Genomic DNA, 237,653 nt, shown 5'->3' with positions numbered 1-237,653 from the left:
TCTGCAGCCGCTGCCAGATCCTCCTGATTGCACCATAAAAAGGACGATTTGCCATGCTGGGCTCAGTCTGCATACAGCGCCACTGAATCATTGCTGCAGACGCCATTTAGACATGGTTTTTTTTTCTCTTCTTCTCCTCCCAACCAACAAGCACCAATATCAGTCGCTCTATAAGCATTTTTGCAGTTCAACGGTCTCTATACCTCCCGGCCAAGCCCGTAGAATAACAAGATAAACAAACAGTTAATTGTACGTGATGACAGCTAACCTCCTGTCTCTTTTGTGTGTGTGGGGTGTCCAGATTTCGAGTGATTTAGAGTACATTTGTGGGAGCCTCTGTCACCAGCTTGTCCCTCCAGGCCCGGGAGGCTGCGACAAATCTCAAAGTGGCTGCCTCAAATCGAGCAGTCTGGGTGACGGATGGCCTCTGGCGTGATGTATGGCTGCCGTCTTCCCACAGGCCTGCGAGCGGGTTGTGTTTGGTCAAGTGACCTCAGCTTCCTGTGCGTCCCACCGCGTCCCTGGAGCCCCGATGTGCTGTCTGGGTGTAAATATAATCCATGGTCCTACATGGCAGAGGCTGAGTGATGGGGCTCATTGCCTGTGGGATGGAAATCAGATTCTCCCAGGTTTGTTTTTCGCCAGCCTTTTGTACTGAGGCTCACACTCTCCTCAGTAAGAGTTGGGACTCGCTGTCTTCATATTTGTTCAGCGAATGATGGAATTCAGAGGGAGGTAATGCAGATGTAGCGCTGTGCAGGGGTCAGTGTTAAAGATTAAAAAATGGGTTTTGATGACGCTTCCTGGGAGAAATGTGTGCTCTGATTTTCATAAACGTTTGTTCAGTGAATGTCTGTTAACTGTTACAGCTCAGATAACCACACAGCACCGAGACGTCAACTCAGCCGTGCAAGCTACTGTAAAACTGGTCCACTAGTGAGAGTTTGTTTCACAATAAAGCCTCTAAAAATTCTGGGATCCTTTTTTCTTTTCTACCGTCTGGCGCCCACGCCTCGCGTCTCAAGTTTTCTGTCCACAGAACAAAACAATGGCGGACGATTGTTTCACTCCCAGCGGAAAATGCAGTATTCTGAGATGGTTTCTGCCTTAAAATATATATATTTTTTTAAATAAATATTTCTTGAGGGAAAAGTTTGCTTTAATGTCCGAGCAAGGACAGTGATCCTAACGTGGAGGCAGTTGTTTCCGTGCTAGCAGCGTCCATATCTACGACCATAGATTACCAACATTAACCAACAAACTATAGATCCTACACATCCACTAAAGGAACATTATGAAAAATAAAACATTTCTCACTAGGGAATATTATCAAAATGCTTTTCATTGCATCATGCTAGAAGAGCAGGATGAAAGAAATGCCGCCATTTTGGGGGGTTTTACAATGTAGGTATTACACATGTTCCACTGTGAGACTGCGCTGGCAGGTTTCAGTGTTTCGGGAGACTTTGTGCGCCCTCCCTCACCTTTTCAGGATAAAGGGATAAAGGAGAGGGGTAATATCACTGAAAGTACGATGAAACAGAATTTGAGGCACTGAAATACACAGCGCCCACGCTTCATAATGCCTTTTTAAATGGTGTGAACATTCATTCCTGCCCTGAGAGTGCAGCCAGTGATCATCAAGCAGGATGTGTCTGTTGATTTCTTTGAATATTGGTTATGAATTTGGAGTTACAATTGACTCTGTGATTTCACCTCTATACTGCATGTCTGAGTTTAATTTTCAAGTAACTGTCTTCCCGGTGTGTCAGAAAACAAACACTCAGACTGTTGGATATCTCCGTTATTCAGCACGACCTTCCATCGCGCCCTGTAATCAGCCGTAATGCACGATCCCGGAGTGAAATGTGTAATTTCTCAGTGCGCCATCAAGTAATCCTGTGATTCCTTATTTTTTTTTGCTGCCGTGCACAGCGCCACTGAATAATGGGTCACTGAACTTCCATAACAGAGAGAACTGCCAGGCGCTGACACAATACATTTTCCCCCTGCTATAGCCACTCTGGTAAATACACACACTGAGAAATTAGATTTGGCAGGTCATTCAACTCTCCCCCCCCGGGGATCTGCAACTTTGCAACTGCAGTTTTTTTTTGTGTGTGTGTGTCTGAAGCTCAGAATAAACAGTTCACCTCAAATGCTCCGAGTGTTTGGCAGATTTTGACCGCTTCCTTCTTCAAATCACTCAAGGCGGTGACAGGCGGCTGAAAAAAAATGCAAGAAAAGAAAAATAAAATAAATCAAAATCTCACCCCCTCTAATCAAAAAGCATGTAAGGGTGGCATTACAATTTCATCCTTGACTTGTGTCCGTTTTATAAACACCTCCACTTTTAACTGCGAGCACACAGAGCTTTGCCAAATAAACAAAAATTACTGAAGGATGTAATACAAACATCTGGAATGAGTTTTGAATCGTGATGTTCAGTTTTTTATCTGATTTTCGTCACATTGCCGAGCAATGAAAAGGAAATAGAAGTGGAAGAAGGAGAAAAATGGCAAGCGAAGGTGTTGAAGCTGAAGTTTCCCCTCCTTCTAATTTGATGATGGAGGAGCCGCTGCCTCTTGTGCTCCAGCACTTTCGAGTACGTTTTTCGGTGGCATTAGCCTTCGTCTCTAACTTTGCCTCCCCGGAGCTGGTGGCGACTGCTGGAGGATAAAGTCACAGCTCTTTCAGATCATTCATGTATGTCCACTGCTGCTCCCTTGGCAACGGTGAGGAGAAGAGCCCCGGCCGTTCAACACATGCCGCTCTCAATGCCGCGGTGATGCTCTCTGCACAACATCCGCGTTGGGCGAGGGCTCATTCCATTTCGAATTCTCGAGATGTAACTGTTAGTGCACTCGTCATTAGCCTGCACTCTGATTAATTAATGCTGTGAGTCAATGTCTGCTGTTGTCAGGACAAAGCGCAGAGGAAAAACTGTGCCATCTGACATTTGCGGCTTCAGCTGTTTCACCTCCACAAGTCACTGGTTCTGTTGAGCAAGCAGCACCGACGCCGCTGACATGACAGCAGCAGCCGGATCGTCTGCCTCATTAACTAAGCTTTTCTTCGTTTTTGTCTTTATTAGATACAAATTGTTGTCAATTCTCTCTATTAATTCATTTAAATTCCTCTATTATTAAGCAGACTTGCCCCCGTTTTTGCTTGACATATGCCGCGTGACATTTTTAAATCTAATAAACCAGATGCGCCCCGACAGAGATGAAACCCGCTGAACCTGGAAATCCAAGCACGACGTACGCACGGACATCATTATCTCCAAACCATCAACACGATTGTCATGATTAATCATATCATGATTATTATCTCCCGTACCATCACCCTCACTGCTGAAGTGTTTGAAAAGGGCCACTTGTCATTAGCGGCTCTAATCAGCCCGTGAAAACATGCCTGTTATGAAAAAAACAACCCCGCTGTCCTGTGATGATGTAATGTGACCTCGATGACGCCGTTTCAAGCTGATGCTAAAATCTATGGCCCCCGGGGGAGATGGCGATGAGTGTCAGTCGGTCAGTCTATGGTTCCAGACTGAAATATCTAATTTAAGCATGCACGTTAGCAACTTGGCCATCTAGTCGAGCGAAACAACAAAAGCAGGAATTCCAGTTTTCATCCGGAAACCCTGATGTCAGAGCTGTGAAAAGGCGCAGTAACACACTTGGTTGTGTTCACTTGCCTATCTTGTCCTGGTGGTCTGGGGGAAACACATATCAACAAGGGAACAGACTTTAGCACAACACTGGCGCTCGCCACTGAGTGAATGCTCACCTTCTTTGCCTCCTCCGTCAGCGGGGGTAGTTTCCTGGGGACACTGACCGTGGAGAACAGTGTCTCTTCCTGTTTTGGTTTCCCATGGCAGACGCGTTTCCTTTATGCTGTTGTTCAACCTTCACATTTCCAGGATGGGTTTTAGGGAACCAATGTGTGGTACATGGGGATTATCAATTTCACTCATTTCATTCATGGTCCCGAGAGGATGGTCCTACCGACTCTCACCTTTCCTCGAGCGCCGCCAGCAGCTCGACATTTTGGGGGTTTTATTTAAATATCTCCACGACGTTTGGATGAATTGCAATCAGATTTGAAGCAGAAGTTCATGCTGTCCTGAGGATGAACCTTTGATGTTTCCTGTAGCGCCGCCAGTAAGTCAAAAGTTTTAACTCACCTGTGAAATATCTCATAAAGTCTATCTGACGTACAGCCACAGTATTTTGTACAGACATTCATGGTCCCCACACATCGCAAGTGATTGTGAGGAGGATCCCCTGGCTTGTCTGCTAGCACCACCAACAGGTTGATAATTATGGTTTTTGACATAAATGACCATCATCAAGTCAAAAATGTTATCATCCAATGACAACAGAGGCCAATAATTCAGCTCACGTCCAAATAGCCAATGTTCTTATAAACACATATCACCATGCTAACGCGCTAAACCAAGATCTTCGTTTATTCCAACTCACTAGCATGGCTCTTAGTCTTTTCAATCCGTCTTTTGTGACCCTTCCAGCAGTATTAATATTTATATATTGAATCATTTGTGTGTGACTTGTAGCAGTACTTGCAATTACTGTGAGAGTCCACCAGCAGTGAAACCAAATATTTTTCTGCCTTACACTTCCCATACCGTTCGTCTTGCGTTGCCGCTTCATCCGTGTTGAGTGTGTCTGCCTCCACTTCCTCTCTGTGCACGAAGTCTCCATTTATACAAATAAACTTGACTGAGAGAAGACCTCCGGTTCCCTTTTCTGGGTTATAGGAGACGGCTGATGTAAAACATGATTTAGTTATCTTTTTTTTTTTGCTTTTTACTCTGCCAAGTGAATCCCCTCGGTGTGCGTTCGGCGCTGGGGTTATGCACATGAGAACAGTTGAGAAAAACAAGATGAGAATGGAGTTGATGAGCCTTTCACCTCCAATAGCGCAGATGCTGCTGAATAAAAATCCAGCGCGGTCATGTTATTTTTTCTGTGTGCTCGCTTGAGCCACATCCCGCTTATAGCAATCTCCCTAATGATAATATATTAATCAGGCTGCAATTGAATTAATGGAGTCGTCCGTATCAAACCGAAATGCCGTATTTATGATAAATTATTCTTTTATATATAAAGAACTGCTCGGCTTTTGGCAAAAACTGGCATATGCAGGACACCGGGCTTTTGCTCATTGGAGGGAACAGAACCAAGGGTTCTCACTCACACACCAAACGAGTCCCACACACATACACCTGCCCACACACAAAGCCGGTGTGATTTGTGTATAAAGTGGAAGGCATCCTGCTGCTCCTCCAAAATTACATTCTGGCAGGTGTAAAAAATTTGCTCGGCGAGAACACTCCACACACGTTGATTGTACACCTGCTTGGCTATTTTACAGGTGCTTTTTTTTTTCCATGCTAGCAAAGACGGCGGCTTCCTTAGAGGATCTCTCCCCAGTCGCAAACCAATGAGTTCTGTGCCTGCCAGCACGATTCAAAAGCTAACCGGTTCAGCCGTAGAATTGTATTTCTACCAGACAGGTGAGCTTCATTAACTTTTTTTTTCCTTCTCCCCACCCCCCCCTCCAGTTCTGTTCCACTGGCAGGACCCGCACTATCATTTTGCTTTCCCAGAAACGCACTGAATAATTAAATTGGCTGAGTTTGGACTTTCCAGAGACGTATAAATATTTCTCTAACATCTATGTGAGCACAAAAAGCTGCTGCAGTGATAACGTCTGGAATTTATCTGTTGATCACTGGAATCGTTTCATGTGTGTGTAGGACAGAGCGGACCACAGGTACGTATGACGGGCTGAATGGGAACATTTGCCCAGACGTTTTCATTGGGGGGGATGATTCATTTTAATCCCCGAGTGGAATCACTCTCCATCAACAAACACGGTACCAGGTGCTATTAAACAGCACTTAACCCCCCACTGCATTAGCTCCAACTGAACATTATGGTGTTTACATGTTCACTTATGTGTGTAGCACATACAGAGCATCAAAAATGAAAATTTCGCCTCCCATTAAATGGCCTGTGTCTACATTTACTTTTGCCTTTATCAGCTTTCTAAGCCATTACCCCGATGCAAAGTTGAGCACATGCTCAGCCATATCTAACACTTAGTCAATTTAACAAAGTATAAAGTTGCCAAGAAAGTGGCTGTCTTAAGTGATACTTACTCAAAACATTATCATAGGGTTAGGGTATGTAATGTATATGGGTTCCAATACGGCGCTGGCTCAGCAACAACTGGCAACACCAAAAATAAGGAAACAAAATAAAGTAAGACAACAAGAATCATAAATATAAATTATAAGTGCCATTGTTTTGAGAATAAATAAAATGAAATAAATCAAAATTAATTCAGGAAATCATTTGTCAGGATACCATATGAATAAAAATAATCATGCATACCATAAGTCACACCGATAAGAATAACAAATTAGATGAATCAATATTTCAAATGTACAATTGGATGTGAATTCCTGCAAATGAAATCATGTTAACCTAAATCAATCAATAAATAAGAAAATAAATAATCAAAATAATGAAAGGGTGTATAATTAATAGAATACCTTCTCTTGAGGACATCGTACCTAACACACATCAAGGCTCCATCTGCAGGATCGAGTTTACTAATCCTACTGTACCACCTGAAATCCAGCAATATGTGTCACACTGCCACCGTATCATTAAAAAAAGAAAAGAGAGAAGAGCCAGCTCAGCATTATCAGCAAGAAGACACTACACAGTGGATATTACTAAGTAATCTACGGCTTTTCATTCAAGCCTTTTGGTGCTATCATAGACAGTTTCCGAATCATCATATGCTCATGGCGTTTATGTTGATTCAGGCTCCATAGTGGATCACTCTCTAGGCCGATATATTTAAAGTTCTGTATGCCATACCAGGTAAAATGGGCATATAACGTTGTCTCCTTACTGGCATGTTGGATTTGATTCAGATGTTTATAAATGCAGATTCTCAAAGTTCTTCCTGTCTCCCCAATGTATAGAAGCTTACAGTGCTGGCACTGCATTGCGTAAATTACATTAGTTGTTTGTGCTGTTTGAAACTGCCTGATTGGGTGACCCGACCCTGAGCCCGCATTGAAGATAAAAGGACTGTGTGTGTTAGGAGCCACGGATCATCCTTCAGCTTTTTCTTGTCTAAAAGCTGTGTTAACTAACATATCCTTTACGTTTTTTATTCCTCCTGTGTGCTGTAATTATTCTAAATCCGGTGAGTGGTTGGTCTGCCTCCTGAGCTTGTTTCAAGTTGGCCCTAAGCGTGGCATCACATTTTCCCAAATGATGGGAGAATGTCTCAACCATGGGGATGAGCGGGAGGCTCTCCTCTGCCCTCTTTTAATATTACAGCGACTTCTGTTGTTATGTTCCGAAGGAAACGTTTAGAATAACCCCTCTGCGTGGCCTCCTCTACATCATCTGGGTAAGTGCAGATACTATGAAAGCAAATTAATTGTGCTTTGATTAGCCCATGGTACGTGTGCTGGGGATGATAGCTAGTTTTATGTAGGAGTGTGTGTCTGTCAGTAGCTTTAAAGTAAACTTTTGTGGCAAGTCTCTTGTTAACACCGCCTAAAACTGGAGTGAAAAACACTTCCGTGTCTAGAAATTTCACACTTTGCAAATTACATTTTAATTTTATTTGCGGCTGATGGGAGTTGAGTATTGTCACAAATTCATTGAAAGAAAAAAATATCAAAAATATCATCCAGGTAACGTAAAAATTGGTACACTTAGTGAATGCAGTCCTTTCCCACTCGGCCATAGATATCCGTATACGCGGGTGAGTAATTTCTTCCCATCGCACAACAACACGTTTGAAGATAATGCTTGTTATTGAACTCAAAATCATTTCTTGTTAAAGTAATATTTAACAACTCTAGAATTTCATCATCCGGTCTGTCTAACCGCGGGCCGTTTTAATGGCTGCTAAACCTCGCTTTGTGTTTATATTGGTGTAAAGAGAGTCCACGTCTATAGAAAAGAGGAGGAAGGTTTGACTCCTACAAGTTTAACTGATCCATCCAAACATGTAAAATCATTCTGGCTGTGCTGGGTGTTCAGTGGACATTATCCTGAGTCACCTGATAATGAAGACTATTAATATTGTTAAGAAAATCATATATTTTTGTTGGAAGAAGACGCTTCAGACAGTTTCTAAGCCCCACCAAGAGAATCACGTCGCGCACCTCCTTTGCAGGTTTAACCTTTTTTTGAGATTTCATATATGTGATGACAGGTTGCTCCTGGGAAGCTCTCTACCTGAATCTTTGATTTTCCTGTGGGTGTTAGGGTGCCTCTTAGGCTCCATTCTAGGTACTCTGAAATGTGCGGCGAATCCCGACGGCTGAATAACATCCTCAGAGTAAACCGGTAAGTCAACAGAAATAGTAGTTCCAGTACTGTGGGGAACCTTCCTCACAGGATGGGCAGCCGCCTCTGATTCAGTTGTTTTAACCATCACATCATTCAGAGTCCCGCCAGGTCGCACTAGAAGGGTCACTTTTATTCTCAGTAGGAATTTCCTGTGATAGAGAGATAGGTGAGATGGAGTCCAATATTATTACAGGTAATTTTATTCATTTTTTTTCACCAATAAGCCTAATTGTTTGTCTGTGGCCGTTGGAAGAAGACAATATATAAGGGTTAGGTTTGGTTAGGGTTAGGATGTATTAAAAAAAAAGTGTCACTATTTATTCGTTTAAATATATGCGAGCCCACGTGGGTTGGACATATTATTTCCTCCATTTTCCCATGATAACAAGTTCAATTTTATTTGTTTTCTCAAGATCACAAGTTATTGATGTCATAATTGTTGAATAAGTGTTGTTTCTACAGGAAAACAACAGATGTCATTCTCTCTTATCCCTCAAAGTTTAGACCATGGATTAAACTTACACCGGAATATCCCTTTAATGTCTACATCTTAGGATATGTAAATTCATGCAAGCAGATGTTCACGGGTCGAACACAGTGTTTCCTCAATTTTCCCACAATAACAAGTTAAATTTCAGTTATTTATGTCTTTATCATGGAATAAGTGTTAAATAAAACAATAACAAAATAAATAAAGTAATTATTTGTTAAAGCTTAATGTCTGTGTATTCAATCAGCAGTGCCGTGCTAGCATACATACATGACATCTTAACAAGTGTACCTATTGTCATTTGGCAAAAGAAATTACAATTTAGTTCATGTTGTTTGCTTTGGAAAACTCCCAAACCCCACCCGACAAAGATGCATCTGCTAAAACTACATTTGCATTATTTGTTTAGGTGATAATGATGTAAATAAGTCATGATCGTGCAGAAAACACTTAGAACTGGATTTGTTATCGCTGAAAAGAGAAGAAATCTGTTGGACCCATCACCGTTTAAGGCTTCCGCAAAATGAATTTAAGGAATGAAATCATACCGTGTTTACGTGAGAAGTGATTCCATCCCCACTGATTTCCATACCACTCATTAAGCATCTCTGTGTGCTGCTGTAAATCTCACTAACGTATCATCAGCAACAAGAACAACTGAAGAACATATTGATAATTCAGATGTTTCAAGTTTTCGATTTTGGCCTTCAGACATGACTGAGCCACTGTGAGAAACATCAATACTTCCCGCTGTTTTTTTCCCCTCAGCTCTGCATTATCTATGAATAAAGTTATGTTGATATGAATAAAACAAGCTCAGTGTATTTACCAAATGAAGAGGCGGTCTTCGGGGGGCTTTAAGTGAGAAAATCTAGAGCTGACTACATTTTTGAAAAAAAGAAAGAAAAAAAAATCATATTGGCGACAAGTTTCAAGCACCAGATGCAAATGGAGGTCACGAGAGTAACGCCTTTGCCGACGGGCGCACTTTTGTGATCATATGAGTGGCTGCAGGACGGGCACGTCTTAATTACCAGTCAAGCACGCGCTGAAGTCGCACCGTTTTTTTTATTTTTGGACCCGTTCAAAAACACACGGCACTACCTGCTGAATATTAATGGTGTTCAGGTTGTGCACAGGTTAATGCGCGTCCTTTTCTGATGAATAACTAAGGGATGATGTTTAATGCATAAGACTGGCTGTTCCCTGCTCGGTGGGGAGGGGGGCTTCGCTGTTGTCTCAGGTGTCTATGTTGGAAGGTGTTGGAAGTTACCATGAACGAGGAACCGTTCCTGAATGTGTAATACCCTGGCGATGGCTCGAGAGGAAGTGGGCTTCCGATTCAACACCACGTCAAGAAAATAGTTGATGACGGTTATGATTCTAGCGTGCTGTTTTAGATCTGAGCGAAGCAGCTCCTCCTTCTTAGGCCTTGGAAAAACACTCAAGCCTGGAAAAACCAAGGCCATAATTTATATGCTGCACAATTGTTTGCACCACTTTTTTTTTTTTTTTTTCCCCATGAGCTCTGTCCATGTGCTGTATGAATGCTGTGGGCATCTGATTTGAAGCCTTCTTCATATACAACACTGCTCCCGCCACCCTGGATTTATTTAAAGTGCATTTCTCGAAAGCTTTTTAGGGGTTCTCTAAAAACAGCACAGTGACCTCCTCCCTCCTGCCTCCCCCTTCCCTCCCCCCTCCCTCCCCATCATAGCGCTCCATGACAGTCTCATCTCCAGACGCAGTTTTGTAAACGAGATGGTGGCTCGAGAGGCAGGCGCTGGTGAAATAATGGAGGGGAATATATGAGAATGGCCAGAGGGCTCTGGATTGTTAGCTGGCTGAGTGAAGCTGCTTTTGCTGTACTAGTTTGCAGACCCCTGGGCAGCCAGTCCATGTAAACAGAATATTTATTTAATCGTCTTCTTGGCATGAGGGACTGTTCCAACTCAGGCAAAATGCTGCACATGGATTTATTCTAGTCTCTCCACTCGCAGAGACGGCGCTCGCGCTAGTGTATAAACCTTTCCCTGCTTATTGATTAGCTGGCGTATCGATTTAAGGGGAGCATGTCGGTGGAAGATGCCGTTGTTAGTTTGTTGATGAAAACATTTTGCCATTCACCTATTCGACATGAATAAGCAATCTGAAATGTGTTCCCTTCTGAATGATGGAAAAAATTGCATTGTTTGTGAGCGTGTGTGTGCGTGTGTGTGTGTGTGTGTGTGTGTGCTCAGTGCTATCTTGTGATGCCACATGTCTTGCCCCATGTTGTGAGTGCTCCCACTGAGCTGTAATAACACACCTCAGTGCTGTCTGAAATATTCATGGCCAGGTAAGCCCATCACTCTGTGTCAGTCACATGGATTCCTTATTATCACCCCCCACCCACCTCCACCCGCTCCGCTCCAGCCCCCGGGTCACTCTATTCCACCTGCCTTTCTTGCTGCATCCTGCTCACCTCTCAGCTTCTGGCTGCACTTCTTGCACAGCCACCCGGCACCGAGGCTCGAGCTCAAAATGCCACTGTCCCTCTCCTTATTGAATTTTGATCCCTTGGTTTTCAGGCAGGGTTAGCGGGGATTCTTCGGGATTTCAGAGGACGTGCGCGTATCCAATCAGCGTTTTATATTTTTTTGTCAAAGTTTTAACCTTAAAGTGGAAATCCGTGAGGAAACTCTGTGTTCTCTGTTTGCTGCGAATGTCACACCCTCTTCACAGTTTGACCGACTACTGCTGAGCTACGCATCGCTTGCAGAAACCCTCTTGCTCGTTGCTTTAAAACTCCATTTTCATGAGAGCATCCCCCTCCTTTTTTTTTCTTTTTTTTTTCATGCCTGCCTACACATACCTAAATCTGTGTCTGTGTGGTTGCACGGCAAATTCTTCTGTTGTATTTCCATCAAAGTACGAGTCTGAGGAGTATTTGCTGCGGTATTTGTCTTTGTTTGCCATAACATGTAATGTGAAAAATGTGATCTGGCCTTGGGGGCTACTAAATGTTTTTCTTATAGATAAAATGTTCTTTTTTTTTCATGTAGCTACCTGCTGCGCCACCATCTTCCCTCACAACGATGAAAGTAAACAAGTGGATGTATGTGTGTGAACTAGATCATCCTCCCGGTCACGCTGCCATGTTTTCCGGTGATTCGTCTGTGAGGCTAATGGTGAAATCGATACGGCGGTGTGGGGCACGATCGCAGCCGCGTCAACGATTAATCCGTCATGGCTGGAGAACTTGGCGGCGGCACACGACACGACAAAACCATCTCACCTAACAGTATGAAGTAATCCAGTTAGCAAAACATATGCTGCACCTACGGGGGGATTATACAACAGTGCTGCTTGGCTGGATGCTCTCAGGTAGCTGAAACAATAGCCGACAGAATCTGCTTTATTTTCTCAGCAAAATTCTCACTGAATCCCTGAAAGCCATTATAAGGTCATATTGAAATAATACTTTAATCCCGCTTTGTCTGAAGGATCATTCAACAGTAATGGATCATTTGTGTCAGGTAGCATTTGAATTGGATTTTTTGGAAGAGTGTGTGTGTGTGTGTTGGGGGGGGGGTCATCCATGGCGGGGCCACTGTGGAGGAGATGGTTGACCGTTAATCACGGCCTCACTGATTTAATCTACGACCCCCCTCTTTTGGCCTCGTGTTGAAGCATCCTTGAGCGGTTTTTCCTCTGCTGTGCTCCGGGAGCTAACAATCACGGTGTTCCTTCTTTTGCTTTTGACTTATTTGAGAGCAGGTAAAGGCGAACATTAATAAATTCTTCATGAGCAAACCTCGGCAAAAGTTCAGCCAGGTCAAGAATACATTCATGCATAAGCTCCTGCCCTCTCAGCGAAATTGAGCCCCCCCCCTTCCCGGTAAGAGCAGGCCGGATGCTCGCGTGAAGCTGATCGTTGCTCTGAGGCCGTTCAGCGAGGTCAAAGTCAAGGTCCCGGCCTCAGCTAGGCACCAGTGGTTACAGTATGAACAGGCCAAGCTCAGAATAGAACAACAGCCTCCATTATTCTTTGACAGGCTTTATTTTTTCAGGGGAAGATTTACAGATATATATATATTTTTTTACGTCAAGCTTCATACACAATCACACCTGGGAGCTCCTTACAACAATCAGGCTTTTTTTCCCCGACTGCTTTGCTGGAGGGGGTCTGGGTGTGAAGTTGTTTGCTCGAGGGCACGCGGATAATTGGCTGCTGCAGGGAGGAGCGCGGGTTCGAACCTCGACCGGCGCGCCTCCTCCCGTGAATATAGCAGCGCACTGCTACCATTTCAAGTCGGTAATCACTTACGGGGGGGATCTGTGTGATGTCGTGTATCCAGCGACGGTGCACAAAGACACACACACACTCACACACACACACACACACACACAAACAGAGACCTCTGAGGAAATCAACAAGGCAGAACTAAAAATAAATCAATCACTGGAAATGTCACGGCTCCGAGTCACAGTAGTGGGCCCCCATGTACCGCATTTTATCTTTGAGGTTATTGTTAATATTGTTTACACAGCGAGCGGTCGGCGCTGGATAAAAGAAGACATGAGAAAAATGAGGAGAAGTCACGTTTGTTTTGCGTCTTTTACGGTGAAGGAACGCCAAAAAAAAAAAAAAAGAGAGAGCGGATGTTTGCACGGCGCGTATGAAATGTGACACGTGACTCTCATTTGATCTTTTTATGAATATGAATGAGAATTACATTTTTAGGCAGCAGGCTCACTGACGCTGTGGCAGAAGAGGGCGAGGCTTTGGATCAGTTGGGGAAAACTCTTAATCTCTATATTTCATCAGCCCAAACTTTGCTGCATCTCTGTCTTTTTTTTTTTTTTGTCGCGTCAGCTTTTAAATCTGGGTGCCGCCATCGAGAGAGAGGGTTTCCTTTAATGATGTTTACTCAGCGTTGTTGTGAGTCTTACCATAATGTCAGTGTCTTGCGTGCAAGCATAAGGAGAAGCCACAATAAACCAAGTGAGCGCTGCTTTTTTTATTTTGCTGTTGTTGTTTTGAGGATAAAAACCGGGGGTTCAGATCGTGCTTTCTGTTGCCTGTTACATAGAGCCTAACACAAGAAGGCTATTAGGAACCCAAGGCCTCACAGTGGAGGAACATTAAAGCAGATAGTGAAGCATGAAAACAAATAAATGCAGCTGGCGATGCAAAGTGCAGAACGGCACCGTGCAGACCGAGATGGGTTTATTCTGAGGAGTAAACCGAGAGATCAGATTGAGCAAGGACAAAGCTGCATGCATGTCATACGCACATAGTGATGTTAAAGCTGCAATTATTAAAGGCAAGAAAAAAAATGGTCGCCAACCCTGAGATGTTTCCGTGAGGCCCTTGAGAAGTTTCGCAGGCTCTGATTTGGCGCCTAGTTCACATGCAGCCGGACTGACGCAGGTGAGAGCTAAGCAGCATCCGCACAGCGAGATACCATGTGGAACGGCGAAACAACCTTGTGCAAGTGAAAAGCTGTGACGGAGCAGAGCTGGAGAGCACATTTGTACGCATATAAAAGGAGGTTAGATGGAGGGCACGTGGCAATCATGAACTCAGACATCAGAGACTGAAAGCAAGAAAAGATTTCTGGTTTTATTCTTCAATATTTGCCTTTAACAGGACATTGATTTTTTTTTTTTTTTTTTTTTGGGCAGAGCTCTGATGTCTTTTACGGAACTCATCCAGCAGATGAAGCAAACATGACAACGCTACAGAACAAAAAAAAACATTTTCCCACAAAGGCTTTAGAGAAGAGATCCAAGAGATTGAAAGCAATTCAGTGTAGGTGAGGAATTATCACAAAGGAGACTACAGTGGACTCAGCAGCATGAGGATCTCTGATTATTTGGACAGTCCTTTGGTGAAGTGAATCGAGAAAAAAGGGCTTTGAGCGCCAATTGACCTCAGTCGTGGGTTCTCTGTTTTGAAATCCACGGGAAGAACTGTAAATACTGTCTAAAATAATGTTTCCAAAGCCGCAGCTCAAAATTACAGCGCTGTTGGAAGAGCTTTATTGACCCAGTGACCCCAGCAGAAGGTTAAAAAAAAAACTAATGGAGCGGCCGTCCGTCCTCCACAACGAGACACACTTCAAAGAGGTCCTCCATCGTTTCTGTGTAGCCCCTGATCTCATCCTGCAGCGGTGAGCTCCTCTGCTAGCCATTGCCTTTTACCGCCCTCACTGTGGACATCCTGTAACAAATTTTGCAGCAAATAGGTTTTGAAGGAACCACAGTTGGGACTTAATTAAGTTTTTCCATCAACATAATGAGGAGACGTTCTTAAATAACGTAAAAATGTTTGAAAAATCCTTCAGCTTTTTTTTTATGGTTATGGTTATGTTCCGGCACTGGCAGGGCACAGACGTTTAAATATAATGATATTTTTTGCTCACAGAACCGAAGTGCTTCTGTTGTGCTTATGTTCCCACATTTCTAAGATTTTTTTTTCCCCCCCAAAATTAAGCCCTATGTTCCCACAGTTCCTTACCCTAACCCCCAATCCTAACCAATTACTCATTCATTCAGTCATTTACTATTAAGCGCTTCCAAAAAATCTTAAATTGAAGGGACGTGTAGGAACACAAATCCTAATTTTGAAAATGTACAAGAAATGTGGGAACATAGTTATGACCCCCTTCTGGGATCTTGATCTAAAACCACAGACGTGGATGTGAACCCTGGATTCCTGCGTACCGGCAGGCTACTTTTGATTCACTCAAGGAGACGCTGCGTCTGAACATAATCCGGACGGCAACTGCAACATAGTTGTGACCACAATTTGGCAATATACAAACATAATTTCTAGGAGACGTGGTCTTACTGTGGATTGCTGTCGTTACAGCAGTTTCAGAGTGGTTCTTCAGAACAACACTGCTTCAATGGAAACTATGCTCCGTATTTTCACTTACAACAGATTGTTCCTTTTTTCTTGGCAATAAAACCCAAATGCCCTGCTGAGTCTTAAATTGTATTTCAGTCTGTGAGTTTCACACTAAAAGTAAATATACATATTCTTTTTTAGTAAGAATGTCTCGGATGATTAAAGGACGATAAATGTGATAAAAGCACAAGAGCCAAAAAAAAACCAAACAAAACAAAACATAAATGTGTGCAGTCCAGCAACTGTGCACGGACAGGGTCTAACTCACTCTACTCATATTCTGCTTATTCTTGAGTGTGTGTGTGTGTGTGTGTGTGTGTGTGTGTGTGTGTGTCTGAGAGAGAGAGAGAGCATGCAGGAGAGAGGAAGGCGAAGCAAGAAGCACATTTTTAGCCGGAAGGAACAAAAGAAATCAAATGCTGACGCAATAAAGTAAAATTGCCTTTTAAGCCTTTTCATTAAAAATGACAATCTGTGAACGATATACTTTTAAGTTTTCTAATTGAACACGTGTTTTAATGTGAAAAAATGACGTCCGAACGAAATTTAATGGTGACTTGAAAAGAACAGAGAGCGAGAGTGAGAGAGAGAGAGAGACAAAGAGACAGAGAGAGTGAGAGAGAGAGAGAAACAGACAGAGAGAGTGAGACAGAGAGAGAAACAGACAGAGAGAGTGAGACAGAGAGAGGGAAGAAAAAACCCACAGCTGTCAAAATTGCCCGCTGCCTCCCATTAGAACAATTGCTAATACCTTTTGAAGAGAACAACATAACTTCCCTGTCATCCGCCTTGTCAGTTGAGCAGTGATTGCCGAGCAGAGCCCCCTGCTCTCTCAAGGCAGAGAGCTGCCTTTATGACTTAGAGTGGAAAAACAGCCCTCGGATTGAGGGGAGCGAGGTGAGCGGCCGGCGAAGATGAAAGCCGAAGCTAAAGTGGCGAGACTTGCATTTTTTTCCGTGACTCAGAGGCTGCACGGTTTAACAGGATGCTGCTGAATCCAGGGCGAGCGGTGCGATGGACGTCTGCTTGCTGTGTGTGCAGGCCAAGTGGGTGTGCAAGCGAGGGGGGGACCGATCAGTTGTCTTGTGCCGTCATGCCCCGCCTTTCGCCTGCGCTTAACTACTCATTAGGGCCCTGGTGTGACATAAGGCAACAACCTGTGACCGCCGTGGCATGATATATGCCCGGCGAGAGCAGGAGGAGGTGGTGGTGGGAGGAGGGGGAGGAGGAGGAGGAGGAGGGGGCGATCAGGAGGATTGGAGGTGGGGCTGTTTGTGTGACTTGTTGTCACTTGTCAGGTAGCGCGGCCGCTAGCCTTGAGATACTTGGCTGTTGTCTGAGAGTGCTTTATCATCTTGATAAATGCAGCCTTGGAGCAGTGCACTATCAGCATGCTCAGGGGCATGAGACGCACTCTGACTAATGAAAAGAGAAGGTCAAGGAGAGGGAGGGGCGCAACGAGAGCCGGAGAGGAGAAACAGTGAGGAGAGAGAGAGATGTGGAGGTAAAAGTACGGGACAACATGTCACAGACTGCATGAAAGGTTTGTTTGTGCGCAAGGAAAAAAAAAAAATGCTAATTTCCCCCACGCTCTCTCCTGACATAGCACCTCGCATGGCGGTGGCGTGTGAAAGGAAAGTGTTTTGTAGTATACGAAGCCCCCTTCTAGCTGAGAACTCTATTATACCCACAGACAGAGAGCTCCATCTGCAAAGGCGCACAGGACACTGTTATCAGGGCGAAATAGAGTTCCCTCACTGCAGCAGTCATTTCTTTTCAAAAGCATTCATCACGCCATATCTGTGCCACTACGCTACTAATTACATTTGACAAGAGGGGTTACATTCATTTTCTTGTACCCTGCATTACTCACATATTCCTTCTATCTTTAAATGTTATGCAGGTGTTGGGGATTTCGAGTGCGGTGTTAATTTTGGAGTCGTCAAAGTGACAGCGCTAAGCTTGGGAATCCTTTTTTTTTTTTTTCGGGGCTCATTACCATAGTCTGCTGAATCTATTGGCAGGGTCCCGCATGACTGGGCAGACTTCGCTCCGGCCCAGCCGTCAAGATAGAAGCAATGATCAGGGGGTTAACAGATGCTGCTCAGTCTTCGGGGTCACATCCACTCTATTCCCACCGCTGGGACTACTGACTGAGCACAACAACCGTCACAGGCTCGCTGTGGAGACACGGGATAAAAACAGGCCGGCTGAGAGAACCGCCTCCTCCGAACACACTGTCTCCCAATACTCTCGTACCCGACAGTTAGAAATCTGCGAAGCCGTTTGTGGAAATCATAGCTGGAGGTCAAAGATCAGGTGGAGCTTGAACCCCCTCCTCCTCCTCCTCCTTTTCTTCTCCGGCAGAAAAGGATTTTCTGAAAGCTTTGAAAAACCGTCTACGGCGCAGTTGACTTGCTCAGAGGGAGCTCTCTCTTCCAATACATGGTAATGAGGGATGTGCAATTAACTGGGCTCTACCAGGAAGAAGTGCACAACAAAAGGGGGGGGGGGAGAAGAAGGAAGACAGTACAATGCTGCAAACTACACCGAACGATTTCATGCTACACAGGCACGAGTAAGATAAGAAACGGATATTCGTAGGGAAGGACCAGGACATAGAGCGGATAAGATTACAAGAATAAGATTTCAAAAAGCTAGATTCACGTCAGTAGACATGGGGCTGTCTATTATTTCCGTGCACACAATTACGGAGCGTTAGCCTTGCAGCTAGCGGCCCAGACTGAGAGCTCTCACCCCGGGAGCGTCGGTGTTTACACCGCTAGCACGGGAGCTTATCACAGGCTAGCTTATTAGCATGTGTCCATGGTTAAACAAACAAAGAAACAAAGAAGCAGACAAACTAGTAATGACAGTAACATAAACCTCTTTGCATTTAAATAACATTAAATGTTTAGAGACAAAACTCAGAATCAGCTTTGATATATGGAATGTATGAAATAATCTGTTGTACTGCTGTGAAGAAAGAGGTAATTTGTGTCTTTCAAAGGTGTTTTGGTGTAGAAAATTTGCTTTGAAAAATACAAATTGCAGCAATCATAAAAAAGAAACTCTCGGAGGAATCGATACAATCTTGGGCAGACAAAAAATGCATGATAACTCCAGCTGTTCTGCTGGACTTCTTTATAGTGACAATAAAAAGGAGGGTTTTGAAGCAAAACTCCAAGTGAACCAAGTCAGCCAACATGTAAACAGGAAACATGGAGACTGTGAGCATATCTTCACATTTTAGGACATTTAGCAAACCACTTACAGTAATTCATACATACATTCATGGCGGTGGCTGCCATGCAAGGTGCCGAGCAGTTTTGGAGGTTCAGTATCTTGCCCAAGTACACATCGCCGTGAGGACCAGGGGAATCGAACCAACGACCTTCCCATAACAAGATGCTGGCTCTAAACCTGAGCCACAGCTGCCCTACCGTCTTATTTAATTGTACCACAAATGTTGTATTTTACTGTATTTCCACACAGTGAGGCATTAAATCTGGGTTATAATGGTGATTTTGCCTTTTGAAATGTAAATTTTCATTGTAGCTAATCTTATTTATTTCTCTCTTTGTTTATGCCGGAATGGTAATAGAAAATAATAGATTCATATTCCTTGACATCTTACCTTCCAAATGAGACCAGAAATATGCATAATGCGCCTTATGTTTGAGTAGCTACTCCTTGTAATTGTTATTTTAGGTGTGTTTTTTTCTGAGGGGGACTTTATTGAGCTGTATCAGGCGGGGAAGTAAGTAAGCCGTAACTCACTGTAGTAACTGTGATGGTGAAGGCATATTATTTACTACGGCAACCTCTGCCACTCCGCCTCGGTTTTCAAGCCCCGACTCCCTCACGCTCTCCTCCCCTCTGACGGCTGATGTTTGATTGGCGTCGCCCTAATGCAAGACAAATAGCGGCAAATGGCGGGGAACGGATTTCGAACACAGCGCTCTAATTGCGATTGTTGGCTGAAAGGGGTCACGCTTTGGCGCCGCGAAAATGTAATGCACGATGATTAGAGCCGCGCTGCATCTGTGAGTCGCGTGGCTGTGATATGGTCGCTGCCTGTGACTGTAATGCGGGCTGTAATTTGTAGGTTGTAATGCTACAGTACGTGGGAAGAGACTCATTGATAGCGTTTGGCACACAGCCTCTGCTTGGATGAAGCACTTAGCCGAGGCCCAGTTAATCTAAATATCACAGACAGCGCTCTGAGTAAGTGGGAGTGTGCTTGTTAGCCGAACATGCTGTGTAATAATCAGTCCTCAGCCATCCAATGAACAGTCATCATAAGATATTTTTTTACATAATCCTGCCATCTTAGATTACCTTAATGCTTGTAAAGGCTTGCTGCCGATGTGTGCCTCATTACCTTGGTACATTGGTCATTTCATTTCAAGGGTCTGATTTTCATTAACTGCTCGGCCCCCCTACCCATTAGCAGAATGAAAGCTCGGCTGCGACCATCTGGCTGCCAACTAGACCTCGGGGCTGCTTTATGGCTCCACCGAGCTTCACTAAAGGGAAAGTTGCACTATTAGATCCTTTTTTTTCTTTTTTTTCCCCCCCCGAGTTCGCCCCGGAGGGAGAACGCGGGAGTGATGCAAGGAGTGTCCCGCGCTTCGGGGATGTGGAGGGGAAAAACGGAGAGATAAATTTAGAAGAGAAAGAGAGGCGGCGCGGGGACGAGAGGGCAACGGACGGAGGCAAAGTGAGACAAAGTCAAATAGAACCTGAGCGGAAAAAAGTCAACTGCAGAAAGAATTTTTTTTAAAAAAAGGGAGGGGTGGGGGAGGATGAAATGACATTTTACAAAATAACGCTTTTCTTTTTTAATCCAAGGCAGTGGACTCTTAAGGGCCGGAGGTGTGAGAGACAAGTAGGGGGCTCCATCATCACATCATCACACTCATCTCACTGTGGGATGCTGCGGGACTCAAAGAACGGCTGCGTTCCACTCCACTCCACTGTACACCTTTTTATTTTTAGACCGAGTGGTCTTGTTTTGAAATAGCATCTGCTTACGCGTGCTATTTTAGCATCTTCAGTGAAAGTCTGGTTTCTCTTCTTCCAAAATGCCTTCACTCCCCCCTCTCCCCATTCCCGTCTCTATTCTTGTCCCCTAATCACCTTTATTTTGCTCCGTCTCCCGACAACGCGCCGCTTGTGAACGCACATCAACCTGCTGTAGCTTCTTCTGTTTAGGTGATATGACAGCGCAGACAAAGAAAAAAAAACAACTTTTGTTTTGTAGCTTATTAGACTGTGAGCCGTGTCTGAATTTCCCCCCATTACTGTTCATGCATCAGTCATGTAGAAGTTACCGACCGAATGAACGGAATGCGGGCACTTAGCAATTATTTTTCCAAGCCTATATTAAGCCTCTTTTGATATAACGGGCTAATACGACCTAGATAAGTGAAGGGGGGTGATGATAAGCGGAGTCGATAAGAGGAGAGGAGAGCGTATTTATTCCTCAATAATCACTTTTCACTTCGATGTTTGGTGGTTGAACCGCCTCTGATTAACTGCCGTCCACAAGAACAATGATATAGCACTTTATTGATCTTACTCTGGCTCCTCAAGGGAGGTCAGAGGTCAAACCCCAGCTGCCCTCAGAGCCTGTTGGACTTCTTGCTCATTACTTCGAACTCCCCCCCCTTCTACTCTGACATGGGAGGCTAAACCGAAAACTTCCCCACGGATTCGTTTCGGTGTTCTTTACATCCTTGTCACAGTTCTGGCTCTCCTCGCTACAGTGTCCAAATACTGTATTTACTGGTGACAATTTAGCTGCCAGTATCCAATTTAAGAACCTCACTTTATTCATTAGAACGGTGTTCTCCTGCGAGCACCGGGCAGACATACATCAGTGGCAAAATAGATACGGCCCTGAGACATGAACGGAACCTGGGAAAGGGACAAAAAAAATAAAAAATGAAAAAATAAAAAAAAGTGACCTGAGTTACTAAGAGCATGGCATCATTATTTCCAGCACCTGAGGAACATCTTACCTCGGGGCTCGTCATGCACAGCAGGATCCGAGCTGTACTGGGAACAATGCACTCAGCTGCTGCAGCCAAAAAAGCTGGTCAGAGTGGAGCTAAATTTAGGGGTCGGAAACCAAAAAGCAGTGCAATCTAATGGTGGTTCGAACAATGGTATGAAAATATTAGGAATATTTAGGTATTCGGCTGGAAAAGAGACTCACATTTCTAATTATATTACAATTTTACACATTAAAGTGTGACAGGTCTTATGGAGCACTACTATGTATGTGAAAAAAGAAGGTATAAAGCTTTTCGGGGCACCAGAGGAAGCTGCTGTCGTATGATAAATTGCCTCCAGTGAAATCATCATGTGGCTAAGTTGCATTGTGGGTAATATAGTCACCTGGAAGAATAAGAGAGAAAGAATATATGTCCGTTTCCACTGTATTGATTTAGATCATTTGTTTCTAAACTGTCCATAATGAGACAACTGATTTTCAAAGTGTGGTACCTACATTACCCACAATGCAATTTAGCCACTGAGTGATATCACTAGAGGCGATTTATCAGATCACATGTAGATATCTCTGGAGCCACAAATGACACAAGAGGCAAATTTTTGGTTTGTAAAATTAGTGTTGGGTTACCCTTAAATTACATTTCTGCACAGAGACCGAAACATTCTGTCTTTTTTATAGTGATATTATGTACATACATGCCTCTCTCTACACCCTGAAGCCTGTTAATCACAGAGCACAGCTTTATCCCAAATGGAAAATGATGTCAAAATAGAAAAGATGTTTTTTTTTTTTTTCAAACCTTTAAAGCTCCATTACAAATCCTGCAAAACTATCTCTGCCCTTTGATCACATCTAAGTGCAGTGATGTTAATGTCGGGATACTTCATACCTACCATGTTCAACACAGAACTCAAAACTGGCCGTGCACATTACGCCCCTCACAAATGGAACCAAAGTTTTAGACTTGAAATCTCTCGTTTTTTTCCAGATATCACAACACTCGAGCCCTTCATGACTGCCTGTATTTGTAGAACCACTGCGGCGTGTATGTAACACGTCCGTTTGTTGTGAATGAAGGGAACACTTTTGGATGTTTAGCGAGAATATATTACAGTATTCACCAAAACGGTAGCATGCTAACACTGGCTGATTAGCTCGAACACAAAGGAATTAGTAACACCTTCTCATCACAGCCGTCATTAATAAATGACATTATAGTTTGTGTAATATCCCATATTATACTGCTTTTCATCAATTTCACACAGCTGTCAGAGGTCCAACAATACTGTATTCGAAATGCATTGCCCCAAACCCATCTGTGGTCCTGAATTTCAGCTGTCTAAAATTCGCTCAAGTGAGGTCTACTGAGAGCAGGCTGTTTCTGTGCCTGCACCTTTAAATGCTAATGAGCTCCGTCTGTCAATGCCTGCTTTGCCTGCTACACGCAGCTCTCAGGGAGACGATGCTGCTAGCAGTAGCATGCGCTAATGTTTTACAGTGGATGTATCGCTATGGCTCGCCGAGATGGTTCAACCATACCAGTTTGACCCAGAATCAGACCTAGAGGGAGAGGCTCCTGAAGTAGTACAGACTCTGTGGCTGCAGCAGGACGTTTCAAAATGGTTAGTGTGTCTGAATAATGTTAGTTTGTATGTATGTGTTGTTACAGTTACTCCCATGTAGCTAATGGCTAACAGCTAGCGAAAGCTGTGTTTGTCTCCAACACAGTCTCTGAACTCTTGGACACTGTTTGCATCGTCTCTGTCTCCAGTCTGCACGTTTCCAGACTTTTTACTTTACATTAAACTTGCTACAAACGCCATTGCATAGTGGACTAAAGCGGAGCTAACTAGTTAGCCAATTTCCAGCTGACTTCATCATACTCATAGTAAATACTATCAAAATGTGGCGACACTTACCTGTGGCTCAGGTGCAGTTGCTGGGTCCGGTATGGGCGGGACTGATCCTTTTACGAGGGTCAGTGTCGAGGCAAAGCCAGCTTTGTACTGACCATCATTACTGAAACAGTCCGATGTGAAGTGGTTAGCGCACACACACAAGCTAACACGGACTGCAGCCAGCACGTTGTCATTAAAAATGAAACGCAACCACTGTCTCTGCTGTTGTTCGGTAGCTGGGACAGAATATAGGCACTGATGTTGATTTTTACAACCAACAACAGAGTAATTTGTGTGTCTAGCTCTGAGCGATGACATTGCAAAACACTGCTAGCTTACCGCTGGACACACCAAACTTCATGTCGGAGATAAACGCCCCCCTCTCAGATGTTCTCCTATCACCGTGCAGACGACGCCTGTCTATGTAAATGACTCGTTTCCTTATGTAACGAAAGTAGCAGAATTTGAACAGCCTGTAGGAGCACCGTGTTACCAGTGGGTGGGCTACAGAGACCATGCAGGAATCGTTTGCTTTCCCCATTCTGGGAGTTGGCAGGCTCAGGGAGGACCAGCTTATATATGTAGAGACCACAGAAAATGTGTTTTTCAAAATATGGGACCTTTAACTTTAGTAAATGGTTGTTTCACTGTTAACAAAGAATAAAATCATAATAACAAACAGTTTATTGAGCAACTGTAAAGGTTTTTTTTCTTTTTATAATTGACCGCCTTTATAATGGCCATCCAAGATGCATCACAGAGAGCTACAGGAAATTATTCCTGCCTGCGGCCATCAAACTGTTCAACTCTGGATGATTTGTTTCTCTCTAACGTGCAATAATTAAAACAAACAACATGCAATAACCCATATTCCAACTGTAGCATTATTTATTAGACTGTATATATGGATATATTCTAGTAGATTTCTTGTATTTTTGTTCTGTTTTAGTTGTTCATGCTTATATATAGTTATATAGTTTTTTTTTTTGTGCATCTTTCTGGAACTTTGAATGGGAGCAGCTGTACATGCAAGCAATTTGTCCCTCAGGGATCAAAAAAGTATTTCTGATTCTGATTCTGAAATATATAGGTTTTTTTTTTTTTTACACAAACCACAGTATTTAAATAAGAAATGCACACAGCGATATGGACACAAGTTGCAACATCTGCTTTAATAAATGGGTTTATAAAGCATGTCACTGTTTCCTTCAGTTCAACTTACTGTAAAATGGAACCATTTATTAATGATGGTTATTCAATTTTAAAGTGTTACCTGGATCACGGTTCACAGGTCTTTCTGAAACCTGATGTCAGTGAGAATAAATTTGAATTCATAAATAATTGAAGGGGAAACATTTAACTGATGCTTATTATAAATGATGACATACACCAAAAAAAAAAAAAAAAAAAAAACAACAAAAAAAAACAACATTTCCGTACATTTCAACCTGATTTTGACTTTGATTTTGATTAAAAAACAAAATAAATCAACATACATATGCTTGTGTGGACTTAATTGATGTAAAGGACAGGAAGAGAGAATGTTTTCCAGTCCCACCCCCCCATCACACACACACACACACACACACACACACACACACACACACACACACACACACACACACACACACACACACACACACACACACACACCACCACCACCACCACCTCCACCTCCGCCACACTAACTTGTTGGAGGCTGTTCCAGCAGCTGACGCTAGGAGCTGTCCGCGGTGCTGAATCCTCGGCTGCCTTCCTGTCTCCACGCGCCCGCTGCTCCACACAGACAGGAATCCGCTTCCCGAGCAGTCCAAATTAAAAAGAAAGAGGGAACCTCCGCGTTTCACTTGATCATCCTCCACCGTCCTCACCCCGCCGAGCGAAGCGAGGAAGGAGGGAACGAAGTGCAACGGCAAGCCGCACGGCTCGCTTTGTGCTCCGCAGAAGGTCCGAGATATCTCGCTTTTTTTTTTCTCCCCCCTCTTTGTTGTTGGTGTTTTTCTTTTTTATTCTTTAAACCGTGGAAGTATTCTTTTTGCTGAACACCGGGGACGTGTTTTTTATTTCTGCAGCTACGCCGTGAGAGCCACCTCGACTTTAAGTACAGACATGTGCGTGAGACGGGACTGTGAATTGAGGAGCCTCTTGGCGGTTCTGGTCTTGGCAGCCGCCGTGGCCCCGATACGCGGACAAGGTAAGAACTTAAAAGGTGTTGTGTGTTGTACTTTGTGTGTTTGTGTGTGTGTGTTTGTGTGTGTGTGAGGGGGGGATTGTTCCGTGCGCTTCCTTTTTTTTTTTATTTTTTATTTTGGTCTTGGTGATAGAGAGCTGAGTGAGTGTTGGAGGGGGGGCTGTGACACCAGGCTGTGTCGGATCCACAAGTGTGTGTGCGTCGAGCCAGGAGCCCACACAGGACGTTTTTTTTTTAATTTATTCTGACACAAGTTGTTAATTTTGTTAAGAGCATTGCCATTTTTTTCTTTCAAAGTTGCCTACAAAGATTTTATCCCTCCACCCCCTCCATCAATAATCTGCAGCTCTTTCCAAACTACCACTTTTTTCCCCTTTTCTTAAACTACAGAGATAGATATTCAATTATGAGCACAGGCAGCAAATAAAAGGAGCTCATCGGGTCTCTGCTAATTAGAAAGTTATGGATCCTCACATTCTGCCACAGGGTGAAAATATGTTCACCAGTCAGCTTACATAACCGTTTACTGTCAATCACAACATACACACACACACACACACACACACACACACACACACACACAGGTACACACGCGCCGAATACAACTTACAAGACTTTCAAATTCTGAACTATATTCAGCCCCGATGAGACAAGCGTCCAAGTCAGATGTTGGTGAAAGCAGCCAGGAAGTGACTCGTCTCTGGGCACCGGGGTCTGTGTGACAGACGGTGCTCGGTAATAAGACTCTAATCCTCAGGAATCGCTGAAGATTATTGACCAAGCTGTCTGACACAGTTGAGTGCTCGTGGAGGAGATTCATGCACAGTGGCCTCGTCCTATAATCATTCCTCTATTGTGTGCCTCTTCCCTCTCTTTATCATCATTATTAGCACTGGTCTCTCTGTGGTCCAGGGTTGTCTGCACAGTTCCGGTGTCACATCCCCTTTTTCCTCTGGAGGGGAGGTTTATGTCTCTTCCTTGTCAAGCCTGTACAGTTTAAAAACACGCGTCCAGTATGAATGACTTGTGGATAAGGTGACCTAAATAATCATGCAGGTGCAGGGGTGAAATTCTGCTTCTCCAGCTCTGTTTCTGATGGAAGCTCTCATTTTTTCCTGTTGAGAACGAGCACGTTTTTGAAGGGGCGAGTGATGACTAAACAATGTGATAATTGTGAAAATGAATTCACAGCGCCTGAGCTGTTGTACTCATCATATCTCAGTCCATTAAAATAAAAAAAGAAAAAAAAGGAATGGCTAGGTGCAATCCTGGCCGGCTGCCTGAACCAATATTTTACACCATCAACAAAAAAAAACATCTGCTGATTGAATATCTAGTGGAGGATAAAGGTGCCGCGTCGCTTCAGTAACTGAGTTTCAGAACTAAAGTGCAAACCTGGTGGTTTGTGGTCCTATCAGAAGACTTTTAATATTTAAATGTTATTAAAATTAAAACGCTCACTCAGCTTTTGGAAAAAAAATGTCTGCATTTATCAGTGTTTTTTTGTGTGTTTTTTTTCAGAATCACAATGCCACATATGCCCCAGAACACACCTGCACCGCTCGCTCACAGCTCAAAACTCAAAACTCAAGGGAGAGACAGGAGGGAGGGAAGGAGGGGGAAATGCTCAGCGCACTATTTTTAGAGCAAAAATAACATTTAACAGCTCTCCATTAGCGAAACCTCTGCCGCTGCCTCCGCCAAAAAGCAGACGTTCACGTCTTTTAAAAAAAAAAAAAAAAAAAAAAATCCAAGGAGAGCCGCAGTTTCAATTTTTAATTCTCATGACTGTGAGGGAAGTTTCTGAACGCGAAGATGTCACGGGATTGACGGAAGGTTTTTCTTTTTTTTTTGTTTCTCAGGGGTCCTAATCTCTTATTTTGCGGTGCAGCCTGTTGTTGTGAACCTGCTCCGTTCTGTTACCCAGCAGGGGGAACACAAACAGCACATCCATCCATTTCACTGTCAGGAGCAAAAGGGAACGACACGAGGAGAGACCTTTCTCTGAATTTAGGGGAACCGTGCCATCATATTCCCCGTCTCGTTCCGTCATTTTCACCTAATCATGTGTGTAATAAATGGAGCTGAATAATTGAAGAAGGAAAAAAAAACAAACATTTGCATTCATGTTTATGGCAGGGAATATCAATCAAACTGGTTTCGGTTCGCTCGTTTAAAACATTTTTTTTTTTTGCAGAAGAACTCTTCAATTGTTGTTTGAAATAACAAGCGACTGATTGTTTCTTAACCGCTGGGTGATTTTTTCTTTTCCGTCAAAGTTGTATTTCTCCTCTTTGTGGCGTAAACTCAGGCTGCCCTCGTAAAGAGCGACAAACACAAACTTATAATAGCTGCTTATGTATTTTTGTGTAATTGTCATGAGTCTTTTTGGAGTTGTGAACGTCACCACAGCGGTCAGGATTGTTCCAACCAGGTCAAGAAGAATACAGACATCCGGAGCACATTTTTCTTTATTGTTTTGTGGCAGACTGCATTTTAAGCTTTAGATGATTCTTTTATATGTTGAGCATCAAATAGACAAACAAACCAATCAGATGACTAAAGGAAAAGTAAGCGTGCAAGACACAATCCTCCTCTCATTAAGCTGAAAAAGCTGCACGGTTGCTTTGCAAATTAACCGGTCAAGAGTCCGTCCCTTTAATGTTTTAGCATTAATTAAAAGAGCTCATTCGGAGGGACGGAGAGAAACCGTGTTTGAAGGATGAAGGTCGTTAACATTCTGCTCCCACTTCTTAATGTCCACCTTTAACTGCAAAAACAAGGAGAAAAATACAAACCAGGCGGCCACTTAAATCCGTCCCGTACTTTTCATGAGGCACTTTCATTTAGTTTGTCCTCCAGCCTTTTTTTTGCTCACGCATTCTGGGGGAAAAAAAAAGGCAAAGTGACTCAGCTGTTCTGTGAGGAGTTCCGACACCTGAGAGACACGCGAGTCGAGTGGTTTTTGACTCTGGAATTCTTCATAGTTTATAGCTGATGGTGTTCGCGTTTTAGCCCCATAGGAAAAAAAAAAATCACGTTTTAAAAGAGTCCGCTTCACATCACGGGTAATGGGTAAACCAAATAAATGCGTTCATTAGAGTAAAAATCTAATCAAAACAACATCCGCTCTCACCTCCCGGGAATTGAAAAGAAGCAATGGTGAAGGTGTGGAGTGGTAAATGGAGCCGGAGCGAACCGGCGACGATGTTTGACGACGTGATTACCAAATTGTAAAAAAGTCAGACGCCACAGGCCTCTAATTATCTCCAGGCTCCGAGGGACGAAGTGAAGGAACTCGTCACGAACGTTAACTTGGGTAGACAAGCTGAAAGCTGCAGCTTGAACTTGTCTAAAGAGGTATCAATCAATTTTACACTCTAACATCGAGCATGCTATCCGATGTAACTCATTACTTTTAACAGCACTCAGGTTAAGTTAGACTCGATATAAAAAAAATGTTACACACCATATAATCCTTTTCCATCTCCGAAAGTTCCTGCACGAATCAATAAATAACTTCTGCAGTGATTTTTAGGCTCGTTTCGCACTCATTCTTTACAAAAGCAGCTCGTAATGACTGAATGCTGGATTGAAATTATTACATCTAACAAATTCCTGACGTGTATTTAATAGCTAATCATGCATCCATTCAGCGCGGAGGGGTTTTTTGTTGGCCCTGGCGCGGCACTCGAAGTTTTACACGATTTAATGACATTCAGCCGAGCCTATTATCTTTATGCTTACACATTATCTGAGACTGTTAACAGGCGATCTGTGGTGATCTGGGAGTCGGAAGAAAGGGAACGTTTTATGTATCCAAAAAGCTCATTAAATGAGTTATGATCTCCTCCTGGTTGACGGAGTTCTCACTGACATGACACTGCTGTTTTCAAGATGTCACATTCACACATTGTGGATTCTTTGCAGCACGAGATTATTACCCCAGATTCTTGTTTTGGAGCAGTAGATTGATAATATCTTAGCAAATGTTATTTATCATTCTTAGGGATGCATGATATTGGATTTTTGCCTATATCTGTTATGTTTTCCAATTCGTCTGGGCTGACTGCCGATGCAGATGCCGATATTTGCACATATTTTCTCCCCCTAAGTCTCTCCCGTAATGGAATTAATGTACTATTATGCCCACGCTTATTGTGATGGCCCCACCGGCAGCTGCAGACATACAATGCTTTACAAAATGTACACAATTACAGGGGCAAAATAACAAAATAGTCAAGGTACTGTCCGCCTGTCATATCGACAGAAATGTTCATTTCGGGCTGGTATTTCATTTTTAAGGCTTTATCGACTGACGGATGATGTGCTGGTATTTATGTGCATCTCCTAATTATTATGACATTTTGCAGTTACATTGTGTGACACACCAATTTGGCAGATAAACTGTTTGCTCACCTGGTTAAAGTCTATGACTCTAAAATGAACAGGACAAAAAAACAAAAGGCTAATTAAATCAGTGTTTCCCACACATAGGTTTTACTTGGGCATGGCTATTAACGGCCTCCCAAGTATATTCGGGGTTCCAATTTAGCTTTTTCTGCCTTTTTTTAAAAATCCATCCAAGAGAATGCAACCATCCTTGATCGATTAACTCGAGAGGCGAGGCTGGACAAGAGGCAGATAAGAAGCAGATAAGGTTGCTGGTAGAGAGGAAACAGAAAGGAAGGAGAAACAGAAGGTAAACACTCAACTATCACGCTATTTTGGTCTTGATTTGTGGTCAGTATTGGAAGAGGTGCATGCTAAAGCAGCATCACTTATAGTGATCGAGATACCGAAAGGTGATTTCTGTGGGCCTGCTTTTGTATTGACACTTGTAACTACAGTGGAATGAAGATAATTTTCTGTGTATGTAATCAACTCAATAGTAAGTTTCCTTGGTTGTCTCACGAACATTACAGGTTACAATACTGGAGGTGTTCATGGTGTTCATGAAAAATTGCCAGGGATTGTGTGAAGAAAACTACATACTTAGGGTGAATTGTTGCTTTGAGAGGTGCGCTGGAGAAAAAAAAAAAAAGGAATCTGAACATCCTATAATTCCATGGGAGGTAACAGAAATCATTCAACACCTGTTTGTTGGATTGCCAGTGATTAACTTCATCAAGGGCTATTCAGCATCTGTGTGCTGTCATAATTAGTTTAACTTTCCCAAGGCCTGTCAATGGTAAATGAGAGTCATTATGCCAGAATGCCCCTCTTCAAGGCTTGGCGCCTGCCTGCCTCAGCCGCTCTCTGTGCCTGTCTCGGTCTCTTTCACTGCCTCCTAGGTGGAGCTCACAGCTTGGCTGAATGCGACTCATTTTCAACTCTTCATGTGCAAATGCCTCTCTCTCGCTCCGTGAGAATGTTCTATGCATCCTAATTTGAGTCATTGCCTCGTATATATTTTCTTTCCTCAAAAATGCAAGGCTTTATTTGTCGAAAGAAAAAGAGTATTTTTTTGCGAGAATCTTTTTTTTTTTTTTTCTCGAGTTCATGACTGTTTTGCTTGGCATGGTGCTCCCAACAGCTGGCTTTACCCTACAGAAAAAATAAAGCCCGGCGTTCTCTCTAAATCAAAGCTGTACTCCAGCTTAATCTGCATTTCTGCGTTTTCAAAATTCAGATGTGGAGGACAGAAAGTGGTTGTGCACATGGTTTTAATTTGTTTTTTTCCACATACACATACTGTTTGGTCAAAATGCTGCATCAGCTTTGAAAGAAATTGGGCAACCAGCCATGTTGAGAAATTGTGTGAAATGCAATGTTTTTAATATCAGCTTCTTTGTCAGGTTCTCTTTCACTTCCTGCTGTTTTATTTAGCATCTTGAATTTCAGTTTCTCTTGAGGCAGACTCAGAGATGAGTGTGGTTGGAATTCATTTGCCAAGAGCAACTGAACATTTTAGTTTACTTTGATTCATTTTTATGTTTGGCATATTCTTTAACCTGTAAACAACACAACGCCAACATATTCTCTTTAATTCCGGTCCAGGGAAATAAAAACTTCATGACAATGAAATGACAGTGAGCAACAACATTTGAACATTACAGAAATATTTAAGCAACATAATTTGCTTCTTGCACCTTTTGTTTGTTGAGAGTTATTCACTTGAAGCCCAGGTAAATTTGAGCGTGGTCTCACAAACAATATTATAATGAACAAAACTATATATATACATATATATATATATATATATATATATATATATATATATATATATATATATATATATATATATATATATATATATATACATACATATAAAGGCACCTGCTAACAAACTCAAGGCCAGAGGAAACAATGGTTCAATTCAGCACTGCAGCACATTCCTACAGTATCCAGGAGAAGTAAGTCGGCCTATTTACCTGGACGACTGTGAACTAACACAGGAGCGCTGCGAGTTAACTTTCATATCCATCAATCACCAAACTCCACTTGATTTACCAAAACTAACCCGACTCGCCGGGTACAGATGCAGCTAGAAAATAAAAAAGGGCCCCGGCACTTTTCAAACAGTACTTGGCAGGTGATTGGACGAACCATCAATCTAGCCAGTCAAGAGAAAAGAGTAAAACATTTTTCCAGCAACAATCAATCAGGAAAAGCCTTCAATGACGTCTTTTTTGTTCTTCTTTCGATGAAATGGCCTCCAGTTCTGATCCAGCGTCTACACTAACCTCCTGAAGAGCCTCCATAGTTGTTTTCAGACTCAGAGGAGCTGCCTGCAGTTCCTCATGACTCCTTGATTGAGAGAGATGCAAGATATAATGGAGGAGTAGTAAACAATGTTTGCGTGATTTGAGTGTGTACCCTTTGGGGATCGTTGCATGAATGTTTGTTGAACTAAGTGGCATGGAAATCTCACTGGGCACACTGTTGAACATGTAATATAAAAGAGTCATGGATTAAGATGTCTTTTCAGTTGAGTTTGTTCTTACATTGTTCCAGATGTTTTCCTACCATGTTCAAACACAGAGAACATATAAGCTATAACTTCAGGGACAGAGTCAGCGAATGAAGAAGGAAGTTAGTGAATATTACTTTAAACATTACCTCGTCCTCATCCACATTTGTGCTTGAGTTTTTCATCAGAAACAGTGGTTGTTTAATGGTGTGTTTGACAGCAAGATCAATTGTGTTTATCTGCATTAACTCACACCAGTATTTATTCCCGCGAAACAGCCAGATCACTTCACGTTGTACATTTGCTTATGCTAGAGAGCAGTTACATGAAAAACAGTGAATTTCTCCTCCTGTTTTAGTCGGCATTCAACATTACAGTCCATAAACACCCACTAACAGAGGCCGCCTCCGCCGATTGCTGTCAGGTTGATAAATGGGAGTGAACACAAATCCAATTTTGTGGCCGAAATTTTTTGAAGTAATCTCTGATCTCTCCTCCCGTTGGTAAATTTCTCCAGATCAGAGCAAAAAATCTGATGTGACTTTGGGTGTTTGTTCCTCCAGAAGGGCGTCTCTCTCCACCAGAGCTGGCCGCCGCTGAGCAGCGGCTGAAGTTGACAAGATAAAGACAGAGAAGGCTTCATTTAATGTTCTAAACAAATAATTACTAAGGAATATATGTATTGTAATATACCATCATATGCTTGCTGGTTAGCTTAGTACCTGGTCCATCTGTATATTGTGTGACATGTGTCCTGCATATGCTGGCTTTTAAAAAGAAAATCCTCCTATCTATGATTTGTTCTTGAGAAAGTAATAAAGAATTCCTCTGGAAAAGCTGAAAAATAGAAATACATAGTTCTACCCAGCAAGGCATTTAAAAAATACTGCAGAGAGAGAGAAAAAAACTTAAACTGTCCCTTTCCCTGATAGCTTTTCCCATCCTCCTCTGTTTAATCACTTTGACAGTTTGGAGAGCCATGAAATGGGTTATTGCGTTTAGATAATTATATGAGAGGTTTTCTCCAACAGCCTGTGTTTTGTCTCAATGCAATCATCTCCGCAGAGATTTAAAGTAACAGGTTTACAATGAAATTGTCAACACGTATCCTCGGCAAAAGAAGGGAGAATTTCCTCTGGATGGGGCAGCAGGCACCCATAGCCGCCCCACTTATGAAATCTCCCTCCTCAAAGCGCAGAACTGGGGCAGGACTTCCAGCAGGGAAGGCAATGGACTCAGAAAACGTGCCTCGCGAAACCGGGTGGGTCTATACGCATTTAATTTATTCCAATGGCGGAGTACCCCTCCAGCAAAAACCCTAAATGAAGCGATGTCTTCCACTTTGTCAAGGCAGTTCGTTGCTGGTTTACTTCAACCTGCTTTGCCTTTGGCCTTGTGCCTTATCGATCCACTGAGGAAAAAAAAAAAAGGAGGTGGCATGGTTAGCTTCCCCAAGGCCAAGCCTCCTTTCCACACCTTTCACGCTCTACCTGGCCATGTACACAGCTCCCTAATCAGGACTGGCGTGTTTTGCGGCTGCAGTGGGGCTGGCTCTCTGAAACGATTAGGCCTGGGGACAGCTCCAGCTCTCTTCCCCTCTTCTCCACGCCACATCCCATCTAGAAAGCATTTCATCTGTGGCAGTGGAAAAGGGCTTATGTGGGGTTGGAGAGTGCTGTGTGAAAAGCAGCAGGTAATAGGCTGTGTAATGTGTTTGGAGGAGGAGTATTAGTATTCACAGTTAGTGCTGACCTCTGGCAGGCTGAGCCACCCCCACAGTAATTTCCTCTGAAAAGATGTAATTGAATTCATCAGGATGAGTAAACATATTATAAGTAGCAGAGAAAGATAACAGTGTTGTGGACAGATCGAGGAAGTGGATAGTGGCTCGATGAGTAATTGAAAATAGTCAAAGACAAACACAAACTAACGAAAGAAAAGTGTGCGGCGACGCAGAAGTCGTTGCCTTTGCTGTATAGTTGCAGCTTGTGTCAAAAACCATCGCGCCCTCGCTTATTGAGTTTGAAACGCCGGCCAAATTAAAGCGAGGCATCCATTTCCACGCGTTTCTGTGCATCCGACGTCTCGAGTCCAGACAATACAGACAACAGCAGCAGGACAGGGCCGCGGCGTGACCATGAGCCTCGCCTCTCTGTAGTGAGATGCATTGCAGCAGCGTCCCGGGGGACCTTGTGTATAATTTAAAGGTTCTAACATCGACCGCCATCTTCAGAATATCGAGCGTTTGTCAGTCCAAGCGACTGGCGGGTGGTCGGGCAATTGTCTGTCAGTCATAATGCAATCCTCTGCCTCCGCTTCTCTCTCCCGGTGATGGAGAGCCGGCTCATTGTGGCCATTCTCTTCTGTCAAAGCATCGAGCAGCCTTTAAAAAAAAAAAAAAAAAGAAAAAAAAAATGAATTGTCGCCCCTTAAGAATGGATTACTTAGCAAGGGGAACAGCTGGAGCTCCGTCGGACCACGCCATTGATTGCCGGACTGTAGCTCTCACCGGTTGAAAGCAGGTCCTGACATTTCTTTACGATGCTGCGAAAATAGACGGTGAAGTAATTTTAAGTAGCTTTCTGTCAGAGCTTTGAAAGTCAAACAATACCTCTGACAGGGACATAATGGAACACATTGCTTGATATCTCTTTGTGTTCCTTACTTCCTTCCTTTTTTTAAAATATATTTCAGCCTGTAAACTGTAGACAAGCTGAAATATCTCAGCAGCTGGTGGATGGATTGCCATGAAATTTAGTGCAGACATTCACGTTCCCCAAAGGATTGAGTCTGCTGATTATTGTGGTCCCTCGTGGCTCTGAGTGAAATGTGTTGACAACTCCTGGATGGATCACCACCATTGCCTGTCGCTAATTTTTCGCCAATACTACTGGTTTATGGGCAAATACCTGACTGAAAACTGATGCTAACATGCTAAACAAAGACGGTGAAAAATGCATTCTCCTACGATTTGTGTGTCGTTGAGTTTGTGTAGTTAGTTGCCATTGTTATAGCATTTACACCGTAGGAATTATTATAGTACATCTCTTCTGTTTCACTGCTCATGACTGTGGTTTTCATCTATCTTGTCGTCCGGGGCCGGCGCGATGGAAACAGATGTCTGCGCCGAGGACTCAGGGGCTCGAGTGCGTGCATTTATTGTCTGTTCCTTAGCTGCACTTCCTGGTTTTGCCTTCTGGTTGTATTTGGCTGACAAACATGCAAAGGGCATTCATATTAGATTATCCGAACAGATTATCATTCAAGCATTACACAACCACTGATCACCGCAGTTGTGACCACCGCTCAATTCTCAGCCCCCTTTGTCCTCTACTTATAATTGATTAAAAATGTCTCTGAATCTAAAAAAAACACATTTTAAAAAATAAATCCTTATTCGACTTCTCGTTTAACCCAGAAATTGGTTCTTAGACGTCGCCCAGCAGCTTGAGGTTGTAGCATGTATTCAGTCCCCGTAGCACCGCGCGCGTGCGTGTGTGTGTGTGCTTTGAAGGATTAAATCTGAATTACCGGGGCAAACAGAGATGAGGAATTCTGACAGTAGGGGATGATCTCTGCCAAAGACTGGACAAAGCCTTTTTAAACAATATGTATACGGTAAAGGGAAGTGTTCAGGAGAAGAATGGATTCATATTATTTCCACAATGCCAATCCTCGGTCAATCAAGATCATTCCGCATAGCAACCGACGGTGAATTTGGGGTAAATAAAACTCATGTTAATGTGATTATGCTCCTGGTAAATAAGGTTAACGTTATTGCGGTAGGATATCTTAAGTGAATTTCAGCGATGTAAACACCTCAGCCCAACTGCAGATGTAGCAGCTGTAACATAATCCGATCATTCTGTCCGTTTACTCTCCCTGAAGATTGTTATTACATTCCTCTTCATACATGATTCAGTGTAAATGATGTAAGCATATGTAGGATCGGGGCATGGAGGGTGAAATCCCCCCACCCTGGCCGCTTTATGAAACCCCAGCTTCATCTTGCATCATCCACATTTATGGCAGAGAAAAAAAAAAAATTATATATAGATATAAATGAAAAAACTCTCCAGAAAGTTAAAAGCAGCTGTCACATGTTTAAACCCAATTTCGCAGAAAGTAGCTGGAGAAGTTGATGTGACAGAAACTTAACTCGCAAGAGAGACGAAAACACGGCGATTCACAGGTAGTCAAAATGTAACAACGGAGAAGCAGACAGCCACATAGACAGAAACATACAAAGGCTGGGAGAGCTGAGGCCATCTGACAGGAACATGTTGTAATGAGGTGCAGCTGGTGAGGCAGCCAGCAGGGTCACACAGGCTGATGAGGGTCTGAGCCGCGGTTGTGTAGGCCAGGGGAGCGACACCTGGTGCACAGGTGAGGAGTGGGCCTTTTTGTTGACGGTGCGGGTGTTAATTAAGGCTCAATTTAATTTTAGCTACGGAACATCAGCGCTAAACCAGAACCGTAAGAATCTGAAGATGTGTTTTTAAATTGTGAAATCTGAATCATAACCTCAGATTTCTTTTTAAATATACCAGTTCAAATAATGAGCCTGTATTGACTTTATATTGTTCCCACATATAGATTTAATGTTGCTTACACATTAAGTAAGATATATGAATGTGCCCCATGTGGACCCTCTGTGGGATATGGAACTCTTTGTATTTATAGCACATACAGTATGGTGGATGTCTGGACTTTTACTGTATATTCTACTGAACAAAGGTGCAAATTGTTTGGAGTGCTGTGCACCTGTGTCCAGGGGAAACACTACGAAAGTATTTGTGGTAGGTCCGGATGTTTATCTCACAATATCTGAATATGACGGTATGACAAAAAAGATATCTGAACTCAGTATTTTAACCAGAAAATGACCGACAGCACATCATACAGTGTCATGATAAATATCAATTGTTTTTTTTTTTGTTTTTTTTTTTACTGTGTTTTCTTATTAAATTGACATTTTAGTACTATTCAAACTGGCAAAGTTGTTGTTATTTATAACTTTTCTGGGTTACTATAGAAAAAACAGATTTTATCTGTTACCCTGCCTTAAACTACATTTATATTGGCAGTTTCAGAGTGTACAGTGTTCCACATGTTAACACCATTAATGCTATTAGTTAGAGCTGAAACATTGGCAGTGAAACAATACTGTTGCCTTCATTTAATCCCCAGAAACTAAAGTCATCCCTAACCTTAACCTCACCATAACCTTTAATCAAGCAACACACACACTTACGTTCTTGCTTCAGTTGAGATGAGAAGATAGCTTGAAGCTACAAGCTAAATCTGGAGATACCGCCTGGGGCTAGTTAGCTTCCGTTAGCAGGAATACTGGAAAATGGCACCTCTGAAGCTCCCCGTTGACATTTTGCATCTTTTATATTGAATCTGTACACAAGCAGCAATGTAAAAATAAAGGAAATTGAGATTTTTGAGTAAGATAACCCTTAGCTCGTAGCTTAGCATAAGTTAAGCTACTTAAAATAAGTGAAGCTAAGGGTTCGTATATAACGGAGGGTATATTTCCCCCCAAATAAACACAAAACATATTTATTGTTTTCCTTTCTTAAACAGCATCATTAATACAATAACAGACAAAGGAAGAGACAGAAGCAGAGGAAGGAGAACATCTGCTAACTGAACCGGAAACACCAATTATCCTCTGGCTGCTAATAAATCTAAACATACATTGACAAACGTAACAGTGATATTTCTGTCCAAGTTAACGGACGATGACTCATCACATCACTGATTCATAATAATAGTGAGCTAGACTGATGATAGTTGACGCTTTGTCCGAAACCCTTGTTAAATTATGTAACCCAGTTTCCTACTTACTTAGTTCGGCTCTGCTGAAGCGGAGACACACAGTCATTTTTTTTTTTCAGGGGACGGTCTTGGGTCAGGCTGTTTCAAGTGCACAATGAGCTGGAGCAGATCCCAAATCCTCTAACAATATCTCAATCTTTCCCCAATGTTTTTTGGACTCATGGGCAGAATCTACAAAGAGAAAAACAAACCCAGACTCTGCTCGCTGTGAGGCACCAATGCTAACCAGTGTGCCACGCTGTGCTGCTGTAGGTGCACCGGTTTCAAAAGAACTGACGATTTATTATTATTATCATTTTTTTAATCTCCGTCCTTGTTTTTAGAGAACACTTAAACAGCACACTTCCCTCAATGTATTCATCCTAGTGTGCGTATTGCAGTCATTACTGTTTTAAACAGGCAGCGTTGATAGAATCAAAGAAAATGCCGCTGATTTATTTATTTTTTTTCCCTTTTCAGCAGATGAGCTCTAAGCCGGCCTCCTGTGTGTGTGTGTGTGTGTCTGTGTGTGTGTACTTTTCACCATCACCATGAGCAGCATCACAAACATGCAACAAAAAAAACCAACAACAGAAACAGATGTTTATCAGCAAACCAGCAGTAGGAAGAAGGAGAGGAATATATTCAGAGAGAGATCATCTGGGGGGCATTTTTTCGTGCAAGTGTCCACGCTACTATCAATCGCTCTCAACGCTTTTCGAGTTTTTCGCCATTTTCTATTGCCGCATTGTGCATGAAATGTTCCGCTACATCTGGTATTTTTCATCAGGGTAAAAAATGGGTAGGACTGAATTTGCAACGCGGCAAGGACAGCTGCTGAAATAATGACAGGGTTAGGCTCTCCAGTGCACAGTGCCTGCCTCTTATTATCCTCGCACATTGGGTGACGCTGATTTCTTTGGCACTGGCTGTTTTGTCAGAAACGTGTTTTGTCTGTTCCACCCACCCCGCCCGCTGCGCACAAGTGTAACATAAAAGTCGCAGATATCACATTGAGGTGTGAGTCAATGAGATCACAGCTGTGAGGGTGCATCCTGTGCTTTCACGGCGACAAGGCGGGTTATAAGAAATTTGACAAGGAGGGTGCAAATGTGAGAGCGGGTTAACAGAGAAGGGGAGAAAAACAAAGTAGCGGGGGAATTTTTTTCCCCTTCTTTTTGTATTAGGGAAGACATTAGTTACACCGCTTGGTTTGTGCTTTTAGCCAAAGTGCCTTGACAAAACGTTAATATCCATCAGTGTTTCCATTTTGGCGCACCTCAAGTTATCCCGACCAGACAAGTCTCATGTTATTTTTTTTTTAGCGCCGAGGTGTGTTACAATAAGGAGGACAGTCGGTAAATAGCCTGTCAATGTCAGCGGCCGCTCCCGCTTCGAGCTGACGTGTTTGTGTTTATCTGAACTTATTGTGTTTCCCTGTCAAAGTAGTTCCATCTGGAGAGCAAACAAATCTTGACAAGGTTTTAGCAAAGCTGGGGGAAAAAAAAAAAAATCTCATCACAAAAGTGCACCACTTGGCTCCAGTGCAATTACCTTCTGTAAATGAAGCTCAGTCTGGCCTGCGAATCGCTCACCCCCTGTGCAGGCGCTTTTGCACATACACCGTGTCAACAAAGCAGAGCGGGCCTCTGCTTGGTAGGCGCCGGGGTCTGTTTACCTTTGTTGCTGTGTGGATTGATGAGGTGGCTGAGGCAGAGGCAGGGGCATGATGTGAATAGTTGGAGTATTACTGTGGAAAGAGGTGTTTCCCCCTCGGAGGCGGCTAACTGAGTTTGACAAAGCTGTTTCTGCTGAGAGGCTATAGGGACGCTCCCTGGCCCCCCTCCAGCAGCCCCGGCTCCGCGTGTGGATGCACATTTGAAGTAGTGATGAAAGGTAACGCGGAGACAGAAGGGAGGAGGAAGCTCCCAGGAACATAATTTGAGTCGTGAAAGGCAGCTTATAGCGTATTTAGTAGCATGGAGAGAATACAAAAAAATAACATATAAGTCATGGTTTGACTTCCAGGGGCGCTTTATCCGATGTTTATCGTGATTTAAAGGTCCATGTCTGTGATATTTTTTATATCATGCAGACTTATAATGTCAGACGAGATATTTGAGGGGTTTCATTCTAAAAAAAAAAAAAAAAAATACTGCATGAACAAGAAAAAAAAAAGAATCAAAAGAGAGAGAAAAGCAAAAGTTAACTTAAGAACTAAAGAAGACTCCCTCCATTCCTCACAGTCAAGCCTGTTTCTCCTCGGGGCGTGTTGATTTCTGCCTCTGTCCTTTGGGTGAAAAAGATTCTCTTTAAATCTGTTTTTCTCTTGTTAGATTGTTGATCAATTCTGGTGTTTTGGGATTGCCTATTTGGATGACATATAGCCATCCCTGTAGCGTTTATAGAGGGGACAAATGACTACGTGATCTTTGCACAGCTCCCGCTGCCAAGCAAACTGGATTAAACGTCCGTTGCGATTTTGGAGTCATTTTATTCTGCAGCCTTGCCTTTTATTGTCTCTACACGCGCTCTCTGTCTCCATATCCCGTGCCACTGTTGAGGGTGCACTGAACACCAACCCCCACTGCCCCAAAAAAACAGAACATAAAAAAAGTTAACTGCAGAATTTCTCATATTTACTGCACTCAACTGTAAACGATGGGCCAAATGGATTTGTCACCATTTAATCCAGCGGGATAGTTTGCGACCTCTCATTTTATTTCACAGCACAAGACAGATTTCTAGTTTTATTTATGAGACATTTAAAAATTCTAGCAAATAACAGGGCAACTTTATTCCAACCTGAGTTAATTTATCAAGTTGAATGATGGTTCATTATCTGACAGAGCTGTTGCTCCTGAACTGATTGGGATGTGTCCTTGATTGTTAAGTTGATGCACCATAGTCACTGTGACAACTAAATCCACAGAGAAACGCTTCTTTTTCTAAAAGGTGCAATACATAAGAATTGGCCAGCTGTCAGATTCACAATCAAAACAAATCGTGGCAGGATATCATGAGGGTAACTGCTGGTTGAAGCTGCCGTTAGCAAGTTAGCCTGGTTAGCGGAGCACTTAGTGGTCCAGAATAGGGAGCTGGGACCACTAGGGGAGTGCTGCTGTTTGCAGAGGAAGGTTTCTCTGAAACTGGCCGAGCTAGCTGGTTAGCATGCTAACTTCAGATGTCATAATGTCAAAACTCATGTATCTTCACATTCAAGACAACTTTTGTGGACGTTTGTGGAAATGTCAAATTTCCTGACAGGTCAGCAACAGCAACATGATTCATAACCCATTAGCTAAAGTTAGCATTCAACCCCTTCCTAGCTAACGTTACTATTTGATAGTGTTACACTTTACTATGGGAAAGGTGTTAAAAATACACATCTTGGAAACAATTATTTAGACCAGAAGGTGAAACACGTTGGATGTTATTGAATGGAAATATTAGCTAAGAAGTGGTCGAATGCTAACGTTAGCCGATAGGTTGTTTTACCTTTAAGTACGGCCTGACGTCCACGCAGATTTTCAGTTGCAGATCAACTGGAAAATAGTGAAATTATGACAATTTGTCACATTAGCTCAGCATTCTAACTCCCCAACCTGAGCACAATGGTCACTGCCAGGGATAGAAGCTGCACATTCATAAATCAGGCTACTTTGGTATTTGATTTTTAATAATTCCATAGCTGTTATCGCTTCTGTTCACAGTAAAATATTATAACCTTGTCTGAGACTAGGAAAAATCATCTTTACTTGAACATAGAAAAAGTAACTTCACTCCAGCTACCAAAAACATTCTCTCACTGTCCAATTTTACAAACCGACCATTTTCTGAACACACACAGAATTTCTTCCGTCTTCAAATTTTCAAGAATAAATTGTGACCACCTCTCCTTTACAAAAAAAAAAAAAGCAAAAAATGACCGACCGAGAGACAAATCGACAGAAAAGCACAGAGGTGTCATATTCAGTCTTTTCACTGACTCATGAATAGATCCTCAGAATAGAAGTGTTTTAATAGATCCTCCAGGGAAAAAAAATCTTGTTGTTTCCATGGTAATGTGAGTGAGGTTTGTTCGCTTGCCGAGTTATCCCTTGAAGAAACTTTTTACTTGAAAAGAAGGTGAATACAAATGATGGCAAAAAAAACAAAAAAAAAATTGTATGGGCAAGGCACAGTACTTCAATTTATACAGACTCATCACAGCTGAATAACAGAGTGGAACAGTAATAATAATAATAACGGCTGCAGAAAAAGAAAGGCTGTATTGATTGTTGGAATCGGTGTGGCACATTAGGAGGTGTGGGGAGATTCTGCATCGATGCAGAGACGGAGTGAAATTGAGAGCCCCGGCAGCTTGTGTTGATTGTTGATTGGACAATAAAGTTAAGTCGCTACCCGTGCTTTGAACTGTGGGCGGACATCAGGCTAACGTGACTTATTTAGGGGGCATGTTGGAGGGAGGCAGAGACCATCTGTGGGTAATGAAAAAGAAAAAAAGAACTAGTATTTTTTTTTTTTTTTTTTTTACATCTCGGGTCGTATTTGCTGGGATGCATGAACTGGACGAGACCCACGCCGAGTGTGACTTCTGCCTCGCAACAACATCCAATCAAGCTTTGGCGTTGTCAGGAGGACGAGGCACTGTCGACCTTGCTGCAGACTCCGATGGAGCTGTGTGCAGCAGAGTCAATAAATGCCTTATCTTAAAAGCTGCTGTGTGAAAGCAACATTATTGCACTGGTATATGTACTATATGCTACAACAAATGTGTGAGGCACTGCAGATGGATACATGTTTTGTTTATGTATTGCAAAGATGCAGCTTTTTTTTGTAGACTGTTGTAGTCCTGTTATTGGAGGGACTTTCAGAATAAAAGGGGAATTGAAATGAAGGTAGGGGAATATAGATCGCTGAGGATCTGAGGATGCCATACACTGCCATGCATCCATAATCGTGAGGGCTGTGAAGATGGCACACGGGTGGAGGGGTGGGGGGTGGGGGGGTTTACAACAGAAAAAGGTCAGTCCGCGAACACACACACACACACACACACACACACACACACACACACACACACACACACACAAACACACAGACAGCTCTGCCATTACGCAAATGGATCTGGATAGGCACTTCAGTATGTTTGCTCTTTGTGTCGGGCCGTCTGAGGATTTGGTGAGCTTGAAGACAAACCGCCCCTTGATCTGAAAGCTCAGAATCACGGAGAAGATAGATCAAAGCCTCCGCCTGCCATCCCTCTGAGATGCTTCCGTTCGAGTCTGGAACATCGAGCGAAAGGGAAAGGGAGCATAAAGGAGGAGAAGAGAGGGCAAAGTTTGTTCGTGTGCGCCTGTGTACTCAGCGTATGCAATTAGGTGGTTTTTCTGGTAAATGCGCTGGGTGGGAGATGGATTGGCTCAGAAGAAAATCCTTCCGTCTGGGTCCGCGCGTCCCCTCAGTCACACAGGCATCGCAGACCCGTCACATATGGCGAGACAAAGCAGGTCCTGCTAAATGATGTGTGGGAGTGAGGGCTGGAGAAAATGGTTGTTATCAGAACTCGGCGGAGTTTGCAGTTTTTGTTCCTCGCTCGTCTTATTGCCGGAGTTAAATCACACACGCTGACATTAAAATACGGTTCAAAATTTAAAAGTGTTTTGTAGCTCAGCTGATACGATAAAAATGATCTTTGCAAGAAGGCCACAACTTTTCATCGCTCTTACAAAAAAAACAAAACAAAAAAACAAAAAAATCTACTGGCACAGATTTAGATTATATTCAGTAAAGCATCCGACCCTTGCAGGTTCTTGGCTGTGTTCTGCGTTCAGTTAATGATTAAGCAGAAAGCTGTCCTTCTGGCCTTTTATTTGAAACACTTCCTGTGAGAGAAGCTTCTTAAATTAATTATGTTTGCCTAATGAATAATTAAGCCAAGGGAAAGATAATTTGGTGTTACGCAGCGAGCCAGACCATTGTGCATGTAGAGGAACCGGTGCTCTGTGTGCCTGGCTGATTTCACATTGGGAGTGTGAAATGAGAATTAGCAAACAATTTGCCTCCTGTTCCATCCGTCGCCATGACTAAAACATCACTGCTGATTATGTCTTGACAAGTGTCAATACTGCACGCCTGCTTGTTAACTGTACCACAGACAGGGCGCGTGTGAGGTTCTATTATTTGCGGTTTTTGAATTGTGGAGGGGTATTGACTCCCGGTCTGAATGGAGGCGGAAAAACAAACGCTATTGTGTCAGATGGCATTGTCACAGAAGTTCGAAACAAAGTCGGAGCAAAAGCCTCAATGGCACGAGACATAAACAGACGGTAATAGCTCCTCATCCGCGGAGGTGACACACAGAGGATAGAGAGTAGGCCACGGGAGAAGACTTTTAATTATCCAAGTTAGTTACAGAGAAGTAATTCATGGGAGCCACTGGTGCTGCGTTCATAATGATATGTCAAACAGCAGACCGCAGCTGCACGGGAGACATTTTAAGGGAATATGACGAGTTGTTATCATTTCACCTCTTCCTGTGGATTAGTGACTGAAAACACAGTGGGTAGCGAAAATCCGGAGGAGCATCTTGGGTAGTATTTCAAGGTAAAACAACATATTTGGTATCTCCACATAAACTAATGTTAACATCCAACCCCTAAAAAAACATCTCGGACACATTATTTAAGCCTCAAAGTGAGGCGCAGTGGATGCAATCGAGAAAAACCATCAGCTGGGAGGTGCTTGGATGCTAACATTGTCGTTTTACCGTGAAGGATGTCCCTCCAGATGTCCACGATCCATCTGTCTTTTCGGTTGCTGACCAACAGATTTCAGATTCCCTGAAACACATGAGCGCATTTAACCGAGCTTTTAAACTCCCTGCTCTTAGCATGGTGTCAGAGGAAAATGACTGCCATGTAAATATGTTCAATAAGGTCTCTGAGTTAGTTAACTTTGTTGTATTTATGTATTACAATCTCCACCAGCCATGTTAGCCTATAGGGTCTTATGCATTTGTTTGTGTGAGATCAGTTGGAGCCAGACTTCGGTACATTGTGTCGTGGGATTCAGTAAATGCAAAAAAAGATCTAAGACATTCAAAGATATCGTCCAGCATTGACTGTTGTTTTTCCAGATGTATACACCATTCGACAATTTGTGTTACGGCGTAGCAAAATGTATTTCTGGCAAATCGGTTTGGTTAGAGATCCATCCATTGATGTCCCCGACACTGCAATCATCATTCAAGTGCGAATTGCATTTTTGCAGAAACTAGCTTTCATTTCTGAGGATGTGCACAACTGACTCACCATACGGACACAAGATACACAAGGCAGCCATCATGTTGTCAAAGCAAATATATCTTTGACCCGAGGCAAAAAAAAAAAAAAAAAAAAAAAAATCAACTACATGTGGTCTGTTTTTGCCACATTTTGTCTTAGTCAAAATCTAACGTTCATAGAATCGTTTGGTCTCATCTTGACCTGCAGCATCTGCAGACAAATTCCAAAGCCGGGTACGTTACTCAACATTAAAGTCGGGCACATGACGAGATGAATGAATCGGCCTTTTATGCTCGCTGCCATCTTGCGCTGTAACCCTGGCGGAGATATCTGACTGAGTGCACTCATCTAGTTTAATTACATACAAATACAAAACCTTTTATTGAGCATTTCTTTCTCCCATATCCACTCGGGGAAAATCCCAGAGAATTTAAGTTACATTGCCAGGCATTTCTTGGCCAGGAGATATTCCTCTTAAGTGTGTTTTGGGCCTTCGAACTAATATACACACCTGGCTAAGATACAATGTAGCAGGACAAACACCACTGACAGTTTCAATTCTGCTGCCCCAAGTGATTTATAGACTCTATGAGTCACTCACAGAGAGAGGAAGCGAGAGAGAGAGAGAGAGAGAGAGAGAGAGAGAGGGAGAGAGAGAGAGAGAGAGGGAGGGAGGGCAGGACAGACAGACAGATAGTCACACACACACGCACACACACTTACTATCTCCTTGTCTCTTCCTCCCCCCTCTTTTCTCCTCCCTGGTTATAAAGACTTGCCAAGAAATCATTGGCTCAACAGAGAAAGGGCAAATCCTCTTCAGCCAATTTAAATTCTTCTGAGCACATGGTGCCGTCTATTCCAAACTAATTAATAGACATGTCATGAATAAAAACACTTTGATTATGAAAAGAGCTTGCCCTATGCCTCCTTTTAGGCTTGTCATTAGTATGAGGACACATGTGGCGAATAGCTGGAGTGTTGGTACCAGCAGCCTGAGACAGCCGCAGATGCCCTCTCTTGATTAAATTTCTCGCTGCATGTTTTATTCAGGCAACGGCTGCATGGACCCGGTGCCACAGTCTCTGATTAGCTGTACCTGTACCAACAGGAGAGCCGGGGCCAGCAGGACCAGAAGGGCAAGGCCTATTCAAAGGGCAGGACACAAAGACATGTGACCCTGGAGCCCTCGCTCTCACAAGTGCACTCCATCAGCCACTACCCAGCTGCTCTGCTCTGTCAAAGTGACATACTGTGCAGATCTCCCTATTCTATATCCCCCCCCCTTCCCTTATAACCTGGACCTGCTCACTCTAATATATGTGGCTGCTAGACGCTGCAGCACATTCAGTAGAACTCCCAGGGTTGGCCATGGTACATCAGTTCTGATGGAAGCACACACACAAATACACACACACACACACACACACACACACACACACACACACACACACTCGCTGTTTCTTTCTTCCACTTTGCTGTGGCAGTAGCTTGACCCGATGCATCCGAATATAACCTTCCAAATCCTCTGAAATGATTGTGAAGTACATTATGTGTGCTATTGAATTTGACTTTAGGTGGTTTATAAAGGACTCGATAAAACAGCGAAATAGAGTCAATTTTTAGTAAATCAAAAAAAAAAAAAAAGGTGTTGTTTGTCGAAGTCGAAGCTGATGTTTTTGAGAGTTGCTCAATAAATGGTAAATCATTTCATTGATCGTCAGCAGAGTGATAACTATTTACTCAAAGTCTAATCAACTGTAAATTGACAGTTTATTAAAGATGCAATGTGTAAGAATTAGCCACCTGTCGAATTCATACCCCAGACAACAAACAGGGGGCAGCACATCACCAGAGTAAGTGCTTACCTGCTGTTAGCTTGCAAGTCCAGTTTACAATTTACAACTGACGCTGTGTGTTGTTTGCTAGCAGACTGTCGACTCTTGAGGTAAGAAGTGGATCGGGCCAAGCTAGTTAGCATGCTAATTTCAACTGATATCTCTGCAACATAGTACACAGATGTCGGCACACATCGGCGCATGCCACCACAGAGGACTTTTGAATTTTTATGACTAAACTTCTTACATATTGCCCCTTTAATAATGTTATTTTATGGTGTCACCACGAGTTACAACACTGCGTGCAATGATAAAAGCATCACATGCTCATTTTGAGCACATTCATTTAATAGCTGTTAAATTATTCGCCAGTTTAAAATGGTGATTAATAATGTAAAGATTAATCTAGATGATGTGTTACCTAATTATGCTGCTAATTATTTATGTTATTTGTGATTCATCTTTGAAAATCAAATAATCTGTTTCTTTAAATTTCACCACTGTGAATCACTTTGAAGATTTTGTACTAAAAATCTATTTTATCATGTAACAGTAGTTTAATTCCGGCACAGTGAAGAGGGGCTTTGTTTGGGATTATAATTTCCAGAGGGGAGTCTCTCTTCAGACATGACTATGCACAGTCAGGACTGGATAACATGCATGTTGGAGCTGTTAGTGTTACACTCTGCTGCTTTATTGATTGTGTGGAACTAGCTCAACATCTCAGGCTGGTCTCCGAGCAGTCATCGCTGGCTCTGTGGTGCCTTATGTTACGCTGCAAAGAGGTTCTGGCTGTCAACATGTGGTCCTCAGCCCAGCTGACTCGTCCCGAAGGGGAGCCGAACCCCCTGCAGGAGCCATCTGTATCCCCGGCAAGGCTATCCATCATCCTCACTGCGGCGCTCAATTTAGAGTTCTTCTGCAGGCAGCTTCAGGCAGCAGTGAACAGCTTTACATGTACGTGTCTGTAATGAGAACCCTTGAAACCTGCCTAGTGGCTCTCAAAGCCAGCCTCGAGGGCTGAAGGGAATCAATGAGTCGATCCCTGGGGCAGATCTCACGCCCATCCTCCAGGAGTGTTCGCGAATGTAGGTTTTCTCTCTAAATTTCTCCTGGCGGAGACGGCGACAGCAAATTAGGAAGAGAAAAAGTGATTAGTGTGTACAGTAACATTAGAGCTGAGGCTTCCAGGGTCAGTGGCTCTCATACAGGGAGTGCTGTAGGTTCATGGGAGATGAATTCTTTCATTCAGTAGATTTCTTAATTAAGTTTTTTAAATAAGAAGGCCTCTCATGCAGGGATCCCAAAATATTGTCCTTTGATTAAATAGATGTTTTTTCTGCAGTACAACCAGGAAACTGGAAAAAATGTTCAAGCAGCCCTGCGTGCTCTGCCCCGCGGCTTCTGAGTGCAATAGATAGAAAAACAATGGTCTCAGCATACATTAGTGCTCTTGAATCTTTTTGATCGTACTCCCCCTAGCATCATAAATATGGTACTAATGGTTGATGTCATAGATTTTACAGGAAGTGCGCATTTTATTTTACCAGGTCTGTGGAGTCATAGCTCACACACATTTTACGTCCTTGGGGCTACAGTTGTAGGGGGAAGGAGGATTATATGCAATTGCGTTCACTCATGCTTGAGGGCTTGCCTGCTGCAACCGCAAGAAAGTGCTTCTAATTAATCTCCACAACCTGAACTTCCTCAGCAACCTCTAGTAACAAGCCTGCGTCTCTAACCTTAGGCTACCATTGCCTTATTGCTAGGAAACAAATACATTTACGTCAAACAAACCAATTGTGCCTTTGGTGCAGTGCAGAAAAACAAGAAACCTCTTGCAGAGCTGTGAAGAAGAACTCGGCGCCGGGGTTGAGGGTTGATGTCGTCCCAGTCGTATTTGATGCAGCACTGAGAATGTGTTTATTCTAATGGCTGTCTGGGCCATCGCTTCGCTATATCCTCGCAGAAGCCCGTATTAGACACACTCTCGCATCCCCCTTAACTCAAAGTCTGCCAGTGATGCATTCATCTGTCCGGCAGGTTGAGTAAGTAGAATCCATTTTGTGTCAGTTAATTCAATCAGCCTCAGTTGACTGCTGCATGCTGACGGTGCTCTGAGAGGCCACTGGGGCTTTGGAGAGAGAAGATAGAAGAAGAATCCTCTTGGCAGGGGGGTGAAATGTCATAGCCCACTGCCCTGGCCAGATGAGGCTGTGTTAGACATCAAGTTGGCGGCTCAAGACACGATAGTTGCAGCTTATCATATGTAAGCTCAGGGGAAGGAGGCCAGTGGGCATTCCCACATTTTCTGTTGTCGTATTGCGTTCACATCTCTACATTACAAATCTCATTCTTCATGCTGGTGTGCTGAGCTCTCACGCAGTCTCCCAATAATCGCACGGGCTGGTTGGCGACATATCTAAATCCCTCTCCTACAGGTTCCCAATTCCACATTCTGACTTGTTGTGATGTATTCTGAACCAGATACAAGAAGTGTAAGCGGTAAACAACCCCGAGAGTACTTTATGCTGACAGGCGTAGCCAGACAGCAATAATACCTAATCGTTTTTTTTTTTCAGTCTGTCCATGTTGCACATTACTGCAACCACAGGTGAGCCTCTACCAATAGAACTAACGCTGTAATAATGGAGGATTCTGAAGAATGGGTCAAGTTTGGTACCCTGGAAGAAAAGTTCTTAAGCGTGTGGGGTGAAAAGCATCAGCTTACTCGGCACAAATTCTTCAATTTATATCCTACCCGATAACCTCAGAATTGTGGGCGAGTGTGAGGTGAGGTAAAACCTCTTGTGCCCAGCAGCCCTTGCATAAATATGATTATACCTGCATCACCTCTGGAAATATATTGGAACAGTAAACTGGAAAATAAATCATATAAGGTTGAGGATTGATTCCACATCTAGCCACTGGTGCTGTGTATTAAAGTGTGTATTTTCACATTCAGAGTTTAATTTTTTCTTTTTTTTTATATATATATATATGGGAATAGCTTTACATGCTTTAGTGCTAAAACAACCCTAAAACACTCCAGTGTTCTCATACTGTGTTCTGTTTGAAATGCTCTGTTTTACCTCCCATCTCTTTAAGCCCCCCCCCCCCCAGAATACCCAGTCAGCTCTGATTGGTCAGCTCACACACGCCTGAGCCAGCACTGCTAACAACAACAACAACAACAACAACAACAACAACAACAACAACAACAACAACAACAGAGCAGCTATGCTAAATTACTTTCGCGTGCCAAACCGGCTGTTAGGCGTAAGTAATGTCTGATTTATGACATAGTGTGATGACGTCACAAAGTCACAGAACGAAACTGCTGATGAGGCGTTTTGGGCACAGAGTTTCCTGTGGGAAAGAGGAGCTTCTGTTCGTGTGTACTTTGAGCTTTGCAGGTTTTTAAGACCTTTCACATTCACAAGAACATAGAAGAAACATCGCAACGGCGTAATAGGTTTCCTTTAAGCAGTGTATATTGTTTCTGCATGGCCTTTATCTGTGTTACTGGAAAGTTAAAGTTTGCCTTGAGAACCACAGTGGTAGATACAGTAAGATGGTGCTTTACAAAACAGTTTCAATTGAGTTTCTATCGTTCAGTCGTTAGTTCACAGGATTTGATGTTTTTGTTTCTATTCTTAGAGAGGCCTCCAGAGAGGCCCCCTTGCTTTCATCTCGATCACAAGAATAGAGTATGTGGTGATTTCTCCAGTAATGATCCCCATCCTCTCCATCTGTGAGACTGGCAGCAAGTCTCTCTAGACAAACAGCTCGTCTCGGGCGTTGGGAAAATTAAAGCGAACATCTCCACTACGTAGAAAGCTTTTACTTAAAGCATTAATCATACCTTGAATGTTCCGCCTCAGCCCATCGGCTCTCCTTTAAAACCGAAAAACTCTGTGCGATTCTGCAGTCGTCTTTACCAAACCCACGTAACTGAGCGGCGCAAAGTCACAATATCCCTTTGCTCAAATTGCTCAAAGGACCCTTTTGAAAAAGTGAAAGTCAGTCCAAAGTCATCAGTGTCCTCTTTGAGAAATAACTTTCTTGTCTCAGTCTGTTCATTTGAATATCAGCCAGCAATTTTCCTACATTAGCTGAGCGAATCCACTCCGGAACAATACATTTTTGCACCAAGACTGTACAAGATGTTTACCCTCACACTTAAACACTGTGGGTGTATGTGTGTTCGTGCAGGCTATGTGTAAGTCTGGGAAACGTCTTGTTCACCGCGCGTGTGAGCACTTGAGCATGTGGCCGAGAGACTGTCACTAATAACAGAAATTAAATTTCTGTAGATAAACATATGGAGATTGCAGGCTGTGAAATTGACTTCGGGCTGTGGAATTAAAGGCAAAGCCCACCAAGGTGATAGCTCCGGTTGTTCGGGGGCGGGGCGTGCTGCACTGTACGCATTTATACTGCAATTCAATTAGTGCCCTTGATCGTCTTCTCCGGCAAGTCCGATGCAGTGAGACTTTGCGATCCGGGTGGCGGGACACCGGCTCAATCTCGGCGAGATGTTTGATTTATTTGTTCATTAGGAGCTCTCTCCGCAGACTCAGACCTCTCATCAATCCCCGTTCACACTCAACAAGCACAATCAACCCGACGGTCCATTCCAAAGGGGGAAATAAGAAATTACCACGCATCATAACCATTGATAAGGCTGTCCCCTGCCAAAATTTTCAACTAACCCGTAGCGTGGTAATCCCATCTAAAGTGGATTAAATATTAAATAGTTTGGCGTGTGCGGGGAAGGAGAGCGGGCTAGTGAAACGCCAGGAGGATTAACTTGGAGCGGATGTAGTGCGGCAGCAGTAGCATGCTATCCTCGACTTGCTGTTTCTCAATAATAGAAATGTCAGGAAGGGGAAAGAGGGAGAGGGGGAGGAGGGGTGAGGGAATGTCCTAACTGCAAGTGTTTGAAATCATCATTACTACTCCCCCCCCCCCCACATCGGCTCTAAAGTAGTATTAACCTTTGCCGCTGCAGAGGACGGTCGCCAGTTGTGCCTGTGATGCTCAAAGACTTTTTTTTTTCAATTTAAGTTGTGGAACAAAGCTGCTGCATAATTACAGATCAGTTTAATGCATTTTTTTTTAATTCACATTTTTTCATCGAGTCTCTCTTTTGCCACACGCTCGTGCACGAAAAACACGCGCGTATTCTCGCCCAAATTCAATAATCCTCAGCGGTTTGTTAATAAGTAATTATGTTTAGTGAAACAAACATTAAAACAACCTTGCCTTGAGGAGGAAGTGTTATTCATATCCATTTTCATGCCTTATTTTATAATGTTTTATCTCTCCCTGAGCAATCACTTTGTCGGCATCAGTAATGCTTATAAATCCTACTGTGGAGGAGATTAGTCTGCGAGAAGTGCTGCTGCCTGCAGTAATTAAAATTCTGCTGGATGGCCAGGGCTTCTCCTGCCATCATCTCCCCCAAACATCACTCGTTGTCTGTCTCGCTAGCTCCCTTTGTCCTTTTGTCCCTCTCAATAGTTTTTTTCTCATCAATTACAATGCATTTCAGCGGCCTGATAACAGTATGCCTTCGCACTTAAGTGCATGATAAGCCGGGTAGAACAGAGAGTCTCTTTGAGAGAATGAAAGTACAGATTGCTGATGACAGCCATCTACTTATGTGGCTTTAAATCTTATCTCAGGGATCATGGTTACGCCAGTGTACAGCATTATCTGGAAAATGGGAAAAATTAAAGAAATTATTGTTTTTTTGTGGCTATTCAAAGCAGAAAAAAGTGAAAGAAAGGTGACGGATGATAAGATGTATTGAATCCTCACAGACAAAGAAGGTCTGAACCGATTTGTCGTTGGAATTCCTAATTCGAACGCAGCGGCCGAAATCTGCTTCTGCCAAGTTTCTTGTTGTTGTTGTGAGAGATAAAAAGTTACGCATGGGTTTATCAATCATTTATGTTGAACCAATCAATAATTTCTTATCTAATTAGTTTTGTTGAATTTGACACAAGTATCTCTCTTCTGATTGAGTCATTCGGGCCTCCCGCTGATGCTGTCTAGACAAACTACGGCTGTCTGGCTGTCTCGCACAATAAACACGTTCTTTATGACACTACAGCTCACCGCCTGACAATTGCACTCAATCACAAATGGAATGGGATGCCATTGTGCATCCTCTTTGCAGCATCAGCGGTATGCAAAGCCGGGTGCAAATTCTGTTTGCCAGCGTCTGGCAAACAGCTTAATAATTCATAGCATTCACAGCCGAACGTTCTGCACAGGAGTAATCAAGACACGTGCGAGATCTATGGACGGTCTCCGTCAATCTATCATCATCACTGTCAAACTGGTGAGAGGTCTGTGTTCATCTGGTTAAGACACTGAAGATGCTCGATACTAAAACTGGATAAAAACCTGGAGTGAGACCTTTACATTTATGAATAACATGCCTATGTCTCGATTCATAAAGGGACTTTCACCCAGGAGAATGTTTCTGTCCCATGTGAAACCAAAAGTCAAATTTAACTTGTTTTACTTAACCTTAGTAAGATGATTTACGTTACATTTAGTTTAACGTAATTTAATATGAACGTATGTATCGTAACCTGACCGTGGAGTTGTGGCACCTCACCTAACCAAACTGAGACTGTTTCACAACACCATCCACGTGTCATCATTACCATGACAGCGAAGGCCAATGTGAATATTGTAACCATAGCAATGAATGTCCCCCGATGAAGTTCCCATGATTCTGGATTCCTTTACATCCCCAAAACACAAAAGGCACAGTATGTGATTTCTTGAACAATCGACAATAACACCATAGATGAAGAAAAGTATGAATGATGAATCGATCTGCATGACTTGTGCAGAAAAGTTAACTAATGAGCCGACGTTTAAAGGCACTATTTGTGCTATTTGTTTTTACTAATAGCACCTTTAAAGTTTCATTCACATTATCTTCAGTCAAGTCTGCTGACTTCCTGTCCCACTATCACTGAATCTCACCTGGAAATAAAAGCAATGGGCCAAATAAACTAAGGGCTTTCTCTGTTTATGAATGTTGCTGGAAAACTCAACAAGATATAAATATGTTTTTATGAAAGATACGGTTGTTTTTTTTTTTAGACTTTTCAACACCATAGTGTTACATGTTGTGTTTTCTCCCATGTAAAAGCTTATTTAACACGACATGTGTTTATATGCAGTCCCATGATCGTGTTATTTGTCGCCACCCTTATATCTATTCTTGCACACTGCGCTGTCTTTTCTCTGAGAACAAAATGCTATTCATGGGGGACATAAGATGAAAGTGTTTCCTCTGCTGATTCTCACCTCTCCACATCCTTCCCTACACCTCTGCATGGGGAAAATGAGCTCTCTCTTCTCGTTCCGTTCCCATTAGCTGCGCACTCGTATCTAAAGTGAAGATATTTGTCGTAGACGGCATCCCGACTGCTTCTTTTTCCTTCTTCTTCTACATGTCTCCAGAATGACAACAGTCAAAGACGTAGCAGACATAAAAATAGTGTAAAGCTAACAGTTTCTTATCTAAATCTGTCAGACGGAATGTTGCCAACTCAGTAAAGCTCAGCAGTCTGCACTTTGAAACATCTTTGATGACAGTAATCTACCCTGTCTCGCAAGCTGTGCACAGACCGCCAGTCAGACGGTGTGAAATGGCGGCATTATTCCTCTCTGTGTTATTTTTTTTTTTTCTTGCTCTGTTTTCACCACTTGTTGCCTCAGATGTCGGCTGCTTATCTGCTTTCCTCACCTTATTGAGCCCGCCTTTGTCTATGAGTTACACCGACGGTGCGATTGGTCGATACGTCTGTGTCCCGTTTATAAGTTCTCCGCAGAGTTATGAGCAAAATTCCTGAGTTCTAATCAACAACCTTGCCCGCTCCGTCACCACCCGCTTTTGTTTATGGCTTCGGTGACCTTTTTCTGGGCCATAAAGCGCTGTCTGTGCCAATCTCAGTGACGTCGGAGGGTCATCGCTTCATCAGTTATCGCTTTACTACAACGGTGCGATGACCTAAACTCTCTGTCCTCAGCCATCAGCCAGAGAGAGAGATAGATGGTTTTTATCTGTGAATGTAGCTATTGCGCTACAACGTGCTGACATAAATTCCCTGCTGATAAGAGCGCCACTTTACAGGCAAGCTGGCAGGTCGTCGGGGCTGCTGTGGTTTCCACAGTGCCGCATGTAAAAGAGCAGAGATGAGGCCGGCTGCTCAGTTTTGTAATGAACAATGATTTAGTACTTGCTTGTAAATTAACTGCTGTGAGTCCACTTAACCAGGACTACGTCATTAAAGTCTTTTTTATTTTATTTTACTGTAGTTATAAATTTGAACAGATGTTTATGGTGCTGAGCAATCTAAAATATAGCAAGAACAGTTTTACCTATTGTCATGAAATCTACCTTAAATTAAAGGTGCACTATGTAGTTTTGGGGGAGAAAATTTAATCAGAAGAGAAAGATCTTTATTGACTGACTTCTTTTACGTCTTAGGGTTATGCCTAAACAAATCAATGTTTTTATGACTGACATAGAATACAATTCTGAATTCAGTTTCCAAAACTACATAATGCCCCTTTGAATTAAAATAAATACAAATGCAACACTCACAACATTAAGCAGCAGAACTGATTCGTAGTATGTTAAAAATCCCAATCAGAGCTCCGGCTCCCCGGATGAACCTCCTCACAGGCAGTTTATTACCGCTCTGGCACTGTGCGACACGTCCCTCATCCAAAGCACCCAAAGACCTCGATCCCAGGGAGTCGGCCATCAGTGCTATTGACTAAGCTTGATGGATACGGCATTGCAGACGGCATCGACTGCAGAAACTACAGTGAAGTGCAGTGAGCGGCTGATTGTGTGGCTTAGGGAAAGTGCCACAGGAAATCTTAATATTGCCAGGCAAGTGCTGCAAAACCAGTCTAATGAACTCCGATGGGACGTAAACAACTTTTGACAGGAGGGATTTTCATGAGAGCAAATATCTTAGATTAGCAGGAGCAGGTATAGCAATCTTTATTTAATTTCTCACGTTGAGACCTCCGGATGATGGGAACCCAGCAACTTTAGGCTTAATAAATCTCACATTCTTTCTTCAACCCCTCAAAAAGCCTTCGCTTGTTTATATTAAATTTAGATTCATCATCCCTCCAGTCAGCGCCGCACATTTGCATCCTCATTTCTAATTTTCTCCCTTTGAAAACACCTACCTCAAACATTGCCTCAGGGGCGAGGAGGAGTGCGTATGCGTTTGCATTTTAGGTCCAGAATATTAAAATAAGGGTCACGAGGTCTGATGCTCTCAGGCTCTGCGCCAGTCCAAATCTAGATTTTTTTTTTCCCCAGGAGAAGCGATGAAACTGCGATGATATGTTCCTACAAAATGAAAAACAACAACTCTTTCAGTCTCAGTTAAGATCAGAATTAGCATAGCCCCCCTGTGAGCGGCCACACATAAAGGTGGCCGTCCTTTTAACCTTGTGGTTGGCACCGCTCGCAGCTCAGACACACTGACGTGTTGGACCGCTCGCTTACTCACCTCCCCACAGGACGAGAACAGACAGGTATCTGGAGCTGTCGGCAGGTGCTGGCTGACTTTGTAATGACCAGTTTTGGGACTAACAAATCACAATAAATCTGTTGACTAGTTCTCCGTTGAAAGGATGAGAGGCGAAAGTCCAGTTGCCTGCGATACAGCACCTAGATTTCTGACCTGGATGACATAAAAAAACCGTCATCAGCATAGCACTCTGTTAACGAAAAGGCTCATTTCTGCATTATTTTCTGTGTAACCTGGTAAAACTAAATCAATTTGGCCAGCTGAGGTACAGAATACACTTCCTGTTTATGTTTAAAATGTGTATTATCCCTCACGAGGAGATGTTTGGACATGCACTATGATGGCAAACAGGTCAAGTTTTGCATTTGCAAGAAGGTGATAGTTTCCAAGTAACATCGCCAATATTATTTGATAATAGTACTCTGTTATTTTCCAACAGGCAGTTGATAAATAGCCTGTAATTTCTTTGATACGTGTCTGGGAAACTTCCAAATGGTTTCTCAGCAGGTCACTAAACTGTCGGGAGCTGTCGCAGCTTCATTTTCTAACAATATCTGTCCATCTTCTGAAGGAGGCAAGAACATGTTCTCAAAGCTAACACTTTAAATGCCCAACTTGGGAACAATTTTCCTAAACTTCCCAAACTTGAATCTTTATTGTGAAGTGAAACCAGGGAAACTGTTCCACAGTTGGACTGTCCTGTTGAAATGACAGTAATTGGTGAAAAAATGTACTTTAATTTGCTGATCTGCAGATGTTGGGCAGAAAAACTATTTGGAAATGAAAATGGCGTGATCAGCAGACGATAAGAAGAAACCAGTTGGAAGTTTTCCTGGAAATGACCAGCTATTTACCAATTGCTTATGGAAAACTGCACATTATTAGAACATTATTTTGTGGTTACTGGATGTTAAAAAATCCACCTACGTAACATGACATGTCTGGACTTTCTCCATGTGTAGATTTCCTCACTATTCCCCCTTTTTGATCAAAAACTCAAAGAACATCTTCGTAAAACGTAACTCGTATCAGTCTAACCTAGCGAGGAACTTGGACAGTATACATTCCTACGCAAAGCTAGTTATCTAAAGACTCAGATATATGATATTCACTCCAATCCAAGCAGCCACAGTTGCTCGGATTGGAGTGAATTTCTAAAGAAACCGAAAAGATCCATGCACTCCAAATACTAAAAAATATGCAACCCCTCTCTGTGGTAGAGTCGCCTGCTCTCAGGCAGCTGGTTAGCAGGACACCCTGTGCAGTCAGCTGGAAACTGGCCAGTAAAACTTTGTTTTTTTTTCTTCAAACTACCTGCAGTGAATATGTAAAAAAAACAACAGGAGAATGAGCTGAAGAAAAAAAAAGGAAAAAAAAACACTCCTAGAGGCTCGAGTTGATCTTCCACCGCTGCAGATATTTGGTCTGTCAGTCACAAAAGCTGAAGTGGAAGCTAAAGTCTAATTACCAATAGTAACATGCTCAAAGTAGATATTTGACAAGTTACTTATTATGCACTGCTTTTGGGTGGAAGTAACTAGTAATGTAATTCAGTTAATGTTTTAATGTAACTTGTAACTGGAACTAATTACTGTTTCTTAGTAACTAGCACCAAGCTGGTAGCGCCACCGACTGGATGCTAGAACGGATCTCTCTCTCTCTCTCTTCTTTAGGTATTTAAGTCCCAGGCTGGTGTTGTCACTTTAAGACCTCAAGGCCTTTTTTTCCATTCTGCAAACCACATTAGATTAATTGAAAGATCCAGTAATATGCACTTAACATGTTCCCCCATCTCCAGAGCAGCTAACTGAAAAAGGTTCAGATGATGATTTGAACGGCGGCTGCAATTATCTGTCTGTTTAATTTATTCCTGCCAAACATGGCGACAAATATCAGGTGACCGAATGTGGAAAGGAGGGGTTTTTTTTTTTCACAGGAGGCTGAGCTAATCAAACATTTAACAACGAGACAATGTGTATCACATAGCATCTGTTTCCAGTATTGCTGCCTGGAATGTTCCCCCCCCCCCACCCCGTGCTGGTACATCTGCCAAGATTTAAAGGATTAGACCGGGGGTTGTATTTTCCATGGAGCTACAGACCGCTTAACCTTGCACTACTGTGACGACCGTTTTTCCACCCAGATTAACCAGGAAATGTACACATTTACCAGATTTGCTCTGGGACTGTAAGCCTGACCCACTCTCTGATAAATATGAGTACAGTACTGGTGAATATCTACTAGAAGACATATAATATTTCTGTGACATGGTTCATGTTTTTTTGTTTTTTTTTAAGGCCGTTAAATTGCTATAGAGAGAAGGAGTGCAGAAGAGACCTTGCGTACATATGATCGAGTAAAAAACAGCATGAAAAATTGAGTTCAGGAGCAAATTCTTCGAGTCATTCCGAGTGGTGAGGCCCATCCCCGCTAATTGTTCCAAAACGTTATTATGAGAAGTGCCGCCTTTGTGGAATTCAATCAGAAATTCAAACACGGAGATGATTTGATCCTCCAGATAATGACTCTTTCATAATCCGGGGCCATTGAGATGGCTCCTCACAGACTTTAGCACCTCGTGTACTAATGTGCTCTGTGTCATGCCCGATATCATTTTGTAACAGTGGGTGCTCTCTGAATCAAAAGTTTCATTTTCTCACCTTGGCATTACGATGTTAATAACATGCACTGTATTGTTTCCCTGCCGTGCTCCAGTGCACTGTGGGTGCGTAAGACGCTGCTGAGTACTGACGGCGGCGCTCTGAACCCGGTTAAACCTCAATCTATAAGCAAGGCTGTGGATGCTGGACACATAGTATCTGATTTCACAAAAAACCTAACCTAATCTGTTTCTGGATTAATAAAGTCCAATACGGGGAAATCATGGTATGTTTTTTTGCCCTTTAAATCCTAAGGGTCAGGGGAGTAACATATGGTTGGAGATTAGCAGTCAGTGCACGCCCCGATAAGGATCACCACGCTGGAAGTGAAGATGACTTGGGAGCAAACAATCGGCGAAGTGAGGATTGACAAAAAAAAAAAAGAAGAAAAAAAAAGGCGTTTGTACACAGCAGCAGAGAATCACATACGGCAGCATGCTGCGCTCGCTCCGGCTCTGTTTACATTTCTTATAGATTCTTGTTCAAAGAAGTGAGAAGTTTCAGGTGAGGGTTAGAAACCATGGCTGCTGAAAATGTAACAGTTTTCTGACTATATGAATATTGAAAATAAAATAAATGTTGATATAGAATATATCAAATATGTCCCATTATCTGTAAATACAGTAAAATACTTTGAGTCACACATGCTACTTTTTTAACTGACTTTTTAAAAAAATTATTAGCTTCTAGCTACAGTGTGACACTGTAAAGATGTGGCTGTGGCTCAGGGGTAGAGACAGTGTCTTGTTATTGGATGGTCGCTGGTTAGATTCCCCTGGTCTGCATGTCGAAGTGTCCTTGGGCAAGATACTGAACCTCCAAACTGCTCCTGATGTGCTGGTCGGCACCTGGCATGGCAGCAATGTACTCAAATTTATTTTAACATTAATAAACAGTTTTGCCCGTATTTAGCTGTAATGTAACATCAGGGACATTTCTTACAGTGTACGATATGTGCCTCTGAAATCTTTTCTTCGAGGTCATCTAAACACACTTCCTGTGAAGCACTGCTAAACAGATCGCCACACAACATACACTCGAACATTACTTTCCTTTTCACCGATGCCTCATCCAGACCTTTACTGTATACCTCATATATATAAGGGTTACGTGGTGCAACTCAGCAGTGATGAAGGATGACATTTGTGATAAATGCACTGACCATAAACTGTCACATCATAACAGAACCTGCCTCCTGGTCACGCTCGGCACCCTTTCCCCCTCCTCCTGTCTTGTTCATGTTAAGTCCCCCCTCAGCCTTGAACATGGCTGCCGCGTTGGACGCGGTGGCCAGAGTTCACTTTGACGGGAGCTAAAGTGAGTCACATAGTGGCCAAAGGCATTAACAGCCAATGTTAGTCACCATTAAACATCTTTCACCTCTCTCCCCCACGACCCCCTTTTTTTAACTACAGCTCCCTGCCTCGGCTCCAGCCTCACGTATGGCGAGTGGGAAAAAAACATACAGGAAGAAAAATCAGTGGGTTTCTTTTTTAAATGCGCAAGACAACAAAAGGAATATAAAAAGAGGAAGGGTAAACTGATAAACACATATAAAAGGAAGTCGCAGAAACAGTAGATGGCACTGGGTTACCTGCGTCTGCTGGCACACTCTTTTTTTTTCTTCATCTCTTATTCATTCTCCCAGTTTATCTCCCGCTGACAAGTTGTCACTCTCCCCTCGTCTTTTGTCCCGTTTTAAAAAACTACATTGAATTATTCACCCTGCTTCACGCTTGATACTGCCGCTGTCAGTCCACATCACTTTGAAAACCGGATAAGAGAGAAGTTTTTGGGTCATGTTTGTGAAACCTGCCAGAGGATACTCATCAGTGCTGATAAGGGTTTTTTCATTTTTATGTATGGACACGACGCCATATCGGGATTTTTTTTTTTTAGTTCTCGCTCACTGTCTGAACTTTTCCCGTTTAAACCTCAGAGGTGAACATCAAGTGCGAAAGGTACTGTTTGAAAGGGCTTTTTATTTTCTGTTTTCCAGCCAGATCTATTCACAGATTTTTTTTATTACTGAATATAATTCACCACAGTGAAGCAAGCAAGCAGAAAAGCAGTAGCAAAACAGGTCAGATATTAGATCATCATCAACACTGATGTTTGTACAGAGAGATGCTCCTTGTGGACGGATGCGTGTCGAAAGAAACCACAACAGACCTGATCTCTGTTTTTCTGGAGTGTATGAAATCGAGGCTACCCGGCAGACAAAGAGATGACATGGCAACAACAATCTTTTTTTTTTTTTTTTTTTGGGTAAATCAGCCTTCTCTTGTAATGCGCCACATTGCGGTTTTGTAGCTGACACGTTTGATTCCTCAGTCGAAACAATAACACAACACGGATGATCACGGCGCAGCCGCTTGAAAGTGTGTGCGTGTGTGTGTTTACACTGAAGAGAATTAATGTTTCCAGCATGTTAAAAAATCAAGAGCCGCTCATCCCCCTATCTCGCCACCGAATAAACAAACAGCTGCAGATGTGGAGTATCGGCTTTGATGAATCGCTCATACATGTGCAAACGGGACAAGGGTTAGCGCTGGCGTGGGTGTTTGTGACCACCTGCTGTCTTTAAAGACCTTGAGGAGCCACGCTAGCTTCTCAACAGGGTTCAAAGTGGAGCACACAAAAGAGACATGAAAGTGCCAAATGAAAGAATGAGTTCTCCCCCCCTCATTGTTGGAGCCGTGTCAGCTAAGTATGGGTTGCTGCTCGCCCACCAATTAATGCTCATCCAAGAGTTCTCTCAGTTCAGCTCAGTTCCAGAAGGCATCTGTTCAATCGGAGATGCCTCACATGGAAATAAGTCACAGCGGATTTACATAAAAAGACACATACAACTATTAGTATGAGTTCCTGCATAAATCTACAGTATACAGTCCTTCAGCGCTGCAGCTGTTCTTTTTAAGCCTCAGTTTGGTACGCCCAAGAGAGAGAGACAATTATGGTGAAGTGACAAATGAGACAAACACATGCCGGTTTAGAAACCACTTATTTTCAGCGGCGCTCGATGAGGTATTTTCAGCCAAGCCGTCAGGGGAACACGTTGTTATCCTAACCCCTGCATGTGTTTTTTGTGCCTAACCAGAACGCAAGCACACCAACATCGACCCCCTTCCCCCTATCCAACAACCCCGACCCCCCTTTTCATATCCAAAATCTTCTACAATTTTAAATAAACTACCTTAACATCAAACTGTGGCGTGGTCTTGTTGGTGGAATAGAACGTGGAAACTGAAGAAATGCAAACCTGCAACATAAAGAAATGTAATGCATGTCTGCGTTTTTGCAGACAGAGATTTATTCACAAGCCAAATTTTGTCCATACCACTTTTTTTTAGTAGTAGTTTTTAATGTTTTCGATGGATAGCAGTGAAACTTTCAATTCCCACATTTGCTTTTAAGGATTTGCTCTTCCTGACAAAGTAGCAGCTCAAGATGTGTTTGCTCCTGGTGGTCGATGCATGCAACTACGTGTGTTGCCAACTAAACCAGGGCCAAAATTAAAAAGTTATTTTCTCAAATAGCTTGAAAGTCTGATTAGCAGATAACACCAGCGCTCCGGTGCTGCGAAATTGTGTTTGTTGTTTCCGAGTATGAATTTGGCAGGCAACCAATTCTTACATACAGCACCTTTAATAAACGTGTTTTGCTGTTCCAAATGGTTAAATGAATGCGTGACGGGGAAAAAAAACAAACAAAAAAAACCCCCCTTGCCATCACAGAGAGAGCCGAGACGTGATGAATTATGTGTGAAGTGTGCGTCCTCCTCATCCATGTTTCAGATGCTTTTTTGATCACACTGACATCTCATGTTCAACAAAACAAAATTATCGTTTCTTGTGTGTCGTCTCTTGATACGTTGTTGTTTTGGATTAGATAAGTCATTCATTAGCTGTACAGTGTTTTAGCTCGCAGGGATCTATAATTAATAGAAGCAGCGCCTCCCACACAACAGTTTAGCAGCATGAAACGGGGTGAAAGTGAAACACCCACTGATGAATGCCTCAAGATTTCCGCTGAGCGCGGAACAGACGAACCATTAAAAATGTACGTATATGCACAGTGATATGAGAGGGATGAATGACTGGCCACTGAAATTTGTTTTTCCGGCCCCGTTAAATCCACTCAGTCTAAACCACTTTAATTTTCACTCTTTTATTATTTTCTTTCCTCGCTGCTCTTCCACACAGATTTGCTCTTGCACCACATGTGTTTGTAGATCCTCTTAGGGTAGCCAGGCTTGAAATCCAATTTTGGTGAAGCTATAAACCACAGAGGGGGGAAAAAAAATAAAATAAAAAAGTTTATAAACCGCGATGATTCTTTTTATTACACAGCGGCCGATGGAAAACAACTTTGTAAACTTCAGCGCGGTGATCGGTGTTCGGCGGACGGCACGCATGAAATCCACATTTCTGATGTTAAGTTTGTGTCCAAAGAATAACAGCTGCTTGCCAGGAGACTTGTACATCAACCGAGTTTTGTTTTCCCATCTGCCGGCGCTCCAACTTTTATTGGTTCTGCTGACGTTCTCCAATTACCTGCTATGGTAATGTATAGCACTTCATAATAACCTGCTCCCACGCCACCAGGCGGGGCCCCGCTCTGTTTCTGTGAGAAGTTTAAATAATATCAGAGCGAGAGTATTTGCACTCTCTCAATCATATGCGAGTACACTTCTCTCAGCCACAGTTTATTAAAGCAATACATTATGGGAGGCAGCGACTCGTGGTTATGTGAAGCAGCTACTGGAAGAGCTATTCTGAGGTAAAACACCCTTGTCCTGTAAAGTGGATGATTGGTTTAATAAAAACAGAAATAACCCGAGTATGACAAGTAAATACGGTCATTAAGTCTTTTCTTTTCTTTTTTTTTAACCGAGGTCATTCCACAGTGACACGTTACCTGTTGACTTCAGGCTTCAAACGGCTTCATATATGAAGCAATAGTTGTATTTATATGTTCTTGCACATCCTGTATAATAATTATATTAAATTAACCACATAGGATACAGAATTTCTCCTCTGCAGAACAGAAAAGGCACTGTGGATATTGATGACATATTTTACAAATTATGTAAAGAGTGCCTGATAGACTGAGGGACACAAACACAACAAAATTAATACCACTACAATGTGAACTTATGACAGCCTGACCTCTGCTTCTGAGAGTTATTCCCATCCGCCTCGCAGCTTAGCAGAGCTGTCGTATCTCGCCTGATCATCACTGACATTTTCATGTTTTATTTCATCCTCCAGGACCTTATCTCCCTTTAACCTTTTTCCCACACTGTAAACATACAGTTGAATCTATATGTGAGGGGGAATCTGAAGGGGATCGCTCACGAAAGCTAAAATACCACCAAGTGGCTGGCTGATATATTGAATAGAAGTGTTGTGGTGGAGAGCAACATCAATTTGAGCTGCAGACTGTAGCAGCAGAGGACAATATAATGTGTTTTTTTTGGATTGGAGGGCTGTTGATCGCCCCCTCGGAGCGGCTCTTCTTCTCCTGAGGAGGCCAATAAACTGATGGGGACTTCATTTGTGTGTCTGTGGGTACTCTAGATGCTCACGGTGACGTTATTGATAGCCAGGGAAAGCTAATACTTGTAAGCACCATCCTGACACATACGTAAACACAGTAGTTACTGTGACAAATCAGCGAGTGCCATAGGCCTTCGCAACTGTTATTTTTTCCGGGTGCAAACAAAGCATCGTTTGTAGCATGGTTACTGTTTCAAGCTTTTGGTTTTAAAGGTCCTGCATCATAGAAACTGAGATGTCCATGCCTTTTTTTTTTTTATAATAAAGCAGATCTTGGTGCTATATAATTACTGTGAAAATATCAAAACAGTCAAACCACAGTGAAGCGCACGCAGCCTGTATTCAGAAACTGTGCATTTCAACGAGCTGCCAGGTTGTGATGTCACAACTATGCAGTCTCCGCCCCCAGCCACGCCCCCCCAGCACAGCTGTAGTTGCATAAACACCAGCAGAGGTGGCGAGGAAACATGTGGAGGTGCATTCTCAGGCCTGTCAGAGCTGACCAATCAGAGCTGAATGGGCTATTTAGGAGAGACAGGCACTGTTTTGTGAAGAATTACAGGTACAATATGTAAGTTCTTTTGAGTTCATATCCCAAACAAAAAAAGGCAGCATATCAACAGAGTAACCTCCAACAGCTGCTTACTGTAGTTGTTGTTAGCTGCTAAGCACAGTTAGCTGTGTTGCTAGTGCTGCTTTCAGCTGAGTATGCCTATACTTTGAGCTCACACCACTATCACATGAGCCATTGACCTCTGGGGCTAGCTGGTTACCATGCTAACTTCAGTAGACGTCTTCACAACACAATACACAAGCTGAGATGTCTTTGACATCACATCAAAACCGATGAATCTTCACATTCCGTTGATAATTTAGTATAAAGCTGCACTATGTCATTTCAGTGAGGAAATTAAAATTAACAATATCACTGAGGTAGTAATTCAAACTATGAGATATAACTACCTATAAATGAACAAGCTGTTCTCAAAGGAGAAAAAGGTTCCCAGAACACTGCTTGAAGCTAGAAAGGTGGCAGAGTCCGCCAAGTATATAAACTGGCATGGTCTAGTCTGCACATAATGTTACATGACCCAGCTATTATTGTTAATTTAGAAGGAGGAGGTGTCAAGAATATACCAGACCTGCAAGTTGATTGCGTATTTGCAATGAGGCTGATGATGTCATTTGCCGAACAAGCGGCTATTCATGAGTTTGGGAAGTCGGACGTACACATAACTCTTCAGAGGAGGTGCACGGGCTGTACTGTATGAATGTGTGTTTAGGTTTATCTAGCATTTACTGTAACAGTCTGGCTGGCAAATATAATTGAAAAAGAAAATAAATAAATAAATGAAACCGTCCATCTTTATGCAAAAAAAAAGCACGCTGGCACTGCAGCTCCACTTTTCTCTTACAAATGAAGGTTATGCGCGGCACACATAGAAATACACCTTTTAGTCTCAAACACGCTGCTCCTCGGCTCTGAGGGGCCCTGTATCTATCAGACCTCTGCAGGAAGCAGCATCATCCATCACTGTCAGTGTTAATATTGTTTCCCCTCACCTCCCAATAGGCAGCTTGTGTTTTGGTTTACAGCATTTATGTTTTCAGACTTGTATACTCACAGGCCCTCACCTGGCTTTGCTCTCTGGCACTCCCCTGCCAAAACGCATAAAACTAATTTCAACATTACATGCAGCCAGCATATTAAAATGCCTCGGCTCCGAAAAACATCTTTCTCTCTCGTTCTCGCTCTCGGTGTCTCTCTCTCTCTGCTCGCTCCCTCCAGGATTTTGCTTATTATCTTTTGTGACTTATATTTCATTTCTTGTTTCAGGATTTCATTTGAAGAACTGCTGAGGTTTGGTGCAGTTAGAGGAATACAAGGGACTGCGCTGTAATCAATTACATTTTTTTGAACTGCTTGCGAAGGTTTTCCATTGTTAAAAAAATGGATTGATGGTCATTTTATTTTCCCCTGATGGTAAACTTGCCTTGCAGTCAGGGGCGCGAGACAAACAACACAAGTTCAAAAACAGAAGTAGCTCTTTTTTTTTTTCTTTAATTCCCTATGCACAGTATGAAGGACACATCAATGCAACTGAACAATCTCTACAATGCTAAATATTATGTGCATATGTTTAATCAGGGATTTTTGGACAGGGAACAAATTAGTTTTTTGCTTGAGACATGGCGCCTTGGATCTACGGCCTGAGGGAAGAATCTTAAACTCGATGTGAAAGGGGCGGTTTGTGCTGCAAATATAGATCTGGCCTTGTAGAAAAACCTGCTGGTCAAAGGTAGCTGTCAGGAGAGTCTGCTGCACTCTTTTAACTCTGCTTGACACTCTGCGTGGATCGGATCAGGCGCCATAAACAGACCTCTGTTTTCTACAGGTTTCCAACTGAACAACTGGAAAAAAAAAAAAAAAAAAAAAAAAAAAAAAGATTTGCAGCCATGAACAACATTGCTGAAAGCTCTAGTTTGAGAAAATAAACACTTTTTTGTGTTTGGGTGAATATCCTCACTCCATTCCTATTATATGTTTTTTTCCCAGTTTGTGTATGTCATGTTACAAAGGAAGAAAATAACATCTCCCTCAAAGACTAGGGAACCTAATGGTGCGTCTTTGTATCCACACGCCTGGTTGACTTCTCCTCAAAAGAGATTCAAACATCAAGTGTCAGAAAAACATACAATTTCAAACGAATCGTCTCTCTGCCCTTTCTCCTCTTCTCTAATCCCTTTGACCAATTATGCTTTATTTTCCTCGCTTTGCTGCAGCGGAGTGCGCACAGAATGTGCTGCTCACATCGCCCTGATTCTAGCAGATGTGAGCTTGCCAGAGCGATTTTTTTTTTTTTTTTGTCTGAAAGCCTGCTCGCCACTTCTTTCAAACTGATCCTGTAAGTGCGTACAGTAAGGGTTAGGGGTTGCTCTTCTTCTTCCAGCGCTGTTACGGTAAATTCAACTTCTTCGCTCTAATCCATTTACATCCACATTGTAGCACACGGAAGCTGCATTCCCGCAGCCGATTCCTTGCAAGCCGAAGATTTTGCCCCGTGTCTTATAGCCGTGTCAGAGACAACTGACTAAATATAATATTCATGTCTTAATTATCTAACAAGCTCCTCGTAGCGGCATGTGGAAATGAGCAGACCTGGCCTGAAGCAAGAGCTCAGACTACAATTTGAGTTATCACACCAAATGTTCAGCCTGAATTTCAAAGAATAGCAAAGCACAGTCCTTAATTCCGTCCTGAAACATGACTCAGTGTGACTTTTTTTTTTTTAAATGGCTCGCTTTGTCCACCAGTTGTCACGGGCAAAGGAATATGCTTTTGAGAATGAGACACATGGTCGTGGGTTTAAAGCGCGTTCTGTACCGTACGTGTGTGGGCGCACCGGGCAGCACATACATCGGTACCGTACATCGCAATATAATGGACGACAAGCACAGCAGCTGGTCAGGTGAGAGTTAAGGCACAAGGTAAACTGCACCGAATCTTAAGTCACTGTTAAGACACCGAGAGAGTTTTCTGTTTCACTTGTGAATGCCAGGAGGCTTATTTCAAAGGAAGGTGACTCTGCAGGGGAAGACTCACACTGAGTGTAAGACTGAGGCAACGGATTTCTAGATTTATTCAAAATATTATAGATGTCTCTTCATGTCGCTTCTCTTTTCGTACTTTCTGTCTCTTGTTCTTTCCTTTCCACTGCAATGAAAGCTCAACTATAGTAGTAGAGTGCAACACCTCGCAGGCTTTTAACCTCTGTGCTTTCAACAGTTCTGACTTCCTTTCAAATTAGCTTTATTACCATGAACACAGGAGTTTGTTTCTGAAAGCTAAACACAGAAGAAGACAAAGACAGTGATCCATGATGTAGGTTATTCAGCCCATTGTCAGAGTGAAATGTGGAGATCGTGGCCGAGTTGCCGGATTGAAGGCTGTCGAGCCGGTGAGTGCTGTTCAAGACTGCGTTTCAACATTTGTAAGCATGATACCACGTAATATTTTTCTAGAGACCTTTGGACAATTTCAAGCTGTGTTTCTGACAGGAAATCGGGTCATCTCCATCCATGTTGCTCCATCGAAACAGGTTCTCCAGACATGTTTGTAGACATTTAAAGGCAAAAAAACAATACTTTCCTAACCCTTAACCAAGTGGCCTCTGTGACTAAACCTAACCAGGGCACATGCACAGTGTTGTCATGAGAGAAATCTGTAAATTGAACACAAAATAACCACGGACAGCAACATAAAGAAATGTAAGGTACTTATCTGTGGTTTTGCACGTTGCCAACATTTATTCTGGCGACTGGGTGGATCTTGTTGACACTTCAATTTTCCTAGTTTCAGATGGTCTTCGCTGTCTGATAAAGAAAACAAGCGAATTCTTGAGCTGAAATGAGTCCCACAGTACTTTGCTTCGCCCCTGTGACTGATCCGCTCCCATGACACGAGCCTCCCCACAAGATACAGAGTATTGACAAGTGTAATGGCGCATATGGGCGTGTCAATCGGTGACAAGCACACAGATGAGGTTCAAAATCACCGGTGTGGATTTTTAGTAGTATTTTCCTCGAGCAGGCGGAATTGTTATGGGGCTGAGGAATCATTTGAGCAGATGTGGAAAGTGTGACATCAATCAGGTAGCTTTTTAAATTCACCTATAATGTCTGTGCTGTCAGAAAGAGAGCAGGACGCACCATCTGTACCCTCAAGAGAAAGTATAGCGTGCCTGCACCGAGGTGTATATCACACGTTCTCTCCTCTATGCGTTGATATAATATTGCCATTGTAGTTTTCAAATATGACTTTGTTAATCCAAAACTTTTACGACTACTCTTAAAACCCATTTGGCAAATTTACAACAGTGCATAATCCACTCAAGATTTTTAAAAAAGTTGCAGGTTTTGTGTCACCCACCGCTCCGGTTTCTTAATTGACTCCACCATGGAGTAAATGAGAAGAAAATGAAAAGATAAATGACTCTAATGGGAGGAAATGAAGCGTGAAAAGAGACGTTCCTCGCAAGTATTTTCGAGGATGCAGCACGTTGGCAAATTGAAATGCAACAAGGATCCGACTCCTATACGAGACAGCTTCTGCCGTGATTACAGAAGGCGATGTCGTTTTAATGCCACAAGACACGCGCTCATTCATCCTTTAGTTTCTCGGGGAAGGGAAAAAAAAAAAAGAGGAACATAAAAAGGTGAAAAGCGAGGAGGGCTACGAAGGAGACAAATCAGGGACAGCTGCGGCATTGGAAAATGCAAATTGACTCAGCTAAACAAAATGAAACATTAGAGAAAATGATTGCAGATTGCGCCGCATTCAACCCGTCAGTGCGGGGTTCAGATTTGTTTAAGGGCTGGCCCGTTTACCCCCCTGCAGCTTTAGTGCTTTACAGTAGATTTCATGCAAATAGCGATGCCGGGTAGCTCTGTTTTTCTTCTGTGCCAGCTTAAAGGTCAGGTCTTATGAGCTTCCTAGCGCCATTAAGGCTCAGTTTGTTTAAAGCCTGTCTGAAGGACAATGCTCAATGAACCGAAACACAGACAGGCCGTAATAAATGAAAGGGAAAAGTTATGGTTCCGCTCAATGAAGTCAAAGGGCAGATGGAGGATAAGAGTGTGTCTCATCTCAATATGCCGTTATCCCTCCCGACTCGACAAAACCAGACAGACAGCGAAAGGGAAAATCTGATGCTCGGAAATTGGAACGTCTGCACAGTCATGGATGCGCTTTTCTTTGCTATCCACTGGAAATTACAGTGTGAGAAATGAAACTGTGACCTTTTCTTGTTTTGTTTTGTTAAAGGCTTATTCTTCCAGCCAGGGCTCACTTAATTTCATTTTCCTCCCTTTCCTTATATACCTTCTCCCCCCCCCTCCCCCAACTTCCATCCACCTGTCACACCCGCAAACCAAATTAAATGATCAACTCATTAAGTTCACTAATGGAATCATTTATCAGTTTCACCCCATTATTTCCGGGAGTCTCTCCTCGTCGCCTTATATAAACAAGCGTAGAATCTGCACATGGTGTGGATCCGCAGCGAGCATCGCTCCGGGAAATGTTCACTGAGGTATCAGGATGAATACATGAGCTCGAACCTCCACTGAGGACCTTGGAAGGAGTCCTGTGGAGTGATCTGAAGGCGTCGTATCTGAGCCCAGCGGAAGCTGCTTATTGATTTGCTTGTCTAGTGGCTCTCCGTAATAATAAGGAAATAAAGCCCCTGGATATAAAGAGATTGATGTCAATCAGGGGCCTGCCTCAAGTGTGGCTTGTCCCATCTTATTAGCGCGCTCTCCATGCACTGAGTGTTCACTGATGACTCCATTGATATGCAACTGAAGAGAGGAGGCTGTCTGTTGCCATCTTGAGGAGGATTCCCCTGATGATTGCTCACTCTGTTAGTTAGTCCGCGCTGACTGAGAGATTGTCATGGATGCGTGGAAGGAGTTTGCACCTCCACTCCAAACGTCACACATAATCCGGCGGCCGGCCACCATTTGAGCCTCAGGACCACAAACATGCCTTGTAATTTTGGAAGTCTTCTGCAAACCTTATGCAGCCTCTTTAATGTTTTCATTATGTAGGAAAAAAACAAAATGAGCAGCCGAGCTGAGACGCTCAGTTCAGATCTTTATTGTACCTCGAGAGAGAATTTCTTTTTGCAGCAAGGCAGCATAAAAACAGGAATGCGACAATTGAAGACAATAAAAGTGCCGGCTCTACGCCCCGAATTCAGAATAAAATAAAGGGTGCATAACAAACGCAAGAGAATATGAAGTATGAAGAACGACGATGTGAAACAATAAAATGATAAGCTGCGTGAGGAATCGAGGGCAATTTATAATGTAAGAGCACCTCTTGTAAAATTGTGGACCTGTTCATGCTCGTACTTCATCCAGAATGATAATCCTTTAAAGAATTTAGAGGGCTGCGTCTTTTTAAACGTGTTAATGTGGCACAGTAAAATGATGCGTTCTACATCAGGACACATAGACACACACTAGACACGCATCCAGGTTTGTTTTAATAGTTTTATACAAGGTCACATTTTTCTGCATCAAAAAAAATAGGCTGCTTCAGTTTTATTGTGAATAAGGTAAACATTCAAACACCATGAATTGTCTTAATTACTTACATTAAGACATTTCTTTGTAATTCAAGTTTTAAACTTGAAAATGAGGCAATCTCTGTTTAAAAATGCACTCATTTGGTTACATTTCCAGAACAGAAATCTGCTTTATTTACATGTCTATTGCTGTAAGTAAGTAGACACAGTCGAGTCAAAGGTGGTTCTTAATGGAGGGAATTTGGGACTTGTCTTTTTGCTACACTATGAATCAGAAAATACTGCCAACAGACACAAAAAATACATTTTGCCTCATTTTTAGGAATTAAATATTATGTCAAACAGGCAATGAAAGATTTATGAACAAACTTCTCTGTGAAAACCTTTAGAATATAGATTCTGAGAAAACAGCCCGTTAAGATGTGACTCATAAAATAGCATACATTTTTTAAGTTAAAATATGGAGGTGAAACATTTTAACTAACCGGCTATGTAATTAATCTCTGCTCAGTGGCGGCACGGTGGTTTGCACTGTTGCCTCATAGTTTTCTCTGTTGAGTTTGCATGTCTAAAATAAACACCTATATGTGCATTAAGACCTGTTCCTTCCACTCGTCTTGCCGGTTAATGGAGCAAAATAGCCACCAAAATCTCAAAATAAACAGGTGCATTCAAAAATGGTGTCCTCACTTGTAGCTTCTGCCCTTAAAAACATTTTCAAATGTTACCGACAGGGATGGTGCGACGTTACGTAGCTGAATGTGAGGGGGCATGAGGACACTTCAGGGGCGGGTGAAAGTTTTCCACACTGTCAAGACCTCTTGGCTTCCGCTGAGACCTTCAGTGTGCTCTTCTAAATGTTCACACAGAGGAAGAAACATTTCACGAAACACATTTACTCCGAGGACAATAAATGGCGTTTTACTGTATCGGCACCGTTGCTCAGAATAAGATAACAGTTATCTCATCCTGTCATGGTAATTACCACCTCTAATTTATGAATTACTGTAGCTCTAATTAACCAGCCTCAGTGTGCTGTGATGTAATGCAGTTACATGCACAACCTCTTAAGTGTGCGGCATGGTATCTGCTTTTTAGCTTGTTGGATCCGCTGGAGTGAATTAAGTTTAACTGAGGTGCAGAGTTAACGCGTTGTATTAAATTTCGGCTCCCTGCTGTACGTCTGCTCCGTCTGTTGTCACTCGTCAGCCCTTAGCAAAACGTTCTGGACCACTAGTGGCACCACACAACCTCCACAAATGTTCACATCCATCGTTTCATTGTGACTTTGCATTCACTGTCTGGTGTCTCGCCGGCACGTGACGGGTTAAATGTGATAGCGTGACACCCGCTCTGTGAACCCGGTGGAGCAGATCACGATCGCTTTGTTCTGACAGTAGACTGGTTATGCCAGCGTATTACAGTACATCTATACTTGATTGGAGTCCTTCAAGCACAATAAATTTAAATTGGCTGGCAGTAGGGTGTGATTTTCTAACTGTGGATGGAAACAGGTGAGAACAGCGCCTGTCTGTGTTGCAATATGGGGACTGGATAGTCTGGCGAGGGTTGTCGCTTCTGTCAGCTTGTCAAATAAGACGTACCCGGCTGGATACCAATCAAACGACCAGAATTTCCACATTTCATTACAGCTTATTTCTGAACAGATATTTGATGCCATCTCTAATATTAACATGAAAATGGCTGTTATACAAAAGGATCTTTTGTTCTGCCGTTGTTTGTACCGTACCTTCTGTATGTTTTTGTCCCCACCCAGTGAAATTTATGCGAATTGCTGGCTAGAAAACCCTTGACAGCACAGACTTAATTGGTCGCAGAGCCTATGTCCGTGTTTGCTGTATCGTAACACAAACCAAACTTGACACACTGAGGCAACATGCTCGTTCTTGGGGAATCCTCTTGTGTTGACAACTGAATAGTTCAACAGCAGCCTCATCTCTCTCTCATCCTGTTTCCTGTCCTCTCTGAAGCGGTCCTACCAAAAAATACAACATGACCGTTTACGGCAAACTGGACTTTAGTCGTACGGTTGCAGTTCGGTAAGGTTTAAGCAACGACACGATCCAGTTAGGTTTAAGAAAAGATTGTAGTTTGGCTGATGGACATCTTTGCTGCCATAATAAATACTACAACCCCTCGAGGTGACGGCCTAACAGTAAATGTATGTACAGGTTTTGATAAGCCGCTCGCACAGTTGACCTATATAGTCATTTTTCTGTGGGCTGAATATTTTGATTCCATCCGTCAATAAACAGCCTGTGTATTTAACTTGTTTGGCTTTGCATTGACAAGTATTAAGTGTAGACCTGTTATGCTTTACTTCAGTGTGTTATCGGCTTTTGTGCGTGTCAAAGGTCTTGAAAGTTAAAAACCCCTGAGTCTCTCTCATAGCCTCTTGACGTCTAACCCCAAAATAAGTGTATGAACCTGAAAATGAGTTCATTATGTTTCCTTTAAGGCTAAAAGTGCTCCATGCGTGGACAACGACAACATATATTGTCTACCTGTTTAATCTGTTCTATGGTATCGTCTTTTATCCAGAGAAATGTTTTTTGAATTATCTTTTTCATGTTCACAGTCTGGTTGGGCCAGTAATCTAATTTAGTGATGCATTTCCCAGACTAGCTGCAACTTTAAGGTTGTATTTATCTGAGCATAAATATGCAATTTCACAATCAAGTCTTGATTTCATCTTTGATGTTTTAGGGCATTTCAGACGCAGAGACGAAAAGAATTTCACCTAATTTACGACCAATGAATGCAACACTGTAATTGGTCCCTTCCAGTTTTACATTTATTGATCTTTATCACAGATTGCATTTAGAAATTCAGTTTTTCAGCTCCTTTGCCTCAAACACCCAATTAAGGCCCAGAGAGGAGGACGGTGCGGTAGCGCTACTTGCTCCTCTGTAATCACCTCTGTGAGGTCTCCAACCTGGACACATTGATCCTGTATTGATCTGTGTATGAGAAACTCTGGTCTAACCCAGTTCTCTGCTCGCGCTCCCTACATTCACTCGATATTCTGACAGGCAGGAGCTCGACGGTCAAAAAGCTGACCAATGCACAGACAGAGAGAGGGAGACAAAGACGAGAAAATGCGAGGCCAAGTTCAGCCTCTAGTTCAACGCAGCCAAGCCAACGCTCTCTATAAACACTCCCCAGCTTTACCACACAATATAGTGTGTGTGTGTGTGTGTGTGCTGTGTGTGTTTTAAGATCCCTCTATACTTAGCAGATATGAGGAGGGGGCAGCCTTCCCTACTTCAATCATTCATGAAGACCTCCCCTTTACACTCTTTATCCCCGCCGCTTGTGTCAAATATGCTTAGTTCGCCTTTATAGCGCAGCTTTCGCCGCTCTTGTTGTGACAGAATAAGGCTACAAGGAAATGTTTCTCCTCCATCTCAGAACATCAAAAGGTCTTTGAATTGCTTCTGTCGCTAAGAAAGATAAATGTGGCGTTGCGTCTGCCAGTAAAATGTAAAACCATGTGTCATTTCTGTCAGCCGGGGAGAGGCTTTGTAACAAAACTGTTTACTCTTCCTCTTGAATGGCCTGATCAAACTTTTATTAGCTGGGCGGCGGTGAAACTACTCTGCATCAGCAAAATGTTACAATGGCTTACAACTTACTTTCAAAGTTTTATGAGCAGAGCGGCGCTTCTCCCGCGACCCCAGTTCGTTTTTCACGTTCATTCAGACGCCGTTTTCTCATTTCAAACCTAAATGTATGTTTCCTGTTATGGGATTTACTAACAGAATCAATAAAGACAAAGCCGTTTTTCTTTTCTTTTTTTTTTCGGGGAGAATCTTGGCAAGCGGATAAACATCTATTTCAGGTAGGAAGGAACAAGCCGCAGGCACCGATAATCAATACAACCAGAATGAGCCAGTCAGTCGGAGAGTATGTTAAGAAGCGATCACACGGGGATCTCACAGGTATAGACGTAAAGACTGGCTGTGTAGCTGGTGAAGTCTAGATAATACACTAGCCCTGAAGAGAGAATCACAATAGCCAGTAAAAATAGACAAGAAACAGAAAGTACATATAGAAAAACACACCCGCAAAATCACAAAACACAACCACAAATAGAAAAAAAAACTGCCACAAATAGAAAAAAAAACTGCCACAAATAGAAAAACACAACTGAAAAATCAAACAACTGCAGATAGTTTAGTAATTTGAGGTTGTGTTTTCGTATTTGGCGCTGTGATTTGCACCTCAGGGCCACTGTACAAGCAGAAGATATATGACAACAGTTATCTGGCAATTTCAAGGCACAAACTATTTTAAGGAAATGTCAATCAAACTCACTCCAAAAAAGACATTTATGAATATATTGGTATGTTGTTACCAACCGTGACACATCCCCATATTTTTTAACAGGGACAGAAACATCGTGCTGCCAGTCAGACGACCTCCACAAATGATTTTGAAGTGAATCTTATGTCTGTTTTGACTCCCAGCCGAGGCTCCCTTCATCCCGCCGGAGCGCTGTCGCACGCAGCAAACGCTCACCGTGACGAAATCTGACTCATTCGCTGCCTGTGTCAACAGCATCCTCTCATCTATAAGCATGAAAAGTGTGCTGGCAGCTTTTCTCCCTCATTAAGGCAAACTGTCATCCGGATTGCAAGCTAATTAAGGTGTCAAAGCAGACGCCATTGTTTCATGTAGACACATGTACGCAGACAAATAAGAGGATTATACAAACTCCCCCACTGTTTTCATATTTGTCTTTGCCACGTTTTTTTATGCAAAACAAAAGAAAAAAACATATAGCATGTACTGACTGTATGGTTGGCTCCAGGTAAACATTTATGCTTCTGTATAGGATCTGTCTATATCTGCAAACCGGCTGTATGCAGCTGCACGGAGAAAAGATGTGTAGTGAAATGCTGGACGAAGGTTTGACAGTGAAGGGAGAGAAAATTAAGTAAGATGGGAGATTGCATTGATGCCAAAATGAAAGCCAGAATTCACAGTCAGCCGAGGTATTTTTAGTCAGCTCCTCTCACCATCCCAAAAGGACGATGATTGCCATGGATGTTTTATTTATTTATTTATTTATTTATTTATTATTTTTTTATGTCCAGCAGCACCCAAAGAAATACACTGTACTTCTACCTCTATCTTTAGACTGAAAGAAATCCTGCCAGCACACACTGTAGCATCAAGGTTCATAAATGAGGCAAACATCTTTGCTGTCACCTGACGATGTCTAACTAGCAGCCAGCTGGAGAACGTTTGATCACTGTCCTGTCAAAGCCATCGAGGACATTCAAAGGAGTTCATCTTTGCTAATGTTTACAGTGTCTGGGGGATTATTCGCTGTGGCCGGAAACATCCATTCATCCGATTTTTCATAAACAACTTTGGAGAAAATGTAGCAGACAATGGGGGTGATTATGGCACTTTTGGACCCGCGGTACAATCATTTGGCGCGAAATAAACCACTTACGCTGCATTAACCGATTGGCCGATCGGTCCTTCTTGGGCTGTTAAAAGATATGCTGATGTTTAAACTGGCATAGAAGCAAGTCTTTAACGAGTTGTACAGTGTACCGGGATGTAGATTCGCTCGCCTCTTCCCACAGTTGAAGAAAGGTTCTGTGCTGTAGCTAAAACCAGAATCCTGCCTGGAGCAAAGTCGTCGCTAAACCGTTCAAGGGTAAACGGGGTAGATCTCTCAGTGATTTCACACACTGATTAAGGCTGATAAGACAGGTGTTACGGAGACAGGTGTCGCCGTCAGGTGCAGCTTTAATCTTTCCACTCTTTAATTTAATAATCAGGTTTGTGTGTTTTACTTCTGTCTGCTGGTTTCTGTTTCATTATTTTGGGGGGCGTTATTGCAATCACTTATTAAATCAGCAGCGCACCTGCAGGTACTAAAACTTTTACTGTGTTTATGTGACTACCTTTTTATTAAAACCGGAGCTCGGTCTGTCTTTTTTAAATGGATTAGCAGCGTCGTTGCCAAAATAGCAAAGTCGCTGCAGAGGACATTGATTGTTTTCGGGCTTTCGCTCTGCAAAATGTAATTTAAAAGTTCCATGTTCAAACTTCGGCAAGTCGACTTCTGTCACTTGCAATGTGTCAAAGAACAGAGGAGTCACTTAGCATCCATTCCTCTTTACTACTACAATTAAACACTCTAAATAAATAAATTAATACAATAAATAAACACTTGGTTAGGGTTAGGAAAAGATCGAGTTGTGGCTTTCTGGATTTTTCACCACTAATATGACTGGAAAAACAAGTTTATTTGTATAGCACAATTCGGAAACAAGGCAACTCAAAACACTTTACAGGGGCGTAAAAATGAAAAGACATTAAAAACAAGTAGGAAGTCATCAAGAAACACATCATTCAAACAAGTTAAGAATTAGGAAAGTAGGCGAAAATAAAATAGGTTTAAAAGAGACGAGATGAGATAATAAAAGTCACAGTGCAGTGAAAAGCAGTGGCAGACAGGTCCTCCGTCTTGATTCAAAAGAGGTGAGAGTCGGAGCAACTTTAAACCATTTTAAACTCCCAGCCGAGCGTTTGACACAATAAACTATCATTTTTGTTGAGACCACTGGATTGTTTCAGTTGTTTTTGACTTTTCATTAGTTATTATGCCGATTGTTTTTCATTTTTGTATCTGCATTGAATGTATTCTTGTATTTGACACCCACCGTTTCATCCATTCATTGAGATTTTTTTTTTTTTGGTTTACATAATTGCGAGTACTGTACTGAATTATGGGAAATTTAATAGTTCTTCCTGTGGAACGCTCAACAATGCCGGCGCTGGTGTTTGAGCGGTGTGTGTTTGTCTGTGTGTGTGCGTGCTGCCGGATCAAAAGGAAGAATGAGAATACAAGCCTACAGAAGAACGCCTTAGAACAATATGTGTTTTTTAAACCTTTTTATCCTACAAGTAACTAGACTATTTCTGCGCGGCGCGTCTCCGCTCTGAGATTTAACTGCCTGCGGGGTGTGATTGTTGAATTTGTCTTTGATAATAAACGGGCTTTCTGCGAGCTGCAACTCACCACTGTCAGCATTAATAAGTCACAGGAGCCTTAAAAGAACATCCTTGTAGACGATGCACAGTTTTTCTTCTTGAGTGCGGTTCAATAAATACGTATAGAATGGTATCTGCTGAAAGAAAAGGTATGATTTTATCGCTGAAGATGCGCTTGAGAAAAGCTGGATGTTATAATCACATCGTGCGTAACGTATGCTGCTAGCAGTGACCTACATATGTCAGCCCATCAGGCTGTTTTGCTCTTATTAAAGCTTCTATAATAGATATAATGGATCATACTTACTATACTGCACCCCGCCTACTGAAGCCTCGCACACACACACACTTATGCACACACACAGGCGTGCATATAATGAACTGATTTAAATAGCAACAAAGTATGTGTGGAAGAATTATACTTGGGGACGGCCTCTCACCTCATTAGGCATAATTTTGGTAGATTATAGGCCGGCTGGCTTGATGATTCTATAATGAAACTGTAAAGAAGACGTACCGCTCTTGTGTACCATACGTTGCTTCTGTAGCTCGCTGGCCTGTAAAATTCAACTCAACACAACCCTGTTCTCTCACCCTTTAGGTCCAAGGGAAAGCCTGGGTGTCAGTAGGAGGGCCATGTACCCGGACAGGGACACGTCGACGATGGACACGGAGAGCGAGGTCCACGCCGTCACCACCGTGCCGCCGGTAAACATCCCAAACCACCAGCCTGTCTTCAGAGGCATGCTGCTCCACGAGCACCTACTTACGAGGGACTTCCAGGGAGACCAGCACTTTTTTAGCAGGGATGGCTCCGTGGCCGCGTACTCCACTGTGCCTGGCTCTGTTTCTGATCCAGGAGACCCCGTCACTCAGCTGGTGCCCCACGAGGATGCCCCCGCCTTCTCAGACATTGCCACTACAGCCACGGCAGCCGCCACCACCCCGCTGACCACGTTCTCTCCCACGACACCGAGGCCGCCCATGTCTTTCCCTCAAAAGAAGTCACCTGAGGAGAAGATCAGAGGGCAGGATAAGGTAGAGCCAACGACAGACTCCCTCACCACTCAAGTGACTCCGAACAACAGAGGTTCACTCGGGGAAAATAGCCCGGTGGCTTCCTCATCCACGCAGAGAGGTCGACCTCGAAGCTGGAGTGCTTTTCCAACTGAGGCCACCCTCGCGCCATCCTCGATGAGGATGGAGAAAGGCGAGGCGAGGGAAACAGATGTGAAAAATAAAACCGGCCCAGATCAAACGCTCCTCGACTCAAAGCCAGCGGCTCAAGATGGAAGCGCCACCACCACCACGTCCACGACCGTCACCACAACTACCACCATCACCACCATGCAGACAGCAGGTAGGCTCGCTCATCCTTTCTCTGACTTTCAGCGTATGTACTGAGCAGAACATCCGGATGACTTTGTGAAATAAATAGCAGCAGAATCCAAATAACTTTCCCCCTGATGGATCCTCAAAGTTAACAGAACCTCACCCCAAATGTTTAACACATCCATCCCAGAGGACGGGAAAATTAGACATCAGGTCACCGGAATAACTGCTGTTCACTTTGCATGCTGCACACAGCTATTCATCTCTCCACCTGGGATAGCGAAGTTGCTCATGTGTCAAAAACAGAATCTGATTTCGCCCTGATGTGTCCCGTCTGTCCTTTCCACCGGCCACAGCGGCCTGGAAGCTGAGATGAGCAGTGTCGGAGTGGAAATCTGCAGAGATAGTGAGAAGGGGTTACGGGGGTTCATGGAGACACAGGTGGGCTGTGTAAAAGATCAGCGGGCTGGCGAAAAAAAAAAATACTGAATCACTTGTCTTTTTACCTTCTTCCACAGAGCCATGCAGTCTGAATTTCACCGACCCCGAGGCTAACATCGAAATACTGCAGCAACCGGACTCTGGAATGGAGTGTAACTACTTTGTGACTGTGTACCTGGGATACGGCATCGAGGTTCAGGTCAGTGCTGAAGGTTACTGTGATGATGTATGATGTTATTAGCTGCATTTTTAAACCCCCGATATACAACGAATGATAAAGCAGTGAAGTTCAAAATTGCATCTTTAGACCCAAGTGTTGCTGCGTGATACAATGTTAATACAAAAAATATGAGGAAGATGAGAATTGTGCTGTTTGGCTCTCCATAAGCACATGTCATGAAGGTAAAATAATGTTAACGGAAAAGGATTTTATTCATCCGGCAAAGAGCGTGGACACATTTCAGCTTGGCCTTAGCTGTTACAGTGTTTCGCTGGTTCTTGTGTGGGTTGATGGAGATAGACAGGCAGCAAATTGCTGAGGTGAGTGGGTGGAGAAGGGGCACAAGTGATGGGGTCTGTCTCAGGTTGAATGTTTGCTTGGTAAGTCTTTTCACAAAAGGTTATAAAAATTAACTGTCAGTGTGCGCATCCCCTGGCATTTGCAATTCCTCAAACGCCTCATTTACCACCGGAGACTTTAAAATGTGCGAGCTTTGTCTTGCCGCCTCTGGAGAGCCAAGATAAGTCTTGACAGAGTATATGTTTTGAGAGTGTATTTCTCTTTCCAAAGCTTTCTCTGGAGTAACTTCAGTAAATCTTGAGGCGCCATTATGCACGGACGCACCTACCAGAACGTGTGCATGCGTGCACGCACACATGCATGCATTTTCACCACATTTGATGTATCAGCTCTTGACTTCCGCTGTGCATTCGGTGGAACATTTCATTGGGGCTGTAAGTGGAAAACATATAGACATTTTATCATCGCACACCAGGCCTGAAAAAGAAACAGGAGGGGAGCCATGTGTTTCAGCAGGCACAATGTGAGCAGATGGGGCCACAGTCTCCCTCCCTCTTACAGCTAAACTGATATTGATCTGATGGCAAACTATACAGAAAACTGCTTGGCACGGCTGAACGGAATGAGGAGCCGTGGTCTCTGTTTCCCAGCAAAGACATCAGCTCGCTGAAGATTGAAAGATAGAAATTGAAGTCAAGTTTGTGTCATACCTTCTCATCAGCGGTGTGTGAAGCTCCTCCGCCTGGAGGCTTTTCCCAGGTCCCGAGGTTTTTAAAGGAATGAGGGAGATCACAGGGTAGACTTGCGGAGCAGCGGTGTGCACAGGAACTGTTACGCAAGCAGGGGGAACATTTCACATTTTGACTGTTTTTTTTTTTTTAACACGAGGTTGATTTTCAGCTCTCGACTACCTCCTCACTCACCTGTGCTTAATTCTCGAGGTAAGCATGAGGGAGATGGACACATATTAAGCCTTTTCATGGGATTTACCTTTTTTTTTTTAAAGGACTTATCAACACAGCACAGGCAAACACACACACATATTATGCAGGAAGACAGATAAAACCATGCATTCAAATCTGAAAGTTGAGAGCGCGGCAGCTGCAGAGCTAGTGGTAGCTGGCTAATATCCTCTTTGTATTCACACACGCTCTGCTGTGTCTTGGTCAGCCACCCTTTATAATTTTTTTTGGGCATTTTGCCTCAGTTCACAGCGGAGAGCAGCAAGAAACATGAGGGGGAAACAACAAGAATCCCTAGCAGGATTTCAACTTCGGGCACCACCATCTCATGTACCAAGAAACCCTCCATCTTTTTTGTTTTTTGCCTTTTTCTACATCGATGATCGCACCAGCAAGGAAGACAGAGAGATAAACTCTTGAAAGATGTGTTTCACTGCTGGGAAGGTGGTTCTTTTAAACTGGCCTGTCTATGCAGGAGAAATATTTTTCAGATTCCTGCCATGACTAGAGAAGAAAAACAGAGAAAATGGGGCTGTGGTATTCCCTTTTACTCAAGCGGTAGAAGAATGTTGTGCCCAGGGCGCAGAATCACCAACCGAATGGCTAGCAAATGTCCAGGTTTTGCCAGCCACTCAGATTACCAGCGATTGTTTTTTGGGTTTTTTTTTGAAGGAAATCAAAATAAATTTGCATGTTTTACGAGCATTTGGCCAGTGACTTGTGCTAATTTTATGCCCCAACTGGGTCGCACTGCGCCACTAAATGCTCCGGCTGCTGGATGATGATGCACTGTGAGTTGGGCAGGGCTCGGTTTTTGGCTTGTCCTGGATTTTTGCATATTGAATTAGGCAATGCAGTAACAGAATCTTGATTCTTATTTGATCAGCGTTGCCCAGTTTTCCAGTTTGATCAGTGTTTTTGGCAGCCTCTTTTTTTCTTTTCTTTGGCGACAGACATCAAACCGAAGAAGCTCAGGGTTAGAGGTAAATGATTGGAAGATTACAGCCCCATCGTAGGAAACAAAAGTGTGGCCATGGAGTTGGGCAAACAACAAATGTGGAGATATAATCTGTAGTTTGAACAACAGCCCTGTAACCGGCAAATGTTTTGTGACCTCTTTTGTGTTGAACGTTCTAAGGACTTAAGGCTCATTGTAACACACTTTTTATTTTCCTGTCTTTTTTCAGCTAGGTGTGCATTGACACATGACTGCGGTGTGGTATCTGTCGAGATAATGTGCTTTACTGAACAATGTGACAGCAGAAAAAAACATGCTGAACAGTTCAATTAAACGCCGTAGATCAATTTTCCCCTTTCTTCTCTTTCTGAAAGTCCTGTTTCTCATCATTTTTGACCGGCGCAATTGTGACGACACTAAATCATAGATCCAATTACAACCGAGAGTTGAAATGAACTGTTGTCGTTGCGGCCGAATTGATTGCTTCCACTTTGCTGATGAGCTTATTTGTCATCGTCGCACAGCGATCTCTGGAGGGATCACAGACTCGCCCCACCTCCTCCTCCCGCTCACTACTTCTCCGGTCGGATTATGGACAGTTTGTTGATTCAGGGCCAGAAGATTTTTTTTTTTTTTTTCTTTTCTCACACAATCTAAGAGTATTAGTATTCACTTTGATCCGCGTTTTGAAAGCATTTACTGTGGCTGAACATTAACATGGGTGAAAAATGCGCTCCGCACTTCAGAGCAGAGGAACCGTAGGAGGGACGTTATGGCCGGAGTGCGTGTTCATGTTTTTGGCAGCCGGCCTCCTTTTATGGAAGGGAGTCATCATTATAGTAGACACACCGGCAGCTGGCAAAGGGTGCAGGAAGGATGCTAGGTGAAAGAGAGAAACTCTGAAGGACAAATGAGGTTACCGCATGATAAATGTTTATGTTGATGTGTCCCCGTGGTTCAGTAAATCACAGTGTATTCACACTGCGCAGGCACGGCGTCTGTCATTTCCAACACGCGGACCCCCGTCTGATTTTGGGGGCAGCGTTCGAAAAAAAAAAAATAGAGAGATTGGTGGGGAATAAATAAGCAAGATCAGACATTTTCTGTGTTTAGTCAATACCCCTTTCAGCGGTTTGGCAGCTTGCGAGAGGAGGGAGGGATGAAAAATGTATCCGGAGAATTTACTGCCCTCGGCCTGACTGTTCAACCTCTCTGCCACAGCTAACGGCACATAATGCATCGCCCCATCTGGCGATTCTGGCCGCGTTACAATTTATTTGCAGAATAATTGCGCAGATATTAGAAGGCTGATGTAACACCAAAAACATTCAAGCATAAGAGATAAACCGATGCTGTCATAAATGCTGGCAGTGTTGCACATAGGTATTGCTGAAATATGTGGAATATTGTAGTTTTACAAATAGAGGACAAACTGTCAGGTATGAATTGTGGATTTTTTGCCACTGACATACTTTGCTATTATATGAAGTTTGGCAATGATGAATAATTTGAAAGCCGTTCACATTCGCGTTCTTGAACACTTGGTCGACAGGTTTAATTCTCAGTCTTACTGTGCGCTTAGGTTGATCCGAGTGTGGCGAGTTTTTGCTAGCAAAGATATTCAATTACAGTTCAACTCGAGATACTTTAGTTGTCCGCGTGGTGGCAAAGTAAGGCTCATGGAGTAGATGTACACAGATGCAAACAAAGTCGGTACACAGCAGGTTGAGTGCTAAAAATAGACTAAATCCGCTAAAGGATGATTACTGTATTTGCATGAGGTGCCAAGTATCATTGAGGTGGATCGATACTGCTGTACGTTAACTGCAATTTCGTGATTATGTCAAAACCTCGACTGTGTCACTCAATTTTCTCAATATTCACCCACGAATGAGCACTGCTCTTGAAAGCTTAAGTCCACTGTATTTATACACACACGCAGAAAATGACAGTTTTTTTTTTTTTTTACCAGTGAATTGCTGATATCTTAAGCACATCTTATTTCTGTCCTCTCTATCCGTCTCCTGCTCTTCTCCGGCACTCGATCCAGCAATAAGGTTTAAGTAGAGGACAGATGGAGGTTTTCCAGAACTGGGCTGTGGCATTAAAGTGCTTAAAATCTGTTTTGGAGCTTTTTTTTTATTTGATCAAATAAATCCTCTGGGTTAGCGAGCTATCAGCTCCTTCCAGGCCATCTGTCCCGCTCTGATTTCTCCCGTCTCCTCGTCTTAGGATCTACCTGCCTCGGTCTCGAGGAGTTACCATCCGAGCCTCTGCACAGGTCGTCCCGGCTCTGTTTCATGGTGGCCACATCGATGCACTCTCGCTGAAAGGAGAATGTATTGTGTGGCGAGAGGACTGAGAGCGGTTGATACATTTCAGGGGTTAGGAGCCCAGACGTGGCCAATTTCTCGCGCTGCCTCAAAGGCTGATTGGGGGGGTGCTTCCATTTTTCTGACAGGTTTAAAGCAGCATCATTCAAGAAGATGGTGAGGGAGGACTTGAGGTCAATACTGTATAAGTCATTTCTTTCTTTTCTCAATCCCTCTCGCAGGTTTTTCCATCCACCTTTTCCTTCGGCTTCCATTTCCATTCAAGCCTCATTTCTTCTTTTGTTTTTGCGTCTCGCTCATCTACCTGCGGCTCACTGTGTTTCGAGTTCCTTGGGTGAACCAGGGGATAAATCAGCAGAGCGCAGGAATGAATTAACACAACCTGACTTGCTCATTTTCTCATCAGTGTCTTCTTCTTTTCTCCCTCGGATGCTTTCGGATGCACATAACAAGCTTTTAATTATGATAATTGAAGCTGATCACTGTTTTAAATGTATAATTTAAATCATGACAAAGTAATCCGTTGATTTAAGGGAACATTTGCCCAAAAATATGAAAGTAAAGTCGTTATCTTTCCACCCTCAATTGTAGATGGAAAGTCGGGTGGAGTTTTGTAGCCCAGGAAATGTTTAAAATGAGTAAATGAAATGGATCCATACATCTTGCCCAGCGTGCTTTAAGTTTGCGGAAGCCCAAAGATCCCAAATTGATATGAAAGATAAAAACCATATCTTAACTGTAGCTACAAAGCTAAAAGCATTAGCGCGCACCCCGTCTTAAGTGGGTGCAGGCGGATCTCAGAGATTCTGTCAAGCCTATGAGCCCTAAGACAAGCAACAACCTTTAAAACAAGTGCCCATCTACTTTAGTTGTTTAAGAGAATGCTGCAACATGTTTTTCTTTTTTATGGACTTGTTTTGTGGACTACAAAACCTTACCCGACTTATCGGCGAAAGGGTGAGAAGACGATGACAGAACTTTTATTCTTTGGGTAAAAATGTCCATTAACTTTCATGCCATTATGATGAGCCACAAATCTCAAAATTGTCAAGCCAGTGAAAGAGAACCCAAAACTTCGTCTTTGTTCATTTCCTTAATTAAACCTCATAAATATGAAACGAAGGCCGGGAGTCTCGGCGGAGAAAATTACAGCTTGCGAGTTTCTCGTCCTCAAATGAGCAAAAATATTGTTTCACTCCAAAACAAAGCAAAAAACATAAAACCAAAACGTCTAATGAGCCCAAGGCTGCATGTGCTAATAACACGCGCTCCAGGTGGGGATAAAGTACGGTCAGGGTGGATCATCGGCGAAGAGCTCCTTAAAGGATTGAGATGTTACAGAGCATGCCAAATGTTTATAGCTAACCCTGACGCGAGGGTTAACGATTGGTGTTTGATGCTGCCTCCGCGACCGCGCTCCTCTGACTCCAATCAATACTCATGTTAATAAGCAACGCCAACACTTGATACACGGTCTCCTCTCAGTGCTGGGTGAATTGCTGTATTGATCCTTGCACTCTCATTTTAATTCCAGTATTTCTTACAAAGGAAGCACACTGCACATGGCATTGACCGCGGCTGTGGGCAGCTGATGAGCGAGGGGAATTAAATTTTGTTTTGTTGGTGTTCAGTGACCACTAGTGCTCTCATCAAATAAAGAGGGCCGCGGGAAAGCATTATGAAATTTCCACCAGAAGAAAAACTCCTTTTTTTTCTTTTTTATAAAACCAGATGATTGCTGTGATCCTTCCTCCTCACCTCTGACATACAGAAAGGGGTGTCTTAACAAGGTAATGCATGTGTTTTGGCCATTCTGGTCCCCGCCAGCACAAATGACACAGCACCTAGCAGCTATGCCCCAGAGAAACTGATCCCGACTGAATAATGGAGGCCAAGGCGGGCGTGCTGCCTTTAATCAACTTGAGATGAGGCAGAAGGAAGCCTTCATCATGTTGCACCTTGGGGGAGAAAGATGGGACATAAAGAAGGCCAGTTTGATCTTGATTAGCTTTTTAGGGTGTCAGGGCTTCTCTGAGATGAGTTTTCATGGGGCCCAGCCACCCCGAGAGGAACGCTTTCAGGTGACACTAATTGCTCCTCCACCCAGCTAGCTGTCATAAAGGCAGAAGACTCTGTCTGGCAGAAGGCTGTGCTCTCTCCAGCTCTTTTTTGCCGTCACGATGAGGATGGGGGAGTAAAGAGGCGTTCGAGAAAATATGAGGAGTAATCAGCAATGCATGAATTTAAATCTATGCAAAGACGCACGCTGCGGCAAATAAACGGAGATGTCAAGGCCCGAGAGGCACCTCAGAGAGCGAGGTTGATTTATCAGAGGAGCAAGAGTCTCGTCTCATGGACGTGTTTCAAATACTGCAGGTCTCCAAGGAGACACATCATGCTCATTTTCAGGTTCATCGTTTTTATTTTGGGTGACTGCTAGAATAGGTTGACATGCTTTAATGCTCATAAAATAGATCATTTATCTCATGCTGCCCGATTCTGCAGCACTCTGTTTCAGCTCCTGTCACTTTAAGGCCCCACGGGCTGCTCTGATTGGTCAGCTCACACATGCCTGAGCCATTACCACTCAAGCCATATCTGGTCGGCTCTGTCGTGCTGCTAGTTAGCTTCACCTCTACCTTCTATATAGGCATAATGTGATGTCAAGAAGAATTAAAAGGTGGGACCATTGACAGGGTATTTTAAAGGGTTTTTATTTTACAGAGAGGAGCTGTCGTTGGCACGAACATAAAAAAGTAATAGGTTTCCTTTGATGGGTGCTCTATGCTTCTGGAAGGAAATTAAAGTTAATATTTGAGAGGATGGTCACTCGGTAGTGGAGGCATTTGGTGATCTCTGCGGCATAAAAATGGATCTTAAATGTGACACAAGTGACAATGAGCAAGTTAGTATTGTATTCAGCCACTGGCTCCGGCATACCCTCATTAACATTCAGCTTCTGCTGATTGGCATGAGGATCCATTGTTTTAGACAGCGGGGCAAATAGGAAATGGCCTTGGCTGTTTCATATAGAGGTGAATGTTCAATTAAGATAACGTTTTTCGTATAATGACTGCTCGAAGGAACTGTGTCCTTTTTGTACGAATTTATCAGGAGATGCACAAAAAAGCAGCAACTGGATGTGGCGCTCCGAGATTATTCAAAAGCCTCCGATACGGGGCCGAAGAGGTGGGCGCTCCACCAAGTGTGCTCCACTGCATGAGCCTCCGTGTTTTATCATAGTAATGATGACACTGCAGCTGGTGAGCCCAATGGCTGTTGATTTATTGCCCCCGGCGGCAGGGTCATTTAATTTCCATGTATAGTGGGATCATTTTGATTACATACTGCTCATTTCTGCATCAGCAATGGCTCCTGCGAGTCAGTGTGAATGTTCACGGCGGAGCACCACCAGATGTTTTCAGCAGTAAATTATCAGTGCGAGCCAGCCTCTGCGGACAGTTAACTCTCACTGTGTACTTATGGACAAATTAATAAATGAGTGAGTAAAGATTACATGCCACGTGTTAAGTCCAATTAATTCTTTCTTTTTTTTTGACTCCTTAATTGCATGATACAGATTATTAGGTTTATCTCCTGTGTGGGACACACTGTCAGATACCAGCAGTTACTCTAAAGTTACAGATTAAAAGCCACGCAAGGCTGCTTTCTGTTTGGACGTGATAAGATGGATCTCTTGGACCTCTGCTCGCTGTTCACTCAGGTAGTTCAACACCGCAGCACACTGGAAGCTCCCAGTTCGACAAAGGTCACGGTAAACACACAAAGATCAAGGTACTCAATCCTGCAAATATTGTTATCCTTTAAAGGTTTATTTAAGAGATTTCTCCACATCTTTTGTATTCTGAGTGCAGCTCTGGGCCTGTCAATTGTACCATGGCCTTGCAGGATGGTCGGTTCATTATAGTGGTTTGATTGAAAAGAGTAGCTAGAGGAAAGGGATGACCCTCTCTCCTCTACTCTCTTCATTTTGATTGAGCTCAGGAAATATTTTATTGGAACGGTCGCCGGGAAAAAGAAGCGCTTGAAGTCAAAGAGCACCTACCCGAAGGACAGTCTTCCGTTTCTTGCATTTTTTAGAGCTCATATTTCATAAGTTCAGCTAAAAAACAACACTAACAATGATTCTCTCTTCTTTCTTCTAACACGTTTTTTTTTTTTTTTTCCCCCTAAATGGAACAGCACAATGTTTAGATGGCATCCTCTGATAATGTTGTGCATGGTGCACAAGTGTGCTTGGTGCAGAAGTGTGCTTGGTCAGCCAAATCCCCAGCTCCACAAATGTGTCTGCTGAGGCAGAGATTCCAGCCAGGAGTTACAATAAGCCTGCTCTCATTACAGTCCAGAGGAACATGCATGTGTGTGTGTGTGTGTGTGTGTGTGTACATATGTGCACGTATGCACATGCACGTACATGCATGTGTGTGTGTGACAGTGAGGAAGAAGTCCCTCTGGGCATTGGCTGCAGCACTGGTGAAGATAAGGTAGTCTGATGTCTCCTGACATGGCCAATGATTCATAATTGAGGTAGGACAGCTGTTGCTGGCTGCACTGACAGGTCCCAGGGTTGATGACAGATGATAGGGCCCTGTGGGGCCAAACTATCTCTAACACTGGGAGAACTATTTCCAAATGTTCACTGTCCGCTATCTGCTCACCTGTCCTTCATGAGCCTCCCTTGTATATGTAAACCAGGCAGCCGCAGACCCACAATCTGTTTGACCTCACTGAACATCACAGTGTAAATGAACACAACACAATAAACACCTGCACAGTTGGTTGTTTTACTAATGCACAACAGAACACTACATTCATGTAGATTGTTGTGTTGTACATACGGTATGTACACAACACAACAATCAATAACCTACATTCATATATGAATATATATAAATAGTATGAATAGTAACAACAACAACAACAACAACAACAACAACAATAAAACAACTACAATAAGACTGAAGATTTCCATCGCAGACAGTAATAATGTGTCACAAAATGCTGCAGTGAAACAGTCAAGAAAAAACCTAATCACAACTTACATGACAACAATATAATAATTAGTCAAAATTGTGTAGCACTCGATTTAATAAAGTAAAAAAATTGCTACCCAAGGAATAGTCTAACGAAAAGAACAACGCTTTGCAGAGAATTTTAAAACGCAAACATATAATTAAAATGAAAATGCATGAGTAAATAATTGAAACTGACATCATAAAAGCAATCATATTTATTATTAAGAGAGCTCAAGTACCGCCAGAAGAAAAACATGAAATATTCAGTCTCTTATATATGAAAAAACGTCTGTAGAAGTTATTGTATAGGGTGGTGTTCTGATGTCCGGGGACTTTGTCTGGTTACCCTTGGTTACCAACGGAGACCTAGCAGAAACCCAAGGAGCTCCATCTATCAATCTGAGCTGACGCTGAGGCATGTAAGTAGTCAGCAAAGCAGTGATTTATATATGGAGCAAAGCCATTTAATGCTTTGGAAGTCAGCATTAAAATGTTAAAATCGATGCCGAACAGGGAGCCAACATAAGTTGGCTTGTAAAATGTTCATATCTTTCGGTGCCAGTAATTTCCGACAGCACTGTTCTGCACCAACTGAAGCCGGTGGAGGAACCTCTGACTGAAAGCAGCAAAAGAAATTGCATCACTGTAGTCCAGGTGGGAGAAAATGCAAGCATGTACTTCTTTATGTCGGCGGGACACAACATGAAAAATTACTTTTGTTTGAGGTAAAAAACAACATGAATGAAACATGAGTGGCATACATGCATTTTAGATTAATGAAAACAGAAGACATTTGCTATTTTTTTTTTTTTTACTGGAGCCCTTGCTACAAGTCGCTCATTATGGGTCACATAAAAAAAGGCTTAATTATATCTATACATTTTTAATTTAAACTGTCGGCCATCTTGGCTGCAGTGGTGATGAGGGTGATTGGAGCCGGGATAAAATGCTTTCCACCAGTTCCACCTTCAGCAACGAACGCATTTTGACTTTGACAGGCCTAATTTATTATTTTTTAAAAATGCATTTTCGAGAGATGGTTGACAATACTGAGTGTGAACCGCGGTGGAATATGAGCCACCTCGCATCGAGGCGACAGCTTTTCATAACGGTGGCGTAAGACAGAAAAACACAATAAAGGAAGAATAATTTGAAAATGAAATTGAGAGATGAGGGGCGTTACAGGCTCTGGTCTCTTGTGTTCGAGCACAATATCAAAGCTCAAACCTGTCTAAATTTTCTGTTTTGTGAAAGAGGGCTTCTCTATACAACGCCACTGCAAACAATCAACAATCAATGACAATACAATCGGTTATTAATGTAATTTAGAGATGAGTGGATATGCAATTCCCCCGTTGTCTGCGCTTCAGCTTAATTTCCTGAATATAGGAGTGCGCGTGTGGAATTGCGGGAGGATTGCTTGTGCTGCACTGTGGGTTGAGTTATGAAGTTATAAGATGAGAAAGTAGGCAAAATAACCTGATTTGCAAAGCATCCGAGCTCTCCGTATTAACTCAGAGAAAAAAGGCACAAGTGGGAAAACAAAAAAAAAAAAAAAGAACTGTGCCTAAGGCTTTGTCATTGCAGTTGCCCTTGAGAAACCGAGAAACGGGGATTCTAAAATCATGTGACATTCCCTTTATTACTCACTGTGACACTGCTTTTTAAGGCTCTTGCAACAACTGCACTACCTCAGCGGCGACAAGATGCACGTTTTTGTATTAAAACACACACAGAGGCGATTTTATAGGACACGTAGAAAACACAGGAATATCTGTTTTTCAATATTTTTAATCTCCTGTTTGCTCTATTTGTTCTCCATCTGTCTAAGAAAAACAAAAAAAAAACCCTCCAGAGTGGCGTCGGGTTAAATCCAGCTTGTGATAAAAATCAAATCAATCAAAGCGGCCGACCTCACGGATCATTCAGGAGGAAGTCACCTCTAAGCTCAGTCTCAGAGTGTCCATTAGCCTCCCCGCGCTCATTGTCAGCTCCCCTTCGACTGAGTGACAGTTAGTCAGCCTCACCAAATTCATTTTCCTGCTGCTGTTGTGCAACGTGCACGTCCTGTCCACTGTCTCAGCTTTTCCAGGCCGTTGCGCTAACACTCCTGCACACACATTACCTCGGGGACGTCTGCCTATGGAGGGCGACCCTTTTTTCTGCCTCATGGCATACCTGAGACCGGAGGCAGCCACCTATGACAGCATTAGTTTTCAGAAGATATTATGAATTTCACTGAGAGCTTCAAATAGATGTGGTCGAATTAACTTTGATGGTGCACTTAGCTTTCAAGACAGGAAGCCGGGTCCATTTTGGATCAGTCCACAAGTTGGTTTATAACAGATTAGATTCACTGAGCTCTTAGCGATTTAATATTGAGATTTTTATCTCCTCTCTCTTTTTTATGAGAACCGGTCAATGCACATGACATTTACAGCTGCTATTCTGAGGTTATTTGAAGGTTATTTTTGAAGTTATTTAAAACTATTTTTTTTGATTGAGTGCAAAAAAAAAAAACCTACCTAAAAAATTTCTACTTTATTTGCCACCGTCAAGTCTTAAAAACATAGCGGAAAAAATAACAGAGCAACTGCTACTTATAGATAGTGCTGCTAACTATAGCTGCTATAGCTAGTTAGCTCAGTTAGGCACACAGTTAGTGATCAAGGGGTGGAGCTCAGAGTACCGGTGTAATTTTGGTGTTTATACTGCTTGCATGGGGAGCTGTTCCACTGCAACAGGGCTAGCTGGTTAGCATGCTAACTTCATAAGATATCTCTGGGACACAGCACACAGATGTTACGACACCAGTTTTTATATTATGTCACATTCTGTTGCATTGCATTTTCACCAAACTGTAATGAAGTAATGGTGCACTCTGTTTGGTCGCCGATTTCCATACCTTCCTCAGAAACATCAGGTGATGTGATATCCTATACTACTACCATCTTTGTTTGACTGAGCAACAACCAGTGCTGTCAAACCCCAAAGACTGCTTTGCTCACACAGGTAAAGTTAGAAGCCTTTCTTCTCTCAGCAAACAGAATAAAATCATGACCTGCTGTTGGATCAACACCCCTACTTTAGGGTTCAGTGGGGAATTAATCAGATGTTGCTCTGAAAATGTGTCAGTACTCCATTATCCAGACAGTTTAACTACATGCAATCCTCCCGAGGTTCCCCCTCACCAGATTTAGCTGCAGATGCTGTTCAGACCTGTTGAAGACATAAAGCACTGCTGTCAGAGTGGCTTATAGGCACATGGAGAACACAGAAACGGGATGAGTCAGTTGTGCAACACACCTTGAGCGCAATGACCCGGGCAGATTTTACATTTGCTCGAGAAAACATCGCTACACTCCGCGAGCTGGTTAACAAAGAATTGACTAAAGCAAACATATCCCCTGTGCAACTGTGCCGGGAGAAAACTGAGCAAAGTAACACAGTAGGTGACCCATTTTTTCACAGCTACATTATGAGACCAAACTTGGCTTTAAATGGAAACACAGACGCGGCGCTATTTAAGATCCCATCTGCTGTGAACTGGGACCCCATAAGTCAACAGTTGGGCGCTGTGTCCTTTTTTTTTCCATGTACAGTGTTTATGTGAAAAGTCTTCAAGGTATGAATTGTTCAAAGAGTGGATACAAATAAACACATTCATTCTAGCATTGCGCCAGATATGCAGTGATAAAGCCCTGTGTGTAATCTTCTGTTTCAGGTGCTCAATGTGAGCGTGCTGGAGGGCGAGCAGGTGACCGTGGAGGATACGGGCGGCCGAGAACCCTTCATCCTCGCCAACGAGTCGGTCCTGATGAGGGGCCTCGTGCTCCGCAGCTGGAGCAACCAGATCTCCATCCGATTCCGCAGCGACCAACAGCACAACTCCGGATTCGTCCTGCTGCATTACCAAGGTGAGACTCTCACATTATTCAAACTGTGTGCCAGTCGCACCGCTGCTCAACTCGATCCAGCCTTTTGTGCTGTCATCCCTCCTTGATCGTGGTATTTGTAATCGACCCTCACTGAGTTCTGGAACAAAACGGAGCTTCATTCGATGCTGAGACAAGTTGCAGCACCGACCAAATAAGACATGGCGGGAAGAACTGTCACTGCAGGACCCTGTGTCACAGACAGAGAAAAACAAGTCATCTAAAATCATCTCGAGCAGCCATCATAAATGTCACCGCAGTCCAGTGCATGTCAATAACTGTATACCAACAATAGATAGTGATTCTGCTGCACATCCACCCACATATCCACATATCTCCCCAGATTCCATGGCTACCGCGTGCTGTTTAATTGGTGATATTGCCATGGGAATACACAGGTTTTATGCTCAGTTGGATCTTGGGGTATCTATGCCTACAACCAGAAGGGAGTGGCAGGAACTCCACTGATCATATAATACAGTAATGCATAAAAGATTTGTAACACAGAGTGAGCTCTTTGTGCTCAATTTGCATAAAAAAAATGCAGCAACGAGGTCTGTTTTCTATAAAATGCTCCATTTTTCAAAACACTGCCTGTTAAGCTGTCTGCAATTTACACTTACAAGAAAAACCAAATCACACACCCTGTGATGTGTGCAAGCTTTTTCCATGCTTGTCAGTCACACGTCCGCAGCAGAAAACCAAACAAAAAAAAAAGCCGCCTATTTATTTTAGCGATTTTACTAGTTTCGCCACCACTGAATCCCATTTGCCTCTGCAGAGGTTAAAACCAAACAGAATAAACTGTTAAATCTGGTCGAATAGTACCTGCAAGAGCATGTGACAGCAGAGATAGTTACTATATGATGACGCTGAATATGATGGCCCATAAATTCATCCCTCTCTTTCCCTCTCTCTGTCTACGGCGCTTGTTTTGTGCGTGACATTGATCTTCCGTGTCCGCAACAATGTCTGTTTATCTTAGCAATCACACAAAGTGGCCACCAATTACATGCCCCATCGATTTGAGTTGATGGTGGAAGCCGGTGGACAAAACATTCATTCCCCCATATTACTGTAGCACTTTCATCAGCTTGAAAATGAAAGCAGCCATCAAAACGGCGCTGCTGACGTGGGATAAATCAGCCCGTCACTGCTGGATGTGTGAATATCGGTTTGGGTGTGTGTGTGTGGTCAGGCTGAATGATGACAGCGACGGGTCAGTGCAGATTTTACAGGGTGATGCATAGATGGGGACAGATGGTGGCAAATGGTTGAAATAAATTACAGTGTCAGTGGGTGTACTTTTCTCCTTCACGTCCCCTCTGCACATTTCAGCTCATCAGCATAATTTTGCGCGAAATGTTTATTGATAAATGGACGCTCTGTGCTGTTTCTGCTCATTTGTATCATTAAACAAGACCTATTCATCTATCCATCATTGCACATTCCCCGTAAGAATAAACCCAAAGGTCCCACTGCACTGCGCTCCCCTCCCGGTGCAGAGAGGGGACAGCAGGCTCGGCGGCGGCGACGCCACGCTAGCTGCCGATGCCCATCAGATTATTAATCGAAACTGCTGGCTGCGGCTTTTTTGTGTGTGTGTGTGTCTGACCCACATGACATTTGCTGACGCTGCTTTGTAAAGATCATGAATAAACAAGTACTTCCTCATGTTCAATGCAAACATCATATCCCGAAGTGCTGGACAAGCCTCGTGAACTGGATTATCGTGTGTGTAGGTGTGCAGGTGCACCCTCTGCATCAGCTGCGCACTCGTTAATCAGCTGAAAGAACTATGTAATGATGAAATTATAGGGTAAAAGCTGTAATGATAGAGAGACTAATCCAGGCATTTATGATTGAAATAGCCTTGGCAATGGACATGAGTTTTACACCAGGGATACATCTCAACCACTTTTTTTTTTTTTTTTTTAAATGGCATATTTTGTCCCCAGTTACTCTTTTAAAAGCACAATTTGTTTAAAATGGTGTTTAAAATAGCTAGCACCAGGAAACCGACAAAAGAAAAACAGCTGACTATCATGCACAGGCGTTTTCTACAGGACATGTAATACTGGCATTGTTTGTTTGACACAGTGTGGAAGTTGTGGATGCGATCCATACATAGGTAACTGTTACCAGTTGGTCAGTGTTATTGTGTTGGGTTAGGGGTTAGTGTGTTGTGCTGAGTATCTTCATGTTGTGGACTCTGTAGAACAGTAGCTTAGGCCTGGCTCACACTAAAGGACTTTTGAACCAACTGTGAAATCCGGTCTCATTATACACACACACAAGGAGACTCTTCAGCAGTGTTCTTCTCTCTACCCTCAAACCTGCACACACACACTACGGGGTATTATGAAGGCTGCACTGCCAGAGGGAGCTGTGCAGCACCTCACGTGCGAAATGTAAGACATCTCTAGTCGCCTTATTTTAATTACATTGCAAAAGCAAAAGACGACGTGGTCAGCACGGGCTGTCTACTCTTCAGTGGGGACAGGATGTGAGATTTTAGCTGTCAGCCTCATTATTGGTCAAAAGTAGTATGCTAGCTAGCATTAGCCTAGGTTGTTTACCGTTACCTGGCAGCACCGTCCACTGCTCCAGGGCATCTCTTGCATTGACTGTTGTGAATGTATTGATCTACAGACAACCACAATCGTCCAGGTTTTGAATCCTAGATATGTCTGATATTAGTCGGGGAGGCCCTGATGAGTCTGGAGCAGTTCGAGAGACTTAAGACTGGATCTGTACCCCCCTCACGTTTTCCAGATAATCTAGACATCAAGCCCTCTGCCCAGACTTCTTCTTCGATTTGTCAGGAGGGGCAAATCAGGTCTCCTCTTCTGAGCATTTATGTCCACATTACTTTTCAGCACAAAGTGACGCTTCAAAACCTGGCATTTGCTCTCGGATTGTCGGCTGCTGAAAACATGTTTGTGAACAAGCAAGCAACAGATCCAAAAGGAAAGAGTCAAAACTATCTCTAAGCGCTATTGTTGTGGAAGAGAAAGGTCCATTGTATAGGATATAATGGCCTCTCCTGCATTGACCACCGACTTATTCCGCTTTATGGGAGCTGCAAAAACTGCAAGAAAAACCCCCATGAAAGTCTGTTCTTGGCTACTGTAGAAACATGGCGATTCATCATGGTGGACACTAGAAAAGGACCCGCTCACTCTGTAGATGTCAAAGGTTTATTATGAGGTAACACAACAATCCTTAACACTAATGAAAAACACAAGTCTTTTAATCCTACACAGTGGACTTTTAAATACATTTTGGATGGTAAAATGTGCTCCAGACATCCATAAGTGAAAGTCAGACACCGGTCATACTTGCACCTCGCTACAGAAATGACAGAAACTGTCATTTAGTGGATAATGATAATGATGATGGGTTCAGCGCAGAGCAGAAAACTGAGGCAAGCCGAAAAAAGAGAATTCCAAACTCCGATATCATTGAATTATTCTGCTATGAAAACATCAATCCTCTAGTAGAGGTTTGGCCGAGGGCACCACAATGGCCAGGAAAAAAAACCCTCCCTGGGTTGCTCGCTGTCTTTAATTGATACAAAGAGGGTTCCATCTTGGCTCAACTCAGTAATTTTCCAGAGTATTCTCAGCCATTTTATGATACCAATTGTTATGACCCTATAAAACCCTTATGAAACACTGTCGCATAGACAACTGCCAGCAATAGTAGCATTTACAAACCCATGTAAAAACCCCCCACACTGAGATGTACACCGTTACTTGTCCACCAAACAGCCTCTTTGGTTTGGAGGATGATGGGACAAATTTAGCTACACTAATGAGAAAAAATGCAAAGAGCAGATTTTGCGGAGACTAGACATATTGGATACACAGAAGATATTTCAATTTGTGTTCCTCTCCTTGGTAAGCGGAGTATCACCTTGTCCTTTATAATGGGCTGTGAGAAATGTGATTGGACAAGCGTGGAGAAGGAGACAGAACTGTGGAGAGATGGATCTCAGCTCGGGGTAATTAATATCTTCTACGGCGCTGGCTCTGACTGCGATGGCAGACTGATGGATGCCTCTATAATATCGGCAGCGAGCCCGACACTTTGAACATGATTATATGTGTGTTTTACTGTATGGAGTGCAACACATCCTCATCTGCATAGAACATCCATTGTCTGTTCGACAGTAATGTCCAGAGACAGCCGCTGTCGCTGTATGAAAATATGGCATACATGCAACTAACGACGCGTGAACATGGAACACTAATGAATGCATCTTAAGCGTAAACATCCCTGCTGCATACGCACACAATCAATCTGCACCGTGATGACAGCATTTCCATCACTGACAAGGCTCAAGGTCATGAAGGTTATATCATTATACAACACAGCGCTGCAAAACCAAATATTCCCAGTCTGATACGGATATGAGATTACAATGTTTGTAAAAATATACGCTTATTATTCGATAAGAAAGATCGGCTGACATTTTAAACCCTTCAAACGCTATTAACATTTTAGTATGATGGCATAATGTAGTTAATTAAGCTTTAGTTAATCGTCTCTTCACTGTTACCAAATGACGAAAAGCTTTACAAACCACCTATTGAGCAATTGAAATGCTGCAAGTGTTGTTTATTACCTTTTGTAAATGGTTAACACACGTCAAGTAGTTCCTCTACAAACATAATTTGGATGGCCTTTATAAGTTTGCATCTGATAAAAGGAGTTAATGTGTTGAAAATGAAGCAATGTGATGATGAAAAGAGAAAAAGTCAGAAGCAACCCACTCTGCAGGCTTTATCCAATGAACAAAAACTGTTTTCCTGCACATGTTGTTTTCATTTATTGCATTGTAATTTTGTCGGAACTTCACATCAGAATCAGCGCGCGCTGGTTACAAATGACGGTGCTGATGGAGAGCAAAGCATCGCAGCATGCGTAGAAGCCTTTGCAATTGCTCCATACATTTTAATAAAGCATTCCGTTGTTTGTTAAAAGTAAAATAACTATTAACTAAAGTTTAATTAACTATAAACCTACCATGTAATAGAGTGCTACGATGCGTACAAGGGTTAGGGCACTCCATCCGAAAGTGCTAGCAACCAGATGAGCAATCTAAATACAGAAAAAGGGAAATAAAGTCTCCACCATGATGGCATATGCAAAACAGTTTTTTGGAAAGAAGGATAATTCCCCTTGTTAAAGACGTATTCTGACTTTTTTTAAACACAGGGATCAATAAGAGCTGTAATTTATTTAAAAGGGAAAAATCATTTGTATGCATGAGAATTGTGGATACCAGTAATTTAGTATAACACCGCACATACAAATGTGGGCAACCCAAGGTCAGTTTTACCCAGTTAAAAAGTTTCTTCACTTTAAATTAAACTTTATTAATGATTCTAGGTGCTGTATCGTAGGCAGCTGGACTTGTTTCAGTTTTGTGAAGATCTTTCACCTCTCCTCCAAGAGGCTTCTTCTAACTGGAGAGGATTTGCAGGCTTTAAGACTCTGTGTGGGAGTGTCCATACAGAGTCATTAAGGACACATGTGAGCTCTGAGTTTCAGAGTCGTTAGGGCCACTTGTGGGTCGTTGGTCAAACCGGCCTTCGTGTGGGTTGCTAGATCTAGGTGAGCCAAGGTGTGAATGGTTGTTCGGCTGTCTGGGGAGAGAACAGTGCTTCATTGTAGGTTGGTGATATGTTATATCTTAGGCCTCCTTCTCTGTTCAGAGACAGTTGGACCAGTTTGACCTAGATGGATTCCTTTAGTCCTCTTTCGAACCTTCTGTCTTCTCCAGCCAAGAGTGTTTACATTGTTGTCCACAAATGAATGATTTTTCTCCTTCAGATGTGAGTGGACAGCACAGTCTTGACCTGAGGAGTCCTCCTCCTGTATTGCGCCATTCGTTTATTAATGATGGAATTCAACTGCACCCTCCTCATTATTTAGCTGTTAAGTGATTGCTGTTATTTCTGACCTCGCAGGTGAACTTGACTTGTCATTTCAGGATTTTTATGAAGTATACAGAGCATAATCAATGGCACCACCAATGGCGGTGATGTTTTTACAGGGAATATCGATCGGCTGTAACTAATAAGCCAAGTTGACAAGTGAGGTAGCCAGAGGACCTCTGCCACTGGCAGCGATCCACCATTTGCCACAACTTCTCAGCAGCATTGATGAGATGCCGCCTCTAGTCCAAAGTTATTTCTCTTTAATAGCCTTTATTGAGTAAATGACCATTAAAATCGAGTTTTTAACCCAACCACATAAATATCAATAGGCCATATCATGGCAGAACTATGGTCTGGCTTTCTACAACTTAATCACTTTCCAAGAGACAACGCTATTGATCTCTCTGTAAAAGGGGAATGCTTTGGTGCACAGCCAGATGTGAGGCTTGGATGCAGGGATAGTAACACTGTCACGCTGCAAACTGTAAGACTGCTGTCATCATAGTGGACTAAAACAACAACTGACTGGAAAAGAAAAGTCATTAACACAGGGTTTTCTTTCCTCGGAAACTCATTTTACTCTCAAAATGTCGATGTTGTACACGATGGATTATATTCTCAGAATATACCTTCATTAAATACAACAATAGCAATCGACACAACATTCATTACTGCTATTCTGTTTTCTGTCACCCTGTTCCATTATCTCCCGCCCTCACTTTTCCAGGTTTGATCTCATTCCAGCTCTTCACCTGAAGGGATTCAGGCAACACTTGAGATACAACAGAGAAACAGTTTATTAGGTCCAAATTGAAATGCATTTTATTTGTTTGTCCAAATGCGGTGGATAACTTGGTATTACCGGCTGCTTCACCTCGTCTGTTTTGCCACGCAATATTTGTCCATTATTGGTTGAAGAGCAGCATTCAGAATTTGAAGTACTCCGGCAAATGAAAAATGTGCATACAGCAGAATAAGGCTCATTAATGGGAGGTGTGTGCGCGTGTGTGTGCGCGTGTGTGTGTGTGTGAAAGTAGGAGTCGTAGCAATTGCTCTTTCTGGAAATGTTTTCCTTCTTTAAATTATCTCGGAAAAGTTGATCGGCGGCAACTTTTGACACAGGGCTGAAGAAACCGTTACTCATTCTCGGATCCAATATGCAAATTCTTGGCTCCATTTTTGTTGACGCAAAATACTTGAATTTCAGATACGTGAGAAACGGCATGAAGTAAGATGAACAGAAATACTTCATAGTCAAAAAAATGGCAGGACGAATCCACTGCAGCCGCACGGATATGAGATAGAAAGAAGAGAGACGGGATGTATTAGCCTTGAACTCTTCAAAATGCTCCCGTGTGAAATGATAAAAATAAATTGAAAGAAGTGTTTAGCACATGTTCAGATGCTTTATGATTATGTTCTGGTTATGACAAGCCACAGATTTTTTTTTTCTTTTTTTTAAACTTCTTAACTTTAAACTCTCCCAAAGGTTTTATCTATTTTTTCCTCACCTTTTTCATAGACACCTATTTCTAAAAAAACAAAGTGCCTATACATGCCACTCATAAATTATGTTCAGCATTGACATTATAGCATTTATGGAAGTAATGTCTCCTTGTTTTGACCTGTGATGGCCCTTCTCATCTAAACAGTGTCATTTTGAATGACATATGGGAATGCATCACACTTGGTTCTGCAGCTAGGACGCCCGATTATCCAACACATCCACTGAATAGGTTGACTGCCGGTGCCTCTCAAAACGACATAGATCAGCCTTCCCAAAACAAAATGACCTTTGCAGAGTAGCAGCATCAGGCGAACCTTCATCGTACGCTTGCAGATTCAGTAAATACTTGTTACTTGTTCCTTAAAAGTGCCACATGTAAGAAGTCAGTGATGAACCAACATGACCAGCCATCTCCTTGGTGAAAGTCCTTTGTTTGTTTCACCCCACCATCCACCCATTCTCCTCCTTATGCAAACTTCATACTAATGAACTACAACTGACTTCCTCCTTATATTATTATAATTACAATGGCCACTAAAGGTCGCTGCTTGACAAAAAAGTAAATATATGGCGTAATAAGCTGCTTGCACAGTCCACCTATTTGTTCATTTGTCTGATTTGGATGGGCTTTATCACCTGTTTGACAGTAAATAATATTGAAATATAAATATTGATATCTACATATTACTAATTTACAAAGGGATCCATTGGAATGGCAATAAACAGAGAGGCAAGCAAAGCAAGTTCCTTTGTGTGTTCTACACATTTTCAACTTTTGTCTCTCTAGAAAAGCAGAAAATTAGTCTCAAATGCTAAATTCCTCACCAGTCATATTGTAAAACTTTAGGTTTACCTGTCTGCTTTTAGTGTGACCGTTTCCCCAGCTCAACAAGGAAACACTAAGTAAAGACATAAGCTCCACATCTGTTTCCTGTGGCCCTACAGTACCATCAGCTAATCTTCCTGGCTGTCTGCACCATGGATCTATTATTTGTAATGGCAAAACAATCAGACTTTATGGCCCAGCACCACATCTACTGGAATGGAGGCAGCACGTAATTTAATACTTCAGGAATTGGCTCTACAATTTCTGCCTCTGGCTCTCCCACTGCATGCTCAATAGGGATGTAAATGCTGCTATGATAATGGCAATAACTAGGTTCATTGGAGCTAGTGATAAACTATGAATGGAATGGATGACCCAGGGGCAGCGTACCTCGTCCCTGTGGCTCACTGATTTACTGCAAAAGAAAAGGCCTGTTTCATTATGGTTGAAACCAGTGGCTTGTGTAAAAGAAAAACCAGCCACTTTATTAAACCATCGTAGATGGGGGCAGTTTCACAAGCCTTTATGGCCATTATGCATTTAGGGCTGTTTTCCCTCGAGTTCAGATCAAAGATTGATAGAACAACATTTTTTGAATATCCCATTTAGCTTCAAGGTGATGCTAGAAAATACCAGTAGAATGTTGTTATATCATCTACAAATGACTCACTGCATTGAAAGCACTCCAAAATCCAACCTGCTGCAGTGTCCCATCTTTTTTTTGTGCTGTTTAACCTCTATTTGCTCAGCATCTGTGCACGGAAAGACCTCAGAACCCAAATAGATTTATTATTCCTGTGCGTGGACCAAGAAGACGTCTGTCTAGTGTTGGCTTTTGCTTTTTGTCATGCTCTAAACGTACGATTTTAAGAGGCCCTTTGGCTGTTTATCTTTGGACCTGTGTCACAATCTTTTCTAACAGTTGGTGTTTACTTTATCAGCACCGTTTAGAGTGGGCCAGGCATGTTTGAAACCACGCAAAAAAATAAATCTCAGGTTGTGACTTTCAATTTCCTCAGTAAACATTGCATTTTAATACTGATAGGATTTTGCCAATTCTATCTTTTTCATGGCAATTGAATTTAACACTGCAGCAATAGATTAATTTGATCAGAATCAAGCACAAAAGCTGTATGGAAGAATAAACAGGTAGCAGGTAATACTTACAGTAACTTCCCCAACAGCAGGTCACTACATTAAAGTCATTTGTTGCAGCTTGACTTTGAAATAGTTTCTGTCTAAGTTCCCTTCAGCAGGTCACTAAATTAAAGTCAGTTGTTGCAGTTTCACTTTGAAATAGATTCTGTCTAAGTTCTTCTCTGCAGGACAAATTTTAAAGTGAGCTGTTGCAGAACAAACTTCTGTCCAACTTCCCTTCAGCAGGCCGGAGTTGTTGCAGCTTAATTTTCAGCTAATCCCTGTCAAATTTGTGGGTAAATTAAAAAAAAGGGGGACAGAAACTAGCTGGAATTTAAATTGGCATGATAAGAAGACGTTAATGGAAGCATAAACTGGTTGGGGGGGGGTTTCCCAGCAATGTATTTAAGAAATTAATATTGGGGTAATTTTCAATGATCCAGTCTTAATTGGTCATGAAGTACCATTACAGTTTACCCTTTGATGTTACCTGTTTCTTTTATGCTTGATTCTGGTCATATTAAACAATATCTTCCGTGACAGCGGCATGAACTTCTGTTCACACGGAAGAGGTAGAAGAGGCAACATCCCTGGTAATTACCACCCACTTACCATCACATTTCCAGACCTGTAAAATGAAGTGTTGCCCATCATCTAAGTCGATTTCTATAATCATGAACCCACCAAACAGCCCTTAAACTGTGCGGCTGAGAATCATTGCAGTCCTCTTCTTCATTCTGTAAACACCAAATAACCTCAATCATATTAACATAAGTAGATTAAGGTGTTTACACTACATATCCCCTGCCTGATTATTATCATAATTGCTTTTAAGACTGCAAATGCAATTTCAGCCCAGACTGGTCTTCTAGTATACCCTTTCCCTTGTTGTTTTCTCCTTCTATTAGCTCTTATTTAGGCATTGCACACACCCCATTAGGCTAAAACATGCACACTTTGGAGTAAAGTTGGCCGTAAAAGGTTTCTGCAATTTTGCCCGTGCACAAGCACACTGTTATTGCAGCACAAGCCATAGTGGGTTCCAATTATGTAGCATGTTTTGTTGTTAACACATTTCCAGAAGTTTAAAAGTTTTCGTCTGGTCATTAAAGTGCCTACACTAATGAGGTAGAACAGTGTGGTTATTAGACAGGAAGAGAGGGTTGTTTAATAGCTTCCATTACAGACTTGGTTAGCTCACTCCATTATCCATGTGAACTCCATCCCGTCCTACACCATTCATTTAAAACGCAGGGACAGAAACAACAATGCAAAGCAAGTCCAGGAACATTGATCTTACCCTGCTTGGAATCACGACTCTTTGACAGCCACTACAGAGGGGCAATTCCTCTTCCTGCTATCACATTACTGCTATGATGTTCAGCTGATCCGCAACGTTTCCATTTGTCAAAGTGTTTGCAGCGGCTCTTACAACTGCACCACACAGTGATGTTAATTACCGCAGCGCTGCAAACATGTCTCTGAACATTTGCATACTGCGTGAGCTGGTAAAATGCAATTAATTAAGAAATGAGTGTTTATAAACAAAGTTGAAGGTTGGTTAAAGCTTCTCTAATTGTGTGTGTGTGTGTGTTTGTGTGTGTGTGCGAGAGTGTGTGTGAGAGAGAGAGAGAGAGAGAGACAGGAAGGCAGAGACAGAGATTTAAAACATCGCACCTGATTTGTTTACACAAACAATGGAAAGAATACAATTTGTTCTTTGCCCTTCCCCCCCCCAAAATGTCTGCGGGTGCTCGGTGACGGTTTGGAGGAGAGACAACATGGTCAACAATGCAACACAACAGCACGGGCATATGCACAATGGAAGACACAGGGGATTATGTTGTGGTGCCAGTTAACATTGTTGGCGGTTTGTTTTGGCAAGAATCAGACTTTTTGCTCAGAATGGGAAAAATCAAGCATTTGGCAATTGTGTATCTAAAAACAAATTTAGTCATTTTTTTACATTGCAGATGTGACATCGGCGTCAGTCTGCTGAAAGAATATTTAGAATCGGGCTGAAAATGGAGTTCTGAGACGTGTCTCTTGGTAAAGTGTTTCATTATCAGGACTTACACAGTAATAAGCAAATAAATCAACTGTTGTGTTATCTGCTGAATTGCAGTCAAGCATTAGCGTGTTTGCATCAGTACTCTGTGACATTGCGGGTGTATCGGGTCACACAGTGGACATACCACAGCAACAATCACACATTTTAATATTAATATTAAAGTGGAGCTAAATTAGCATTTAAATTTTAGCATTTAAGACATTGTTTTTATACTGTAATTAATTATATTATTAACTTTCCCCTTTTCTTTCCTCTCCAGCCTTCGTCCTGAGCTGTTCGTTCCCCAAAGAGCCCGCCGGTGGAGAGGTTTCGGTGACGCACCTCCACGCCGGCGGAGAAGCCTTCTTCCGCTGTTTCACCGGCTACAAGTTGCAAGGCCCCAAAATGCTCACCTGTCGCAACGCAACCACACCGTACTGGAGCGGGAAGGAGCCCCAGTGTGTGGGTAAGACGACGAGTCGCCTCTTTGCCAGATGTGTGTCAACTCATTAACGCCAGGGCAATAAGATGGTAGCCTCTTACTGAACAGCTCAAAATGTAATCACGCAAACGAAATGTGTACACACTGTATAACATGGTTGTACCTCCGGGTTAATTTGGGTATTGGCTAGATTTATTTTTTGTACTCAATTACCTTCTAGTAGTTAACACTGACTTGAGGCTGGTATCCAAGGCAAACTCGTACTTGTATTTGAATTCGTCCAAATGTTTCCAAGGACCTTTATTAAATTAGAAAATGGAGGGAGGAGTTTTTTTTTTAAACAATTAAAATGATGAGTTCATAATTTAAAACGAAAACTGAAAATCGGAGGTACTCTCTGGGTCTTCAGCTTTTCCCTAGAACACAGGTGATTTTGATTAACGCCAGCTTTCACTGCGTTGTCTCCTGCCGAGTTGATTGGTTACACTCCGGGCCAAATGAGTGTGTTTGCATGTGATTAGAAGCACAGCGAGCTATTCTTCGGAGACGGGGCAAAACAAGGCCATTGGACCTGGCTTCCTTAATTAGAACTGGGCCGCATGACTATCCTTCTCCTGCTGGTAAAGTCTCGTCTGCCAGTTCTTGCCTTCCTCTGTGCCTGCCTGCAGCTGCTCTGAACTGATAGTGTTACTGTTGCCATTTTTGCTGTTCTCCTTACAAGTCCATCACACACTCTAAGACCCAGGTGAGCCACCCGGTGTAGTCCAGCAACACTCCACTGGATACTGATGCAATCTATGCCCAGGCAGGGACTTTTCTTCAAACTCCACCGTACCACAGTTGGTGTCATTACTTTTCTCATCCCGTCTCACTCTTTGTCTCCTTCCCTCTCTTCTCTCGCTGACTTTTGTCTCATATAGCATCCTGCGGGGGAATGATAAAAAATGCCACCTATGGTCGCATCGTCTCTCCTGGTTTCCCCGGCAACTACAGCAACAACCTGACATGCCACTGGGTCCTGGAGGCCCCCGAAGGCCAACGGCTTCACGTTCACTTTGAGAAGGTGGCTCTGGCAGAAGACGATGACAGGTAGCGTATGCACACTGCTAAATATCGAAAAACGCATGCTGACAATGAGACTATGGTGTCTTGGGCTAATAGGCAGGCAGGCAGAGCTTTTGAACTCATTTTCTGAATAGCGCGCTGCCTGTGGACGGATCATTAAAACCCTCAAAGGCTATAAATAACCAAAATCTTCAGGGAGTGACAGATGAATTTGAAAGGACCTTTTATCATTATAATCCTTTAACAGTGTTCCATCAAGCGAATGAATTGAGAGGACTACAGAGGGTAGGGCGAGGCAGGAGACAGCAAATTGCATCACATTTTTCAGTAACTACTGATCCATATGGCTATTGTCACACACGGCCATTCACCTCATTACCGAGCGCTGGAAATTGTTATCGCAAAAGTTATTACAGCCACAACTGGAACAGTGAGCAGCTCTCAGATAGCTTGTAACTTCTCTTCTAATGCCTCTCTTACCTCTCAAGGCTCACTTACATCCATTTGAATCTGTTCCTTCTTCTCCATGTGTTTAGGCTGCTGATTAAAAATGGCAACAACATAGACTCTCCCCCTGTGTACGACTCCTATGAGGTTGAGTACTTGCCCAACGAGGGTGTGCTCAGCACCGGACGTCACCTATTTATAGAGTTCACCACGGACGGGACGTTGACCTCCACCGGTGCAGCCATCAGATATGAAGGCAGGTTGATCGTGCACTTCCTGTCACGTCACCTTTGCTTACCTTGTCACGCATGTTTGATGCCACGTATGTCTTCCCATCCACAGCTTTTGCCAAAGGTATGTGCTACGAGCCCTTTGTGAAATACGGCAACTTCAGCGGCAGTGACTCCACCTACAGTGTGGGGGCAGTGGTTGAATTCTCGTGTGACCCCGGCTACACACTGGAGCAAGGCTCCGTGGTGATCGAGTGCGTGGATGCACAAAACCCCCAGTGGAATGAGACCGAGCCGGCTTGTAGGGGTGAGTCAACTGAATACACCCACTTGGGTAACTGTGAGACACTAGAGACATACTCAAAAAAAAAGATTTTACATGACCTAATTCTCAAAAACACACCAATGTTCTCATACTGTCCAGTGCTGCAGTGCTGCATTCCCCTTTTGTCTGAAACGCTCAGTTTTAGCTCCTGTTCCTTTAAGGCTCACCTGTCTGAAAGGCCAGTCTGTTCTGATTGGTCAGCTCACACATGCCTAAGCCAGTACCACTAACTGCATCCCAGGCAGCTCTCCCACTGTATTTGGCTTCCTCTCTTAGTGGCATAACTACAGTAAATATTGCCAAATAAATACTAAATAAGAACCATTTCTAAACCAAAAACTTCACCTTCGCTCATTATATGATTAATGTTTAATCAGTTTCAGCCTCAGCCTCACTGGCCATCATGCCAAATACATCACATCGTCCTGATGGTTCGGAGAAAGAATAAAATGTTAACATCATGTTGATTATATACGTGATAATAAAAAAACAAACAGGAGATATAGACTCTCCCTCCTCCTTCACTACACTGGAATCACAAATGCTTTTCATTTGACAAAACACAAAAGAAACAAAGTTAAGGTCAATCTAAGAGCATTTTTTTGTTTTAAATTTTCTTTACAGAAATTGCAACAATATTGTTATAATGAATTATTTTCCCCGCGACCCTGCAGAGGATTAAGCGGCGTACATATAATGTGTACAGATGATGGATGGATGGATGGATGGATGAATTATTTTGAAAATATATCATGACAGCCGTAATAACACTCTTTGTATGGTGTTGGCAGGGTTAACTGCTGGGTGCTAATTCAAGTTACACATAATAACAGATGTGCGCTCAACATAATGCTCATGCAAGCAGTCAGCACTTAATTCTTTACATGTCAAACCAGGCGCTAGGTGTAAATTATGCAAATGTATGATATGTTGATATAGTGTAATGTCAAGAGGAAGTCACCGGATTAAAGATGGGACTACTGACAGGGCGTTTCAGGCATTTCAGGAGCAGTGGATCTCCCGTTGGAATGAACTCTGGGTTTTTTTTAACTTTAAGCGAGACCCCATAAAACTCAGTGAAAAAGCATAATAGGGCTCCTGCTTCCACTGGAGCAGAAATGGCTGACCTATAATGACCCAAGGCTTTCATTGTCTTCTTGATCACTGCAGGACTTAGTGAAGTCTTTATAGTTAAATATTAAAAGGAGGACTCACAGTTAACTATATCTTCCTACAGTAAGCTGCTTTCCTTTGATCAACGATAAATTTCCCCCTTAAAATTGTAACAGTGATTTACTCTGACATGTGCGCTCGCAGGGCAGATTTTAGAAGTGCTAAAGATTAAAAGGCATACAATAGTTGGCCTAAGATGAACGCTTTCCACGCTGCGCAGACTTCATGCCGTACTAAAAAGCTATCGTTGAGCTCTTCCCTTCTGCTCTTCCCACACACACACGCACAACACGCTGACCTCACCCCCCCCTCCCTTCTTTGTTGGCCGCTTGGTCATTCTGCCACACGGTGAAATTGAAAAGCTCTCTAGTAAAGCTGGATATGAGAAAATTTAATTTCTGCTCCTGTGGGTCATGGTCACCAAGCGGCTCAGTGCTAGTATGCAGTTTTTACAGGGTTCATGTCAAGGAGCCTGCACACTCGATTTCAGCTGCGTTTTATTAAGCATTCAGACCGCGAGCACCATCGTATGAAATCACATATCCATTCAGGTGCATTTTAAGCTCCTTTTACTTGTTACTTGCATGTGACAATTAGCATGATTTGGTATTCATTTTGCTGAGTCCTCCTGCGTTACCGTGGCAGTCCTGGTAATATCAGAATGCAAATTTAACATTTATCTGAGAGACTTTGGAAAAGCACGGATGCACACAATTTGTTCCCCATCTCACGCCATCAATTAAGTCATCACTGCTTCATTACCTGGCCACTAGCAGTGCTTTATAGGCTCACATTATCACATTAGCAACCTGAGCTCGTATCCCGCCAGTCTACATTGATATTGGAGGACTTGTACAAAGTGTAGCAACTTAGCTGCTGGACTTTAGCTAGATTTCAGGTGTCGTATGCCATCAAAAAGGGGAATGCAACATTGGAATACGTCAAAAATGTGGGTCTGTCCTGCACAAATAACAACATTAACCTTAGCTACCAAGACATCAGCAAACTAATCACCATAATACAGTGATTCTGTGAGACTCCACAAAAGGGGGGGGAATGTGGGAATTGTGCATTTTAAATTTAGATATTTAGAAAAGTCACTGTATAGATTTGGTTGCCTGTATGGTTCTCAGTGAAGAAGCCAGATGAGAGTCACCTCTTAAGGTACCATTAATAGGAAAATTCTGTGAGAGAGACCTGATCAATTTTTGAGTGTCTGACAGATTGAGTTAGCCTCTTCATGAGTGGTGCACTATCACCTTACAGTAAATAACACAATCTGAGATTCTGGAGGGAACACTATGTCTGTCCACACCATGTGTTAACTCCTAGGCGTGAAGTGGTGGGAGGAAGAGGTGTATTGGGACTGGGCCTTAAAATTTGATGCAATGCATAGATTTGTGTCTTAGCTTCAACCTGAGGTGTTTTGTGCTTTGCAGCCGTGTGCAGCGGGGAGATCACGGACTCTGCCGGTGTGGTGCTGTCTCCCAATTGGCCCGAGGCGTACGACAAGGGGCAGGACTGCATCTGGGGTATCCATGTGGAAGAGGACAAGAGGATCATGCTTGACATCCAAGTGTAAGAGACTGCACTCAGGTGCAAGAGCGCGAAATCACACAGAGGAGGTCAGAGAGGTCAGATTGACCTCGAGATGGTAAACACTCCATCTTGAGACACAGGGACACACACACACACATACACACACACACTCGATTTCCTCCTCGTCTTTTTTCCTTTCACATAAACACGCTGCGACGTGCACAAGGGGAAGTGTTTCCGTGGTTGCAGTCACTAATTAGTTTTTTTTTTTCTTCTTCTTTTTCCCATCCGCTACATTAAGAATTCTGTGTAGCTTCCAGCTCGCTCTCTGACCAGATTAGCCAGTAAGCCTCCCCGCTCCCACTTCCCTGGTGTGTGTCTCAGAGTTGGCTTTGAAATGAATATGCTCTGGCAGTAAACTACTCTGAGCCACTTATCCGGCCGTCCCAACTGTAATTCAACACACATGCACGCAGATGTCACAATAGACAGATGCACACACAAATATAGGCACGCTCCGTTTCTCCCTCAGCCCATCACTCTTACTGTACACGACTTGTCAACATCGCTCTCACACCCCCTGCTTTCTCATCCAAGTTATCGCTCCTAAATGAAGTGTAAATGATCACATCACTTTGTTTTCTTCATTTTATGCTAACTGTCTTTTTTTTAAACAAAGCCGTTCGATGTATGCGTGAGACTCTGCATCTCTGTCTGCTTATCTCATGTAGATATCTCTGCTGCCGTGTTTGAGTGACTACCACAATATTTCCTTGGAATCCCGTGGAAAGCTCAAGAAAAAAACAAAACTACAGCATAAGTGATTTGCGTTATTGCCTGAAGCACTCGCACACAAGAGGGGGCAGAGAGGTTCAAATTAAACCAGTGGGAATACTGCCTGGGGTTGGCGAAAAACAGAGTCACTGACAAATCTCAAACAGAGGCTAATATTAGCTATTGGTTATGGTGCTCATTTATATGTATGCAGGCATACTTGCATCCTTCACTGTTCATGTTCACGAAAAGGTTCACGTTCACACTTCATTCACTCTCGCTGTGAGAATCAATGTATATTTCTGAGCAGTTGTAATTGTGACACATGGGTCTGGATGCTTTGCTGATGCAGATGGATTTCAGTCCACAGACCACCTAGAGAGAGCAGAAGTCATTTTCATCATCATTATCATTTTATGCTGGTTTGCTTTTGTGTTTTTTTTTTTAGTCAGAGCAATGTGTAAAGCGTCACACGAGGCACTTTAAGAAGATGAGTGCATGGAAACTAATGGCAAATAACAAAAACTCATAAAGGTTTTACAAGTTTGTTCACCTGAATACGCAACAATCTGGGCAGAAGCCACGCTGCCCCTAGTATCCAAGTTGAGGTGGTGACAGTCTGTGCTGTGCTTAAAATGTATTTCTTGACTCATTAGCAGTATTATTAGTATCAGCCTGTATTATCATAAATAAGTGACAGTATTTTTCACTAAAAACATGGCTGAGGTCCGGTTGTGGCTCCAGTGGCAGAGCGGGTCGTCCACTAATCAGAAGGTCTGATATCGTGGGGCGCTTTGGTCAGAAAGAGGTGTGTCGCTCCGGATGAGCCATTTGGCAACTTGCGTGGCGGACTCTGCCACCAGTGTATGAATGTGTGTCAGGGGCCTAGAAAAAAAAAAACCTATGTACAAGTACATTTATTAGGATTCATCACACTGAAAATCATAAAAATGGTTACTTCAGCATTGGAGTTACATTATATTATACTGACACATCACGCCCTCATACCTCAAAGACTAAATACGTTGATTGCCAAGGATTCCAAAAAAAATATATGACCGTTCCCAGAGCAACCGAGCCTACCATGTATGATGGTTAGATGGTAGTCAGACAGGTGAGCTGGAACGTCATCACATCCAGTCGTCTTGGAAACAAGATTATTGTTGTGAAACGGTCACAGTTACTTCGGTAATGTTGGCACATTTGTCATAATTACTACAGTCACTAGGGGGTCAAGGCCCAACATTTAACTTAAATAAGATGTAAATAAATCGCCCGCTCAGAGGACATGTACAGATGTTTTTTTTTTCCTGTGAGGACAAGCGGACAGATTAAAATCACAGCCATCTTTTAGATGATACCGAATTCCATCGGAGAAACTGATTAAAATAGCTCGAGGGATTCCCTCACAGCTGTGGGATACAGTCGACAGAGGGTTCAGCCTAAGCCTGGCTGGTTTCTGTACCGGCTCAGTTTTGTATGCTGGCTGCATGGTTACAATACACATAATGCCCCAAAACTTTATCTTGCAGGCTTAGAGCAACTGAGATATGAGCTATCACTCAAATATCATCCGAAGATCAAAAAGGGAATAATAGCATCAGAGAGGATACCAGTGATACACAAAGTCTGAATAGCGAGCAGGGTTTGAGTTACCCTGCCTTACCTCCCTGTTCTCCAGCTGGAGATTAAGACCCAGTGATTAATGTCTGATGTAACTCAACTGGTGCACCTAGGGTAAAAAGATCAGAGAGGATTTTTTTTTCTCCCTAGGAATAAGTAAACAAGTTTGATTTGAGGTATACTGATTTTCATTCAGAGATCCCTTTGAAATAAATTGCCCCGGCCTTAAGTTTGTTTTAATCCGAGCCACATGAGGCCGCTCGCTGTAAATTAATGGTGCCGTGGCCGCGTCTAGTTTATCTCAGGGTTGGTGATGCGTGGCCTTCGATGGCAGCAGAAAGAAACCCACAGCCACAGCAGTCTGATCCCTGCAGACCCTACCATTACCCTCGCGCCTGGCCCCGCTCATCATGAGAATGGCATTCCTAAAGGCTCGGTCAACGCGTAATTTGTGTGGGAGTGTGTGTTTGTGCGCGGCCGGTGTGCGTGTCGAAGTGACAAAAGGCCCTTGTTGATGAGAGCTGTCTCATTATAAGGGTGGGCACACACTTTTCCACATTAATGAGAATGTTTTCTGTATTATCATTCATCACTGTGCCTCTGCTGGCAATTACAGAGGAGCAGTGTGCATAATGAGGACTGATTAATTAATTTAGGCCAAACAGGAGGGCTGGCTCGTTGCTAATTAGCATGGAGCATGGCTCGAGCAAGAGCAGGAGACAAGAGGTTACAGCTGATATCCGCACCTGTGGAACACAACAAGGTAAATGGTTCTTGCGGATTTTAAGCATTCAGAGTGTACCGCCTCTAGAAGTGTGTTTCGCATGTCAACACGGTGAGGAAGTCTGTTTTACAGTTGAATAATATTTTATGTCATTTCACGCAGCAGAATCAGACCTTTTTTTTTCCCAGATGTGGCATACTGGGTTTATGGAGTCCTCTTGTGGAGAGTCAGAGCATTACATGTCATGTGAACATGCCGCTTATGCAGATACCCTGAAAACTGAATTGTTACTTTGGCCTGAAAGGAGCCTCATCATTCACTGGGCAGTACAATTCGGGTGTCAAATAACTCTGTCTGAGAAGATGTAGAAGGTTTTCCCTTGAAAGCGGCGCGCTGAAAGCAATTTCCATTCTGTTCGAGTTACCGGAGATTTGCGGGCTTCCTCAGACTTTCCTTGGCAGGTCAGTGAAGGTGACAAAATGCCTCGAGGCCTCGCACAAAAACACAGCTGTCATCCCCTCATCTGCAGAATCGAACGGGGGGGGGGATGCCATTGGTATGCAGAGGAGTCGCAGGAATTCTTCAAGTCCTTTTTCAAACAGAACCTTTGCAAAAACACCCAGGCCCACGTCAGTAGGAGGAGGTGTTTAATCAAATAGGACAAGTCGAAACAAGCTCTGCCTTTAAAGTTTGTTCTTTTTCAATAGGTTTTGTGCTTTTGTTTTCTCACCTGGGAGCATTAATCATCTCAAAGCCAGTCACACACCCTCACACGTCCCTGTTTTGACATCACTTAGGCTGTTAGTAGTCTGAAGCCCACGTTAGTCTTAGTTAGTCATCCGGACCAGACTCAAAGTAGTCTGGCTCCGTGAAGTGTCAGAGTCGACTGTCAGACGAAATGTCACATGCTTACAACGTGGTTTTTTTCCGATTTCCGTGTCTTCTAGAATGAAACAATTAAGCACAAACATGTACTGCAGCGATTAAAACAGTCGCACCCTGACACCAGTCTGCTAAACATTAATGTTGCAGTTATACAGGAAGGAAAGATGAAGTAAGTAAACTCCACAGAAGATTAGTTATCAGCTGCAACAATGGAGATGGAGTGACTGTGTTCCTGTCTGGCCAGGAAACCATTAAAGGAGCCAGGTGGGATGACATTTGGGTGAAGCGACTGCCAGGTGACTACAGAGAAGGCAGCTCGGTGTCCCGTAGTGAGTACTGTGTAAGTCTGGACTGCAGGCACTGTGTGTTTGGCATTCCTCTCTGATGTCGGCGGGATTTAGGAAAAAAAAAAAAACTTAAAGCTGAGCGCAGAGTGGACGGGGTGAGTGGAAGAAAGTCAAAATCAAGGTTGACAGCAACATTTCTTGCTGAGTAAGACTGACAGGGGCGACTGTTTAGGCAGCCCAGGCAGGAGGAAAGGTTACCGCATGTCAAGTGTGAAAGCGTGCAGATTTGCTAAAGCTGTTGACAATAAATCTGACATTTTTCTGATCCGGCCGCGGTGTCGGCCTTGCATCTTGTCTGACATCAGACCAAAGTGAGTGTTTTTAGTTGCTGAATAACCTCTACAGATGCACATCAAGTTCACTCTTGTAAAGTTAAACAGGAAACAGACAGAATGTGATGGACACCAGTGACATTTAGATTGGTTTCTTATAAACGTTGCTTTAATTAGGTCATTTTGTTTGCTACAGGGCATTTAATCTCCCTGACTGGCAATGCAGCCAGACCGGCAGCCTGGCATCATTTCTGTCTGCTTTCATTATAGACTAAATTAATAAATACACTCACATGTTGTCCTGTGTTGTGGGTAGATGCTGCTGCCGCAAAAAGAAAACAAATAGCATTATTGTTATCTTTTCCACAGTGGTGCCAAAAATAATACCACTTAGGAAATGCTGGAGTTGGGGAGTGGGGCTCATCCGTTTCTACTTTAAGGTGATTATCAGTTGTGTTCCTCAGCGAGTCAGATAGACAAAAGGTAGAATTAAGCGTCAATGTCCAAGAGGTTTGCGGGATGGCACAGCCAAAATATTTGCTTATAATCTCTGCATGATGAAGACGAGAAACCAGAAGCAGGGGCTCAATCTCGAGCTGCTTGGACTTCTGAAAGACGAAGCCAATTTCCCCCAGCCAAGTGCGCACACATGGTCGTGATATTTGGTTACCAGGAAAGGATGAAGATCTGCTGCTTCTGCGCTCCACCAGATTAGCGAGACAAGCAACGTGGGCGTCACGGTGACCACACAAATGTAGAAGGCGTGAACGCAAAAAGAAGTCAAAGTAAGAAATGGCTAGACCTGTACAGAGTGTAGCAAAAGGCGGCAGCAGGTGCTGTATATCTGTGTTGAGTGAAAAGAAACGGAGTGACTGGAAGGTAATCGCGCATTAAGATTGCCAACTGACAGTACCCCCGTCCCTCCGTGTAGGGTAGTCTGAATGCAGGGAGACCTTTGGGAGGAGATAAGGTGAAATACAGTGCAGTGATAAGGCGGATCGCCTTGTTGACATGAGCAGCAAGTGGAGGATGGTGCTCGAATAGAAGTGAAGTCAAGTGTGAGATGTGGAGATAGAAAAAGATGCAAACACCAGCGGCTGCCGGGTTCCTCTGTGGACCAGCCTGACGGACACCCACCGTCTTATTGTGAAAACTGTTGTGACACCACAGACGCCTTCTGCTATTAAAAATCCTGATCGTGTGTCACTACGGGTGAGCAGGGTGCATCTTATCCTCGAGAATAAATTAAATAAGATGTTACAAAAATACGTAATGAACAATGCACCCGTCACTTGTTTTTTTTTTTTTTTGCAAACAAAAAAATGTCATTTTAAGAGGCATTTCCGTGCATGAAGTGTTCTTACGACGGTTTTGCAACAGGCATTGTCATTCCTGTCACTTCGATGCACAGCAGCTGATTGTTAGAGAACATGGAGGTGTAAATTGTCCCTATAGCTGTCCAACTAACCAGAGGGAGCCCGATGCCACACAGCACCTCATTTCACTCCCATTCATGCAGCTGGCAACTATTATTTGTGCCCATCAGGGGAACCTGCAATTTCTTTTTTTTTTCCCCATCTAAATTTCTGCTGCGGCACACGGCAAACAGTCGAAATCCACTTGTGTTTTTGTCTTGAAATTCTGCCCTCAGCGACGTCAGCTAGCAGGGTCCATGAATATGCATGTTGTGTGCCTAATTATGTAAATGATTGGTTAATGCTAATAGTCGACACGAACAGGTAGGATTTGCACCGAGTCTGGAAGAACAAAAAGCTGAAATAGGGTGCTTTTCATTGATTGTAACTGCAGTGCGTTCCTACTCAGAAGAGAGGTTCTGTGGGGGAGGCTGTGAATACGAGAGTGTGAGGAGAGGTAAACAGACTCGGGTCATTTGCTTCCCTTCTATCGCCATATAAGTCCGTCAATCACAGACTCGCGGCCCCTTCAGAGACTCTAACCACTGTGTTTGTTCCAGCAGAGCTGCAAAGTCTGTGTGCAGACTCGGAACTCGTGTTCAGCGGTCTATAGCCTCACAGGCTCTGATGTTCAATCCGAGAATCCCCGAAGAAGAGGAAGAAAAGAGCCTCAATCACAACTCCGTTACCAAGTCATGTGCATCAGTGTATCAACAAATACAAAAGAACATCTCAGTGGTAGGTGCAGTGCGTGGACAGGTGATTTAAATCAGCGAGACGACAATCATGACCGCAGGAGTGGAGCTGTTGGAGAGGTCAGTCACGAGGCACGCAAAGCCCGCCAACACCCATCTGTCCCCAGTCTTAAGGAGCCGGCAAGCACAGAATAGATCAAATCTGCGGATAAAAAAATTGTGCAGTAAAAATGTAGAGGAGGTAGAATTAAACATTTGTTTCCTCGGGGATTCACACCCACATGGTACAATAGTAGCAAACATTGCTGTGTGGGGTTTTTTTTTTCAGCTTACTTTTAAAACAATTTGCATGTGAGTTTGTTTGTTTTTTTACATTCATGTGGATGCATCGTTTTATTTTACCTAGTAGAAGCATTTCATTTAACATCACATTTTCAAAAAAGGGTAATACAGGGTAAAACATGTGTATATATATATATATATATTACATGGGTTATATTATAAACTTGTAGCTCTTTCTTTGATACATTTTAAATGTTGTATTTTTGTGCTTCTTCTGCAAACTTATTGTTTGATTTAAACAAAAGCATGTTTTTCCACATGATGATTTTCCATGTTGAGTTTGTCTGTCCCTAAAATGAGGACACGCGGATATTTGTAGACTTTTCTTCAAGCAGACACAGACAGCTTTTCAACTATCCCTCTCGCTAGCATTCTCCCCATGGTGTTCATGTTGGCGCAACATGGGTGCTTCCAAATCAAACTGGAAAGCGAAACCTCAATGCCACCAAAAAGCAGATAAATACCCTGTTGTATTAATATGTGGGAAGGTTTTGTTACTTACTGATCTAGAAGAAAGAGTTTTGAACTGTCTCAAGTCCTGGCGGTCAGGGGGAAACATGTCAACAGGCGAACACACTTTGACGCAACACCGACGCTCTCCTTCAAGTGAATGCCCGTCGTATCACTCTTGTTTTACCTCTATCACTCCCCCTCTTTTCACCTTTGCTGTCTCCTCCATCAGTGGCTTCCTTTTTTCTTTTGCAGCATAATGTTTCCACAGTTATTCCACCGTTACCTGGGGAAAACGACGCCTTTTTCTCACAAAGCGAGGCTTATAGGGAACCAATCCAAACACAAAGGCTGTCATTTGTACACTGTGCTCAGTATTTGCTTCAGAAGGATAAGTTAAATTGAAAATGTTGACCATTACCAGTTAAACATAGTTTGACCTCTTGATTTAGTCTATTTCTATATGTATGTTGACAGCCCTGTGACCTCACTCACTTGCAATTTTTGGAATTGCAGTTTGAAAGGATGTATGTCTGTTTTAAAAAGAAAAAAAAAAAAGGAGGGAACATGCACAAAGATTCAGATTTACATAATAGAAACACAAAGATTGCATCAGCGTTGCGAGTGTGCAGCTCTTTCTTCATTACCTGCCTTTTCCGGCAATTGTTTAATCCGAGAATTAGCAAATGCTCTCAGACGCACCACATTTGCTCTATTTCTAGAATATTTTTGACTCTTGAGTTCAATTCGACCGTGGCTATTCAAGCAGCCATCTGTGAGCACTGCACACGCACACGCTTGTCTTAAAGTGGATCACCGCTCAACACGAGATGACATGAGGGCGTTGATGTTATTGCAGAGTCAAAGCAAATCAGTGGGGAGGAGAGATAAACACGGGCGGTGAGACAGTGACGGATGATTTGAACGAGGTGTGATCACGACCGCAGCCGAGAGAGGAGCCGGGCTGCCTGATTTTCAGGCACTGCAACATGCAAAGGGGAACCAAGAACAGTTGGGAGGCCAGATACAAGTTTTGGAAAGCATTGGTGTTCTGAAAACTGCTTCTGCAGTCGACTGATTTATTGATCGTGGTACTAGACAGCTAATGAAAGGGACAGACGTGTCACTAGTATGAAATCACTGCTTCTACCTGTGACATGCATGAATAGGGCTGTGTTATTAATGCAGTTAAAGTGAAACGTTCATCAAAATGCAATCTAGGTTTTTTTGTCGATGTACCCGAGTCAAACCTTTGTGTAAAAGCACATGAAATAGGCACTTTTACATTTCACATTTGGAAATCGATACTTTTCGGCTGGCAGTACAGCGGCTAGCAGAACAAGCTAATGCTAACATGAGTCGTTAAAAAATTCTCTTTTTAGTAAAGTCTGTGAAGACAAACAATGTTCTCATTGCTCATGTTCATGTGTAGAGACCCTGGTGATACTACGAGCAAAGTTTTATGTTGTGTCGAACCTTCTAAGTGTTTTAAAAATAGCGATTTTGATGCTAGCGTAAAAGTGCACTCCCATTGAAAATGAGTTTGACTTGAAAACGAAAATAGGGTAAATCTTAAAAGTGCCTCTTTCGTCGTAATTATGCTTTTACATGAAGGTTTGTCTCAGGTACATTCACAAATAAAGCCTAGGTGGCATTTTGAAGAGAGTTTTGCTTTAAGTTCTGTTCAGCAGACATCGTAAATACTGATAAAGTAATCATACTCCTAATCATCTCTGGGACATACAGCAGCCACTTTCCCCCTGCTCATTAAATCAGCAGGCAGCTACAACTTCTATGGCTTCTCTTTTCTTTTTTCCCCCCTGCCGTCCCCTGTGTGTGAATAAATGTCAAGCTTTACTGATGCTCCATAATCGGGGCAAGGACATACGGATCTCCAAATGGAAAAGGTTAATGCATTCTTAAGTTAGTCAATGACAGCAGAGATTCTGTAAAAAAGTGCCTCGGCCGCCTCGTATTCAGTTGAGGACACCTCAACATTTGATTTTCACACCAGTCGTTGGATATTTATTTACTTACTCAACTGGCTTTAGTCCCAATTATTTTCCATAATCCTGGTTGCCATGCGTAGCACCTTTTTTTGTTTGCATAGGCGTGGTGACACAAAGGATAACATTATGTTGTGCCTATATATTTGCGAATATTCACTCCGGTACATATTCATGAGAGCGATGTGGGGGGGCCAAGAGGCATACCATCATGAATTATTTAGTGTTTACTTCACATCAGATCTATCCAATATAAACAGAATTAATATTTTCCCAAGTACTGCTGACATCGCTTTATGTCATCAGCTCCTGCTTTCATCACCCAAGGAAGATGCCCCTGAGCTCAATACACACAAAGAAAACACACAATACACAACTTCAGACATGAAACCCTTCAGTCTTACCATTTAGAAGTTTAATCATTTTTTGTATGTGTGGTCTTAGTCTCCATGTTGGCAAGAACGACCTGCTGACCTTCTACGATGGCGATGACCTGACAGCGAACATCCTGGGCCAATACAGCGGCACGCGGCCACACTTCAAGCTCTACACCTCCATGGCCGACGTCACTATTCAGTTTCAGTCCGATCCCGCCACCAACATCTACGGCTACAACAACGGCTTCGTGGTCCACTTCTTTGGTAAGACTGCGGTTTTCTGTCTTCTTCAGTTACCTTAAAGGTGTTTTTGATAACCTGCAGCCGCTAAATTTGACATCCCGTCCCCCCTACCATTGCATTCACGTCTACCGTCACAACAAACTAATGCTAGATAATGTTAACCTTAGTACCACATGCCAACAAATGCAACATTGCAAATATTAATGTTGTGAGCACAAGCTTAACATCATTAACCAAGGATGTTACATTTAAACCTGGACACAGTTTTGGAAGCAGAGCTCTATTCATTCTTATGAAAGGTGCTCAGTGATGCACAAACCCAGAAAAGCAAATCTTTCCAGCTATAAAATGAGACGGATATTCCACAATTGTTGCGCCCAGAGAGTGTACACAGTAGCAACTTTTTAGCTAACTTCTAGTGTAGCATCTGGCTAATTTGAATAGAGATAAAATGATTCTTGCTGCTCCAAATCAAACTTTAGAATGGATTAAATTATGTGCACTTAAAAAAATGTTTCTACCATTGAACAGCCACTTTTCTTTCTCCTATGGGGGAAAAAAGTCTTCCCAGGCTGCCGGGCATCACATCACCATGCAGTTACACAGTTTGGCCGCCACTAAAGTTGGCTTCCTGAGGTGCTAGTTGCTAACTCTAGCTAGCTTAGCACAATCATAATAATGTTTTTTTTTTGTTGTTGTTTTTTTTTTTAAGTCAAGAGATGCCTTTTACAAGCTCTGTAGATGTCTTATCAAAAACATATTCGTCTACATAAAAATTGTATCAGTAGAACCTTTAATCTGGTTAATCACAAAATCACAATCTAAACTGTCTCTTCCTCCATGCTGGGTTTTGTAAAATGCCCGTTGCCAGACAAGAAGAGGAGTTTAAAATGTTACTCTTACCTGGAGCACAGCAGGTTACCAATTAGAAAAAAAGGAGTCTATTTATTTCTCTGTTCTCTTGCTGTGCCTCTGTCTGTCTTGGGGCTTATCCCAGGTGCCCGGGATTTGATAACAACAAACACAGAAAACACAATAATAGCGTGCACTTAAACATCAGCTGGTTTGGCCCGCGTGCTTTGTTTTCTTGGCCATGTATGGGTGCAGTTTGGGAAGCGCAGATTGACTGGTGCCGAAACCGCATGCTGTGTTCCTCCCAGCAAACATCACAGAGGCTCTATTTACATTCTTCTCCCAAACTGCTGCTGTTTAGTGCACACAGAACAGACAGCCTCGCAGTTGTTTTCATTCCCTGCAGAGAGGGCCGTTGCATAAAAACACTCAGATTTTTTCCTCGAGGAGCCTCGTCATGTGGTCTTGATCCCCTCATAAAGAATGGAAAATTTACTGCTCATTACCCAAGAGAATGTAGCATTGTTAAAATATTTCCGCATCCCGGTACCATTGTCTTTCCTCATTGTGTTGATATGAATGGCAAGGATATCTGTAATTCTTAATTTTCCGTTTCCCGCCCTGTCGCTCCTCTCCTCCGCACCACCGACTGCTCCCAACGGCAAGCAGAGGTGCCGAGGAACGACACCTGTTCTGAGCTGCCCGAGATCACCAACGGGTGGAAGAGCACGTCGCACCCTGACCTCATCCACGGAACCGTCATCACCTACCAGTGCTACCCTGGATACGAGCTGGTAGGCTCCGAGATCCTCATGTGCCAGTGGGATCTCACTTGGAGCGGTGACGTGCCGAGATGCGAGGAAGGTGAGAAGAAGCACAACAACAAACAAGTGCTTTTAATCCACACAGGGGAGAGCGAGCCAGAGTGACCTCACCGGAATCCTCTGGCCTCGGGTATCGCAGTGAGCAGATTAGGTTACGCAATAAAACTCATTCTGCCTTAGTTTTAATCCGCACGTTATTCAGACTTCTAGACTTCGAATGGTAGCTAGATTTTAGAATAGCTTAGTCGTCGTCACAGCCCTCACTGTGTGCATTCGTAAAAATAAGTCCAAGCAAAATCATCTAGAGGGAGGGAAACATCAGCCTGCAATCACAGCTTTTATAACAGATTAGATGGTAATCACAGCGATAAATTATCACAAGGCTGAATTTTACCAACATAAAATAATGAAACGTCTGATCAGTCCAACAGAAAGCAAAATGTATGCAGTACTAACAGAAGTGAAGTTCCTAATGCAACTAACTGGCACTTTTCTCATGACCCTGGCCAGCAGCAGTGGTTGCAGCTATGATCGATGCACTTAAAGTGCGACCGGCAGTATTTTAAAGCCCAAAGCCTGTTTACAAGACTTGTGGAGCACTTGTAAGGCGTAAGAGCTGTATAAAACTGTTTGTGGCCCCAGAGGGAGCCATATAAAATCAGATCATTTGCCTGAAGTGATGTCACTGAAGCTTTGAGTCTGAGTATGACACATTTGTAAATCAAACAAGTCGGTCTGTGGAGTTCTGTAGCTCTCACCCTAGCAGCTTGTACTAGCACAACACACGTTTATCTCAAACCAAACTATTGACAGTCATGTCAAACTTTTTTTAAAGTCCTCAGAGAGATCATTGAGGGTGATAGTCATATGAAATCATACAGATCAAGAAAATCAGTTCACATAGTTACAAGACAGTTATTAAGGATGTTCCTTAAATGTCTATGAGGAAGAAAGGTTTTTAGTTAGAACACTTTTTTTGATTGATTGATTCCATCACACTGCTGCCCTAAAACCAGGAGGCAGTCTTTCCGAGATCAGTTCTGGCTCAGGGAGCTTGAAGAAGCAGCCAGTCGCTGCGAGCTCCAGCGCAGCACAGACGTGATGTATGATGGTGGTTTTCCAGTCGGACCCTCGTAGATAAACAGGTACCAGTGGTTGTTTAGACAAGGAAGAAGAATGTGTGGAGAAAAAAAAGACTGTATCTTTGGTTCCTCTGCATCGATTTTTAATAAAACTGTCAACAGTGTTACAGCCGTGCAAATCTAATTCAAATCTAAACGTGCTCTTGTCCACACTGTAAATAGTGCTTAAAGGTCCAGTGTGTAGGATTTAGGGGGTTGTGTGGGCAACTGTTTATATGTACAGAGGGAGCAAGTCTTCACTCCCCTTATTTGGAGTTGTGGACAAACACAGTGCTGGAAAGGTCACATTTTTAGTGGCACCCATGTAGAGGGGGAGGCCAGGGGTATTCACTGGGCCTTTTTAATCCTCTTGTTTGGCATTAATACAGTATAATGGATTTATTAGTGCATTATCTGTTATTAAATCTGGAAAAGTAATATGATAAGAATAGTATGAACGATTGTTTTCCTCACTCTACTGCCGCCATCACTGGTGGCAATGATAACAAATAACCATCCTCATTTCTTTCTGTGACGCACCAGTGATGACATGTCCCGACCCTGGGAACGTGGAGCACAGTCACAAGGTGCTCACAGGCACCCGCTACACTGTGGGATCGACGGTGCAGTTCGTCTGTAATAAGGGCTACGTCCTGTCCGGCAACAGCCTCCTCACCTGCTACAACCGAGATTCAGCCGCACCCAAGTGGAGCGAGAGGCTGCCCAAATGTGTCCGTAAGTCTGAAACATACGCATCGCGGACGCTGACATTCAAACCTGAAACCTTTGCCTCAATAAAGTGTGAAATAAAAGTTGTATTGTGGCTTTCTACATGATAAAGAGTGTCAGTCGTATGTGTCCTGCCTCTCAGCTGAAAAGTACGAGCCCTGCAGGAACCCCGGCGCTGCCTCGACCAGCGTGCAGAGCTCTGAAAAGGCCTTTTACCAAGCAGGCGAGACGCTGAGCTTCTCCTGCCACTCTGGCTATGAGCTGCAGGGCGATGCCACCATCTACTGTATCCCTGGACACCCCTCTCAGTGGAATAGCACCCCCCCTGCCTGCAGAGGTAAACCATGCCCACACACTGCACTGAGAACCTTTCAGGCTATTACAACTCTTGAAACCTTTGGAAATACTCAGACCTTTATAACTATGTGGTATTGATTTGCTCGCTGTCGGTGAATGCAGACTGTGAATGAAGACTTTGTACTTATTTTGCACTGAAGTGTTTTATATGCTCTGTGCTTCTGTAGCATCCTCAACACAATATGTGAATGAGCGCAGGCTGGACGGTGAGTCATGTTTTGGAACACTGCAGCATCAGTACATCGATATTTCTTTTTTTTGTGCATTTTCACAAACACAATAACTGTTTTTTTTGTGTGTGTGTTTTTTTTCTCTCTTGTAGTTATCCAAAATATGGATTACGGCATGGAGGGAACCAATATCGCCCTCGCAGTTTTTATCCCCACCACAATCATCTTGGTGGTTGTCCTCGGGATTTATGTCTACTTTGCAAAGTAAGTAAATAACTGAAAAACTTTATTCGTTTAATCCTGAGTCAAATGAGCCGTTACATGATGTCCCCTGCCTTGCTTCTCCGCTTTCTGCTCAGACTCCAAGGGAAGTCCATCAGAATGCCTTCATCCTTGCCGCCGTACGAAAACATGACGGAAGAGTCGGCCTTCGACAACCCCGTGTATGAGAGCGGAGTAAGTACAGATGTCATGAGCATGCAGGACGTGGATTCACACAACACCAGCGTGCTGTCGTGATCCCTTCCCATCTGGCTGTTCAGCCTGTCACCATCTCATAGTTCGCCAGCAGAGGGCACCCTCCACCTCATCTTTCCATCACTGCATCAGTCATCAGTAAGAATGGTCTTAAGTGACGATGTTGCTCTTAAGAATGTAAGGGAAGGACACTTTTCCTCACCTCATTGTGTGGTCAGAGGTCATTTACATACATTACCCACCTGGAGGAGTCAGAGTGATGTGTTTGACTTGCTGTACATCATTCACATCGTGGTACGTCATCGCTTTACCTGTGTCATATAAATGTATCATGTTGTATGCATTAATCATCATGGATCTGTGTCATCTCTTGTTTGTTATTATTTAAATTCACTGGTTTAAATTGTGACCGGAGCGTCCTCTTATCTCCCCCCCCCCACTCCTCCCGCTCCCTTCAGCACTGGCAGTCTCATTCTAGATATTAAACCCTGTCAGTCTGTCCGGCTCGGCCGCACTGCTGAAGAAACTGAGGTGAGATCTCTTCTGGTGATGAGGGCACATCTCACTCACTGTCACCTGACCATCCTGCAGTATAGTTTTTGACCGCCTGTTCATACCAGCTACATATTCTGATGTGGTTTCACTGCAGAGGTTCAACATACCGTATTAACATGGCGGCCATTTTCCCCCCACTACGTCACGCTCAGGATGGGAAGCCCGAAATGCTGGGATGCGAGTCATATAAACATACAGGAACCTGACAAATTGTTACTAATTCACTGGTTACCAACTGCTAACGGGCCATATTTAAAAGGTAAAAACAACATATTTGTAAACTCACGATCTAACACTTCCTACTTAACATTACCATTACCAAATTACACGTTTTTGGCCAGTTATTCTACGTTTATAGAACACCTGGAACGCAGCATTACGACATTTGAGCTCTCCCACCCTGACTGCAATGTCAGAGGAAAAAAATGGCTGACATATGAATATGGTCTGTGGATGCTTTGTAGACATTTTCTGTTTTCTCTCATCATTTTCTTCGCTGATGTCTTAAACCACATTTCCGACCAGTACAGAGCCACTGGTGGGGGAGAATTTGATGTGAAACATGACCTCAAAAAACAACAGATGACATTAATTTACATCTAAGTAAATGAAACTTTCTCTATCTTACGAAATATTTATTGTTTTTGTTGTAAAAAGCTTTAGGCTACTTTTTTCTTTAAAAAATAGAAGAAAAAAAAAACTCACTCGAATCCCTGTTGCATCTCTCACATTCTAACAGTAATGTTGTGCTCTCGTGGTACAATAACAATTGTAAATGTTTGATTGTAATATCTAAGTCACAAACATGATACTTTATCAGTCATGTTGTTTTATTTGTTATTAGCAGCACTTTAAGGCTCATAGCTCTGTATTTTCTTATTTGCTTGTTTCTTGGCGAAAGAATGATGAAATAACTGAAGTTGCCAACAGAGAACAATTTGGAAAAAGAAATAAAGAGATAAAACCTGATCGAGGTCCCATTTTTGAAAATACTTGTCACTACAGATAATACTTATCTTAGTGGTAGTCATTTTGTCCACTTTTAGCAATAAACAGTAATGGCATTTAATAATTGTCCACCCTAAAGTAACATATCCAGCTATATCTTTTCTCATTATGTCATTATTTCTGTTTTTGGCGTGTTTTTACCAAATTGTAGATATAGTTTCCTCATTTCATTATATTATATAATATTATATTATATTATATTATATTATGCCACCATGATACAGTAGATGCGTTTTTCTCACACAGCTGGCTTTGCATGTATAAATCATTCTGTATATTCATTTTTTAATATTTTATAGTTCATTTGACTGTATTTAGACATGTGCATCATAAAAAATATTATTATTATTATTATTGCCTCTATCATTATGACTCTTTGTTAACTGATACATGTATTTGTCTGGTCTTTACAGGACAAATGAAAAAGATTAAGGGGTGTCCGTTTAGAGACCTTAAAGCAAGAATTGCTCAAGCTTTGCCTTTTGGGACCCTCTCTGCACTGCTCATCTTTTCCTCCGACCTTTTTGTTCACCCCTCCAAAACGATTTCTCTCCATTTTTTTTTTCTCTTTGTGTGGATTACTGTAAATATGTCTTTCTCTCCACGGTTAAACCTGTGAATCTGTGGATCACCATGGTGATATTTTTATAAAAGTAAAACCGCTGATGGCCGTTGGTGATTGTATGTTTTTGAGTACTTTTTGATGCCCCCAGTAGCAATTAGAGGTTGAGGGAAATGGCTCTTCGATTGTTGAGATCTGCTGGATACAAATCCACACCCCCATCACCTTTAACACTCTCTGGAAAATCTCGCCATCATTACTTTGGTTTTCTTTGTGTGTATGGGTCTGCTATTTGTAAATAAACTGCCTGTCCAATATGAGTGCCTCACGACTGACTATAACCTGAGAAATCACATGTGAAGATGTTTGTAAAAACTGCATTAAGTTTAAGTATGGTTTTTGTATTTATAGGCCCGTCATTCTTAGCACTGTGTTCAGCTATTTTTCCATCTGACAGTTTTTTTCCTTTAAACAACCGACGCCGGATATTGTCCTTTCAGCTGATAAGTGGTTCATACTGCATATAAGCCTCAGAGGGTTTTCTCAGATACATGTGTCGCCATCAGCTATGCATTACTCTGTTCCTCTGCCACACTGTAAAGTCTGCCTCGAAGGTCAAGTAGCAATTTGTTCATTTGTGTATCTGCCGAAATACATACATCAGCACACCCTCAGATAAAACCCAGAGACAACATACGGTAACCACAGATTGATTCCTGCATAGTATCAACGGTTAAAAACTGTGCAGTCTGCAGATAGATCCTTGATGTAACAGATGGGGTTTTTACTTCGGTCACATTGTCGTGGTGCATCTGCTTGTGTTAAATTTGTAAGATAGACCTCATTGCCCTCTGTGCATAATCCTTTATATTCTAACGAGTCTTTTCTTTCAGCGTCACAGCTGGTGAGACCACACACAGGAAACCAAATCACCCTTCGAATATCTATAATACTCTGGTTAATAATAAAAATGAATTGTTGTTTAAAAAGGATTTTCATGGACTCGTTAATGAGTGCTGAGTGTCGTTCATGATTACACGCATATTAAAGCAAGACACTGAGGTATATCTGAACATAAAATGGCTTGGATCGCATTGATTACCTCCACAGGTAAGTGTTTGATAAATAAATAATCATCTGATATTTCCATTTCTAGAAGATTCAGTGGTTTTATGATGCTTTAAAAAGACAGGCATTTAAATAGAGGACACGTTTACATGGGAAATTACAGTGTCAAATGATACAGTTAATGTTTAATGAATTGCATGTAGCTGCTTTGGTTTATCTGTATCATAAGTAGAAATTGAAGTGACTAATTCTTACATACTTGTGCCTTTAAAGTCCTTAAAAATATAAATCAGTTAGAACCTGGTCAAGCTTTAGAAGCAGTAGCCGTGAGCTGTCTTGAGCCAATTATCCCCGTGTCACTGCAGCATACATATTCATATTCAAGTGATAAACATAGTAAAGTGGTGTTTGAACCATATGGAAGGGAGCGCTTCATCACATTTGTTGTACAGCTGGTTACCTCTAGATGGCAGCATGGTAACAAGTGAGACATGAGGCGCGAACGTGAGGTAAAGTGCGTCTACTTGAGCTTTGCTCAGACTGTAGTTCTCATTCAGCAGTCTGTCCGAGTCAACTCTGATCTTCAACAGGGTTTATTGAATGTTAAGTACATGAGCAATCAGAGCAAACAACAATAATCTGCCTTTAAACACGCAAAGAGAAACTAATTCCCCACTGTGAAAATGGGAATATTATAGAAACTGAATAGAAAAACAAAATAATTCATATGTACAGTAAGTTATGAAATAAAGACTTCCACACAGGTTATGGAGACTACTTTACACTGTCTTGGTCTTTATCATTAAAACAAACAGACCGTATAGAAAGTCTCCTGGGCTTTAAACAAACTAAGAATTCAGCTATCCCACTGAGATTCACAAAGCTGAAGGGGGCGGATTGCTTTTGGCATGTTTACTAGTTTTATTAGAGAGTGGAGGTGCAGTTTCAGACATCCAAGTGTCACATGGTTTCATGTTCATGCGGTTTACAGTTGTCTGATTTGTCATTTAAATGAAAAGGTGAGCAATGACATCAGGTTACAATGGATATAACATGGAGGGACTTCATCTGTGATAATTATTTGATATAATTTTTCTTTTACCAGACTCTGGGGTTTAATTTGCTTTATTGTTAATTAAAGCTGGTAAAACTGTCGATCACATGAAGTGCAGCCATAGGTTTTATGACCATGATAAGGTTTCTGTTTTTTGTGCCTGTGTTTATGTGGGAGCTGGCTCGTCTCAGTTGGTCGTTTGGGGGCAGTCACCCGAGGTTTCAGCTGAGCTTTCACTCTGATGCAGACCAGCAAAAAGCAGTTTGAGCCATTAAAATGTAAATTTCCTGTGCAGTCAGTCTAGGTTGAAGGGGGGGGGGCACGACTGAGGATCTACTCACGTGTCAGCTTGATCTCTCTTTGTTCAAATGTTGATCACGGACTGGCTGAGTTTATATATATATATATATATATATATATATATATATATATATATATATATATATATATATATATATATATAATAAAGCATGAATAGAAAAATAAAGATCATCAGTTTCAGCAGCTTGCAGTTGCTGTGGTTTCAACCAATTGAGTGTGTTTTGCTTGAGATTCAAAAAGTGAAATCAAATTATAAACTGTATATATGGTTTTTGAATAATTCCTGAATAACTTGATACTATTGTGTGTCACTTCAAATGAGGGGGCTGTAAAAGGTAACTAATGATTAAGTATTGAGTAATTAATGAGTCTACATGGTAACGACTTTATATTTATTTATTATATTTTACTTTACCTGAAGGTGCATGAAAAGAGTAAGTAATGATTAAATCATTTGTATTTAATGAGACAGTTGGTAGTAACTGAGTACGATGTTTCACTTTACTTGAAGGTGCTCAAAAAGAGTAAGTAATGATTAAGTAGTAAGTGATTAATTAATAGTCACTAGTTTGTGTCTCTCAGTGACTGATTCATAGTTAATCAGGAGCAACTTAGGAAGAAAGTGGTAATTTTGTCGATTCGCGAACTAAACGTTAACGTCCCAGTCCGTTCTCTTAACACATAGTCCACTGATTACAGTTATTCAGGAACAACTCATTGAGAATTCATTGCTGTGATTAATTCCACGCTTTCACCGTTGTAACTACACATGTTTTCGTGTACCCTGTGGTAAAATGATATCCAATAACAGTAACAGTAGGCTGAACAGTAATGCTGTCCAGAAGTCTAGAAGTATGATGATGAAGATATATGACAGCAAAAACCAAGGTGAAAGGTGATGGTAGGTAATATACTACTACTAAAATCTGTATATCAGTCACCAGAAGGCCTGTTTTGTGTGGGGCTTCATTGTCATCCAAAGAGGGGGTTAGTTTGGTTGTGGCACCAGCAGGTGGCAGTCTACGACCAGAAGGGGCTCAGCTGCCTAAAACCACATCATGAAGACCATCCCAAACACTTAATACTCCCACTACGCACTACTGTAACTGCTTGGTGTGGAGGGGGGGTTTACAGGACAGGATGGTTCACAATTAAAATAAAATGCCCTGCTCACAATCCAATGGAGACCAGGACATGGCAATTAACCCACTAATACAGCAGACCATTAGACCTCCCTCTCTGTGTCGGCAGCCCCAGGGCATACAGTACGCTCTCCATGTGGCTGCGGGATGTGTATTATGAGAGATAGTTTAATGTAATGACCCATTCAAAGAGTTCTATTGTACAGTACGCACTGGATTGTAGCGGTGAGGAGAATTCAGTAGAATTGCATGCCCAGTAAAACATATGAGTGAACATATTTTGAGAAAGAGGACACATATGAGCAGTTGATTCTCAAAATGTTCAGATTTCAAATGTATGTTTTGGTTACTTTTGATTTGCAATGTGGACATTTGTCAGATGAAAGTGTTTGATTTACAAGCTCGCCATATATCAGATTTGTCAATTAGAGGAAACAGTAAATATTTCCATGTTCTGTTTTTTTCTGTTTCTGCCTTACATTTGAAGGTTTAATCAGTTTCATCAGGGGGCTTTGATTGGTTCACCCTGGGGCTTAATCTGTTTAGTTTTTTTGTTTTTTTTACCTCTGTGTTTTTAGCCAAGATTGACAGAGAGCTCTGAATCTATTCATCTGATTAGTATGCCTTGAAGACAGTGTAGCAGGAGGCAGTATTGGAACCTGGACAGCTTAAAGCCACCTCTCTCCTTCAAGGTAGCACCAGGTGCAGGAGTAATGAAGGTCACAGCCCAGGGTTAGTTATTCCACTGACGTTGTGACCCTCCACAAGCCTGGCCTTTGTTCACATAGACCCACAGTGCTGAATACGGGCCAGGGCCATCACATGTCTTTTTTTGTCTGTGCACCATAAATGTCAGAAGGAATAAAGAATAAAGTGCTTAACTACATGTGCTATATATTTTACACAGCTAGCTTTTTTTTTTACACATCTACAAACCTTGAGTTGCTTTTACATGACAATTTATTTGACAATTTTCATTGCAAGCATGTGATTTTCACTACAAATTAATATAGTCATAATTACAAATGGTTTTAGGAAATCATGGATATGCAAAAGTCAGTCAAGATGTATATAATCACCAATGTATTATTATAGAATAACACTAACTGAGGACCAATGTAGAGGTAGAGCTTTGACATAACAAAACCTGAATAATCGTTTGCATTTTGCAAGTGTTTGTTGCAATTTCAGTGTCGTATATGGAAGTTCAAAGAGACATCTAAAGTGTTTCCTCTCCTCTGTTTATGACTTGAAAACTAGTTTTGCTGGGATAATCTTTCTAACGTCCTTAAATGTTTTCCCTTCATGAAACCATGAGGAAAAAAAAAAAAACAGTGGAGAAACACACAAAAACAAATCAGGATTTAAAGAAAAATATTTTTTTCATGTGTTTTCATAGATAAAAAAGAACAAACAGGTAAATGGATCATGTTTCAACTTGTTCACCATTTAAGGAAGAATGTATTCCTATAGAAAAGTGGGAGGTTAAGTAGCTTTTTCATGGATGGCCAAATGAGGTTGTGTTTGAAGGGATATAATCGGCTGTTTTGACTTCTTTTGATTTTACCATAATATTTCACCTTAACAACTTGAAATGAATCCCTGGTTACCATGGCGAAGAAGCGGGATGGGACAGTCTCTCAGGAGCCTCGAATAAAGCCAGCTGTAAATGATGTTTGATTTACCTTGCCTTGTTTGGTGTCATTATTTTCAGCACAACCTCACATTTGTGACTGTACAATTATTTTTTCATTTTGACATACTATATTAACATTATGGACCCAAAATAACAAAATAACATAAATCAGAGTAGGAAAATTTCGTTTTTTTACTGTGAAAACCACAAATATGAACCAACTGCATCAGTTATAATGCAAATATAAATTGTTGTGTGCTAAATTTGTGCATAAGTTTTTGAAATTTACAAAGTTATATGTAACTATTTACAGTTAAATGCAGGCAATGCCTCAAGCTCAGGGCTCCTCCTTGTTTTGACTCACAACACAAAAAAACGACTACACTAAACACAAAACACACTACACTCAACACTATATAACACACTAACTATACACTCCAAACACGCTGTATGTCACAAATCTCTCAACTCTCAAATCTCGCCGTCTCTGTCGCTGTCTGTATCACCGCCTCCGTCCCTCACACAACTTCCTGTTCCTCAGCAACCAAACTTGCTGCTTCCGGACACTTTCGTGACAAAAGCCCGTTTTTACTGTTTCTTCCTGCACCAGACACAAAGCAAACGTGACGGCAATGTTCGCGAAAAAGTGTGGTGGACATTATTTACCCTAAGTCCGGTTTTGGACCTGCCGGTGCGTCCGTCGACTCGGAAGGTGGGCCGTGGGGTTGGGCTAGCGGCTAGCAGCTAGCTACACATGAACATCCACAGATTCCAAGTCCACTTTGTTGTCCTCGGGATCTCCTCAGACCGGGACACACTCGGTCCGGACTCGTTTAGTCTCATTAATCCCCAGCAGTCAGTTTAGATGCACAGAACGGTACCAAACCGCCGGCAAAATCCTGGTCCATCTCGCGCAGGTACAGGTATAAATCCGCTTGTTTCTTAAGGTATGTCATGGAAGTGACCTCTGCAGTGATTGGCTCTGGTGCGCACGTGGCTACGGTGGCTCCGGTGGACAATGTTAGTGGGATTTGTAAAGCATTTATGACACAGTTTATTAGGGGAATCATTGTAGTCCAAACAAAAGCGACTCTGCACACCCTTGAACCAAGAAGCAGCCATGTTGAAACTGTCAGGCCAGTCTGATCATGATCGCTGAGATATTTGAGGAACACACACACACACACACGCACACACACACACAGATTCCTTGCTTTTATAGAGAGATACTGTGTTCATGAAGGGACAGGATTTCTATCCTCAGTCTTTCATTTCTTTCTTTTGTTTAATCCCGTCATTGCTACTTTTTTAATGTAAGCAAACTCCACTTTGCTGCTGTACTGTATTTGTTACATTCCCCAGGGACCATCGGCCGATGAGGCAGGCAGCCGTGTCATATCGCGCAGACAGGGCTCACTGTCTTTGTTATTACAAAGTGCAGCCTCAGGAAGCCATTTTGCTGGAAACAAAGGGTAAACCCTCTGCACGCCTCTGGTCTTGCTTGATGTGGCAAGATGCCAAATCTCACTCTTCTCCAAGCATATGTAGGGGGTCAGGGCTTCCCTTAATGCCCCCAGATCACAGAGACTTGTGTAAACAAAGAAGTGCTTGAATAAGCTTCCATCTCCAACCTCCGCAGACACCCGCAGGCATAGCTGATCTCAAACAGAGAGGGAAATACATTTTCATCTTGTGCATTTGTTTGAATGGTACATCGAATTACATTTTATCTTAAGTTAACCCACTCGACACCCAAAAAAAATGTGCAAGAAAAAACGCTTTTGAGGGTATTTAACATAACACAGAAATTGTACAATGTATTTTTATAATTCTTGCCATAGGTCAAGTATATTATCACTGCCTTCAATAACCTCTGTGTGCATATTATCAATGCTTTAAGAGCATTTCATTCACTTCTACTCATGGTGAAAGGACTGTGAAGATCATTCTTTGAGGCTTTCTCCACAGGTTATTGAGTTATTAAGTGGGAAATAAACACACAGATCTTCCATTTCTGAGTAGATCTTGCTTGACATGTCGTATAATGGATCATTTCCAACACACCCCTGAACACGGCCAGTCAGACGCATTCAGAGACAGTTTGACCAGCGGGACACAACAAAAGCACTTCTTGCAATATGTAAAGTGTAGATTTGTTTACTGGCAAAGAGATGTGCCACTTGATGATCTCATGTAGGTGGTAGCATTCAGGTGTTGAGGATGAATAGATGCAGAGGGAGGATAAATGGCCATGAGGATGAGTAAAGCATGGAGGTTGTTGGACAAGGTTGGTCATGTGGAACCTGAGAAAGAAAATGACTCGAATGTTGGGAATCCTTCTCTCAGATGTCAAATATTTTATAACCCCAGATGGTATACCTGAAGCATGGAGGAGAAATGGGGGGGGGGTATGTTGGAAAACTGAGGATGGGATGGATTGAGAGGGATGAATGGATGTGTGGAAGGCTGGGTAAAGGGATGAATGATGATGACGGAGGTGGAAGGGAGGTGGGGTGAGTAGCCGTGACAAACAACATAGCACAGGTTAGCCAGGGATAAGTAGGCTTGACACATGCTGCTGTGACTCAAAGAAAAGAGCATTTTGCCATCTTATAAGTGGTTCCATCCCTGGCTTCTTCTGTTCACGTGTCAAAGTGCTCTTGGGCAAGACACTGAGCCTGTCAGTAGGCTACCATGGCTTTTTTTTTTTTTTGGTAAAGGTTCAACGATATGAAGATGAGCAAAACTTAAAAGAAAAGCGTGATATGCTCTTCTTAAAACAGTACTTAAAAGTTGATCAGAGGGCCACTCTTATACCTTCAGTACAAGAATGACATTTCTACAATTTGCATTAAATCATCTTCACATAATAGGTTTATGACCCGACTTTCATATCTGTAAATGGAGGAGATGGTGGTGCGGTTAAAGGGGGGTTGCCAAGACAGTGATCACAGTTCAAGACCATGTTCAACATTTTTAAGTGTGAAAGTTCTTTTTAAGACGACCTCCAGCCATGATGGTCAAAACAGGTAATTTTGTCCAAAACATGATGTCCTCCAAGCCCTAGCCACGTTTTGTTCCTAAACCTAACGGATGTTTAATCTGGCAATTGGGTTGATCTTACTGTTATCCTCTGAGTGTGAACCCTCAAAGAAACAAGAACATTATATCCTGATGTCATATCTCCTATTGCACATTGTGATTTTCACTCTCCGATGTTGTCTATTTTATTGGTTCCTAAAATACAGACGGATGGATGTGGATGAGCTTTCTGCAGGACTGTTATGTTAATGTGCTGGAAACCTTAACATGTTGGTTCAGCTTGAATTGGACACTGTGACCGCTGGATATGTGAAACTGCTCATGGAAAATAGCTGTACACAATGAGCGACTGTATACTCTGCATGCAGTATGTGTGTGTGTGTGTGTGCGCGCGCACGTGCACCTGCAAGCATCTGCGTGTGTGTGTCTGTGTGTGCGTGTGAGGCAGGCGGAGAGATCCCACTGGTGTATTATCTGAGCTCGAGCAAGATAGGAGATGTTTTCCTTCCAGGATGCTGGGCAGGTTTGAGATTGAAGGGTCTGAACAGAGAAGGGACAAAAGCGAGCGAGCCAGAGGGCGGAGGGGAGCGGATGAGCCGGTGAGATGATAATGCAGCATGACACCTCTGAAATGAATCCCTGGTTACCATGGCGAAGAAGCGGGATGGGACAGTCTCTCAGGAGCCTCGAATAAAGCCAGCTGTAAATGATGTTTGATTAGTATTTAGATCATGTTCCACCGCTCGGCAGAGACAATTTGTCAGCTATTTGTGCACCGGTACCTCTGCTATTGTTCGGCCTACAGCATGAAACTTACAGCTGTAATCTTTACAGCATGTTAACTCGAATTACTGCTGGTAATCTAAGGAGGTGAATTCTTAAGCTCTATTCTGAAACCTTAGCTGGACATTAACAGCAGTGACAGCAGAACTGCTAATATGCAATACATTTAGATAGTTTGAGTCTGTATGTTATGTTGTCAAGCACTCATTAAAGGGGCACTATGTAGAAAATCAAACAATCAAATAATACAAACAATCCCATAACTGAGGAGAATAATCTTAAAGAAATATTAATAATGAAGATCTTCTCGAACCTACATAGTGCACCTTTAAATAATGATGCATTATTTAGAAGTTGAGTAATCACGTGATCACTGAAATACATAAAATCAATGTTTTAGAGAAGTTCTTTTTTTTATCATTATTATTATAGGAAAGGAAATAGCTAATTCAGCCGTGGACTAACCTCTTTAACACAATATGCAGGTGCACTGGGATATCATAGATTATCCATCCTATATGTAAATATACAGCGGACAATCCTGTTTGCTAGCGGCTTAAAAAGCAAGGGAAGTATCTGTCTACCACACAGCAAATATGAAGGCAGGTGGATGTGGAGGGGGGTGTGGATGGACGGATGGATGGAGGGATGGATGGAGGGATGGCCGGTGGCTGTCTTATTTACTCAAGCGCCTCAGCATGTTAAGCAGATTTAGTTCCAGTTATTTGCCAATCAACCGGGGCAATTTTTACATTTAAATTCATAAGGTGTGATAGTAAAAAGAAATGTGCATATCTAAATATAGAAATGTGACTATTTGCATGTTACCTAAAGTCAGTGTAAAGCATTTATGGTCAGTATTTACTCATTCGGAATACGCGTAAGGTAGATGTTAGGTCAAAATAAGATCTTTCTGGGTGCAGATTAAAGCCTTTTAAGGTGACCTACTGCAGGGGAAATGTTGTATTTCATGTAATCGGGTAAGAAGTTAAGAACATATAATCATGTGAGTAATTTTGGGAAAGAAGGGAATGTGTTTTGACTGTTTGCCCTGAGTACAAACTGCTCGGTTTCTTCCACTGCTGCCTTGGCACTTCTCTGTTTTCTTCTGTCAGCCGGGCCACCGATGGACTGCTTACCTAGCCGGAACTAATCACATCTGACTGCTATCTGTCACTGTCAATTACACACTATGTGCCTCTTGCCCTCCTGCTACCACACAGTGAAAAAGATCCTACAGCTACCCCACACATCCACAGCGGAACAGACACCTGCTGAATGTGCGCCGAGAGGTTACTCTGGTGGAGCACAAGTTGGCTCTGGGATACAACAATGCTTTCATTCATGCGTCCGTTCATTCACTCATTGACTTAACCTGCTTATTCTTATTGATGTCCATTGGTAAGCAGGGCTGGGGGCGGGAGGGGTGGGGAGGTGGGGTCTATCTCAGTAGATAGTGGGTGGTCGATCGCGGAGCTAAGACAGGCAGACAATCTTTTGCTCACACTTACAGTCGGGCCCATAGCTGTCGGCCTCCCTGACCCGCTGAGGACTTCAGCTGGAAACGAGCACTGAGGAAAATGCAGTTTGAAAGAACATGCAAACACAGGTCAGAGAGGCCGCAGTGACTTCTGAGCATCATTTTCAACAGCTCTCATAAAAGACAGCCATCCAGTGTAACATCACTATTGATGCCCTGTGTTAATAAACGTTAACACCATGCTTAGTTTAATGCTAATTCTCATTGATTCAGTGTACTTCAGTCATGAGCGAAGCTGTCATTCGTATCAGATTTTATTGATGCGGAACTCAATACTAATTAAACCAAAATGAAATCATTACCAACTCTTGAAATGTCAAGCCAGCTGATTTATACAATCCAAATGCTGCCATCCACTCGCTGTCATGTTTTCAATTGCTGCTGCTTGGATTGCCCTGATGGTTTAAAGTGTATTGATACGGATTGTGCAGCCGTCATAGCGTCCATTTAGATACATAAAAGGCTGTATTTCAGCTGAAACAATGACATTGAATTAACATGTTGGAACCCGACCTCATATATTTGACAGTACATGTCAAAATATTGTAATTTTGCTTCAAGAATATATTACAAAATATAATGAATGTACATTTTGATAACACATTTGTGACATGTATCTGATATTCTATGACTTAAACTGGCTGTTTAGCTTCACCTTGTCATTCTAAAGTACTGATTGTTCAGTGTAATGGCTGTTGAAGTGTGACACCATCAGTGTATTGAGTGGTTCGCTGTAAATCTCGTAAAGATAAAGACATAAAGACAGCGAGTCTGCCATTGTGCAACCAGAACAGGAAGTGGCATTGTTTTCCCTGATCACTATCCCCAGGTAAATCTTGAATACCTGGAATAACTGTGGACAGTCTGCAACAGAAGAACCCACTGATGAGGAGGCGACAAAGGTAAATAGTGATGGAAACTGTGGTAAAAACAAGAGTGAACAGATGGACAGCGCCGGTGTTGTGTTGAGGTCTGTTCCCTCCCAGGGGAACTATTACAGTAAGTTCCTAAGTCTGTCTATGTATTAACCAGGTTTTAAGCACTGATATCAGGGATCCTCAGTCCGATGCAATAGTTTTACTTTACTATACTTTTTGCTACGGAGAGTAGCTAGGCCATTAGTGGTAGTTGCATTGCTAACGCTGTCTTGGTGACGGCAGCGCTAGCGGTTAAATACCACAGAGAAGCACTAAGACGGTCGAAAGCTGAATTTGTTGTCTGTTTCCGCTTAAAAAAAAAAAAAAAAACTTCAAATATCCATAGCTCCTTATCTAAGGACCAAACTCAAAATAGAAAATGATCACGTAGAAAAAAATGCACACACATAAATAAAGCATTATGTTTGCAGGAGAACACATTATGTGTGTATAAATGAAAAATGTCAAAAATGTGAATATTTGCCGATGCGTAGAGAGAATTATTTAATGTTAACATGATAAAATATCTATTTCAATACATGTGAAGATGAAAATAGTTTAAAACATAAGTCTGTTAACTCTTCATGCCAGTGTAATATGTGATGTGGCTGTTGGCACAAATAAGGTAAAAACCTACAAATTCAATATTTTTTATCCACACACATTGAAAATATGTTTCTTCTTCATGATGGTATGAATGGATTTGTGCTTCTCCTCTTCCAGCTCGCTCTTTGTTTTTTGTTATTATTTTTTTGTTCTTGTATGTTTGATCCTCTCCTGCATGCTGTCTCCACCATTTCTCTTCCTCATGTCCTCCTCTTCCTCTTGTTCACTGTCTGGCCCATGTTGCATGTATGGAGGGGGGGGAGAAGTCTGACAGAGACAGATTGCTCAGCCACAGCTTAAAGGTGACTGCCTCGCTCCTTGTTCCCTAAAGCGCTGGATCATTGGAATCCATCATGAGCAGCAGCACAGATCACATGGAATAGACAACAACAGATGGGCAACGACACCAGAGAAGAACAGGGGACTATATCTGCTATGAAAAAAGAAAGACGTGGGTTGAAAAGAGAAAGTGTGGAAGCACAAGACAGGACGAGGGTTGGGTGGTGAAAACGCTGAAGAGGAACAACGCAGTGGAGGGATGGAGAGAAGTGCTGAAGAGCTTCACCTCTGGCCACAGAGGAGTGCACCGGCGGCGGGGGGGGGGCTGGGTGGGCACGTGAATGGAGGGCATTTATCATTATTGGCTCGTACCTTCATCCCTTGCTCAAGCTGACATCCCTCCCACCGTTGACATAAATCATGATTTCTCCATAATAGATCCCCTTTCCGCAATGGAGGGGAGGAATGCGCTGCTCGTATCGATTTCAGCCGTTCCTCGCTCCTCCGTCCCGCGTTTCAGCTCAGCACAGTGATGCATAATCATTATCAGACATTACTGAAATGGAATCTGCGGGATGCCAGGTAAAGTTTGTTTTTACACGGCTTAATTTGGATGCATGAGATACAAAGAGGGGGTAAACAATACGGGGTTTGCAGTGCTCTCGCCCTGACATTTTCCTCATCATCGGAAGCCATTCTTGGAGCCACTGCGAGATTCAACGGTGATTGTCTTTAGCAAGCATTTTTGTCGGCCTCCAAAACAAACAAAGACACGTGCTTGACACTATCCTCAGGTTGAAAGAGCAAGAATGAAGTGGTTGTAGATTAAAAGAAAGTAATGGAAATCATAATTCTAATCCAATAACAGCTTTAGTTGAGACAATAGCATTGAACAAACCTCAAGGAGAGGAGATACAGCAGGTTACGAGGAACAAAAACGAAACAAAGAGGACGGATCACTTTAACCCTGACTGAGCTGAGCAGGTATTAAAACATTAATAACTCCATTGTTGGTTCGAAGTTCAAGTTCATTTGTCAAGTGCTTCTCATTAGCATGCAGTACACACTGCTGTTCGCCTGATCTGCGCTTAATCTGAGGCGAGGTTCACGTAACGGTAACAAAGGAAAATAATATATGTCTAATATAGACTTAGGACTGTAATAATTAAAAAGACAAAAGAGTTATAGTTTCACATTATAAAGCCGTTATCGTCCACTAATATTTGTTTTCCAGAGGACGCTGTTGGAGCAGCGTACACGCCACAAATAAGAAAAATCAAAATCACTACCTGAATCATTAAAAGTCATGCATATTTAATGTGAGATCTTTTTATAATTAAACATTAAAATTTAATATGTTCTTTAATATGTTAACCAGGAGGCACTACAGGACTCTATTTTATAAGTGTCTTGATTAATCACTTACCAGCAAATGCATTTTCAAATTATACTATAATTAGTCATTCTCCGTTTCGACCGTGGCTGAAGGTATGTTCGAGCGAAAAAGCCGAAGAAAGGCTCCGTGTAAGGAACGTGATTCTCTATCGAACAAAATGTGTCATTAAAAATACATCAATATCTCACAAATCGACTGTGTACTGTGTTTCCTGTACTGTTTTTTTTTCTTTCTTTTTTTTTTTTTTAAATAAGGATGACAGAACTCTTCATCTCTACTCATCAGTCACGTCAGCCAACTGCTGGATGCTTCATGCTTCAAAGTGTTTTCATGTTAATGGCACTTTCATAATGCCTGAGCAGCGGCCTGATCTGCACTCATTCATCCTTTACACCAGCGCTCACATTGTGTACATGCAGCCCCAAAGTCATTTGCAATTCAGCAATGTAATATAAGTGTCTATTAGACAAGATGCCTGACAGCTTCCATTGTCTGCTGATTCTCTTTTACTTCCTTAAAGGTAAATAGGGGGGCAGCATATCCCCACTGTGACTGCTTACTGCTGCTCCTGTTAGTTAGTTAACTCAGTTATCCGAGCAGCTAGTGATCTCAGAGTGGTGTTAAAAGAATGGGTGGGCCAGGGCTAACTGGTTAGCATGCTAACTTCTATAAAATAAATACATAGACAATCTTAACATAACCTCAAAACTGTTATTGCTTCACAGGCGGAGTAAAATGATTATTGTTACATATTGTACCTTTAATGACTGTGTTGTTTTAATGGTTGCTGCTGAAGCCATTTTTTTTTTCATCCAGTGGTGCATCATTTAGATCAACCCTGTCCTGAGCCCCAATAGATGGAGGTGTTCATGGGTCTGGAATTGCACCAGAATCAGGTACTCCAGTGGATTCTGGGACCTCCTCCAATTCTTGGCATTTCATCCAGGCGGTGCATTTCCTTTTTTTTAATCCACCCTTGGCTTGAACCCCAGTACATGGTGGTTCAGCAGCGGGGGTCGGTGGAGCTGGAATTTGCACCAGAGTCTAGTGCTCTGGTGGATTCTGGGATTACCTCGCGGCTGGGTATTTCATGGTTGGCTTTTCAATTATATCCAATCCCGACCTGAACCCCAATAGATGGAGGTTAAGCAGGGGGTGTTGGCGGAGCTGGAATTGCCCAGGATCTGATTCTCAGGTCAGTTCTGGGATCTCGTCCAGGCTGGACTCTTCAGTGATATCCACCCTGGTCTGAAAGGTCTTGAGCAGGGGGTTTTGGTGGAGGTAACACCACAGGAGAGTTTTTCTTGGCACTTGGTGCTACTTGCTCATCAGTTATAGCCAAAGTGAGGCCGTCCTGGACGGGAGTCGTGTGACAAGAGGTTCAACAGCAGGTTTCGAATGAGGCTCAATGGCTAAACAAATCTGTTCATCTGTAACATCAGGACAGGACCATGTGATCCCTGGTGGACTTAGAGGAGGTGGCCTGACAGTGGAGACAGCACAGAAGACTTGGTCCAAAACTGATACGTCTGTGCCATTGTTGGATGAACTGTTTCTTTTATCTTCCACCTCTGCAGTTACTGGATAAATGTCTCTTGTTCACCAATGAGCTGGACTGGTGTCCAGCCCCCCCGACTGTACAGCGCTGGAGAAGGTGGTGTGGACAACAGACGGATGGTTTCTTGGAGACTTGGATAGATTGCTGGTTCATGAGCACACTGGTATAACTATTTGAATCAAAGGCTGATTCATTAAACTTGTGGTGATAAACCATAGCTGGCAAGGAGACGATGAGCCAGATTAGATTCCTGACAAGTCTAGTTAATGATGCCCTGGTTTAACTACATATATGTGGATTAAGTACTGTATGAGGCCCACACAGATAGGGCCTAAATAAATGATTGGAGGGTTAATTGCAGTGTTCTACGCTTTTGATAATGGACTGTATTTCCCTAATGATAAAACATAAGCATCTCTAAGATCGCTCACTCAAAGTGCTTTTTTGGCCTTTGGTTTTACAGACCAGATATCCACTCTCCAGTAGCTGTCACAGCTCTTTCCAAGATAGCCTAATTAGGAGAAGAGGACTCTCTTTTGCTTGATAATTAGCAGAGTTATTAGATATCCTTTCATAACGGGTCAGTGGATCCTTCAGGCTAACCAGATCCCTTTTTGTGGGAGTGCACCACTGTAGCAGGGAGTCCATCAAGACGACTGCAGCTGTAGAGGACACTTGATGGGACACGTAAAAAAAAAACAAAAAAAAAAACAAGCAAACAATCTGATTTCTAAAGCCTGAGGATGTTTGCTTTTCCAATAATGGCAAACCCATCCTCTAATGACCAGCCGTCTCACAGAGCACAGTCGCACATATGAGCATTAATCAACCAGTGGAAGAGAAGAACAAAAGCGTCTTTATTCTCCTACTTACCAAGATAAAACTGGTACGTTGCATATTGATTACGAGCTGGGAATTCTCCTTTTCATATGAGTGAGTCTGAGTGTGGCTGAAAGTAACCTTATTATATTATTATAATCAGTTCGTAAGAAACACACGTCCTTTAAACCCCATGTTTCAATGCCAGCTGCTAAACTGCTCTGAAGAGCCAGATCGTGAATCACATTTTGAAAGAATGCATGGTTAACCAAAGGTAAGGGTACACAGTCTTCTTATCACTAAGGCAAGGAAGAAACAAAATGCTGTATTTGGAAACCCAGCGGCTTGGCAAGCTGCAATTTAACTTTTTATGCCACACAGATAATGAATAAAACCAGAACATACACGTGTCATTATGTCACTAACGTGTGATACTGCAAATGTTGATATTCCTGTGAATGTTTCAGTGAAAGCAAGAAGGAGCAATGATTTTAAAATGTCCCTCAAAATTCACACCTATTTTGTGTGATGATTAAGAAGTGGGGTTTCTGTGGCAGACACGAGTGGATCATTATCGCACTGGAGAACATCAACAGAGTAATGAATACCAGTGTATCAGAAGTCCAGCAGGAGTTCATGACCTCGGCAAGTCATGCACTCCACTCTCATTACGGCTACAGTGTGAAGTGGAGACGGTAATCACCGAGAGGGTCAGGACACACTTTCTCTCATGACGGAGTGCCACTTCGCTTGTGTAATTGTTGTAATTGTGCCATATCCGAGAGGAGTGGCCATAAAAATGGAGGACTCTTTAAATGAAGAGCCCTCAGCGTTAATTAAGGAGAAAGTCAACAGCGTGAGATACAGCCTGTGAGTTTGTACAGTACATGTGCAGTTAGACAGGTTGTTTAAAACAAAAATTTTGGGAAGCGCTCTTATTTGCTTTCTCGCTTCTGGTTAGAAGTGACGATCAGTGCGACTCTCGTGTCTTCATTGTTCTTATGTTCCTCGTGCATGTTTCAAGGCTGGGGAAAAAACCGGAGCACCTGGAAAGCAAAGCATGTTGACTTCCAGTGGAATTACATGCCAGACTATTTCCTGGTCTGGAGCAGGTGACTTCCTGGAGTTTCAGCTGGTTGCTTGACACCTGGCACTTGCAAAAGGGGATGGTTGCACCTGCAAGTGGTGGAGGGATTTATTATTTCATACAAAGAATTGACATGTGACGAACTAAACAGTTATATTCCTGCAGAGTTTAACATAACCAGGGTGTAGGACTGGAGGAGAAAAGGGGGACGGAGTACGCTGGGCCCCCTGGTGAAAACGTACAGGGTCTAGAATTTTGTTGTCCCGCTGAACACAAACATTGTCCCTTATATACTGTACATAAGAACACAAGTGGACCATGTAAGTGCTGAAACTGTCAGAGTACGTCTGTCACACAGAAGAATGGGAGATGGGAGGTGTCGGTAAATTGGAGGGTTATTATGGGAGATTGTGGTGCTAAAGCCTGTTGCCGCTCCACCTGCTAACCTCTAATGGCAGTTTACACAACGTTTACCCACAAGTGTCATAATTTGCTCTAACAACTACAATTATGCCATTTCATTTTTTTTTTCTTTAGACAGTGTATTAAATGGGAACATCTCTCATCATAACTTGTATTAGCTGTTGAGGAAAGGATGTGGCTGAATTGTCGCCCAACAAGCATTAAATATCACCCTTAAAGCATAACGCCTGTCCAATTTTAGTGTGTGTAAACTGAAAAGTAGGGCGAGTGTTTTAGCGCTGACAAAAGAAGCAGACATGCGGGTGAACAAAAGCCAGCGACAGGAAAATGGATTTTTGCAGGAATGTCGTCAGTGGTCTTGAAAAAGGTCACGTGTGGGTTGAAGTGTCAGTCGCTTGTTTGGAAAGAGTCGGTTTGTTCTTTTTATGTAAGTAAAATGAAAGTTTAAACAAATGGAATCATCTTGAGCACTTGATTTCTCATGATGTATGTTAAAGTCATAGTAATGTATTGTGTCTTTACTGTAGCAGACACAATTCTTCTGTGATAAAATATATGACGTTAATGTAAATGTATAAATTCGCTCTAGATTTAGAATAATATTACTACAATGCTTGTCATCCTGCTAGCTTATTAAATTTAGAGTAATGTTACTACAACGCTTGTCATTAGTTCTAGCTTGTGTACATTGACAGACTGGTAATTTAGAATTTGGGCAGACGCCAGGGGGACCGCCAGCCCTCATGGGCCAGCTAACCGATCAGCACTAAGATACCTTCTTACGGCCCCCTTTCAAGTGTCAATAAAGACCTTTTGTGAAATGACAACCTGATCTTTGCAATTGCTTCTCACTAATCAGTATTTACACACCACAGACGAGTCTCTATATCACAGTCATGGTTATCCTCTACAGTCTACAATCACAAATTTTCATATCAGTCTGCATTGTTTTGTAGCTAAATGTCTTATTCAGATGTTCAAACACGTGCATGGTTCGAAATAAAACAAATCTACCAGCATTATTTTTTATTAGATTACTTATTTGCAAAAGTTAAAATGAAGCAATGCCTTCTGGGAATTTGAAGACTGAATCAAGTAGGCCGTGTCTGCGTGCTTGTTGGAGGTTGCAGATTGGAAGCTGACTGAGATTAAGCTCGCAAAAAATGAATCGAGGCATCAAGAAACACAAGGGGCGAGCAGAGAAAAAGAGAGAAATCTCAGAGAGCACTGTTGGCTGGCGGTGAAAAATGCTGCAAACTGACTGAGTTGTTTTTAAAATCAAGTGCAGCTTGAGCTAGCACTAGCGCTAATACTGCTACCACTAATGTTAGCAACACAGCTGAGCCAGCACACCAGGGAGAAAGACAGGACAGTGAGGAATATGAGCAAGAGGAGGATGAAGAGGTAGGCATGGATAACTGCATGACGGTAAGACATGTTTTTATTATGGAGCGGCTGGCTCTGATGATTTATTAATTTGTTTTATGTATTGGGGTTGTGCATTGTTTGTCAATTTGGGGCTATCAAAAGTGCGTGTTCTGTATGTGAGTCAAAAGTTGCACGCACCCCACTGGTGGGTGAAAATGGCAGGGCCGTTTTTTGTTCCCAGGCCGTCACTGCTTGTGTAACTTGTTTGACCACTTGTAGGTCTGTTAGTCTGTTGTCATCATGTTAGCATGTTAGCATGAGATCAGCCTTTTAGTATGCTAGCCTGTGTACCTTGTAGTTAAACTGCAATATTTTATTTTATTACAGTAGCTTCACTGTACATCAATTCAAATTCCCAGAAGCTTAATGTGATATTCCAAATAACTATTTGCTTAAGTACAATTAAACTAGTCTGCTGTGAGAGTTTACTGTGAAATCCTGGTGTTTGGTTAACAGTGCACACTTTGCCTCTTATTGTTTGGCCATTTCCACCCGTGGCGATAATCAAAGAACGGGTTTGAAGTCATTTGTCTGCCCTTGTGTGGCTCATACAGCGCCTGAGCCTGCCCCTGTTTCTTATTCACGGGATGGAAGCTCCCTGCCTCTAATAATGGATAAACAAACAAGCGCGGCGAGCCCGATGTGTATCACTTCATAATTTAATTACATTTTGATGGAGAGCTCTGTGGGCGTAAGAATAACCGAGCAGGCACGTCGCTGTCAATGTCATGCACTGTTTGGTATATTAGGATGGTGCCGATATTGAGCTGGATTCCATTTCGCAAATAATCTAGTGTTTGGTTTGCGTTTCCGTGCCATCCACATGAACTGTACTGTACTGCTCTTCTAACACCGGGGGAATTCTTAATTTTTTTTACCATTGTGGTTTAGCAATATCTGACATGAACAAGAGGGGTTGAAAAGTGAAGTCCTAAATCTGGTATGTAAATGAGGTCCTTGTGTCATTATTAACAATACGATAGCAGACATTTATGCATGACAACAACAATAGGTGGCAACAATCTGAATTGCTTTTTATGTATGCGGCTCTGTTTGACCTTTGGGCTGTGAATATGACTCCCGCACTGTGCACCGCTGTGAATGGACGATGCTGAGCTGCTCTGGCAGGCATGTTTCTGATAAACCAGTGATCTCCCAAAGGCACTTGAAATGAGCCCGACTTCATTTACATGATAGTATTGCCACGGTGCGTCTGTGAGCATGCCGGGGTCAGACGGTGGCATTAGATGGAGGCACGTTGATGTTTTGGGAGGGGTGGTGGTGGGGGCGGGGGGGTTGAGGGGTGAGAGGCAGGTGCAAACCCTGAAGAATACAAATTCTCCACCAGCTCTCTTATCTGAGAAGAGAACACATGATGAACAGCGCCGTGCGGGGCTCTAGATTTTGGACAATGCTGTATCACATGGACACACAGGGCTATATGTTCAATTACTGATACCTAGTTTTGAATGTAGATTCTTGCTGAAACTTTGGCATGATGGAGTATTTGAGTCATTTCTGTAGCTTAAAACATCAAAATGGTATGTTTTTGTTGATGTACCTGTGCATTATAGACCCTTCACATGGATGATGTTGATGGACTTGTACACTTTTTGCCATAAAACATGAAAGTTTGACCAAATATTGCAAATATTGTTAAAGGCCCATCATTACAATAAACCTTTTTAGCACCTGCAAAGTTGGAGATCTTATTTAGTGGCTCTGAAAATAATTCTTTTTAATCATCTTTATTGAGATTTTCTGCCGAAGTGTTTTTTTTTCTGGCGACTGACGACTGACGGAAAAAATCGATGTCATGTACTTCCATTTGTAAAGTGGGTACCTTTCCAGACTGGCAGCAATCAGATCTTGTCAGATTACATACCAGCACAGTCCAGGTCATCCCCAATTCTAACTGTCTTCAGAGCTGACAAAACTTTCACTGACGCCGGAACCATAAAATTAACAAAAGCCACATAGTGTAGATATGCAAATGCACACCTTTTGATTGTTGTTCTGTTCCATTCTTTAAAATTACCTGCGTTGGATCATTTTCTCGAGAACAGTCGGCATTCCTGGTGAAACGTTTATGCCCTCTTTCACCTTCTAATCAAAAATCATTACACATGCCAACAAGTTTTTTTTTCTTCTCACTTTTCCACTCAGGGTTAATTGCATCTTTTGTCAGTGTTGCGCTCTGTGAGTAATGGCACGAGGGTGAAATTAAAGCGTCCTTTCATCAGAGGTGCGGATGGACTGGCGGAGGCCCCGCGCCGGGCAGAGGGCGGACGGACACAATCCTGATTAACGAGCCGCATGCAAAAGTTCCCAGTAACTCTGTTGAAACACTCTAAGCGTCTGCAACATGCTGATGCATATAAACCGTGATGATGGCTCGGCACGGGGCCAGCTCCTAAAACAAACCTTTTGATATGAACTGGAATCTTTACACGCCACGTCACGTTTCCATGGTGTTGATCTCTGCTGAAAGGCAGAGAAAACGGTCAGATAAATCAGCAGGGCGTTGCTCTGCTATGGACAGTTTTTTTGATTGAAAAGCCTGTCTTAAACAAATAAAAAGTCGCTGAGTCCCCACATACACTGCTCGAGTCAGTGGGGGGGGACGCCTGATCTGTTCGGACAGGGCCCCACGAATCAATGGTTTTGATGAAAGAAATATGTGTTTTGCTGATGTTCCAATGCCACGTGCTGGGTTCCCCTTAATATTCCACCATGCAATTTGCAGGTTTGTGTGTGTGAAGACATATGTGATATACCTCCTGTGTGCACGCTGGGAAGCGAGTGCCTTCCGCTCTGCACGTCGTACTTAACGACACAGAGGAGGATCAGAGCTCAGCCAGACTGGGTAACACCCATAAAAAGCAGGGGGCCTTTATGCACTTTCCTGATCCTTCACTCTCTCCCCCATTTGCTGTCCCCTCCCCCTGCCATGACAGCATGATTAACCATCAGACGCACAATAGGGGCACATGTCCCCGTAGCCTTCGACCGGCTCCCTCAGACCTGTACATCCTAATAAGGATTAGGCAAGAAGTTAACAATGAATGAAGAAGTCCTTCAGGAGCCGCTAATTCTATTCTGCTCTGTGTCACTTTTCATTCCGGGCTATTCACAACCCTGTGTTTGAACATAAGGTATAATCCTCTTATATATCAAAGGTGGACAAATCATATTAATTTAGACATTGCCTCCGCGGGCCCAGGGGCACATTATGTACTCGACACAGAGCCCCAACCTCACCATCTGCTCTGCCCTCCAACCTGCCTCTGACTGACACCCCAGTGAACCTTCGCTCAGCTCACTTTTCTCTTTATATCTATGTATTCTTCCTCCTTTATATTTGATGTTTTCAGGATTGGAAAAAAAAATGGAAAATACAGAAAGTAGAGAAACTTGAAAGGTACTGAGAACCTGATATTTCTCACTGATATCTGACAGAAGTGCATCTTACCTTTGCTTCCTTCTCCAATTAATTAATCAGTGAATCGATTGTGTTTGTTGTGGTTCTATCTAGTTAAAAAAAAAAAAGCAACAACTCTTTGTTGGTCTCTGTTTGAAACCAGAGAAAAAATCAAAGGACACAGCTCATCATTGATATATGAGTTCCAGTAACTCACCCTGACTTGAGGCCTTTCTTTGTTTATGGCCCCTTTAGAAGCTGAAGACGTGTTTTTCTTTTTCTTGTGAAAGTTAGAAAAAAGCATTCAGCAACATTTGAGTTCAGAAAAAAAAGCTTGTTGCTCTAAGTGATACAGTGTAGATGAGTCATTCAAAAACCAGGATTGTTTGGAGCCCTGATGAAGACGTAATGGTCGAAACATGTTGGCTTTTCTATTTCTTTTTGACGCTACTTAACCTTAATTCAGAATACGACTAAATCTAAGCGTAACCAACATTTTCTATTCTCAACTGTGGCTTTTGAGATTGCAACTAAGCTGCTGTAAACGCTGTCGTCGGTTTTAGCTAATTACCTGTGAGTGTCGCCGTGAGCAGTCCCCTCCCCCCTCTCCGGTCCTGATTGGATAAGCTGGGCAGGGATACCAGGTAGAGTATTTTCTCTTCTACTGAGTTACTGACCAAACACGGTTGGAATAAAGAGCTATTTAACACTTCTCATAAAGATATTTCACATACGGCAGCTTTAACTCACATTCATCTCAAATATAATTATTTTTTTAAGTGCGTGTTCATTATTCTTTGGTTACACCTTATAATATCCAACTTGAACACATTTTAAATACAGAGGTAATTAAATTTAAGTTGATATTCATTTCACTGCTAACAATTCATATTTAATATATTACGCAAATGTAAAGATTTATGAAAAGCTGCACCTTAACAAATAATTAGTTGCTTAATAAATGATTTAGAAAGTTTGTTAACAGTCAATTTACTATTAACTTGTGTTCAGTTATCTAGAAATCTTCCAGACACATTCACAGTCAGACGGCTGTTCTATAGAAGTTAGGAGGACGACAGGAACATGGTCCAAGATCAGACGAGTATTAATCATAGAAAGGGAATCGGCCTCTTTGTCCTGGTCTCTTTACTGGTCTTATATCTGCCCACTCGAGCAACCAACTTCATTTCCACTTGAATTTTATCAACCTTCTGCTGCCCTCTCAAGGAGATAGCAGACACACTCTGACATGAATTAGCCTCAGATTGAGTGATACTGCCTCACCCCTGGGATTTCATGTTCAAAGGAGCCCCTGACTTTTCCCTCTGTACCTCTTTCCCGTTCGCACCGCTGCCTCCGGTCGGGTTTTTCTCTCCGAGCTCTGCCGTTGTCACTCATCTGTCCGCGAGACGTCGGCCTCCCCCCCTTTTGTCTGACGGACAGGTGCTCGCAGCGTCTGATGGAGTAATTTGCCACAAATGTGCAAAAACATGACTGATCGGAGAAATGTCATCGGAGGTGGTGGAGAATAGTACAGCACCGAGGATAGAGAAGAGGGCCCCCATTTCCATTCATCTCAAGTACTGACAGATGGTCCCAGTTCTCATTTTCCATCTTTTCTATACTGCATCCCTCAGCTCGTTTATGTTCTACATCATCCGCCGGTTGATTTATTCTCCACTCGAAGTCAGTGCTTACTGCCACTTGAGAAAAACAACTGAAAGTGTTGGACCAATCTTAACCGAGCAATTAGAGATGCAGCTAGATGTAAACAATGAATGCACATTAGACCTTTTCTCTGCCCTCAACAGTGAGAGCTTTGTTAAAGATACTTACATGTGGAATAGACAGCTGACAGTGAATGGATATTCAGCCAAGTCTCCAGACATTTTTGGCATTGTACATTTCTGCAAACCACAGACACAATACCAGCATTTCTATAATACCTGTTATATCACGTCAAGATTACATGTTTGTGAGCCGGCTGTTATGTCCAAAGGAGGATGGAGACACCTGTCGAGCTCCAGACCACTGTTCGAGATTGACTTTCAACATCGTAAGCATGAAACTAGATGATTTTGAGAAGATGTCAGGACATTTTCCAGCCGATTATATGGAGAGAAAACCAGGTAAGCCATAAAATGATATTTTACTTAACCTATCCAGACCATCAGAATCAGAATCAGAAAAAGAAATTTCCATTATTAGTCCTGGAAACAGGGAAGTTTGTGGGTCACCATAAGACCGGTGTTCTAACAACATCAAATTTTAAAATTTAATGAATAAAAATGGTTAATGTTACTCTGGCCCTAGCTAACTGATAGCTAACATAAAGAGTGAGGTGTGATTCAATGCAGAGGGAATGAAGAATGTGTTTTATTGTATTCAGTGGGAGAACTGCAGAGGAGAAATGCCTGAAATGCCACTGCTGAGAGCTATAGAGGACTTCAGTGCTTTTATTGCGCGTTATTCACATTTTTGAAATGGCTTAGTTGTGTTTCCAGTGATGTATGAGGAGAACTAATCTTATTTTTTCCAGGGTGGGGGTCGAGTCCCCCCTGTCCCCCCTAGGATGTCCACCAATGTGCAGAAAGGGGATCTGCTGGTTTGACCGAAGCTTACGGAAAAATCTTATTAATACAGAAAATTGATTTTCCCTTCAAATGACTTTTCGTCTGTGCTGTCATATCTGATTCTGGGCCGATTGGAGCCACTTGTCCCGCAGTAGCCAACGGTCTTTGTTACTGGGGTCAAAGGTCATGAGACAGTAACCTGTTGGAATCAAAGCTCATTGTGATACGATGCATCACTGACCAATGTATTCACACCACCCTGGGAAATTTGACTGCGGCCAACATCAATAGTATCCCACCAATTGCATTACTGAACTGCGCGGCAACAGAGATGCAATTTACAAGAAGAATAAGCAGAATCTCTGCAGAGGCAATCTTTCCGAAGCTTTGTTCACATGATGTAACACTTTGGAGGATCACACCATGGGTAATAATCATGGATTATCTGGGGGTTCAAAAAAAGAAGAAATGATGAATGATGGGTGGTGACAGCTTTTAGTTGCAGGCAGGCAGAGGTGTGTGAATTCACAGGGCGTACCCGACAGATGCAACGGAATAAAGCAGCCTAATCCTCTGGGGAGGAATAGAATTAAGAAATATTTTAGGGGATTAATAGAAATTAAAATGGAAAGCTTAAATCAGTCAAACTCCACTCAGGTGAAAATGTTGTTTATGTTGTGTTCATAAGGAAAAAGTTGATGCTTGCTTAATACCATGCTTCGGTATATTCCTAATGTAAATATCATTATTGTTGTTGTTGTCGTTGTTGTTATGCACATATGGTAGTGAAGGTGTTTTTGTACAGTGCACTCTAGAAATATGGAGGACTTAAAAGGCCAAACTGAATAACACCAAATAAACAAACTAATAAAAAAACGAAAAGAAATATTGCTTGACAAAGTAATAATATGTAAGTATACAAAAATATGATCAATAAATATTTTATATATATTTATATGTATTATTATATTGTTGTTGTTGTTGTTCATCATTATCATTCTGTAAATATGTTAATTAAGGTGTTTTTTGTATAGTGCACCCCAGATATATAGAGGACTGAAAAAGCCAAAATAAAAAACAAACAAACCAAAAAAAATCAATTTAAAACAAACAAAAATATATTGCTTTAGAAAATAAATAATATGTAATTATACACACCAAAGAAAAACATTATAAATAAATGTTTTTTATATTTTATATGTGAAATTATCATTATTATTACTCTTTCAGTCCTCCGTACAGATATACCCATCCAGCTATTCTCATCTACTCTTAAACAAAGAAAACTGTGGGCTATTACATGTGATCAAATGACCACAATTATAACACATGATGGTTTCAGATTGAGCTCTTCAGAATCGCAGTCTCTGAAAGTCACAAAATGTGTGTTTATATTTGTGCAAGTAATATTAACAAAAAAAACAGGACCTACAGCAGGTCACGGTCGCCTCAGAGCACCTGGACAGACGAAAAGAGTCAAGCAGCCATGAAGAGGTGATTTTCCTCCTCTCGGTGTGAAGTTGCCCACGCTCTTGAAGAGACAGAGGATGAAAAGAAATCAATACACAACACAACGCTCAGGATCCAACACAAACACCTCAACCTGAGGCCATCTCCCCAAGTCTGCTGTGACCCTGAAATGACCATATTCTGGTATTGTTCCCTCATCTCCATTGAGAGGATAAGACCCACACAGAATTGATTGTGTGTCCACAAACTGGAGATAACCATTGATTTTTTTTTTTCCTCCTCTTTTCAAAAAACAGGAACACTTTGGCACTGGCAGATATGTCTTCCTTGTCTCCTGAGGTGGGGGTACCCAGAAGCATTCTGGGAAGTGAGGAATGTGGTGATTTGCTTGATCGCCCACCTCATGCTTGAGCAGGAACTGAAAAAAAGGCATGAATGCCAAAGAGTGGATCAGGCCCGCTCTCCTGCCCTGCAATATTCAGAGACCAGCCTCTCTACGGAGAGCCATTCTTCTCCCCAGGGTTTTGATGCTGATCTCTGACAACTCCTGATGGGACAGTACAGTGTCATGGCTTCTCTTATCTCTGGAGAGAGGAGCCAGTAGTCATGCTGCCAGGAAGAAGAGCTGATCACAGGTCCTGCGATATTATCTGGGGTCAGATGTGAAGAATCAGCGATTCTCACTCCTTCCACTGGTCTCTCCCTCTTCAATTCTCACTTGTCCCCTCGTGGGACCTGGGAGGTTTGCAGCTGATCAATGGCTCGCAAATAGCTTTATTGACATGACAAACGAAACATCTGCATTGACGAGAACGTCTGGACAATTAGTTGGCATGGCAATGTGACCATCGCCATGCCGTGGAGTAGAGACACATACAGCCGTGACCAACCTGGGATTGGAAATCACACTTTCACATGAGATCATGTATTTATTCTGTTGTCGCTGGTTTAAGAAAAACTTGTATCTTCAAATACAGTTTTTTTTTCATTTTCTTTTCTTTTCAGACCGAGCTACACTATGTGATGGAAACAGCTCATGTTTTGGATAATGTCATAAAACATATTGATTAAATTGTTCAAATTAAAATTTTTTCGACGTGTCCTGATTTGGCCGCCTTTGATAATATGTGTGGGCGGGTCTTGGCTTAAAAAAACCTGATGTTGTGTTATGCCAAGCTGTTGCAGCCTGCGAGCGCGTATCGGCTCCCAGCTCTGCCCTGTGCCATCGCTCGTAAGTGTTGTATTGGCAGGGAAGAGTGTACACTGGGTGTGGGGGGGTGGGAGTGTGCCAGAAAGACTGTATGAGGTTTGAATAAAGAGCGGCGAGGGTGCCAGGGCCGTGTTTGAGATGTGTTCTGTTATGGGCATATGTCTTGGTCGAGAGGCATGAAGCATTGTGCTTGGCAGACACTCGGAGCTGTGATCAGCTCTTCTGCTGTGTCAATCCATTAGCACTTCCTCTCCCGTGTGCACTCACTCACTGCCCTGCAGACGCTGGCTCTCAGAAGGGTGACCAAATGCGATATGAATATATTATGATGCTTGTTAGCTCAGATTTGCGACGTGCACCTTTGCTTTTTTGGCCTTCCGTGGTCGACTTTTTTCCCACACGATATAACGCTTCACAGCAGATAGCAAGGGTTACAAGGTGTGAAGCGTACGAGCAGCATATAAAAGCACACTACCTCTGTGATGTTGTAGTGAATGTAGTTTGAAATGTCTGTTTTCCCATCCCCGCCTCTCCCTACAGTGTGACCAATTAACTAATTTAAGGAAAAAGACTATTTTGTGGCCATAATGTTGCGTTCAAATCCCCTGGGGCATGCTGGAAGAAAACAGATTAGCTTATTAGCATTGTCGGGGCTGAATGAAGACTTTTGGCTCGGCCTCAGGCTCTGCTGGCTGTTAAAGCAAAACGCTGCTCACGGACATCAGCACACAATTATCCAGCTCTTTTATTTTTTTCTGAGGTTCTGAGGACCTATGCGTAGGATCCCACTTTTTTCTGGACCGTATTTGTAGAAAGCACTGGAAATTGTAAGCATGTGCCATCCATCTCAGCTGCAGTAGACACCTCAGTGTACACGGTCTCGTTCCAGAGTTGTAAGAATTAGCAGAGAGCCCAGTTAGTTGTCCTCCGGGCCTCTATGTGGCCAACGGAATGAGAACACACAAACACACCACATCCCCTCTTTCTCTCCCTCTCCCCTCTCCGGGGATATTGACCCTGCCGGTTAAGTTCTGCTCGGCTGCGCTCTGCAGAGATGTTGGGACTGTCAGAGGAAATATACGGTCCCTGTCTGGAACCCAGGTGTGCCGAGGAAAAGTGTTAAATTTGGTCATTACTCTTGCAATAGTGCTTTTATGTTTCATTCACAAGGGGTCATGTGTGCAGCGGCCACAGCGGGGCTTTGTCGGAAAAGGGGGCTGCAGACAGAGACGTAGGTACCGGTTGTCAGGAGGATCATATTAAAAACAGCTTCCAGTGTCCACGAAGAATGCTGGACGTCAGGCAGACATCCTACAGAGCCTGCCGCAGGAGTGAAGGACTCGATGAGAATTAAAGAACAACAATTAACCCTGGATGTGAGAATATGCCGATAAGAGATACATTGAGGCCTTTTGAGGCGTGTCGGGCGAATCATCTGCTCGTGCATTTTTTGTCCGTGTGCATTTTTTATTTTTTTTTGCTCGCATGCAGCAACATATGCACGCATGTGTTGATCTGTACGTGCCGACTGGGCTGGAGGCAGGGCCGATGGGGGGCGGGGGGGGGATTCTAACGGCTTTTTGATGTAGATAAATGGCTTACAGATGGCTCACTCAATATATTCAAATGAGAGATAAAAAGAAAGGAGGGGCTATCAATACAGGGATGGTTCCAGTCTTAGCGTCACGTGACCAAAATGCATTGATCGATCCAACCAGAGACACGTGTTCAGAACTTATCTTTAATGTCTATAATAGAAAGACTTCAACTTTACTGTACTCCAACAGCCTTATTCTGATTAGAGTTGCAACAAATAATTGATTCAGCAATAAGTTATAAGCTATACAGCTATACAGCTATTGAATTCACTGCTGACTATTTTGATTAGTGATTAATCAGAAAGTCCAAATTTTCTGCTTCCAGCCTTTAAATATGAATATTTTCTGGTTTCATGACTGTAAACTGAATTCTTTGGGTTGTGGATGAAACAAGACGTGAGGACGTCGTTCTGGGTCTTTCTCACCATTTTCTGAAATTATATAGATCAAACTAGGGAAAAAGATTAGGGCCACTGTAAAAAAATGACTTAAAATTTTCCCTCTTTTTTTTATAACCAGAATAAAAAAAAAGTGAGAATTCTGATTCTTTTTCTTTCTTAATCCTCTTTCATACCAAAACAAAATTAATCAATTAATCAAGAAAATAACTGACAATAATTGTTTAGTAAACTAAATTATTTGGCTTGTGGACACAAGACACGCAAGGACTTCATTTTTGGCCTTTTTCACCATTTCCTAACATTTTATAGATCAAACTACAGAAGAAGATTAGGGCCAGAAAAAACTTTCATTCTTTTTTCAGAACCAGAATCCTAAAAAAAAGGGGGCGGGGGACTTATGAGGGAATCTTTTTTCTCACTAAATAATCAATTAATCAAGAAAATAATTGACAGATGAAAATACTCATGAAAGTAATCATTATTTATGGACCTAATTATGATACTTTTGTCAGAACTGACTTCTAAATGTCTGCGATAACATGAGGAATAGGGACAACTGTGAATTTGAACACTAGTATCCATATTTGTCGTCGGTCTGCTCATCTTATTTTGTGTGTAAGTTGTAGCTTCTAAGAAAGTTAGAATTGAATATTAAAAACAGATTAACAGACTTGTTTTCATGGTAAAGCTCGTAAAGCTCTTGTGAAGTAAACAACAAAGCTTAATTCCTGCTGTAATTAGGCATTTTGTCTTGACGGTTACAATGCAGGAGATCAATACGTAAACATAAACACACAAATGAATGTAAAAACCATCAAACAACAAAAGGATAACGCTCGGATATCCACCGCTGAAAACAGCCTCTGGTGGCGGTATTACAACTCTCTAAGATCCTGCAGTCTGGACAGTTTATGTCTGAAGAGATAATCCTCTTCATTCAGCCATCTCAGTCTGCAGACAATATCCCGGAGGTACGAGCTGCCAACACATTCCGCGCTATAACGTTCGAGCGATATAAATTATATTTACCCACGTCTCACCTTTAACACTGGGCTGGAAGAGAAGCCCCAAACGCGATTATGCACGTGAAGAATTAATCCGGAGATGAGCACAGGGTAATGTATGGTAATTATCCAACAGGATATTCTTACATAGCGATTAGCATATCTGGGAGGCCAGACAGGGATGGGAGGGCAGTCTGAGAGGAAGGAAAAGGACACAGCTGCTGATAAGAAACCCAGTTTGTTGGTTTGTTTTTTTTTTTTAATGCTGATTGAAAATGGGGATAGTCTGGCTACAGGCGTGTGCGCACTCTCCTCTGTCTGTTTCTCTCTATCTTACCGTGAACATACGCAGCCTCAGATGAGAAAGGACACATGGAGGCACCTGAAACACACATACACACACACTTGCTGTGGAAAGACTCCAATCAGGGAGAAGGGGAATACAATTAAGAAGGGGAGACACTGGAATTGAGAAACAAACACTGCTCCGAGCACACAGCGGAAGAGGCACTTGTGCATTTGTTTGTGCACTGAAGGTTTACATGATACAATATAGCAACAAATTATTGACCGACAGGTGTATTCCAAACAAATTATTTAGTAAAAGACGTTCACTTCAATGCATAGGTTCTTATTCAATCTACGCAATTCAGTTTGAACTTGAATTCATCCTCCCAACAAATGAGGGCAACAGTTTTGACTTGAGATTATGTAAAAGACGACGATGCATTTGGTGAGGAAATGTCTGTTGAATATAGCATACTAACTGGAAAAAACATCTCGCTAGCTGCACTGCTAACAGCGCTAACAAGCTAACAGTAGCTATTGTCGTGGAAGTATGAAGAGAATACAGCAGCAGTAAGCAGTTACTTAGTTATACCTGCGTGACTGCTGCTGATTGTAATCTGTTTATACATCCACGACAGTAGCTAATGCTAGCTTGAAAGTTAGCTCAGTTAGCGGTGCAGCTAGCAAGAGTTTTTTTCAGGCCCCAGTGCTAGCTAGTTAGCATGCTATTCAATAGACATTTCTTCACCAAATAACACAGTCGTCTTTGACATAATGTCATGTCAAAACTAGCTGTTTCTCGCATTCTGTTGAAAATGTGAATTAATTTCTTAAAAAAAAAATGCTCCAACTACAATTCTGACATATTGCACTTTAAAGGATAACAGAAATACGGAAGTGCCTTTTGCACAAAGTCCCGCCTCTTCCGATGCGCCCCAAGGTACCTTATTTCTAATTGTACAGTTGTCAATGTTAGATACAAATAAATATTTTTATCCTGTTTGATAGTAAAATATCATTTAGCTTCGGGTGAAAATGCTCAGTGCACCACAGTGAGCTATACAGCCCCACAACAGTGTGGCCCTGACCTCGGCACAGAGTGTACAAGCCACACTGACAGCTTCAGTTCTTCCAGAAGAGAGTCAGTCAGTTCTGTGAGCAGGCTTTATACAGGTAAGACTCTGCAAGGTTCCAGTTAAAGGGTTTTGGTGACGATAATAATAAACAAGATGTCACTCATGCAATTGTTTGGTGTGAGGTCAAATCCTACACTTCATTGATTTTATTGCTATTGTATTTCTTTCTTTCTTTTTTTCTTTACCTGCATTCAGCCAATACATTCCATGTTTCCAGCACTGTGGATGACACAACGAGAAGGAGAGGGAGCTGCTGTAGCTCAGAAATAAAGATTTTCAAAAAGAGTCATCTCTGTAACATAAAATAAAATCATCTCAAAGTGAATTAAATAAAAGGTTTTAACATTAACATCATTTGTTGTTGTTTATGCGCGCTGTTGATACATCTTTTTGCAAATTCTGTGTGATACATTCAGGTTTCAGCTTACATCATCTTCTGTTTTTGTTATTTTTTTTCTGTCTGCCCTGTAACCCCGTTGCACGACGTGACCATGAGCCACTGTATCAATTCTGGCTTTGGTATTTAGGTGTAATCAGCCATGTAGGACACCAGCTTGCCAAGAAGCGCGGCCCTTTGTGAGACGCCCATCTGTTTAGTGCATTGGGACGAGGCCGGTCCCAGAGAGCTGCTGGAATGAAAGGAAGAGTATGAGAAGGCCCAGCTGAAAAGACAAGGGTGGGCGGCAGCATCAGGACACAGTCTGTCTGCGGCACTCCTGCAGTCCACTCTTATTCTAATGCAGCGTGCATGACTCCCCTGCTTGCATACAACTCAGAGATCAGAGACTGACAGATGCACCAGGGGAAGCAGAATAGGATGTCTGACACCATCTATCCTTTCATGCATGCGGTGTCTGCATCCCCCCCCCTCCTCGCTCCCTCTCTGTTAAGCTGTTCGGCTAATATTTTCCCATTGACTCGCCAGTGTACATATTACCCAGCCTCGGTGACCTCTTAGTGGGACATATCTGTGTGAGCGCAGATCGATTCATACAGTGGGCTCCCCCTTCTTTCGCTGTCAGCGTTCAGTGGATGGGGCCCGGGCAGAGTGGGAGCAAGTGATAAGCTGCTATAGGCCAGTCAAAACCGTTCCAGCAAGAGTCGTGACCCTACTGCAATAGGGCTGATTATAGCTCACCCAGGGCTGCCGGCTCTGAGAATCAAGCCCTCCACACTCCAGCCTGAAATACATCACCCCTGACTGAGAGCACAGCAGCCACAAAGGAGATCATAATAACCAGATAGCAAACAATGGGAAGGAAAATATCCCAGTTTCTGTTTGAAATTATCTCATTTTGTTTATCTTTTTCCTCCCAATTCATTAACAATAATGTCAGCGTATTATTGATATTAGGCAACACTTCATAACTGGTATGTATGCAGCTAAAGGTGCACTTTACAACTTTTTTTTACAGGCCTATAAAGAAACAAAGACAGAGCTCTTGATACATTTTAGATGCACTGTAAAGCCAAATGTTTACATTTGTATACGTGAATATCAGAGCAAAACATTCTTGTATTTTGAGATATGAGGCCAAAACAAACATTTAGACGTCCTGCAGTTCGACAACAGAAGACTATATATCCAAAACTGTTACTAAAAAACATCACGTAATGCAGCTTTAATGAAACTTAATTTACATTATTTACATTAAAATGACAGTACACAAGTGCTTTGTAAACCATTTTTTAAGCAGTGGTAAAGGTTTATAAACATTATTTTCAAACGTCATAATGGCCAGATGTGTCATTTAGATTGTATTACTATCTCTTTATATTCATTCTAAATGAGTCACTGTCATGTCAGAAACTGATAGTAGCTGTTGTAAAGCTTTTATTTTGAAATGTAGAAATAGAAACAAATCATAAAAATGTTTTTTTTTTTAAAAAAAAAAAAAACACCTGACCACATTTAGAGCCATTTGCAGATGTCGTCTGAGCAGCCAGGTGACTTGCTCGTGAGAGACTTGGCATGTGTTGCGTGGAAATGAGCCCTTCTCCTCTTCGAGTAGGACCATATGCCCCTGAGCTGCAACCAGCCCACCCCCCGAACTCCCCCTGCCACAAAACTTGCACACGAGCACGCTCCTTTCTATCAACACTGCCTGCTGCGACTCCCCCCACCCCCGGCCCCAATGTGCCTCCCCTTGCAAACACTCTTGATAACTGACAGCAGCTGCGTTGATGAGCACAATGCGTGGGCCACGGCAGCTCAGCTGGCCTCTCTCCCCACTTGACACCGGTTTGACCTCTGGCATGTGAGTTGTCCTCCCCGAAGGGCTGCTCTGCCTTTAGCCTGACACGGTCGGTGTGTGTGTGTGTGTGTGTGTGTGTGTGTGTGTGTGTGTCTCTCCCTCTATCTCCTCTCGCCACACACACATCACTCCTGGGGGCAGGACACACACACACACACACACCCAGGAAAAGGGTGCATCCTCAGGTCAGGTCAGGTCAATTAAATTCAAATTGAGGATAAATGATTTGTAAATGATGTACAGATGCAGAGCTGATGCACCCGAAGAGAGAGGAAACTGTGGAGAATTTAGAAAATATTCGCACCAAGTTCCCCAGTGGAAGCTTCATCAATATTTACTTGTTGACTTTCATCTACTGACTCATAGATAGCCTTGCGCGTGGATCCATATTTACCCTCCGTCCGCACACTCCCATATGTGCACAAGCAGCAGCAGTGGTGTTTCCAGTATGAGGGAGTGAAAGGCTTGTAATAGCTCTCCTCCCCGAGGGACTGATGACACCGAGGAAACCAAACAGAAGCTGATGGTGTGACAGAGCAGAGGATTCGAGTGGGGAGGGAGGGAGGGAGGGGAGGCTGGCTCATCACTCCCCTTTGCCATTCTGCTCCTTTTCAACTTTACAAAATAGCCTTTTAATTTGCTGTAGCGTCTGGGGTGTCTGAATTGTGCCTGCATCAATCACCATCATCACCAGGGCCGCGGGCGCCCAGGTCCCTCGGGCCCTCTCACCGAACGGCCCCCTCAGGCGGCTCACCCTCTGTTGCCTCGCACAGGGTAGGTTTTCCCCCTTCTGTGCGTCTCCTCGTCTTCGCCACACCCGCTGCAGTTGACGCTATCGTCTCGCCAGCTCTCGATTATCAAGTATTGTGCATGAAAGTGCTAATCGACAACACTTTTTAATGGTGTCCTGGATCCTAAAAGAAAAGCCCCAAGATCAGCAGGATTGATTTCTAGATTGATTTCCACCATAGCTTCCTGATTACACACAAAGGAGTTTTTTTTGTTTTTTTACATTAGCTTGATATAGACATCTGTCTCATGGCAGACTATGGGATATGCTTTAGGAGAATCATCTTAACTCCTTCTCTGTCACTGTAGGTGTAATGATGAGAGTGCCAGTGGACACCATCGCTAATATCAATTTAGAGGCGTTAAACTGATGAAGATGTGTGCACATGTGAATGAGGCAGATCCCTGATATGACTTGACAGGTCATTGTAGAGGTGGTCAACATGGATTCAAACCTTCGCTCTGTGGCCGTCAGCCCCGCATCGATTGTTTGTTTTTTTTTTCACTGCTTTGATAATGTGAGCTTAGAGGAGTTGCCTTCCATGCAAGCTGGATCCTCACCAGGGTGCTTTTCAGGAACCAACAGCTCCCGCAGGCGATGCCATATCCACTGCCCTCCGCTCAGTCTCCACTCGCCTGGAGAATGTTACCTTTAATGTGCTGCTGAAACCAGTTCTGTCGAAGGACATCACAAACTGGAAACGGTTGGTACGTGACGCCAGGAGAGGAAGGGTCTGCAAAGGTTACAAAGCTTTTGTTGAAAAATGTTTCAGAGAAACGTTAATTCAACGTTGAATTGTGAACAAGGTAAAATATTAGAAACACCTCTCAGCATTACATTATATAAGAAGTTAAGTTTGAAAGTTTAAGCTTTATGTATTAGATTAATCCTTTAATTTTGCTTTCATACAGAAAAGAAAAGGCAAATTAATTTGGGAGGGGGTATTTCCAAGACTCCTAACAAAATACAAATTAAAGAAGTAGGAGCCAAATCCTCATTCTGGTCTTTAGACAGTCATCATGTTTTCACTTTCCTCAGGTGAGACTGGAGGATTCAGTTGGACTGTATGGGTGAAGGGTGAAGGCCGCACTCTCTCCCAGCTGGAATCTCTGTGAGCCTCCAGCTGTGTTTGTCACGTCACGCTGTGTGCGTGTCGCCAGGTATTTCCCTCCTTCTCCATAACTTTCCCATTCCGCCACTCTCTAAATGATTAGCTTTAATTGGCTTTAATTAGCATCTAGTAATTAATTTTGTTTTCTGCAAATCGTTTGTATGAACGGGTCCCAGTGGGTGGCCTGTTCATCTCGTTAGGGCCAATTAGCCGCAATTAACAAACACTAATGACATGCCTTTTTTCATTCCAAAACAAACAGCGTGCGCCCTGCCAGATTCCAGAGCTGCGGAGAGACCTCTTGTGTGTTTGGAGTGGTGCAGGGGGGCAGCTCGCAGGCCGGGCTGCTACAATCAACACCTCTAATGAAGAAACACAAACCCAGGAGGAGACACTCATCCACGCAGCTCACACTCGGGATTCCCCCGGAAAATCCTCTTTTTTTTTTTCCTCTCTGGTGTGTTTGCATCATCACCCCGTGTTACATTTGGGTGGATTTGATCAGGTTCTTAAGCATTTTTTTATTCTCATTTATTCTTGGTAGTCTCACATTTATTGCTTGGCCTCTGAGGAATGTGATCTCTATTTATGTTTCTGTTGGTTTAATAACTTTGGCCCTCATCCGAACACACTTTCAGAACAATAAAAAAGCTAAAAGCTAAATAATTACCCTTAATATGCCATCGTTGTTTGTGTGTCTTAATTCCAGAGGCACGTCAGAGAAAGGCAACCAGTTAGAGGTATGTTAAGATTTCTCAAGATAAAGAAAAAAATATTAGATTCCTGAAACTGAATTTGAGTAAACCTGGGAGGAAACAGGAGCATGACATCATGATCTACTTTACAGACCTATCAGTGTTTTTGTGTTTAAAAGGGTTGAGGGCCGAGATGATGTCATCCAAAAACATGTTGCCACTTATGTTTAAATATAATCAGGGTTGCTGCTCTTCTGAAATGATGCAGTTCAGGGACTCTTTAAGCACTTTTTAGGGTCAAATAATTTCAGAATAAAGGTCCAATAATTCACAGTCTGATTGTTCTTTTTTATTTTGTTTTTTAGGTAAGGAGTTCTTCAGTTACATACAAATAAAAGTCACTTTCTTCTTTTTTTTTTTTTTTTTTTACTTCTGATTACACATCACTTGACTTGAGTCATTCTCCTTTTGCCACTTTTTTTTTTTTTATCATTTACACGAAGTGATACATTCAGCACAAAAGTTACGAGGTCACACATTATTTTCTATTTTATACTATTTATACTGTTAATACCCAAGAGTGCATTGAGATGCTGTTCTTGGTGCTTTAAATCTTCTATTTAAAATATCTGAAAGTATAAATTAAGTTTTATTGTCCACCAATTTTGGGGGCAGCACGACAATTATTCTTGATATTTATATTAATAAGAGGAGTTTAGGTGAATGTTTAGTAAAACAATATCTCATTTTGTTTTGTTTTGTTTTGTTTGATGGATGGAATGATTATTTTTCATTCACGAGTTACAGATTCTAGAGTGAAAATGATTGAAAAATGGTTTTCTTTCCTCTCAGCTGTCAAACAGAACAACTGAGGACAGGGAATGAAAACTTATAGACGTCTTGGCGGTGTGGATTCTGCATGAATGTAAGCCTGTCCACAAAAAAAAATCAAGAAGAAGAAGAAGAATCGTACAATTGTACATTGTGGGGAGTTTGGATATCAGGGACTAGCAGAGCTGGGAGCCTGTATGGGAAAACGCGCTATCTCCTTCCTCCAGCGCGCCAACACGGTGCGATAGCATCTATAAGGGACAGCCTATCGCCACAGATTATAACCATTAGTGATTCTTGTCCTTTCAAACCAAATGAGGAATAATGGCGGTGCACAGCATTAATCTGTGTGAAAAAAGCTGGTGTTCGGCGTGTTCATCTGTCCTCTCGCGTCACACACTGCGGGGACAGGCCTGCTGAAGATTTGTCATCTGCCACTGATGCAAAGTCTTATTCTCCCACACAAGCATGCGGGAAATAATGTATGCATGTGATATCATCTTTGACCCACAGCGGGCTTTTTTTTTCCTGGGGAGAGATGTTGACTGAGAAATAAGACAGAAAAAAAACCCCACAAAAACATCAGGTTAGGTTTGGAATTTTTCCGTTGTTTATTTCTGATTATTTCTTATTTCTAAGCACAAAAACATCAGGATGAGTCTGTCGTTTCATGAGGAATATTATTATTATTACAATACACATATTATTTTTCAATCATTTTTAAGTACACGTCTGATTTTGACTTGATGTATTTCTGGCTGGATGATAAATCTTTTTAAAGTTCCGGTGCGTCTGTCTGTCCTGCGCTCTTCCCAGACATGCGCACACAAACTGGTATTTTATTTTGGAAAGAAAAAAAAATCAGAGCTTTAAACTGTTTTAACTGTTGTTGTATTTACCTTGTTTTGCATCCACTTTTCTCTACGTGACACTCCAAAGTCCATGTGTTTGTGGAGTGAGAATGAACGAGGCTCGCTCATAGGCTTTCTCCCGGCGCTGACGTCACGGCTTTCTTAATAGGCAATAGGCTGAGCTTTAAGAGGTGCGCGCTCATTACGCTTTCTCTCAGACCGAGAGCTCATCAGAGGCGAGGAAATGGGACACGAATGACGAGGCTGAGCGCGCATGATGATAGCATTTCGTGGTTATTTTTCTCCTCTACTTTAGACTCCACTCAGGATATATCGTTCAGCAGTGAGTTGATGTAATAGCTCCCTGAAGGGTAGGCTTTTTTTTTTTTTTTTTTTTTTGTTCCTCCCCTTCCCGGCGCTTACCCATAAAACCGCGCACTTCGGATCATCTCGATGGGCCCGCTGTGATCTTCCACGCTTGTAATTTTGGTTCCAGAAAAAAAAAAAAGAGAGAAGAAAATGCTGTCTTTTATTTTTCATTTTGTTTCTCCACCTGCCGTTTGGAGCTCTCTGTCCAGATGTTGGATTGTTGTCCCCTGTGGAGCGCACGAACCTCACGGATGGTGTGATGTGATTTCTTCTTTCTGATTTTTTCTTTTTGTGGGAGGGGATACGTTAAGGATTTCCTGGATCGTACCCAAAGCAAAGAGTCAACAACAACAGCAAAAACCCGAGGAGGAGGAGGAGGAACAAACAAACAAACAAACAGAGCATCTTATCCCATCAACACACACACACACACACACACGCACACACTCACACACCGAGGGGCTGGGAATAACTCCAGACGATGCTGCACTGTGCCGGCTGTGAGAAGCCTATTCTCGATAGGTTCCTGCTCAAAGTTCTGGACAGACCGTGGCACATCAAATGTGTCCAGTGCTGCGAATGCAAATGCACTCTGACCGAGAAGTGCTTCTCTCGAGAGGGGAAGCTGTACTGTAAGAATGACTTCTTTAGGTAAGCATCAAAAAGAAAAAGAAAAAGAAAAAAAAACAAAGAAAGAAAGAAATGTGTGTTGTTTATTACATGTTTGTTAGAAAGTATAAAATACATGGGATTTGTCAGTTAAAGGTTAGTTTCAAAACGATATAGATGAAATAAATAAATGGAGCTGCTGGGGTTCAGCACTTTTGCTTTTTTTAATTCAAAGCTGTGGAAACTTTATAACTTTATATATGTATATATATATATATAAATGAAATATATATATGATATATATATGAATATATATATATATATATGAATATATATGAATGAAAGCTAGAATAAAACAACTGTCCCTTATTGCCCCTATGATTCTGTTTTCATCCACTTATGTGCCACTGTTCTTTACTTTGTCTGAGGTTATACATATATTCTATTATGAAGTCTTATCTTATCAAGTCTATACAGTCTAAATAATAATAACCGATTTGGTGTAGCTCCTCCTGATTTCTTCAGCCTCTGCTAAAAAGTAAAAGAATAAATAAATAAAAGATGTGAACCCAGCACAGACTTCCCTCCTCTGACTCGTCTCCCTCTTCTCTCTCTCTCTCTCTTTCTAACAGGAGGTTTGGGACTAAGTGTGACGGCTGCGCTCAGGGGATTTTACCCAGCGATCTGGTCCGCAGGGCCAAGAGCAAAGTGTTTCACCTGAACTGTTTCACCTGCGTGATGTGCAACAAGCAGCTGTCCACCGGGGAGGAGCTGTACATCCTGGACGAGTTCAAGTTCGTCTGCAAGGAGGACTATCAGAACAACAATGGCAAAGACACAATCCTCCTCTCAGGTGAGCGTTGACACGTCTTACTGTTTATTATTATTATTATTATTATTATTATTATTATTATTATAAGAAGAAGAAGAAGAAGACGAAGAAGAAGACACATATAATTCTTCCCTATGTTCTACACTATAGTTCAAATTGGCTTTTTTAATTATTTACATCGATCCTGAATCCTCAAAGTAATATTTATAATATTGATAAATTATTTCTGACATAAACGCACTTGAAAAAATTACAAATCAATCATTCTCCAGCCGCGGTTTAGATTCCCAGATCCTCGACATGAAAGCGCGTAATGTGCTGACGTGTGTGTTGTTTTTTATTCTCTTGGCAGTCACGACGTGCAGCGACCCGAGTCTGTCTCCGGACTCCCAGGACCCGCAGGACGACGGCAAGGACTCGGAAACGGGACATTTATCGGATAAGGACGTGTGCGGCAACGAGAACGACGAGCAGAGCGCCGTCGGGAAGCGACGCGGGCCTCGGACCACCATTAAAGCCAAGCAGCTGGAGACCCTGAAGGCGGCGTTCGCGGCCACGCCGAAGCCCACCAGGCACATCAGGGAGCAGCTGTCACGGGAGACCGGCCTCAGCATGAGAGTCATCCAGGTGAGGTTCACACGGGGAATGCGGGTTATTTACACCGAGCACCCCCACATCCAGGATCTGGGAGCAGGGAGGCGCTGCGCAAAACGCCTCAAATGGTTTTTATGGATATTCCAAAAAAAAAAAAAAAAAAAAAGGGGGGGGCAACTTGTGGCTGAGGGCATTTTCCGGACACCCCTTGGGTTTTCTACAGGATGCTGTCCTTAATGTTTTATCATCTGTTTTTTTGTTCAGCTAAGGATTTCCAAACCACATGTTCCCATAATCTTTACTCCCATCGCGCTCCTAAAACCTTTAAAAGCAGGAGTCACTTAGCGCTTTAAAAAAAAAAAAAGAAGAAAAGAAAAGAAAAGAAAAAAAAACTCCCTCGGTGAAATTTCCTTTTGGATTTGACATTGAAATGCATTAAATGGTCTATTGTGTTTAAGTGGGATGAATATTCCTCACCTCACGTGGCCAGTTTAGCTTTTTACGCATGTACAGAAATCCTTATTCCAACTCCCAAACACCTAGATTAATATAGATAAATGTATAGAAATATTTTTAGGCCTCTAGCTCATTTAATTCAATCATTAGGATATCGAAATGTGACATTTTCCCCCTCATCTTCACACTAAGGATGCTGTGACGTCCCCTGCGAGGCATCCGCAGGTGCATGATGGCGTCTTCCTTTGTGCCCCCCTGATTTTCCTGCTCGTGTTTATCCATTTTGCTGATCAGTGCCAAAATGTGCCACTTTCTAATTTATTTATCTATTTATTTTTTTGCCCTGAAGGTTTGGTTCCAGAATCGGAGGTCCAAAGAGAGGCGCATGAAGCAGCTGAGCACCCTGAACGGCCGGAGACACGTGTTCTTCCGCGGCCAGAGGCGGATGAGAGCGCTGGGGGAGAGGCTGGAGGCGGAGGAGCTCGGCCACTTCTCTTATTATGGAGGTGAGCAGTGTACTGGTGGTGGAGATGTGTGTGTGTGTGTGTGTGTGTGTGTGTGTGTGTGTGTGTGTGGTGGGGGGGGATTGATGACTGCCCTTGATAGTCAAAAGGTTGATTGTACTTATTGATGAATGAAACCTCCTCAGGTTGATGTTGAGTGTTTCTGTCTGTTGATTTGTTGAAAAAAAAAGAAAAAAGAAAGGCAAGAACAGAAAAAATGAATAATTCTCATTGTTTGGATTTTCACTTCTGTGCTCTAATCCAGATGTTAATGTACACACAGATTATCCTGCTGAATACTACAGCTCGGGAGGGAATTACGAGTACTTCCAAGGCCCGCCATCGTCCCAGGCTCAGACTCCAGCAGACCTGGGCTTCGTGCCCTCCTCTGTCCCCGCTGGCACCCCACTGGGAGTCATAGACCACCAACACCACCACCACCACCACCCGGGGCACCACTGTCCCGGAGAGATGCAGTGTTTCTCCGACACGGTGTCCCACCACCCGGCGGACTCACCCAGTCCGGAGCCCCACATACCGGGCTCGATGCACAGTGAGATGTGTGGGCCCGGCACGCCCTACACCACCGTGTCCCTCAGTGACAACGGATACACCAACCAACTGTCACAACCCTCCTCAGAAATGAGCGAAGGCACTGTCTGGTAATCCAGCTCACACCCGACGACAAGGCACACTTGGATTTTGAAGGCAAATCAATGCTTTTATGTTGTTGTTTTCTTTTTTTGTCCCTTATTTACTTATTTATTTATTTATTCATTCATATATTTATTTATCTATTTATTTATTTGCTTACACTCCTGTTACGCTTCTCTTTAACTATTTATAAATCTCTATATTTGTATGTTGGTATAATTGTTTATTGACTAGCCAATCAATAGATTGTTTTAAATAGTCCATGTGCGTTTGACTCATTGATACGTTCACAGTGCTGGGGCCCTCATTGATCAAGCAATAAACAAACACATTTATATGCTGCAGAAAGTGTTTTTTTCCAGCGGTTTTTGCCAACTTTTTGTCTGCCGCGTGTCGGACACAGTTTGTCCAGAAAATGATGGAGACATGAAGGTGCATGATGACATTTTTATCACATTTTTCCGCAGCACCCCCCTTCTCCATCCACGAGTTCACCTGTAAACACAAGAGTTTATGGTTCAGTAGCAGATGATGATTGTGATGTTCAATGCAGTTGACCAAAAAACAAGACAAAAAAAATCCTCTCAGGACTGTGGAAACATTGTTTTTGTTGATTTTGATTTTCTTTTATGATTTTATTGCCGACACGTTTGCCTTCAAAAGGATATCTTTATGAATCTGAAGATTTTATATGTAAAAAAAAACGTGACACGAGTCCAGCAGTACATATACAGAATAATGGACACCTGTACAGAACGCAGTCGACTGTTTACTTAATAAAAAGCTCCAGTATTCAGGGGTTCTGGATTATCAGCATTGTATTAAAAAAAACACAAAACCTCTTGATCCAGACGGACGGACACGTATATATCGCAAACAAACCAAACTTTTTGTAGCTGTTCTATTCATGTGGTCGCTTCACTGTGCTAGTTTGTACTATGTCCTCATTTAAAAAAAGAAAAAAAACGAAAAAAAACCCACAGAAAATACTAATAAACTGTTTGCCGAATGAATGCACAGTGCAAAAACCTTTGCACCTTTGGTTGTGAGACAAAGCATTTTTTTTCCTTTTTTTTTTAAGTCTTCGCTTCCTTTTTCTAATTATCTTAGGGTGTAAAACAAACACACACACACACACAGACACACACACAAAAATCAGTGATTTGCAGTTCATTCAGCCAGAGAAGCCCACAAACGGGTTTTGTCTTTATGGGTCAAAATGTCCGATTGGAAGCGCTGATGGTCCTCGTACACTGTCAGCAGCAGCAGCAATGTTTATTCATGAGATCCACCTGATTGTTTCCGTGAAGTTCATGATGACTGGTGTTTACGACCGTTCGCTGTATAATAAAACACACAGCGATCATTGTTGTTTTCTTAATCACTCCGCGGGGGAAAAACATGCAGCGCTCGTCTTTCCAACAGGAGTCAATTTTGATTCTGTACAAACATCACAAACAGGACAAATAAATCCGTAGAAATTATATTTCATGCACCAAAACTACGTCACATTTTATAATAAATGGTACATTTCTGGTTGACTAAACATTAGTTAATAGTTATTTCACTGGTGCCAAACGATGAAATACCTCAGAATCCATCTAAAGAGCAAATTCTTTATTGTTAAGTCGCAGCTGATGTGAAACGTACTTGTGAATGTGCTGTGTTAGTTCGTAAACATCACCTGGATGCGAATGATAAACCTTTACAGTTGCTTCATAAAAGGTTCACAAGGCATTTCATTGCATGTTAACAGTGAAATACCTGTTAACTCATGTTTGATTAACTGTAAAGTTCTAATTTATTAATGATGGTTATGAAGTGTTACCCCAAAGTGATTCTGTGTGGGGGATCCAACAAGGAATCAAATATAGATATATAGATATGTTTACAGACCAGAGTCATAAATACTCTCGTATGTCATCCTCAACATGAATTTGGTAAAACCAGCTGATAAATAAATGCTGACTGGGACGTATTTACACCAGATTTACACCCCGACTGGCTGTTGTTTGATTTTAGCCGACTGTGATTGGTTGTTTCATACCTCTCCGTCTTTTTAAAAGATGTGTTTTGAAGCCTCTCTCAGGTTTCACATAACAAACACAACTGACCTACATAATTACGACTTCTTGCCGTAACATTCAAATATCATCTGTTGTTGCTGATCGCTTTTTAAATGCGTTTTCAAGGAGAGGGTTTCAAAAAAGGAAAAAAAAAAAACAAGAGCTGGCTGTCTTGTCTTGCTGCTGCAGCACAGTCGACAGAACTGGAGCTGCTCATCGTGGCGTTAGCTGACAGCGCTGGCTAATCCAGGCAACAAAAAAAAAAAAAGAAAACATCCAGCTGGCAATCAATGAGCTCTCAAATCAAGGAGCAATCAGTCAGCATTCTTTTCAGATCACTTTGCAGATGTTAGTGAGCTGTCGGCTTTATAAAGTGGCTGATGTCTGCTGGGTGCTGTGAGGTGGAGAACACATGACACCGAACCCCACTGTTTGTTTCTGTACCTGGATTTATTCACCTGTTTTCCTTTTTGACTTCTTCAATTGAGTTTATGATAATGTACTGAAAATTTTTTTTTTTAAAAAAGCACAAAAGACATTTGAGAGATAACATACTGTATGGGTGTGTGTCCGCGTGCATCCATTTGTGTTTTCATGTGATGCAAAAGGGCCCCTCGTCGTCTATTTAGGAAGTTTTCTGTGTATTTTCAGAGGTGCAGCTGCAGGGGACGTATTCAGATACAACAACTGAAGTGTTGATGGCAGAGAAGAGGTTGATGACAGGGTGAATATTCGAGTCAGGCGAGGGAATAGATGAGAGAGCGTTACAAAAGGAGGGCAGGACAGACCGAATAATCGAACTGCTGAGCAGTGAAGCGGGAGGCCGGAGGAAGGAGCAGGGCGAGGAGGAGCTGTTTGGTTCGGGGGGGGGGGGGGGGGGGTGACAAGGAGGGTCTCAAACCATCAGCCACAGGGAAATATAGATGTGATCCTGGAATTCATCCCATAAGGTTTCAGTGAGGAACATCTTAATGAATTCCAGCATACATGCATATATATGTTTGGGACAGTTGGGCGTTTTTTGTTTTTAGCGAGCATCACTCAAACTCATTTTTTGGGGGACTATGATCAAATCCTAAATTAGTATTAAGGCAGCAGTGGCAGAAGAAATAGTTCCATCTTTTTTCTTTTTTTTTTTTTTTACAATACCGTGTAAAAATATTATGCTACAAGAACAATTCCCATTTCAAAAAATTAAAAAGTAAAAAATATGTTAGCATCAGAGCAAATTACCCAAAAGCAAAATGACTCATTATCCTAGAATGGCCCCTTTCAGAATAATATATATCAGTGGATAATAATTAATGCCTCATTAATATGTAAGTATCACTAATGTTGTTGCTGGTAAAGGTGCAGCTAATTTTAACTACTTCAATTCATCATCATTTTATCGAATATTAGTTATAATTTGTATTAATCTTAATCTGTAAGAAAAGGAACCAAATACAAGGACAAAGGTGAAATATTTCATTCTGTAGTGTAGTGTGGAAGAATAGCATATAGCATAAAAATGGAAATATTCAAGTAAAGCAGAATTGCATCACAAATGTACTTTTGTAAATGGACTTGATTACATCCCATACCTGAGCAGCGTCTGGGATCAGCTGTGTTAACTACAGTGCCAGCAATGTTGATAACAAGAAAAATATTTATCATTCTGGAAATAAAATCACGTTGTTGAGGGAGACATTTGGACCTTTCTTGATATCATTTAGTCAGATACAGGTTTCTAGGGTCCAGCTTCCAGTGGAAGAAAGCTTGAGGCACCTCTACAGATGCCGCTTACTCTAGAAAAATCCAATCTCAGTCCTGGATTAACGTCGGCATGCCGCCATCTCACATACGTCCCACTGACGTTTATCAAAAGCAGATTTTGTTTATTGGTATTCCGTTTACTTTCTAACTAATAATTTGGTACCTGCTTCCTGTAATTTTAAGCCATATGATAATCAAACAACGATGGTTAAGATTATTAGAAAACTATAGTTCCCATGGGGGTTTTTCGAGATCCCGTGGCAAAGCCTCATGGGAGCTGTAGTCATTAGATTTAAAGCAGCATCACAGAAAATTGTTAGCGTCAGTTTTTTGATACCCTGCTGGAACAGCTGGAAATCTGTGTGACTGAATTCTTTAACCGTACAGATAACACAGTCACAAGTAACAGTGAGAACAGTTTGATTTACTGTACACAGCTAAAATCTTCTGATCTACAATCTAAAATATCTCTTAAAAGGATTTTTCAAAATAAACTATTTACACACATGCAAATAATACATGTATTATGTTTCACGTTGTGACATATTTCTGGTAATTAACGCTTGTGTCTGAGGCCTACAGTGTTTAAATGTTTGGGGGTGATGTTATGCTGTTAATCAAACTAATCCTTGTTTATCTGAGCAAAATGCCGCGATTAAGGGGGGAGATTTGCAAGTCAAACACGAAAAGCCAGCGAATCAATTTAAATGTAGCTGACAGTCATTATGGCGTTCACTGCTGGATGGACCAATGCCCGGTGACGGTTATTCGTCCTCTGAGGAGGAGAGCTGCACAACATATTCAACTGTTTCCAACAAAAAAAGATCAGTGTGGTTTGGCACGGTCAATCCTCTTTGTATGATAACATTTTGGCCTTTCTGTGATGGTCCTACGTCATGATTATAATAGTGTGGAAAAATGTCAGCTATCTGACAGAAGAGAGTCCATTACGGCACCGCACTAATGGACTTTGCATTGGGTAAAAAAAAAAGAAAAAAGAATGATATCCTGTGCCCCCCAGTTCTCCAAGGACACCCTAAAAACCTGCTCCAAGGCCAATTTAAAACCTGTGAAAAGCAACTCTTGAGGTAAATACCATTAAAACATTACAGTATGAAAAATGTTAAGACTGCAGTAATCATTTTATTGTAATCTAACAAAGAAATCCTTTTCATTTTTTCTAATCCAAACCTCATTTGAACTTAGATTTGGCCTTTGTGTCGCTGCTGTTTCCTCGTAGTCGCTCGCAACAATCTGGCCCAAATCGGCTAATTTGACTCTTTCTTCATTTTCTTTTTTTTTTTTTTTTGCTCACGGCTTGGTAAGTCCACTTTCTGCATGAAAATCATTCACACATACAATTTTATAATCAATGCCCACAGTAATAGGATTCCTCTGGCCATGGGCAATTAATACAGTTTTTCCCTTTTTTTTTTTTTTTTCTCTTTCCCCTCCTCGCGCTGATCTCAAAGCTACGAGACATTGGCTTCTCCCTCATTTACATATTTATTGCATTGGACTCAAATCTGGCGAGTGATTGATGTGGAGCCTGCCTCCTGAATTTTTAGCGGCCCATTATTATGAAAAGAGAGGGAGGGGGCTGCGGCACGTCAGTGTACTTTTGATTAAAGTTGAAGAGGACAGAATTGTGAGTGTTCCCCACCTACTTTTCTTTTCCTGCAGCGCTTAATCAGGGAGGCCAAGTGCTTAGAAGATTTCAGCATGTTACGGATATTGACAAGCCATTCGCTCAACAAAGGCCGAGGAAGCTACGCTCGTTAAGATTTTAATCAGCCTTTCACTTGCTGTTCTTTTTTTTTTAGAGTGTGATGACAGTATAATGTGTTTTATATCTGACGTGTCCTCAGTTATTCTGTGATTCACCCTGACAAGGCTTGGATTCAGACTCCTGAACATTGCCCAGGGTAAACCTGATGATAACTATTGAGATTTTTATCATGTGAAATGAACCCTTTATGATCTCGATCGCGCCAAAAGATTCTGTCAAAGGGATCCAAAGACCAACACGCCTCTGGAAATAACGTGCCATAAAAGGGAGGCATGAAGAGGTATTTGGTTCCCCCGTTGGTTTTGACACAACGCCGGAATTCCATCACACCACTTTGTCTGTTGCGATCGGGGGTTTATAGGAACCCAGGAGACAAAGACAAGACACAGACACAGCTACTCTCATTTGCAATCAAGCGCGTAATGCTCGAGCATGAAAAAAACTCCGCTCTGCAAAACGTATTGTGTGCATATGTGTGTGTAATGGGGTGGACGACCAGGGTGGAGGAACTGGGGATGGGAGGGAGGGGGGTGGGCTGGTCGGCGACAGTAGTCTGCGTCTGCCAAGTCTACACCTCCTGTACATTTGAGAAAAATATACCTTGAGTTTGATCCAGCGTTTGATTGAGTGTAGCACATGAGAGCGGCCTTTTTTATTGTCTAGATACTTCAGTTTATTTGGCTGTAAGCAGCAAGTGTAGGGAATAACATTTGCTCCAGTGGCTTGATGGAATCTAAACGCCTATAAGAGCTTCATTAAAAGGACATTCACTTAAAATGTAGATCTCCCTACAGCGCTTCAGCAGCAACTCTTGCTCTCTACCACTCCTGGAGGTGAGGACAGCTTCTTGGGAACTTAGAGACATCTTTATCAGTCTGATTTAAATGTCGGAAAGCGGTGCTGTCAGATGATACTGCTCCATGCTATGTTGTCAAGCGTAGTGATTTCCCTGGTTGGCTGCCTTTGTCCTTCACAGGCAGAGGACACTGGTCACAAATAAGCCCGACCACGGGCCCTGTGAGGAGCAGTAAACCAAACATTTCCATAGGGAGTTGGCTTTCCACGCTCCACTGATATGCCTCTAATGCATGCATTTTAATGCGCCGCACCCCTCAAAATGGGCCACCGCTGGACCGATGTTTGCATTCAGCTAAACTCTTTCAGTCAGCAACTCTGTGCATGCTTTAACTTATGATGAGGGCAACGTGCACGTGTGTGCGGCATACTGCACGGTCCTCAGCATAGGCTAAGACTTGAAGCCATCGGTTCGGCTAATCAGTTCTTATCCTGATGTGCTACATGGGAAAGATTAAAAACAAACAAACAGAAAATGTTTTTGCAACACAGCAGCACACGTGCACGTAAGAGCACACACTGTTTGCATTTGTGTGTGTACGTCAAGATAACCACAAGTAGTAATGTGTTCTATCCTTCATAGACAAGGAAATGACAACAGATGAGTTAAACAGACAAAATGTAAAATGGAACAATGTTACCCAGACAACAGAACATGCTAAATCAAAGCCTGATGGCTTTAGTATGGAGGTGATTTACAGCAGGATTGATCAGGACTGTGACTGGGCAGCTGGGGACTGGAGAGGTCTTTGACATAAAGTCAACTCTGTTGTTTCTTTGAATTCCAATGATAATGTTAACTTCACTTTTAACCAAAATTCTGCCCACATCTTCCACCTTTAAAAAAAAGCCATAGTAGCCATAGCTAGCATCTCTATGAGGCTGGGGCCTTGAGCTAAATGCTTTATAGACATTACCATTCTTTATTCTAATTATTTATCTTTATTTGTCCAGCCTTTGTTGCCCTTTCTCGTAGGTGTATGTTTGAGAGCAATGGAAAAAACCTGTGTCAATTTCCTTGTGTAATATAACACACATGGTCAATCCTGCATCAGATATCAGCATGCTAACAAGCTAAAAATGACTTTGCTAGCATGTTCATGTCTAGGATGTTGTTTACCACGCTTACCATCCCAGGTTAGCATGCTAGTTTGTTAATTGACAGCGAGCACAGCTGGAGCTGATGGGGAATCTCAAATTCAAACTGCGAGCTTGGTTGAAAACTACTTTCACTGAGGTGTGGTGGAGGTCGACTGTGACTCCTCGCTTGCTCGGCCTTGCCCAGTCCTCCAGCATGCCACGTGAACCTGTCACTGATCCCATAATTTCCATGCCAGTCAATGACCTACGGTAATAATTGTGATATATGGCCAAAGACGCAGCACCTTGCTTGCTGACCTTTCCCACAATCCCATATTGGGCAACCTTCACCACCACACCCCACCCCACCCCTCCCCTTTCTTCCACCAGCCCTTATCAGGCGGGGTGGGGGTGTAGGGGGGTGGGGGGGGGCCCCATCCTCCCACCCTCCCCCTCGCCCTCCATCCCCGCATCTCGTCGCCGGCTCGATGTACTCGGCTCGCCACACTCCAGTGGCTCCATGAATGTTAATGTTGGGACGGGGATGAAGGAGGGAGAAGGGAGGGGGGTTGTAGGTGGGGTGGGGGTGGGGGGTGATGGTGGGCTGCCTGGTACGGGGAGCGACTTCACCTGGTCTGCACTGCACAGCTATAAAGGGCTTTTCTGCATATTATTGTTCACATCAGCCAAGCTGTGTTTCTCTAATATTAGAGTGATATCGGTGACAAATCGACTGTCGAGTGCATGAGAACGAACATCAGCCTAGTTATTGTGTGCTCAGCTACAGCATGATATTGATTTCCTCCTGAGGATGGAAAACAGACATGGGGGGTGGGGGGGGGGGGGGGGGGGCGGTGCAGCTGGATCTTATTATTATCAAAATAAAAGCTGTGTATGTCGAGTCAAGACTACGACCCCTTATAGGAATTTGTCCATCATGAACTCTTAATTTAAGTCTTCTGTCTTCGTTCTTTCTCCTCCTGCCTGTGAATTAGCCCGTCCTCTCTCGTCTTCCCAGCGTTCAGTTAGCCGGGCCAGTGTTTACCAAGCTCTGACAGAATGAGAATGTATGCATTATGAGGCGATGATCACAGGGTGTTGTAATCTTTGACCCTTGTGGCACGTTTTTGTTCGAACGCAGATTAAAGATTAAGCCCCTCATGCAGCTGGCTGACAGGCTGCCTTCCCCGAGCCCCTGGAGAGATTCACTGCCCGGCCGACTATAACTCTGCAGGCCGGGGTCCTCCCTGCCTCACAGATACGATACATCATTTAGTTTTAATTTGTGATGTATAGGTGGGGAATTGCTTTTTTTTCCCAGAAAATCCCCTTCATTATTTAAGTCTATCAAACATTATAAATCCTGAAAGCCTTGGAATGCGTGGGGGAATTCGCCGCCATCATAAAAACTATGAGCAAACAAAGCCAGCAGTGTGACGGCGGTGTTTTACGTCCCGCTGGAGGTTCGGCTCGAACCCAGCTAGACTCATGTACTGTTTGACTAAACTATACCGCTGCACAGCGTTGAGGATGCTAATTTAAATGGAAATGGGCAACTCGTTGCCTTTTGCTTCATCTGCTCACTTTATTCATGATATAAGATCTTTTTTTTTTTTGATTTTTAGGCGTTTACTGAGTTGTTTTCCTTTTTTTTTTTTTTCCAAGGATCTGGTGAGGTCGAAAGATGGTCAGACAGTTGTGGCTGGTTTTAAATTTAGAATGATACAGGGTTATGGAGTTACATCGAGGTATGATACTGGATTGGAGGGATGGGGATTGTTGGGCCTTGGTGGAGGTGTGTGCTCTACTGATTGTCATTCTTAATGGAAATGTGTTTTAAATCGATGCAATTCAATTATTTGAAGGTATACTTAAAGTATTGCTTTTGTAAAATACCTAATTTAACCTTCTAAAAAAAGAGCAGCACTTAAGGATATAATACATAACGTAACGTAAGATGACCTTTGATATTCATTTTGTTGAGTTACACGAACTCGACAGTTCCAACAATCTTCAAATACCCATTTCTTCAACAGTGCATTTTTTTTGGTCGCCATAACTTCAGGATGTGAGTCACAGAGCGAGGAAGGAAGGAAGTCAGTGAGTGTGCCTTAATAAAAATGTTAACAAAGATCTAATAAATTACCTCCTGTGTGAACTTGTCGGCAGTTCTGGTTGTCTAGCTCGATGAGGACAGTGACTCCCGTGATCTCACACTATTTATGTGTTTTGTTCTTGCTTTGAGGCCCTCGTTACGTACCGTGCATTTAAATCAGGCTTCACTTTGCAATAAGCTTTACAGGATCACCAGTGGAAAATGCCCTTATCCACTCTCAGCAATGCATTTCAAAATAATGGGAATGTGTAATTTTTTCTTTTTTTTTACTTTTGACAGCATAATGTACAATTTTCGCTTCATTTTGACATCAGCCATCATGCACATGAAGTATCCTCCATGCAGGCATATGACCCAGAGATCATCTTGTTTCTACGCGACACGGGCAGGCGAAACAGTTTCTCAACTCGTAAGACACGTCTAAAGCATCTTAGTGTGACCGGCCCGCGATACATTTTCCGGTATGGTTGAAATGTAAAAAAGGCAGGCAGGCGGAGATGAGATGAGCTCTTCAGAATCCTCAGCCCGGAGAGAAGGAGAACAGCTGGGGCCTGGCGCTCCCTCTGTGTCACTCTACTCTTTGTCATGGGCAAAAGACTCTTGTTTTCAGGCAGTAATCAGACAGCCCTGGGGCTCTGTAAAGACCCTGTTCCCTTTTCATCTCAACTGTTGCATACACCCTGCTAATTGGAATCCTGCAACTGGGTCACAGGCATTGTCTCTCAAGTGCTGTCAAGTCATTGAGACGCGTGAATGTGGAATTATGGTTGCCTCAGATGCATGATTGAGTCTCCCCTCCGCGCTTTCTTAATGCCTCCATTTCAATCTCATCGCAGACACTGATTTTCTCCTCTTTTTTTTTTTTTTGGCTTCCATTAATATTTCTTGCCATGCTCTGCTCTGTTTTTGTCACAGCCCCGCCTGAAACCAGCAGTCGAAGAACGTCGGAAATCAGAAAGTAAAACGATCCGGATTCTGTAAAACGCCAGCTCCGTTCCGTGTATCGTAACCTTTTAAAAGTATGGGGATTTTCTTTCGATCGACAAAAGATGTTGCTGTAGCTTCACGCATCTTATTATAAATCTACATTTGTACGTAGAGAAACGACAACAATTAAGCCATTCTTCCTGCGAGTTCAACCGAACAGTCTTGGTCCTTCCACTCCCGTGGTCGGGAAAGAACCTGATTCTGCAGTTTGTCAGTGATTAACAGAAGAATTAGCCAGCCCTCGCATGCCACCACAAATGAGCAAAAACCCTCTGGGAGACCAGAGAGACCAAGCAAGGCACATTTCCAATTATACCGCCAAATGACTCATTTTCTTATTGGGCCTCCTATAATTGTGGTGGGTATTGGGTGCATGCAACTCAATTTGTCTTACATATTTGTTGGTAGGATGGAGAAAAGAGTTGATGGAGCCGAGGGGATGATATGAAAGAATTAGAGAAAATAAAAAAATAAAAAATAAAAGGGGGGGGGGGGGGTTGGGGTGAGATAGATCCCTCAATATTTGTTTGATCTGCTTCATCCTCCTTAATACTGTTGAAGTTTAAAAGCCAGGAAGAAAATGCCACTTTAATCATCTGTGGATTGAGGAACGGGAAGACTATCATTTTCGAGTAATCAGAAAATGTCTCTCCGGAGGAATGGACTTTGTTCTTACTGCCGAAATTAATGAGGCTTCCAGTGATGTTGTTATCTGTCCGAGGATCATCGATCTATCAAAATAACTGACAAATTAAATTACGGCAAATTCTCGCAAAGTTCTGCTAAAACCACCACCACCCCACCACCCCCGCCCCCGAAAAAAAATAGAGATTTTATAAAGTTTTTTAAGAACACACTTCAAGCTAAGTTTGGTAATATTTATTAAATTTGCAGACACATATTAGAGATCATAACTGTAAATTCTTCTCCATCCTCGTGTAGGAAACAAGCAGTTACTTATAAAGCAACTGAACTACATGTTCGAAACAGGCACATAAAAGGCACAGCACGGAACCAGGAAGCATTTTCACGTCACTAATGTCGCCGTTTTTCAGCAGAGCATGAAACAATGAGCTACAGGACTGCGTTCAACATCACGGTGCCGTTTTCCTATTATCACGTCCTCTGTTCTTTTATGATACAGTTGTCTCGACTCGCATGTCTATCGGTAACAAACTCAAGTGAGGGAGTAATTCAAAAAAACTGTTTTTTTGAAAAAAAATTAATCGTAAAAATAAGTAACATTTGATATACATATACAAGTACGTACAAGTACAAACTTTAAATATAACAGTTAATGTGGATTACAGTTAGAATTAGACATGTAACACATTAAGTCCAGTGAACGGTAGCCTTTGTTCTCTCACAGACAATCGAGTTGTTGTAAATTCAAAAATATTTCTGTAGTTAAAAAAAAAAAAAAAAATCATAAAAACCCCCTCGACTCTCCATGATTGGTTCAAGCAAACACAATAAGTTGTCAGAAAAAAAGAGAAAATACTATTTTTTTTTTCCTAAACAAGCACACCATTTTCCACTCTGTGTGTAGTACCATTATCGAGTCTCATTTAAATGCCACTCTCTCATCATGTGCGTAGTACTGCGTGTGTCACTCTGTGTATGTTTGTATGGTAGACGCAACAGTTAAAAAAAACCGTGCGGGTTTGGTTCTGGGTTGCAATGTGAGGCAACAGTAAGCAGTAAAGTGCGTCTGAAGCAGCATGTGTGTGCTGTGTGAGCGTGAACAGAAGGGACAGCTGTGGGTTTTGTTGAGAGGCGAGCTGCCCATTGCTCACTGCAGGGTAACTGTGAAACAGTCGGGGTCTAAAAGGGACCTCGTCCCCGCTCCCTGCTGGGCTCTCCTGTCCAAATCTGTTATAGTGTTCCCTCGTCTTTGTTCAGTAACTAAGTGCTCCCTACTTGGGTAGTTTAAAACCCCCTTTTCTTGTTGATACCCCCAGCAATGCGTTGTCATTGTCGTGTTGGTCATCAAAACACTTGCCGACCTTAACAAGCATATGTCACAAACCAAGGTGCATTTTTTAAAAACGACAACAATTAAAACTCGAATGTCGATCACACTCAAGTTTAACTGGAGGCCGCTGATTATCATGGAAGCATTAAACATCCACCTCTGTGTAAACTCCAGACATATTATATTCTAGTCACTAGATATTTTTTTTAAGTCATTTCTCAATTGCACTTGAATACAAAATACATGGATTTCCTACACACAAGCACACATGTAAGACAATTTACAATTTGTTAGCATTGATGTCAGTCATCTAAACTCATAGTGTGAATCATAGCCAACGATTCATCAGTAACCTGGCAACTGCCGTGGGCCCTCACGTTGGCTCCTCTAGCCTCAGATTCCAGCCAGGAGCAGGTGGGGCTAAGCCAGGCTCCTTCTGGCTGTGGTTTGCAGCCTGAGCTGTGTGCTGTCAGCCAGGCGGGGAGGACAGGCCGCGCTCCCGACTAGGAGGAGGCTGACGTCTCCATAGTGGACAGGATACGCACCACCTCGGTTCTCTGCGTGGCGGAGATGTGCTGGGTCATGTGCACAATGGAATCCATAGCAACCTCTGGATTGGCTTGAACGAGGCTGGAAATCAAGTGGGGAGAAAAAAAAACATCATAATCCAGATTTCGCTCTTATGTTTGCTGTTGTGGGTAATGACGGGTGACAATTTGTTGAACTCGCACTGTTTAAAATTGTCACCTGCGTATCTGCTTGAGGATGTGATCCCGGCGGATGTACTTGATGTTCTCGTCGATGACAGACCTCGCGCCCTCTTCTTCGGCTAGTTGCCTCTCCAACCATGCCACCACCTCTTCATTGTTATCCCACAGATAGGCCTGCATAATGAGAGGAGGGGGCGAGAAGATGAAACATACAATATTTATGGGTAAATAAAGCCTAGGAAACACGTTTTCCTAAAGCGAAATGGTGTGAAATAAATGTAACTGGGAATTTATAAATTTCAAAAACTGAACATCTGAAGGGATAATATAAATAAAATATCATGAATCACAAAATAAATATCAACACCAAAAAAAAAAAAAAGAAATGGACCGACAGAATGTGGGCCGGATGTCTTGTTGACTGGACCCGACAGGAAAATTAGTATTCATGAGTGCTGGCATCTCTGATCTTAAACAAAGCCAGGCTGGAGGGCTTAGCAAAGATTTGGGGGCCGAGGGGTTTAATGGGCTCTTGCCTTTTTTATGAACAGTCCTGCTTGAGGTCTGCAAGAACATTTAATGCCCTTATTAATCATTTTTAATCTGTTTGCTTTTAATTAAGAAACAGCGTGTTGCTCTCCTATCTGCACGTGCCAGGGCTGTGATTAATTGTGGCTTAAGACAGCCAGTCCTGATTGGGATAATATATGAGCTAACAAGAAGGCCACTTCTTAGGAGATCTCAAACGACGGGCAGGCTCATGTCAACCCCTGCGGGCTGGTCCTCTAAGCAGGAGACTGGGCCGGAAGGAGCAGCGTTTATGTATCTCTGAGGAATGTTTATTTTCATTAACTAGCGGTTTATCAGTCCATCTGTATTAAATCATGATGATTTAGGAGGAACGCTTACCGCTTCTTTATCTGGTGCACCTTGTGGGGAAGGAATAGGAGTTTCAGGGTAAAAAAAAATAAATAAATAAAAAAAAAAAAAAAAAAGACAGAACCTCTGTAATCATTCCCGGGGGGCTAAGAAGGTGTTTACTTGGGTGTCTACACTGAAAAGACCCAAATCTAAGAATCCCTCCCCCTCAACCCTTTCCCAGATAATTTAATACTGATGCAATCTGTCAAAGACCCGTAATCATTCATTCCAAAGGACTGGCTATGATGACTGTATGAGTAGATAGTGAAATCTGAAAATTAATCAGCAAAAAAATGACAAGTTTGAGAACATTATCACTGTATACCGTTGTAGCATGAAACAGATTTTTAAGGCAGAGGAGGAAAAAAAAAAGCTTCTTTCCAGATATTTGTGTTGTTGTGAACCTGTCAAGGAAATACAACGCATACAGTGGTGTTCTGTAGCCTTATTTTGCCCACAGTTAGGCTCTCTTTGATTTAATAGTGCAAGATGTTTGGAGCAATTACTGTTTATGATCATGTTAAAAATTCCCCCTTCAAAATTACTAAGAACAACAAACTGAACAGTTGAATGAAGTTGTACTGACAATCAGCAGTCAATTACATCATATTTTAATTTTCTTAAGTACATGTTCAAAATCTGTGCGAGCTAATTAAAATGTATCACCATCAATATAACCATCATCCAGGTATGGTGCTTTAAATAGATAAGTGAGATTACAATTCAGAGTCATTAAAGTCCCTCATTGTAACATCCACTAATCAAAACGGAGCTTATGAGATTGTAATTATGGATTTCCGCATTTTTACCCACTCAGAATCTCTGAGTATTGAGAGACTAGAGAACAAAACCTTGATGAGAGGTGGGTTTTACCTTGACGGCCCCTTCGGCCTCCACGAACCAGCGGCGCAGCATCGCCTGGACCTGACCGTCTGTCAGCTCGCTGTTGGCCGCTTGGATCTTCCTCTTCACCGTCTCCTCCAGCAGCAGACGCCGCAGACGCCAGTAAAAGAATTGACGGGACGTTTGCCATTCAAGGATGTCCTGGGAAAGGCAAAAGATAAAAGGAATAATAAGGTTTTATATTTTAAATGTCAACATATAAGGGATTGCATTTGGTAATATTTTTATTTTGTTGTGGATTTAAAAACTTCAATACAAGTCTAACACTCATAAAGCAGATAAATATATGTTACATAATAGAACTGTGTTATTCTGAAGATCAGAGGATGTCATTTCATGATGGTCGATAACATATTTCTCTACTGATGTACTGAGTACAAACATGCAGTCTAGTACAGTCAGTAAGTGACACTGTTGCAGGGCAGTGAGAGAGAGTCGCATTTCAGCATTCCTTTCTCACATTTATATACAAAATAAAAATGGCATAATAAAGACATTTTTGTTCATGTTAATTGTATTTCAAGTTCAAGAAAAGATTTAAATTTCAAACAATGGTGATCTCACTATTAACTGAAAAAAAATAATCGTGATGATGATTTTTGCCACAATCAAGCGGCTCTACTGTGTGTACAAAACACCCTGCCTGCCATCCATCTGCCAACCACCCCTCTGGCCATGTGAGTGAGTGCGTGTATCCTTGTGCGTGAAAGATGGGACTGGGAAGGTGTAGAGGATGAGATGGGGCCTGCCCGAGGCTGCTCTGCGCTTTCTAAGGTGATTGACCAGGGTCATCAGAAGATAATTATGAGGACGAGTCTCACAGCCCGGTGAGACCAAACATTATTCACCAGGCAGGTGCGGCAGCAGCTAGACCGATAGTCCCCTTTGGGCATTTTGGGGTTATTCACATACTGAGCGCTCAAACTGCAGCAGGAAAGCATTTTAAAAAGTGCTCACCGTTATAACACCCTTCTCTTGCATGCGACCTGGGGTGTCGTGGAGGTCAGCGAACTGCACGGCCACCTGGTGGTAGATGGGCAGGAGGAACTCCTCGCGTTCCTTTAGTTTGGTCTCCAGCTCTTTGCGATCAGGGGGGCTCAGCTCTGGTGTTCCTGTTGGATTTTCAACACAGAACCGTGAAAAAAAACAAAAAAAAACAAACAAGCTGTAAAATAATTTGCTGAAAACTGACAAAGTAATCGGCATTAACACTATCAAGAAAAGGAAAATACGTGTTATCATAGTTAATGTGTGAGAGCAACAAAGTTGGCCTTCCCTTATTGTCCCATTACCATCACATCAGGTTCTACATGAGCATGTAGCGGTGAGTTAATACCCGCCAACAGCAATTTTGGTTCACAGCTCCCCCAAACCCCTGACTGCTGTTACCAAAGAATGATTTCTGTCAATTCCAATCTGTGAAACTCTGAGACCCTCCCCAGTAACCCTCCTCCTTTGCACCAGTTCGCCCAGCACACACACCATTGGACCAGAGTTGCTCCGAGCCTGAAGGAAAATCAATAATGCTGCACGGGGAAGACAGGAGAGCCTGTGATTGATCTGAGCAGGCTGTGATTGACACGTCTCCCCGGGGAGAGCGCTGAAGATGATACAATCAACACCAAATAAAGAACGACAGTCAAAGCACACATGCTCCCACCTGATCTATCGCTCCTTACGAAAATGAGGACAAGGCCGAAGGGGACGAAGACAGCCGTAAAGAGCTATAATTAGAATTGAAATGGAGGACTCACCCAATCTTTCAGCCAGGCTTGTGTAGACTGGATCTACTCTTCTCATGGTTTTCACCAGGTCCTTCCTCCTAAACTTGATCTCCACGGTTCCCTCAGGCTCCAACACTCCACCTCTGTAGAACGTTTAAAGTGAACAATTATGTTTTTATCGCTGGAGATGATGCTTAATCAGTCCTTTTTTTTTGTCCAACTCACCGACTGTCTTTATCAGCGTACATCTCCATGTGACGAGGGTTGATGGTGGGATCTATGACCACCCAGGATCCTCCTCTTAACTCAGCCTGCGGGGGGATGTAAACCAACACAGGCTGCCTGTACTCCCTCAGCCCGTCCACGATGTAGGCCCCAAACTTCAGCACCTGGTCGTACATATCTAAGAAGCAGAATTTCATATGACATACTGAATGTCTTCAAAACACAGATTGATGACTGATGAGCATGGACGGAGACATACCTTTCATTCCTCCAGAAAAGCCTCTCCAGTTGGCGAACACGATGAGAGGAAGACCCTCTCTGTTCAGGTCCTTAATAGCCTGGGCTGTTTTGAAAGCAGAATCTGGGAACCACACCTGTCCCGCCTGCTGGATGATCTAAATATACGTTTCAGAAATATCAGCATCGGTGGCTGGAGGCAGTCGAAGTAAATGTATTGAGCGAACCCCTTACCTTCGCCTCTGAGTCCAAATTGGCTGGATCGGCTGGGATTGACAGCTCCACTGACCTGGTTTCCACGGCAACAACCCCAGTAGGTATACCCCCCAGTCTGCAGAGAGAGGCCATTCAGCACTGACATCTACAAAATGACTGTGACTACATACACGGCGCGAAGAAATTCATTATTGGCAGTGTGTCATCTGGACTTACCTGGCTCTGCCTACCATCACACTCTGTGCCCAAGGCTGCATGATCTCCATGAAGGAGCCATGGTCGAAGAAGCCACTCTGCCAGGAACCCTTTGGAGCTGGATATACAGGGAGGAAGCGTGACTGGTGTGACAGAGAGTGCAACAAAAAACAAAAAAAAAAAACAAAACAGGGTAACAAGAGAGAAAATTGGGTTCATTCTTTCCACGGTGCTTCAAAATCCCTGGTTTTATTCCTCTTGCAGTCCGAGGTTGTGTATTTTTTCCCCCAGAATCTGTAATCTTGGCAGCAACCATGATGGATGGCTTTATAAAGCGGCTGACTCGACTCTTTTTCTGCCTGTACACCCCGACAAACATGCCCAGCCTGTGAGGTTACCATTCAATTAAGCCTCGCCACTCATCACTACCAGAGACGTCGACTGGCTTCCAACACAGTCCCCCCAATCTCTTTGCTGTCCCAAGCTGTAATTACACTGATGTGGAACCTGCTCAGTCCTGACCCACAGTGTAAAACAGGCTGGATCCATTCTGGTGCTATCTCGATCTCGCCTTTAGCAGCATGACATTAGGTTCCACAGTTTCTTTCTTAGTTTCTTAATAGTCTCGCTCTAGTAATGAATCACTTGAACCTTTAACCCGGGGGATATCAGGCTGAGATGATACATCTTCGCACTATATTTATTTTGAATAATATACTTTACAGCTGCTGATAAAGAATGTTGGATGAAAACAGTAAGTAGAGGAAACAAGCAAAAATTAGTGCATAAATCACTGCTGTCGTTATAATCAGGATGCTTTATAAAAGGCAAATAATCTTTTAACACAACTCAGTATTTTGTTCTAGCCATCCCAATGTTGCAGTTTTGAAACAGAGCATGTCTAAAGGGCTAATTGCATGAATGTAGGGCTACTATTACGATTAATTTAATTCATCTATTAATCAGATGATAAACTATAACATTTAAAAATGTTTTTAAAAAAAGGCAGTTACAGTTTCCCAGAGTTCAAGTTGACCTCTAAGAATTGCTAGTTATGTTCAGTCAACAATCAGAAATGTAAAGATATTCAATATAACATGAGAAAGTGGGAGATCCAAACTAAGTAGCAAATTATTAGCATTTTTTCCTGAATAGTAACCACGACTAGACACTCACTCTGGCTGGGACGTCCTGCTATCATCCAGCGAGGATCGTAGGGAGCCTTTGTAGGCACAAACTCCACCAGCCGATCTATCGGATCCTTGGCATTGAGGATAGGCACAGGACTAGCTTTGTTCTGAAGAAAGGAAATGTCTTTTATTTTACAGTGACAAAAACCACACTCCTCTCAAGTGAATTCATCACACTGATAATCAGATGTGGCATCCTATTCCAAACAACAGCTCCGCCTTACCATGGGCATGTAGGACAGCCACTGCAGGAGCGTGAAGACTCCCTCAAAATCATCACAAACAGTAGAGTGGGTGACTCCATTGTTGTGCATGATTTGGATCCCACCAAGCTGGTTGTTAGATGTGTAAACTTCTCTGCCCAGCACCTGTAGCAGGAAAAATAAAGGATAATAAATGAAAGAATAATAAATGAATAGTTATTAATTATCTTATGAATCCCAGACTGTTTGATATTTTAGTCCGTTGTTCTGGGCATGTATTAGCCAAGTAAACAAGAGGTTTCAGGGTAAAAAAAAACACGGGAGGTCGCTGTGTAAGCACTGCGCTTGAAAACCAGAGCAGCGTTTTTTCTGCCCAATTTAATTTACTTTGGATTTACCCTTTAATAGACTCCTCTCCCTGGCCTCCAATAGAGGCAACAGAGTTAATCCAGTGTTCATGTTGTGCAACCCTGCCCAACAACAGGGGGAACTGTCTCCAGCTTTCTGGTCTGGGGAGCAGCGGATCAATGAGATCGCACACCGACAGACCTGCTGGATTACAGCAGGGACCCTGTATTACATGGCCCCGGTGTCTTGTCAATACAGGTGACCAGCAGCCACAAATGTCTCCACCACAGCGGTCACAGGTGGGTGGCAGCACCTGCCACTCTTCCTGGGGGAATTTCTAACAGATGGAGTAAATTAACACACGTCGCCTTACATCCAAAATTAATTCGACTGGCTTGCATCCCTTTTTGTTGTCATGTGTATCTGTCAGAGGCTGTTGTGTAAGAGATGGAAGCCCCCAAACTACTGTTGCCTTCAAAACTGTGCCCATGCCAACTGGAAGCCATAAAATGTCACTCTCAGCCCACCCTATTTTCATAAGCAGCCTAGAACAGGTGGCAGGGCCCTGACATGGCTCCATAAAAATCAGAGAGGAGCTCAATCCCTACCCTCAGCTCTCACCTTTTCAGCCATCATTTACTTTCTTTATTACCATTAATGGTTATGTATCTGGCTACAAATCTAGGGCACTCTCCTAAAGCTGTCAGGAAAGCCCGCGGCCCCAAGAAACATTGCAGTCACCTTGACATACACAAAACCCCTGTGCCTCTGGCCATCGCCGGCTTCATTAAGATTCCACAGCAGAGGGGAAAGGAGGGATATCAGAGGAGGAACAGAGGGAGATGGCTGGGAGGGAGAAAATGAGGGGCAAACTGGATGTAACAGCTCACTGGGGTATTTATGCTAGTAGTTACTATCCACTCCCCATGAAAATATGAGAGCTTTCCAGCAGCTAATGAAATGATGATCTCTGGGTGGCAGCCTCCTGCTCTCCATTAAGCTTCAGTTAATAGCCAGGAAACCACATGATAAACGAGCTGGAGAAAAGACCCTATCCCTTGTCTGTGTCGACACTGAAATCAGTGTGGTTTTAAAATAAACAACATCGATTGTAAACAAAGGAGATATTGCAATATATCACACGCACACCGTCAACACTTGTCAGGAAACATCTACTATCAGAGATAAACAGCGAGGCCATCTAAAACAATTGAGCTACCAGCAAATAGGTATGCCATCATTGTGCCATTTGCATGATTTGTCATGTTGCAATCTGTCATCTAATTTGAAATGGAGTCATCATAATGCACTGACAAGGACAGACAATGGAAAGCAAGACAAGAGGAGGTAGTGAAGCGTACAGGCACTCTCTCTCTCACACACACACACACACACACACACACACACACACACACACACACACACACACACACACACACACACAAATCAACTGAAAGCAGAAAACAATCTGCCTCAGCAAAACTTTTCATTTTGATTAAAAACAAATGATATGGGTGTCCTGCACTGCAGCCTCCGGCATGTCACTCCATTTCTATGCAAATACAACTTCATGGTTCGCTTTCAATTATTCCACTATGAGTGGCAGGCAGGCCTGTGGCAGGGATCGGAGGGGGAATCCTAGTAGAACAGAACGAAGCACAAGGAGGCCTGATTGCTGAGTTGGAACGGCACCAAAAATCATACTACTCTTTTCTTTTCTTTGATATATAAAACACAGTCTCTTTCTACCTTATTGTTATATATTTCAGAATCTTCCATTTGTACATTTTTGGAAGAATAAAAGGAAAAAAGCAGTCGCATGGCTGCGCTCCAGCGTTCTGTTGGCTCTTCCTCCGACAGTGAATTCCCCATTAAAATGCAGATACATTAATCGTGTAAATTTAGAGATAATAACTCATCCAGCACAGTGCACACAGTCATCATGATTTCAATTGAAAAAAATAAAATAAAATCTTTTTTTTGAGCTGACATCATGACACTATCAATACTTGGATCAATTTTCAGTACTAAATAGTGCTTAAAATGCTATGATTTCCTTAAATGACTGTATTGAAGTAACAAAGCCATTTAAAAATCTGATTTTCAACTCAAGGTTAGACAGATTAAAATTAATACAAATGTGTTGGTATGTGTTTGGTTACTTTGTCTGCACCAGCACTGTGTGCAGCTTCTTAAATTATAACATACTGTGTGCCTAGGTCTCTTTTTTTCCAAGTATTGTTTTTTTTTTTTTTAAACACGGGTAAATCATGGATTAAAATTCTAGCACTGTGACAACCTTATTACATTGCAGATATATTTTACCTTGTTGAGAGCTCCAGCTCCAGTAAGGATAATATGAGAGTTGTCCACTTGAATGGTTCTCTGTCCAAGCCTCACCAGATAGGCCCCAATCCCTATGGCTCTGCATGTGACCTATTAGACAAGACAATCATGTTGAGGCTTCAAATACGTGTGAAGTACACAGATGAATCCACTCTTTGTATACGGCAAATCCATTTTCTTGACAGATCACACAAGTGTGCAGCTCAAGGATAAGGAGGCTACGTGTACACATGTGTTTTTTTTGTCCACTTCAGTCTTACCAGGTTCATGGTGATGATCTCCTCGTAAGCCAGAGAGGATTCTCCAGCAATCATTCCAGACCCTTTCAGATTCTCCACACCCAGCCCTTCATCTTTTCCGATGATGTCAGTGATCTTATACCTGTATGACAACAGATATTCACTCAAAGCCATGCATGACTCTCCAATAGCATTTCCTTCCATTGTCACCACTTGCAATTGCATGCACACACTTGACTGAAACTACAGCATCTGACATACCTGGATTCTCCCTCATCCTCCACATGTTCACAGTGCACAGAGTTCAAGGCTGAAACCTTCTTGTAATCCTGAGGTGTGAGGTAGAGATACTTGAAACCCTGCAGAGGGGCACAGAAGTGACTGCTTAGTTATGGTAGACTGATACAGATGCAGAAGAGTTTCATCTTTTGAAAGGCAACAAAGAAAAGAGAAAGATGCAACCAGGGAGTTTCAGTCCAATCACATGAAAAAAATAAATATATTAAAACACCTAAATGGTGAAGTGGAAGCCAACACACACAGTGTTAGGTGACTGACCTTATAGGGGTCAGTCGGGTCTTGCCAAGCCACGTGGAACATGTGTCTGATCTCCTCTGCCAGCCCGATGCGGGCGCCACTGTTAGCTGCGATGTAGATTCGAGGGATGCCGCTCTCTCGCGCCATCTCCGAGGCTCTCATGAACAGCACGTCTTCCTGGGGTCCGAATGAGCCTATCTTGTGCGTGATGTCATTGCTGATGACAATAATCTCACGTCCCGCTGGATATTCTGGCGTGCGCAGGGTCATCCGCCATGCCACCATACCAATCTGGATAAATGGAAAAGAGAGGCACTTTGAATATGGAGAAATATTTTTAGATACTCAGAATTTACTGTGTCATTGTACATAGTAGAAGAAATACAGAGACACCTACAGTGTTAAAAATGAAATTACACATTTTGAAAGAGCATCAGAGAAATAAAGACAATCTCAAGGCAAAACAAATAATTTTTTCTAATATTATTCACATATCATGTTGTCATGTACCAAACTGACCTCGTTGCCACCTGGCAGTCGGTTCATCTGCACCAGCTGACCTTGTGCATCAAGAACGAGCTCTGTGAAGGTGAGCAGCTCAGAAGGGAGAGGGCTTTTGGGTAAGTGGGCATAGGCTAGGCTAGAGTGCCACTGCTTTTTCAGAGCCTGGGAACAGAAAATCAAAGAGTTATTCCATCAACATAATTAATCTGGTCAGTATTTATAAGCACAACAGTCAATGCATGAGTCATTAGTGTTTGTATTGTACCTGTCTGAACATTTCTGGAAAGTCGTAAACGTAGGTGGTGCCCAGAGATTGCGCCTGGAAGCGCTTTGACTGCAGCAGGTCCTTGGTGACGTACGGGGTGTTGATGAGCATGCCGTGCAGCGGACCCTGCTTGTCGCCATATGCTTGGAACATAATCTGTACAAAGCAGGACAGAAAGAGTCACTTTACAGATGTAAAGACCACTTCCACAACCTTTCCAGAATATCAAGAGTTTTGAGGGTGATGCTGATGATGGGGATATGGATAATGAGCCTCTGCCAAATAATGCAGCATGAACCAGAACATATGATGCAAGGATGTTTGTTCTGTACACTCGGATCACACTCAAGCACAAGCCAGATGTTAAAGAACAATGTACACAAGAAGCGGTGACAGTATAGAGAGGACATTCAGGCCATCGTAAAGCCATCTGACAGACAGCAACATTCACTGGTGACCTATTATGAACGCAGGGTTGTGTTTTATGAGGCAATTCCAATATTATGGACAAAAGCAAGCACACAAAAAAAATTAAAAAAGAGACATGAAAACACATACCCGGACAATTTTTCTTCACATCTCCACACATATTTTACCAAAGCCCATTCCAGATATTCAACATCCATTACTACAATGGATGGATATGATAATGACCTGATGGAGAGATGGCTGGATTGAATAACTTACCTGATCAGCTGAGTGGAGAGAGGATATTACTGAAAGAATTGTCCACCGGGCGAAGACACCATACTGGATCTCTATTCCAACTCAATTCATCTTAAAGCCAGATTTTTTTTTTATGCTACTCTATAAAAATGACAACATTCTTCTGAATTTGATCAAAAAGGTTTATAAATTGCATTAAGGGAGCTGAGGTCTCCAGGATGGAGCTGAAGCCCTTTGCCAGGACAATCAGCAGATGAGATGGAAGATGTATGAGTGCCCCACCTGTCGGTCTTTGGGCCCCACCTGTCCCGTTCGGGAATCAGTGACCTCCTTGTACAGGCTGATGTCCAGGTAGTAGCCTGATTCGTTGGTGAGGAAGAGGCGGATGGGGATTTGTTTTCCTGTCGGAGTCAGGCGGATGTTGATTTTCAGTTCGGCCTGCAGGACACGCAGCTTCCACAGACGGCTACCGTAACGCATCACCATGGAGCGAACAGACTCCTCAATCTGAAGTTTGTAGAGAAGGATTAGAAAGAAGCAAATGCATTTATAACAATGTGAGCTGCGGTTCTGACATGATAATAGAGAAATAAGTGTGTGATACTTTTACAAACCTTTGATGGGTCCATGATGACTGTGGGGACAAAATTGAGGAAGATGTGGTTACAGTCGGTCCGTACAGTGGTGTTGTTGAAAGCCACCTCCAGCTCATCCATGGCTTCTAGCAGCAGACGCTCAGCTTCATTGTGAAGATATTCAAAAGAGGCCTCCTGGTGAATGCACAGGGAAAAAAGTCAAATCATATAAATGCCCATATATTTATTTATATATTATTTGAGTGATTCCTAAAACCTCTGAATTCAACTTAAAAAGAGAGTGCAAAGATTCCTTTTTTCAATCACCGTCTTACCTTTGTGACCAGATCTGAGTGGCGGATAATGGCTCGCACAAAGAAACGATAATCCGTAACCTCGGTGCCCACTTCCACACGGGCTGCACCCAGGTACAGGTGCATCTTGTGGTTGGCACATGGGATGGCAGTTAGGGCAAAGTTGCGCATACGGTTGAGCTCCAACTGGAAAGCAAGTGCTGGCTCCAAGTGACGATAGATCCTGTCCTCCTCAAACTATTGAGAGGAAGGCGAGACACAGTCACAAACACAACAAACAAAATCACAAAACTACAGGAACTTTTTCCGTTAAGGCTTTACTGCCATCATCTCTTCCATTAACAGAAGGAGTTCAAATTGGCAATTTCAGGAGCACCGAGTTGATGTAAGAGTGGAAAGATGCCTGTGAGCAACACACTGAATTAAGTCCTTGAAATCGTGGGCAATCTCGATCTCAGAAAGCTGCTAATGGCTGTCATTTCTCTTAAATGGCTGACATAATTAAAGAGTTCATTACTTTAATGAGTTTGGGTAGTGTTATTGTAGTGAAACTACCAGGGGTAACAGAGAGGAAGAACCAATCGAGTAAAATTAGCTCTGCCAAGGGAATGCGAAGTTGTTTCTTATGACCACAACAACATGGTTTTGAATGGTCTCTCATCAAAAGAAAAGTCTATCAGTTTTTATTTTTCTGAAACGTATGGGTTGCACGCAACCCCTTATCTTTCCGATAGAAACAGACATTTGTTTTAATAAGAAAAGACCAATTTAGTCAATCAAAATTGTTTTAAAGTGATTTGACACATGCTTTGTAATGTGTAGACACCCACCTTGTCTCTGGCACGGAATGTGAAAAACTTGGGGAATTCTCTCTATGTGGAAGAAAAAAGGGAGACAGAGATAGAGAGAATAAAAAACAATCATCAATGTTTTTTTTTTTTTTAAAAAAAGAAAAATTGTTCCAAGTATAGCAGTGTTAAAGGTGCAGTTTGTAAGAACTGACCACTGTTATTCTGTTATGTCATTAATACTCAAAACAGACAGGGGGCAGATAGGCTAGCTGGTTAGCATGCTAACTTCTTTAAACACCGCGTTGAGATAAGGTTTCTTGACAATCGTGTTTATCATTTTTGTCGATTTTTTAAAATATTTTACAACCAAAATTCTCACATATGGCACCAGCAAGAAAACCACAATCAGTATAAACCTCATCATAGCAAATGACAACAAGCTATTCTGGGCTTTGCTTAAACCGCTAAACCTTGCAAGTATGGCGTGTAATGCAGCAATGATCAAGACCTTATTCTACATGCAGTGGTCTGTGTGCTCCCATACTGCTGTAATTTAGCTATCAGGAAATCACTGTGTATTCACTCAAACAGCAAGCTCACATAATAATGGTAATGAGCTGTATATATATAGCACCACTCACTATGCTAATGAATAAAACATAGCCTTTTTCAGGGACATTTGATCCTCTGAATAATGCCGGTAGCCCTGTTTGACGTTATCAGACAAAGTGTCCCACTTGCCAAAACAATGCCAGCCCGATTGGAGATGCTCTCATCAGCTCACAGCATCCGCAATAACAAGATAACTGCCCCGCTGCACACGCAGGAAACCTCCACAGCCATGATTTGATATTACACATAACCTCCACAATGTAGTGAACCGAGGAAAGAAAAGCATTTTAGGGTGAGCAAGCAGGATGGTGCAGACTACTAAAAAAACACCATGGGCCACGTAATAGCCGTGACACCGGTTAGCATGATTAGCTCTCATCAGAGACTGTGGTGCCATCAAAAGAAAAATCAATGCCTATTGTGAAAATGACAGCAGAGGCAGAAGAAAGGGGTATTTCTCAAAATCTAATCCTGCACTAAATCCCTGTCATTACTGCCATCATCTGAATACAAGTGGCTGTTCTGTTGACAACGGGTCAAACCTGGAAAGATAAATGCTGCCCTGTGTGTCACAGCACAATAGACAATATACCAGAAGACAGCAATGATTGGGGGTTCAATTCCTGGTCCTGGGGGCTTTTATTGACTGCAGCTCCAAAAACAAACACATAATAAATAAGAATGGTGTGTAAGCTTTCTTTAATTTACACTCCAGTTGCAGGACACCATGGCTTGTGACGGCTTGATATATAAACAATAAATAAATGAAAACATTGTAATATTTTTAGGTGTTGTGCCGTGTACAAACTGGACTTGTTTCAGTTCCTTGAAGACGTTTCCCCTCTCATCCAAGAGGCTTCTCCAGTTCTAAAGAACTGGAAAAGAGTTGGCAGGCTTTTAAAGTCTGTGTGGGCAAAAGCCTGCCAACCAGTTAGTTAGAACTGAATAAGCTACTTGGATGGTAGGTGAAACATCTTCCAGTTGCCCATGATACAGCGCTTAGATTTAACACAAACTAGATGACTGAGAAGCTTCATCAACATGTGGTATTTTTACTACACTGTCAGTTGATTTCATTGATCTAGTTCCTGTGAACAGCCTCCTGTAAAATTTGTTGTCTTCGGAAGTACTACTGAATATGTGAAACAGGTAATATAAAGCCTTTTGTGGCTCCAGAGGAAACTGCAATTAATCTGAGCTAAAACTGCATCCAATGGTGTCAATCAGTGGCTAAGTTGCATTATGGGTAATGTAGGCGCTGAACTGGGATGCAGGTTAGTTGCAAAGTGCTACTACAGTCTAGAGAAAAGAAGCTCCTGCACACCACTTTTGCTCATCCTTACAATTTAAATCATTAGAATATGAAATTTTGACTTAACATTTTATTATCACACCTGCTGAACAAGACTTGTAAGCCAGGACATCTCTACAGTGCTTCATTATAATTGTGTTTTGTTACACATTTGATTGTTATCAAAAATGTTGATAAATAGCTTCTTACCATTTGGATTTTGCACTTGGCCATATTGTGATTTTGAAAAAAATGCTTTGATTAATTGTGCAGCCCTGAAATAAAGCAAATCAAAGACCCATCTGTTCTCATTTCCTTCCATCTTCCTCTACTTACATGAAACCTTTGGTCCACCTCACAGTTGACTTGCTTCCTGAAATCCTGTCATCATTAATGCAGCAAAAGCAACGCATGCAGAAAGAGATACAGAGACAAACACGATGAGAAGCTCAAATTCAAATGCAAATTACTACATCTGTGTTCCAAATAAACAAACTACCAGTAATAATGTATTAGTAACTACAAAAAGATAAACAATTTAATTGTATAATTGACACATGCTGTTCAGAACTGCCCAATTAGGGACATGCAGGGTAGCAGATAGTAGAGACAAGTTGTTACAGTTGACTTAGTACAAAGTGAACTAAAGGCCGCTCACCTTCTGAGCCACAAGGAAAGTCAGCCTACGGATTCCATGTTCAAACAGCAGAGATTTCTGGGACAGGAAAAATATAAATAAAAGGTCAGGACACACTTAACTCCCTCGATGAAATCCAGATAAACAAAAATCTTGTTGTAGGCCGCTCTCACATTTGACTGAGTGAACTCTCGGAAGTTGGCTGCAAGGCCGTCGTCTTCAATGTCGCTGTCGGTCTTTATGGCCACATTCAAGATATGGATCGGCTCGTCCTGAACACTCTAGATGACAAAGAAAGTACACACATTCTCATTCTTAAGATCCGCAGCCATGTAGGTCAACAAGTGTCCTGTGACTAATAGAAGTCTGTTCTCGTCACCTTGTTGTCCTCTTCGCCGTACAGGACAGGATTACCTCCCTCTGGGAAGGTTGGACTCGGTGGAGGAGAGTCAGAGAAGCAGCTCAACACGTCTGTTATGTTCCTGTAGAAGGGGGATTAAAAGAAACAACAAACACATTATTCACACCTGCAATATTGTCTCCTCCTAAGATCACAAATATCCAAGGGAAGAACTTTTTTCCTACAAAAGGACTGACCTGGTGAACTCCTGGAAGGAGCGGAAAGACACCATGGCTCCCATACGCTGACACGGTGGTGTAAAAGATGTGTCGAGCAGAACGTCACTGACGCTGGCTACGTGCACCATGCCGTAGTGGTTCAGGTTGGATGAGAATGACATCCTAGGGGACCGGCGAGGCAAGGACAGTTTATTTACAGTATATAGCACATTTTGTAAAAAGAGAGAACTCAAGGTGCTTTACAGGAAGACGAATAAAAGAGTGTACAAATCAATTTTACATAAAGAGAGAGCAATTATAATGGGAATCTAACATAATTGCTAGAATGACTCTATGATAATGTCCCACATCCACCTTTAAGAACCTCAGAATAGTTCTGATCCCTCAGTTTTAAAGCAGTTTTAGATGCTGGGATATAATACGATGTATGAAAACACTTCATCATCATGTGTTCATTGTAGTAGACTCTTTACTATAAGAACTGAATGAGGTTCCAATTTAAAAAAACAAAAAAAAACAAACAAAGAAGCAACACCAAAATTACACCACAACGTGAACAGAGTGAGTGGATCTTTGCTAGACCACATGTTAGTCAAATTAAACCACAGAAAAGATTTCTTTTACAGGAACAATGAAACATAAAACCACCCGAAAGATGATTTAAATATCTGATGTTCCTTTATTTGGGTGTTAGTATTTTGATCGTAAGAAGATGTCCCAGAGGTTATACACCCACTGAAAGCACTTGAGAAGTTTTATGTGCCAAACCTGTCCACAGATTCCGAATCTGGGGCATTTTTCTTCTCAGCATTATCATCCTTAGAATTACTATCTTGTGCTTTAAGGTCCTGGGATTTAGTTTCCTGTAATTTAGTGTCCGGTGCTTTTACACTGTCCAGCAATGGAGCAGACATTTTCCTGGCAGGACAGTCACAGGTTTCAGTTCAGGAGATTTGCACTGGTGTACAACATTGCCCCCCCCAAACATGTCACTTTAATTATATTACACCTCTCACATCCCATGTTAATCCAAACCTCCAAATACCAGCGCTTATACACACACACACACACACACACACACACACACACACACACACACACACACACACACACACACACACACACACACACACACACACACACACACACACCAGTTAGGAATACCATACTTTTTCACAAGGAGACAAACACACGCAAACAGACTCAAAAAATGTTTGACACGGAGGCTGAATGCCACGGGGCCATGCTGCAGTCAGTACGATTAAAAATCACTGTGTTTCTCAGACTAAACTGAGTTGCTAAAATCTGTTTCATTTTTGGAAATTTCACCAAACAATCTGCTGACTTCATTATAACATGGATGCTTTGACCATGCAGCTAGCTATTCTAAAGTCAATAGCGGGTTTATGCAATAAAAAGAATGTTTACAATACCTGTTTAGAGTGGGGATGTTCCCTCTGCAATCAAACGACATTGATTACTAAGTGGTTAGTGGCAGGCACCAGGAGAGGAAGACAGTCAAGATGCAGCAATGTGTGTGTGTGTGTGTGTGTGTGTGTGTGTGTGTGTGTGTGTGTGTGTGTGTGTGTGTGTGTGTGTTTACACATGTGCTTCCTTTCATATGATGAATTTGCTTTGCATTGATGAATATGTAAATTAATGCAATGAGTGTAAACAAAAAGGTGGATGAAGTAAATTGAAAATATCTTTCGAGCCATAAACACACATTTCACCTCCTGACTCTTCCCTTTTATAAACATGCATCGTGAGATCCTAAGGCCTCCTTGTCCTGAGATATACTCTGAACAAAGACAGAGGATCACTTCACATTCTCATGCCTTGTTTAGTTCACAGTGATGAGCCAAAACATGATGGTTAATTCAGAAAAAACGAGAGCAAACATGCAATAAAACGTGTGAGGGATGGCATTCAAAAGGATTTCTGCAACTAAATGCAAAAACAAGCTAAACCCAGCAAGGCAAAGAAACAACATGCAAACACACTTAACTGTACACACATTCACATACAGACAAACTGGTCACTATCACACAGGTAGGATGCAGAACACGAGTGCAACAGGAATGCCACATTACTATGTCTATGATATCTTTCTTTTGTTTGTTTTAATGCTGAGCATGTACACGACAAACCTTTGAGTTTGTCTCTGGTTTCTCTTTAAGGAAGAAGAGCGCCCCAATGTTGTTCGAGGACTTACAAGGACAGGCAACTTAAGTTCTTGAAGCTATGAGCTTTGCTGCTAATGACAAACACATGCTTCCAACAAATACAGAATACCTTCTTCTGCACATGGGGAGCATTTACATTGAAAACAACTGTGACCAATGACACATAGCTGGGAAGGAGGGAGAGGAAAGATGGCACCATGGAGGAAAAAGGAACTAAGTAAACGTCACTTTTTCACTGCAGCAATAGTGTTATCTTAATAATCTGAAGATAATCATCTTAAAATAGTTACAATATCCAGGCATTGGATTGATGTGTGTTGTGTAACTGCAGCACACCTCCGTCTATGCAGTAAACATCTCGACAGTTGAATAATACAGTGGTCTATGAGGGAAAGGGAGTTACAAAAAGAGTCACCAAATTTCTGCCACTAAGATAAATTGACCAAATATATGCTTCTAGCTGCCAATTAGCTTAACTGCCATTAAAAAAAATAAATAAAAAATACTCCTATCATACATCTGATTCCTGTCCACAGTGCCATTTAAGGGACCAGTGTGTAAGATTTAATGGCATCTAATGGTGAGGTTGCAGTTCATCTACTGAACACCCTTTGTCTCATCTTCACCTACAGGGGCCATTAACAATCCCCCCCCCCCCCAAAAAAGGAAAAAGGGCCTCTCTAAGGCCAGTGTTCAGTTTGTCCATAGAAAATAGGGCTGCAACTAACAATGACTTTTATTGTCAAGTAATCTGTTGATCATTTTCTTCATTAATCAATTATTTAGTTGGTCTATAAAATATCAGAAAATAGTTAAAAATAGTGAAAATTATGATCGATGTTTCACAGAGCCAAAAATGACATCCTCTAATGTCTTGTTCTGTCCATAAGCAAACTATTAATGTTATATAGGAGCAATGAAACTAGAAAATATACACATTCAAGATTTAAAATCCAACAGTAGGTGACAACTAGTCAGTTACTTGTAGCACGTCTGGTAGAGACACAGCAGTGCAACGTGATGGACTCTGTGGAAGAGGACCCGCTCCATCTGTAAATGGCTAATCTTAAAAGGTAACTTAAACAGTCTTAGGTGATTATACGCTAATGAAAAGATCATTAGGAACATTACATTTAATTCCATTTCTGCCCATAAATCCTGCACACTGGACCTTCGGGGGGGAGCAGCAGCAAAGATGATGCACAGCACGTGAGCGTTGCGGAAGCTTTGTGCATGAATTACCTGTTTGGGTGCGAGGTGGGAAGCATGAACTGGAACTCTACTACACATGTGTTGTCCCTCAGCTGTCGATGTTGAACGCTGTTCAGCTCATATGCGATGTAAGCTCTGCGAACGTACACCTAATACAGAAAAAATTAGCTTGATATGTGAATCTTCTGCATTTCAGCGATGAAAGTAACTCGAGTTAAACTGATTTGTTGACTGAGCTTATTATTTCTCTCACCTCAAGAGCGGCCATCCTGACTACCTGATTACTGTGGTAGAAGAAGTTGGGCAGAACATCGAAGATCGATGTCTCTGAAAGGATCAGTTTCTAGTGGGGAAACAAAGAGAATTGGTCATCTTGAACACTTCCTTTAAAAGCTATATTTGCTACTCCTTTATTGCCTACCTGCAGGTTCTCAATGCAGAATTGGTGGCCATACATATCAATGGCAGAGAGGAAGATGGACTCAACCTGGTTGTGTCGCAGCTCATAAGAGGGAAGGTGGGAAGCAATCAACACCTGAGTGAGGAAGATGAATGAATGAGTTAAAAAGAGTAGACGGTGACATCTGGTGGTGAAAGTCTCTCCATAGTACATGGATTTATACAATTTTTTATGTCTAATCCCCAAGTCTGATGTCAATAAATAGGGCAAATCTGCATGTGAATTAGTGGGGAAGAGACACTGTAATCTCATATAGCTCACTGTAATAACAGATCAGGGCAGAATCTTGAAAATCCAACTCAAAGCAGCTTTAACCACAGACTTTTCAGGTATTATCCATTCTTCGAACAGTTGATTTTTTCAGTGGCAGAAACTTTTGCTGTGTATTAGTTTCAGTTTTAGTCAAGATTTTGGAGGGAATTATTTCAAGTATGAGGATGTTTTGTTCTGTGTACAGCTGTCCTTTAACATAGACAAGCCTCAGAAGAGTAGAGACCATATGTCAGAGTCACCTGCATTCTCCAGGAAAAAACTACCAGGGGACACCAGGTCTGTCAAAAGATTCTAATCACATAAATCAGGTTTTACATGACAGCTAAGAAATGTGCTTACTGGAATATAAAAGACTGCAGCACAGTTCCTTAAGTACGCATTTAAACTCACTGAATGTTGATTATAGAATCTTTGCAATGGAATGTAGAACAAACTTGTCAAACAAAAAAAAAAACAGTCCACATCTGACCTGCCGGGCTCGCAGTGCCACCTTGGCATTGGTTGTCTTGCTGAGCTGGGTGAGTTCGGTCAAAATGGCCATCAGTTCATCTGTCAGTGTTGGATCACGACCACACAGCTGATCCTAGACACATGAGGTAACAGCACATAAAATAACAACAAACAACATAGCAAAAACACTTAAATTTATGACAGAAAATTATTGTCTTTATAAATTATATACCACATTTTAAATCCTAAAGCCAATATACCTAAAGCTGAGATGCAACACATTTTGATTTACCAATTACATAAATCATTAATTACATTACTGTTACATTACAACAAAAAGCTAGTTCTCCCTTAATAAAACTTTTTGTGACTGGATTAAGTCTAATCAAGGCTGTCAAACAGACACTTACAATGAGCATAGTAACCAGCAGGTTCTTCTTGGTGACTTGAGCATGAGAGAAGATGTAGTTGAGCACATTAGCCATGTCTCCTTTGTTTTCCTCACGCAGTGTGAACACACACTTGTCATAGTGTCCTGTTAACAAACCAGCACATAGGAGCTTTGTTAAATACTGCACAGGGGAACTGCAGCAGCTGAGATACTGAGGAGTTTACTGTGAAAGAGCGCCTCCCTGTGGACAGAATGAGTAAGTGCATTTAAAAAGGACTGAGTCTGAATCACAATACTGGAACATGAGGCTACATGTCACCACAATGAACACTTGAAACCAGTATTTCAGTGTGCTGCTGCTGCTGCTGCTAATCCTCACCATTCTGAAACTGAATCTCTACTTTCAGGTACTGTCTGAGCAAGTCCATCACCACGGCCTTCATGTGACCACGGATGCCACTGCGATACCTGTTGGAGGCCAAAAACAGTTCAATCTGACAATGAAGAGCAATGCAGCAGTGTAGTCATTGGTCATACAGGCAGAAAGTAGATCCACCAATCTGTGGAACAGGAGACCTAGACACTAAACAAAACAAACAACTGATATAAAGAAATCTATCTCAGTGTTACAAATAAGATAATGTTGTCCAGAGCTGTTCTGTTCAATCCGTCACTATGGGTCACAGGGTGTTAATCCTTGTGATCAATCTGTGATGCTTTGAATTGCATTGGGGCAAACAGTATCAAACTCACTTCTGTACCAGCTGAACGATGCTTTGTGTGTTCATGAAGAAGACTTCTCGCTCTGACTTCTTGTTGAGAGTAGCAGCGTGGCTGTCCAGGATGTTTGCAATCTAAAAACAAGGGAGATAAATAATACAAGCATTTAATCCCAACAGCAGTGGAGACTCATAAGCAGTTAATCCTACTGATGACCTCTCAGATAGCTGGCTCCTGTTATTATGTCCAGACAGAGTCTTAACTAGGTGTGAAAATCATCCTTAAAACTAAAGATTCATATCATTAGAGGTGTGGGTTTCACTTAAACTCAGATTGGTAAACTGGCCTGTCTTTGCTCTTCATGAGCTATGTGTTAATATGAAAGTTTAGCAGTTAAAATCCATCAAATACAGAGTGTTGTTTAATTAATGTGGCAACTGTCAGAAGACATCTTCTCTTATTACAGCCTGAATTATAAAGAAGAGATATTGAAGACTCTGAGTGAACCCAACTTCTAAATGTGTTAACAAAAATTCCTCACTGACAGACATCCAGACAGAAAGAACTTGAATTCTTTATCTCTGATAGATATGCATTCAGATATATATTTTGAAATAATTTGCACAAGAAACCGCAGACACAGTATTTTTCTGTGAAACTGGCGAGACACTGCAGTTTCGAAATCCCACCATTAAAACTAACAAACATTTTTTTTATAACAGGCTTTTATTTCCGTTTCATAGATGACTGATTATGGCATTAGAAATTCACTATACATCTATTCATAACTACTCAATCTCTTCTCGAAGAACTGTGGTTACCGTGGAAACCAACCTTTACTATTGCTGGCAAATAAGAAAAGAACAGCGAGGTGCAACGAAAGGAGCTTTGCTGTTATAACCAGGATACGTTTAAGAACAATTCTGTGGGCGTAGTTGGCGCTGTGTGTGCATTTGTTAGTGCACTACCTGCTGGCTGGGAAACTGGCAGAGCACAGAGGTGATGTTGCTGGCATACTGAGCCATCTCCTTCTTGATGGCCTTTTCAACGGCGGGCGGGATGCGACCTGACACGCTCGTCATGATGTCTTGAAGTTCCAGCAGTGGCAAAGAGGGATCACGCATGGTTTTCATCAACCTTTCCACCCACTCTTTCAGCTAGGACAGACGCAGCACGAACATTTTTAAGGGAGCTGCTCACAGTCAGGTGGAAAGCCAGGTGTGTATGAATTCTTACCTTAGCACTGAAGAAAGGCTCGGGAAGACAGTAACCATTCATTATGTGCACAAGATGATCCAGGGTGTTGTGGAAGACTCGGTGTAGCTTCTCTCCCCTCAGAGCTACTGCCTGGATAGAGGGCAGGGCCCCTGTGTGCAGCTCTGCCTGCAACACAAACACAAATACTTATCATGCACATTTTACAGTACTGCTAAGCATGTGTTGTTACATCACCAGGATTCACTAGTGGTGGACTCTCTTCTCCTACATCTCCACAATTAAATCCTGCCTCCTGACTTTGTGACATTAGCTTCGCTCAGATGTTTATGTCAACACTTGTTCCCCTCAGATAATTGAGCAATCATCTTTGTTGGCAGCCTCAATTTCCTGCTTCACTGATGACTTAACTTGATAAAATGACTTGTCACAAACAGAGTAAGCCGAGTGCATTTTGAAAACGTTCAAGATGTAGCTGGAAGCTGTAATGCATGACCTAACTTGAAATGCAAACTGAAAAAAAAAATGACATAAAAATGATACTTTTGTTGCATGGATCTTGGAAATCCTACTGTGCAGGGTAGACTTGTGTAGACCGCATTAGCCTGACATTCAGTACCTGCTGCACTCTGCTTGGGTCATCCAGCTGCAGCTTGGCGATGACACAGCCAGGCTCCAGTGCTGCTCCAGCCCTCTTCACATAGTGAATACAACCAGACTCTGCAGCTGTAAGGGTCATCACCATCTTCATCACCTGGAACAAGAAGACGTGCACAGTTTACACCCCTACAGCTCATCACACAAAAGTAAACCTCAACGATTCCCTCTTTCTTGTTGACAACATAAACATCACATAATGTACCTCTATTTCAGCATAGCACTGGCCAGAAAACACGTGCCCGCCATCCTCCACCGTGTACTGGATAATCTTTCCTGCTGATGGAGAGCGGAGCAGCGAAGGATCATTCTCCTTTTCAAAAACACAGGTCTTGTTCCCAATTGTAATGCGATACCTGAAGGGGAAAAAGAGATACTTTAGTAGTTCAACCAGAGCCAGAAAACTTAAGAGTATCAATTCAGTTCAGTAATGGTAATTTTAAACCTTATGATTCTTCTTACCTGTCAACCTCTTCCTTCATGTATGTAGTGTAGCTGCTTCCATCATAAGACAGCAAAAGACCTCCATCACTGAGCCGATGGACGTCCACCTCAGCAGAGGAGTTGTTCATGATGACCACGTAGGAGTTGGGAGACTGGCGTGTCACTGTCAGGACGTACTTGATACCTTCATAGATCAGCTCCACGTCCACAGTGTTGAGCAGCGTGTGTGCTGGCAGCACCTGGCCCCTGGTCGGTGAGCAAAGAGCATTTCATATTATCTATTCAAACTCTACTCATACTTGTCTTGTGCACGTACTGCTTAGCAAGTATGACATTTTTACCTTTCCAGAGAGTGCAGAAAGTTGGACACACTGTTCCTCAGATTGACATCTGCCACATGAAGTGCCCCGCTCACAATGCCCAGCATTGTATCAGGACGCTCCGCCTGCACAGGACAGACACTTTACATTTTAGCGTAAATTCAAACTGCATGGTGCAAAGATAAGCACAAGAGCTTACTATTATCTCAGCTCAGTGTGGTTTCAGCACATTATAACATGTGTCAGTATGTCAAACGCACCTTTTCTCATTATAATTTTCTCAAATAGCAGCTCTGCATACCTGCATCTTCTCTGAGATAAGCCTGTCCAGCCAGCCTGTGTCAATGCTGTTGTGCTGAAAGCTTTCAGTCTCCAGCAGCTTAATGAGGTATTCCACAGTGGTCCTGAAGTCTCCTCTGATAGACAGCTCCTTAAGAGCCACCACCATGTTGCTAGAAAATGTTTAACACAGCAAAAATGTATTGAGTGGGTTTAGGGAGACAGCTGTTTTTTTGTTGTTTTTTTTTGTTCAAATTCTGTGTATACTCACGAGATGGCTTCTTCACGGTTCTCTCCCCAAGAGAAACAGTGTCCAAACTGGGAGTCAGCAAACTCGTGCAGCCCTCCGGCAGCTGCTACACTGAAGTAGCCCCACACATTCTTATTGCTGCGGAAATTCAGCTCCTGCACTGTTCCGGAGCTTGGCTTGAAACCCTGCAATAACAACACAGCCACATTTCATCTTCTCATAAACTGAGCCAAAATGTTACAACTATGGCCTTTATCTATACTAGAGTGAGGTTTACCTCGTCAGGATTTTCACTGGTGATACGTGCTGCAATGACATGGCCCCGTGGAGAGGGCGCTGTCGACAGACCTTCAAAATCAATGGGAGAGTCTCCCCAGGGTTGGACCCCGTAAAGCATCCTGATGTCTTTGATCCTTTGAAGAGGGATACCCATGGCAATCTGACAGAAGATAGTGACATGAGTACAACACACAACAAGTTTATGCTAGGGGAACTGACATATCTGTGTCTGTTTGTGTGTATATATATGTCAATAAAATAAAGGGACAGGCTCACAGGCCATGAATAAACGGGGTTAACAGCACATATATGAATTGTGAATGCATTTGCTTTGAGTCAACCACATAAGTGATTTCTCCAGCATGCTTATCTGATCTCAGTTTTCTATAAAAACACCATCTTGCTGAGTAAGCACTGAAGAAAGGCTCAGGAAGACAGTAGCCATTCATTATGTGAACAAGTTGATCCAGTGTGTTTGGAAGACTCGGTGTAGCTTCTCTCCTCTCAGAGCTACTGCCCTGGGGATCTCGTCCTCCGTGCCAGAAAGAGTGTGTCACTATTACAGCAACACCCTCGGCTTGCTTACAAAGCTTTCCCAGCAACACTGTCCTTCGGCTTGACTGCCGATGACCTATTTACACACAATCCTAAACACTGCGGAACGCACCACGTGACCCAGTGCGGCTACAACCACTGGATCTACTACAGCGTTACTGCGTGCTGCCTCCGTCTTTTGCAGCCCGTTGTCATGGAGACAAGGGGGCCCATCTAGTGCTGGGCAGTGAAGCGTGTTAACTTTGTCTGCTACAGGACAGTCACACACTCAAACATGCTGGAAGTGATGCAACAGAGCGTGGTCTTTCTATCTATCAGGCGTGTCTGCGTGAGACTGACCTGCAGTTGGGCAGCAGGCAAATTGACGTCGGCCACCATCTCGGTGCAGGGGTGCTCCACCTGCAGACGGGGGTTGAGCTCCAAGAAGTAGAAGCTGCCATCCTGGCTGTAGAGGTACTCCACTGTACCTGCACTAACATACCCCACCATCTTAGCAAGCTTCACTGCACACTGAAAAGAGAACAAAACAGTATATTTATGGTGAGGTTCAATTTTGCTCAAAGTTTGATGAATCTGAGTTTACTTAGTTATCTCCATCTATTAGCTATAGATAAGATTAAACAATGCTTAATGGGTTTTACCCTTTCCATATCCTCAAACACATCAGAGGTGGCGATGGTAGCAGGAGCCTCCTCTATAATTTTCTGGTGCCGTCGCTGCACAGAACAGTCTCGACCAAACAGAGAAATGGCGTTGCCGTATTGATCAGCCAAAATCTGGACCTCTAGGTGGCGGGCATGCTTAGCTAGCTGCATGATGAAGATAGGTGAGCCTGGAACTTCTGCCTGGACCTGGAGAATGAAAGAGAAAGCAAATCAACACATGCACAAAAACAGAAACAAATGCGGATAGTTATAAAAAAAACAAAAAAACAACAACTTAGACTTAGTTTCCACTGACCTGTCTGAAGAGGTTAGGGAAATCATCAGCACAGTTGACTTTACGGATTCCTTTTCCTCCACCTCCCTCTGAGGCCTTCACCATTACTGGGTAGCCGACCTTCTCTGCAGCCTGGCAATGGAAACACACAGCATTTCAGCATACAAGCAAATATTCAATTTAAAAATAATAGACAATTTCCCTCGGGATAAATAAAGCCTTCTTGAATTCACAATACACCACAGCACATGTGACATACATTTGGCATCATGAACTGTAAGTTAGATGACATGCTTACTTTAAGGCCATCCTCTACATCCTGTATGCAGCCAAGCTCATAAACATCAGTAGGAACGTTGATGATTTTCTTCCTTTGGTCGTTTTCCGTCCATTCTACTGACAGGCCTGAGAAGACAAAGGGACAAACATTCAGCATGCATTCCTCTCTGAAATCTCAGGGATCTGACTTCAAATACAAAAATATTATACTATAAATACTGCTGAAACCAAACACTGTCTGCATGACTTTTAAATCTGAAGTAATTAAAGAACCACTGATTGATTCTGAAGAGTAAAGATTTTTTTTTTCAAAAGCTTATCATTGACCGCGTAAATACAAGACCATCTTTGGACCCCACACAAACTATAACCTACCTGTGCCGCTCCATGGCAGGGTTGGAATGCCTGCCGTCTGAGCTACGATAGAAGAGGCGATCTTGTCTCCTAGAGCCCACATTGCCTGACTTGGGGGACCTGTAAAAAAAGTAGGCAAAATATAAGCATTTCAGTGGAATAAATGGTTCTTGTGAAGGTGTCAACAAAGAGATAAATGACACCAAGAAGCTTAGCTTACCCATGAAGGCAATGCCATTCTTGTGAAGCAGCTCTGGGAGTTTGGGGTTCTCTGAGGCATGACCCCACCCAGCCCACACGGCCTGTAAAGAACACAAGACAACAGGTCACAACACTCAGTCAATGATAAAATGATTATCAAATGTGGGAAAACTACATTTATATTAAGGGTGTGTTGGTACCTGGACTGGTATGCGTTTAGCGATGTCCAGAATAAGCTCCACGTTTGCGTAGTTGTTGTTGTTAGTCCCTCCTGGCACCGGCACGTAATGATCTGCCATTTTGATGTACTCTGTGAGGGACAAACAAGAGAACGTATTTCTTCCTCAGAGATCATCATCCTGCTGCAGACACATCTACAACATTCTTCACTGGTGTAGCGTTTTCTGAATCACTGAATACGTTTAGATGCACAAAGAATGTTGAGATGTTCACATGATTGCTAAAACTTACCTGCATTGGCCTTCAGGTCCTCGGGTGTCACCATTACAACAAAGCGGATTGCCCTTTCATTGCGAAACATCTCGTAGGCCCAGCGGCGGATGGAGCGCATGCATTTGACCGCTGCAATACCATTGTTGGCAATAAGCACCTGGAGGAGCAGAATAGTTGAGTTACAGCTTGTCCGATTATGTCAAAGATACTACTGCACCTACAATACATGCTTGATGACTTTGCACTGTGATGGTCATTTTATGGTCATTCAGGTTATTGAGATTCATTTCTGAATACGGCATGATTCGTTCAAAAGAAGGAGGTGCCAAGCAAAAATCTTCACCTTCTCGATAACTTTGTTGCCACCAAAGCGGGTGACAAACTCAGCAGGGGAAGCCACGGTGAAGTCCCTCTGGAGATCGATACGCCGGCGATCTCTGCCTTGTTTCACCAGGTGCAGCCCCGACATGCTCGGCCTGTTTTAAGAAATAGAAAGACGCCTCTAGTTATTAAAAGAATGCGGTCTTTGGAAGCTAGCTGAGAGAAGCAGAAAACTCAGAGGTTCTCATTTTCAACTGTGTTTTAGCAGCAGCCTTAAAGACGGGATGTGTTTACAACTCAGAAGATAAAAAGACACTGATATCAGCTCGCAGTGATAAAAGACTGATTCTTCTAAGTAACAGAGGATGTGACTACTGTATCTTATCTTACACTTAATAGCTTCCTTAACAGCTTCACCCTCAATCTATGATAACCAGCAAATGCTATCAAAGACAAGGATAGAAATGATGGGAATGATTTGGGAATAGCTGTTAGAACAGCTAAACACTGTTGTCTTTAATAAGATAACTCGCTGCTTGCAGTATAACAACTGATTGCAGAACAGATCCTGTTAAACATGACACTTGACAGTCCCAAAACATGTTTACATGCTTGGGCCTCTGACAGGACTTGAAGAGCTCTGTGAAAAAAGCTCCACCCTATAAGGAACCATGAGGGGGAATGAGTGGTACATGGGGGTGGGGATATGACTATCAGCTGGAGGGTGTGGCTGTGCCAGGGCTCGTTTGGCTGGCTGGCTTCTGTGGCCTGATACTGCATTATTGCGTCACTGTCTGCGTTTCCAGCACAAGGGAAATGAATTCTTACTGAATGGAGGCTCAGATTTCAATCCAGCGGTGGAGCTGCAAGTTTGTTTTGTCCTACGAGAAGGACAATTAGCCCTCCGCCACCCCCATCCAGCCCATCCACTTTTAAAAACATCCATCCCCAGTTTCTTTTAGTTTCGCCTCATCTCATCCTCTTTGTCCTTGTGGAAACAGTAACACAAAACCCGACTGGACAGGGCAACAACTGAGATCTAGAAGTTCCTGATGTCTTCTCAAGACAATGCAGTTCTGAAACTGCAAGTTGCTAACAAAATCACAACTTTACCAACAAGCACAAAAGTCAGTCAGCAGGGAGAAATCACAACTATCTGCATGGCTTGCCGCATAACAAAACAATATAATATAAAATCATTTTAAAGCAGGTTTTTCGCCTCTCCGTCAACTGGACAGAAAGACGAATGCAAGTGTGAGGAAGATATTATTTCAGAGGTTATCTACACCAGCATTACAATCTCTTTTTAATACGAAACCTAAATCTTCTGTGAGGTTTTCGAGGAAAAGGTAATTTTCAAGCCCCCCTTTGTGAAAGCGACAGTGAAAGTTCTACGGAGCCCAGTGAGGAAAAAAAAAAACTTGCTGCTGGCAGGGAGACTAAACACTTCTGCAAGCTTCAAACAAAGTCCTGCCGGTACTGAATGGCTCCTTTTCAGCACTGGATTGTGAATATCTGTGTGGGACTCCAACCTTTTTCCAAAACGAACACTCTGCAATCTTTGCCTACTTTCAAGGACCACCTCAGAGACCCACTAGACAGAGAAAGCTTTTAGCTGTGAGCAGCTACAGAAACTGTATTTTTTTCTCCACATGTGCTGCAGAAAACAGACTACCCAGGGAAGGAGGAGCACATAGTCTGAACAGAATGTACTCAGTCTGGACTCTAGGGTTGCTCCAATAGGAGTCGTCTCTTACGGAAGTGTTTTTCTTTGTATCTCACATTTGCACACTACGAAATGAAGCAAATAGTCTTAAAATACTTGAACTGCAAGTAAAAACTTCTTACTGAAAACCCAAAAGGACTTGCAGACTATTGTATTCTTAACAATCACTTTAACAAATTGTTCTGCATGCACAAGAGAGGAAAAGCTTTAGAAGACAAACTGTATACAGGCATGCAACAAGTATCATAATCACAACATTCAGTGAGAAAAAAGTACAAGAACCTCTGAAGCCTGGAATCCAACCTGAGATTATGAATGGGGCCGTCGATGTGGTCGAACCCCATCTCATAGGTGCTGTCCGAGCTCCCAGAGGATGGTGACAGCGACCTGGTCTCCTTCTCCTCCAGCTGCATGTCGGGCTTCCCTTGGATCTCGTCCTCCGAGTTCTCCTCCGACACCGATCCCACCATGAAGTGAGAGTGCAGCGCCGCGACGGCTGGGTTCTTCTTGGCAGCACCGTCCTGCTGTGCCATGGCTGGGCGACACGAACAGGCTGCGAAAACTGGGCAAGGAGCACAACAGCGGCGGCTGCGGTTATAAAGGAGCCACAGAGTTCAAAATGCCAGGGTACAGTGTGACATGTGATGCTGTTTGTCTTATTGCAAAATTGGGGTAGCATGAACTGTCTCGATAAAGCAGCTGATATTGCATCACATGGCCTTGCAGTGGGAGCATCAGCACAATCTGTGAAGGGTCCAAGAAAATATTGAACGCACCAAAAAGAGTGGCACACCAGAACTCCAGAGGGATGAAATTATGGCATTTGCATGTAAATGCTGCTCATGTTTACCAGCCATTGTGCAGCCAGAAGCAAGTGTTTCAGCCCTGAATGAGTGCAGCCACTGTGAAAAGCACACATACAAACAGCTGCACTCTGTTACAAACATGTACAAATCTCACCTGCATGTGAGATTCACTTTAAATGTGCCTGCCAATTCAAATAAATACACATAAAAAAACACACGTTTAGCCATGTCATATCAACGAGACAGATGCATGACCACAACTATAAGGTTGTACACATTCATTTCAGAGCACATTTTACAGAAAGAAACTTACATTACCTGCTTTAGCTTACTCCTTCACCTTCTCATTCAATAGCTGGCTTAGCTAACTAACTAACTAACTAACTAACTAACTAACTAACTAACTGACTAACATCACTTTGTGGAAACAACAACAACACAACCATTAAGCTGCCACTGTTAATTTACGATGCTGCAGCTACACCTTTGCTCGTTCGTGTACAAGGAGTAGACTCGCAGGTGAGGCACGCCTTACCTATCGACAGCTGCTTGCGGGACCAGAAAAACAAGCCGAGCACCGCAGTCAGACACGCCACAAACGTGAGCCATGGGAACATCACCACAGCATTTAAGCTAGCTCGTTAGCCGACCGAAACTACGCACACAAACTGTATTATTAAATAAATTACATAGCTGGTGGGGTATTTTATTTGTATTCTAAGTTTGTAATAGTTGATGCTAGAGTGATATCAACTCACTAACCTTAGCTGTCAAGTCCAAGCTAGCTTCCTGTAACTCAACGGCAGCCACAGATAAGCTGTGGCGCTGGTGCTAATAACTTGGCTAGCTTGCCGGCAAGCGGCTAATACGACTCTATCGCCACGGTGACAGTGATAACAGCCCCGCCGACTGTACTGCAGGTGGGCTGGTTCCTGACTGCAGCGTGGTCCAAAAGCTCCTGACAGCTAGACCTGCTGTGCAACATAATCTGAGATAATAAACGCATCGAGGGACTCACCGGTGGAGATGAACCGGCACGTAATCCTGAAAAAAAAAAGTAGACTCCCCAAGCAGATCGATGAATTTAACCGTGTCTGTCAGACATGTCGGTTTCCAGCGATGATGGGAGGGAAAAAAAGGAGGAATCACATCATGATGAGGTCACAGAGCTCCAACAGACGCTTTAACAGCAGAGAGTGGGGTGATGCGATGATGCGCAGGCGGGTTACTCCCGGACGTTGACCTCTGACCGCAGCTTCCGCCATAGAAATAGACACAGTAGAAGAGACTCTGCGTCAAAGATGGCTGCGGTGAAATGAAACAGAACTCGTGTTGTGTGTGTTTAATTTGGTGTGCTGTACGATAGGAATTAAAACTGTTGTGCATTCCTTTCCAGCTGAAACAACATTTAAATAACACTCTTTTACTATTATTTTGGTATTGCTCAAAAACTGACGTGTGTCATGTTGCAGTGTAAGGAATATCAAATATAAATCAAATTGAGGCTGGAATAAAAAAGACGGTTTGTTCAATAATGATTATATAAATACATTTCAATGAGGCACATATAGAGCTCCTCGCCCTATCTCTAAGGGAGCGCCCCGCCACCCTGCAGAGGAAACTCATTTCGGCCGCTTGTATCCGGGATCTTATTCTTTCGGTCATGACCCAAAGTTCATGACCATAGGTGAGGGTAGGAACATAGATTGACCGGCAAATTGAGAGCTTTGCCTTTCGGCTCAGTTCTCTCTTCACCACAACAGACCGATACAACAACCGCATTACTGCGACTGCTGCACCGATCCGCCTGTCAATCTCACGCTCCATCCTTCCCTCACTCGTGAACAAGACCCCAAGATACTTGAACTCGTCCACTTGAGACAAGAACTCTCCCCCAACCCGGAGGGAGCAAGCCACCTTTTTCCGGTCGAGAACCATGGCCTTCAGACTTGGAGGTGTTGATTCTCATCCCAGCCACTTCACACTCAGCTGCAAACCACCCCAGAAGATGCTGGAGGTCCTGGCTCGATGGAACCAACAAGACAACATAGTCCGCAAAAAGCAGAGATGAAATCCAGTGGCTCCCGAACCAGACCCCCTCCGGCCCCTGACTGCGCCTAGAAAATCTGTCCATAAAAATAATGAACAGAACCAGTGACAAAGGGCAGCCCTGCCGGAGTCCAACATGCACCAGGAACACGTCTGACTTACCGTCGGCAATGCGAACCAGACTCCTGCTCCTGTCGTACAGGGACCGTACAGCCCTTAGCAGAGGGCCTCCGACCCCGTACTCCCAGAGCACCTCCCACAGAATGCCGCGAGGGACACGATCAAATGCCTTCTCCAAGTTAACAAAACACATGTGGACTGGTTGGGCAAACTCCCATGAACCCTCGAGCACCCTGCGGAGGGTACAGAGCTGGTCCAGTGTTCCACAGCCAGGACGAAAACCGCATTGTTCCTCCTGAATCTGAGGTTCGACTATCGGCCGAGTTCTCCTCTCCAGTACAGGCTTTCCCAGGGAGGCTGAGGAGTGTGATCCCCCAATAGTTGGAACACACCCTCCGGTCCCCCTTTTTGAACCAGATAACAACGCGATATGGAAAATAATTCTGATCCATGGTCAGAATTTTTCTTTTTCTTTTTTTTGTTGCTTTCCTTTGGCTACACATATGAGCCAAAAGTTACTTTATGTTAATTAATTTCTGTGCTCAAAGGACCACATCACATTACATCTTCTATGAGAAATAGCAGCTTGCAAATAGCAGTGATTTGTCTTTTATAACTGTCTTACAGTCTTCCTATCCCAGGAGGCTGCCTCTATCAGTGAGTACATCTTAAACAAAGTGTATGGACTTGTTTCTAGACAAAACAATGCTGACTGCACCATACTATACATGAACCTGGAGACAAATAGTTTTGGCATTCTATTTCACGCAGATCTAGGAAGGTCTCGTCCGCAGAGAACCAATCGGGTAACGGAGTGGGTTTTGTGGGCGTGGTTAGCAGGATTACAGGAGGGGCGGGCCCAGGAGGAGGAGGTCCCTCTTCCTGCATGTTCAGCATGTGCTGTCTGTCTGAAGCAACACAGTTCTCCTGCTGTGCCAACAGTATTTATCGTGCAGTGATCTGGTTTAGCACCAGAAAAGTCCAGAAACCAGGAATCAACCATTGTGTCAAGTCAGAATACAGCTCCATGATCTGGGAAGGAAAAGAAGACTTTTGATTTGTTGTTGTTTTCTTTTTGTTTTTAATAATTTAGGCAAAGCATTTAAAACAGTCATGAGGTGGTGGCTCTGCTTGCAAAGAAAGCCTCTGCTGTGGTCAAGCAAATCATCATCATCAGCCTTAAACTGAGGCACTTTTCTCCGTGAACTTCCTTGATGCCTGTTGAATCCCTCAATGATGCAGCTATGGACAAAGACAAATGAGTCACAGAGTGTGAACTGGTAAAAGATTAAGAAGATAAATGTGTCGTCCGAACTTCATGGCTTCAGTCTTCCACCTTTTGCAGGCCATTGAGCCAAACGCACCAGAGACTACTGCTACGACTACTTTAAGTCGGCCAAACATCCGGTCAGCCCTTAACTAAGCAGATGCTTCCAGGATAAGATGCATTTTGAGCTGCAGAAATGATTGAAGACACAAAATCAGAAAAGACGTAACAGTGAGTGAATGACTAAAAAGTACACTGGGATCCTTAAAGCATGTGGGCTCAGAATGGGAATCAGATCCATTAGTCACAAACTGTAGAGGTGAAATAAACTCTCAGTGCCAGAGTTTCCAATCAAAATATTGCAGTCTGTAACTGAAGCCACTGTACTGACATTGGATACTCAATTTATTTCGATGTCACAATTCAATGATACAATTCATTTATAAATGCCTTGTTAGTTCAGCTGTGATCCACTAGATGGCCTCAGAGTCTTTTTTTTAATTTGCCATCTGAACATAGAAATGTAATTCTTTAGGCAGGGCAAATTTTAGGTTGAAAATGATTAATTTCTTCTGTTCAAGAGCAGAATTGTATCATTAGACAATTGTATTATACATTTGTTGTTGTTTTTTTTTTAGGCATGCATGTGTTTATACAATATATGAGTGACTAAGCCACCTTTCCTTTGACTTGGACTTCGATAATTCATATGTTTGGATCTTGGAGCTATCAGCAAGAGAACTCAGATATACTTTATAAGAAACACTGCAAATATATGTGCAGAGAAATTAATAATATGTTGTGTTATTCAAGGAGGAAAACTGCATTTGATGCATATAATCAGATCGGATCATACTTCACTGCTGCACTTACATAGATTTTTCAGGTATCTTGCTTGAGTATTTATTTTTGCCTTTACTCCCTGCATCTTAACACAAACACCTGCTCTTTCTACTCTTTACATTTTCAGAACAGGCTCGTTACTTGTCAATTATGTTTTAGTTTGTGTCATCACAAGGCTGATTTCAACGTTACACGTGGCAGACGTGCAAAACAACATAAAAATGTGGCTATATTACGTCCTGGGAGTGAGACTCAAGGATAATCTTTGTGGTGCGTTTGCGAACAGCTGGGACAAATCTAGATTCTTGAAGTTTGTCTCTGTTAGTTATATTAGTATGACATGACGTTCAGTTAGTTTTGCACAGAAATGGCCTTTAGAGGGAGACTTTTTACTTTCATGCTCTGAGTACATTTCAGAGACTGTCACTTCTACTTGTGTGAAGAGGTTTAATCAGCATTTCTACTTGAGTAAAGAATGTGAGTATGTTTGTCGCCTCTGTGTGCACCAAACTTTGCATGGTGGGAATATTTGCATGTCTGCTTTCTGCAGGTGGAAATGAAGTTAGAATGTTTCTTCCTCTCTGTCCTAACTGAGGTGTTATCTATTCAAATGCATTTGCTTAGGAAATCCATCATGCAACCGTAAACACTCTCGCCGTGGGTGAAAAAAAAGTAATTCGGATCAGTCGAGGTGTGTCGATCACTCTGCTTCCCTCTCTTTTAAAGACCTCTTTGAGGGTAGAGAAAGGGTTCATCAGGGATTGTATCAACTATCTACAGTTAAACTGCAGGTTTTATGCTCGAAGACAGCGCGGCTACTGTCCCTTCTGCTTAAATCCTAATTAATCGCTTTCCAATTTAAGTGGTGTAAATAAAATTTCCAATAAAAGGTGGTGTGTTTGTGAGGTATCTTGCCCGTGCCTATTTGTCTGATGAATTCATCCACGCACCTTTTTATATCCGCGGTCTAACAAAACCCCCCAGGATACGCTCCATGCTTTATTCATGATAACAGGCTTTTTGGATGATATCCCTGTTAAGAGCATTATTCATATTGTATGTCTTTCAGCCATCTGTGTTGACAATTTCAGATGTCTCAGGACTAACTCCTGGAGGAAATTTAGAGCACCGATATGCTGAGTATTCCTCCAGCGTCTGGGGATGTGTTACTCCTGATGCACCACAGTGCTTTGACACTGTGTCATGTCAGGGGTAATGATTAATATACAGACCCGTGAGAATGGATCGCCTGTCTTGACAGATTCCAGCAACGATAATAACAAGTAACAAAGAACAGAAGGATCGGGGGTGCCCGTTTGCTTGGTTGGTGGAGCGGGCGTCCCATGTGCAGGGGCCTTGTCCTCGCCACAGCAGCCCGGGGTTCGAGTCTGACCTGTGGCCCTTTGCTTTGTTCATAAATGACACCATAGCCCATAAGGGAAAAACACCTTTTTGCGCCAGCAGCCACAGGGCGAAAAGCATTTCAAAATAGTTAAGATATGACCCATAGATTGTCCTGCAGGTGAGCCAATGTCATCGGGTCAGCACCCTCAAATTTACAGAGTTCAGAACCCAAACCCTAGAGGCGCACCAGAGCCACTTTGCATGTTGTTATACCTCCTTTTTACACTGGAGGTAAAATGTGTTTGCATGAACATTTGTCAGTAAATCTCTGTGGAAGTTGCAGCATGTGGAAAGGTCATTCACTATCCTAGAAAACTTCCGAAAAGTTTCATATTGACCGCATGAAGTCAATGTGTCCTCTATGTATTCCTAATATGTTTTTTTTTTTTTGGTGCGGCTTCAAAAGATCCCGGGGTGGACCGGAGGGATTAGCAACTCAAGTGTGGCCTTGCTGTCACGAGCATAGATGTTTTGGGAAGTTTGCTTCGGCAGGCTCTGAGCCGCACTCATGCATATGAAATGAAGTCCGCAGGACTCACTCGTTCACCTTTTATTGCTCAGCGACCGTTGCCGTGGCCAAGGGCACGGCCGCCGCGGCTGCTGCATGGCGCCGCTTTTTAGCATGCAGAGCAGTGACGCCTCGACGAGCAAACAACAGAATTAAGTCAAAAGTGTAATTCTTTGGTGGCATGTTTAAATTTTACCTGTTTTGAAAAATTTTTTGGGGAGGGGAGTTCTTGGAGAGAGAGAGAGAGAGGACGTTGCATCAGTGCCATGATGCAGCTGACATATGGTGCATTGGCACATTTGTCCCACAATGCATTTGCCTCTCAGTGCTCTCTCAGACGACAAGATAGAGTAGCATGGTTAAAAATGGCAGCCAAGGTCAAGGCCCAAGCAAATCTCCCAACAACAGAAACCAACGTGGGGGAAACAAGGACATGGCCGAAAGCTAATTAAACTTAAAGGATTACACCTAACATCCACAGAGATCCCGATACAAATCCAGCTCTTGAATCCGGTCCAACTCTTGAGACATCTATAATACATGTGTGTCTAGACGTTAATATTTGATGGTCTATAACATGAAATGATCGCAGATGCGTTGTGAGGAACCTTCTTTGTACAGCGTTAACAAGGATTTGCCTTCGTTTCTGGGCGAGGCTATAAATAACAGCAGGCAAGAGCGGTGTTGAACACAGCAGGTCATCAAGTTTTTATGAAGTGCAAAGGTTTTGTGATATCTGACTTGTTACGGGGGGATTTATTGTGCAATGTCACATCAACCACATGATTTCCATATTTTATGAACAGTGCGATAAACGGCATGAAATGTGAAATATTTTTATTCAAATTGTTAAAAAGAACACGCAAAAAAACAAAAAAACAATTGACCTGAATGATTTGGCAGTCAACCAGCCAGATTTAAGACATTGCGTCTGTGTGTGTGTGTGTGGGTGTGTGCATGTGTGTGTGCGTGTGTGTGTGTGTGTGTGGGTGTGTGCATGTGTGTGTGTGTGTGTGTGTGTGTGTGTGTGTGCTGGTTAAGAAAAAAGAATCCTGAGTTTATTCCCTCCACGGCAAAATGCAAAAAACAGTGAATAGGTGACGTATTATTTCCTCACACCTCAATGACAGGTTCAACAGGGATTATTTACAGTATTCAGACATATTTTATGGGTATCTGAAAACGTAAATCACAAAATATTCATAGCATCATTCAGAGTGAAGCACTAAAAAGTGTGTTTGTTCATTTTTTTAAAGGTGCAATATGTAAGATAGTTGTCAAATGCCACGACTGAAGAATGAGACTCAACAAATCAACTCTCCAGATTTGCTTATTGCACCTTTAAAGCATGTTATTGTCCCTCAGCTGAGCCCGCCCCGCCTCCAGGATAAAATGTTGGCAGTGAAAGTCACATTATGTAACATTTTTAACCTTAAATTAAGAGTTTCATAATCATTGTGACGGTACAGTGACTTGTAATAGGGTGAATGGTCTCTCCGCCCCTCTGTTGCTTTTTCCTGCACTATTCAGTGAGAGGGCCCGATCACAGATCACACACATGTTCACTTCAACATACAAGTTTTCAACACACGACACTGTTAAAATGAAATAGTTATTCCCAAATTGTTCAGCTCAGACACTGTGGGGGGCGCCAAATTGCACGAAAATGCCAATTTGTAAGTAATGTTGCTTTAATTATTCTGCAAACCACGTTCACATCTACGCATCCCATAGGTTATTTGCTGTACTGACATTTTTTTTGCCAAAATGTCACATATCACATTTACCATCACATGTTTCATGACCTGACTTTAATGACCAGGAGGTGGATCGTGGTGGTTGGAGCTACAGGTGAGAAGGCTTGCAAAAGCCACAGTCCACAGTGTTGAGGCTGTGTTTCAACAATAGTAAGTGTGAAATTGCTGGGTGTTTTTTTTTTTTTTTTTTAAAGGGACCTTGTGACAATTTCCATCAGTGTCTGTGGTGACAAAAAGCAGGAAGTACCAATGAGCATATTTCATCTGAATTGTTTCCATTAATATCGTGTTTTTGCAAATTAAAAGGGCACCCTGATGTCTAGGGTTAAAACTGGGCTACATGTTTTGACATCGATTTGACACATAAACATTGTTTCATGGGCATAGGAAGGACTTTATAACACTGAATTTAAAGTAAATGTAATTAAGCCCATATCACCGTGGCAGGTTTATAATTACACGTTTAAATAGCAGCAACACAAACTGTTTCTGACGTTTTATTTTTAGGTGAAGATTACATGCAACATCATTAACTCGTGTGTTCATCGATCGGTGTCCCTCATGTGAAAAAAAAAAAATATATATATAAATATATGAGAGTCTACTGTGGAGAAAATGGTTCATCAAGTCCTCTCACCAGGTCATGTATGTTTTGCAGTTCATGTGAGGAGCTCTTAACAGTGTTTTTGGGCGGTGCAATCGTCTGCTTGGCCTTGGTTTGGTGACTGTGATTGTCAGACACTGGACTTGACTCCCTGCTCCCCGATTTAGACAGCTCAGAGTTTGAACTGCCAAGCGACCTGGCTGTAAGCAGGTTATGGCTCGTAGTGACAGAATTGGGGATCAGGTAAGGGTTGTATCGCAACCAAGGCCGAGGGCTTCGGAAACAGTTGTTCCTGGACAGCGTGGATGTTACCGAACAGGTCGGGAGAGCGGCCGGTGCTGCCACGTAGCGGTACGGATAGGAGAACGATCCTCCAAAGGGCGACAGTGAGATTCCCTGTGCAGAAAACAAACAAAGAGATTTTTTTTATTTTGTCAGTAAAACATGAATTTTCTGATCTCACTACATTTTTACATCAATTAAAATTGAACTTTAGGTTGTCAAATGTTATACACAAAGTCATCCTACTTCAATCAAAGAAACTGATTGCCTCAAAATTACAAAGTAGACTGATCATTTTAAGTCGTTAAAACTTTTTAGCTCATACAACTTAAATTTAGAAGTTTGTTTTATTTCTTTATCTGTTTCCTGAAATTTGCAGTGTTGGTATCTATGGTAAGATACAATGCAGTGCATGCTGCTGTGATCTGATGTAGTTTAAATTGATTTTATATTGAAATTCCACAGCGTTAGAAAAGATTATTTGACACTATTTTGACACAAGATGATTCTGAGGTTGCATTATCCAGTTTTTTGTGAACAGCAATCGCCTTTCAGATAAAAATAACAAGGAATTAAGTGGCCAATTTTGGGAAATTGTAGGGAAAGTAGAAATAGTATGGCGCAGACAACTGTCTGGAAGCCAAGAGAATGCCGAGACTAGACCAGTTTACAGTTCTTCTGCTCAAACAGCTTGTGACCCTGTAATGAAAAACCATGTCCTATTGTGTCCCCTCATCGCAGGTGTCATGTCAGTGAGACTTAAAATAAGCAGAGTTTTGTTCTTTAATCATTTTGCGACCCCCTCAGATTCATCTCTCGGGCCCCTGCAGGTTCAGGACGGCTGGCCTTGATTAGACAATTAGCACAGATGTGGTGTGCCTTGATTTGCGCACCACACATCTGTCAGTCAGTTTCAGTCCAACTTCTTATGTGCGTTTTACTTCAAATCCCTCAAACTTCAAACTGGCCCCCCATATACAGGCAAACTGGGTTTTCCTTTCTTAAATCAACACTGTGATCTTTCTCAATCCAGGTTCTCCCTGTTGTGCAGTTTGGGGCTATAAAGAAATTTTCTTAAATTAAAAAGGTCTGGTAAACCACACCATAAAAAATGTTTTCATCTTTGTCCGAGAGGTGCAACAGACATAATCTCTGACATCTTCTGCTGCCACCCCAATAAATTCGATCTTTAGGGTCCTTGATAATCCACAGACCTCACTGTTAACAGTTTTCACTGGAAGTGCTTAAACTAGCTGATGGCAGCCACCATGGACCTATTACGAGTGGACACAGCCCTCAAGGCGGAGCCACATTCATTCCTATGAAAGCTGCTCAGTGGCGCATGAAACCACGCTTGACTTCCAGTCGGGCCTCTTCTGCATAGCTTCCACATTGAATATTATTCTGAAAAAACCAGGCATTCAATGCCATTAGAGTCTTGGTAAATGTTTCTGTGATAAAATACGCTCTTGATTGTGTCTATGAATGCATCAAGCAGCCAACATCCTCATTGTAATATTATATTAAAGTGCAAACCTGAGATGCCAGCATGTGCTGTGACAGGTGAAATATGAAGGGAGATGGAGGGTGGATACTCTGAGACGAAAGGCCTCCGTTTTCTTGGTTATTTACTCCAGGCAAAGAAGAAAACAGATGTCCCACACCCGCGCTGGAAAAAGCCTCTGGCTTGGCCGCCAATTGTCCAGGATGAAGCAACAACGGAGCCCCGAGCTTAAGAAACTGCTGGCTGGCCGCACTCGAGAAATCCAAAGTCTGAAGATGAGCAGCGCCGAGGGATGAGGAGCCCTGCAACATCCGAGGCAGGACCCCATCTTTCATTTCGCTCGAGCGCTTCCTTGAAGGATCGACCTCCACAGAGCACGTGTCGTCAGCCGTTCTGAAAGTCGTCCTTTCTTTCGTCGCGTCCTGATTGTCGTTGCTCTTGCTGAGAGCAGACTTGCTCCACGGCGTCTCCTCGCTCCTCTGACTCAAAGTAGATGCAAGTTCAGTCCTGGCTTCAGTGGCGTCCTCGTCTTGCAGATCAATGTCTGAATCACTTCCAATATTGTTCTCATCTGTGGGGAAAAATGATAATGTTCATCAAATGTAGTTAAAAGTAAGACGAGCACATGTCTGCCTTGTTAGCACTGTTTATTATTAGAGCACAATGGGGACAGGCGGTGTAGACTCTTGAGAGAGAGACGACTTGGTGCAAACATCCTGAGGCATGAAGTAGACAGTGTACGAGTGTGACTAACCCCCAAGGCGCCAGAAACTAACAGTTGACTCATTAAGGCAAACTATTTTTGCTTTGACAAATTGAGTCAGACAGTGAAATGAGGTCGAGGGGCTACATCTGAACAACTTCACTACGAGTTCACATCACTGCCACCCAAGCGCTCGAGTGGTTAAGATGCATTTCCTCTCCCCCGGTATATAAAACCCAGCCAGAGACATATATATCCCCTCCTCCTCCTCCCCTACCTCCCGTCTCTCTGTCGACTGTCCAACAAGAGCGAGAGTGCCAAAACAAAGAGAATGACTCAATCAGGTCACCACATCTCCCCGAACTTAGAAACATTGTGGGTTTTTTTGATCGCCTCATTAATAAAAGCTATTCTTGACCTTAATAAAAATAATAAAAAATATCTTACATGAGCTTACGAGCTTTCAAGACAAACAGCTCTGTGTAAATTCAAACATGACGTGTTATATCAGATGTTATCAAATCTTAAAGCTGCAATGTGCCACCTGTCGAAATCATACTCAGGACAAATAAGGGCAGCGTATCACCAGGCTGAATGTATGACTGACTAGCTCAGGTAGCATTTTAGCTCAGGTAGCATTTTAGCTCAGGTAGCATTTTAGCTCAGGTAGCCGGATGAGGCGTTCGGAGCACCAGTTAAGTGCTGGGTGTTTTAAATCCCTGGCAAGGCCGGGAACTGGTTATCACGCTAATCTCAGCAGATATCACTGCAGCACAATTCAAAGACGTCATAAAGTCAAAACAGAATCTTTTTTTTCCAACATTCTGTCAACAATTTATTTATTTTTCATTGATTTTATCTAAAAATCTCACACATTGCACCTTCAGGACATGTAACCAAAGAACCCATTCAGAAAACTTCGACTTCGAGGAAGTTCTTACTCGCAAACACATTTTGACATGTCGCAGTAGGAAGGTAGGTGTGAATAATAAAATTAACCATGGCTTAATTCTGTTAAGCTGCTCTGGGTTCAGGGTCTGGATATTGTTCATGCCGGCTCACAGTCACACTGTCATGAGTAACTGATATTATTAGTAACACCTGTTGCTCTCTAACTATGTTGCTATGAAGAAAAAAAAAGGCCCATTAGGTTAACTTGTGCAATCTCAAACAAGAAACATGGAGAGTCATACTGACAAAAATCACATGGCTGCTAAATGACATATCACACTGTCAGGTAACCCACCGTGACCGGCTGGCGTGGACATCAGAGGGCTGCTCACCAGCTCCCGAGGGGAATAAAAGGGATCGCTGGTGCTGGGTTGCTCGCACGAGTCGTCCGAGTCGCCACAGTCCCGGTCCGCTCTGCTCTGGCCCTCGTGCGGTGAAGAAAAGGTTAACTGCTTATTCCTGCGGATCAGGAATAGAGATGAGGTTAACAGATAGACCCGTACAGGGCGTAATCCAAATGAACATTCAGTCATCATCTGCTCCTCCTCATGCTGACGGAAAGTCGTGAGAAGTTTTAGGAATCAACAAAACATTTCTGGAGCTTCACGGCAACATTGTGCTGCAACATTCTCCAAACAACTGAAGCAGTTTGGGACTCAAATAAATGAAATGGCTCCATCCAGCCCATCCGGCATAACGCTAAAAGTGTTAACTTGTCATGTAAATAAAGTATTTTTAAATCAAATCTCTGGACTTCAGGAGACTTGAATTACATTGGAGGACCTCTATGGAGCCATTTTATGTCTTTTTGGTTTATTTTTTTAGTCCCCACCTACTTCAGTTGTTCAGGAGAAAGCTGCGACACTGCCCTGAAAATGTTTTGTGGACTTTCTAAACTTAACCTGACTTTTCCATCAGCATGAGGTGAGTGGACAACCACTGAATTCGACTTATCCTTTAACATTATGATGGCAAAAGGAATACCTCTTCTCTCGTCTCCCATTTCCCGTGTCTCTGAATCCTTTGGCAAAGGGGTTGTTGTCGATCTTCAGCTGGGTAATCTTTTGAAAAACAGACAAAATCATTAATCTCCACGCACGGTAGACGGATCCAGGTTTTAAGAGCATCTTTTTCAGGCACATATGACCCTGAAAGTCACCCGGTCACACACGCGACTAGATTAGTTCTTGTGTTGTGCGTGTGGTGGGTATTGAGGGGAGGGGGATTGGAGGGGGTGAAGGTTACCTTTTCATTCTGATACGCAGTGACAGCGATGAACTCCGTCTCCGGAAAGACATAAGTCCTGAAGGTGCTGTACGGAAGCTTCATTATGTCATTGGCTCGCACAATGTGAAACCTGGGCTGGTACTTGTGCATTGAATTCAAAATTGTCTGAAAAAAAACCAAAACACAACTCATATTGACATTTTCCTTAAAAAGAAGTTTGAAAAATTGTCTTTCTTGAAACACAAGTCCACTCTCACTGATGTGGCACTTTCTAGTTGAGCCTGTCTCTCATTGAGTCTACTGAGGGGATTTTGACTAGAAATTTCACAAATGTGCAGTTAAAGAACACTGATTATCAACAGCCACAGCAATTTAAGTTTCTACTCACATATCCGTGCTTGTCCGAAATATTGTTGGTGAGTTTGAGCTTGTGGAAGGCCACCGGCTTGCTCATCCACTGCTCCCCCTTGGACGGGCTGTCCGGGTGGATGTACATGCGCTTGGGCATCTCTGGGTCGGCCTTCCCCGCCACCATCCAGCGGGAGTTGTGGAACTTGTAGCGGCACTCGTCGACAGCGACGATGTCCATCAGCAGGATGTACTTGGCTGTCTCATCCAGGCTGTCCACCCGCACTTTGAAAGGTGGGAACATCCTCCTGTAGCAATTAGTGACAAATTGGTTTACTGTCAGAAACTTTCTTTTATCTGATGGATTTTATCATTAATATAAGTTGAGAATGTATATTTTATAACCAGGCAAGGCTTTAACTGGGCCCCTAGAAACAGGTGAGGGGCCCTGGAGGCCCCCAACCTACATTTAAGGACTGATGAAGAGGATTTGATGCCTTTTCATTGACTGAAATGTGAATCAATGGACATGCTGAGCTTCTTTTTCGGTCTATAGGTTTGTACCTTTAACACTCAAAAATGACTCATGCATTGGTATTATTTTTCTTCTCTGCAGCTGAACATAACACGGAACTAACACGTCTTTCACTTTCATTAGTTCACGTACCTTCCTGATTTCGTAATAACCATCTCAGTTCCCCTTTTGTGAAATTCACTCCACAAATTCTGCGAGTCCAGCGTGACTTTCGGCTCATCCGCCGGCCCTTCCTCCGGCTGCAGGCTCTTCGAGGACCGCGGCGGGTGATGCTGCGGGCGCCCGAGAGCTGCGTGCAGCCCCGCGTCGCTGCGCCCTGACAGAGGCTCGGACAGGGAGGAGAGGTCCGGCAGAGTCAGCCCGGGGAAGAACGGCGGCTGAGCGGCGGCGAAGAAGGCTGACAGGGGCAAGGCGGCCGGTCGGTGAGCTTGGAAAGGTTGGTAAGCCATGGCAGCCGCTGTGTCAACTGGATCTCTCATCGGGACATCCGATCCGACGGGTCGATATTAAGAAGTCGTGGCGCACGGGCGTCCCCATCCAAACCGCAACTTTCTTGAAGAGTTTTGAAGCATGGCAAGGAGATCTGAAAAGAGAGCGTGCAGATTCCCGCAAGTCTGCTGGCGAGGATGGTCCTCGATGAAGAGAGACCCTCCACGGAGAGCGCAGCGGCACCGAGGAGTGTGAGGACAGCGACAGGCAGGGAGATGCTGTTTACGCAGTCCGTCCTCTCCGGCACATGCCACACTAACGAGCCAAATTTCATAGAAGCAACTTCCCCGTGTACTAGAGAGCGCTGGGCGTGGTTTCAAGCAGGGGTTTTAATGTGGCAGCGTGCGTAAAAACGCGCTCCCAATGTCGTTATTGTAGTGAGACTGATATGAATAAAAATGTCAGTTATTGTTTTTATGTGTCAGTTTCTTGCTGTGACAGGTGAACAGCTCCTGGAAATCGACACGTCACCCAGGTTTGTTAATAAGTGGGGACGCGTGAATCTGTTAATTAAGACGGACTTGGCGCCGGTTTGCTGGCGTCCCACCATGAGGCAGCTCTCTCCTGTCACTTCACATTTAGGCAACCCTCCAAATCCTCAAGTCGCCTGCTCCAGTTTTCTTTACTGCTGGAGCCTGAAGTGGAGTCTGCGCCGCTCGCTTTTTTTTCTCTTCTGGCTTTTGCGGAGCGAAGGCGGGGGGACCTGAAGTTAAAGGACGGACACGACTCAAATCCAAGGAGGCAAATAAAAGCAGCACTTGACTGATGAAAAGCCTGGAGTCATAACAAGAAGTGAATAGACCGATGGAGGCTTTTTCCACTGCACTTTTTTTTTTTTAATTTACAAAGGTTGTTCTTTATAGTCCTTGTTGCTGTATACAGAAGCATTGAAACTAACTTGGGGGTGAGACGTGCACTGGTTCTCAATAATTCATCCATCAGTTGGCGTTGACATGAAAAAAGACCATTTTTAATTCAAATGAACTTAACATTTTATTGGTATCCTTTTAAATTTAATTTATATATATATATATATATATATATATATATATATATATATATATATATATATATATATGTGTGTGTGTGTGTGTGTGTGTGTGTGTGTGTGTGTGTGTGTATATATATGTATATATATATATATATATATATATATATATATATATATATATATATATATATATATATATATATATATATATATATATATATATATATATACATATATATACATATATATACACACACACACACACACACACACACACACACACACACACACATCATTCTTTCATTGACAAAATGCAACTCATTTTCTGCTACTTTACAGTTCCACTCCACTTCAGTTTGGAGGCAAATCTGAAACTTTTTAAATCCGCTATTTTTATTCATTTTTTTTATATATAACTTAAATGACTGGTTTCTTTGCCTTGAAATTGATTGATTTGATCTGCAATCAGTATACAAAAAAACCCACTGATTGCCAATAATGACAGTATGTATAAGTTACTGTTACTTAGGTACTTAAAGGTGCACTCTGTAGTTTTGGCTAAGCCCAAACTCTTTATTATGCCTAAACAAACTAAATAAACTCACTCTCTTTCTTTTCATGACAGAATAAAACTGGATAAACTGAGTAAACAAACTGACCTTAAAGGACGACACAGTTACAAACTGCTTTGCTTTGTTTATATGTGGCGGACCCTGCCACCTTTCTAGTTTAAAACAGTGTCCTTGGGACACTTATTTTCCTCTGAGAACAGCTTGTTTACTCGGTTACGAAAAAAATAAATATGTATGGGTTTGTGTTATGACCTCATTAATGTAGGAAATGTTAAAATTCTGTGTTCACAGATTTCTTCTCCATCACTAAAACATTGGTGTCCCTTTAAGACTCGAGTGCTATTTGTGTGGGTGACTTTTGCTTTTTTACCAAAGTAATATTTTAACACATTTTCTTACTTTTGGGTACTTTTTTTGTTATGACACTGCTCTTTCTTTCAGCGGCACATGTACCAAAACGTTGCATAAACAGGCAGAGGTCAGTACAATTTGTTATGTTGCCTCTCTTTTTTTGTCGTGTAAAATCTTTTGTGTTTGTTTTCTCAGGCGGTTAAAGTTTGTGAAAATAATTTTGTACAATATTACACCTGGAAAAGACTAATAGCTAGACTTGAAATTAATGATAATGAAACAAGTGTGCTGTTTTTCTCTTCGCTGTGCCAATAGCTGTACTACTAAAATGACTAAAAGGTGAGCTGGAGTGCTGTTTGACAGTTACAAGGCAGCGAAGGCTCCGGATAGGAAGTGATCTCACAGGTCCCGCCAAATGATGAATGGCTCCCGAGATAGTGAAGGGTAATAACTTGTAATCAAAGCCATAAGACAAGTTCAGAGAAGCGTGATGGAGGGAGGACATCATTCTTCATTCCCTCTCTGTATTTATTCAGAGAAATGGCGTGCATGAGGTCGACTACGCTGCGCAAAAGAAGTTTGCGGGAGTTGCAGAAAAAGGGAGTGGCGGCGGTCTGCTTTTCCTCACTCGCTGCCACTGTGAGGGATGGTCTCTGTGTGCCACCGCTCCTCCAGCCGACGCTGTGAGAGAAGCGCCAGAAACAGGAAGGAAGCGAGGCAATCAATCTGAGTGATGGTGCGCGAATTTCACCTCTCTGGTCACAGTCCACACCTGGGACAAATTCAGAGGAATGTTAGGCCACGGAGGTTTTCCTGGCGAGTCATCCAAAGGGCAAGCCTGTAAAGTACGAATCACATCTGACGGGGTTGGAGAGCACTCTTAAATGACAAACGGGAGGAGGAGGGGGAGGACGGGAAGATAACTCAAGTGTGGACTCGAGGCTGAGCGGAGAGGTCTCAGGATCGGTCACCTCAAGTGTTGTCGGGGCTCTGTGGTGTCTTGCTTTAATCATGACATCACATCGGTAACATGATAGATACACCACATGGGTCTGTTTATCCCGACAGACCGTAAGATCCAGACGCAGAGATTTACGGCTGCAAAGGAAGGCAGCTGCTTCACCACAAAACGCTTTTATTCATGTATTCACTTATATGAATCTCTGCCTCCTTTGTATTTTTCATTGCAACATACAGTACATGTGTTGTGAGAGAGCGGGATGTGATTGGAGCTCATTATTACAAAGGGGTCGACAGTAACGAAAACCTAAGGAGCTGAATCCTTTCTCTTGTCCTTTTTCTTTACGTTTTTGGCCATAACTCAAGAATTCTGTCGGGGGGGGGGAAACTCAGCTGACACGTTTGGACGCAGCTGCAGGCCTTTACGCAGCCACAGCATGAGAGATCGACCGCTTCAGGTTAGTGTTTGACGTGTTTACTCCAGATTTGAACCAGCACCCGCTCACCACAGTTGGTTGGCTCGCTTAGCCTCTAAGCTCTTGAACAGTATGCCGCCCGTCGTGCAGAAAACTGGGCTGCAAGTCAATTGTGGTTAATGCCTGAGTGAAGGCCCTGTTTCATGGGCCCGCAGGCATCAAGTGACTCTTGGTTTCTTCCCTAGCGATGCCCTGCCAGACCCGTACTCTTTAATCAGCTGATAGCATACAATCTGTTAACAGGTTCAAACAAAACGTGAAACTGTGATAATACTCAAATTAGACGCATCATCCAGTTAAGGCAGAAACAAAACAAGCAGAGAGGCTGAAGCCAGAATCTCAGTTAGACCCACTTGATACAGTAGACAAGTAGCTTTCATACAATAGGGTATTCAGAAGTTAGCTAGCTTGGCTTCGTACACAGCTGATCCATTAGTTTGCACATGCACACACATTCACCCCTTTGTTCGGCACTGAAAGCCCCCAGCCTGCTTGAAGCAGAGTGTCATCGTGCGTGTCTGAAGCCGTTCACACAGAAGCAGAGCGGCTGATGTTGCTCTCGCTTGACCTCCATCCTGACAAGCATCCTGGCATGGACGCATTCGCTGGAGTATCCGTGACGAGTCCCTCCCTAGCTGCCTGTTTGTGACTATGCTGAATCAAAAAGCATTCCACTCGCCGTTACATCAAGACTGAATGAGTTTTGTGTGTAGTTAGCGCCCACGTCATGTCTGACATATTGTTACAGACCTTGGGTTTGTATTTACGACGGTGGTGTTGCACGCACAGACTGTGGGGGGCGCCAAATCACACAAAGGGGCAATTTCTATATAATTTTGCTTCGTAAGATTGTGTCGCACTGTATCGCATCCCATGATACAAGTGTCATATGTTTCCAGTCGCTGAAGCAAACATGAGACGTTCATAACTTTTCCTTACCGGACGTTACATCTTTTTGTCGTAAGAGGAAAAGATGGCTGCGAACTTCAAAGTTGAAGAAGAGAGGAAAAAAAAGAGCTCAGATCTGAACCTCGTGAATGGCGTGTGTGTTTAGAGAGAGAGAGAGAGAGAGAGAGAGAGAGAGAGAGACGCGTTGTCTGCGAGATAAATGTAATGTTGTAGTAATGAATTTTGGGTGGCATTAATCCACTTGCGGTGGTGTTTCAAACTCAGACTCCGAGCGTCTGGGAATCCAACCTAATCTAATGACGGGGGAGTCAGAGACACCACTAATCATAAAGAGACGGCCAAGTCATTGTTCTCGCTGCAGGGACTATAAATACACAGGCCGAAATTTAATCAGGGCCTAATTGACACGCCATAAGAGACGCCAGTCAATTCTAACCATCTTAAAGCCTCGTGAATCCTCAATGCAAAGTGGCACCAGCTACATGACGTCCAGCGGTCTTTGAAAAAAAAAAAAGCAGCTTTTGTTCACCTAATGGAATTAGGAAATATTTTTGCTGCCAAACCGAATTACACATTCGACTGGCAGACGGACATCTTACTTTGGAAATAATGCCTAATATAGTTGACTCCCTGTTAAGACACTGCCACACCACTATGACTTTGTTTGTTTAGATTTATTGGATTTACAGGAAGATGTGTTTTCCTGCTAATTCGTTTTGCAGGCTCTCAGGAGGACTAGCAGCTGAAGACTATGCCTGTGTGGATCTTAGTTTTTTTTTTTTTTGTTTTTTTTTTAAAGCTTCCAGTTTACATGTTTTTAATTACCATTAAAGATGACAGGGCTTTTTTTTGTTGCTCAATGAAATGCAATGATACTAAGGACAGTATTTGTTGCACGTGTTTAGACCTTTATCCTCTGGGATGCTGCAGCTCTCCTTTGCCTTGCTGCATTAGATTTGCTATTAAATCATTTACTCCTTGTCTTTCTGAGCCTGCCACTCTTGTGCATTTTCTGGTCTCTGAAAGTGGCACAAATCCCACCAGAGAGACAAAGACAACCAACAGATGGCTTTTGCAGAGCCGCCTTTTGCCTCATCTCCATCCCGCCTCACCTAAAAGTCTTTATGAAGCGTCAGCCCTCGGTTCATTTGTAACTCCAAGTAGCAGCGCGAGGACCTTAAGTGTTCACTGTGCATAATGCTTTCTGTGTGCTCTTCTTTTTCTGTCTGAAGCAGAAGGGACCTCTCATAGAAAAATAGGCTTGCCTCCATGCCTGAGGGCATCTGACAGCGATGGACGGGACCTGAGGGGACGGGAGGGCTCCACAATACTCAATATTACATGACATGTTGGTGCAGCTGCGTGGCACCGCAGCTCACTTTACACAGAAACATTTTCAGAGAGTCTCAGATTATTTTCTGCATATTTGTAAGATTAAAGTGGCACTATGTAGAGAAGAAGAAATGAAAACTGTGTTTTTTAACATTTACAATAATGATGAAGTAATAATTCAAACTCAAAAATATAAATGTTTTCAATAACTGAATTAACAAGCGGTTTTCAGAGGAGAACAAGGTCTCCAGGACAGTGTTTGAAGCTAGAAAAGGTGGCAGGGTCCGCCAAATATAAACAAAGTAAAACAATATGAAACTGTGTTGTCCTGTAAAATCAGTCAATGAAGATCCTTCTCTTCTGATTGACAGTTTCTTCCCTCAAAAACTATGTAGCGCACCTTTCATACAAATACACCTTCCTGGTGACTTACAGTCATATGTACAATTCTTTGTGGAAGTGCAACAGAATTCTTTTCAGTAATACACTGATTATCTTTGCATTGTTACGACCGAGATGTCATCGAGTGAGTGTTACAGTATCTGAATTAATGTTCACACTGTTACTGCTCAGAAAAAGAAGCTACCAACCTTGGATAACGAGGATGAAAAGATGAAATTGCTACATAAAGTGAGACGGGTCACCAAAGTCTGTGAAGCCTTTTAGTGTCTTTCAGCATGTTATTATGGTTTTACGGACGTAACTGTACTGTTCTTGTTCACTCTCGACACTGTCACCAAGCTTGTTTCCAGCAACAGCAGGGCGCAGTTTTTGTCAAAGCCATGATAAACCCCGTGTACACTATCAGCCCAAACAGCAAGCAGCAGACAGACAAAGATAGTGAGAAACACCAGAGCGATTGCAGTCCCACACACAGGTGTGTGACAGGGTCTGAATCCTGTGTCAAACCAATAGTCAGTGGTACTTGTTTTGAGGAGGTGGTTATTTTAAGCCAATGTTTTTTTCTTAAACTGCACCAACTAGTTTTGGGGCTGAAGAGAATCAGCATCCACTCTAAATGACATCTGACATGATGCCGACAGGGGCAGTGATGTGTTTGTTTTAGTGGCAATGCCATTAAACACCACCCATTCAGCTATACATAGTTCAAATAATGACCATTCATACTTTTGAGTCTGATAAATGTTCTACATGTGAATATTTTACCAGTGTTATGATACAGATGGGTCCAAGGCAGGTTACAAGTCACAAAACACATCACATGACCTGCGTCATATGCTCGTTCTCTGTCAGAAAGTGATATTCATTTAGCTCGTAAGCATGATGACATTTACCAGGGAGCACAAAGGAAAGGAGAGGCAGGGGCTGCCTGAGGGGAACGTCAAGGCACTGGACAAACTGAAATTCTGACCTGATGGTTTCCTGAAACATCAGTAATTCCTCAGAGGGATTCTGTATGACATTTCATGGCACTCTATCTATTAGTTGTGAACTATGTATCAGTTTGGCACTGGAGGAAATGTCAGGGGATCACCAAAGTCTCTCTTCATGGTACCATGGCTGCTGGTATGACATTTTAGTGGCAATGCCATTAAACACCACCCATACAGCTATACATAGTTCAAATAATGACCATTTACACTTTTCTCATAATAGCCCACTGTCGTTTCAACCTGGATACAGGCATCTTAGGTCACTGGCTGGCGTCTCTCTCTCTCTCTCCTGCCTTCTCTTGTATCCTAGATTTGCCTGTGACCGCTCAAACAAACCAAAGAGGTAAGATGTAAGCGAGCATTGGCCCTAATGAGATAAATTGATTGGCTAATTGTGCCGAAAAGATCTTGGATGGCACCTCACTGCTTAAACCTTGAACCTTGGAAAATTTCTTTCTTTCACTGAATAAAATTTGTTACAAGACGAAGTGGAGTTGCTCACCCTCCTTTCTGGCATTCCCTCTTCAAAGTCGACTAAACTATTTACATCATGGCAAACTTCTGCTGAGTAGATGACTGTACACCAGAGACGGTGATGGTGTGAAGTTTTCATTTCCAACCATCTTGAAGACATTTTATTTCATAGCCTTTTCCAACATTTTTATTTATTTTTTGATAACATTTTTATAGCTTTTAATGACAGTCCTTGTGTGGAGGTATTTTAATCGGTCCGATCAGAGACTAATCCAGGCTAATCTCAATGGGTCAGGAAAATGGGGCTGCATTAATGCAAGCATTGTGTAAGACCACTGTGAGATAGAGAGCGCTGAGTCTTTATTTACCAGAGCAGCTAAATCCCTCTTAGATACAGTAAAATAAAGACAGAGACACACACAGTTGTAATTGAGTGTAAAGTGCCTGAGCAGCTAGCCTGTCCACAAAGCATTTGAGGTTATGTAGACTA

General features: G+C 42.6%; 4 protein-coding genes and 1 long non-coding RNA gene across 21 annotated transcripts; 2 read left to right on the top strand and 3 right to left on the bottom strand.

The window, feature by feature from the left end:
* Positions 1-14,855: 14,855 nt before the first annotated feature.
* LOC119031437 lies at positions 14,856-16,861 on the bottom strand. Its single transcript, XR_005078594.1, has 2 exons — positions 16,560-16,861; positions 14,856-15,118 (listed from the first exon to the last, which is right to left on the bottom strand). It is a non-coding gene; the product is annotated as an uncharacterized LOC119031437 (long non-coding RNA).
* Positions 16,862-25,433: 8,572 nt separating this feature from the next.
* LOC119031941 (seizure protein 6 homolog) lies at positions 25,434-129,725 on the top strand. Of its 2 annotated transcripts, XM_037120767.1 has the most exons (18): positions 25,434-25,922; positions 80,330-81,088; positions 81,579-81,700; positions 95,035-95,227; positions 106,994-107,179; positions 108,076-108,244; positions 108,757-108,923; positions 109,010-109,204; positions 111,835-111,973; positions 121,912-122,108; positions 123,609-123,803; positions 125,428-125,619; positions 125,756-125,950; positions 126,138-126,176; positions 126,293-126,404; positions 126,500-126,596; positions 127,076-127,148; positions 128,594-129,725. In XM_037120767.1, exons 1-17 carry the CDS (start codon positions 25,838-25,840, stop codon positions 127,100-127,102), a joined length of 3,069 nt encoding a protein of 1,022 aa, XP_036976662.1. In that variant the 5' UTR covers positions 25,434-25,837; the 3' UTR covers positions 127,103-127,148; positions 128,594-129,725. The 2 variants fall into 2 exon arrangements, with proteins under 2 accessions (XP_036976662.1, XP_036976661.1); XM_037120766.1 differs by lacking the exons at positions 127,076-127,148; positions 128,594-129,725 and having other exon boundaries at positions 25,434-25,675; positions 25,801-25,922; positions 126,500-126,659.
* Positions 129,726-168,302: 38,577 nt separating this feature from the next.
* On the top strand, positions 168,303-172,199 carry LOC119031362 (LIM/homeobox protein Lhx1-like). The gene is made up of 5 exons (XM_037119786.1): positions 168,303-168,495; positions 169,086-169,306; positions 169,638-169,912; positions 170,685-170,841; positions 171,122-172,199. Exons 1-5 carry the CDS (start codon positions 168,326-168,328, stop codon positions 171,502-171,504), a joined length of 1,206 nt encoding a protein of 401 aa, XP_036975681.1. The 5' UTR covers positions 168,303-168,325; the 3' UTR covers positions 171,505-172,199.
* A 10,805-nt stretch (positions 172,200-183,004) lies between these two features.
* On the bottom strand, positions 183,005-216,359 carry acaca (acetyl-CoA carboxylase alpha). Of its 16 annotated transcripts, none has more exons than XM_037119246.1 (55): positions 216,132-216,359; positions 214,590-214,869; positions 212,604-212,736; positions 212,279-212,417; positions 212,008-212,117; positions 211,827-211,908; positions 211,628-211,726; positions 211,272-211,378; positions 210,995-211,105; positions 210,676-210,885; positions 210,374-210,544; positions 209,478-209,639; positions 209,222-209,385; positions 208,973-209,123; positions 208,693-208,796; positions 208,370-208,597; positions 208,113-208,263; positions 207,870-208,004; positions 207,272-207,418; positions 207,004-207,192; positions 206,069-206,169; positions 205,695-205,783; positions 205,335-205,459; positions 204,944-205,057; positions 204,163-204,276; positions 203,995-204,084; positions 203,772-203,890; positions 201,777-201,800; positions 201,112-201,261; positions 200,362-200,505; positions 200,144-200,246; positions 199,938-200,045; positions 199,786-199,842; positions 199,464-199,508; positions 197,264-197,305; positions 196,455-196,670; positions 196,159-196,314; positions 195,827-196,051; positions 194,879-195,034; positions 194,629-194,775; positions 194,131-194,400; positions 193,834-193,931; positions 193,594-193,714; positions 193,313-193,423; positions 190,661-190,804; positions 190,423-190,543; positions 189,268-189,364; positions 189,070-189,166; positions 188,858-188,993; positions 188,599-188,776; positions 188,404-188,516; positions 187,607-187,761; positions 186,620-186,790; positions 184,863-184,999; positions 183,005-184,745 (listed from the first exon to the last, which is right to left on the bottom strand). In XM_037119246.1, exons 2-55 carry the CDS (start codon positions 214,838-214,840, stop codon positions 184,619-184,621), a joined length of 7,245 nt encoding a protein of 2,414 aa, XP_036975141.1. In that variant the 5' UTR covers positions 214,841-214,869; positions 216,132-216,359; the 3' UTR covers positions 183,005-184,618. The 16 variants fall into 16 exon arrangements, with proteins under 16 accessions (XP_036975141.1, XP_036975137.1, XP_036975135.1 ...); XM_037119242.1 differs by lacking the exon at positions 216,132-216,359 and adding an exon at positions 215,649-215,783 and having other exon boundaries at positions 195,848-196,051; XM_037119240.1 differs by lacking the exon at positions 216,132-216,359 and adding an exon at positions 215,649-215,782.
* Positions 216,360-223,545: 7,186 nt separating this feature from the next.
* Positions 223,546-230,683, bottom strand: LOC119031980 (T-box transcription factor TBX2b-like). Its single transcript, XM_037120848.1, has 7 exons — positions 229,348-230,683; positions 228,721-228,988; positions 228,351-228,497; positions 228,090-228,166; positions 227,401-227,564; positions 225,484-226,022; positions 223,546-224,061 (listed from the first exon to the last, which is right to left on the bottom strand). The coding sequence occupies exons 1-7, from the start codon at positions 229,692-229,694 to the stop codon at positions 223,663-223,665; spliced, it is 1,941 nt and encodes a 646-aa protein (XP_036976743.1). The 5' UTR covers positions 229,695-230,683; the 3' UTR covers positions 223,546-223,662.
* Positions 230,684-237,653: the final 6,970 nt, after the last annotated feature.

The sequence above is a fragment of the Acanthopagrus latus genome, chromosome 13, assembly GCF_904848185.1.
Source record: "Acanthopagrus latus isolate v.2019 chromosome 13, fAcaLat1.1, whole genome shotgun sequence".
Classification (NCBI taxonomy): domain Eukaryota; kingdom Metazoa; phylum Chordata; class Actinopteri; order Spariformes; family Sparidae; genus Acanthopagrus; species Acanthopagrus latus.
The sequence above is the reverse complement of the archived record's forward strand: the minus strand, read 5'-3'. Positions and strand labels throughout refer to the sequence as shown.

What these genes read in the sequence shown, in the direction of transcription:
- acaca (XM_037119240.1), bottom strand. Translation starts at nt 215,730, where the DNA reads ATGTTCCCATGGCTCACGTTTGTGGCGTGTCTGACTGCGGTGCTCGGC. An exon ending in GAGCTGGAGCTCTCAACAAG is followed by an intron (nt 190,805 to 193,312) that starts GTAAAATATATC and finishes TTCCTGCTACAG; the next exon opens with GTGCTGGGCAGAGAAGTTTA. An exon ending in GGCTGTCCTACATGCCCATG is followed by an intron (nt 190,544 to 190,660) that starts GTAAGGCGGAGC and finishes TCCTTTCTTCAG; the next exon opens with AACAAAGCTAGTCCTGTGCC.
- LOC119031941 (XM_037120766.1), top strand. Translation starts at nt 25,838, where the DNA reads ATGTGCGTGAGACGGGACTGTGAATTGAGGAGCCTCTTGGCGGTTCTG. An exon ending in CGTGCCGAGATGCGAGGAAG is followed by an intron (nt 123,804 to 125,427) that starts GTGAGAAGAAGC and finishes GTGACGCACCAG; the next exon opens with TGATGACATGTCCCGACCCT. An exon ending in GAGGCTGCCCAAATGTGTCC is followed by an intron (nt 125,620 to 125,755) that starts GTAAGTCTGAAA and finishes CCTGCCTCTCAG; the next exon opens with CTGAAAAGTACGAGCCCTGC.
- LOC119031362 (XM_037119786.1), top strand. Translation starts at nt 168,326, where the DNA reads ATGCTGCACTGTGCCGGCTGTGAGAAGCCTATTCTCGATAGGTTCCTG. An exon ending in TCAGCATGAGAGTCATCCAG is followed by an intron (nt 169,913 to 170,684) that starts GTGAGGTTCACA and finishes TTTGCCCTGAAG; the next exon opens with GTTTGGTTCCAGAATCGGAG. An exon ending in CCACTTCTCTTATTATGGAG is followed by an intron (nt 170,842 to 171,121) that starts GTGAGCAGTGTA and finishes ATGTACACACAG; the next exon opens with ATTATCCTGCTGAATACTAC.
- LOC119031980 (XM_037120848.1), bottom strand. Translation starts at nt 229,694, where the DNA reads ATGAGAGATCCAGTTGACACAGCGGCTGCCATGGCTTACCAACCTTTC. An exon ending in CTGCGTATCAGAATGAAAAG is followed by an intron (nt 228,167 to 228,350) that starts GTAACCTTCACC and finishes GTTTTTCAAAAG; the next exon opens with ATTACCCAGCTGAAGATCGA. An exon ending in AGCACATGCTGGCATCTCAG is followed by an intron (nt 224,062 to 225,483) that starts GTTTGCACTTTA and finishes TTTTCTGCACAG; the next exon opens with GGAATCTCACTGTCGCCCTT.